Genomic DNA, 264,313 nt, shown 5'->3' with positions numbered 1-264,313 from the left:
CGATGGTACCGAAATGGTCGCTAGAGTGAGGCGTTCTGATCCTTGAAAAGGGCGTCCTCAGGGAAAGGAAAACAGCGCCGGTGGAGGGTTCAGATAACGGTGATGCAATGCGTGTGGAGGGAGGGGCTGCTGCCGTACGAGCAATGCGAGCCGCCTTGAGATGTGAAAGTACCAATGGGTGCAAAAAGGCTGCTCCTTGCGATGCCAAGTAAGCGGACCGAGTTGAGGAGAGTACTGTCCAAGGGGCTGGTGAAGTGGTGACGGGAGAGGCCGCAAAGTTCTACTAAAAATTTTGCAGCAGCTGACCAGAACGTCCATCTAGGTTTTAGCGTTCATATTCTTGGGGAAGTTAAAAGCAACCCCCTATTTTTTGTTTGTGTAAGTCTTCTCTCCTAAATCGCATAATCTCATTGTGCAACTTTTCTTCGTTCCTCTCTCGTGGCATGTTTTTATATGGATTACCTATCACTCTAACCATCACCTTTCGCGCAGCAAGATCAGCCTATAGGAAGGCCGGCCTCTCTAGTTTATTTTAAAAATTACCCTCTCTTCCTCCCCCTCTCTGTATTTCTAGTGTTGGTCATGTTTATCGCAAGCGTAAATGTTTGCTGTAAATCCCGCATTTCAAAATATTGGGTAGAAAGAAATGGCCGCTGTATGCGGGACTTAGGACCGGTGGTGCTACTAGTGGTGTGACTGCTACAGAGGACACAAGAATTCGCCTGCATTATTCCTTACAATGCGGCAGCAAGAATGTGTTCACCTTAAGTACTTTTTATTGATAAATAGTCACACACCAAAGTACCCACTTTTCAATAGTTTACCAACTTAGAGGACGCAGCACGTAGGATTGTATTTTTAGGGAACGTGCCATGCGTACACCCGCGATTAGAAGGTTAAAATAAAAAACGTTACATCTGTGATTTTCACACATTTAAAGAGTGCTGTATATTTTTAAACAAGTCACCAAGCTCTTTTTTCACTCTGACAAGTACGTCTGCTAGAAGGAGCAGAGGCATGCATGCATGCATGCATTAATAATTAATTAATAATTAATTAATTAATAGCATGGTCCCAGGCATTGCGTTAGTATGTGTTGGTATGTGTTGTACAGTGTAGGTATACAAGAGGAGGTTCCAAGGTTAGAAACCACCGGAAGGACCTCCTATGCTTCTACACCACAAATAAATTATCCATCTATTAGCATGTATTGGTCAAAATAATAAACATTAGTTGCAATACAGAAAGACAAGCCGAAAAATAGCACAGTGTATATGCAATATGACATAGGCTGTATATGCAATATGCAATATACGGCATCGGCCATTAGAGAACATACCATTCAAGACAAACAGAAAGTACAATACAGTTATTCCCAGTCCCTTCCAAAACGTTTTGATAAAATATAATTTTTACAAGTACACAACACACACACAAACAAGCACCCAGAAGTCATAAACAAAACCAAAACCAGTAATACTGTCGTAGTGAAATTTTTATTCATTTCTGTGCATGCGTAAGTACTTTTTGAAGCAGAACAGGTATTTAGAGTTTTTTTCAGGTCGACGCTAAAGTGTTCGGAAGCTTATTGCAGAAAATGCGTTAGTTTGTCTTCAATTATTTGTTCCATTGGTCGAACACTCGTCTTACTGGTATACGGACAAGTATAAATTTGAAATGTGCATTGTGGTTCTTCACACGTGGCCTTTCAGGCATACACTCTTTCATAGAGCTAAAGAGGCATTGTACTTTGGTAAGATATATTTCGCATATGCTTCTCGCGCTTCTTCCGACATGAACCTTTGACATGTCTTGATGTTAGGGCATTGTTATTTCTTTTTGTTGCATTTTGACGAAAAATGAGGGCAGGCCTTAGTTTCCTAGCTTGGCCGTCCGGCAAAACTTCGACTTTTTTTAAGTAAAAAAGGCAATATGGTAGGTTTCATTTGAAAATGTAGTCGAACGCTGAGAACGTTTTTCGTAATTGCGGAAACCAAAGTGCTTGGTAAAGACATTTAAAGCTGGGCTCCGCTAAACGCCTTAAAGACGGCACAACTTATTTGTTGGCAACTAGGTTTTTAGTTACAGGCGGTCGTTTCGGTTGTTGAAAATTTGTGGTGTCCACTGTTAGGTTAACAAATTGACTGGTAAACAATTTGCATAAAAGTGAGATTAGGCTGAACGGCGTGTAATGTGTGAGCCCTGCAACATCACAATTCTCGTGAATTACCATTAGGTTGACATGTCGGAGGCTAGGGGTACATTTACAATCTTGAGGCCTCCTAAGCACCATTCTTGCAGATTTCCTAATACAATATCTCCCGCAACCTTTCTTGGATCTGTAGCAGTCAGTTATCATCAAAGCCTTTCTTCCTTTCCATGAAGATGAGTGGTTGTAAAATTACATAATTTGGCAAAACAGAAGTACAAAGCATCCACCTTTTTGTTAATGTGCGGTAAAATGGCTCCAAGGTTGGCGCACCGTGTCGTGAGGCACAAGGAGCACAAAGGCGTCGTGCAATGAAACACCTCCTCCTGTTCGCGTAGTGACGTGTCATTGTTTCTATAAGAGCATTGAACAACGTGACAAGGGAAATATTTTGTAGAAATTTATTTCATTTAAAATTTCTATTCCAGTTGACTTTCTGTGACCGCCCACCAAGAACCGCAAAATATTCCTTAAGCGCATTAGTCTTAGAACAAGCCCGCTGAATTCCTAATTTGCATAGAAAAGAAAACGTCATACGCAGGATCCAGCTTTGCATTCCTGGAAAAAATACGAATGACTTTTTATGGAACTAAGGGAAGAGATATTGGACTAGGCATTGAGGTACACAAAATTTATATGCAAAATCAGAAAGGATTGGGCAATAAAATTTCTACGCAATATCTTTTTAATGTTATGACCAGCCGTGTTTCAGACGTAGTGACAATATATTTTATGGATAAATACAATATTTGGGCGTATAAACGGCAAACAAGTTACCGCTGTTACCACTAGTTTTAGTTTGTGAAGATATACAAACATTCCGTAAAACAAATTCCCGACTTCGATTTCAGGCCCAAAGTTTTTGCAATAAACATATGAGAAATTGTGACCCGGTTGTTTGTGCGCAGAACCATCGCCCTGCCTTCAGAAAACGCCAAGAAATAAGTTTCATTCCTTGAGGACAAATGCGAAAGCCTACATGAGGCGAAAGGGCCAGTTATATAGTGCGATGACGGCGGAGTATTTACTGGAGTAGAAAATAAATAAGTCAGCACAGGCAGGACCCAAATTTCATTTACCTCTGCCCTTCGTCATTATTTCGGTAAATGCGTCAGTTCATCGAGAGTTTCCAAAGGATGATCTTAAGAGGACGATTTTTTTTTCTTGAACACTAACTTCGGTATTAGATGTACTTGCCAAACGATGTAGAATAAGCGATTAGATCAACTTAATGCTGTCAATTACGCTTATTACTTTACATCACGTTGTGCCAGTACTCGGATCAATGTCAGTGAATTGAGCTGGATAATCGGCTATTGGAAGGGGCAGGAAAAAGACCCCGGATCAATTGCCCGAGGTCTTGTTAAATACCCGCTGCAAGCTGCACATCTATCGAGAAGGTTGGACATATAACGCGGTCAGTCTAGTTTGCTCGGAAGACTTCGAAACAGTATAGCCGCAGAGATGTTGTTGCCTAGTTGCTTCCACTATTCTTACTAAGGCACCAAATCGCAATAGGTCATCTGAAGGGAACAAATTTGAGATGCAGAGGACGCTACACCAAGAAAGTAGCCGCAGCGTTCCGCATCTGAAGCGCCCAAGAATGTAAGTTTTCCTGTTTATCATTGAGGTTGTGCGAACAATCACGGTGGGTATCAGTAGGTATATTCTATCAGCGCTCACATCACAAGCCGGTATCCTGCCTGTGCTCGCAATCCCGCTGGAGTACTTACTGCTATTTTGTTGTGAGCCCCACTATTCCAAAAAAGCAACATGTTTTCTGGACGCCTCTACATGCAACTGCACTCTAAATACGGCGCTTCAAATGGTTTATTAGCGACTCCCACTGAAGGTCGGTATCTTTTAGTAGGAAGGGTTCCAGCGCTTACTTAGCAACGGCTAGTGAATGCAGAATAATTGCTACCGTTTTAGTCTGAAAAAATGACCACGAATTGCTACTGTGGCGTTGCAAATTCTGAAGCGTGTTATTAAAAAGCTGCAAGCGCGTTTTTCAGACACCGCGCTCCAAATTACACCAAAAGGTTGTCATTATGAATGCACAAAGTCCGAAGGGTTGCCCTAAACGCTGGTCTTAAAAGTCGGACTATGCTCCCTGTTGCAATCGTGAGCACAGAAGAAGGACTCGAAATAAGAACTGCCGGAAAAATGAAGGCGTTCGACATTAAAACAACCAAGAATGGCTGGGGCGTACTGCAGTGAGGATACGCAGAAACACAGTTTAAAAACTCGGTGTAGTCGGGAAGCAGGGAAACCAAGGGTTAGAGATGATGTGTTGTTATAATTCGGGGGTAGCTAGGACAGGAAACCAAAAATAATTTGGAAAATATACGCCGTGGAGATAGTTATACCGCAATGACGTCATGTATGCTTTGTGACAACGTAACTATCTTAAGTCTATGTCCATCACACTGTCTGAGTTTCGGCCTTTGCACGCAAAGAAAATACCCTGTGAAATCGTTGGTCAATACTTCGCAAGCAATGTGCTTCAGTGCACTTTGATGGCGACAGTTCTGGCCATCGCACAAAGGAAACGAAAAATCCCCTAGTCTTAGTTGTGTACGGTTGACACACTCAACACCAATATTGCACCAGTGAGAGATATTCAGCCACCGGCTGCTTTGTTTTCACTGTTATAAACAAAAAGCGAGACATCACAAAAAAGGAAATTATCAGCACGTCATCAATACAGCAACGTGGAGTCAAACACTTGAACCTGAGCGTGTTGCGCAAGACGTGTCAGCCTGTATACAAGCAGTTTCGAAGCGTCAAACGCTCATTAACAATGACAACGACCAATGCTTTAAATGTGGTGATCAAAATTTTCAGAGGTCGACATTGTTCTTTTTGTGCTGAGCAACCATTTGTAGAGAAATATAAAAAATATCTACAGCTAGCAACATGCGCTTGACTTGGAGAAGGCGTAACGTCTTAGATAATTTTCAAAGCATTCGTCATTGGCTGCCAAAGTGAAAAGCAAGAAACTAAGTTTTTCTCAAACTAAAAAAACCCCATTATCTCAAAGGTTCATTATGACACCAAATAAAATTTAAATACAGTCAGTTTTTCTATGAAGTACAAAACAAACGTTGCTATGGCGATAAATTTCACATGTACGTATTAAGGGATAACGTAGCGAATTTGGTCATAATTTGTTAAGGGGGGGCGAGGGGGGCTATAAGGCGCTCTTACCTTCGATGAGTTTGAATCGTCGCACTTTGTTCCATCTGGGGCTGTTATCAACGAGGTTTCTGGATTTTTTCTTTTAGGATGACCTTTACGATAACAGCTAAGTTTGCATTCTTTCAGGTCTTTAGAATTCTGGAAGCCATTACACAATGGAGGATGCCATTTTAGCAAAGAAGAAAAAGCACTCCTCAATGACGACGATCTACAATGCGAAAAAAGGCATCGTAGACAAGAAACCACTTGGAGCAACAATTTTAACTTTGTCCCACAATACATATTTGAGATAGAAAGGCAGGATCGTTTACATAGGTTGCAAAGTGTAACAAAGAAACTCTTTTTGAAAATGTCAATGTTATGAAACCTGGAGGAGTGCCACGTGGGTACCGCCCCAACTCTAGGCATTGTGAACACAAAAACAAATCAATTTAATCTCGGTGGGAAGAAAATGACAGTAATGACAAACCAACCAGCAGGCGTAGGGTTTTTGCCACACCTGTAGCACGGCTGTGAAATGGTAGGTTATTTTTACGCACAGAAAGACCTAACCAATGCACGTGGATCACAGTGAAATATTTTGACCTGTTTTATTTTGGGGACAAGTAAAGTTGCTTTGGAGCAATTTTTTCAGCGAAGCTATTTTCCTCCAGCTCCCGCATGCCTCTGTATGCGTTCCCAGATCAAGGAGTTGGCATGCCGGGTGTCTTATGTTCTGATTGGGAAAAAAACGCCTTCTGACGAAGACAATATTATCAAAAATTCCCTGCAGAGCATGGCCCATACTTATTGTTTGATAAAAACTAGACTCAATGAATAATCAATATTGGCACTAAGACTACTCTGTCATTACGGCGAGTTTTATTTACTTGCAATAATCGGTTTACATTGAAGTTGTAAGCGTTACGGAATTCTCACATGCTGTAAAACAAGGCACTCTACGCGAGGATTATGGTTACGGAAAAAGGCTATAACATTTTGTTTTGTGAAAACAATCTTGCAATAAATTCTGTGAGAGTTAGCCGCTAAGACGACTCTATGATTATGGCGAATCTTCTTTACTTTTCATATTTATAGCAGCACTGACACGAAAATGTTATGTTACACTGTTATTGCTTTTATCGATGCTGAAGGGTATGGTGAACCTGAAACAGCCCTTCAAATACTTCAGCGCGCGATAGTTAACTACATTGAACGGCTTGTAAATCGTTTGTTTCAAATTCCCGCGCTTTCATCCCGAACGGCGCATATGACAAAATCCCGGCCTGACCTCACCGCTTTGTGCGGACGCCACCGGCGCCGGCTTGAGAGGGTGTTGCGCCCGCTCACCACTCGTGGGGCCGCGCGCGTGAAGTGACGTCACAATTTTTTGACGAGCGCTGTCGCGTCACTTCTTTTGGCTTCACGGGGTGATGTCACGCTGATGTCTATTTGCTGAGTGCCGCTCCGCGCGATGCTCCTTCGGCGCAATAAATGAGATCTAATTGGACTATGTTCTTCGCGTCGTAGGCCGCTCATATTTCAGCCAGGGTATTCTGTTGAGTTAATGAAGCGAACTGTGCAATAATATTAACGCCGAAAATTGGTGTCAGTGCTCCTTTGTGTAGGTTATAGTGAAGGTCCAAAAGTTGTGGAATTTCGTCTGTCTTGAGCACACGGGCTTCCGCAAGACTGAAATGGACAGTCCCATCTTTGTCTGAGACGATGAAGAAAGTGCTTCCAAGTTTTATTAATATACTGACATGGAAGTATGCTCAATAGCATATCACAAGCAAGCGTGCTTTGTTTCATGCCCTACTGAGGAGTGCGTGCCGGACAGTCGAGTTTTGTTTTACGCACGTGTTTGTCTTTGCTGTCAAACCACATTCATGTCATGGAATAGGGACGAATTTGCGAGCACAACAGCCTCATTGGAATTCTACGCGAATGAGTGAATTGGCTCCAAAATTTTTTCAAAGGCCTTAGGATTCCGTGCCACATGTTAAACTTAGAAAAAGGCTTTATGGTATGATATTATTGCAAATTTACTATGTAGTATGTAGACGTCTATGCCTATTTATGGGACACATCACACAGTACATGCGGAGGACTTCAAAAAAGTTTTTAATAGCTTATTTATTAGGCGCCTACATAACCAACGTCCGGAATATTAACAAAGACGCGTTTTGCTTCATTAATGCAGGTGCCACTCTATTTTTCAGTGAGTCAAACCAAGACGAGTCAATCTGTAACGCAGATTACACAATTGTAGGGCTTTCCCCGAAGAATAAAAATAAGAGTTATTCAATCGATTAGCTATACCGCTAACGATAGTGACACCGTAACAGCTTTTTAGACGATATGTGTATTGTTTGCCGACCGATAATAATGGATGCTGTTGTTGAGTACGTACGTTTGAAACTGGGCGCTAGTTCGGATCTTTCAGCTTCGGAGTCATATTCTTCGTACAAACATAAAATTACTCCTTTTAGGTCATCATTCGTGTCCGAGCTACAATACCACCACTTCGTGTGGGGCACAGCCACCCACACAGGTATTTGTAAACTTGATCTTGTCAGGAAAAAGGCCCCAAAGAGGTGTGCAAACGCCCATGGGACTACATAGGGGCGCGTACACCAAATTTGCGTTTGGGGGTGACCTTAAGCTTCACTTAGGTTTTGCTTATAACGGGAGCTGCGGTGAAGGACGCATGATGCGACGATGATGCGTTCCGGGTAGCGCTTTTTCGTCATCGTCATCTTGGCTGCAAGGTTTAACATCAGAAGTTCATAGTTCATTCAAATGCATTATGTCTTCGCGATCTTCCACCATTGGAGTTAACAATTAAGTGATAATATCCTACTTTACAACTTTTTCTTAGGGCAAATATCACCGAGGCATCTTTCTTTTACCATCTTAGGCTGGCATAATGTTACCCAGACGAAGTAAGGCACGACATTTGCATGCTTTTAAAATGTCTGTTACTATGTACCTAATTACCAACCCCAGCGCGTACACAAACTACGCATTGCAAATGTCACATATAGCCTTTCAAGTTTCCTCAGTTACATATCTATCTAAAACAACCTATATCTGGGAGCACTAACCAAAATAAAACCGATAATGGTAACATTATGGCCCGGCTATGCTAAAGCTCCTTTTTTTAGAATACAGCCCATTTTACAGTGCTATACGCTCACCTGCGCTAACTGACGAAGAGAGAAAACAGACGACATGACCAGTCTCCTCTGTCTTCATCTTTTTTGCGCAAGTTAACGTACAGCATGGAATACCAACTTGCCCAAACCTACACCCTACAGCAACGTTTTTTGAAGTGGCTTTGTGTTCGTTCTTGTTAGTAAGTTTTCTGCGAAACTGAAATGTTGTCACTTCAATGCTTTCTTCACAAATATATCAAGTTTATTTTGCGCTTTGTAGATATTGTACTGTGTATGTTGCACTGCTCTAGGTTCATTATTACGTTTTGTTTTTTAAGGTTCCAAAGAACCGCTAACGACTTAGTTCGTTTGTAAACAGTGAATTTGCTATTTTTTGTATTTTACGATGCACAGTTCAGAATTTGAAGAGCCCAAAAGAGACTTCATTTTGTAGTTTTTCCCTGGTGACATCTAATACTGTCTCAGCTAAAATATGGTCTTTATTGCCATTATATTTTCATTATTACTTTTTAAAGCGTGTTACAAAATAATACTTTTAGTAGTAGTTCACATTTACTATTGTCGTCACACTTTTGATACAGCACATCCCGCAAACGCACTATACTGGGTGACAACTTAAGAACGGCACCGGAAGTTGCCGCTGTGCCTTATCACCGTAGCCGGATGTTTCTCCGCGCGGCGCAAGTAGGGCGTTACTGGGAATATTTTGAACATGGCGTGAGCTGTTCCCGTGATTTTTTGGACTTAATGTGCTTATAAATGACTCCAGTGACGACAAAAAAACTGCGTGAGACAAGGCAGACGATATCACGCATTCATAGCAAACCCCTTTCAAAACGCGCGCGCACTGACGTCACGGGTCCGGCGCTTCGGCGGAGTGATACACTACATGAGGTGGTGCCGTTCTTAAGTTGTAACCGAGTATACCCATCCAAGTTGCCGAATCTTGCTGAGCTTCTAGTGCTACTTGTTATACATTGCTTTGTATATTGCGGCTGCGTACCCCAAGAATGCGTTTTATTGTTTCAATTAGCGCTTTGATTCCGTAGCTTACATTTTTTTGTAATAAAGGCGCAATAAAGTAAGCAGCTGAAACCAGCTTATCTTGATTTACCTTAGTGCAGAAGTCAGTTACGTTCAGAACGGTTACTTTAGGTGAGGAAATTGTGGTTCTCTGGTATGTATAAGTACTGAGCAAGATTCGGCAAGCTATTTTAACCGATTCCTGAAAGCAGCTGAAGTGATTAGTAACTGTGCATCCGTTTGTGTTAGCGAAGCATCCGTAAAATAATGTAGCCAATTTAAGGCATTAGAAATAGAATATAAGTGAATGCGCTTATCAGAATCAGACTAGAACATATTGTCATACAACGCAAGGCCATCAATTTAAACATGCATCGCTGCGTTATTAGTAAAGCGTTCCTCAGAAATGTAGTCTCGGGGTCTTGCGGTGTTAACGCATCTGGTAATACGAGGCAGGGTATACCTAGTAATGTGGCTCAACGTGGTGGGCTTAAAAAACCACGCATACTTTCTTTACTATCGTTTCACACTGTTTCATTCGTTTCAAGGCCATGTTGTTTACCTTCATTCAAATCTTGTAATCAACGACTTGAGGTTCTCTTTACCGAATCTGTCCATAACGTAGGTATTAAATTTACAGACAATATTTGCTCAACCATTTTACATAAGCTGTGCGCTAAAATACAGTGCAAATTTATCGACAGAAAAAGTAATAGCATGAAATCTAATTATTTTTAAAGACTTCAGATTTTTTACCTCCAATAGCCAAGCTTTGTCTCGCAATGCAAAAATCAAAGCAGTTGCAAAACGAAAAATAAAATGGTTGGAGGCACGAAAATATATGAGGTACTGAACTGTGGTTGAACGTACGTCTGCCATAGCCACCCCGTTACTAACGGGCTGATATAGAAGAGCATTAAACCAGAAAATCTGTCATACTTTAGGAGCAAAAAAATTTCTACTATTTTAGTTCTCAGAGCAAGGTGATTTGCATAATTTCCCTCGTCCGCGTTTACTAATGGGAAACTTTTGAGAACCCTTCGGTAAAAAAAATATGTTCGCTCGGTTATTAAAATGAGCAATTAGGCGTTAGTCAAAGTGCACGAAAAGTTGAAGGACCCCTTGGTATGTGTCCAGTGATACAATGTAAACTGTAACTTACCCTAATATATGTAACATTCGCATCAACCGGATAGTATGATCTACAGTATTTCTGTCCGTCAATAACATTTCCGGGCAATTTAATGCTTGGATCAGGAAATACAAGCGTGCGGATAGAGGAACTTTCTGTTAAACATTGTGCCTCAGCTCGCCTGAAACGAAAGTGTACAGAAAAAAATGTGCTTACAGGCATGAAAAAGCAGTTAGGCAACTCTGAAGACTTTTTATGAAAATATTTTTAGTGCTTATTTAGAATGTGCCACTAAAGGCGAGTAACAAAAGCACTAATTCAAAAATATGAAATGTCTCCAAGACATAATAACGATAAAGTACCTCGAAAATCAGGTAAAAATTTATCAATACTATGGAAATACAGCGGCAAAAAAATTACCGCATGCGCTGCTCTTTGTCATTTGGGTCCTTCAGCGCTGTTGTCGAGAAGGCAATTGCTCCAACTTCTCAAACTTTGAAATTAGCCCCAAGAAAAACAGACAAGCCTTTGCACCCTCCAGTGATATGATAAAACCATGCTTTAAGCGCTAGTTTTGGTAGAGGGCATAGATAGTACAAGAAAGGTACACATTAATGTATATATCAGCTCTTACTCCTTGGTCCTGTTTAAATGGCTCTTTTATCATCTACGTCGGTGAACAGTGACAAGAAAGTTGAGTCACGATTCCAGGTACGTCGGGTGGATGGGTGGCCATTGATGCATATGCAAGTGGCGAATTGATATCAATAGGCTGCGGTATATACTCCTGATCTCTGCTTCCCGTGAATTTTATGATGCAGCTAGGCTAGCGAGTTTCGATTTCATTCTGCATTCCGAGGAATGGGCATGTTGAAGAACGGCCACTCTGTCTTCATTTTGTTAAGGAACGAAGATCCTTAAGGACTCGGGCTGTCGGCGTCTCGTGACGCCTCTTGTAGTAAATACACTAAAAAACCAACCGGGACAGTCTCGTTGCGATACCTCGCGCTATAACGTTCTATTTTCACGGGCAAAAGCGCGTACTAAAAGAACACACCGGGACACTCGTTTTCCATCGCCTCGCGCCACGTCTTATCATACTTCTTAGCATGCTGCGGCGTGTGATAAGAAAACTTACGGCCAGTCTGTCTTTCATTTAATTACTTAGATCCGGTTGAACGCACGAGACGGCGCCACCATCTCAGTAAGCGCGCGATTGCTCCTTCCACAGGCGCTTCTCCCGCGCCCAATCAGCTCGAGTCATGTGGCAAGAGAAAGACTTACAATCTGTGAATACACTTATACGCTGCATGCTTCGCCCCTTCCTGGGTTTCACGTTAGTGGAGATGGCCTGTTTTTTATCAGATCGAAAGCCTTTGATGACTCATTCAATGCGAAAAGTCGCCGTAGTTCCCATCGCCGCCGACGCTAATTGTACCGAAATTGCCACCGCAGTGAAGAGAACATAGAAAAATAAAATCAAATTTGGAATTAGTGTGTGATTTGAACCCCAAGCGCCGGAGCCGCAACCACGTGCGCTAATCTGGCAACTAGCGCAATAAGAAAGAATTAGCCTGGTTCGTAACCAGTTAAAAGGGGTTACAAAAGTGGTTACAGTTAAAAAATTTGCATTTCATTAAAGCTCTCCCTCTGGAGAAGCTGCTCGTAAATTGCGTCTTGTCTGCCTGTCGAGTTATTTTCTGTCAAAAAGTGAAGAAATGAGAGTGAAGAGACGCAAACACTGTGGAGCAGTGGAGAATTCTGATGATTGCTGTCGTTCGCCTTCAAATCACTTAAGCAAATTCAAATAGCCGAGAAAGTTTTCTGCATTTAGGAAAAATAGATTTGTATCCATCGCTGGTAAAAAAGCAGTCATAAAAAGTACGTATTTTCAAAAACATTCTTCATGTAAATTACCGACGACTTCTACAATAACTGAGTTAACTTGCTTTACTTTGCATATATTGCATGCGGCATGAATAAAAATCATACCGCTTCCTCTATACTTACAGTATGTGAGAAGAAATAGCTTGACGGCTGCATTTTGAAAAGTTCTGTTTTGCACCAAAATAGGGGCTCATGATGTAACCATCTCTGGCTGGACAGTGTGCACTGGAGCCATGACCGTCGTGATCAGCCCCTAAACTAGAAAGTGAACCATTTTAGGGCAAATTTTATGGCAGTTATAAACGAATACTTGGCAATGGGCATTAGCTGTGCAAAAGAGATCAGCCTTGGAAAATAACATAATTTACATTATCTCAGGCATCCGCCTGTACTTTTAATATCGAATGCGACTGCTATCAATCTATATTTATTATAACAAAAATAAGTGCAAGTTTCTTCATTTTATAAACATTTTGAAACTTCATGTGAATCATATTTCGGCCTCCTGTCTTGAATAGCGGCAGAAATAAGGTTGCGATTTAGCGGTTTAGGGCGGTTATTTGGACTGGAAGAGTTCAGTGACAACAATTTGCCTACGTTGAGAATTTCTTAGCAAGCATGAAAGAACTGCTCATTGTTTGAAAAGATGTGGTTTTCAACGAACGAAGGGTACATACGTGTGTCCGATAATGTGAGCTGCGGTAGACACACCGGAAAACATTGGAGGCGTATCTTCTGAAGTTCCTACTTTGCGAGACTGGCAAACCTTGGCAACGTATGATGTACCTATAATAGAATGCAATATATACTCGTTACGTCGTCCATTCGCGCGGAAGAATGCGAGAATCGTGTCTCAGTAGTTTTGCTTCATCATACTTTTATTGTTTCATAGAGACCGCACTGCACTAAAATTCAAATCTGTCCCGATAGGAATGAAATCGCTGAGCTCAGGCATAGAATACAGAACTTGCAAAATAATTAGGTGAATAATGTACAATATGGTCAATAATTACCTATCCAATACTTGAATACTCATTTATTCATAAATCAATCATTTATTATAATTTATGCAACGCAACCAAGCAGTAAATGCTCCCGAACCACCTGACCATACTTTCTGTGACAGAAAAACAGATATGTGATTGAAGATACTAACCGTGAATTCTTTAGAATGCGTGGCCATCTCGGCCCTCTCCATCGTGAACATCACGCTCGGCATGATGAACACGCCTTGCTTTGGCCTCAGAAGACTTGCACGCGGAGTCTCTCCCAACTTATCGCACACTGGCAATCTTGCTTTGCGTTCTCCCTCAGTTTTGACTTTTGCGTTTGTGCGGCTTAGCAGCTGCGTTGGTTGCCTTTCGCTTCCTTGTGGTTGTCCAGCATGAGCCTTTCGTCGCAGCTATCATAATTTCTTTTTTGCCGGACTGAGAAAGCATCGTCATTTCTTTCCGCCTTCAAGGCAGCTCTACACCACGCGCTGTCTCCACTCTATATTTTCTTTGCGATTTCGCTTTCTACGCTACAGAATGACGCGGATTTATGTAAAAAAAAATTCTACCATGTCAATTTATTGCTCACGCACTACTTATCAGACTTATCCTTTCCTTCGTCATAACACTTTTAATTCGCACTTCCCGACCAAAACTAATTCCATAAACTTTGAGCCGTTGTTATCTGCAGAATTCACTTATATAGGCGGCATCACACTCTGCCTTTAGCGCCCCTATCATTATTATAGCGCATGCTACCATCATCCCCAACCACATTCCACTGTGATCATCATCAGTGGTGCTTTGCCCGGCGCAAGGCTAGGAGCGTGTGGTTTAGATAAAGCTCGACCTGGGGCGTTAGCATGTCGCCGACGCTAACAGATCCCACATGGCTAGCGCACCGGCATTAAAAGCAGGGAGTCACATCTAGAACGAGCCCACACCACTTTCCTGTACATTTATATTACAGAATTTTTTTATCCGGTTGCCTTATCAAGATTTATGTCTTTCCCAACCACGTGTCTTTTTATTGCTATCGATTCCGTTACTCGGGATGATCAGCTGCTGCCAGCCGTCCACAAGCTATGACTAACTGCCTCCTAATCGGAGAAATTACGTTAAGCACGCAACCTTTTCTTTAGTAGGAGGGGCTTCTTTTGTCTCCAAGTGCTACTCCATCATCATTATTTGTGCTCCTTTGAGCTGACGTAAGCTTAATTTCAAACTCATGCAGTAAGGAATACCCAACTTCTGGCCGAAAAAGTAGTACCAGAAGAACTGAATGATTCTATTGATTGTGTTCAGGCGCAGTGCTAATATATTGCCTCGTGAGGGTGCTTCCTAGATCCAGCCAGACATACTTATTACCACGTAATTTCTCTCTGGAGGTAGTATCAGGGCTGGCAACACCTCTAAGGTACTTATTTCGATATCGCTCTATTGAAGTGCTTCATTTCACGGGGTAAAAGACTGGGTTATTTTTAGGCTGTTTAACATTACTTTTGATTCTTTTATTTGTACCTTTGCTACAGCTGACCTGAGAGATTTTCTCGAAAGCATCAGTGCCAGGAGAGTTTTTCGCGCACTCATATTTCGCATCTCATACACACCGACCTCTCTTCTTTTTCACACACCCGGAATACAAGTAAAGGAGGGCATGGCTTGAAAAAGCTGAGGGTACGGGAGACTGACTCTAGAGACGCAGATACAATACATGACACCTAAATAAATCACTACACCAAGTGGTTCTTACCTAGAAAAGGGCATTATTGAATGTTTCAAACATAGGTTTTGGAAAAATGGAAGCTGCCAGAGCTACTTTTTTCAGGTTGTGTTTATCATTAATATAGAACATATCATTCCCTTACCTATCATGTAGGAGCTCTTGCCATGAGGAGTGACCCGAATCATGTCCCTACTGCAACAAATGGGAAACACGTTTTAGGAAAATAAAGTTGGGGTTGTTTTTTTCTGCCCCATAGATACTTTACAGACGAGTCGCTCAGTCACAGGAAAACCCAGTGCACGTGTTTGAAGCAAAAAAAAATCGTATTAGTGATGTCCATTCGTTCGGAATGTTCTTTGTTCAGAAGAAACTTGATGGCGCGCATAAAGGTAAAAAATAAATTATGTTTTTCACGTTAACTTTACATACACAAGTGTGTGTGTGGGGGGGGGGGGGGACACGCAAGGAAGCGCAGCGTACAAACATAGAGTTTTTTAGCAAGTATACTAGAGGAGAAACTGCACCTGGGAACCCATCTCGTCGTAGGGGATTATGGGGAGACCACCGCTTCTGGCTTGGGCTTGGCATGACAATTTCATTCTTAAGCGATTTTTGGGATTTGCTTTCTTCACTATGCATTAACACGTCTAGGAGCTACGAGGAAGCCGAAATGGACCCTGGTCTGAGGGAGGAGTGAGCCGTGGCAACTGCGTGATCAGTGAAAGAGCAGGCAGTACGTGATCGTACCTAACGTTGGTAATTTCGGAGTGAAGGAATGTATGACTAAGCGGCTAATATACCACCGCGATACTTGTAACTGACGAAAAAGAAAGAAACCAAACGTACTTAGACAAAGGCAAGATACGACAGATACCCCTAGAGAACATGTTGCTGGTTCCTGCTGGTTTATGGCCAAATTCCCAGCTGGGCGCTGCTGGTCCCAGTTGGGACCAGCCTGGGATCAGTTGGGACCAGTACGAGAGCCTGTATTCGTCTTGTCTTGTATTAGTACACGACTGTTTAATGCCACGTTTTCTTTTTTTCTCCAAGTATGAGCCAACTTGCTCAGCAACAAGTTTCGTTAAACTGTAGCTGACAGGTCGGTGTACCAGTTCACCACGAAGCCGACGAAGCACGCTCAAAAACATTTCCAAGCTCTTCAAACAACTTATTACTTGAAATAATATTAAAATTATTAAATTACAGTCCCTAATGAGTTTCCTTCAGAATATTACCGTTGTTGCTAACCACCGGTTTGGCCTACAGAATAGTAGGCAGAACGGTTCCGGCAAAAATACGTTCTACTTCCTTTTTCTTTGGCGTTAAAACCAGCCTGTTTTATTTTCTACTTATATAATAACACCCCGTTCTCAGTTCTTTTGTGCCACTGTGTTAGAATATACGCACATTAAAACGTTTCAATCCAAGCCAACTACAAAACTAAGACGACCATACGATATAATGGAGGCCTGTGACGACACAGACGGTCTTGATAAGAACCGCATAGACGCTAACGCCAAATTCCTCTCTAGTGTATATAGTAAGAAAGGCTATGGCGTACGAAGAGCGATACTGCGAACAGCGTCGGCAGTCCGACCATCGCCCCTGTGGCACCAACACTACGAATGATGAATCGCACGACGCCAAGCGCAAGAGTCACCGTTGGGTGGGCGGAGTTTAAGTAAACACTGTGATAAACCCAAGCCAAAATTGTGTCCATGTCATCACGGTTCGCCAAAAAGGGCGCATAAAGCGATAATTGCGTAACACAGTTAAAAAAACGCTGTAATATTCCAGCATGATAAAAAGATAACCAGCGAGGCCGCCGCTTTCTGCTTCGCTTGTCAACTTTCTCCGCAGTGTGTAAAGGTCGAATATCTTTATTCAGTGAGTTCACGGTGTCTTCTAGCGAAGTGGTAAATAAAAGGGGAATTTTTTTTGCCTGAACTGGTGCAAATTAGTGCAGTGTCGTGCAGAACAGTGCAGAGTGCTACTGAGGATATCAATTAGTAAAAAAAATGAACATGTGCAGCACTGCTTGCACCAGTGCAGCCAGTTCAGGTAAAAAAAATGCCCCTAAATACAACGGCACAGCCTGAACAAAAACAAAGGTCGCCATCCCGCCCAGCGAAAGTGGATGTCCAGCAAAGCTTTTGTAAACCTTTGGAAGTCATGATGGAGGAGAGTATTAAATGTTTCTCGCCGTCCCGGCGGGTTTGTCGGTTTCGCTCGGCCAGTGTCACTAGATAAGGGCGCGGAGTATTGAAACTTTTTTCTTCTATTGTTCCGTGCCGCCGATATGATTATTGGTCAGTTCGCATTACGTGACATTATTTTACAGTGCGACGGTTCATGGGCACCGCCATTTTGGTGTTTATAAGTTTTAGCCGCTCAAGTCTCGTGGGCTTAGCTTATCCTGCCTGTTCTGCGGCTGCGCGCGACTCACGTCTTTAAGAATGCAAATCAAAGACAACGCATGAAACAGCATTCCAGCAGCAGAAGAGGCTCGGCTTCTTTTGCGGCAAATGCTGGGTCTTGCCCAGCCTGATGCATGTGCTTGGCGTCTTGGGCAAGTGCTCCATTTAGTGAAACTAGACCTGCCTATAACCTTTAAAGATAATCTGGAAACATAATCTTTACCAGGAACACATGGTGGGGGAGGGGGAGCATTGTTCACAGCGCCTTATCATCCATATTGAGGTTGTGATGCTAGTTTTGTGGATTCTTTTATTGGGGCCTTGAGGACAAAATACAAATTTGTTTTGTTCGAAAGATTTCGTATTTTATAATGCTCCTAGCGCTTGTACGGCAGGAACTGATGCCGTATTCACTGAGCAATTATTCAATTTAGGTTAAAATTTTGATTCTCCCGCCAAATCGTGCGTTTTCGGGACGTCAGCAATGAAGTCATAAGCGCGCGTATAGAAACGAACTCGCACTGCGTGATTCGGCTGCAGAGCTGCTTGCCGTCAGTCTTCCCAGATGGCGCCACCATAATCATGCAGGCTGTTGTCTGCCGTTGCTTTGTTTTTTGACCGTATTTGCACCTGGCTTGTTTTTGTTGCTGAAGAAAGTAATCGTTTCGTGAAACATGGAATATCCTCGACAAACAGGGTCACGTAAGACAACGTCGCTTACGCCAATCGGCCAGTGCGTGTAAGACCACTGGAAAGGGGCGGACTGCTCTGCAGCTAAAACAAGCATTGTGTGCGCGGTACCAACAATAGTACGCTTCGGTGCTTCTATGTTTACGTGCGCTTTCGTAACTTCCACTGTTTATCCCCCCATTCTTACTGCGATAAAAAGAACGTGGCCTAAATTTAAGCGCAAATAGCTCGCTCGGCAAGCTTATAAGCTCTGCCTAATTTGCGTTTACTTTCGTCGGCCTCCGTCAATCACAGAGCTGGCTGGTATGACGTCATAGGTTCTGGTGCGGGAAATGGGCTAGTGGGTCGCACGGCCATTCCCCTTTATAATAATATAGCTTCTTTGAGCGAAGTGCGTGGTAAAAGTGGTGTCAGTACGATCCTAACAAGGCAATCTTTCGAATGAACCAAACTTGTGTTTTGTCTTTATGGACCCTTTAAACGATTTCTGAGCTCCATGCGGTATGCCTGATTAGCCTGGCGCGTTCACTCGGCGTCTTAGGAATTGGCACTTTGGCGTTTTTGCCCATGACGATGAAAGCGTTTGGGGTAGAGGCATACAGCTTTGCTGTAAAAACTGGCGAAGCTTGCACCAACTCGCCGAAGGCTTCAACTATAGCGAAGCTGCAGGATTTCTGGTGAAAGACATATCACAACACATTTGTACTAGTTTGGAATTTTTTACGTACACGTTCCGTCATCGCTATGCACTGTGCTAGTAGTCGTCATACTCATTCGCATCGATATCGTCGTGTTCCTCATGCGCGGTAGCGCTTGACGACACCTAGGGCACAGCAGCGGCGTACACGGGCACGACGCATGTACGGCGTTCCTGGAGTAGCGTTGGGGCAGGTTGGGGTTCCGTGGAGCAGGTGTCGTGCCAGCTGTGGCGTTGTCGGTTGCTAGGCAACGCCAGGCGCTCCTCAGGGTTTCGCCAGTTTTTTTTTTTTTTTTTGTGAAGCCACAGAGTCAGCGGGGACGCTTGGCGGTGTGCACGAAGCACGCACTCACGAGCGTTTGTCATTTTATTGGCATTTTTAACGCGTTACGCGCCACACAATACAGCCAGCTACAACAGCACTGCTGTTAAACCGAAGGCAGCAGTGGCCGACCATGCTGATCGCGATGTAACCAACTTGTATTTTGTCAGGGCGTTCGCAACCACTACATCGTGGTGTGTCACTTGATAAAATGGTGTTGCCGAAGGCAGCGGATCCCCCAACCAATCTACCAAATACATAGTTTGAAAATTATTGATTATTGGTGAGAATGCTGGTGCTTATGTGTGAAATGTTTTTCAGTAAAACTGCAATTATAAACGGAAGTAAAGTAAACGCGAAGAAGTGACGCCACCAATGAACTAAAAGCGTGCAGTTACGTTATGATACACGCCGCAGACTATCCTGGTGAGGTCATCACCGGTAACATATATGCGTGCCCTCAAGAAGCGGCGCACTCGAGGAATATTGGATTCTGCTTGGATAAACGATAGCTGAGCAACGAGAAGACTTTCAGGATATATTGGGCGTTGCAGCAGCACACCGAACTTCTACTTTATCAAATGTTACTTCGAAATTTGGTGGTGCACAAAAATTAACCAGACAAATGGTTGTATATATAGGTCGTCGCGTTTGGACATAAGCACAAATGCGCAAGGGCAATTTCCTACACCTGGCTTTGTCTAAAAACGGATACATTATGCTGGTATGATTTAGAACTTATTCAAATTCCTATATCGCTTCACTACATCCCTTGCGCAGCAGATTCTTATTTCGCATTTTAACGCATTTAACTTTTTGGGAAAGTGATAATAAGCCTCGCAACAAAAAGTTACAGCTCTATGGCATGCAACCTCAACGACATGGATTTTGCTATGTGATACCATGGGTTAAAACGCGCTGCCGGAGAGCCGTACAATCACGGGGTGTTCCAGCAATGTTTAATGAACTACAAGAGAACCTGTCTTTTTTCCCAGGTAAGCTGAGAGCAGCCACTTTCTTCTGACATTGGCTGAGCTGGAGTGCTCAGCCGTGTTTCATTTTGTTTCCATTTTCTTCTTTGATGTTGCTCCTCTACTTTGTGTTCGTGTTTGCCATAACTCTTCCTCCCGTGTTGTGATATGCATGGGCTCTAACGTTTTACGACTGTGCCTTATGTGCGAACACCGGTCGGGAAAACTATCAGTGGTGCAGGGCGCCGCCACTCAAGCCTACGCAGCATGGATGACTACGCAGGCTTTGCATTGCCCGCGCTTAGGTTTTACATGAGTCAATTTTTCTCATCCTGTTTCGAAGAAGCACTGAACCACTGTATCAGGAAAAGACGCCCTTAGAGTATGACTTTCTTATCGATTCTCTGCAGCATAGCCGAAATAATCTCCTGGTGATAAGCGAGCACCGTTTTTCTTCCCCTTATATACCGATCACACCAGAGTAATACCACAGCCTATCCTTTGAAGGGCTGCGTATAGTGAAGATAAGGCCCTTTCTGACAGTTCACAATGAAAACGCTCGGAAAAAAATGGTCATTTATCTCACTGTTTTGCATCCTACGCACGTGCGAGAAGAAAGCCGGATATATCACTTTCTGCAGTAGTTATCAACAGCGATTCCGAATCTTGAATTACAGACTTCATGCTAAGAAGAGTTCTAAATAACTAGAAGCTAACATAAAAATCTGGAAGATTAGTGCTATGCTTTCTTACCCCGTCAAGAGGTGTACGAAGTCTGCAGCTTTGGCGATGGGGTTTTCGCCGACGAAGTCTTTCAGGGAATGCAGAGTTGCAGATCCAAGGAGTTTATCATTCCAAACCTTGACGTACTGTTTTCTCTAGGACAGCATTCAAAGTTATACTGCATACGTTTGTGCATCGGTCAGTAAATAACGAACTTACGTTGACAGAAGCCTCGATTGACCTGATGCAGATGGAGATTTTGGGATTAAGCTGTTGCAAGCGAAGGCTTACCTGGAAATTCAATGAATAAAAATTAGATGCCATTGTTGCACTCGGATCTGCTGCTTTGGCATTGATATATGCAGATTTTCTTCTTTTTACCTGCGGGGCTCATGCAAAACATGAATAAATAAGTTTTTCTCCTGAAAACATCCGGAGGCAAAGTCGCTTATGTCACTTTCTTGCTTTGATTCAGAGTATCCATGCTCATTATCATGAAACCGTAGCTATCAGAGTTTCTAATGACTATAAATATGCAAATGGCTGCACAAAAAAAAAAACTAAGAGCTATCAACTTATTTAAGGAACCAGGAAGCACCTTCCACCATCCATGCTATAGACTCATGGAGCCCATCCATTTATCACGCCACAGTTGCAGTATTCTCACCGGGAGAATTTCGTTTAATGCGAGAAGTATTAAAGAAGCTGTTCCATACATATATTTAAACAGCGCTAAATAGGTACGATAGTCTTCCTTGTGCCGCGCCACCCAAAGGCGAAAATTTTGGTCAGTAATTGAAAGGAGAAAGGAAACAAGAGGAGGCTCAACACGACATTTATCCCGCACAAGGCCCTCACCCAAGCGAGCAAAACAGAGCAAATTAAACCACACAAACCAAGATATTAATAATGAACCACGTGAAAAACGAAATGGTTTCCTACTAAATTATATACGAAGTCCTACACTCAGTTGATAACCATGTATACCCAATGTAACCGACGTTGACGGGGACCAGTAGCAGCATGGCCATAAAGAGGTAATGCGACAGTTGAGGTCGCCGCTCTCTCTGATGTTGGCGCTTGGACTGGACGCTTGGGTGGCTAGTCTCTTGGCATCCCTAGACGACTGGAGCAACGCCTGGTCCAGGAGGCGCCGCGATTGTGCGGGCCGTCAAAGCGTGCGTCGAAGATCTGCTTTGGCTGCGCGAATGCACGCACTCGTCATAGTCGGGGCCGTCAAAGCGCACGTGGGTGGGGCGTCAGGGAGATGTACCACTTGTGCACGGGTACACTCCCGCGCAGGCTTGCGGAGCATTGTCGATGCCCTGCCCGCGCCCCGGGCTTGGTTTTCGTGAACCTTGCCGCCTCTTGCTGCTCTTTAAAGAATCTCTCCTCTATATACTTCCGGCGCTCTGGTTCATTGCCTGCATCATTTTTTTTTCGCCTATTGCGGCACTCCCTCATTGACCTTCTTCACTTGGCATCATTCGTCCGTTTCCTTTAACTGTAGCTCCTGATTATTTTGTGGGAATCGTTCACTTGTCTCTCTCATCAACACTGCGTTTAATTTTTTTCAGCTCCGTGTTCTTTTCACGGCGCCCTTCCCTTCGTGTGAGTTTCTCTCTTTCCCTCTCGTCTAAAAAGCTTATCCGTGACTTCGGACAGCCACTCAAATTAACCACATGTCGCTTGGCCACAATCAAGACAGGATGCAAGGAGCGAGCTCTTGCAATAATTGCCCATTTTCTCGTCTTGCTGGACGTTTGTAAGAACTTTGCTCAAATTTGTCGCAGTTACGTGAGATTGACACTATCCTCTCTTTTTGGACGACACATGGAAATTCATACTCTTTTAATGGGAAAATAACTGTCAATTGAGTTTAACAGCTTGCGTTGGCACCACCGTTAGAATCCCAGAACGACTTCCGGAGATCGCTAAGCGTTTAATAGCATGAGCTTCATTCGAAATAATGAACACAAGTACTGCACTCGACTGTGCCTGGTATTTTAAGAGTGACTTGCAAAGCGGAGACTGGCAGCGGTGGCTTGGTTGCAGTGTTCTGTGGCACATGCGGCAGGCGGCTCGCTGGCCTTGCGGAGCATTTCAACTCGCACAATTTTAAGTGCGAATGCACTTCTTAAGCGAGCCTGAATCGTCCGCCGCCGTCGTCCGCATAGCAACAGCTGCGGGTGCGCGCGCTCCTCGTCTTCCCTAGCAACGGGGGGAGATGGGCGCACGCTACTCTCCTCCTCCTCTCTCCGCTCAGTGACTGCGGGTGTTGGGCGCCTCCTCTTCACTTCGGGCGGGAGAGCTCTCGCTCGCGTAGCGGGCGCTCCGCATTCCGACGAGTGAGGGCGCTCGTGTAGCCCTCGCCGTAACGGCGGGCGCTACTCTCCTCCTCCTCTCTCCGCTCAGTGACTGCGGGTGTTGGGCGCCTCCTCTCCACTTCGGGCGGGAGAGCTCTCGCTCGCGTAGCGGGCACTCCGCATTCCGACGCGTGAGGGCGCTCGTGTAGCGGCCGCGTGGCGCGGGAGGGTATTAGTCGAGCGCGCGCCGGCGTCGCGAGCGGTCGCTGGTCCTGCATCTCGATAACGATGATGGCGGACCGGGCAACGGTACCAGCAATAACGAGTGAAATATCTTTCTTTGTAGTTGTGTGCGTGTGTGTAATCTCTCGACTACTCGTTAAGATCACGATATCCACCGTAATCGCGCAATCAACAACCGTGCATTCGCACTTACACACTCTCCCCCTCGGGGAAGTGCGAGGGGATTTTTTTCGCAGCACCAAACTGAAAAGATCCCCCAATGACGTTCAGTTGGGAATTATTGCTTTCGAATTCACAACTCAAAAGAAGTGCTTAGGTACTCTCGGATTTATATATTTAATGTTCCATCCTAATTTTGGGGTAAAAAAAATGGGCACCAACCTCCAGAGTGTTGAAACTCCGCGCCTGAACCGGAAATCAAAATGTAATAGTACCCATTTGCCGCAATGTATTTCTCAGAAGCCCGGGTGAACAGCCTCGGCGTGGCGTGCCTAGAGTCATCTGCTTTTTTCTTTTAGTCTGCTTTCTTTTAGTCTTTTTTCTTTTAGTCTTCTTTTCTCCTTGTGGCTGGCCGTTCTCGTCTTGCGATTTCTTGGCAGGACATCTACTTCTATCTAATTAGGGATACTTGTAAAAAGCGAATTCAGGTCTTGTTTTCCCTCCAAAAGAAAGTGTTAATTAGTATTTTTGCCCACATTTATCTTTTAACGATTAATTTTAGTCAATGAATGAGGTACCATTTTATGATCTGTATTGGCACGCAATATTAATATTAATTTATCAACTCAATCATGACTTTACCTTTTTTTCAATCAAGTACTTACTTTTTTGGGGTATAAGTACAACCTTCGTACCAGTGTAGTAGGGAGGTTGAGCTCCAGAACGAATATCACTGATCAAACAATTGGTAACACCTTAGTAGCCTTGTGTAACCTTTATCCTCGTTTAATCAGATGGGCTAAAAAGAATTCTTGGACCAATCCGTTCACGAAAGAAATGAAACTACTGCTCTCTTCGAACACAAACAACACTTCACTTTCCCACTTCTGTGCAAACAGCTATTATGGTATGCTTTGTATTTTCTTGGTTTCTGCCTTACCTCTAATTTTTTAATTAAATGACTGCGTAAGCTTACTTATGCGAAGTGTTCATTTAGCATCGCAGTTCAATATTTGTGTCTTGCATATTTTTATTTTTTGCGCCACTCATTTGTGGTCTCGTATGTGTGGTGTTTTTCTTTTCATTTTGTATTTTTTCTCAGCTATGCATATCATGGTAACTACAATGTATCACTAGACTTTATGTGCGTGTACTAAGTATCGTACATGTCTTGCATTATTTGTAGTCATGCACACATGCTGCCTGTTGTGTACAACCGGGGTGCTGGCCTCGTCAGGGGATAAACAAGTCCCCTCAGGCCGCATCTCGGGGTCTGTTTACGTCGCTGTACCTATGTTCAAAATAAACTATTTTCTGGCCAGCTTCCAGCTGAGGATAGTTGCGAATGGCGGGTGGTGGGAGGGTGGGGCAGATGGAGAGGACAATGTGTTAACCCAAATCTGTCCCCAACTACAGGAAGAGTCACTGAATATGGCTTATGTTTCATTTCTTTGCAAATGGTACTTACTGAGTGAAAGAAAATTGTAATGTAGCCTGTTCTTTCCGAATCACTCGAAAACATATTTGTGTAAACTTCATCGGTCATAACGTGTAACTCCAGAGTGTAATTTTGCTCCCCTGATCGTGCTTCTGAAATTTGTAGAAATTATTAATTCATAAAGAATTCCATAGAACAATGTTTTCTCCGTACTTACCTAAAAGATTTTCCTCTTGTTCTTGATAATTTTTGGGTTCTGAAAGGTGCTTTTATTACTCGACTAAAAAGAGAAAACTGTAACTAGTGTTCCCGCACTGAGAAATGGGAGGCACAGCCTTCCAGATTTTTAATAATATAGCGGGAGCGACGAGCGACTGGCATGTCAGCGCCTTATCACGGTGTTCAACAGCGAAATAGGCGAGAGTACGCGCACGCGCATAGGGCCATCTGCTGTATGAGTGTCGCCTGCTACGCTGTTTCCTTGAGAGTGGTACACTCTCTGCCACTGCATCTGAATGACTTTTTGCCCCCCGCTGCTTAGCTAACTTTGGCGATAGCGAAGCGGCCTTGCAAGATAATAAAAACAGGGAGTGTGTTGCCCTGAGAAAAACAGCGGAGCAGACAACGCTCCCACAGCAGGTAGTTCCGTGCGCGTGCGCGTACCCTCGCCTATTTTGCCGGTGAACACCCTGATAAGGCACTGACATGCCGATCGGTCGTCGCTCCTGATATATTATTAAAAGTTTGGGAGGCTGTACATCAGGTTAGCGTTGAATTTAGGACTAATTTATTATTGTTCATACTTTTGTGCAATGTTTCTGATTGCAAAATATGTTTCTATTTCTCGTTTATAGCTTTGTTTGATGTCTGGTACGGTGGGCATCATGCTGGATGACATCACCATTTTGTTTCATGGTTGTAGTACTGGTTACGTTTGTAGCACATGTCTAGCCTCAAGGCAACCTGTAATGCTGTTTATGGACAAGCCGACATCGCTTCGGATAGCTCCACTGTTACCTACTAAAAAAGTCCATTTATTGATGTGGTCACCACCGTGAAGGTATAATAATGCCAGTGACCACGGTATCCTTGGCACAAGAACGGCTACGCGGGCTGACGTTATGTGTACAGGAGGAATCTCTCTCGGATGCACAACTTCAGCAGCCAGTCTCTGCGGTATAGGCTCATCTTCGTTCATAAAATTTTACGTAGTTTACAATGTATTTTACCTTGTTTGGAAAACAGGTCGCAACTGCCTCTACTCGCCGTGATCTTGTAGAGCTTGTGTGAGATCACTCCAGTCAAATGTCTCTCCATAGGCTCGATAGGTACAATCCTATGAGTAGCATTTATGACCCCGTGCTGTAAATCGTTGATAAAGAAGCATTTAAAAATGCACACGTGTGTTCCTACGTATGATCAAGACAGTTCATGAAAGAGCTTTAAGTGCTCCATAAAATCTTACGATGCGATAACCACCGTCGTCAGCAGGCTCCACCAGAAGCGATGCACTATGTTCAGCGTTGAAATAAAGGTGCCGCTCGATGTGAACTCCATTCACCTTAAAAATAATGTAACCAGAATTTGTATCACAAACCAGAATTGTACTAATGAAAACGTGGAAAAATCTTACGTAGCTGTGAAAGATGCCTTTCTCGGTTACCCGCTGAATTGAAACGACGGGTGCAAGAATCGATCCTTTCTCCAAAGAAAGAGAGAAATTTTTGTGAATGAGAAGGGTTTTCGGCCCATTGCTGTCGCGAGCAATGACTACTTGAGGATGAACAGTGGTTCCTTCGTCCACGACGTTATCTGTTGTTGCGAAGCCTGTAAAGGCAGGGTACATTAGCTTACATCTCTGAATAGTTGCGTACACTGATATCTAAGCGATTACAAGTTTTCAATTTGCAAGGGTAAATTATTTACGCATTTATTGCGCAATTTTGACCCGACATATTTTGCCGTAGCTTTGACAGCGATGATTTTCTCCTTCCATTGAGAAAGATCTGCTGATTTCGCCACAAAAATCAACAAAAAAAGCACTCGCTGACCTGCTCAGCTGAAAACCGTGTTTTTTGCGTCATATCCCAACTGCTTAGAAATTAGGCTATCAGGTTGCGACACCCTGAAAAAATCTTCACACATCTGCTGCTAATTCAAAGCTGAGCAGGATTGCTATTAGACAACTGTGCTGGAAGAAATCATACATTATTAACGCAAACAAACTGAAATATGCGACATAAAATTGGCCTCTCAAGAAGTGTGTCATTATTGTCGGTAATGTGCCGGAACACGCACGGTATATTATAATGTTTTGGTTATGTATTATATAACTGATGTTTCGGAGCTCTAGGTGAGCTCCCAATTTCCAAATACTAGTACGCTGCAACCAACAGTTACCAGAGGTTGACGCTGCTTTCAAAGCTCCGTTTTATCACCATGGTAACGATTACTTCAGAACATTTCGTAAAGATAAAATTTGCTCTTTATCTGACGCATATTTTAACTGCAATGCTTCAGCATTTGCTTTCACACCAATCTCATGAGGTACTTTGTTTTTGCCGCTCTTTCCCCGTAGTCGGCCTTGCGCCATCATCATCATCACCCATGAGAGTAATATGTAGTGCTGCCGAATTCGTCAGAGAAAGATTCATGCGTTTCGGCGTTATAGATGCACACATCAAGACAAACTGCAGCAACGCAGGTAGCATGTGCAGGGAAAATGAGCAGTTTCCAGAAGGGTCAACTTGAAACATCTCCTTCCTTCTGTCATCATCATCATCATCACCAGCCTATCTAGGCCCACTGCAGGGCAAAGGCTCTCCCATTATTCTCCAATTGCCTCGGTCCTGCGCGAACTGTGACCAATTTATCCCCGCAAACTTCTTGATCTCATCTGCCCATTTATCTTTCTGCCGCCCCCTGCAACACTTGCCTCCTCTAGGGATCCACTCTGTTGCCCTTAATGACCAGCGGTTATCTTGCCTTCGCATTACATGCCCTGCCCACGCCCATTTCTTCTTCTTAATTTCTACTAATATGTCTTGAACACCAGTTTGCTCCCTGACCCACTCCGCTCTCTTCTTGTCCCTTAATGTTACACCTATCATTTTGCGCTCCATTGCCCGCTGAGTCGTCCTCAATTTAAGTTGAACCCTCTTAGTGAGCCTCCAAGTTTCTGCCCCGTAGGTGAGTACCGGTAAGATGCAGCTGTCATACACTTTCTTCTTCAGCGACAATGGTAGGCTGCTATTCATTATCTGAGAATGTCTTCCATATGCACCCCACCCCATTCTGATTCTTCTAATTATCTCTGCCTCCTGGTCTGGATCTGGGGTCACAACTTGGCCTAAGTAGATATATTCGCTTACCACTTCCACTGCCTCACCACCTATCTCAAACCGCTGTGCTGTCCCGAGGTTATTGATCATTACTTTAGTTTTCTGCATATTAATTTTCAGGCCCACGGTTCTACTCTGTTCGCCCAGTGCGGAAAGCAGGCTTTGCAATTCGTACCCCGAGTTACTTAGCAAGGCAACGTCATCAGCAAATGTGAGGTTACTGAGGTATTCTCCATTAACCCTTACTCCCACCTGTTCCCAATCCAACGTTCTGAATACTCCTTGTAAACATGCTGTGAATAGCATTGGAGAGATTGTGTCTCCTTGTCTGACACCCTTCCTTATAGGTATTTTACTGCTCTCCCTATGGAGGATGATGGTAGCTGTAGAACCATTGTAGATATCCTCTAGTATTCTTACATAATGCTCATCTACCCCCTGGTTCCGTAATGCCTGAATGACTGCTAGGGTGTCGACCGAATCAAATGCTTTCTCATAGTCTATGAAGGCTATATATAGGGGTTCAGTATACTCAGCGCACTTCTCTATCACCTGATTGATCGTGTGAATATGGTCCATTGTTGAATAACCTTTACGGAACCCTGCTTGTTCTTTAGGTTGACTGGAATCTAAGGTTGCAGAAATTCGGTTAGCGATTACCTTGGTAAATACCTTGTAGACGACTGACAGTAAGCTGATCGGCCTGTAATTTTTCAAGTCCTTCATGTCGCCTTTCTTATGGATTAGGGTAATGTTCGCGTTCTTCCGAGATTCCGGTACCATTGCGGTCATTAGGCATTGCGTATACAGGTTTGCCAGTTTTTCAAGGACAATTTCTCCGCCATCCTTCAAGAGGTCTGCTGTTATCTGATCCTCACCAGGTGCTTTGCCCCCTTTCATTTCTTTCAAAGCCTTCCTTACTTCTTCGGTCGTTACTGGTGGGATGTCTATCTCCTGTGAACTACTGTCTCGTTCGGCTTTATCCTGTATGTCCTGGCTACTGTACAGATCCCTATAGAACTCCTCGGCCACTGTGACTATTTTATCCCTATTTGTAATGACATTGCCTTGCTTATCCTTAAGTGCATACATCTGATTTTTCCCCACGCCAAGACGTCTCTTCACTGCTTTCAGGCTGCCTCCGTTCTTTACAGCGTATTCGATCCTCTCCATATAATACTTCCTTTTGTCAGATGTCTTGCGCTTATTGATTAACTTCGAGAGCTCGGCTAGTTCTATTCTCTCAGCTGCGGTAGAGATTCTCATGGTTTGCCGTTTCCTGATTAGATCTTTCGTCTGCTGTGAAAGTTTACCAGTATCCTCTCTAGCCATAGTGCCCCCGACTTCTACTGCACACTCCGTGATAACGCGTGTAAGGTTGTCGCTGGCTTCCTGTGTCGTAAGCTCGGCTTCCTCGTTAAGGGCGGAATATCGGTTCTGCAGCGCGATCCTGAATTCTTCTACTTTACGTCTTACTGTTAGCTCATTTATCGGCTTCTTTCGTACCAGCTTGTTGCGGTCCCTCCTCAAATCTAGCCTAATTCGAGATCTTACCATACGGTGGTCACTACACCTTACCCTTCCGAGCACTTCCACATCCTGCACGACGCCAGGGTTATCGCATAATATGAAGTCTATTTCATTTCTGTGCTCCCCATTCGGGCTCCTCCAGGTCCACTTCCGACTCTCCCGTTTACAGAAGAAGGTATTCATTATGCGTAGGTTATTCCGTTTTGCAAACTCAACTAGTAGGTCCCCCCTGCTATTTCTACAGCCCAGACCATAGTTCCCAACTGCCTTGTCTGCAGCCTGATTCTTGCCTACTTTAGCATTGAAGTCCCCCATAACTACGGTATACTGTGTTTTTACTTTAGCCATTGCCGATTCCACATCTTCATAGAAGCGTTCCACTACTTGGTCATCGTGGCTGGATGTAGGCGCGTAGCCCTGCACCACCTTGAGCTTGTACCTCTTATTTAGCCTAATTACAAGACCTGCTGCCCTTTCGTTAATGCTATAGTATTCGTCTATGTTGCCAGCTATGTTTTTATTGACTAGAAATCCCACTCCCAGTTCTCTTCTGTCCTCTAGACCACGGTAACATAGGACGTGCCCATTTTTCAGCACCGTAAAGGCTTCGCCTGCCCTCCTAACCTCGCTAAGCACTATTACATCCCATTTAATGCCCTCTAATTCCTCGAGCAACACCTCGAAACTTGCTTCGCTAGATAAGGTTCGCGCGTTAAACTTTGCCAGGTTCAGATTGCATTGGCGGCCTGTCCGGATCCAGGGATTCTTAGCACCCTCTGCTGCGTCACAGGTCTGACCGCCGCCGTGGTCAGTTGCTTCGCAGCCGCTGGGACTGAGGGCCGATGGTTAATTGGCGTATTCATGGGAGGTTGTGGCCATTACTACACCAGGGTGGCCAATCCTGCTCTGGTGAGGGAGTGCATTACCGGCAATGGTCGCCGGGGTCAGGCTGCACCCCACGCCCCTTGGTGCAATTCCTTCAATACGCGGATTTTTTTTGTTTTTTTTAATTAAAATCTGGTAGGAATTGTCCGGCACCGGGATTCGAGCCACGGTCCTTCTGCATGCGAGGCGGGTGTTCTACCTCTACGCCATCGTTGCATCGCCATCGCTTCCTTCTGTATGTGTAAACAAAAACATTTTGAGTAAAAAGTGATGCTTCATTTGCGAAAGTTTTTTACAGCTCCGATGTCAAGGATATCACATAAACATCACGAGGCCAACTAAGCCTAATCACTAATGTAATGAATGCCAAAGCATTAGCATGTAATTATCGAACTGTGTAATTTGTGCTTAGTGCCCTCGTTGTCCTCATCACGGTTTCCTGTTACATCTTTTTCTTCACTGCCTTACCTCAACTAAAAACCTTGTCTCATCCCCCTTGCAAGACTTTAAACTTTACATCCATGCTTAAAGTTGCAATGCCGAAACTCAGATGTTCACCACCTGCCAAGAAATGTCAAAAACCATAGTACGTGAACTTGCGGGTGGTGACCGACAAAGGGGGTGGCTCTGGGCCTGACATGAAGCCCAACTTGAGAATGGCACAAATCTGCTCTTGGGCTTCTCGCGCGCAATTTGTGTGGGCAGCGCCCGGGAACAACAAATTTGGTGGATGCCACATGATGGGGCTTCTCAAGTGCGCGAAAAAAGGATATTGTGTGTAAATGTTTTTTACTTCTCGATTGAACTCTGCTTGTATAATTAACATAATCAAATTACTCTTGTACGCCTTATGCACGGCTTTATCACACATATTAATGTGGTATGCTCCCAAGGCCTTTAAAGGATCCACCTTTCGACAGTCAGCGCCATGAAGCTGCCTTGGCATCTCTTTGCAAAGCTGTTATTGTCTTGCTTGTACGTGCAAATTCCGAAGATCTCGTTTAGCAGACCTTCATGCTGTCGCCGACGCGGGTTCAACTGCAGCGTATTTCCGGTAGGTGGGGGTTGCCACGACTGGTGCAGAAACAGGAGTTTTTAATAGCCTCACTTGGTAACCCTTTTGGAAAACTCGCCATAGAGGATCTTTAACTTCTATTTTATATCGATATAGATAGACTTTATGTGCATCATCCATGTGAATTACAACAATACAGTTTTTCTGCAATGTAGAGTGCATATTTGTGCGATGGTGCGCCCTTCAATCGTGTTCCGGTGTCTAAGCGACTTCCAAGCAGCATAGGGTACGTATTTGTATGCAGAAACGTTATCCTAGTTTTAACTTCAGGGCTTTATGTATGTGATAATATACTGATCTGATTGGTTTCTTTGTAGCTGCATAAGTACGTTTTGGAGGATCTGTAGCTACTGTTACGTGTGTAATGAACGACAGAGCGCAGACGGCGCCGACGCAGCGTTTTCTGTTGGCCACGCCAATCGTCCGGAGCTGGTGTGCGCCGTTCTGGCGTGTCTTCATCCTCCTCATCATCATCATAGAGATCACAAGCATGATCATCACCGTCTAAACCTCGAAGGAGACGACGAGGTGCCCCTTCGTGAGCTCGTGTTCTTGGTGTGACTGCTACACACAGAACCCAAATAAGTCGGAGTGGGAGTAAATGGCTTGTTGCAAAACTCAGTACCAATTCGGAGTTTTCAAAACTCCTTCCAATGGGAGTTTCGCCTTACACCCATTGTTTGCGTAGTTTTTTCAGTAGCATAAGGGAGTTTCATTTTACTGCCACTAGAATGGGAGTTTCCAGGGGTACCATTGGGGGTGTTGTTTCCTCTAACTGGGAGTTTTCAGGGGGCGCGTTGGGAGCAGTGTTGAGCTGCATTCGAGGTTTTCTTTTGTTTTTGTGCACTTGATATAAGCGCTGCAGAGGAATTTCTTGCTGTATTTTGGAGTTCCTAATGAGCGCACAGGCCGCATTTTCATTTTCGTTTAGGATTACGTAATTTCCAATCTTTTTCCGCTTCAAACGTTGAATTGCGAAACGGGAAAAGTTTGTTTTCTGCACAGTCAATTTATTGCATAAAAATTACATACATACGATATACGTGTGAACACGTTAATAAGACAATAAAAACAGTGAATCAACAAAACACCTACATCGAGAACACAAGGTATCTTGGTAAGAACTTAATCTACTACAACACTCCTCAACGAATAAAAATTAAGCCATTTGCAAACAATGAGGTCAGCATGCCGTCGGTGCGCTGTTTGCTTGCACCTCCCTCCCAAACGCTGACGTTGCCGCACCTCCTGGCACGTTCCCCAGGAAGCCACAGCAGCACATGCATTAGAGGGATAGCAAAACGCTTTAAATCTGCGGCAACAAATACAAAAGCATGAATGCATTAGAGGGATAGCAAAACGCTTTAAATCTGCGGCAGCAAATACAAAAGCATTTTTGCATCTGATCTGAAAAAAAAAGAAATGGCACTGTAAAGACGCTGAACTTGCCACTCTTGAGTCCAACTTTCCGTAATGTCTGAATGTTTATTTAAAACTACGCAAAATTGCATTTCCGTCCGAGTCACCTGCGCTCACTAGTTCGTCAAAATGAAGTGCTGTGCTGTTCGAAAGGGAGCGCGACCCTTGTGGCGACTAACTTCTCAAAATGCTTCCTCTCCCTCTTTTCTTTGCGTGTAGTGTTCTGGAAGCGAGCTTCAGGTTTAACCACCCGCACTGCCCCTCTCTCCCCTCACCCAGAGTTAAGGAAAAATTTCTGTCGGAGTGACGCCTGCCCTCTGAGCCCCCCCCCCCTTCAAAAAAATAAAAAAGCAGTCGTCCGTCGAATCTACAGAATGCTTCCTCGAATGGCGTTTTCTGGTTATAGTTACACGCGCCTAGCGTACGGAGAGCTCCCATGGGACCCCGACCTTCTCCCTTTCCAGTGAAAGCAATTAATCGCCGGCGGCACGCGGCAGTCACCCTCCTCGTAGCAGCCGCGGCTGGCACCACACGTACTTCTCAACAAAAGCGGCCGCCCTGCGACGTTTGACCGGCCAACTTCACCTTCGCCTGCCAGTAAGCCACAGACACAACCTAACAAAAACACCTAACAGCCGTTCAGAGTTTGGACAGTTTTCATTCTGCTCGAGAGTGTGAATGAGTGAGTTTTCTGCTCCAGACCCGCGCAAATACACATTGTTTTCACACCGTTCGGCCTCCCCAATGACGTTCCGGGCATGGCGCCGTCTTTCACGTACAACGCTCACCTCCAGTGGCGTAGAATCCCCCGTGCAGTGACGCGGGAAACACGCTGAGCACGCTGAGTTTATTTGACACTAGAAAGGGCACGAGTCTCCCAAAATGTTGGGTACAATAAAAAACGTGAAAATCTTACCTTCAACCACCTCGCAGATGCACAACCGCGTTGTTTTTAACGAGCCACTCTCAGCGATCACTGCATTTAGGTAGGCCTCGCGTCGGCTCACTGGCATATTTCGTCGGCTCGAAGGTCGATGACACGGAGACGACGTTGCAGTGTGTCGCACGTATGTGCAGGCTGGTTCAACAATGTTCGCAACGAGCTTTGATTGTCGGGAAGTACTTCACATCCATTCGTGCGGCCGCAAGTTCACATCGACAATAAATTTTCGGAGACGCTGGAGCTCACACGACACACGACACCAACTGGCAGCCATTTTGTAGGGAGGCGTAGAGGAGGAAGGGGTTAAGGAAGAGGAGAAGGAGATAACAGAGGCGTGGGAGTTTTTAATTCTCCCATTAGGACAAACGCAGTATTCACAGCTAGATACTGCGTTTTGTGAAGAGGTACAATCGTGGTAAATGCGCCTATTTACGACGGCTTGTGGCCCCCGGTGTAAACTGGCAGTTTTTCCACCATCATACTACCACACGTGGGAGCAGGCCGCCTCCCGTGAGGAGTTTATAAGACGTATTCCAGCCAAAAAACTCCCATTCAGGCTAACTTGTGTTTTGTGTGTACCAGGCATCAGGCACAAGTTTTCCGCAATACCCCCTTTTTTCCTCTGTCCTACTGGCCTTCATCAATTGCTGCGCCGTGACACTATAATTAGGTGGATGGTACACTGAATGCTCTGACACTCATTACAGCAATGTAAAGCTCACGTCTAGGCATAACAAGGACGACTGGGACAGCCTTCTGCTCATAGTTAGAGGGGGAACTAGAAAAGGCAGGAAGTGTAATGACGGCGACCATTATTACGAAGACACACGTGAATGCAGCTCTCCCCACGTCCAGCTTCTCACAGACTCCGTTGCCTCACTAGGTGGCGCAGCTGTCACGAGATCACCACGGTGCTGAGGCACGTCATAATCCGGCATATTTGTTCGAAAATCGTACAGTGCCCTCACATTCACTATATCATTAAGGTGCTTAGGGGTCACCGTAATTTTCAGTTTACTCGGCAGCAGTTCTCGTGTTAAGAGTACAAGTTTTACGATGAAAGGTACGAATGAAAACATTGTAACAGTTGTGGTCGATAAAAATTTGCAGTGCAAGGAATTTATGAAAAATAGCGGCTCAAATAAGCTAAAGGTGCTTACATTATGTTAAGAATCGGGCTCGCGCAATGTTTCAGAATCAGTTAAGATAATTAGGGGGTTCGAGAGTAAACAGAATTAGTAAAAACCCATGTGTGAAAATGCAAACAAGTTGTGGGCGGTTTGGATGCATCGAACGGGAGAATCCTGAAGACCGAACTTTTCGGGGGCACTGGGAAAAATGGCAGAGCGAAGAGAATCAACGTCGGGGTTCTTGTGTGAATGGAAAATGAGAGGCATTTCCACTTCAACTAACCCGCTTTCACGGCTTAAAACTCATGTGCGCATTGGGTGCATGTCCGAAGTTAAATGTCTGAAGTAAATAAACCCGTTTATTATTTTTTAAAGCTACAGCTTGTCATAGAAGACAGAAGATAATTTCGAATGCGGCATTCATGAAATATTCGCGACCTTTGGCCTTTGCTGCTGGGTTAAAAAGGTCTAAAATATGTCTGAGACCCATTATTTGCCTTGGAAAATACGATTTTTTCTCTCGTTTAAAAACAAAGACACACTTTTATTGTTTATAATTATGGGCAGCTTTCTATCAGGTCTCCAAGGAACATTGTCTGCGCATAAGATTATTGAATGCGTGTGAATTGGGAGTGTGTGTATTGCAAACTTTGAGAGCAAGTCTAAAGAAGCCCGCTCAGTGCCTACAGTGTTTCCGTCGCAGCGGTGCACACACCCAGGCACATGCATATTCACACAATGCCCACATTACGCAAGCCTTACACGCTCAGTGCACAATGTTCTGAAAAATTGTGAGCGTATATGGACCGGACGGGCGTCGTGTTCAATAAAGAAAAACTTCAAGAACTCTGCGTGCGGAAGATGCTGCTCTCGTGATCACGCTATTTCCCGTTGAAGTTGGTAGCACATCTGCTGCTCATGCTGCCCAGAAAATAACTCCCAAGTGGACTGCAAGCGGGCCGAGAAAGATATGGTAATGTGTCGTAAGCTCCAGGGTCCAGGGCGTCAATATGGCAAGAGATTTAATGCCCCGTGCTTTCCCGCAGTGCCTTCGCGTTTTGCCAGATAACTCGCAGAGAGCTCACGATCACAATCCACCTGTGGACCCTGGTACTCCTACATTGACGGGACCACGGGATGTCGTGATCCCATGCAATTGGAGAGTATAACTTCGGTGCGGTGATAAATGGAGAGCCTGAATGTTGGAACGGGTTGCTGAATAAACTTTAATTTGAAGACACTATAAAACACTGCATAAAAAGTGTGCTATTTGCATGAGATTCACCGCACTGCCGCTTTGTATGACGAAAGGCCGATATATTTACTACTAAGTTCAGTGGAGCGGAAAAGTATTTTTACATGCTCTGTCCGATTAACATAGCCTTACCGGGGCCGACGCCTGCAACTATTTGAGATGATTTTCACGCGCGGTGGCATCTTTAGTACGAAAGTTTCTGCATCTGTTCGGCCCGTCGGTCACACGCTTAGACATGCTCCGTTTCCCCGAAGCACCGTAGAGTGTTCAGAGTTGTTCACGTGGTTTTTTGTTGAGCAAATTTTGCTCTTGCCTCACAGTGTGATTAGTCTATACCCTGACGTACATTTCTTACACATTGTTCTTTCTCTTCAGGCCGGAGCGTTGTAGGTGCTCAATGAACATTTTCGAAACTCACGGACTACACTATTGCCCTCGTTGTCCTCATCAGTAAAAAGTAGCAGCTGTTATGTTGGCATACGTCAAGCTCGGCAGTAGTGGAGATTAAGATTTACCAGAAAGATAGATGAATAAAGCGACGCTTTCAAATTGTACGAAGCATTAAATATGTTCCTTTTATTGCTCCATTCCTAGTTACGAACGTTCTTGCAGAGGCCACCAATACAGAATAATGAATTATTTTTCTGCTCGACGACTGAAACAATTAGGACCAGGCGAGAGGAATAGTTCATACTGTCATTTCAAAAAGTTTTGCTCTTTCCTTTCGTGAGTAAAACGTACGTTCCGCTGCAGTCAATAATGGTAATAGAAACTTTCCCAAGTGTTGGACGGCTCTGGCTAGTGCGGGAAAAAATGGGATATTGTAGGCACCTGTAGGTTTCATATGAAAAAAACTGTTAAATCGTCGCGTTTTTCCCAAGTCGCTTTTTTATAGTAAGAGCTATTTGCGGTCATTACGCCAGAGCCGAAAACTGAGAACCAACGCTTTCTACGCTGAAAGAATTTTAAACACAAGTTTTTCGCCATGATTAAACTGTCTGTGTTTCCTCTCTGCCAAACGGTAGCTGAAACAAGACCAGGAACCGATGTCTGTGCCTTTCGTACGGGAAAGCATCGATGACTGGAGTGGCACAAATATGCCCCTCCCAATTATTCGTCCACTATAAGTAACAAATATAGAGAATTCTCTCGGGCTAATGGGCGAGTTAAAAGGCCAATGTAGTTGGAAAGAAATAACATTGTTTTTTCTATGGACAATTTTTCGCCAGGGAGACTTCCCCTGGGATGGCTCCGAGGCTATTCGTTGAAGCTGCCCTGTAAAACTTTTAAGGTTCTTTTTTCTGTCTTATTCGATGGCGAGCAGGACAAGACAGCATGTGAGCCGATAATCACCAGAACAACGTTGAAAAAAGCATATGCACAAGATACTATCATTTGTCCTTTCTCATCAAGGAGGTGTCAGATCAATGCCACGGTTGATTTACCGCCACTAATACATTATTTACGCTTTCGTCACCATTTTGAAAACTACAGAAGGTTGGTGCAGAAATGGCCAAAATATTTTGATGAGCCAGCAATCAGTCTTGCTGCAGTATGGTGAAATCTGCGCCACTACTTCGTGCTACATGATCAATAATATTTTTGCCGGAAGCATGTACAAAAATGTTAAGCCGCAATAATAGAAGGGTACTACACTTTTTGTAATTATGCGTAGCATTGTTTACCGAGTACACCTGCAGCCAGGAGAGTGTAACGCTGTGCATTTTTACAAAAATTCAAATTACGGGAAAGTTACGAATGTAATCGGTTGAATAACGTAAACGGAGAGAAGTGGTCGACCGAAATTTTGAAAAGCTAAAAAATAACAAAAATAAAGAAATACGCTAAATGTGAAAACGCAAAATGTACGGGCCCAGGCCTTATAATGGCCTGGGCCCGCATGACATTCCCACAATAATGTACATTTCGCAAAAGTTTCATCTGTAATCGTTATAATTGTGTGAATGGATAATTCTTCCAACGAAATCTTGAAAAACTAAAAAAATAGGAAAAATATAACATAATCACAGAAAATGGCGAACCGTGTAACGCCCTGCATTTCCACAAAAATGCAGATTTTGCGAAAGGTCTAAATGTAATCGTTAGAATAACGTGAATGGAGATAACTGGTCGAACAAAATTTTGAAAAAATAAAAAATAACAAAAATATAAAGAACATTACGGAAAATGGCAAAACGTATAACGCATGGCATTTCCACTATATTAAAGATTTCGCGAAAGGGCCACCTGAAATCGTTATATTAACGTAATTGGAGATAATTGGTCAGACAGGATTTATAAAAACCAAAAAATGTGGCTCAAAAAAAGCCCACTGAAGACAGGCAGCATAAGAATGCTATGAATTAGTAGATAATTTTGTGAATTTCTGCAGAATTTTATTTTGTGAACCGAGAATTTCAACGTAAGCTTAACTGGTTTAGGCAGAATTTCGATGAAGGTGCTACGGAAAACACAAGATTGAAAAAGAAACTCAATGCCATAACGACATAAAAAATTGTCGTAATCCCTCCCTCGTAGATCTCCGAAGCGTTTTTTGCGGGCCTTTGATGGCGCTACAGAATACACAAGATTGAAAGAAAAATCCAATGTCATAACGACATAAAAAAATGTCGTAATCCCTCACTCGTTGATCGCCGAAGCAATTTTTGAGCGCCTTTGGTATGACACAGCTGGTGACAGATAGCCTGGTTCTGGGGTGAACTCAGGGGTTCAGGTTCCTTCTAATCAGGCTTCTCCGTTTTAAAGTTTAGACGAGAAGTTCATTAAAAACTAGGAATGTTACTCACGCAAAGTTGTAGCGATGATAAGATAAACGCTGTGCTCCCCTCCTGCGATGAACATTTTAATGTAATGTAGGCGTAGCCAGCAGATAAAGGAAGCCGACTCTGCAGATTTGCTATGCCGAGCGTTTCGCGAACATTGCCCTCTCATCAAATAACTTGAGGTTTTTTGTTATGGGTTCAAAACATGGGATTCTTTTCCAGCCGTCGCACTGCAAAGACCAAATTGCTATAGTGCGCGGCTAACTGAACTCGAAAGCACGCAGTCAACTAAGGCGATCAAGAAAGTCGAAAAGATCCCCTCTTTCGTTTGATATTTGACTAGAATTCAGGCACGTGCTTTGAGTGACTACCTCCTTCATTTTATTCGCGAGGTTAGACGCTAAAGCCATTTGCCTTTGAGACATTAAGCCATATAAAAAAAGAAGGCTACAGTGGGTCAAAAATAAAGCTTTTTCAAGCGAAAGTGGGTTGTCAATGCAGCTTCCATTTCTTTAAAATACGCCTGAACATCAAAACAATATCTGAGTGTTTAGGATGTTAGATATCTATTCCTAACTAAGAAGCTAACCAAAGCACAGTAGAGAAATATTTTTAAACCTGGTTTGAAACCGTACTTTCACCAGACGGATATTGAAAAGAAGAGACAGCGACTGAAAAATTCCCCGCATTTCCCCGAGGGGAAGAATGTGAAAGTGCGAATGCACGAGTTGAATTTGCGCGGTTCGGTAATGTTCGCGAAAGAGAGATCACACACACACACAATTACAAAGAAAGAAAGATGCATTTATTCACAGACACCTATTTGTGTTGTCGTTGTACTTGATTGCTAGAGCGGATCTGAGCTTTGAAATTTCGTGTCAGTACTCCTTTAAGCGGGTGCATTAGCCCTTCTCACGCCCGCTTCCTGGCAAATCCCCCACGTGGGTATGTGCCATGTCAGCGGCCAGGCAGCGCGCGCCCATCTCCCCCCGTTGCCAAGAAAGACGAGGAGATTCCTGGCCAATCCCCCACGTGGGTATGCTATGCGGACATCGCCGGTGGACGCAGGTTCAGGGTCGCTTAAGAAGTGCATCCCACTTAAAAAGGAGTACAATTTACATTTATACATTGAGAGCAACGGTATCCGAAAATTGTACACCTACCGTAGAGCTTGAGGGCTTCGTATACCTTTAATAGAGAGCTCTGGCATAGAAAACCTTGCTTAGCCCCCTTGTAGAAGCGAAGACTCATAAAACGGGCTGGGGCCGGCCCCAGGCCTTATAATCAGTCCCTTGCAGCGCTCTCGTTACTACGGACGAGACGTAACTCAGGTGTGGGGAGAAATAAGCTTCAAAAAATACAATTCAACCGCTTTTTTCTACTTCTTGAGAATAGCCACAAGTCTTTCCAAAGAAGAAAGGCAGCACAAGAAGGTTCTATGTCGCCTCCTGCTGTTTTCACGATGTTCCCGTAAACAGCTGTAAGCAGTACCGTTCGCTGTCAATGCTTTCGCCTTTCGCATTGCGGAAAATGCTGTGTCATGGCTCATCGGTAGACGTTTGTTCGAACTTTGTTCGGAAGCTAAATCTTGACCATATACACTGTGTGGAAATTCGGCAAACGCATTCATTAAGCGGAACTCACCTTTGGCGATTAACTTCGTACCATTCGGTATTTCAAAGCACCAGTGACATTTCATTGATTGATAAACTCGCTCCTTAAAAGCTTTAGTTGTCTATGCGGCGGTGATTCCTGACAGCCGTCTTTGTTTTCGTCTCTTCTTTTAGCTAATAATCCCGCTTGTTTTTCGGTCATCCTTTTTTTCTTGCCAAAGACGGCCTTCATCTCAACTTCAACAAACGTAATTTAAAACTCTACCAAAGCTTCATCTCCCGCCACATTGTACAAAATGACGCCATTGAACCTCAACGGGACGAATCGTTTCTTTCACAAGTTGTTCTAAAACCTGTATGCAGCCTCCTAGTTTTCTTGAAATTAATCCGTGTTTTTCATCACAGTTCATGTTTTTTACTGGATCTACTTCCGCATAACAAGCATTTTTGTGCGCTCTCGAATCTCGCAAATTCTAAAAGACTACTATTACCGGCACCTTCCACCTTACACCACTTCGATGCTCCTACGCTTAGTTACGCACGCGCTAGCGATTGCGGCCATGACATCATACAGATTTTTAAATTTATCCAACGCAATGCACACCGAGCGCCCTGTGATCTTTTGTTCAAGCCGCCTATTAGCCACAGCAGAGGGCGAAAATTTCATACTGAATGATAGTGATGTGCTGTGGTATTGGCTGTGTCCATTTTTGCTGATGTATGCTTTCCGGCCATTCACCATGATGACAAATGTTCTTGTGGTTACCAGGCTCTGCTCCTCAAGGGGTTCAACAGAGGAGATATTAGGCAGCTACGGTAGCTGTCTCTAAAAGTATCACGATGCAGTTTGTACCTTTAAAAGTTGGCATTTCATATAGCAATGCAAATTACATTACCCCTTTTACCCCGATTGCTTCACATCATGCACGAGGAATTCCGCCATTCCTCCTGTCGGCGTATAATTTGCCGCCCTAGCTCTGCCCATCGGGGTGCCCGCTTCTACTCAAGAAAATTGCAAAGCCCCTTTGTTAAGGGAAAGACTGTAAAACGCGAATCTTTCTCCCTTGCAACTTGAGTCAAACTCCACATGCAAAATTCAAATTGCTTCGACTGTGTAGAAATGGCGAAATCAGATAGATGCCGATTTCATAACGCGAAGGACCCAGGTGCAATTACGATCACGGGAAGCGTTTTTTATTGAGGCACTTGCGGTGTCTTTGTGTAAACCTCTTGTATAAGTTGGCTTTTTTTGCAGTGAGGTCTGCGAGTAACGATTTGGATTTTGGACCTTGACTGTGGACTTTGAAGGCAATGGCTTTCTACCAGAGAAAGCTTCGCGTTTCAATCATCTTTCTCTTCACCCACAATAATTACCATCGTCAGAAAAAGTTGGCTTTCCTGCCGTGCATTATGGGAAAACATAGCCCTCAGTGACGCATGCAAAGCTTCGCTTTAAAAGTTTCTGTTCTAGAAATGATCCATGCGATGGCCCCTGGCTTCTGATTGTCGTTCTGATGCATTTCAACTGGACTATCCCCAGCCAATTTAATGGTGAAAAATATGCCAGTAATTTACGTATCGTACACACCTACGATGTAAACGTGCAGCTATCAGTAAAATGTACAGGCCACCTCTTACAGTCTTTGTTTACAACGAACTACTCTACCGTGACGCAAGCTGGTCTCAAAGGGCTCATCTACATCCTAACCAAGCTGATTTACGCCTTGACCGGGATTCTCTGGGATATTGCAGCCTTTCCGGTCTTGGCAAAAAGTGAGCAGCCATCCCCACTGATTACGCAACCGTCTATGCTACCAATCCAATCAAAGAACTAACCCATGACATGAAATAAAATTTTAATCTGGCGAAAGCCAACGATGGCATCCTGCGTTGATGCACTACTGAGTACAAGCTGAGAGAGAATCGCCACCGGCTGCAGAGAGAGAACGCCGACAAGTACGCCCTGGTGTAACGCATCGTCATCAACGGGACGTCCCACGAGGTGAGCGCTTACGAGTCGGCACCTCACGGTACGGTCAAGGGAGTTATACGGGGCGTTCCGCTGACGGACACCGTCCGAGAAATCCAAGAACTCGTGGTCCACGAGCACAACCCGTCGGCCCTCCAGGCGAGCCGGATAGGCAAGACCACGTCCGTCGTCATCGCCTTCGCGGGGCCCAAGGTCCCCAACTACATCCGGTATGGGAACCTCCTGGTCGAGTGCTCGCTGTACCGCAAGCAGATTGACATCTGTTACCAGTGCGGCCGCGTCAATCATCGGATGGATGTGTGCCCCAATCCCCAAAACAGAATCTGCCGGGGGTGTGGCGTCGCCAACCCCGACTCTAAGCATGCCTGTAACCCAAAGTGCGGTCTCTGCGGGGGCAACCACCTCACCGCAGATCGGGCCTGCAAAGCCCGTTTCAAGACACCCTACGTGGTGCGGCGCCGGCGCGGGGAACGCCGACGGGCCGAAGACGAAAAAAGTAAAGAACGCAGTGGTCCTACAGGGCGACCCCAACGCAGCAACAGCCCTCGCCGCCGATCGGCAACACCGGCCCGCAAGGGGGGCCACCAGAGCCGACGAGCTCCACATCCCGCGGCCTAAGGGGCGCGGGCCGGACTCCATCGGGCGGCCCCTCGGGTCGCCGCCGTGCACCGACGTCGTGCGGTACCAAGGGTGGCCGGAGCAGCAGCTGCAGACGCGGGTCCCGTTCGAGATCGAGGTCCAAGTCCCGGGCCGGGTCCCTTCGACGGAGGAACGTCGAGAAACAGGTGGGCTGGACTGACAGGTCTTCCGTCGCTCTCGCATGCAAGAAGGAGTTCCCTCCTCTCAGTCCCCCTTCCTCTCCTCCTCCTCCCTATAACCAAAGCGCTCCAACCGCTCAATGTAGCGAATGCGCGGATCTGAAAAAGCTAATCGAAAAGCAGAACGCTCAAATCCACCAACAGCACCTGCAGATCAGGGCGTTAATGGATAAAATGGATGCGCTAGCTAGGGGAAGGCTCGCTGGGGCAGTTATATCAAACGAAGCGTCCGGGGACGTCAACACGAAACGCAAGGTGCCACGGCGGGACCCCGCACCTCTACCCGATCGGGAGGCGGAACCGTCAACGTCGTCGTCGCCCCGTCACGAGAAAATGGACGCCGAGACCTAGAAGCCGGAGGGGGCGTCGCTATAGCCAAGTCAGATGCAACAGCTACAGGATGGCCTGGCGGCGGTCCTCGCGGCCGTTAACCAACTAACCCAACAGCAGAACGACATGCAAACAAAGCTGGAGCTCTTAGGGGCCAAAGTGGGAAGCCTCAAGCACGAAATGGTCGAGATTGAGAGCAGAATGGAGGGCTTATCCACCAAGCTGGACCAACAAGCCGCCAAGACCTCGCCCTTGGAAGCAAAAATGCGGTACACGGACCTCTCCGGAAAGAGAAGGGAGAGCGCGAGTACCAGTAAAATGAAGGGGGCGGTCGCAGGTAAGCGCGACCAGGTGACCTCGGACGACGATGAAGAGGAACAACAGTAATAGACGCAACCGTGGGGGGAGACCACGATCTTTCACCAATGGAACTGCAGGGGAATCAAGACCAAATCGGCAGAACTTCAATTACACATCGAGAGCCTCGACCAGAAGCCGGATGTGATCGCGCTCCAGGAGACCCGCGGCAGACCCAGAATCCCAGGATATGTGACTTACGCGGACCCGACGGAATAAGGGACGGTGGTGCTGGTACGCAGCAACGTGGCGGCCACCCAGCACCTCATGGCCCAGAAGGGCTGCGAACACACCCTGGTCGAGATACACACGAGAACCATAGGCAGCGGAGGGAACCTGTTCATGATGAGCGCCTACTGCAGGACGTCACGCAGGGACCTCGATTTCGACGAGACGGTCGGGCAGGCGAAGCAGCTCGCGGGGAACAGGCCACTCCTGGTCCTCGGAGACTTCAACGCCCCGCACACCACATGGGGTTACAAGTTTCAATCCAAGCGTGCCAAGGCCCTCGCGAAAACGATGGAAGACCTAGAACTGGCGCTCCTCAACGAGCCTGGGGTAGCGACCCGAAGGGGAACCGGCACGAACCGGAACACCGTCCCGGACATCTCAAGGCTCGCGGGGACTCTCGACGCGACCTGGCGCAACGAGGACGTCAGCCTGGGATCCGACCACGACATCCTGAGCGTGACGATCAGAGGACCCAAGTTCACAGCGGAAATCGGCACGGCGAGGATCACCGACCGGGACCGCATGCTCAAGTGTGGGGCAGAAGCGGCCGAATCTTCCGCCGAAGCCTTGGAGAGTAGTGGAAGACCGCACGCGGAATGGGCAAGAGAACAGAAGGCCGCGCTCGGCAAGTTCACGGAGACCGTCACCACGACAGCAAAGACACCGTTCGTCGACGCCAAGCTCGCGCACATGTGGGCGGCTCGACACTCGCTGACTCGGAGGTGGAAACGGCAGAGAAGGAACACAAAGCTGCCCAATCGCATAGCCTCGCTGAACAAGCAAATCTCCGAGTACGCCGCCAAGCTCTGCCGGGAGAACTGGATGAGAACGTGCGACGGCCTGCATTGCATGCTGTCTGCGCGCAAGACCTGGTGCCTCCTGCGTCACTTGGTCGACCCGCTAAATGGTAGGGCGGCCACGAACCGAAACCTCACCAAGGTCCTCAACGCCTACGGTGGGGACGGCAAGAGGCTCATCGAAGACCTGAAGGCGAAGTATCTTAAGACGGAGAGCGGGCAGTTCCCGCTGCCGGAGGAATACGAGGGACCGGAAAATCCGGAGCTGGACGAGCCCTTTACCACCACAGAACTACTGACGGCCATCGCCAAGAGTAACAAAAAGAGCGCACCCGGCATGGACGCCATTACTTACCGACTCCTGAACAACATGAGCGACGCGGCGACGGCCGTACTTCTGGACCACATCAACCTGGCTTGGGAACGCTCGGAACTACCCGCGGAATAGAAGGAAGCAGAAGTGAGATTCATTCTCATGCCGGGCAAACCACTGACAATCGAGAACATGCGCCCCATCTCGCTCACGTCTTGTGTGCGCAAGGTCATAGAACGCATGGTTCTTCGAAGACTCCAAGGGTCCCTGGACGAGACGAACCAGATGCCGGCTACTATGTACGGGTTCCGCCAGCACCTCTGCACCCAAGACGTCCTCCTCCAGGTAAACGAACTGGTGTTCAAGAAGGCCACGAGACACTCGCCCCGCGGGATACTTGCGTTGGACCTCAAGGGGGCCTTCGACAACGTGTCCCACGAAAGCGTGCTCGAGAACCTCCGCAAGACGGGCTGCGGCCGTAGAACGTACGGCTACGTCGAGAAGTTTCTGACCAAGCGTACGGTGACCATAAGGATAGGAGAGGACGGTCCGACCCGATCGAGCTCGGAGACAGGGGCACTCCGCAAGGGTTGGCATTGTCGCCGCTGCTCTTCAACCGGGCCCTCCTGCCCCTGCCTAGGTTACTCCAAGAGATCAAAGGCGTGGACCACGCGTTCTACGCCGATGACATTACGGTGTGGACGTCCCGAGCGGGTTCCGAAGCCTGGGTGGAAGAAACCTTGCACAGGGCGGCGACCACCGTCCATGAGTACGCCACGACGTGCGGGCTGAGCTGTGCCCCGCAGAAGTCGGAGCTGTTGATGGTGTAGCCCGGTAGACCCAACAAGGAACCGCCACCGAACGTGATCGTCACGATCGACGGCACGAAGATCGAGCCCACACAGCAGGTCCGCATCCTGGGCCGTTGCTGCGTGACGACGGCAAGGCCACCGCGGCAACACACAAGTTCAAGACCATTACCGAGCAGATCTCGAGCATGATCAGAAGAGTCACCAACAGGAACCGAGGAATCAAAGAAGACGACGCCCTGAAATTGGTGCAGGCGTTCATCGTGTCCCGCATCACTTACTCTACCCCGTACCTCCAGCTGACGAGGGCGGACCGTGAGGCCCTGGACACGGTGGTCAGAAAGGCGACCAAGCTCGCCCTGATGGTGCCCGTCCATTCGTCCACGCAGAAACTTCTGGGCATGGGTAGGCACAACCCGGTGGACGAAATGGTGGAGGCCCACCTCTCTAAACAAAGGATCAGACTAAGTCAGACCGAACACGGAAGGGCCGTCCTGCGCAAGGTGGGATGGAGCATCGAACCACAACCAGACACCGAGACATTACCTACCGAGTGGAGGGACGTCGTAAAGACCAAGCCCCTTCCCAGGAACATGCAGCCCGGGAAAAACGAAGGGAGGCGATCCGCAAGGGCCAGGGCGCTGTCCCGCCAGCTCCAAGAGTCCTCTACGTGGACGCGGCGCTTCCCAACTACGGAACCGAGGCTACGGCGGCGGTCACCACGATAGACACCCTGGTGACCTGCGCATCGGTCCGCACGACCCAATCGATCGAAGCAGAGGAAGTTGCCGTGGCCCTCGCGCTAACACATCCGACGGCCGGCACTATAGTAACGGACTCTAAGAAGGCGTACGGCAGCTTCCGAAAAGGGAGGGTGTCCCCCGTGGTACATGCGATATTGTCCAAGCGAAAGCCCCCTAGGCGAGCCTTAGAGCTCGTGTGGGTGCCGGCTCACTCGAAGGTGGAAGGAAACAAACTCGCCAACCACCACGCGCGAGAGTTATCCGTCCGGGCCGAGGACGAGCCGGAGCAGCTGCGCCCCGTCACGAGCTATAGATAAATTACTGAAATGTACAGAGAGCGTAGATGCAGATTTCCCAGGCCTCACCCGCAAAAATTGAGCCGAAAACAGCAGACCGTAATCCGAAGAATACAGGCGGGGTCGCTAGCGCATCCCACACTTCTATACAAGATGTACCCGAACAGGTACGAGAGTACTTGCCCGTTCTGCAAGGAGAGACAAGGCACTCTAGCACACGTCCTAGCCGAGTGCGAGTCTCTCGAGATCCGCCCGCCCCCCACCCCTATTCCCACACCCGATCCCCGAGAGCGATGGGAAACCTTGTTGTCTAGCCCCGACCTGACGATCCAGCTCGCGTTGGCAGCCAGGGGCCAGGAGCTGCTGCTGGACACATATGGGACCCGAGAAGAGGGTTCCACTCCATCTGGTGCCTGGGTGCACTAGCCAATACCTCATTGGGCTCAATAAAAGTTGATTCTCTCTCTCTCTCTGAGAGAGAATCAACAGTATGGCCTCCAATATGCAGGCCAAATGCATGCTTTCCCGTATCACTTCACCTGAAGCAAAGCCGTCCCGCACATGGGTTGCTGTGAGGGACTGCGGACCGGTGACGATGAAAGGGATGGTTATTCTTGGCTACATCCTTACGCAGGAGACACCAGGCCTTTTGTAGTCCAGACGAGCACTTCGTGTACAGCCGTTCTCTACTGCTGCCCAAAGACGACTTTCCCGTTTCTCTCTCCTCCGGAGGTCTAGAATCGCGCGCACCGCCATGGCCGCGCGGTTCAGAAAGGCCCGCCTTCTGTCTCCTCTGAAGCCGCGGCCTGCTGTCCCCCCGTTTCCGCCGGGGCGCAAACATGTTCCTATTTTACCGACCGGACACACAGCAGGCGGTCTAAATCACTTCTCTCTGTTCGGCCTTGGCTCTACTCCCAATGTTTTTCCGAAGCGACGGGGATACGCAGGCGCCCCACAGTTAATGGCCGCAGAGCTCGCCCAGAGCCTCACACGCAACAGGGTGTTGTGTGCTAAAGGGAAGCTCCTCACATGGCCGCTCTTTCTCTTATTTTCCTTTTTTGCAGACTGGAATGAACATTAGACTAGGTAACCTATTGACTTCTGGTACGAATATAACAGCATTTCGGGTGATACCACTGCCCCCGCTCACTAAGCACGACCGATCAGCACCCCCCCCGCCCCCCGGCTCGTCTACATCTCAACTTTACGAACGTGTCATGACCGCTGCAACTCGCACACTGTGATACAGGTTGCCAAGTCCTACTCAAGTCCACTAGCCTTCTCTCGGGCCTCTCAACGTAACTCCTCTGGCGTTATGGCCGGTTTTAAAACATGTTGTGGCCAGTGATGAACGGGAAGCATTACAGCGTTCCCTTCTATAATTTTTTTCCTGGCCATCACCCGCAAGGTCACACGGCTTGGTTAAAGCTGAAGCACATTACTGGTGAGCACAATATCCGTGCAAAACTATGGCAAATCAATTGTTTAATTTCGATATTTTTATGCAATCGAGAGAATACAAATTCTAATCACAGTAATATGATAGTTGCCTGACGCTGGCTATTGATGATGCTTGGAGTAACTTTGCAGGTAACACCCAGCGTCGCCATAAATATTGTCACGAGGAGACGAAGAAGGGCGCAGTAGGGTATGCGCCGCTGTGGGCCCGATGAAGAACGACGAAAAGCTGTGTGTGTGTGGGGCGTGCAGCCTGGGCGAACGCTCTGCAACAGCTGCCTTGTAAATAATGTAATAGGTCATCTCGTACTGTAAATAGATCGCGTCATCATCCTCCATGGTTCGCCTCATTCTTTCTGCCGTCACGTATCATTTTGGTGTAGGTGCTGGGTCTCGATCTCCATCGCGGTCTCAGCCTTGCCCGGTCTCATCTCCCGAAGCTATTGCTACAAGCCTCTTGGATCCCGTCTGCCCGCCCCAGCCCCGGTGAGCCATGGGCATGACCATCCCCAGCCCCGTTTCCCCAGTCAATGACCTTCCGACGTGACTAGCCGTGACTCAACGATACGACGACGCCCATCCCCTGCCCGGTTCTCCGGCGGAGCTCCAAGGGCTTTGGCCGCTGCTTCGCTCCATCGGCGGGAAACGCTGTTCAGGGGCCGCATCTCATCGAACCATCGTAATCCGTGGCGGTCAGAATATTTCCCCTCTCTTCTCCTCTCATTCGCATCCTCACCGCTTCAGAACACTTATTGTGATTTCGACCGGGACGGTCGCCTTCTACGCGGAGGCTTCGCCTTCGACGCGCGCAGCAACTGTGCGTTTTCGGGTGTTCGTGAGCTTTATTTAGAAGAAGCTAATAGAAGAAGCGGCGGAGAAGAACGCTTTTGACCGAGAAGCGCTCGAGCTGCCAGAGCAAGCCACTGATGATGGTGCGTTCCGGGTAGCACTCGTTCGTCGTCATCGTCGTCTTGGCTGCAATGTCCCAAATTTAAAGTTCATTCATAAGCATGCGCACACGTGACAAAATTTGCTCAGACGTGCTGTCACTAACACTGAGCTATCTAGTTCTGAACAGCTCCTTGAGGAATTCAATAAATATTTCGCCGTACGTGTCAAGGTCCTAAGCACGGTTATTATGATATCCCTACTCAAAACGCACCAGCGTTATGCCTCGCCAGCTGTGTTGCTTGTGGATTTTTTTTATCAAATCTCACTGTGCAAAGACTAACTCGATGCAGCAGAGACACACGTATCCGTAAAGGCTTACTGACATAACCGGGAAACAAACGTGTTACGCATACTGGGTCAGCCATGCATTCTGATGAAGAACCGTAAGTATTTCAACTTCCCTACCATCCCCCGTCTGTTGGTGCTTTCCGAGACTATCTGTCCAGAGGCTGAGAGCAAGCGTTCGGTTGGCACAAGCGTGGCTGAAAAGCAGGGATGCTTCCTAGACACATTGTACACCCCCCCCCCCAACACTGCTGTATAGGTTTATGCCATAGGGTTATTTTTGAGACTATCTGCCAAGCGGCTGAGTCCACGCTTTCGGCTGGTACGGACATTGCTGAAACGATGAAATGCTTCCTAGTCACCTTGTACCACCAAACCGCTCCGCAATATGAGGCCATGAGTTATTTGTAAGTCCCTCAACTATCACAAATATCGATAATGTTGCGAATCGTTTGGCATGCACATAGATCTGCCCTTAATACTCCTGGTGAATTAGTGTGGCCGGCGGCAGACAACGAACGGAAAGACAGAGCGACAAAAATATCCGCCTTCACCCGGCCACAAGAAGGGTACATTAGGTAAAAGCTTCATTCACGGCATGTGAAGCTTTTTCAGTAACTTTGCAGCTAAGACCCAGCGTTGCCATAAATATTGTCACGAGGAGACGAAGAAGGGCGCAGTAGGGACTAACGCACACAAGCGCGCCAGATGCAGGCAGAGTCGGCGGCTTTCTGGCACGAATGCATTTATCGATGTAAACTTGCTACTTTTGCGTGTCGGGTAAATGCTTTAAAGAAAACAACAGGGAAGCTTGGTCAACATAACCACTGCATTAGTCACGTTCCCTATCTGCACTTTTATGCGGCACTCATTTTTGTTTAGTATTTTCGAATTGAATCCCGGATACTTTCATGGCGTGTTAAGACATAACCGCATATCAGCGGCGCGCTAGCCGGCTTTCAAGACTGTGACGTTGTATCCAACTGAGTCTCCACTTTTCCAATGTGCTAGTAGGCGACAGTATGCCTGGGAGAACCGCTTAAGACGATTGGGCAAACGCAACACTAAAATGGCTACAAGAAGTTTAGTAGTTGTGCTGGTAACCATATCTATATTTGAGTCAGTTTCTTCTCAGGGATCCCACGCTCTAACTGCGCGCAACGAAAGACGCTTGCCTTTGTTGAAGTTTTGGAAAGAACATAACACCGCACATTTTGTTGTGCTTTACTGCAAACGTTCTTGGACCACCCAACACGCTGCTTGGATACGACAACTTCCGATGCCTGCAAGTACACTGTTCTTTGACAATCACTCCCAAAGAACGGTCTCCTCGAAAAATTATCTTTCGGAAACAGAAGCAGTGCTTATTCCTGCATCCGCAGCCACGAATTGGTCGGGATGCCTTAAGAAAACTGCAGAGGAATTTCTGGCCGCCTATCCACTGGTGTGGATTCTTTTCAGCGCCGACAGACGAGCTCATCAAATGAGGGCACATTTATTGCGAACACAAGATCCCTCGCTGTGGGAGTCAAGCTGTTACAAACGAACCCGCATGGATGCGCAGTCCGGACAGTTCGTCAGCTCTCTACGGGGAAAGAAGCTGGAGGTTGGTTGCTCATGGGCCGTGCAGGGAACAGTGGTATCATCCTGCGAAATTTTTGTCTTTAAGTTTCTGATTGAGATGCTGGTGAGAATGAATGTTTCCGTACATCTGAAATTCCTTGATCGCCGACATGACGTTTATCGGCAAGTAGACGTGTTCATGGCGCCGGTTTTGTTAGATGAGGGAGATTTTTCATCGTATTTCTTCCCAGGGATCGTTATATACAACTACATGACATTTTACTCACACGTCGGGGAGATAGAAAACTTGCCTGTATCTGCTCTGTTGACATCATCGTGGTTATGTTTAGTTGCCCTAGCCATCTCCTTATTGGCATCAGCAACTGTAATGGTCCTCGCCGACATTATTGAATTCAAGGCGAAGTTTGTGCATCGAAGCTGTGATGCGGTACTGTTTTTGACTGCATCATTCTTAGCCACTTCTGCCGATACACCAAGCAATAGACGCTTCGCGTGGACACGAAGGAAGGTGTATTGCTTCTGGCTATTGGGTTTGCTTCCTTTTTCTGTGTACGTGAGAAGTCATTTTGTTTCGCAATTGAGCTTCAAGAGGGCGGTGGACCCCCTAGACACATTGGAGAAACTTGACAATGCACTTGATGATTCCGTTGTTTTGCCCTGTGTAATTTCTGACACAAGAATGCACAAAATGCTGAGCGACGCCATTCATCCACACTCTTTACTGCGAAATCTTGCAGCTTCATTTAACAAGAATGCAGCGGCAAGCAGGCTGGTAGTTCCGACATTTTATGATTGCATGCAATGTGCTTCGAGGAAAGACAGGGTTTGTCTTGCCGGCCATCAACACCCGCTCCACGTTGAGCACATTAACCCTAAGCTAATTGAGTCTAAAGAGCCCCTGTTTTTTTATTACGGCACAACAGTTACGCGGAAATGTTTTGCTCTTAGGCAGCCATATCAAAATTTCCTGCAGAGATTACTGGAAAGAGGGTTTCTGTCCCTGTGGTCTAATAATGACCCAAAAATACGTCTCTCTACCCAAATGTCTGAAGGTACTGCTAGTGGGCAGCTTCAAGAATACAAAAACTTCCTTTATTTTTTCCTTCTGTGCTTGGGCTTCGCTACATGCGTATTTGGCGCAGAGGTCGCGTTTCGCGGCGTGGACCACATTTCCAAGTAGTCAACCAAGCGAAGAAAAATAATCTGGTCAAAAGATCCTCATCGGCACATAAAATTTCGGCAGCACACAAAAATGATTTTCTGTCAGGCCTTTCGGTATAAAATTTATTTATTTCGACAATTTACAGTACGGTCGCAATATGATAACCTGAGAGCTTTTGGAAGGGAGGAAGATGTGGCTGACGGGGAGAGATTAGGGACTGAAATATCGTCGATAGTTTTTGTCTATACAGCCACTTTTACGATTGAAGAGGAAACTCTGGGGGAAAAAGCCACACGGAGCAAGCGCGTACTTGCTAAGTGACCTGGTCTGATGGTAACAGTGTGCTGAGGGCGCAATAAGGCGTTATAAAAATTCCAGTAGGCAAGCTCTTCAACTTTGGAAAGCGGTTGTGGACGTATTTTATTGCGAACAAAGCGTGAACTCTGATTTCTCCACGACTGTGCATGGAGGCAAAATTATACTGAGTCGTACAATAGTTAATACATTGTGGCAGAGTGCACACAGCTGTGAAGAAGACGGCGCCGGATCACGCGGTTTTCCACCCTTCACAGACCATGTCAGCGGTTATGAAGTGCCAAGTGTAGGCGCGAACACATGCCTAGGAAAGTTGAACCACAGCGCAAACGACAAGACTCGGGACGATAGCAAAAGGACGCAGTCTTCATAGGTGTTTTCCTCGCCTAGAAAAGGCAAGGAAAACACCTAGGAGGACATTGCAGTGGAAAAGCGAAAGCGTGCCGACACTGTCGTGTTTCGACATTTGCAGCAAAGCAAACAGATACGCGGCCAATTTTTCCGCATCAATTTTGTTTTTAAGCATGTCGTCTAAACCTGGTAACCAAAAGTTTTAATATACCTTCCTTCCACAATAACACTGCAATTTCTTGTTCCCAATTTACAATCGTCTGTCGCATGCACACAGACAGTCACATGTAGCCTATAAGCCTGCTTAGGCATGAACGAAAACCTGCTCTGAAAAAGCGACGTATGGCTACCCTCTTAGGTTAATTCATGACCGGATGTCGGCTGCTGGGAGATGATGATGATGGTGATGATGATGATGATAATAATAACTTTATTTTGCCCAAAACTGGCTGAAAAGAGGAAGCGCAAGTGAAAGCCTTCCGGAATTCCTCCCCCTTGGATGGCGGCCTGCAGCCCTTGGGTGCGAGCGGCATCTTCGGCCAGTTGGACGACCTTGACCTGTATTTCGGGGTCGGAGCTGGGAGATCTTATTAGTAGATGAACTGCTATAAATATCTTCCCGTTGTGTCCAGAAACACCACCTATGCTACGAACGAAGGACGCACCTGCGACAAATAATTGCAATTTTTAATCTGATATCGTTGTAGGTGTGCACCAAGCTTGATTCAGTTATTTTCTAAGTGGGTCCAAATCAAGCTATCGTCTTCCCTTTTATGTATTATCAATCAAGAGCACCAACCCTGAGCTATGAAATCACTGTCCACAACCAGGGTGTCGAACCGGAACCGGAACCAAACCGAAAACCGGTACCGAACCCGAATTTTCGCCCGGAACCGGAACTGAACCGGAACCATATTTTTTCCGCCATTTTGGAACTGAACCCGAACCGGAACGAATCGAAGGAACCGTTCCGAACCGGTTCCCGGGCCTCAAAAATGCGATTTCTACTTTTCCATTTCGGTACCCTACCTTGCGTCTGAAGATATTTTGCCTCTCGCTAGACAGAACCATGAAATATTTTGCGTAGTCTGCAGTTCCCAAGGCCCATCATGTTCTCTTCTAATTACCGTAATTACCCGATTCTAACGCGCACTTTTTTTCCGGAAAAATAGGTCGAAAAATCGCATGCGCGTTAGAATCGGATACGAAACCGAAACTGCCAAAACAGCGGAAATTTTTTCCCACCCATCGCCATCGCCATATCAAGATGGCGCCAAAGCTACTTTTAGCAGCGATTTTCGGACGCAGGAAGCATAGGCGCCTAAGCTTTTCTATCGGCGTTCACACAAATCGTCAAATCGTTCTACTTGCGCGCTTGATAACAGCAATGGCAGAAGCGGCTCTCACGCGTTTAAAACGAGCGGTCGGCTGAAGCGTGCGCCTCTGGAGAAGCTCGCGGGATGGGCGTGCGAGGCGTGGGCCACGATCCCATCGACCATGGTTGAACGTTCGTTCAGAAGTCGCGAACGCGCTTGACGGCACCGAGGACAAGATGTTGTGGTCAGCGGAGAGCGGCGAGGAGTGAGATGAGTGAGATTACTTCGGAAAATAAATCGCCCGTTTCTCTCGCATTCGTTTTTCTTGCTCACAAAGTTCCGTGCTCATTACAATCGAAGGTGCAAGTTTTTTTTAGTTTTTGTTTTTTTTCCCAGGAAAATCGGGTGCGCGTTAGAATCGGGTAATTACGGTATTGCCCTCAATTTAATGTAAAGTTGTCCGTATATACAATCACTTTGCGTTAGGTACTGCCCATCTCTCCCAATTATCTTTTACATTTAGCATAACTTAAGTTAGAACGCACATTGCGAGGCAACATATCATGGAATATTCTTCATGGTTTCTATCTACATGGTGTTTAAAATCGTGTAAAGTTTTCAATGTGTTGTTAATTCGCAGGCATACCTGTCCGCTTGTGAAGGCCTTCAGGGACACCGTCAACAATAAATCCATATCTTCCACTTATTCTAGTTTGAATGGGCCGTTATATACAAACAGCACTGACACACCAACACTCGCAGCTCTCACAATTAACGTCACTTTTTCTTATACACAGAGCCGTTGTGTCCTTTGGTTACTGCTCTAAGAGAACATGAGATATAAAAAAATGGGGAATCCTAATTTCCACTTTTAAAGTATATTTGATAGCATTTTCATGTTATCTTGAATCTGCTCAACCTTAAACTTACGAGGCTGGTGGATTGAAGTCGATTAGTGTGGGTTAGCGGGTAGACTGGGGTGAATTAGGTGAGTGAATGAGCTAATGTGAATTAGTGGGACTAATGTGTTGAATTATTTGGAATAAATGAATTAGCGGGTCAGTTAAGGCGGATTCGACGGTCGGACCAAACATGATATCTTTGGGGTCCTTGGCATTTAGAAATTTTGCAGCGTTCTCCTTCTCGACAAATCAGAAAATTTTGTCACGCACAAAGTATCCGCAAAGTTATGTGACGACGCCTGAATGCTATAAAAGTCTTTCTTTATGCCCGTATTGCGCTATTAGGTTTTTGCTATATTAACATTGACATCTCGGACTAAAGTTACTAACTAATTGCTTAATGCATATTTTATATTCATTAAATGGTTTTCGAAACGTGTGTATATATGGGGGGAGACAGTTGGAAAGAAACTAAACTGCAAGAAAAAAAGGGAGGGACGATCTACTGGTTTGATGCAAAGACGCCCGATAGCATTCTTTAATACCTTCTCTTTGTGTAACCGTTCTGCAGCCTCCCACACGTGTAGCATCTCAACCCCCGAACACAGCCCCCTCTAAGCTGGGGAAGCGGCGATAGCACGTGCGCTTAGCCAAAGCGACGCCACAACTCTCATAACAGACTCTTAGCAGGCATGGCCCAACTTTGCCAACGGTCGATTGCATGTTACAACACTTCCGATGATAAATTAGAGACCACCAACGTGACCAGTCACGATTGTCTGAGCACCAGCTCATACTGGCATCCCCGGCAAACAAGATCACCAACCTCGTGAGTCGAGATTTGACTCGCTTAGCCAGCGCTGATGAAGCCCGGCCCGAGTGCATGCATCCTGCAGTCATAGACCAGAAAGTTACTCAGCACTATGGCCTCTTCCATAGAACGTATTCCTCCCAGCACAAATTGCTACCGATTAACCAGGAAAGATTACTCCGCACCCTGTGGGCATACACCTTCCCACACAACACCAGACTTCACCTCTTTGACGGGACACAACTCTCTCCATTTTGTTGCTTCTGTGGAGAGCCTGGGAACATCATACACATAGTAGGCGGCTGCGACAAGTGTGCCGTAGATCCATCCAACCTCCACGTTTTCATAGAGAATTGGGAGACAGCCATGGCCAGCTCCGGCCTGGAAGATCAGTTGCTCTTGATGGAAACGGCTGTCGATTCAGCCCCCTCGAATGAGGTCGCCTCTCTGAAACTTTGCCTCGATTGAATTAAACTTCACACTCTCTCTCTCTCTCTCTCTCTCTCTCTTCTGACTTCACTTGGCTATCATCTTTCCTAGAGCCCAATTGCTGTCACCAGTCGCTGAAGGGCCATTAGCAAGTTCCTATCTCCGGTGCTTCCCTATCCAATGCCGTCCTATACACGCCGTCCAATGAGTCTTTGTATCCATTATTTCTTTCTAACAGTTCTGTTAGCAGATAAAAGAGGAGCATAAGGAAATTTCTCTAAATGCCACCTCCCACGCTTGGCAGTCGGCGCCACATACTCGCCACACTACCATAGAAAACATTTTGCAGGTACAGTTAAAGGAGCTCTTCAACACTTTAGATAAACTCGCCGCGGTGGCTCAGTGGCTAAGGCGTTGCTGCTGAGCACACAGACGCGATTTAGATTCCCGGCCGCGGCGGCCACTTTTCTGATGGAAGCGAAAAGCGAAAACGTTCGTGTGTCCGAAATTTCGGCGCACGTAAAGATCCCCAGGTGGTCAAAATTATTCCGGAGCCCTTCACTATGGTGCGCCTCGCCGTCGGCGTTGCGTGGGCGCGTTTAACCCAACAACAAACAAACAAACAAACAAACAAACAAACAAACAAATAAATAAATAAATAAATAAATAAATAAATAAATAAATAAATAAATAAATAAATAAATAAATAAATAAATAGATAAATAAATAAATAAATAAATAAATAAAAACGCAGTAAATAAATAAACCAACACTTCCATAAAGGCTTTCACTCTTCGCATCTGGAAGCACTGCGAAAATTATAGCTATTGCCAGCACAGAGCAACAGTGCGTGATTTGCTCGTCGCTGCGGACACACCTTCCGTTTCTGCTTCGCTTTTGTGGCTTTTTTTTAAGTGGCTATCAAATGCGCTCTATTCTGCAACTTAAGGAAAGCCGGCAAACAGCCGCTACACCACTTTAATGACGTCATTCAGCGGTCGAAGAATGCGAAGACCGGGAAGGAGAGAAAAATACTTTGAGCAAGTTTCTAAGTTATCTGATGAGGAGGTAGCAGTAATTTTTGGCTTAGGCACATTGCGACCCCATAATCTAATGTGTTGGTTGGCTACATTCTGCAAGCACTCAAGATTTAGAAAAAGTTGAAAAAAGTGTTGCAGGGTCGCATTAGTTTGGCGAAGACAAAATATTTGGACAAAGAAACCTTCATTATGACTGTTTTTATGCCGACTTTATAAGGAAACGAAAAACGAGCAAAAAAATTAACAGAAAAATCACGCCTGCTTTTTTTCTTCGAACCTGTTTGAACCCGTTTGAACCGGTTCGAACCGGTTCGAACCGGAACGGAATGGTGCTCTGGAACTGAACCCGAACCGAACCCGAAAGGCTTGAACCCGAACCCGAAAGGCTTGAACCCGAACCCGAACGGAACCCGAAAAAATTCCGGTTCGACACCCTGTCCACAACACCTATGTAGCTATTTGATGTCCAGTGGGTATGACACCTGGGAGATTTCCTCAAGCGTACACACAGTTTTCTTGTAACCATTTCTGCTCATCGGTGCGGGCTAATTAAGATTGAATAAACATGCAGTGGCCGGTGGGACTTAGTCCATTATTCGTGTTAAAAATTGTATTCGGATGCAGCTCGACGTGTATGACCTACTCTATGGATGTGTATCACAGTTCCAGGCATCTCAATAAGTGCACTGCCTTGAGACTGCGTGCACTTCAGGTTTGATGAGCGTGGCAAGCCTACTGCTTTTGAACTGAACTAAACCTCACACGACGTCAAAGCACGTACTGAAGCCACACTATGGGCAGCAATATTTTCCAGTCGCTGGGACACCGAATTATGAGTGAAGAAACTGGCTGTAGGCTGCTGCGGTTTAGTCTCTGTGAGTGCTGTGTACCCGCACTTCGATGTTTTGTTAGTATTGTGAGCACTGCCACGTGTTATTTGTTAGAGGGTTGGTTGTAGCCGGAACTGGCCGTATCCCCTGTTAAACAATAGGTGTGCCTGGGACTACAAAACCACCGCTCTTGCTTTCTAATGCACAGGGCTGGTTAAAGCACAAACTGTCATCTTAATCTAATGGAGTTTATGCATGCCTTTGATATCATATCTTTGGGAATCTGTTACACACCCCTTGTACACCTTGTAGCCTACTTCAAGACGTGTGCCCTACTGTACGCTGCAATGTTTAAAGCCAAGTGTGCTGTAGTACATTGAACACGTGTGTTGTACAATAAACGGTCTGAACTAACTTTTTCTTGTCTTTTCCACATCCCTATAGCCATGGAGTGGGTGCGGTGACTTCACTTGCATACTTATTTCGAAAAAGAGGTCGGTGACGGGAAAAGGTTTTCAGATGTGTGAAAGGTCAGAAAGCTCAGAAGTCGTCCGGAATTGGTGAATCAAAATGATCAAGCCTTCTATTCACTAAAGCGTTATTGCAGCTTGTATACAATTCCACGCTCTCAGGTCCTACGCCCGGGCCCCTTACCGATGACACTACCATAGTTCAGGTCCATCTTCTCCTTTGTGGCAGTGATTGCTGCACAATTATATGCTTTGCAAAATGTTTGCACGGGTGATTACGTCGCAGATAACAGACACGAAAACGAATACAATCTCGATACTCATGTGAGGCAAAGATTTTTCCCGCATGCTGTTGACCTCACTGCAAGCTGTCATACGCCGACAGTAAAAAAGTTCTAGCCATGGCTCCTTTCTAAATGTGGTTTTCACTTTAGTCCTAGTGGCCTACTCCCAACGGAGAAGGGACATTCCATACCCAGATAGCTACAAGCACGGAATTTCCTGATCTCACCCACCATCATCTACAGGTTCTCCTGGAGCACTTTTATTCTTTTGGGCAACTCCTGAAACAGCGCCACTGTTCAGCCTCAACTACCCAAGAGTACAATCACTTGTAATGAAGCAACCGGCTGGCTTCAATTTCAAGCAAAAGGTAATTTTTTTTAATACTCGGGAATTTTTCTGATCCAAACTGTACTGTTAGCTCAATTTTACGCAATCTTCTTGTAACTAAGGCGAATTTGGTGTCTTTTACGCCAGTCAGAACGCGTTGCACAGCATACCAACACATTTATTTGATGCTCTGTATCTTCATAAGGAGTACCCGGTTTGTACCTATCTCGGAACGAAATATTGTAACAAAGACGGACGCAAGACAAAACAATGTGCTTCGCGTGTCTAGAGTGCCCACCGCTGATAAAAACATTCCTTAAGGTGGCTTACGTCCCGGGTGCCATGAAAACAAGTGTAACACTAAACACACGGATCTTGTTCCACTCATCCAATTACAGTACACTGGAGATAATTCAAAATCGAAAGGACACCAGGATGTTGTCTGAATTGTCCGAAGTTCGTACAAGTATGACTTGGGCCACATACCAGCTTGTGTTGTAATGAAACATTCACATGTATTTATTAATACAACATTAACACAGACTAGTGTAGTGCTCTTCACCCTTTGAAAAAAAACACAAAAAAAGGAGTCCTTTAGTTGTCTTTGAATGAGAGTTCAAAACAAAGGCCAGCCAGTTAATTGTGAGAGTTTTCTGCGAGAGTTTTCTGATATAATAATTCAAATGTGCAGCTATAATCTAAAATGAAAAAGATATTTTCGGTGAGTACAAGCAAAAAGTATGAATCAACCGAAGTTGCGCAACGGAGTTGATTATATTAAGGGGCATTTAAATTGTCAGATTCTTAGTCGAAGCGAGAGAAAAGCACCAGGGATAACTGCGTTTTTATACCGGTCAACCCACGACAGACACACGGAACAAGACACTTATAACCAAAAAGAGGACAGCTGAACAATGCGGCAAAGACCACAACAAAAGTTCATCTACTCGGAAGAGCACAGTGCACGGCTTACAGTTTCACGAGTCTGCAGTCCAGTCGCAGCTTCAGTCCGGTTAAGGCGTGCCGGCGTCGGTATGGGCCAGTCGCGGCATGGCTTCGTTGATGGGGGCCAGATCACGCATGGAGGTTTCCTGTAGTGAACCGTGTTCCGAGCTCTCGCGGTGGCAGCAACCGCGGCCCTCGTGGACGCACGGTCGACCGCTCCCGATGCTTGAGTGGCTCACGGCTGACGGTAGGTGCGGACGTCACCGTCGATGACTGCTGCTATGTGCTCGGGTTTGAAGGTCCAGAATCTATCACCGCAGCATCGCACACACGTTTTCTTCTTCTTCCCCGTCACCCATCCCTCTGTCGTTGCTGGCATGTTGTCGTTGTTGTTGTTGTTGTTGTTCCTTTCTGCTTTTGGCGCGTACCCACTTGGGGGATTGGCCAGGATCGGGTGATATATTGGGGCTAATGTGCCCAATTTAGGAGACTAAATTTTGGAGAAAAAGAAAAGAAAAAAAATAAATAAATAAAAAATTGTTGATCAGAATAATTGCACAACAAATATAGGAATTTGTAGAATGAAAGTGTGCACTATGCAGGAATTTGCAAGACAAGACTATGCGGGATTTTGCAATAGGCTCTTATTTCGTCTATGTACAAGAAGAGCGGCTAACAGGGTAAGCGCCTAGTCTCTGAGACGTAGGTGTGGACGGCCGTAACCAAATTCCTGTGGGGAGACCCAAGCGAAATGGCACCGAATGACAGTAAGACCGGCATTGAAAGGGTAAGTCCAAGGTGGTGAATTGGCTCCACCAGGTATTTTCTTCTCATTGAAGAGAAGCCGCGGCAATATAAGAAAAAATGCTCTAGGGTTTCGGGTTCATCACAAAGAGCACAATGACGAGAGGAGGTGAGCCCAGCGCGGTGCATGTAGAAGTTGAGCTGCGGAACTCTACAACGTAAGCTAGTTAAAGTAACCTCGCATTGGCGAGATTCGCAACATCGGGAGTCCCACGCATATGCCAAATGGGCGTAATCATCGAGGGAGGTGATGGCATCCTCCTGCCTCCTCGCCAGATGTTGATGCCGACGGATCCGTGCTCCGGCCAGTATGGAGGGAAATGGACAGATGTCGAACGGAGGGCCGTCTAGTGCTGACCTCGCTAAAGAGTCTGCTTCTTCATTCAGATATAAACCATTATGCCCAGGCACCCATATCAAGCGGATTTCTCTTAAGTGGGACGGAACTAAATAACCAAATGTGCGAAGAAGAGCAGAATTTTTAGGGGATATCAAAGAGGAGCAAACAGATAATGAATCAGACACAATTACGACATTTAATATCTGGGGAGGTAATTTTTTTAATGCTATGACTATTGCCATAAACTCAGCATAGAATATTGGGGTGAAGTCCGGTAGGCGAATCGAAAACGACCAGTTGAGTTGTGGACTGAAAATCCCCACACCCGCTCTCTCCTCAAGTTGAGACGCATCAGTCGCTACAACCACGTATGTATTCAAGCTAGACAGATAGTCGTTCAACAAACCGGTATCTGCATAACGGACGGAATGTTAATATTAAGAGGTGAAAGTAAAGTCTGGGCATACACACATTGAGGGCGGTATTGGTGGGGCCACCACGAGTTAAAAAATAAAGCCGGTCGAGCCACCATCAGCGACAAATCTCTGCTGAGGGGCGATTCGAAAATCCTAAGCATCGTCAGAGCAGTTAAAAGCTTAAACCGAGATTCTAGTGCAGGCAGCCGGGACTCTAAGTACAGGATGTTATTAGCAGTGTATTTCGGAAGGCCGAGACATAATCTCAGGGCACGTCGCTCTAGCAGTATAAGCGGATTGAGTTTGTACATTGGAGATCCTGAAAAGAGAGCACAGCCAAGTTCTAAAATAGGGCGCATGTACCCGCGGTAAATGAATATTAAAGTGTCTCTTCTCATCCCAAAATTCCGGTTGCTAATTCTTCGCAACAGGCCAAGTGCCCGTTCCCCCTTCGTCGAAATGTGCTTTATATGGTCCCGCCAATCAAGCTTACTCTCATAAATCTAACCCAAGTATTTTAGAGTTGTCACTTGCGGAATAAAATCCTCCCGGTATCTAAGGCAGAGGGTAACAGGCACTGATACGGGGAATACCAGGACCGCGCACTTGGTAACGTTCATTGACAAATTCAGATTAGACAGCCACCTTTCGAGAGAATCCAAATAATTTTGTGACGCCTGATAAAGCTCATGTATGTCCCGTGCTGCTGCGAAAAAGGCTATATCATCCGCATAAACGTAACTGCAGACTTCATTGCTGGTAGGAATGGATCTCATCAGTATATTAAACAAAACCGGAGAAAGCACTGACCCTTGTGGAACGCCCCTTGTCTGATGTAGTGTGGAAGTCCTAAAACCATTTTTCGAGCAAAAGAACTTGCGGCCAGATAGAAACTGCTGAATCCATGAAATAATGTAATTGGGTATCCCGCATTCTTTAAGTTTAGCTATAAGGACGCTGTATTCTACACTGTCGTATGCTTTCGCAATGTCCAGTGTGACAAGCGTGCAGATTAGTTTGTTTCTACGGGCAAACTGGATACGACTCTCCAGGTCCACATGGGCGGACCAAATGGAGCAGCCTGGACGGAAGCCAATTTGATGTGCACTCAATAAATTTTCCCTAGATAGGAATCGAAGTAAACGGCCGTATACAATTCTTTCGATCAATTTGACTAAGTTACTGGTCAAAGCAATTGGGCGAATGTTGTCCGGGAGAAGGCCAAGACTGGGATTTTTTAGTAGGGGTACAATTTTTGCAATTTTCCAATCTTCGGGCACCCATGCTTTCTCCAATGACGTGTTGATAATGTTTAATAGATCGTGAGGAGATTCCTCAAAGAGAAGCTTAATCGCTGTAGTCGAGATGCCATCGGGTCCCGGGGAAGCTGGCGGGAGGCGCATAACTATATCCGCCATTTCCTCCATCGTGACAGGGGTAAAGTCAAAAACTGGGGTATTTTCAAATATCATGGGTCGGAGAGTAGCCGTAAACCTTGTTTGCAAGGCCCGGGCGACTTTTTCGAGTGACTCTGAGCTTTCTTCCGGCGTTTCCACAATGGATACACCGTTGCTTCTGTCGTCAGTGCTCTTGCGGTTACGCAAAAAAGCAAAAAGAATACGCCGGTTTTTCGTTTTGGAAAGCGCGGAGAACCGTTGCGAATAATAGTCTTGCTTAGCCGTTGAGATGGTTCGGCGAAAGATTGCGGAATAATACTTGAAATTGGTCCAATTATTGGGGCTCTGATTATGGATAAATTTTTTCCACGCTGCTTTCCTGCGCCGATAATCTCTCGTGCAATCATTATTCAACCACGGGCTTATACCGTCTCTCTTGGTTGACGAAACCACAAACTCTGAATTTTTCAGTGTACTTTTCATTAATGCTGTGACGTTTAGGGCCCTAAGCTCCATAGAATCACTGGGCAGAGACGCAAGGGACGAACTCAACTTCTTTTTCATGAGTTCATAGTTAACCAAGGTCCGCACTGCACGGTTAGGTGTGCTTGGGGAGACCGCAATATCAAAAATTATCGGAACGTGGTCGCTACTTGTAGGACCATCTACTGTACACCAACTAGAAACCAACCCACCCTTTACGAATGTTAAGTCTAAAACTGAGCGCGTTTGATTCCGAAAAAAAGTCGCACTACCCGAGTTAAGACAGACTAAATTATTTTCCTCTGTCCAGTCTAATAAACGCCAACCAGAAGTGTCGGTCTTGAAGCCCCAGCTCACATGGTGTGAATTAAAATCTCCGGCAACTATGACGTTTTGATTACAGGAGGAAAGGGCGAGATCCAGCGGTTCTGTGGTGGACACTCCATTGGGGAAATAGGCATTCAGAACAGAGAAGGAAAAGCAACCTGGCAGACATATATCTACCACCATGAGTTCACTAACCGGTGACAAAGACTGGAAGGACAGCTTGGCTTTGTGGCACATCTTTGTAGCTATTAGAATAAGTAGACCCCCTCCTCGCGTGTCCCTATCTAAGCGAAACACGCGAAAATTTGGTAAAGTAAATGGTTTGCCTCTAGACAGCCAGGATTCTTGAAGGAGAATAATATCTGGGCAGTGATTATTTATAAGACATTTAAGATCTGTCAGTGCCGCAGCTATCGAACGGCAGTTCCACTGGAGTACTCGGATCGACATTATGGAGAGTTAATGGCAGCCATGGCTGCCTCCAAGATGCTTTCTTTCAGTTTAATGTTCCCTTGGACCTTTTTAGGTTTCTTGGATCGCGACTCTGGGAAAGAAGTTGGTTGTTGCGAGGTGGATGGAGTAGCTCGCTTAACGTCAGGACGCCTTGGCGACTCAGTGGAAATGTCAAGTTCCATTTCGGTCTCATTGAATGGGCAAAGATCTGAAGAGGAAGGCTGACCTTGGGAAGTCACAGAAATAGAAGGTGCAGAAACCTGGACAGTTGCCATCGGAGTAGAGTTTGGGCCTACTGTCTCCTTCGAAGTCACATTCTGGAGAGCGCTCGCTGAGGAAGGATTCCTTGCCAGATCGACAGCTCGCACCGATGAATCCTGGGGCTCTTGATCCCTGGGAGGCGAAGATGAGGATTGCAAGCAACCCTGCTGCCGGAAGGGAGCCACGGGCAGAGAGAGTGCCTGCGCAATTTGATGTGTTTGCGCTGCCAAAAGATTGGACACCTGCTCCGTTACAGACGCAACCATATTCCGTGAAACCTCCGGTAGCACTTCTTTGAGAGCAAGCGCTATCGCTTTTGCAAGGGAAGCCTCGTTGGATGGTGCCTGGCGGGCAGCAGCACCTGCATATCCATGCGTTCTCTCTTTAACTATCGCTACCGCCTCCTTGCGAGAGCAACGGCGCTTTTCAATAACCTCAAGGATACTGATTTCAGAAGAGCGGGCCGGGCAGTTGGAATAATCAGCGGTGTGAGACGCTCCACAAAGGCAACAGGAGAAGTCGTCTGCGGTACATTGGCTAGCCAAATGCTCGCCCCCGCAATTGCAGCAGCGCGATGCTGACTTGCATGAACCTGCGCTGTGTCCGAAGCGCCAGCAGTTCCGGCATTGACGAGGTCGGGGGGACAACGGTTCTACCCTGTAAATGAGAGGCCAGACTTTGATTTCCGATGGGCACGATGTACCCGCGAAGGTTGCGATCACCGATTCTGTTGGAATAGTGGTACTCTCCACTACACGGGAGCAACGGTACACCGAGATTACCCCGGCATCCCGAAACTGCTCAAGGAGCTCGCTGGGCGAAATCTCCGTGTCTACACCTCGGACTATTCCTTTTGTGCAGGCAAGGTGGGAGGGGACAAAAGGACTCACCGGGAACGATGCGAAGGTCGAGCACTTTAGAAGATCGATTAAGCAGGCCTTATCCGAAGATTTGCAGACGATTCCGCCCTTCCCGTATGGTCTCACCTCCTTCACGTTCATGAAGTGCTCACTCGCCCCTTGCAGGTCCCTCTGAATAGTTTTGAAATTTTTAAGCCGGATCGCTCCGCCATTCGTAGGGACCATAGCCACAGGAACGGCCGTCACACCATTCCTCAGGAAGGCGTCCAGGGGTAAGTCCTGCGCCGAGAGACTAGCCGACCAGGGAGAAGACCCCTGGCCGGGAGAAAAAATAGACATGGCAAAAGCCTATGCGTTCACCTAGATGAACGTAAACGTAAATCCAATAAATCAGACACCCGATACTTGGCCAAACCCAACTCCGATCAAGCAGCGACTGTAGCTGACGTGTAGCTCTGCCAGCGCAGAACTCTGTTGTCATTGGATGCTTGGAAAGACGACGATGATGATTTTCAGGGTGTTTGGAGCATATTTCGTAGAGCGCGTCTTCATTATCGTTTTAACTTCACCTCCTGACAACATACATTGAATACACAGCTGGCCAACCCCAATTTTGAAATTTGTTTGAATTAGTCGAAACTTTGAATTACCCGACTTTGAATTATCGCGACTGTGCAGTAACTAATGCTTTCTTACACTCCCCCTTTACCCCAAAGCGAACAGTATCTAGGTTGCGGAACGACACATTGCAAACGATACAGCGGTAACAATAACTTTTCTTTGTTCACTCGCCATTTCACCATATCACATTTCAAGGAGCTGTCGCTCCTGAAACGTTGCGCCTGTTCTACTGCTTCTTTTTCCGAATAGCTTGTAAACAACCGCAAAGACAAATCTCATTATCGTCACTATTAGGTCTACTCGAGTAGGAAATGCTCGCCGCTGAACTACCAACCCCTCCAATCCTGAGCTGTTGAAACCCTTACTTTTCCGCCGAATTCCCTTCTCTAATCTTATTCCCCATCGAGGCGTCTTTCTTGCCCTACTTGCCCCGCCTTTCGGTAGGACTTTTTTCCTGCTGGTTCACCACCGGTCAGTTCATCGCATTCAATGCCGGGCCTTGATGTTTACGACTATTTTCTCTTGGTTGAACTTCTCGCAGGTTCGCGAATATGCGGCGTGAGGAGAGGAATTGATTTGAAGGACAGTTATCACTGTGACGATCGTGTTGCGCGCACGTGGCGCAGGTTAGTTGGCCCCGACACGAGTTAGTACTATGCCCGAACCGCTGGCACTTGTAACAGCGCCGCGTATTCGGGATGTATACGTTCGGACGGAGCACCGGATGACTACTGCGTTGGTGTGATCTGGAAGAGTGGGCCGGTCAAATGTGATGATTATGTGCCTAGTGGGTATTTCCTTGCCATCTCGTCTGATAGAAATGCGCCGAACTGCCGTCACGCCTTGGTTTTGCGGGCCTTCAAGGAGATCGGCCTCTGTCTCGTTTGCCAGATCTGGCTCCGAGATCACGCCCTGCGAACTGTTGAGGCTACGGTGGGGCGTGACCTTGATGTCCAGATCGGCAGTTCGGTTTTGGCTCAGAAGTTTGATGGCCTGAAGCTCGGTGGGGACTTCCACAAGAACTTCGCCAGTTCGTTGTTTCTGAGTTTTGTATGACGGCCCGATTAGACTTTCCAGAAACTTCGAAATGAGGAACACGGACTGTGAGGTGTCAGGCTTCTCTTTTTCAAGGGACTCAATGACTATAAAACGCGAGTAGTTGTCAGGTTTAGGAACAGGGAAACCAGGACGACAAGGGAATGCTACTTCGGTGCGGCCCCTTTTCAGGGACCTATCACGTTTTGGGGGTGGGGGATTTAGAAAATACCATACGCTATAGAATAAAACAGGGGGCGGGGTACTTTCTTCGCTCGGGTTACCCTGATACCGAGAGAGGTTCCGGAGCTCCCTGCCTGGTAGGCAGACAAGGAGCCCATCCGCTGGACCTTGACCCCGACTCCGACGGCCACCGTTCGTGGTTTCTCACTCTCCACCTATAAACACATCGCCACGGCTGACTACAGCTTGTGTTTGGAGGCTCGGCGTCCGCGGTGTCGCCAATACCGTCCCCAAGATTACTCAAAGTGCCCCGTGCGGGGAGAATGCTGATCATCATCATCATCATTTATTTTTCTCCTAAGGGCCCCTTTCGAGGTATTACATAAGGGGGGGGGGCAAGTTCAACAAGGAAGTTCACAAAACATGGTTATAAAACACACATTATTGACACATAGAACCACAAAAGGCACATTTTTACATTTTAGGCGGTATTGACACATAAACATACAAAGGGCATAGTTCCACTTGTTAAGCGGTAATTGCTATACAAAGGTTTGAAAATAAGCATTGCAGTGAATTAGATAAATAGTGTTGGTTCTATAAGCGATTGCACAAAGAAGAAGGGAGAATAAGTCTGATTAAGTGCGGATAAAAATTAGTTAATTTCTGCCGGAATTTCTGTGAATCGCGCTCATTTACAATTGCATCAGGTAGGGCATTCCCAGCCTGAATTGCAGCTGGTAAGGAAGATTTGTTAAAGGAATTAGTGGTGCCATGTAAGCGGTGAAGGCTGTGGGAGTTGAAAAGGCGCCGCGACGAACGGGTTGGGGGATCAGGAGTGTGGTGTGGAGGTCTGGGGAATTAAAGAAAAGCGAATGGAAGAGACAAAGTCGAGCGATCTTGCGGCGGAGTATCAGTGCGGGAATTCAAAGGGATTCTTTGATGTTGCTGATGCTATGGTGAGGGCTATATTTGGAAGCGATAAAGCGAGCGGCGCGGTTCTGCACAATTTCAAGGGAGTTGATTAAGTACTCTTGGTGAGGGTCACAGATGGATGACGCATATTCTAGTTTGCTCCTGACGAACGTTTCGTAGGCGGGTTGCCTGGTAGATGAAGGACATGAAGCAAGAAATCTTCTGATGCCGAGGGATTGGGATGCTGATATCAGCAGCAACGTTTTCCATGTGTTTGGACCATGATAAGTTTTTTTTCTGATGAGAACTCCCAGATAAAGGTATGATTCTGTTGAAGAAAGGGTGAAAGAACTTAACGTATATGCATTGGTTATACTGGAACGTTTTCGTGTTATTTGCATGAGTTTGCACTTATCAATGTTTAGTTTCATTAAATTTTTTGAGCACCACCTTTCTATTTCATTACGGTCATGTTGAAGTAGTTGTGCATCGCTGTTGCATTCTATCCGACGGTACAAAACGCAGTCGTCCGCGAAGAGGCGAATGGACGATGAAGTTCTGTTAGGCAGGCCATTTATGAAACTTAAGAAGCGTAGGGGAGCTAGTACCGAGCCTTGAGGAACTCCGGAGATAACTTTGGTTAAGGCTGAGTGGTGGGATCTATTTACAGTGAAGTGGGAGCGGCTAGTAATAAAAGAGCGAATCCATGATAGTACTAAGCAGTCAATGTTAAGGCTAGAAAGTTTTTCTAGTAGGCGCTGATGGGGAACGCGATTGAAAGTTTTAGAAAAGTCCTGGTAAATGACGTCAGTTTGAACTGAAGAGTCAAGGTTGAGGTGAAGGTCAGTAGTGAACTCGAAAAGTTGGTTTCACATAAAAGCCCGGGCCGGAATCCGTGTTGTTTGGGAATGAAGAATTTGTTGCTGTCGCGGTGACGCGCAATTTGGGAATATATTGTGTGTTCTAGTAATTTACACGAGATGCATGTTAGCGAAAAAGAGCGTCAATTTCAAGGATCGGAATGGTTGCCTCATTTCTTATCCGGAAGGAACTATTCTGCTAAGTGTCGAGTCGTTCGGAAGTGCACCGGTAACTATCGATTGGGCAAAGATTATGTGCAAAATCTTGCTAGATGTCATTTTGGTGGCTTTGATTATCTTGCTAGTTAAGTTATCGCCTCCTGGAGCACTTGACACCTTTAAACTATCGGTTATCTTCATTATGCGTTCGGGAGTAACGGTGACGAGAGGCATTTGAGAAAAAATTATAGCTGCAAGGGACGGAGCTATCGAGGTCGTGTTCGCGGGTAAAAACGGAAGAAAAATACTGGATCATGACGTTGGCGCGCTGCGCAAGTAGAACATGCGATCCATCTGAATAGGAGAGGGAAATGTTATGGGTAGAGTTGCTTTTTGTTGTAGAATTTTCCAAAATTTTGGGGGGTTGGTTTCACGGCATTTTTTCACCACTTTCTATCTGACTCAAAAAAAATTCTTCACCTGTTTCTAGGACCTACCGCATTCCCCCCTTTGCTTTCCGAGGTTTTCTTGGCTGCCAAACCTTATTCTGTCTTTATATATATATATATATATATATATATATATATATATATATATATATATGTATATATATATATATATATATATATATATATATATATATATATATATATACATTGTTACGTGGCGCAGGGCATGAACGATGAGATGTGGTTGATGTATTTTACACTATTTACATGGCGGCTATCGCCGAGCTGGTGGAGTGTGCGGGTTTCGCCTCGTCTTGGCCCCAGCATCGCTACTTCTAGGCCCTGACGCAAACATCGAGGGTACGCGGGCCGTGTCGGGCAGCCCCAGCCCCACCGCGATCAGCACATGACGATGCCCCCGCCCCGTGGCCCCAGCCCATGAGAAACCGATCAAGAACCGAGACCTGACGAGACGTGACCAGCCAAAACGTGTCGCCTCGGCCGTGTCCCCAGCCTTTTCGTCCGGCACGGTTCCCAGCACCTTCATCGGTTCGTCGTGACTTTGTGGGCGTCGATGTTCGGGGACCAGTCGACATCGGAGATCTCCATTGTAATTCGCCGTGCACGAAAGGACTTCAGTGTTTATACGCATCGCATGTCATCCTTACCGCACCCATCCATTCACGGTGACCGAGCGCGACCGGGGCGGTCGTCTTTAGCCGGGGGGTGGTGTTACGAACAAGTGGACAATTCCCGATGTCCCAACATCGACGACGACGAGGGAGTGGCTAAGACGCAGCCGGTGCGAGCTCGGCGATAGCGGCCATGTAAATAGTGTAAAATACATCACCCACATCTCATCGTTTATGTCCTGCGCCACGTAACAATATATATATATATATATAGGGAACTTGTCACTCGGCTAAAAGCTCCTTAGTAAGTCTCCATTAGCACAGTTGAGATTATTCCAGCAAGCGATACCATACATCACCACACCGCAGATCTCCAAAGCATGTTTAGAGCACAGGATCTGTGTACCCTTCGAGTCTGTAACCAAACAGTTCAAAATCGTACATGTAAATCGCGTGCAGCCGGAGCATCTGCTGGCGTGACACCTCCGAGAAGTACTGAGGGATTTCTCGTGTTAGACTGCCATTCTTTTGGGCCTTCACGTTTCTCTTGGGAAGTGACCATCCTGAGAGGCCAATTCTTGGCAGAAAAGCTTCCAAGTCACGGTCGAGCGTCTCCACTCTTGCGATGACGTTGTACCTGTACAGGAACGGATAACAGAAAAATCAGGGAAGCTTGCCCTCGGGCGCAAGACTTGAATGGCGAAGCAGTTGTAGGTGATCCCTTACGGACACAAAGTTGGGTTTTAGTATCGTTGTGGTGTCGTGGTTGACGTCGACGGCATGCCATTTCAATGACCTTATGTTTTGAGCAAGGCCAGAGTGAGCTCGTCGTTTCGGTAGGTGTGTTCGTACGCCACTCTGCAAGCGTGAATTATCATCCCTAGCGGATGCTTTGTCCGCCGAGCCTCTCGAAGCACGGCCTCTTCCTCGGCCGGAGACCTATCCGCGGCTGAGCCATGTGGAGAGCATGATCACCTACAGAAGCTTCGACATTCAAGTCACTGCTCTTCTACGGTACAGAGCACATGCGCACGGCGACACGAGGACGAACGAATGATTGGCGTACGCTATGACGCGTCTTCCCCGTTCTGAGCAAGTTTTGCCACGATACGGCGGACGCTGGAGTGTTTTTGTGGCCAGTGTTGGCAAATGTTGGCAAAGTATACTTGGCTTGACAAACGTGCACCCGAGGCACGTGGCCAAGGATGGACTTTTCTTGGCCAATATTGGCCAAACACCCTAAGTTGGTACGCTTAGCCTGACGAACGCACCTCGAGGTACGCGTGCGCGAGCACTCGACCTTCTCTCGGGAAGTTTTCGGTTCGCACAAATCCCTAACTTACGGCTAGTAACAGCAGCTCCGCTGTTCAGGCACTGATGATTTATATTCGCGAGACATGTTTCTAGTTTTGACGAAAATCATTTTTGGCAAATAAAACAAAGGGAGATGAATATCACAGCTCTGTAGCTGCTGAGGATAAAGGCTTTCGTTTTATCGCAGCACTCGTACTTATTTGTGATGGCAGGAGTCCCACATTTCGCACCAATTTGTTGAAGTATGGAGTTTCTTAGTACTTTTCAAACACTAAAACATTCCCGAGAAAATTTATTACACTGCCACTACAGAACTTTGGCGAATATGCTTTAAATGCTCTTGAAAACTTCCTTGGCGCGTTTGAGTATGTCGTATTTTCAATAGAAGCATTTAAAATGTGCTGCTCAGAATTAGGCAATACTGTTTATACCTTAAGGTCAAAAATAGCTACCTTTATGATGTACAAAAAAAGGATATGTCGGGTACAAGTAATCCCACATGAGCAGCGTGCCTCAGAGACGCCACCTTCGCAGCCACAATAACGACGTGCTAAGGACATGAAGAACTTGGGCATCAAAAATCGAATAGTCATTACAGCCAGAAAAACGACTTTAACAATATTGTTCGTCGCTTGCGACATTAAACGCTGTAAACACACACAAAAATGTCAGTAAATTATTAGGATTTTTATAGATGCTGCACTCAAACTGAATTGACACGATTTCTGTACCTTTTCTCTAACTTTAAAGCAATCTTGTTCGGAAAAACCGGGGTAAGAGCAAAAATGACAAAAAAATAACCGAACTGACGCCATTTCAAAAATCGACAATAATATACGATAATCGAAATGCAGAAAACACGGACAGATGTTCACATCCAATGCAGTGGTTAACTACTCCTGTACAGCGCATTCTGCGCCTCATTTTCCTACGCTGTTCGCACTTCATCTTTAGCGGCGAACTTAAAATACACCACACGCATAAAGTAGAACATCGAAGCGACCCACGTAATGTAACGCTGAACAGCGTGGGTCTGATATGTATAAACTACCCATGAGCCATTGAATTACCCATCATTCATGCCACCCTTCTTTTGAAGGTAGTATGATACTTATTCATCGGGTTATCGTGAATTGCTTTCAATTGCAGATTTTTTTTTCTTTCACTTGCAGGTCGTGTCTATACGAGCACAGCTGAAATCCCCAAAATAATGCGCATATATTTTTTCTGTGCGCTGCTATTCTTATAATGTTCAACGTAGTGTTTCCAGAAAGGATGTGTTGACGGATGCAAGCGTACTTTGAAGGCTTCACATAAAGTTTCGACGGGTGCACAGCAGAACCCGAATGAACAAAAGGGAACAAAAAACAGGCCACAAAAATGGTTGCGCAAGTTTTTCTCAGCCAGTAAGGGATGTTTGTGGAAGATTTATTGTTTAAACGAAGGAATAGTTCCAGGACACAACACGCGCAGCCCATGGGCCACGATTTCTCTATAATTGTTTACGGCCACTGTGGAAGTCGCACTTCTGAAGCTTGACTGGGAGAGGTCAGGGTTGGGAGTAAGGAGTATTTAGGCCACTTGAAATTTGTCGAAAAAATTGTCCTATTTGTGAGTGCGCAATACTACACCTGGAAAAAATGCCTCAGGACCTGCACTAAGAAAGTAAAATAGTACTAGTAAAGATTCATATGAACAAATAGGAAGTATTTGTGAATGCACATCATCATCATCTTAGCACCCTTTCCAGTTTAGGCAGCGAAAAGCTTCGACAGGTAAATCAATACAACTACTGTTCAGTGCAGACCCAAACCGCATGAAAATATCTTTCGTGGATATTGCATGCACTGGGATGATTTCAGCCAGCATCCTAAAATAATGAACAGTAATGAACCCTGCCAAAAATAGAGTACAGTCAAACTGTACCACCAGTAATGACTTGAGGGGTGTACGCCCAATGTCTTAGCGAACACCTTGAAAGAAAACGACAACCTTGATTAGCACAACAAGCCATGACAGAAGCAAAGCTGGGACTAAGACTTAGGCATTAGAAACAAGCGCCTCGAATAAAGTAGCAAGCTCCTGGTGGAAAACATCGCACCTAAAACTCCGTCGAAAAGTAGACTGAGGCATAATGTACATAGATGTACATAATGTAATGTAGACTGGGTACATAATGCGAAGAATCTAATGTCTCTGGACACCCAACGAAAAAAATTAGCAGTGGCTTAGCTCGGCTATGCCAGGATATACGTAGCGTGAGCTAAGGTTTAGCTGGTTATTCTTAGGTTTCCTGGCTGTATAGGATTAGCTTATTATCAATCTTACTGCTGCTAAAACGATTTCCAATCCAACCCAATACAATCTAATCCAATCCAATCCCGTCCAATCCAAGACAATCCACTCGCGGCGGCGGCGGCGGCTCCGGCGCGCCAGCTGTGCGCCGTGAGACGTCAATGCTCCTCGCGCATGCGCAGTACGGCTCTCCAGGAGCCACGCGAAACTGCTCAACATCGGCCAGTATAGCTCACGCTACAAAATGGCTGCCCAGAGACGAGACTACCACCAGGGGAAAACTACTCAATCGATAGAGCAATGAGATAAGAAAAATATGGGGCAACGGTTCCGTCAGACATCAGGACACCCGATCTGGAGATGTGAAGGAGACGCATTCGTCCTGCAAAGAAAACCCAAGTGCACGTGACTGACGTATAAACCAAAGCGACCCGGAAAGCGTGATTTTAACAATAACTAAAAATTCTACTGCAGTGGCTTCATCTTAACACCGACGCCAAAAGTACCGGTCTCCAAAGCAGCAGACTAAAAACGTTTGCAATTAGGTTAACAGTTCCTGTTCTACATGTGGAGCAACTACCTGCGAAAGCAACTCCCAAAGGAGAAACAAATACAAATTTGTCCTGCATTTCGCGATGGTGTATACATAGACCAAGCAAGCGCCCATTGACCAGACCATATCAAGCACAATAGATGTTGCAAGTAGAAGGCGTGAACGCGAATGCAAATGCACTATTTCAATTATATAAAAATGAAATCCGTTCCACTCAACGTGAAAACTGTGGGGAGTGCAGAGCAGCGATTCGCCATAATGGGTTGTACCGCCGTTATCCGCTCACTGCTACCACCCAATGCATTTAAAATTTCCCGCCTTCGCAGTGCTCGCGCGCCCCCTGGCCGAAACTGCGCCAGCGTGAGTTCTGTTACTTTTGTGCTTGTTTTAATTTCGTATGCTGGAGCTGTTTTGTGTCAATTCAAACACGTAATTTTTTTTTCTTGCGGGGCTGGAGTCTTTCTGTGTCATTCAGAACGCGCCATTTTTTCTTGCGCGGCTGAAGCCTTTCTGCGGCATTCCGAACGCGCCATTTTCTTCTTGCGCGTTGAGCCTTTGTGCGTCATTTCGAATGCGCCATTGCCAATAAAAAAATCAATAAAAATATAAAAAGAACGCGCCATTGTTTTCTTGCGCTGCCGCTTTTTTCGCTCATTTTCGTAAAAACAAACCCAACGAGCGTTGCTAATTAAATGAACGTGGGTGCTGCAGGTTAATTACGTACATTTTGCCTCAAACGTACCTGTAGTTTTGTTTGCGCTAAACAACTGGGACCAGCGCCAGCGGTTCACGAGTTTCGAACGCTTATGACTATATAAACCGCTTGGCTTTCGAAGCCTCTGGGGTACGCCGCGAACGACAGCGTTACCACGGGACGCCCTGTTGCTCTACTTGGGTCCAGCGAGCGAGCGACAATGACAAGGCGAGCGCCTAAAGTGCGCTGCACTTACAAGAGACGTACCAATCCCCAGATATAAACTCGGGTGAGTTCTCCGCCAAGTGCCAGTGCGTTAAACTTGAGGTTCTAAAGTATGCGTCGGTTAACTGTCGGTGAGACGCACTAGCTGGTCAATTCATAGTATGTTCGGAAATCCTGCGGCTTACGCCTACTAGTGCTACTTCGTCATTACCTGCCGCGCATGTAAAAACACAGGCGCCAAGAACGCAACATAGCCATACCCCCATAGAATAATTGAGATCTACGAATAAACTCTTTTCTCCACATTTTCTGTCGGCTCTCTGCGTATATGCAGAAAACCTTAGTACTACACCAACAAAACCTACAATATTTTACCGTAGCCAAAGACTGCGCAGCTGTCTTGAAGGAAAAACAAGTTCATTGGAGCGAACTTGTGCTCCCCTAAAAACAATACACAGGCGTCGAAACAGCAGTCAACAAACTGACGTGCGCAGACTGGTGTCGGCGAATCGAATACCGCGGCGTCTGCTCTGCAGGTTTATTTATCTTTCGGCGCGAGCGGTTCTCGAACCGCTGGTTTACATCCAGAACATTGTAGATCAAAGAAGATTATTCTAGGCTAGTGACGTTAGGGCGAAACACTCTTTATCTAAATGAGATAACCTATGCGGCCTAAAAATAAAGAATGAAACATGCGCTTCGCTTGGGACACGGATAACAGAGCCGTGCACTGCCGAGCAGTAAAACCAAACCATAAATAAACAAAACCAATGCAGCGTTCGCGGCATTACCCCCCCCCCCCCTCTAAGAGTGCATCGACCCGATGCTAAAGTAAAATGACAGTCCGAACAAACAGCAACACGAAAACAAGAAAAATAAGTCCGTCATCTTGCGCAGTAAGGTTTGAGGCGCACCACATGGACGACTGCGGGTCGCGTGCGTCGTCGTGCTGTGCCGAAATCACCATCGGTGATCACTTCGTAGGTCAGTAGGCCAAGACGTGGTAGAATCTGGTAAGGTCCGAAATACCGTCGCAGAAGCTCCTGATTCCGCGTTGTCGAATGGGAGTCCAAACCCACACACGATCTCCTGGGTGGTACTCAGCGTCTCGGCGTTGGAGGTTGTAGCGGCCGGCATCCACCAACTTCTGGTGAATTTTACGAACTCGAGCGAGCTGGCGGGCCTCCTCCGTACGTTGAAGGTATTCTTGGACGTCCGCGCTGAGGTCGTCGTCTTCTACGTGTGGAAGCATGGCGTCAAGCATCGTGGTCGGCCGTCTTCCCTAGACAAGATCGAACGGTGTCATGTACATAGTTTTCTGGATCGCTGTGTTGTACGGAAACGTGACATACGGGAGGACCTCGTCCCAAGTTTTATGTTCAACGTCGACGTACATAGACAGCATATCCGCGATCGTTTTGTTCAGACGTTCCGTTCGTCGGTTCGTTTGGTGGTAGTACGCCGATGTTCTTCGGTGAACCGTGTTGCTGTAGCGTAAGATTCCTTGGATCAGCTCCGCAGTAAAAGCCGTTCCGCTGTCCGTGATTACGACTTCAGGGGCTCCCTGTCGCAGCAAAACTTGGTTCATGAAGAACTTCGCAACATCTTGCGCAGTCCTTCTCGGAAGGGCGGCGGTCTTCGCTGCGTAGAGCATTATGTAGTCTGTCGCTACGAAAATCCACTTGTTCTTGGCTCGTGACGTAGGGAACGGGCTTAGGAGATCCATTCCAATCTGTTGAAAGGGCCTCGATGGCACACTGATCGGCTGCATAAGTCCGGCGGGTCTCGTCGGGGGCGCTTTTCGTCGCTGGCAGTCACGGCAGCTGTGGACGTAGTGGGACACATCGGTTGTAAGGTGGGGCCAGTAGTACTTCGCCTTGATTTTCCCCATAGTTCATGCTGTGCCAAGATGTCCGGAATACGGGTCGTCGTGGCACGCTTCTAAAATTATTTAGTCACGGAGGTCTGCGGGGAAGACAAGAAGATAATGTGTTCTCGTTCCGGGGTTGATATTTTTCTTCACGAGGACGGAGTTTTTGAGGCTGAATGCAGGTAAGTTGCGTTCGAAGGCCTTTGGCACGCTGACGTTGCGTCCTTCGAGGTAGTCGATCATGACGCGTAACTTGGGGTCGGCACGCTTCTGGGTTGCTGGGTCGCTGTCCATCACGACTTCGAAGAACACGCTGTCTTCCTCGGAATGTTGTGGGGGTGGGTAAACGGGGGTGCGAGACAGGCGGTCGGCGTCGGAGCGTTTCCTGCCTGATTTATAGACGATTTTAACGTCAAATTCTTGCAGGCGCAGGCTCCACCTACCCAAACGACCAGAGGGGTCCTCCGAATTGGCGAGCCAACACAGCGCATGGTGGTCTGTCAGAACCTTGAACGGTCTTCCATACACGTATGGGCGAAATTTCGAAATGACACATATAATCCCGAGGCTTTCTTTCTCAGAGGCTGAGTAGTTTTTTCTTCCTTGGACAGACCACGGCTGGCATATGCGATTACGTTTTCGTAACTGCTTTGCTTTTGGACAAGAACGGCCCCCAAGCCTAATCACTGGCGCCCGAGTGCATTTCTGTTTCGGTGTTTTCGTCGAAATTAGCGAGCACAGACGGGCTTCGCAGGCGCTGTTGCAGCTCGAAGAATGCTTTCTCTTGGGCGCTTTCGCAGCTGCAAGGTGTGCTATCTTTCGTCAAGCGCGTGAGTGGCTCTGCAATCCGTGCGAAGTTTGCGACGAAGCGCCGGTAGTAGGCGCATAGTCCGAGAAATCTTCGCACGCCCTTCTTGCCTCTCGGCTTTGGGAATTTCGCTATGGCTGAAGTTTTCGCCGGGTCAGGCAAGACTCCCGCGGCGTTGACCACGTGGCCCAAAAACTTGAGTTCCTCATACGCGAAACGGCACTTTTCAGGCTTCAGCGTTAAACCCGATGTAGGAATGGCCTCGACTACAGACGCCAACCTTGCAAGGTGTTCGTCGAAAGTCCGGGCGACTACCACAACGTCGTCAAGGTATAGTAGGCAGGTGTGCCACTTCAGGCCAGCCGGCACAGTGTCCATGACTCTGAAACGTTGCTGGAGCCGTGCACAACTCAAACGGCATCACCTTGAACTCGTATCGGCCGTCCGAAGTTATGAATGCCGTCTTCTCTCTGTCTCTCTCGTCCACTTCAATTTTCCAGTAGCCGCTCTTCAGATCCATCGATGAGAAGTACTTCGCGTAGCAGAGGTGGTCGAGGGCGTCGTCGATTCGTGGCAGGGTGTACACGTCCTTTTTGGTGATTTTATTCAGTCTCCGGTAGTCAACGCAGAACCTTGAAGTGCCGTCTTTTTTCTTTCCGAGTACGACCGGCGCAACCCAGGAGCTTTTTGATGGCTGTATAATGTCGTCGCTGAGCATGTCGCCGACTTGTGCCCATATGGCTTCCCGCTCGTGTGAAGACACGCGGTACGGTGACTGTCGGGTAGGTCGGGCTCCATCTTCGGTTATTATCCGGTGCTTCGCTAGAGGTTTCTGGCTTAATTTTGAGTTCGATGAAAACCACTCGCTGTGTGACGCAGCAAAGCCAATAATTTCTTCCGTTTTTCTTGCGGTAGCTCCGGGTTCACGTCGAAGGGATGCGGAAGCTTGAAGGAATCTTCGGGTGCGCGTTCATAGTCGGCGACAGCGATCACGTCACTTGCTGCTTGTGTTTCTTCGAGGAACGCCATTGCAGCACCCTTGTTTAAATGCTGGACCTTCTCGGTGAAATTAGTGACTTAAACGTGCGATTGGCGTTGCCTAAAGCGCGCAATGCCTCTTGCGACAGAGACACCGAGGTCGAGAAGCAAACTTTGGTCACCCTTTACAATAGCTTCGACGTCAAGGACAGCATCTTTACAGTAAACGACAGTAAACGGTGATTATCAAGCTTGCGCGGAGTGGCAGAGTGACAAGATCATCGGCTATCCTTACAGCATCACGGTGTTCGGGGTTCTGTTCCGGCGTCATGGAGTGATCGGAAGGGGGGGGGGGATTATCGACTTGGTCAGCAGATAAATTATTGCACCGTTTGCCGTCAAGACGTCCATTCCAAAATTACGTCGCGGGCACTGTTAGTCAAAATAACAAACGCAGCAGAGTGCGAGGTGCCTGACGCGTGATGTGCACGTTCCACTTGACGTTACGAGGTGGCCTCCTGCTGTGCGTGTTCGGACCGTCCCACTTGGTCGTAACTTTCTTCACCTTAGACGCGAATGATCCGCTCATTTTTATTTATTTATTTATCATTTTTAATTATTTTTTTATTTTTTATTTTTTATTATACCCTCACGGTCATGGGCATTGAAGAGGACATTATGAGTAGTCTGCTCCCGTATCTATGAGGGCGACTACATCAAAGCCGTCGATGGACAATCGTCGATGGACAATTCGCACTTAAAAGTTCCCCATTGTCTGCGGTTGGGGCCCCGCTTCCAGAGTAGTTCGAGCCCGATTGCGCGCTCTTCCTAGTCGTCGACACTGGGCATCCTCGATTGATCAGTCCTGGACGGTCCGCGGGCAGTCCGAGGACTACTTTCGGAACGGAAGTCCCATAGGAATACACGGGAAAATCGAGCGCCGCATCGCATCTCGGGCAGTCAGCGGACGATCCGGGACTGATAATCGAGGAGGCCCACTAGCTTAGAGCGTTTGGCATTCCGTACTCTCTGCAGGGACGCAGCTCGCCGGGCAAACATGAGGGTGGTCAGAAGCCGCTTCCTGGCGACGGCTCAAAGTTTCAAGCCTCCGCGCAACGCTGAGAGAAGAGAAGACAGCCCCTCCTCGCTCCGACTCATGGCCAAGCCCGCATACACGCGGCGAGTCACGTGGTCAGGGCGCGCCCCCGCTGCGGAGAGCGCATGCGCCTGCCGGCATCCGAGCTGGCGCGACGGTGGCTAGCGACCACGGTTGTCGGCGGAGCTCGGCCTGTGAGTCACATGATGTGTTACCAAGGTTACGGTGCAGCAGCGGACAAATGAAGGTCGAATCCTCCGCGACGGCGAAACCACTCGACCAGATTAGTAAAGCATTGCTTTAAAGGTGACTGTGCTTACCTCATGCTACAAGGCCTGCAACGAGGCGTGAATGGAGCCCAGTGATTGTCCCACTTATCGGCAGGTAGCTCCAGAATATAGTTGACGAACTCGCCGAACGTAAATGTCCCGTTGGGTCCTTTGCCAACAAAGCCATTTTTGTACATCTGCTTCACACTGGGTAAAAATGGACGGGTTGTCCTGACTTTGTCCACGTATGCAGAGACAAGCCTCTCGAAGGGGTGCCGGACTACAAGAAGTTTAATGTATGCAGAACCTAACTTATTTTCCCAAACGGTGCTCGGAAGCACGGGCTTGAACCACTTCTGAAATTTAAAAAATATCTGGTCCGCGTCATCTCCCGGATCTTTGAAGTGCTCCGCTTTTAGAATGAGTGCTTTCAGACTAGAAGAGGCCGTTTTTGGAATGGAGCAAAATCCGAACCGGCGATTTCGGACGAGGTAGAACGAAGGCTGCCCTCTGCCGCAATGCAAATAGTCCCTCCTTGTATTCTGGCCAGTTGTGTCGTTGCATTGAAGTCCAGCGTACTTTTTGCACATCAAGTATACACGGGCCAGCCTGGCTGGTAGGTCGTCGACTTCGCCACTTTTAGTATTTTCACCTTCGCCCAACCGGTCGTCGTCGTCGCTGAGCAAGCTACAGGAACCCTGCGACACGAATCACAGAAGAAAATATTGCAACGTATCTCCGTGTCTTGCGTAGGTTTACTGTGGAGAAGGGCAACGTATTTAACGCCCAACGCACTCGCGAGAGTTGTCCCTATTTTAAAAAACTTCGATATTTTTATTTGGCGGCAGGACAAAGGTGAGATGAGCGATGCGATAGGCTGAAGCGATCTATTTACATTATGTACATAGCGACCATAACAGGGCTCATGCAAGGTGCGCGCCAGGCACCTCGTCATCGTCGTCATCGTTCTTGGGTCAAGGCGAGTCCCGTAACATCACCCCCCTGGTCGACGACGACCGTCCCGGTCGAGGCGGAGGTAACGGAGGCGGAGGCAACAATATGATTTGGGATCCCTCCATTAGATAGGTGTACCAGTGAGGAATATAACAGCGAAAAATTTATACAACCATAAGAACAAGCTTCAACAAACCTTAAAGCCACCCTTACCCGCTGGCACATGGTAAGAATTTTAAAAATGACGCAACGACAGGAGGCTGTACAACCCCCGTATAAAACTATTAAAGAATATTGCTCAACTTGATCTTCTCACAACGGTAAGTGCACATTAAAGAAATACGCCACCATTTCACGAGAACGAGCGTAAAAATGTTTGAACGAAAAAGATGTTTGCCCTTCCGTCGAGTCTTACTCCACGTTGTGGGTTTTCTTTGAACTGGTTGTTCAACGTGTTTGAAAACGTGCAGTACATTTGCAATGCCAAGAGCTCTGCCTGAACAAGTAGTGACGCAAACAAGAGCTACTAGGCTGAAAAGATATCTATTTACTTTGTCCTTTACCGGTGCGCACGTGCAATACTGATAGTCATAACGAAATATATTTAATAACCTAAACAGCGGGATCACTTACAATCACCTGAATGATTAATTACGGATTTGTTTTCCATGAGCATAACCCTTGCATTAGCAATTGATACCCGACCTCGATAACGCGAGGTAGTGTTAGGACGGAAAGAGCCTGAGAACTGGGCATAATCACAAAAACATGTTGCTTTGCATGCAATATAATTGTAGCAGATCGAAAAACAAACTGCGCGCAAATTAACGGAGACAAGAACACATAAAGACGGCACAAACGCGGGTGCCGTCTGCGCTTGTGCCGTCTTTATGCGTTCTTGTCCTCGTTAATTTGCGCGCAGTTTGTTTTTCGAGATGCATCATTACCAACTCGCCCAACTCTCAACCCTTTTAACTGTAGCAGAATATTAAGGGACAAAATGGCAGGCATATTCCAGTTGTAAGTCTTGACGTAACAAAGGTGTCTTATTAGAAACATATTTATAATTTACGTTGCAGCAGTAATGATGCGAAAGATAGCAAAAAAAAAGGTTTTTAAAAACAGCGTGGATGAGAACTATAGGACACCTTTGCAACGAACGTATTCAGGCCCAGCAGTCTGAACCAGCCTCCGTTTCCTCAAACATTACGCTCAAACAACATTGTACAGCCTTGAATTGTAAAGTGCTTAGTGCGCTATCTAAGGTTTCATTCGTAAAATTTAGTTTGAGTCGCAAATTTAGGTCTTCTACTGTGAGGACACAGCACATAAACGTTTATCAAGGCATCCACATCAATAGCGGAGCTGTCTTTCAACATACCTTTGTCCAGTTCCGAAGATAAACTTCAAGGGCGAGAAAGGTGACAACAGAAGGTATTGTGGCAACCAAAATTACCCAGCCCGCTCGCCTCGACTGCCAAACCATTTTAAAAAAACTTTTCTAGCGCTTCTATCGCACACACCACGCACGCATCTCAATGCAGTCTTGCCACTCGTATGCCCCGGTGGGTTCTTTTGCCTGCTTCAGTTCAGTTTACGCCAACGTGTTCAGGTGGTAATTTGGTCCTGCCAGTGTAGCGGTCTTAAAACCGAATTATGCTTGCCGTTTTCTGCTTTTCCCCAAAAAAGGATGACAAAACCTCCAGAAATATTCTAATATGCACTTGGCACGCAGGGCAAATAAAAACGCCGATTCGCGTGGCTCACATAAAATCTTCCCAGAAAACAACTGCAATTATAGAAACGCCGAGCTTGTTCGATGCGTCGTAAATAACGAATGTTTGTATGCGCTGACACACTTTGAAGGGAACAGTTCGTGACATGAGAAATGACGCTCTGCCAACGATACACCGGCAAAAAAAAAACCTCTCATTCGCTTAGAACATACACCGTGCACCTGTTTCGGCATAGCGTATTTGAAAGAGCGCTCGTTGCCGCAAGGTGCGGCGGGTGCTCAGTTTGTATACAACAGCTGGTTTCAAGAATATTTCGCAAGCACACAAAATCAAGCTGCGGTTACAGCCATCGTCATTACGCATCTTCTACGCCTAAAGAAGGAAGATTGTTTCTTCCGAGAACTTGAACCGCTCGTACTCGGCGCTGTCTCAATTTTCTACCAAATTCTTGATGCAATCCCGTCCTCCATTGAGTGGTTTTTCCTCTCCTTGCCGCATTTTCGGCCACCATTCTGTGCAGCTGTTGATCCACCGGCTGTCCGTTCTTGGCATTGCTTGAGAGGTTCACGTCTACTTGTTCAGCTTGTCTAACTTAAGTAATTTCAGCTAGAATGTCTTAGATCCGGGTGTTTTACTCCGTCGTTTATTTTTATTATTTTCGTGGCTAAAGACGCGACTTTCTGTGCTTTTCTCCAACGGCCATTTTGGTTTCGCCTAACGTTCTTCTGCTTTTCGCTTTTGAGATGTTTGGCCTTGTTATAAAATATTCACAAGCTCTGCAAGCCATAAGAGAAACACGGTAGAGAAGCGCTTTAACCAATCAGACTGCCGCATGTCTAAGGACGGTCTAACCCTTTCACTCACCGTGTCTCCATATAGAGACGCGACTTTCTTCGTCGTTTTCCTCGTGAAAACGAAAAGAGTTCATGCTGCAGAGCGGTGCGGCTGACGTTCGAAACCTACGGAAGTGAAAGGTAGCACCACGTGATGTGGAACGGCGAAACCGCACTCATAAACATCGTTTGAAAATGGACGCCACCAAGTTTTGTGGGAGCTCCGGTGTGTTGCCGTCCTAAGTTCTCTTTTACTGCGGCGTAAATCATTTATAAAGGCTAAAAACACCTCTTTCATGTGCAGAAATTATTACTTCACCTCCTTTTTTGTAAGCTGCCTCAGGATATTTATTATTTTTTATAGGGAAAAGCAGGTTTGAGTAATGGTGCCTCCGTATGAGGACGCGACGCCATTTGCGTAATCAGTATTCTAGAGAGACTGAACTTTTTCTTCTTACCTCTAGACACTCGACACTGCTAAACCTCTAAGTATGAAATTTTCCTGTAGTGAATATAATAATTTGTGGCTGAAAGGGCTAATAAACAGGCTACAAACCTTCATTAAAGATAACGACCATTTACGCACATCATCATAAGGTTAAAACTGGTTCATCAACCACAGATGCCTTCTTGATAATCAAAAAGGAGGTGCCCCGGTCGAAAAATACCACAGACTTTTCCGCCGCACAAAATTTATGTGGTACAACAGGAATATCTGTGGTAGAAAAGAGATATCTGTTGGTTCTACAGGGAAGTCTGTTGGTGACAGAAATCTCTGCAGTCGAAATACATAATGTATGTCCCAGGACAGGTATTTCTGTCGTGCAAACGGCAGAAGGTCCCATTTACTTACAGGATCATCCTTTCGTATTTTCTGTTGATTTGTCGACTGGGGCCCACTAACGCTTCCAAGAAAAGTGAACGCACAGTTACGGCCCAACGTAAAATGAGCTTTCATGGCACACTAGTATTCTAAAATAATTACAAACCCCTTGTTTGGCAAACATAACGTAATATTACCGTACGGTTTTTTTCCCATCACACGTAACCGGAAGAATATGGACAGAAGATGCCAAAACAAAGAAAGTTAAAACTCCAAACGACGACACACCAAATTTCCGCTACATTTAAACCGCGAACCTGCCTCTAACGGCATCATGTGTCTTGTACTGAATACCCGAGGGGGCGCCACACTGCAACGGCGGTCAATATCGCCAAAGTGAACCTCAGATTTCCACGGGTAAAAACTGTTTTTATTTGTTTTCAAAATAAGCAGGTATCTGAAATTTTTTTGTTGGTGTCAAATAAAGTAGGCCACAAAACCCGACCTTTGTGTAAAGTTTGATCGCCAAGCAGAAATTTTTTATAGACGCCCATTTATCAATGTAACACCCTTTACACTCGAGAAAGCCATACATCCAAACACCCCAGGGGTCATAAGGGCCACAAGAAACAAAACAACAATTACAGAAGAAGACTCTCCGTCTGCCTTAACTCTTTCCTTACGGCGCGGCGCCATAGGCCATCAGACACGGAGTTCCGATGAATTCAAACGTCCCGCGAAAGCTAAAAAAAGGCGCCGTGCCGACAACTAACGCTAAGTGGCGTGGGTATTGCCAACTCCTTTTTCGATTTTATTATGTTTTGTTGACATATTGCGTGTGGAGACGGCGCCGAGAGCGAAATCTGAGACCGCGATTGCGGCGAGTTGTGCCAAAATGGCGGCCGCTTCACGGCGAATCCGCAAATGCAGACAGCTGTGGCAGGGACTTCGGCAATCTATGCAATCCTGGCCCAGTCGCTAGTAAGGTCGCTGCGTCACTGGTTTGGCTGAAAGCGTCGCTTTACAAAATGGAAGGCTTCTCGTAGGAGGGAAGCCCTTCAAGTTCTGGGCTGTATTTCTAAAATATTTGAACGGATGCGCTGTAGTTGAACGTTCGCATTCACTCTATTTATGTTAGTAAATTCATTTCAGTTTTTGTTGAAAAGGAATCAGTCAACCCGGAATGCCTATTTCAGCCATTCGTATTGTTGGAATTCAGGTTTGTGGTTTAATGAGACAAATTAACTTGCGCAAACGTAAATTATGCCATTGTGGTAGAATGCAACTCACACCACGTGGCGTTCTTGCAGCCAAGAGGTAGTGGGCTTACCGCACTTGGCCAACTGACGCATTTTATGCTGCATCTGTGTGGGGGCGCAGCTAGTTCAGAGACACTAAAGGGTGGAAACAAGCTGGCCTGTATCCATAGATTATGCTGCCGAGAATCTAAATACACCATTCTCGCAACCAGGAGTTGTTTATTAACGCAGACAATCCCAGAAACATGAAAACAGCGCTGTCGACACCCCTTACACTTTTGGGTACTACGGTTTGTGATATCACAAAAGTTGTGAAAAATGAGAGCTCTTGGGAGCATCAGCTATAAATTTTTCCTGAAATAAACAATTCCTATAGAGTCTATTCACAAGCGGCTCAGCCGCGATGCCGCAAGGCCTTATGGGAAGGGCGATTTGGCGATCCGCCATAACTGTGGCGGTAGTGGCAGTTCGCTGCAGCGTTACCCGCACCGTGTGCGTAGCGGTTTAATCATGGTACACTGCGCTGTGTGCGGCTGCTACAACTCGTCAACGAATACTGCAGGCGGGTGTGAAAATGCTCAGAAGGTGCGCTTCTTTGCGGTGCCTACCGTGATCCGCTGGCAATGCAGCAAGACGCAAGAAATGTCAACAAAGCGTCGCGCCGAGTGGTTTCGCCGGATCAACCGTGGGGACATCAACAAAGAAGCCACGCATTACAAGGTGTGCAGCGCACATTTCGTTTCTGGTAAGCAAATTTCGAGCTTTACATAACTGTGCGCGGTTTTGTGGGCGTCGGATGCGCTGGTTGGCGTGTGAAGCGGGCTCACTTCGTCGAGCTTGCAATTTTCTGTCTAGGTCGGATTCTGGCGTGTCTAACAAAAAATGCACCTGAATGTGCGAACCTATGCGTATGTGCGCTTTTGTTTTTTCTTTGTGTGATCCGGCAGTGTTGTCCTTGGCCGTGATCTTTGCTTTATCAACCTCGCTTTTCGTAAGCAAAGTGCAAAGCTACGGCAGCATGCATGTTTTCGTAACAAGGTTTCACGAGCGAACGTTTTGGTGTTTTCGAATGAATTGTACGGCTCGGCGGTGAGAGAATGAAATGGCTCGGCGTCGTAGTTGCTTCTTCCTTCTACTATCGCCGTCAACTTTTCTTTGTTTATTTGAATTTTTCAGGGAAACCATGCTACCTCATGGACGACACAAACCCAGACTGGGCTCCAAGCCTTAACCTAGGCCACAACATAAAGGCTGCTTCGAATGAAAGGTGAGATGTTATCCATACTTTTTGGAGCGCAAGCCTTGACGCATAGTGTCGTTGTTTGCTTAATGGTTGTGAGATCAGTGCAGTAGATAAGGTACAGCGATAGTACATCTCGTAAATCTTCAAATTTTTGTTTTCATTGGCTGACATGCAAGAGCAGCCATGACTACAGAAAGTTGGTGTGTCTTAATTCAGTGGGGGCATTTTTCTGAATGCTGCCTTGGGAAAATGTCACCACCATTCCTGGTAATTGTCACCATGTTGAGGTCTTCCTTTTTTTTTGTTCCTTGTGCCAACGCAGGAAGTTGTTTTCGCACAGGTGCAATGCTGTTTTTCATTACATGGCCTTTTATTACAGGGGGCTTCGTCCGAGCTGCAACACCCCAACATGATGCCGAAGGTCAGGCTTCCGAGCCTTCAAGCATTGGAACAAACGCTGGTTTCACAAACAGCGATTCAGGTTAACATTGTTTTGTTTTCTACCTAAGAAACTCATAGTTGCACAAATTTTGAAATACATAGGTGCTACTGTTCATGTATTTTGCACTGGTGTTTGGATGCTTTTCCATGTAGTCGCAAAATAATGAATAGCTAATGCTCATGGAAGGCCCAGGTGCTCTCATGATTAGTAATGGTGCAACTGTTGACCCCAACACTTCTAGAAGTTCAAAATGCAACGGAGTCCACGGACCCTTTGGAGGTGCCTGTTCCCCACGTGGTGGATGCTGGTAACACAGAACCATGTAAGTGTAACACTGCACGTACATGTATATTAGATAGGTTGGGCAAATTCTTTATCCTGGAAAATTCAACATCCCAGGTTCCAGAAAAAGTGCTGCTGCTGATCAAGCTTCGGTTTGCCACATTGATGCTGCTGTCAACGCTGCCCCTTGTAAGTCTACCATTTTACACAAAATTTCATGCAGTGCGCTAAGTTTAAGTACAATGCAAAATATGAAGGTCTTAAAATTTGCTCCTTTACTTATGTTCATGTTCCAGCATTACAGGATAGCACTACCCAAACAGAGGAGAGTTCAAGCATTGTTGAGTGCCTGAAAAAAGACAACGCTGCCCTCAGAACACAGTTGCAGGAAGCAAAGGAGAAACTACAAAGGCTCGAGGTCACGCAAGCCATGTTTGAACAGGACCGCAATCGGGTGAAACTTTACACGGGGCTCCCAAGTTTTGCCATGTTACTCGCACTTTTCAACCTGCTTGAGAAAAGTATTCCATCCGGACCAAGGAATGTGCTCACACGGTTTCAAGAAAGGCTCCTGACGCTCATGAGGCTCCGGCTTGGTGTACCACTGCAAGACCTGGCTTATCGGTTCAATGTAAGTGGTGTACACGCATAGCAGGAATTTAAAAACAAAGCTTCGTTGGGTGCAGTTGTTACCTAAAGACAAGAAATGCGAATGTCATTATTCATACAGTTCTTTCTTTTTGCAGGTCAGCCAAGCAACAGCAACGAGGGTTGTGGAACGATGGCTCTCCGTAATGCACGTGCGCCTAAACAAACTTGTGAAGTGGCCGGAACGGGAACACCTGCAACGCACCATGCCGATGTGCTTCCGACAGGCATTCGGAACAAGGGTAGCAGTTATCATTGACTGCTTTGAAGTGTTCATCAATAGGCCATCCTCCACACTTCCAAGAGCACAGACATGGTCCCGTTACAAGAACCACAATACTGTGAAGTTTTTAATAGGTATAGCCCCCCAGGGAGTCATAACTTTCATCTCTGAAGGCTGGGGAGGCAGGACAAGTGACAGGATGGTGACAGAATCTTGCGGAATACTGGACAACCTGTTACCAGGGGGACAACCTGTTACCAACAAGCCTAGCTGACCGAGGCTTTACCATTGGCGATGCAGTAGGCTTGCATTGTGCAAAACTAGAAGTGCCAGCGTTCACCAGAGGTAAGCCTCAGCTATCTGCCTGGGAGGTAGAGAGGACGCGCAAGCTGGCGAATGTCCGCATTCATGTTGAGCGTGTGATTGGTGTGCTGCGCCAGAAGTACGCAATCCTTTCCAGCACCATTCCCACAGATATGCTTGTGGTGCGAAATGGGAACGAGATCCCGCAGCTGGACAAAACAGTGGCTGTGTGCTCTGCATTAACAAATTTGAGCAAGTCCGTTGTGCCCTTTGAATAATGGTGCCATTGAGGGCAGACTGTCCTAGAAATCGAGGGATGGATATCTAGTCTTTATTTATAGGGACTGTGCAATAAGACTGCAGCACTGACTTGTGGGTGCTTCTCAAACTACAGCGCAGGCAGCAAAGCAGACAATGCTGGTGTAGGTATGCTGCGACAATGACTTCGGGGTGTGTGCAAGAAGTGTTATGTTGTGAACTGTGCAAACACTTTAATTCTCCTTTAGAAAGAAAGTTATTGCAATTTTTACCATGTTTGTCCCTTCATAACCAGTGAACAAGACGGATATGCAGTGTGCAGCGCGCTAAAAAGTGCTTGTTTACATTTCGTCGTATGTCCGCGTACGGGAGACGGTTTTGTGTGTATGTTTTACTTTGTGCCTCTGGAATGGAGCGGTAGCTGGCAAAGGCTAAGAATATGCAGTGCTCTTTCTTTGGTGGCAAATCGTGTACAGATCCAAGATCTCAGTCATGCGTGCCTACCCGCCGCGGTGGCACAGTGGCTAAGGCGTTGAGCGCGAGGACGCGGGTTCGATTCCCAGCCACTGTTCAGATGGAGGCGAAAAGCAAAAAAGCTCGTGTACGAGGTTTCGGCGCACCTTAAAGATCCCCAAATGGTCAAAATTAATCCGGAGCCCTCCGCTACGGCGCACCTCATTGCCTGCGTTGCATCGGCGCTTTAAACCCTACAATCATACGTGCCTGCAGTTTTCCCCATGACCTGTCGGCAAACACCCAGGATAGCGGAAGACAAACTTTGGTTATGAGCTGCCAGTCTGTTTTTTGTAGTTGCTGGTATCATGTAATTCCTTTATGCCTTGGCATCATGTGAGCCATGCGAACAGGGTAAACGAGAGAGCATTTTGTTAATGACTACGAACATTGATGTCACCTTCTGTTTTCGTGCACTGAGGGGCACAGCAGCCTTTTTAGGTGTCACCATTCTCTAGGTGTCACATGCTTCCCTATTGAAACTTGTACATATGCTTTTGCTCTGTTGCTTTCTTGTGATTGAAATTTACTATTGTAATAAACATTTCCTCCTCTCACACCTTTTTGTGTAGCTTTAACTGAAGATACACTTTTTACGCATGCAATAGGACTGGCACTGAATAGGTTGCTTCAATATGTGCAAAACAAGAAATCTATAAATATTAGAAACAACCTGAACCCTGCTACACACATTTATGAAAACGAGTGCCAAGAGAAGGAACTAGAACACCTGACTGGTTCAGGGCACAGCGCTCAATACAAGACTTCCTTCCAGTGGCAACTCTGGTGTTGACAGTTGCTGCCTTTTATTTACTCAATGAGGGCAAATTCCTGCTTTAAATACAAAACTGCTCACAAAAGGGCAATTCACTTTACAAACAGCAAGTTCACACCATCCTCGTGCTAAAATGTCAACAAAGAATATGCATCAAAGTGCCCTTCCAAACGTTCAGCAGTACACCTGCACCTGTTACAGCACACCGTCTATAACAAGTATGTCCTCCTGAAGGAAAAAAAAAGCTTCAGTAAAATTATAACAATGAGCACCACAAAACTATTCCACAGTAGTTGCACAATTGTATACTGATAACGCTGCAATTCCTAAAAATATTAAACTAAGCGTAGTTACCTGTAGCAGCAGTTATTTTCTTTTCCGGGGCTTGCAGTCTCTGCAGTGCCACACCTAAGCTTTTGGTGCCCGTTTTAGTGTCACACATGAAAAATGGAACCATTTGCCTATGCAGTCTTTGCCACTGCACTCAACCATGTCTCCATATTCTTCACCGCCACAGTAGCAGTATTGCGCAACACCCCCATCACCCTCCTCCTCCTCATCTACATCACTGGCTGTTGATTGGACAGGAAGTGCAGTCCAATGTTTGAACATCAGCTCTGGGAGCAGAACTTTTTCAAAAAAGCTCTTGCATGTTTGCACTACCTCCATGCAATACGTATAGTCAAAAAGAATGCGCTCTACGTGCCAGTCTTGTGGGGTCCACACCATGAAATCGCAAAAGGTGCGTTGGCATGCCAGCATCTGCACTTGCACCTGGCAAAAGTAAGCATGTGACCTTTTCAGATTAACTGCACCACTGTTTGGGCATTCTAAACATCCATCTTTCTTGTTCAAAACATTCTGTACTGAGCCTGCTGAATAAGGGCACTTAATTTCAAGCAGCCCCTTACCACAACAATCACATGAAATGAGGCAATCAGGGCACGCCGCTATGTAAGGGTATTCTGTGGAAATGTGCACACCAGCAGCCTCACACTTAAAAGAACTGTGATGCTTTGAGATTTGAGCCACATATGCTTGTCTGGCGACATCCTCCTTGCGGCGTCCCCAGTCCGTGGAAGGAGAAAAAAAGCTGCTCTCCTCCGGGTAACAAATCCGCTTCACAATGGAGACGGATGGACGAGTCAAACTTGTCCGGCAGACAGCATGCACCATCGATGCAGTGATTCGCCCTGCTCTGAATCTGAACCACAATGCTGAGGCAGCCTGCTGCTTTGTCGCCTTCTCAACAGCAATGATTGCCTGCGTTGTAAAAAAGCAAATCAAGCATGGTCACAAAGCAGATAAGTTCACTCTGGGCGGCTGCACATCAACAGTGAAAAAGAAAATGATTTGGGAAAAAAAGACCACGGCGGCTGGCATAATTACACACAAATGTGCAAACAACAAGTGAGGTGGAAACACCCCCAAGACTCGGCACTTTAGGCTCCTTCAAATTGGAGCCTAAACACATGGTGCACCTGCAGACACTATTCATGTGTTTATTCAACCTTTGTGCACCCTTTGCGCATTACCTTCCAGAGGCACTACTAGGTGTAGGTTGAGCCTAATCTTTGCGTAATATACTCTGGCCATTAATGAGCTTGTAGAAGTTCAAAAGTACTAAAGCTCATCGCGATAACATTTTAGCAGGCACATTGATAAACAGCAATGTGGGCTAACATTGCCACTGACACAGTATGCACCTCACTACCCTGCAATGTTGCACACACGTGAAGATGGGAGATGTGCCTAGCTTCTGACTGAAATCCAAAAGGGATTCCCAACGATGCACTTTCCCGACATGTTTCAAAACCCCTCTATTCAAGCCATCCAACCTTCCGCGATAAGAAAGCTGGCTCTACTGCATACCTCTGTTTCCACCTTGAAAGCTTGTGCGAACATCCGACTCTCCTCCTGCACCTCATCCCACGTTGCAGGCTTATTCCTTGTGAGGTTTCCAAGGATGGCCGATGAGTATTTCACCGCAACAGGTATAAATTCATCACAGTAACCTTCTGTGACAGGAAGTATGGCAGGCTGTGTCCCGGAATCTTTGATTTCATCCAGGAATGCCTTCCACTCTTCGGCTGAGGGTTTATCAATCGGTGCTTTTGCCTTTTTTCTTGTTGTTTTGCTAGCTCCGTCAAGCCTTCGCTTCTTCATGGCTGCCGATGAAAAATCAATCTCTGAAAGCTTCGCAGGAGGCACATTACTTAAATATGGTGGAAGCCATCCGTTTTCCTTGTCAGTACATGCTTGGCCATCTCGATGCCTGACAGCTGCCTCCAAGTAGTACAGAACAGCACTGACATGAGAGCAGGCTTCCCCAAGTCCCGCTATGCAAGTGCAGTGGCCCACCTCTACTTTTCCATCTTTTTTCAGAAGCACCCATGGCACCAGTGGCTCCGTAGACAGGGCCTGGGAGTGATTCACCTGCGAATGTAGATGTCGTGAAAACAGTGATGGAATCACATGTTTAGCTCAGTGCAGACAAACCCATCAACACTAGTGGCAGTTGTATCAATAACAAAACTTGTGTGAAGGCTACTACAGTCACTCAGACTGATGTTGATGGCATTAAGTTTCTTGGAGCTAGTAGGGAAAGCCAATGTTGGAGAAAGATAACGTGTACATTGTGCTCCATGCAAATTTTCCACTTTTTCCACTACAAAACATTTCAGTTGTGGTGCTGTGTTAAGAGAGTTCCCGTTTAACTGCGGTGTCATACTCGATCGCGGAAAACGTAACACAGCTTCGTGGTGAAGTTCATTCGGGAATTTCGATGCTGTGGTTCGAGAACGCACGATTTTGAGCTTAAGGAGCATTTAACGTTTGAAAAAGCGCTGAAACGTGTCAAAGCAAACAAGTCTAAACCGGCGTCGCTCCTCGCCCGGTACGGGGCGAGGAGCAACGGCGCTCTAAACTTACGCATGTCTCACACGTTTTAGAATTACAGCATCTCTACTTTAGAGGACCGGTGTTTCTGTCGTACGAAATTACAAAGGTAGTCGCAGCGGTTAGTCCAAGGTGACATTGGCAAGGCCACTTTAAAACTTAACAAAAGTGCGTACCTTTCCGCGCACAATGACGCGGTCGCCAACTTGCTTCAACCACGGCTGCTGAACGAAGCCACTGGTCACATAATTGTGCGCCGCTAGCGACTTAGTGGCCTTAAATTGTTCGTGTGTCACGAAACTTGTCCCGTGAACGAGGTAGTCCTTTATGTCCGAGTCTTCCAATGTAGGCAGAAGCGTAGCGTCGGTACACACGTCGGAGTCTCCAAGCAGCAACGGATCCACGCCGCCGCACATCGCTACTTTTTCTTCGTAACGCTTTTTGGCGCCTGGCCCCAAATTCAAGGCATAAGCACTCAAGCTCAACGAAGGCCCATCATCCATGATCAGACAACCGTCAATGCCGCGCACGAAAACAACAATGCTCGCGCATTAACACCATTTACACTATTTGGCTGTGGCTCGGCCGGCCCGGCTGTGCGCCCCTGCGAGTGCCGCCAACGTTATGGCGTCGGCCGCCCGGGAGCGTCGAACCTGGGTTGCCAACATGCTTTTTGGCCTGCTGTGACGTCATGTGAATAGACTCTATATGTTTCAGTACGCAAAATAGATGTAAAGCAAGACTTTTCGTGAGGTCATCTAACTTAAAAACCCCATACTACATGCTTTAAATGGGCCATGCAGACAAAATATAATTTTGTTTTATTCTAAAGAATTTGTATTTTATAGTGCCCCCGGCGCTTTTTCGGCAGCAAGTGATGCTTTTTTCACTGAGAAATTAACCAGTTAAGTTAAAATTTTGATTCCCCGGCCAAATCATGTTTAGTGACGTCCGCCATGACGTCACATTGACGGGTCTTCAAGTGAACTCTAACTGCTCTGTTCACTGTACAGCAGACTGCGAAGCCTTGTTTACCGCCAATCCTCCTAGATGGCGCCACCATACTGGTCCACACCGCTATTCGTCTTTGTTTTGTTTTTGTTGGCCGTATTCGCATATGGCTTGTTTTTCGTGCAACATGGGTCATGTTTACGCCAATCGGCCAGTGTCGCCTGAGACAACCCCAAAGCGCCACACTGGTGTGTAGCTGTAACAACCATAGTGCACGCAGTGCAAACAGCAGGACGCACTCGTACTTCTATTTTTACGTGTACTTTCGTAACTTCCATTGTTTCACCCCACCATTTTAGTACTATAAAATGAATATGCATTACACTTCAGCGAAAATGGCTTATCCTGCAACATTTTAAAACCTACCTAACTTGTGTTTGCTCTTGCCGGCCTCAGCCAATCGCACGGCTGTGCATATGATGTAATCTGCTATAGTGTGGGAAACAAGCTTGTGGGTCACTCGGTCATTCCCTTTTTTCCTAATTATGTAGCTTATTTTCACAGTTTAGATTAAAAGTGGTGTCGGTATGATTCTAACGAGAATCTTTCGAATGAACCAAACTTGTGCTTTGTCTGCATGGTCCCTTTCATACATGACGAGACAGGCTGCTTAACTCGCGCTTCAGTCAGCCGTCATGCTTTCAGTTTCGTTTTGGAAAAGCATTGGTCCGCAATTAGCGAAATCAATAACTTAAGATGGTGAATCCCTGATGTTCTTCTTGAAATAACACTAGGAGGAGGCGGCAAAAGCACCAAGATTCACTACAGGTGGTTAATTAGGCAACCTGTGTTAGCTTCTAATCTGACGTCCTGAGTGTGCGGATGTTGCTATCCGTAATGCCTGCCCGTGCCCTGTTTTAACTTAGCGCCTGTGCAAAATACAATACTTACTGCAGGTGGTTAGGCAACCGATCCGACCTTGTCTTGTGCTGTTCACCGCGAAACGTTATAAACCATAAAGCATGCGTCGCTCAGCTCTAACCTTGCTATATTTGGGCCCGGGAGACCCCTGCTCGCGAGGTCATGGCCTCTGGCAGAATGGCCAAACGAATGCTCTGATTTTGGCACGAGGCAAGAATGTGCTTCCCAGCCAGGCTAGTGCAAAAAACAGAAACAGAAATTCACATCCCATGGTTCGTAGCTTACCCTATTTTAAGCGTCCTCCCTACCTGCCTACTCTGTGGAAAGAAGAACTGGGCTCAAGAGGGCTGACTTCTCGCATAGTGATCTGCCACAACAATGAGACACGCTCAGTAATGATTGCATAGAAAGCGCCTAAAAATTGCCTTTTGAAAAATAAATTGTCTATCTTCCCGTAACCTGCATGCTGAAGCTTCACTCGGCGAATATCCACGAAAGCCTAAAACCTAGAAAGTGGATTAGGTTGTGGAAACAAATTTTAGCCTGAATTTTAGATGCAAGAGTATAGTGAACTAGAATACTTGGATAGTGGAAAAAGCGGCGCCTTCTCCCCACAACACCCTTGAAGCCGACGTTGTTAACCACCGCGCGTGGCGCTGGTGTGCCCCGCCCGAGGTGACCCTGAGGCACCGCGCGTTGCCGCTATGCTGCTGTTGAGTTATTCACGCTGTGTTGATGTTTCTTAAGCCGCTGCACATGATAGTTTTGTGTGTGCAATTGCAAGAGCAACCGAGACAGCACTACGCTGATCGTTAAATGTTCCTGGTTATTTCTTTTGTTTGTAATTTGGAGAGGGCATACGCTTGCAGCGGTCTCTTATTTCCGAAGGGCCATGGCCCATGCAGTTTGAAAGGATAGACTGTACCACTTATAAATTTATGTGATTGCATTAAAGATTTTATATTTGCGATTTGTTTTAGCCGGCTTTTATTTGCTGAATTCCAAACTGTTTCATAATGTCTTACGTCCGCAAGACGAGGGCAGCACTTTTTATGAACTTGTGCATTTGTAACATGGTAATTGTGTTTGTTAATGGATAGCCAGCGTACCAATGAACTGTACAGTAAAATTTTAAAATGATCGCGCTTCATTATAAAATGTGCCGTATGGTGCTTCTCCTAGAATTACAGTTGCGAATGCTGATGCTTTTCATTCGAGTGAAGTTATTAAAAACATATCGTGTGTGTTGTATGGATTAGTGCACTGCAAGTGCCCGGGCTAGGTGGCACGCATTTTCTCAGGCCCGGGCAGGGCTCGGCCTTCAACAAATTTTTTTTCGGGTCATGCTGGCCCGGGCACATGCACGCGTGTTTGAAGTCCGGCAGTCGTGCGCGAAAATTCGTGATTGTTTATACCAACAAGTTTTCTCATTGAATGAGGTTACATAATAAAAATCGAAGTGCAAGTCACTGCACCTTCGATGAAAATATATTTCGCCGATATTCCCGAAATTCGTTTTCTGTGTCGGGATATATATTTAGCTCGGTCCAAGTTTTAAAAATTTTCAGCCCAATATACTCGCTCTATGTTACATTGGCAGGTTGAAAACAGCAAACGTTTTCGGACTCAAGTTTATAGTCTGTCAGAAGCTTCAAAACAGTCCAACGGTTTCAGGTTTATTTTATTACATTTCGGCGGTCAGGGGCGGGGCTCGGGCTTATATTTAAAAACTTTGTCGGGCTCGTGCCGGGCCTGGGAACTGCGGCCAGTGCAGTTCTCTAGCGTGCATCAAATATGAAAAAAATAGAGCGGAAAAAACACATCACGCTGTTTCCTTGGCTGACACAACACGACAGAAACGTTAGCAAACAAAGTAACCACACGCTAGCCTCCATCAATAAAGCATGACACACGCGGTCTGCTTGGTTGGCCAAATGGGTTAAAAAAATGAACAGTCCATGCGCACGACATACCTGTACTTTTCCCGTAAGAGCCTTGCTATGTTACTAATAGTATTCGCCAAGATATAGCAACACGCATTCGCCACACCAGCGATGAATTTACACTAAAATAGGACTGCTGCCCCTCGAATACAGTCTACAACGAACGCTGCGGGTTGCGTTATATTTTTGCTTTCGTTCTCTGTTGTTTTGTGTGCCTTGTGTTTTCTCCCACGCGCGACGTTTGCGCGCATTACCGGGACCCGTTCGGCGTTGCTTGCGCGCTCCGGCGAGTTGACGCTTTCGAGTGGTACTGAATATTTTTCTCCGTACCTGTTCTAGCTTCAAGCGCACCGAGCTTTTCTTTCGCACTTGCATTTCGACTCTCACGTGTGGTTTCAATTCTGCTTCTCCCATCGTGTTCTATAATCTATAGTTAAGCGCTCCGCACGTTTGGTGCATGTGTGGGTGAGCGCACACACACTGGTAATTATTTACAGTTCGGAAAGCGAACACCTACAACAAGAAGATGACACAATGACATTGTCTCCCCGCTGTTGAGTCGCTGCACATGATCCTTATAGGAAATCGAAACCAGCTAGCCACCGCACATTGGTTTTTGAAATTGTAACATGAGCCTAGCAGGAAGCACACTTTGTTAAATGTACTTGGTTCTTTGTTTTAATTGTTTGTAACGTGGATGAACTAATCAAATGTAAATAATGTGTAATTATTTTATGTTTATAAGTGTTGGGTGTGCAAAAACGTGTGCAGTTTTAAAATGGTCGCGCAGTAAAATGATGCCGTGTGGCTTGGTGCTTTTCTGAGAACTGCTGTCGCGAATCCTGTATTTGCACGCTTTTCATTGACTTGACTTAAGTTTTAAGACATCTGGTATGTGTTCTGCGTGGGTAAAATTTGGAAAAAGACAACGTAAACGTTTGCGTACGCCCGACGCTCTTTGCTCGGCACGCAAAACTTGATAGAAAAATCACCAAAATGAAGACAAAAGCAGAAACATCGACGTACGCTGGCCAGCCCAAAAGCACTCCGTTGATCCCTCAGTTGACACAACACGATAAAAAATCATCAAACAACGACGAAAACAGTACCCGTACGTTAGCCTCGATGGCTAAAGCACGGCGCGCGCGGCCAAATGTGATGAAAAATTTAGCAAACAGTAAATACACGACGTAGGTACCTTTCCCATAAAAACCTGGTACATTTATAGCATTCTCTACTATTTTTACACGAAAAAAGAACTGTCGCTCCTCGGAGACTGACCCGACTCACAACTGCCCGTCGCTTCCGTCGCTTCCCGTGGCGAAAAAGAGCTCGGGCGGCGCACGGGAGCGCCACCGCGTGTGGTTGGCACTAAGTGCCTCACTCGGAGGCGGCCGTTTTTTCCACTACCCAAGTATTCTAGTTCACTGTAGCAAGAGTGTTCAGTCAACAAGGACAAAGGGAGAAATGGACGACCCAGTGTTAACTTGCAGGTACAAGTTTAGTGTCATTTCATCCATTTCTTGCTTAATTCTGTCATTTGGGCTCTTTCTTCCCAAAGACGTAACCAAAGCAATTATTCAGATTGCCGGTTTTGCTTAAGCCTACTAGCGCTAATAAATGTGCTGATGGGGTTCTGTATAATGCGGGTTGAAATCGTCGACTTTCTGAAAAAATACAAGCTGAGAAGTGCCAAAAAACTTTCAAATGACGGCAAACAAACAAATCACCAACCTCCCGAGGAAAATACATGCTTAGACGTGCTGGCAAATTTTGGTATGATTGGTAATAAACCAATGACCATACATGCTAAAAAAATGTGGTCATATTCATTCGTCAACGATTGCGTGCAACTGACAGCTTTTGTTGTCTCATTGTGGAATAGATTTGGTTTACCTGCATTTGTTAGTAACTTAATTTGAAGATAAGTGTTTTTATTGGAAGGTTTCGCAAATATTTGGCTTTTGCTATTAAGCGTGCCTGATCCAACTCCTGATTTGAACAACCCAACAGCATTATTGAATTCCACGTCATTCCAAAGACCTGTCTGTGAGTGTGCAATATCAGGCCCAGTCCTAAATGTGCTTTTCTAATGCACTGGATCCCATCAACTCACACAGAATATCTGGAAGTCGAGAAACTGGCTGAATAGCTATGCATTTTAATGTCTTGACAAATTACCACTGCATAAAAATAAACTGAAGACAGTTTGGTAACGAACGGATGTGAGACATTTGGTACAAAATTCAAATACATTTAAGCTCAAATAAAACACAATCGCATGAGTCCCAGCAAACATTATAACATAACATAACGTCAGTTTGGGCAAATGAGAGTGATTCAAAAGAATTCGTATTAAGCACAGAAAGTGGCCGTGAGGTACACAAGTTTCTCGAAGGAAGCTTATGGGCAATTAGAGAATTCAATTGTACACGCAAATATTTGAAAAGTTAACCAAAGCATGAAGTTAGAGCGTAGAACATATATTGCATGTCATACAAAGTGGGAACAGGAAAAATGTTAAATAAAAGAGAAGCAATGTGAATATGCATATCTTTATAAGATTCAAATACAATGCATGCCAGTGACAATAAGCAAAGCTGTCTTGCAGCAGACACTCCGACATGGGCGTAAAAAAGCAAAAAAGTTTTCAACAAATACGGCAAACATGTACAAATATTACGCGCATGAAACAATACTGAGGAAGATATTCCTTCCCACTGCCGTAGTTTCGACTTCAATCATCGTTCTCCCTCGCGGCAGCCTTGATCTCACTGTGGCACCGTGTGCACAGGTGATATCTCAGGTTCTGCACACTTTACTGCTCTTCCCACAGTGCGGGCAGTGGTGCAGGTACTGCCTGTCATGCAGCACCATCCTGCGTGTTTTCATGATGGCAAGTCAAAGAAACGCACGCCCGCGCGTGGTGCAAGCATACGGCCTCTACCTCGTGTGGGTGCGTAGGTGCCTATTCAGATGGTTTTTGTGAGTGAATTCCTTCCCGCACTGCGAGCAAGCGAATGAGGCACCGTCTTGTGGGTGCATGCTTCTCCGGAGCTGGGCCAGGTTTGAGCCCAGGGTGAAGTTCTGCCCGCAGACCTCGGACTCGTGGGGCCTCTCCTTGTCGTGCACTGTCCGCTGGTGCCTCCGTAGCTTGCACTCCTCAGTGAAGCTCTTTCGGCACAGGTGGCAGATGAAGGGCCGCTCGCCGGTGTGCGTCCTCTCGTGCCTGGCGATGTTCGTCCTGGCAGGATGGAGGAAGCATGAATAAAATGAATGAAAACACTTCGGGATCAACTACTGCAAATACCTCATGTGCAAGAACATTAAAGCAGGTGCAAGGCTGAGACAGCTTAATCTGATTTGGGTGCAATTTTCGGAGCACCAGACTTTTGATTTTGGGGCAGGACCACTTTGATTTGGAGCAATTTATAACATTTATTGCAGCAACCAGGCCAGCTACAGGGTACGAATTCTGTTTCAGCGCACATTATGAAGGCTCAAATTCACAATTTTATTATAATTTTTATGTCTCGTGGGCTGTTTTATTTCTGTTAGTAGGGTGGTTTCCCAACACTTTAGCTTGGTAATGATGGTGCCCACCTATATACCATCATGCAACAACGAAAGCTCCGAAGTGTCCTAGTTGGCATTGGGAGTGAACGTGGGAGGCTCGGGGTACCCTCAAGCCGAGTGACGACCTACAGCATGCTGGTGGTGACGGTGACTGACCGCGAGCGGCTGTGCTCGGCTAGAGTGCACTAGAGTGTACTTCTAGTAACCTCTAGCTCGGCGGTGTTTATTCTCCAGATACACACAATGTTGCCCACCAAGCCTGGTGGGGCCCCTGAACGTATCGGCCAACGAAGGTTAGGGTCGGGGGGCGCCACACTTGTCACACCATCCTAGCGAACTCTCAATGCTACCAACCTGCGTTTTAGCAACCAAACGTGCTAAATGAAGCAGCCTTTTTTCTTTGTGTATTTGTTACCGCTGACCACAATGTTGCCAACAGTGGTGTTTTCATTTATGTTTTGCAGGACTGATTTGAATTAAAATAAATTCATGCAGTGCTCTGCGTAGCTGCCGTAGACGTTTGCGCCCTGGCCAGCCCCGCCATAAGCGTGTTTCGCGTCGTGCGTCCATGCAGACAAAACAGAAGTTTAGTTCAATCGAAAGATTGCATTCCTAGAATCATACTGACACCACTTTTAATATAAACATGGCTCAAATAAGCTATATAATTAGAAAAAAGGGATTGGTCATGCTAACTAGCTCATTTCCCGCACTAGAACATATATGACATCATATGCACAACCATGCGATTCGCTGAGGCCGGAAGAAGCTAACGCAAGTTAGGCAGTGCATATAAGCTTGCAGAATGAGCTATTTTCACTTAATTGTAATGCATCTTCAATTTATAGCGGGAAGAATTGTGTGGTAAACAACGGAAGTTACGAAAGTACATGTAAACATAGAAGTACCAGTGCGTACCGCTGTTGGTACTGCGCACGCTATGCTTGTTATAGCAACACGGGAATGCGGCACTTAGGGGTTGTCTCACACGACACTGGCCTATTGGCGTTTTTGGGCAACTGGCCAGCTGGTGTTTTTCGCCAATTGGCTAAGTGGCCAATCGGCGTTGACCCTATTTGTGGAACATACCCCATGTTTCATGAAACGGTATTAGTACCTACCGTAATGAAAACAAGCCAGGTGCAAATAGGGTCAAAAACAAAGCAACGGCGGTGCGGAGCAGAATGATGGCGCCATCTAGGCAAACACGGCTCCGCAGTCTTCTGCAGACTGAACGGCGCATTTGAAGTTCTTTTGAACACCCGTTCTTGTGACGTCATGGCAGACGTCACAAAACACGATTTGCCACGAGAATCAAAATTTAATCGCAAGGCGTGGGCTCGGTCCCCACTCTGGGCGCGTTTTTCTTTCTTTCTCACGTAGTTAATAAAAAAAAATGTAACATCACTAACGGTAAAAAATAGTCTAACCATTCCCCATGCCTTCTTTGGCGTTGTAGACTGCCGGCATTTCTTTGTATATATATATATATTGCTATGGAGAAGCAGGCTTAAATTCTGGTGTATTTGCGCAAAACTACAGAAGCCCAGAAGCTTGGCAGACCGAAGCTCACGATGTCGATCAGGCTGTTTCTCTTCTTCCTATTTTCCTTATAAGCGCCGTACACGATGCCCATTCTCTTCGTCTTGACACGTTGGTACATGCCCCAGCTACTTCAGCGCATAGCCTAGCTGTATATTCCCTGGCAACAATATGAAGTACAACCCCACTGCATTCAACAGTGTACATAGAGAACTTTGTTTAGTGATTTGTACAAATGCTTCTTGTTTAGTAGTTGATGCACTCATGATACACTCTCCTTGCATAAACGGGACCAATGTTCTATCAAATGCTTCGGCAGCTAAGTATTTTGCCCAAAGTCGAAATACTGGGAGGACGCTGTCATGCAAGGCCTGATAAATGGATGACCCGCTGAAACTGGAACAGCAAGCTAGCAGAAAGATAAGCACTCTTAGCAAACACTGGGCAAGTGGTCTCCTCTCTTGCCCATGGATGCTACTACCTTGTCCTGCAACCAAGCATGCCAAATAGCCTTGCCTTCTTTTCCTACATAAAAGCTTGCGGCATACACATTAAAACTTACCTAAAATCAGTCGAATAGGGGCAGTATAAGCACTGGAACTTTGCTGGTCGCTTCTCACTGTGGTCCTGCTGTCTGTGCTGGTCATTGTACTCTCGGGATAAGACCGGACCTTCTGTCTGGCACGGGACTGTCTCATCCCGTTCCCTTGGGTCTCCAGAATTTTCTGAAATTGTGAAAAATGGAAACCACTCATCAAAGTCCTCTTTTTGTAACAGGCATTCCAAACAACATCGTTGTTGTAATGGAAAGTGTATATTTGTAGACACTGCATAATGCACAGTGCCGTTTCTGGAATTGCCATCACAGCTGTAAGATGAGACACTTCCAGAGGAAAGTCTTATATGACACAATTATTTTTTCCAGAAGCGTTATCATCTCCAGCCATTTCGATTTTGCATATCTCACACTATTTTAATCTGATTTGATATCTTCTGTTTTCAACTTTCTATGCTTTTATACCCTCCACATTGCTCCATGTTTTTGCAATACCACTCATAATTTTAACCTTATAATTGCGGAATAGATAGCCCTAACCTGCAGGCGTGCAAGAACTGGAAGTGAGCAAATCGCTCCCAATTTATTCTTATTGGCTCATCGCAATATCATACAAGGAGGCAATATGATAATCTACACTTCATTTCCTTGACAACTGTGAGGACTGCCATGTGCAGCTAAGTACTACTCGTTTATCACTGCCCTCCTTATGCTTACTTTCCGAGTGGCTCGCAAAAGTTCCGACATATTAATAGATGCACACTTAATTCCTCCGAACTAAGAGCAAACTTTTAATGGCACTTTCATTGCACCCTCAACCATGTACACAGCGCCTATCACAAGCAAAGTTATCTCTTGGTCCAGTTTTAGGCTGGCCAGAGGTTATCCTTGCCAACACCAGTGAATGCAGTGAGTTGTGAGCCCACTAAAAAGCTACCAGCAAACTCAAAAAATTATCCAAAAACCTCATGAACCACTCACCAGTGATGACATGGCAAATATTTTAAGCAGTGCGTTTAATTGGGCCTTGACGACAAAATACCTCATTGTTTATTTGGAAACAAAGCTTCAATACCTCATTCAGCTCCATTCCAGCCACGGAAGACGTTTTCTGACTGGAAAAATCCTAGGATGTATTAAACCTTTTTAATTTTGAACCGCAGTGACGTGCTATGGTCCAGCATAAAAGCATTTTATCAGTGTGTTATATGAATGTTGGCATAACGTTATGTGAATAAAGGTAACTAGGGGCCCCACTGCGACTGCCAAGTCATTTGTCTTAGCCATGCTTTCGGTCAACGGCCGCCATTTGCACAAACATGTTTCTGTAAAGTCACAGAAGTTGCCAGAACATGGCTAGGGAGTCGCCACTGCTTGAGTTTTTTTATTAATTTTATTATTGGGTTGAAGTTTGCGATGGCATTATTATCATTGTTACCAAGGTAAAGCAGTGTTTTTAAAGAAACAAACTTGTATTTTAAGGGCAGTTTTACACACAAAACAGCTTCGCTGAAACCTGTATTCTACCATAAAAAATCCCTAGTTACCAACTGTGATTTTAGCTAACAAAATGCTTAACAAGGTGCCCGTGCAAAGCTTTCATGGTTAAGCAACTTGCACAAAAATACTTAAAGGAGTACTGACACGCAATTTTCGTGCGAAGTATTTTTTGCTGCTATGGGTGCCTACCAGTCCCCGAATCATAGAAATGCACATTAGACGGTCTATATCAGCGTAAATTATTATTTACAGCCTTGCCTATATGTGTCAGTTTCGGTTTCAACTAAATGAACACCGAGGCAGCGCCATGACAGGAGGACACGCGTGACGTCATCATTTCCGTCACACCACTGCCGGTGCGGACGTGCGCACGCTCGCTTGCGCGCCCAGACCACCCGGGGTCTCCACTATGTCCACACGCCGGGCAGCATGACGTTGATCCCAAAAGCATGGTGTGCATACATGGTGGAACAACACGCGCCAACCGCAGCATGTTGGGCACGTCACGGGAGCCCTCACGTCGGCAGATTGGGGCCGGGAGGAATAGATGGCGTCATGCTGATGCCGATTGCGAGAGCGCATCCATTCTGAGCTTTCCCGTGCGTGCAAAGATTAAAATGTATTTAAAATATGTTATACTGGGCGGTTACTCTTGAAACTTGCTGAGAGATATCTCCATATAAAAAGGAAATCTTTTACCGAGTTACGCAAGCTTTCAGATTTCGTGTCACTTCTGCTTGAAAATTTTGAAGCTCACTGCACAGGTACATTATAAATGCTAATATAATTAGGCACACAAAAAACACAAACACAGCAAAATGTAAAACACGCAGCCTTCCTGGTGAACAAAGTACAAGGGCTCAAACCAAAGGTCATCTTCATTGCTGAAGGTGTGTAAAGTGAAGGTTCTCTGAAAGACCCTCGCCACGTCTAATGAAGTTCGGTGGCTGATCGCCAGTGAGGAGCCAGGAGTGCATGCCATGTGTGTGAGCTATTCGAAGTCTACACCTCAGGACCCCAACGGCCCTAGTTTTCTCTGAAGTAGTTTGTCGGCCAATTCTTGGTTGTATCAGGTGGAGTTTGGTGTTCACTTCCCATGCCCACTTTTTCTACCAGAGCTGATAAAGAATCAGCTTTACTGTCGGTTTCATATCCAGGAAAGGTACTCGAGGAATGTCAATACTACTTCAATGAACTGCACTGGTAGCAGCCTGGTTGGCTTTATTTTTTTATTTATCATATACTGCGCACCATTTAAGGTCCAAGCAAGAAAGGTACAGCACGTTCAAAGGCAAAAACAAATGTACAACAACGTTACAACAAAATTATTACTGGGATACATCAAAGGTAAGAAAAACATGTCAATCACCATCAAATTTTGTGTTTTCACAGGGCAGAGTAAACACACTGCGATGCAACTCAAAATCAAAGCACCACACTCTTAGGCACACAACATGTTGCTCAATGAAAGAAGTATTGCTAAAGTCGGGAAGCAAGGCGCATTTTACGTTGAAATAGAAAGTGGAGTTGAATTTCGGGGCAATAAATTCCACTCAGTTATTGATTTCGGGAAAAAAGAGTGTTTGTAAATATTAGTTCTTGCAGAGATCGGCTTGTTGCTGCAGCTGTGTTTGTGACGGGAAGGCCTGGAAGAATCTATTACCATGTAATTATCGGGCTTTATTTCTAGCTTAGAAAAATATATTAGACGGAGTAAGTGAAGTTGAGAAGCTCGTCGTCTGTCCTCAAGAGGTTCAAGATTTGCCAACTGCAACATCATCGAGGGAGAATCGCGACGTCCATACCTACTGTCAGTAAAACGGACTGCCAGGCGCTGAATTTTTTCAATCTTTTGTATATTGCTCTTTGTGTGAGGGTCCCATACTATGGAGGCATACTCCAAGACGGTCTTACCATTGTTTTTTATGCTTTAAACTTTAAGGAACTGGGGGCATTAGCTAATCGATGCTTTAGAAACCCTAGTTTTTTACGTGCAGAAGAGCATGTGTTTACTATACGCCTCGAGCGCGGCCTGTAGGGGCGCCACTGAAATCCCCCTAGCGGCCCGTTTCGAAAGCAGGCGCGGGAGTCCCCGGCCCGCTCCCCCCTGTCGCCGTTGCTTTTGGGGCTCGTTCAAGACAGCGATTTACCGTTTGTCCGCGTTCGAAATACCGAATAACGTGGAGCAGGCACTCTGTTTGCAAGCGTGGTGTGTTCACGGGAGTATAAACGTTTATGAAGCGATCTTAGTGAGATGTATATGAGCGCCGGGCGTGTGTCACAGGCCGGCGTCCCGAAGCCAGCATTTGCATGCAGCTGATTGCAATTCCGCTGCCCTGAAATTTAGTGACTGTGTCTCCGTAAGCAGTGTTTCCTCCGATGGTCATGTTGCGGCCATACACACTATGATGTAAATCGACTTCGTACACTTACAAAATCTAGCGGAGCACTCATACCTGACAGCACGCAAGTTACGCCTGCCAATATCACATATCAGATATTGATCAGTACCATGAACAAGCCAATGCGGCATAAATTTCACAAACATTGTACCAAAGAAGTACGATGGATAATGCAAAATTGCACTCCGGAGTCAGCACACGACGACAAATTTAATGCTCGGTCGTCTTGTCCCGAGGTAAGCGCTCGCAAAGATTCATCTGTTACATTTATCCTCCACGAGAAGCGCGAAGATGGGCTTATACAGTAATCCGCGTCCGTGACCAAACTCTTCTTCGAAACACCGTCATATGAGTCATGACACAGGGAGACTGCAGAATCTAGCATAAACCGAAATCAGAGACCCTTATCAGATACGACACTCTTCCAACGAGCCCGTGTGTACGAGATTTCGGCGCGCGTTAAGGCTCTAGGTGGCCAAAATTAATCCGGAGCCCTCCACTACGGCGTGCCTCATAGTCTCCGTTGCGTCGGCGCGTTAAACCCTGAAATCAATCAATCAACTCTTCCAACGACACCTCGTATCGCTTGTGAACTGCCTACCCTGTATTCTTCAAAAAATGAGTCCGCCGAGTGATCAGCCGTTTTTCAAGGTGAAAAACAAACGAAAAGTGAACCCGCAGCTTGCGTGTGTGATTACTAAAACGTTCATTCGTTGATTTCGCTCCGCATTTGTAAACAACGATAGTTGAGCGTCCTCCTCCTAACCCCCCCCCCCCCCCCCGCATGCCTAGCGAAATATCAGTGCATTTCGCATCTAGTTGGTCTGGTGAATACTACCTTGCTCAAACAAACGTCTTTAGCATTTCAGAAGTTGCACTCGTTTTTTTTTTTTCATTCCCGTACGACTATTCTATTTATTCCTTACTTGCAGACCATTCATTTTCCCGTGGTTTCATTAACATATACCTTGGTTCTTACTATAAGGCATGAGTGGGCACATATCTGACTTAACATTTTCTTTTCTGTACTTAACATTTTCGCGTGGCTTATATTCCCATAAAAGGCACAAGTTTTTGTCAGCTATTGGGTTATCACGTCCCCGAAACATATTTTTCTACGACGTACATATTGGAAGCAAAGCCGCATTTGTTGTCTGCGCTGCAAAACGAACCAACCTCTTACAGTGCCAATATCATATGCCTGAACAAGGGGACAATAAATAGAATTCACTTGTGCTGACGTGTTCGAAGGTGACAGCGGTGATATGATGCTGCCATCGCAGACGCCCGCAAGAGCGGCCAAGAAGCGCGCAGAACCGCCTCCCCGGGTAGCTCTTGTTGGCGTTAGAGCGCTCTACCAAGACGCAGCTGTTTTTTTTTAAGTGCCCTAAACATGCAGTTAGCTTACAGACGTCACCATAACAAGTTGTTTAGAGCGCGGAAAGGCAAAGAGAAGCGAAAGAAAACCAAAACACTGCATGACCACCTATCAGCCACGCAGCGCTAATCCCGCAAACGCCGCGGAGAAGCGGCGGCAGGCGGCGCAGCGATCGCGAATCTCGAGGCGTATATGGATTGTCCTGTTGACGCTTGAGGTAATTGTTACACCCAAATATTTATATTCTTCTACTTGTCTAATCTGCGACTCTTCAACCATATTTGAAATGAAACTTGTTGATTTTGTTGATGACACACAAATGAGTAGTTTTTTTTACATTAATTACCATGTTCCACTCCGTACACCAAGTTTCCAAGTGACCGATGTTTTGTTTAAAACTTCTTGATCTGCCGTCGAGTTGATTGCTTTGAGAAAAAGTTTAACTGATAGACTGGGATCTTTGCTTCAACCAAATCATTAATATAAATTGCCATTAATAATTGCCAGCTATGCAACAATGGCCAGGAACCCAACGCGCTATAATTTCTAGATTTAGTTGGTGTGCTCCATACAAAGCTTTAAGGGGAGTAAATGTGGTGTTTCTGCTGACCTTTCCTGCTCACAGGGCCATGACAACACTGAATAAGTCTATGCATATCATATACTTGTGCTTTGCTTCGGATTATGTGGTCCACAGCCAGATATACTCCATGTGCTTCTGCTGTAAGTGTGGTAGCATTTCTTTGCATTGTCTTTGTTATTGAAAGATGCTGTGCAATAGATGCACAGACCACAGCTGATTTGGTTTTTCATACATCAGTGAAAAACTGAGCGGCTTTCACTTGCTTGAAGGTATAAGTGCTGTTTCACTGCCAATAGTGCCAAGACTGCCTTCCTGCTTGAATAAGGTGTCACATGATATAATGCTCATATCCCAGGGTGACACGCATTCATTTGGGGTCATGCTGCAAGTGTCAGTAAATGAGATGAATACTTTTGAAGCACTGGAGCTGATCATCAGGGAAAATGGCTGGGTGAAGGAAGGTCTACTTGAAACAGTATCGTTCTTGAGATGTCTCTTATTAAGAAACTGCACGGGTGTTCAGGCAGCGCGTTAACTTACAGGGCATAAATAGCAGCAAGGAAGCTACACTGTAGCAGCAAGGAAGCTACATTGGTGATCTAACGACTAGAAATTGGGTTCCACATGAAGGCTTACTACTGGACTAATAAGGAAAGCCTCAGTGGCCAATCTGATGCCTTGATTGTGAATAGGATTAAGCATCTTCAGTGCAGTGTTGGAGGCTGACCATGGATCTTTAGTTGATGCAATATTGGGCAAAGCTTCTGTATATATTAAAAAATAGCACAACCTCAAGTACAAAACTGGTTAAACTCTGAGTTACACAATGCAAATGAAGAAGTTTACAGGCAATATAAACATTTAGACAATTCAACCATTCTGGACTCATCTGAAATGTAACCGAGCAGAAATTTACAGCATGGAATGCTCACTGCACATCATACAAAAAAATATTCTAAAAATACGACAAATATGTACAAATATTACCTGGACGAAACAACTTTGATGAAAGCATTCTTTCCAACTGCTGTAGTTTCGACTTCACTTACTGCTCTCTCCAGCAGCACCCTCACTCTCACCCGGGTGTTGTGTACGCAGGTGATCTCTTAGGTTGCGCACACTTCCAAGCCCCTTCCCACAGTGCGGGCAGTGGTGCGGGTACTGCCTGTCATGCACCACCATCTTGTGCCTCTTCAGGGTGCTGAGCTGTGTGAACCCCAACCCGCACGTGTCACAAACGTATGGCTTCTCTCCCGTGTGAATCAGGAGGTGTCTGTTGAGGGCCTCTTTAAGAGGAAAGCTTTTCTTGCACTGCGGACACATGAACACAGGACCATCTCGCGTGTGCACGAGCCGCTTGTGCCGAGCCATCTTAAATGCCTCGCTGAAGCGTTGGCCACAGAGCTCGCACTCGTGGGGCTTCTCCTTGTCGTGCACCTCTCGGTGGTGTCTCCACAGGGTGCCTTCCCGTGAAAAGCTCTTATGGCACAGCAGACAGACAAAGGGCCTCTCGCCACTGTGCGTCTTCTCGTGCCTGGCAACACTAAACCTTGCCGGGTGTAGGTAATATGGAAAAAAAAAGATGAAAGCCGGTTAGAACCAACTTCTGCCAGCAATGCATATGCACGAATATCCAAGAAGACACCGTTACACACCAGTTAAAAGGACAATTTCTAAGAGTGAAGTCAAGGCTTCCCGGGGTCAAATGACATAGTAAAATGGAGGTTGTGTGACAATCATCTAACATCAGGTTGCCAGGGTCAACTGCTTTGTGGCTGCTTGATAAATGCAAGAGAGACAAGCCACTCTTCTAAGTCACTTCCTTGTACTGAGTACATTGTGCAATGTGTAACACTGAACGGTAACACTCGAGAGCAGATGAATTCAAGTGCCCCCAAAATAGTCCAATGTAAACAAATAACTTGAGAAATAAAACGTTGCTAACTATGAAAAAATAAAGGTGGATAATGACCTCTTTTAAGCCAAAGCATGCTAGCAAGATCATGCTGAAGATAAGCCTGACAATAAATAACATTGGGTAGATGCATTAGGGCCAAGCTTGCAATTTATGCAACAGTGCTTGAAGATACAGAAAAATGGCTAAAGAGTCGCGGGTTCAATTCCTGGCCGCGACAGCCACTTTTCTGATGGAGGCGAAAAGCAAAAACACCCGTGTGCACGAGATTTCGGCGCACGTTAAAGATTCCCAGGTGGTCAAAATTAATCCGGAGCCCTCCACTACGGCGCGCCTCATCGCCTGCGTTGCGTCGGCACGTTAAACCCCACAATCAATCAGAAATGGCTAAAGAAAATTGAAAAAATGGCCACCGTTACTTCTAAGAAATTTGAATTAAACAAATGAATGACAAGAGTTTGAAGACTGTGTTTATAAAGCAGAACTGGAAGCAGCTACAGACTAAAACTCTGCCATTTCATTAAAAAGTGAAATCTTCATATGCTGCACAATTTCAGGGTCCACCCGCCGCGGTGGCTCAGTGGCTAAGGCGTTGCGCTGCTGAGCACGAGGTCGCGGGTTCGATTCCCGGCCGCGGCGGCCGCTTTTCTGATGGAGGCGAAAAGCAAAAACGCCCGTGTGTACGAGATTTCGGCGCACGATAAAGATCCCCAGGTGGTCAAAATTAATCCGGAGCCCTCCACTACGGCGCGCCTCATCGCCTGCGTTGCGTCGGCGCGTTAAACCCCACATTCAATCATTTCAATCAATTTCAGGGTCCAAGTAGGCAGTGCCACTCATCGAACTAATTCTACACAACCATTTTGGTGCCTGTATTTACGGTTGTTATACGGTCAATTGAAGACTAAAAGCACTGAGCCCTGACCCACAAATGTTACTGCACCGTGATCACTATGGTGTGATTCACTACAGTGATTCACTACAATCCCTAATGCATTCAGCAACTGATGGTACAACCAACCAAGTCCTTCAGTGATATTCTGGTCACGAAACTTCATCACTCTACGAGAGCTCGAAACACTGCCAAGGGCTACTGTGCCTGCTGGCTGTCGTGAGGAGGCTGCCAGCATGACCGTTGCTACAGCAACAGAGTGGTTTCAAGGCTACGCAGTTGGAATTAAGTGCAAAAAAATTTGCACCGTCCTGTCGCACTTGATGTGTGTACTTGTGCACCGTGTGCAGTTGCCGGCATGCAACATTAGCTAAACAATGGCCCAATCGTTCAATGAGACAAGCAGGTACCACGGGGGCAGAAGGACAAGTGAAAAGGTGTCGCTCTTTTCACTTCTGACTGGCAGCGAGCATTGGGAAAAGTGGAAGAGGGGGCTGTATTACTGTTGGAAGCTTGCGGTTTTAACTTAGCTTTGACTGCAGGAGCGTGTAAGTTTGTGAAAAGCATCTGGATGCCATCCAGAATAAAAGAACTTATAACATTACCATAAAAAGACACCCATTGCAACGACACACAGCAGAGTACGGCAAATCTTACAAGTTTTCTACCTCCCGACCATTCACACACAACTGATATGAACGTTTCCCTGAAAGTTTGCACCTGCGCACCATAAGACAAGTCACTAGCCTGGAAAACTTCAGATTCACAGCACGTCCGAATGAAAATCTCCCTATCGCCCCCAACACAAACTATAAAAAAATGCTACCGTATTTACTTGCGTAATGAACCCCCACGCGTAACGAACCCTCCCCCCACTTTTCTTCTTGAGAATTCACTTTTTTGTCACATTGAATAAAAATGCAGCAGAAATATGTTTTACATCAGCATAGCTGCTGATGCCGTAGACGAACGCAGTAACTTGATGTCACCCTTCAGTACATGCGGAAATTCTAAAAACGTATTCCAACAAAAAGAAATTTCAACAGTAGCCGGATATGTGAGCGCGAATGCTGCGACTCACAAATTAAACATTGCGCACTTGCTGAGCGCCACCTGCTGAACGCAGAACAAAACTTGCACCATAGAAACGGTGCAGCGTGCGAACAAAAAAAAAGAACAATACGTATTCCACACTCTTTTCCTGCTGTTTGCTGTTCCGGCTGGTTTTGGTGGCATGCGAACAAAGCACTAAACGTACTCCGCACTCTTTCCCTGCTGTTTGCTCTTCCGGCTGGTTTTGGCTGTGGGCGAACAAAGCACTAAACGTACTACGCACTCCTCTGCTCTTGCTGTTCCGCGACGTCGCCATTACGCTCCGTGGTTTTGTTGTTCCGCTGTGTTGTACCTTTTTTTGTGCGCCTGGTGCGCGCCATACCATGGGCCAGTACATGAGCTACACAGCCGGTTTTAAACTGAAGGTAGTGGCGCATGTGTTGATGCAGATCGAAACTGTGCAGCTGGGCGGCACTTTAGTGTTGACCTAGTGCATGTATGCTAAAAGTGAAAATGAGAGGTTTTTGGCCGGTGAGCAGGGATTGCTGTGTGTTTCGTGGGCCCTAAGAGGGGAAGTGTCCCAATGTCTGGAAAGATATTTTGGAGTGCCTTAACGGCACGGAAGACAGTGCGCTCTGGGCCGACAACAAATGTGAAGCTGCAAGCGACTTCAGTGAGATCAGCTCGATATGACTAGCATGTCGGGAATAAAAAATAAATTTGATTACATAATTACCTATGTGCTTTTACGAAAATGGTTAGGCTCTAGTAGCGCTTGTCTTAGCAATTTTATTGTATGAAATTTCAACTTTTACAAATTTGGCAATTTTTCATGCATAATGAACAAACCTCCCACCAAATTCATGCCAAATTTTCTACAAAAAAGTGGGTTCATTACGTGAGTAGATACGGTATATCTGCGAAGACGCTCAATATGTGAAAACGATACGTAAGCTAGCCACAGGCACTTGATGAATGAGGCGTTCTTTCGCTAGCAGTCGCATCACAAGAGTGACTAGATAAAATGATGTAGTACTAATATGTAAGCATATCATTATCGATACTCAAACCGGAGGCGCGCTTGCAAACACAACGAATGCTCTTCGTTTATTGTGAAAAACGACGAGGTCGAGCAGGCTGCCACGAATGGGAAAGTCGTGATTGAGGAAATCCCTTAACCGAGGCACACAAAAGAAATCCATGTTTCCTTAAGGACTCACCTGTTAACATTCCTATGCGACTTACTTCATGAGCCACAGGCTTAAAAGCCATCACACTCCAGTACGAAAAGTTTTACAAATACTCAGAAATGTGCACAATGGCCTAGATTGCTTATTTTAGAACTTCTGCATTGAAATAAAAAATAAAACTCTCGCATGGTACACCGCTAGCTCCATCTTATGAAAACTAGATAAACTAAAATGCATTTCTTGAGTATTTTTATTTCCACCGAGTTGTACAACTCTTCGTATTAGTACATGATGCTTTTTCAGCCTTGTGGGTCATAAATTATCAAGTCCCATAGAAATGTAAATCAGGTGAGTTCCTCTCAAACTACACAGCTCGCACGTCAGAGAGACCCCAAGCCAAAGAAATGATGAGTGCACACAAGTTCACTTCAAAGGTTCGGAAAAAACTCAAGTCAACCGTATAATTGGCTAGGATACTTAGTAACAGAGATAGCTTGACATTGAGGAGCCGACTGCCCTTCTCCTCCCCATTTGTAATTAATCATGGTGATGTACCTCAATGAATTTAACATGTTGCTTATAAAAAAAATTAAGGGTACAGAGGGAATATCCCTAGAGAAGGCAAGTGTGGCAGAGGGCAGCAAAAAGTTAGATGGGCAGATGAGATCAAGAAGTTTGTGGGGATAAATTGGTCGCAGTTAGCACAGGAGTGGGATAATTGGAGATTAATAAGAGGTTTTTGCCCTGCAGTGGGCGTACATGGACTGGTGATGATATAAAAAAAACTCACTAACCCCACAAGGAGAGTTGTTCAAAATGGTACCACGGAAAAAAATATGGTAACTCACTTCGTATCACTGGAATAGGTGCACTGCGAGCACTGAAACTTGCCCGGTGGGTTCTCAAAGGACTGGTCATGGTCCTCTTGGGATAAGACAGCTACACCAAGCACATGGGACGGGAATGTTTCAGGCTGTTCACTGGGGTCTCCTGCATTTTCTGAAATTGTGAAAAATGCAAACCAGTGCCATGGCTGCACTGTAACGGACATTTGAAACAATCACTACAAACTGCATATCACTGAACTAGACTAGGCATAACATCCCAAAGATGAAAGATCGTGGTTTATACTTATACTCTCCTAACAACGATATTTGAACGCTTACTTTAGTGAAACCCCATAATATTAACACGTTTCAAAACGTCTCTTATTCATGCCATGTAGATGCAGACATAAAAAGAATACTCCAGATCGTTGAAGAAACAAGTAAGTTAGTCTGTTTTCACGTCGAATACAAGTAAATGTGGCACTGGCTACATCAAACATGAGGCCTCTGGATATGACAAATTTTATATTTGGGGGGTTTAACACACTGCACCTGGGCTGTGAAGCGTGCCACTATGGGGTACTTTGAATTATTTTACCCAACAAAGGGATTTTTAATGAGAGCTGAAATCTCAACACATGGGTGTTCTCATTTTTCGCCTCCATCAGAAAAACAGCCACAGTGGCCAGGATTGAACCAATGCCTCATTGCCAGCAGCCCACCTCAGCCACTGAGACACCCCTACAATATCACAGCATATCTCAGTGTCTCAACAATCATCATGTAGTGTCATATCCTTTTTTTAACGCAAGTATAAGCACGACAATTACAAAAAATTTACAGACGAATGACAAACATTAGGGCCTCACATCGAGAACGTGCTGCCAGATCATTATCTGCCTACAGTGCGTCAGGGTGCACCACTGTGAAAGTTTGAGGTCATAATCTTTGCCAGAGACACCCTTTATATGTTAGTCATGCACTCATGAATCAAGGTAGCGTTACCATGGCAACAATCCCAATAAGAAGACCCGAAAGGGCATTTCAAGGCAAGGATAAAATGGGTCACTATTTTTGCTGTTCTCGCTCATCCCTCCATATCACGTCATCACGGTGAGTAAAAAAAGAGCTGCAGAGCTTTTATTTTTGAGAATAGCAGCGATGCATTTGTTCGTAGTTTTAAATCAAAAACTTGAGTACCTTTTAAAATTTCTGCAACCAATCTTAATCATTCTTTTAGTGACTATCTCTGCATGGCGCCAAAACGAACTGAGGCCCTAAAAGTACCCCCCAAAAAAAAAAAAGTGTTGCGAGTCCCTTAATCACAGCCTTGACAGATACGACACAACACAGATCCTCGCTAATAATTGGTATGGCTTTAGTCAGGCTAAATTCGTCTTAAAACTGGTGAATGTAGAAGTTGGCTTGTTTCGAAAACTGAACTAAAACAAATAATTAACTTTGCCAAAAAAGAGGCATCATTGAGCTTAAAGTTTGTTATTTTCATGTCAGATTTAAGTAGCCTACAATCTATTCACTACCAGAAGGAAATATCCCAATTATGAAAAAATAAACACAAAGCCCAGATTATTTTACACTGACAAAAAAAAGATTGCACAGCCATTCTATAGAAAGCAAATGGAATTTGTCATCAAACAAAATCGATTAACAGATGCACATGCACTAAATAAGGAGGTTTAAAAAACAAGACATCTGCCTCCTATTTCACATACACAATTAAAAATTAATCAGTCCATACAATGCCCATATATAACTAGAAAACCATCCATGAATATGGAAAGAAAACTCTAACGTAGCAAAAGTGCCCTCCATTCGCAACGCATGACAAAAAAAAACAGACTTTTTTTCTACCATTACCAGGCATGAAAAAAACAACTCCAAAGCCGTTTGCGATTACAAAAAACACTTTTTACGGATTTCTTTGGCCCTGATAAGGAACCATTCTGTGACGCCGATTAGGCCAACGCTTTGAACAGTCCCTTTCGCATTGCTTTTACACACAAAGCGTCAGCTTAATTCAAAACACCATTCTACCATAGCAGGGCCATCATTAATGATTGTCATTTTGGCAAGAAGATTACCTAAAGTAACTGCTCCCCTGAAACTTTCAGGGGCCCATAAAATCCATAGACACACACCACAAAATATTGAATACAAAGCTCCAATCACCCCCCTGCTTAACTTATAAAGCAATATCGTTCAGCTATTATCAGCAATTCACAAAAAAAAATGGTTTAAAGAGACAGTTGTCAAACGTAGTTCTTCAGAGCCATCTCGAAAACAGGCGCGGAAAGACGTAGACTAAGAAGAGAAATACACAGGACGACGCGCTTTTTTTTAAAATGTATTTCTCTTCTTAGTCTACGACTTTCCGCGCCTGTTTTCAAGATGAATCAGCACCAACTTGCCCAACTTGCCATCCTGTTAAACGTAATTTCTTCAGAGCCCTTCAGAATAAAACGCCGCATCAGTCAGCTACAGTTTCCGGCATTAGGCACGCTTTTAAAACAGCACGTAAAATCGACAGGCTCGCGTCATGAACTTTACACCTGGGAGTAATGGAATCAACTCTGAAAAGATAAACGATGGCCGGAGAGGTGCACACCCCGCCAAGATGGGCTCGCACCAAACGTCGTGTTCAACAACGTTCTGTAAGCAACTCCGGCCTTGTAAACAAGCACGTTCAGCTATCACCAAGACACAAACAAAACAAAAACAAAACGAAATAAAAGACACAGTTGTCCAACTCAATGCAGAGTCTCTCAAAAAACCAGACTGCATCACTGCACAGGTATACCTTTCGGCGTAATTAGGCACCCTAAAAAAGTAACGTAAAAATGCACCAAAGACACGTAACAAGCACAGGGGCTCGCACTCAAGGCCGCCTTGACCATCAGAGGCTGTCAGCACAACTCGCCCTCACTGAGGTCAGTGTCACTAATACAAGCTTCAGGCTGTCAACATCACCACAAACGACCCAGTCCAGTTTCTCCGTCAAGTCTCCTTGGTACAGAATGGGATATAGATAGTTCATTCACTTCTCAGCACTTGCTACATCGTCTTTTAAATCGTTTTGCATGTCGACTGGTTTTTAAACCGTCTTGCATGTTGACTGGTTTTGGCCCAGGTCACAAAACGTTTGGAGTCGTGCCGTGTTGAATTCAGCAGCCAGGCATACGGCGGCAGTTTGGAATGAATTTGTGGCTGCACCCATGTACTTACAACGAGGTGGTGGCCTGCTGCAGTGGCGCAGTACACTCTGCCTGCACCCATGTTGGCACTTTCCACAAGCTTCGTAGCCTCCTCGCCACAACCAACAACGTCGCCTCGCGGAAACTGCATCTCCTTTTTGCTGCTGTTAATGCGCGGCGCCGCGTTCTGCTGCACGCGCGGCGATAAGGTGCACTGGCCATTAACTATGACACTTCCAGGTGGCAGAAGAGGTAGAGGTAACAATTTCCCACCGGATCGATTTTGCGCACTGCTCGTCATTCAACTCTTCGTGACGGACCTCTCTATCGGCAAACAGCTTTACTGCACCTTCAACAAATTTTCATTGGCACAGCGAGTCCAAACAACCTCGCTGTGTACGCCCCTGGGGTTTAGGGGCCCGCCGAGAGTCCGGACAGACGCTCCTGGAGCAGAAGAGCTACGCTCTCGTCAAGCTCTCGTCAAAGATACTCGCGCGGCTAGCGCGTGTTCACCTACGTTTCGTCAGTGTAAAAACATCTCCCTACCTCGGCGTACCAACTCAGCGATATGGCGCACCGTAGAGACTGCGCGATGAGCGTCGCTTCAACGAGCAGTGAATTCCGAGACCGCTTTTTGCATCGAAATCCCCGCTTCTTGAACATCCTCTGCATGGTTGCCGCGGATACGGATGACCCGTTCGCTGCCGCCTTCTGAGTGGCGCATTAGTTTGTCGATAGTGAGGATTTCGCTTCTCTGAACAAAGCTTTGCATGACACTCACAACACGCCGAGGTAGTAGTCGTCGAGCTCCTTTCTGCAGTGTCGACTTCTTCTGCCGGCATGCTTCGGCGTCAAGTCTCCGCCCGTCCCGTCTTTATCCGACGTTCACCGCGCTGACAGCGTCTCCTCGCAAATCTAGGGCGACTGCTGGCGTGGTCTTGACTGCGAAATCCACGCTTACCGAAGTGATCCTAGGACGTGTAGCGTTAACGTCTTCGCTTCTTTCGGGATGCATTGCAAATGGCGTGCGCCCGACAAGCGACGACGCGATCATGCTTGCGAATGACGGCTGCACTACTGAACGAGACCGGCGTTTCCATCCTACTTTCGTTTAACTGCGTGCGAAAAGCTACAAGCACTTTTTCAACAGTGAGCTCGAACTAGCGTTAAACCAGTGGGCTTATTACCAGCACATTTTCAACACTTCCAACCGTACGAAGCGCCGTTTCTCCGATGATCTTGGGGGGAAGGGAAAAAAAAGTAGCAGTTAGTGTGCCATTCGACGGCTCGCGGGGAGCGCCGTCCGACGGCGCTGCAAGCGTATGCGCTTACTTTTTCGGCCTCAGGTTTCGCCTCAAACAGGTTTGTCCCCCCACCCTCCTAAAAGTTTACCCCTAGACAGTACTGGGCAACTTATCTTTAAACGTTGGTACTGAGTTCTGACAGGATGCCAATGCAGCTGATAAACCTTCGTGAACCAAAAATCGCTTATAAGGGCACAAGATAAAATGATACAAAACCAAGCAAATACCGGAGGATTGGGTGAATTTAGTATAGAGTGAATTTAATATATTAACGCACAGAAAACAAAGCCAGTACCGTTTCATAGAGACGACTCACGGCCGTTGTATGGCACCACCATCGCTACAGCCAACAGCGCCGCCCGTGGCGAACCGCTCATCAGTGGAATGCCGGTGGTGGTCAGAACAGCGTAGTTTTGCATGGGTTTCTGTTGCTCTGCTGCTGTGCTGGCGCGTTTTCCAAAGTGTAGATAACCCCAACGACTTTTATCAGATCGGCAAATCCTGAAAGTAGGGGCAGCCTTTACGAGGCATGCCGTATGCGTGTGATTTAAGGCCATAATGAGTAATTACGAATAGCAGACTATGCTCAGTGCGCCAAGCTGGAAGTGGAAGTCCGTTCATTCGTGCAAATTTTTCATGCCTACATGCAGTTTGGCTTATTGAGGAATATATTGCTCCTACAAAGCCGGTATGCGCAGCCAATTCAGGATTTCGTCGGCGCTGGCCTTTGGCAGTTGATGATGAAACGGCATCGTGCACAAGCGAAAGACGAAGTTGGGGTTGTCCCTTCTAAGATTTACCCCAAAACAAAAATTACGATAGACGACGCTCCGTAAGTTCATTAACTGCGGTATAAACGTGTTTAATTTCACAAAAATACGTTTACTAAAGCCATCAGGTATCGTTTAGAGAATAAATACCACATGATAGTAGAAGATTACTGGTTGTTGTAAAAAAGCATTGCGTTAAAGACTTGCAATGGTTGTCAGCTGGTTGGTTAATGGTTTTTCAGAAAGCAATACCTGCATGGCTGAGGGAGAAAAGACAAGAGGTGCCAAAAACGCCCTCTGTTTCACAGATGAATGCTGCAGTCGAGTTTACAAGCTGCCACCTACACTTGAAAAATCATGCACTCCTCTGTCTAACGACAATGATGGTTTATCGCAAAGCTTTCTCGTGCGGGTTTTTTTCGTTGCCTTCTGGATTTAAACTTTGACTAGTTGAGCTTTGAATTTGGCCAGCACGCAGTTTGGTCTTTTGATCGTAGCATCTTTGACTTTGACCTTTTCCCATTCTATTTTGCACGAAGACTGCTTCGCATTCAACCATCGTCATCGTTAGACGGAAGGATGGATGATTTTGCTGTTTAATTTTGCACTTCCATGCACATCTCTCCAAATCATAACTGCTTCCAGCGTGTCGGAAATGCATCTGTGATGTAGGATTAGGGCTGATGCACCCCTATTTGAGGCAACTAGTCCCGAGTTTTCGGTTTCTTCACAAGGCATTACACGATTTTTTTAGGTACTCGGCCAAGAATACTTACGCAATAAAAAATACAGGCTGAAGTTAACATTGCCACATATTTGAACTATTGGTGCCAGTCTTTATTCCACGCAGGTGGTAAATTAGGAAGGGGAGGGGGGATGGTTTGTAGCCTGGGCTGTTGGATGGTTGAATGACTTTGCCTGTTGATGAAGTGACCACTGCAAAGGTGGGAGTTTCACTTCAGCTCTCAGGCTCTCACGCTGTCACTCAAGAACACTGGAGGCACAAAGCTCTCGGGTACGTGTAAACTACCATGACGTTTCCACGGCCACATGGTAATCGATCTCGTACATAATTGCCTTTCTCTCCAAAGCACACGTATGGAGATATCCCACCATTGAGGTTGGCGTGGAAACTGTAGTCATTGAAACCAATGAAGAAATGAACACTAATAATAATAGTTTTATTTCTATTCAGCACAGAGCCAGGCACAGAGCGCTGCAAAAAGTCCTAATGTCGATGAGGCCCATTCCCGACCTTAGAAGCATCCAATAAGTTTACATAGCCATTAGTGCATTTAAGAAGAAATGAATACTAATAATAGTAGTTTTATTTGTACTCAGATCAGGTGGGGCCAAGCATAGATCACTGCAAAAAGCGCTCATGTCATTGCAGCCCATACCCAACTTTAGAAGCGTCCGACAAGTTTACGTAGCTGTTACTGCATCCAAGAACCCTACACATCCGTCTAGACTTTATTTCATCGCACATATCCGCTCACCGCACCACCAAAACATTCAAAGCACCGAAGAAAACACGGCAAAAACAATGGGAGGCTGCGTAGTCCAACGCACCGGCTCATTCCACTGACAAGGGGAGCACCGCATGATGGCGCCACCTGTCCAGCTTCCCTGTCCCTATGGATTAGTATTGCAGGCAATAAAATCAGAAATTCAAGCGTGGATGGAAGGAAATGAAATCATTGGGGAACTGCAGAATGGATTTAAACAAGACTTCAGAATGTGCGGGAGTGTCTTAACCACCCAGCAGAATGTTGACTGCGAGTTCCACATCATGATACATGGGCGCCCACAACACGGTGGAGGAGCTCATCGAAGCCCACCTTTCGAGTCAGAGAATCCGGCTCAGTCACACGGAGCACGGACGAGCCGTCCTACGCAAGATAGGTTGGCAGATCGAGCCAGTACCCATCAAGGCAGCCCTTCCGGAAGACTGGAAGATGAGCATTCTGACCAAACCCCTTCCCCGGAACATGACGCCGGGCAAGGACGACGAGAGGCGCACCGCGCGGGCAAAAGCAATGGCCCGGAAGCTGCAAGAGAACCCCAGGGTCCTCTACGCGGACGCCTCGCTCCGAAAACACAGTGACCGTGCAGCGGTGGTAGTTACGTCCAGAGACCGGCTGATCGTCAGCGCGTCCCTGAAGACAACAGACCCCGCAGTTGCCGAGGAAGTGGCTGTGGCCCTGGCACTCGCACAGCCATGCGTGGACACCGTGGTCACCGACTCAATGACAGCGTACGGAAGCTTCCGCAGGGGGGTAATCTCTTCCGCGGCCCGAGCCATTCTATCCAAGTGCAAGCCACCGGGAAGAGCCATAGAGCTCGTGTGGGTCCCGGCTCACTCGCGGGTAGCAGGCAACACCATCGCCGACTACCATGCCCGAGAAATGTCAATCCGGGCCGAGAACGAGCCGGAAGAGCTACCGCACCCGGTTACCAGCTTTCGGGACATTACCCGGATGTACCGAGAGGAGAGGTGCAGACTGCCGGAACCGCACTCCAAACTGACTAGGCAGCAACAGACGATCCTGCGTCGAGCGCAGGCGGGATCGCTTGCGCATCCCGTACTGATGAACCGCATGTACCCTGCGGAACACGATACGCTCTGTCCGTTTTGCAAAAGAGAGAGGGGCACCCTGCCGCACATCTTGGCAGAGTGTACAGAACTCAAGACCCCCCCTCCTTCCCTTCCCCACAACACCCCCAATCCCCAACCCCTTGAGCGATGGGAGACCTTGTTGACCAGCCCCGCCCTGCCGACTCAGCTCGCACAGACAGACAGGGGCCAGGAGCTGCTGGGAACATATGGGTCCCGTAACTAGGGAACCACCCCGTCTGGTGCCAGCGCGCACCACCGATTTCTTGGGCTCAGTAAAAGTTGATTCCTCCTCCTCCATTATCTCAAAGGATGCAACGTCGACGTGCCGTAGGCCTTCCGACGAAACCTGCCACACTTAGCCTGAAAAACTTCGTTCTCCTAAAAAATTTTTGACCTCGAAATGAGAACAAACTATCTTCTCATCATTCCCATGAAGTAACGTAAAAAAATTTGGAAGCATGCCAGTACGACCAGCCTTCGAAGCATCTCGGCACAGCACGCAGACTTGAAAAAATCAAAGCGAAATGCTATTGGCCCCGCCTAACATCCGACATCAGTCACTACGTCCAGAGTTCCATGATTACCAGCAGCAAAAAGAACGTTAGGGCCAAGACCAGCCAGACTTCTTTGTCCCAACGCCACACCATCAAGGCTCTTCCAACAGAATGAAATGTACTGTCTAGGCCCATTTCCTACATCACGGGACAAGTACAGCGGAATTGTCGTGGCCAAAGTACATGAAAAGCTATGGAGGAGCCACCACTGTTCCCAAGAGAACTGCATAACTCAGAAATTTTTCATCTAAGCTGCGCTGCAACATGGAGCCCTTGAAGCCAAATCAGACTGCGGAATGGCCTTCGCTGTGAAGCTCATGCAAGGCGTCTTACGCTACACCAACGCAGATCACCAACTACAGCATACCACCCGAAGTGAACGGTATAACTGAATGCCTGAACAAAATGATATCCTGCCTTTGTACATCTATCTTTGGGTATGCTGTCTTTGTACATCGACGTTGAACATAAAACATTGGGCAAAGTCCTCCTTTGTCTTGTTTGGGTACAACAAAGCTATCCAGGAAACTATGCCGATAACACCGTTTGAACTTGTCTATGGGAGACAACCAACCACGATACTCGATGCCTTGCTGCTGCATATAGAAGATGACAACCTCAACGACGACGTTCAAGGGCACTTGCAACGTGCGAATGAAGCCCACCAGCTTGCTCGAATTTGTACAATGGACCAACAGCTCGTGTATGCTGGACGCTACAACCTTCAATGCCACGATGCCAGGTATAATCCAGGAAATCTTCTGTGGGTTAGGCCCAAATGTAACCAAGCAGCCTCAGCAAGAAGCGTCAATATTTAGAACCACACAGAGTTCAGCGACACGTTAGGAAACTTGTCTAAAAGGAGATGGTGCCTATGAGACATCAAGACGACACACGCTGTCCGACGTCGTCCACGTGGTTCGCCTGAAGCCTTACGAGGCCAAATGACAGACTTTCTGTTGTTTGAACATCCACTTTAGTTTAGCATCGCGTCAATGCATTCATAGAGGGTCGGTAATGCTACGAACTTATCTTAATTGTTTTGTTACTAGTGCTCCAATGCATCTGGCTCACGTATCCCTGTTGAGCGGAGCAGTTATTCTTTTTGTCTTGTGCCACACTGGGCAACCTTGTTTGATAGTGTTTCACTGTCGTCACTAGCCTAGACTGTCCTTCTGCTTTGATTGAAAGTGTCACCCATCTAATTCAATGGTTGGAAGATTTCTAGGAAAAATGCCCTACCAATAGATTCTCTGATGCTCGTTTGTGCATGTCACTTTGCCGACTGCTTATTTGACGTTTGTGTCTTCTTTAGGTTCACTGTAAAGTGCAAAGTCTCTCCAATAAACTTTATTCCTTCAGAAGCTTTGTGTAGTTTTCATGTATACGATAATATTTTGCACATACCTGGCTACTCAAGGCATCAAAACAATTCCAGAAGTTACTTCCAACTCGAATAACAATCCAAGCACTTCTTCAAAATTTAACTCTCTCCAAAACTGTCACCCAAAACAGGTGTCGGCACATATGAGGGCCAATTACCATTATGGCTCCTACCACTTCAAATCCCATAACTTATTTGGAATGTTTTGGAAGTTGAGAAACCCCAAGTACCATTGTCATGTAATGTCAAGAATCACCTGCCACATAAAAAACTTCACAGACAATATAGACCTTAATGGCTGTAAGTAAAAATTCTATACGAAATTAAAATAAATTTATTACTGGAAAACAAAAGACATTTTCATGAATTTTGGCAAATGTTAAAATATGTGTGACAATTTCCGCATGGGCAAGCAAGAGTGATAAAAAAATTCATAACAAAGGTATATGCACAAGTAAAACTGGCTATCGGTCATGGGTTACAGGATTTATTTGAAAGAAATTTAGACAAAAAACATTTACAAATTTCAAGCCAGTCAGGGACAATTCTAAAGTGAACCAAAAGATGAATTTCAATGCATGCATAAAAAGTGGGAAGGTGACAACAGATAAATGAGATTGGAATATACAATGCACTCTAACAGCAGTCTGCTGGGTTCCCTTATGGCACTGCAAATGCTCGGATGTGAGCACAAGCATAGACAAAGCAAAGCTTTTAACAAAGAACACAAGCCTGCGCTAACATAAACTGTGTTAAATGGTATTTTTAATCCCAGGCGAAAAAAACAATTAGAGGCCCAATTGGACCTCCAAATGGACCTCCAATTGGTCCTGTCGAAAACACAATTGGGCCAGATGGAACCATTTGCATTTTCAAATGGTTCCATTTGAACCATTTGTGTTTTCGGCAGGTCCAAATGGTCCTCCAACTGTTTTTTTCGCCTGGGATGCACACATCCCATTGCCACGATTACATGTAGCTCCCTCCCACAGCACTCTCACTTTCCTCCTGGTGCAGTCTGCGCATGTGCTCCCTCAGGTTGCGCATACTCTCAAGCCCCTTGCCACAGTGCGGGCAGTGATGTGGGTACTACCTGTCATGCACCACCATCTGATGCTTCTTCATGTTGCCAAGTCGCGCAAACCTCAACCCACAGGTGGTGCAGGTGTACGGCCTCTCCCCTGTGTGGGTGAGCATGTGTCTGGCGAGGTGTTCGTTGCGAGCGAAGCCCTTTCCACATTGCAGACATGTTAACGAGGCACCGCCTTGCGTGTGCTCGAGTCTCCGGTGGCTAGCCAGCTGCGAAGCCTCAACGAAGCGTTGGGCGCAGTCCTCACACTCGTGCGGCCTCTCTTCTGCGTGCACTGCCTGCTGGTGTCTCCGCAGGTTGCCTTCCACTGAGAAGCCCTTTTGGCAGACGTTGCAGACAAAAGGCCTTTCACCGGTATGTGTCCTCTCATGCCTGACAACATGATATCTTGCCAAGCGTAAGTTGAATGGAACAAAAGGAATGAAAGATTAGAACCAACTGCTCCCAGCACTGTGTCTGCACAGACATCAAAGCGGCCACAATCAGATGTCAAGAATGACGACTTCTGCTAATTGAGGTGTTAGAACATAAAACGGTCATATTGACTTGTTGACACTGTTGTCCTTTAACGGTTTACTAAGCCTCATTAAAGGAGCCATGAAGACAAAATACAAGTTGGGTTTATTAGAAAGACTGCTTAGTCCTGATAACAATGATACCAAGATCATCGCAATCTTCGAACAAATAACGGAGATATTGAAGAAAACGTGTGAAGCAGTTGCGACCCCCTAGCCAATTTCTCGCAACTTTTCAATGACGTCACGGAACCTTGTTTGTGCGATTGGCGGCTGCCTAAATGACCTGTCGCGACGACACATGACTGGACGCCTGTAATGGGGCCTTTAGTTCCATTTGACCGCATCACTTGAATGCTAGCGTGCAGTTAACGCACTGAAAATTTTGTTTTATTGTTGGCCCATATGACGTCATTCTTGCTCATAACACGTCACTGTGGCGCAAAATTTTAAAGTTTTTAAATACTTCTTGCTTTTTTTTGCGTTAAAAACCATCTTTTATACCTGTAATGGAGCTGAGTGAGATACTGAATCGTAGTTCTTTCACATTAAATGAAGCTGTATTTTCTCTTCATGGCTCCTTTAAGTTACTGCTACTGCAGCTTCTAGCTCAGTAACCCAGCCAGAAAATATTAATGAAATAAAATGAATAGAATGATGATATCAAACCGTAACACGGACGTTGTGCAGCAAAAATTTAGTGAAAGTTCCTCCATTCAACTGATTCGTAATCGCTTGAGAGAAAGGTGGCTAAACATTTTCTTTAACTAAGACAGAACAAGCTGTGAATAATTATGCTGAAAGGGAACAACGTCGAGAGCAGGAATCTAAAATAGCAGAGTAATATATAGGTATCTCCAGAAAGAAGAGTTCCTAACCACCTCTTGCAAGCTGAAACATGCTACACTGAAAGATAGCTTAAGGGGAGGCAAATTAGAGCAAACCTAAAACGAATGAGTGCGACATAAACAAAGGCCAATAAATTTAGGCAACATGAAAGTTCTGTTTCAAGAATTGTTATGCAGGCCTTACAGAATGAGGCAAACACATTTTTTTTTACCCGCGAGCCATAATGACAACATCCATACGATTGTGCATGATGGTATGATGGCTACTTATGAATAGTTTACAAATCATCCTTCTGTTATCATTTACTGAATGCACACTATCAACATAGGAATTAATAGTAAATAAACAAGAGAACAACAGGAGTCCCAGAAATAAGTATATACTGAAAAACTGGTAGCAGCTAGACACTAAAACTCGCCCATTTCAGAAACAGGAAAAATTGGCATTGACTGAAAAATGTGGTTCCTCAAAGTTCGCAGTTGCTAGTCAACTCCTGTTCATACAGAGTCTACGGAGACCGCAAAAAACTTTGAATCCACCAAACTTCCAATTAAACAGAAAGGTGGCGGAACTGTGCAAGATAACTTTAGGGTCCAGGGTGTGTTAGATATCGCAACATTTCAGAATATTAGAAGAGTGAACTTCTTGGCCACACAATGAAGAACATGAGCATGAAGATAAGTATCAGTTGCACCTACGGTTGCTTGTAGGGCATTCAGCCTTCCTCCAAACAATCTGCAAGTGGTCAAGTCGCTGGAGTAGTTGTGGATGCTTAACAAATGCTTTTTTTTTTTTTAACAAAACGACACATCCTCACCACACCCTTTCCATATCAATAGGACCAGCAGTTTCTTGATTATGCAATGAGTTTTCCTTCCAACCATATTTGAAAAGAACAGAAAAACTATTACAAAACTATGGCAATACTAAAAGGCTCTTACCAAGCAGCAGGACCTTTTATAACACCTTAAGGATGGCATTTTATCACCACCTACCATTCCAATATTCCTACTGTTTTTTCTCCGTAGAAGCTAACAGTGCACATTCATTGAAACTCACCTCACATCACTGGAATAGGTGCACTGTGAGCACTGGAACTTGCCCCGTGGCTTCTCACTCTGCAGGTCATCGTCTTCTTGGGATAAGAAGGGTAGGCCAAGTGCCTGGCCTGGTACTACCTCAGACTGTCCCCTAGAGTGCTCTGAATTCTCTGAAATTGTGAAAAACACACAACAGTGCCGAAACTTCGTTGTAAGACATTCCAAACATACTCGCTGCAATAGGCAGTGTACATTTCAGTAGCAACTGCGTAACACTCGCACACAGCTGCTACAATTGGGGTCACAGCAAAAACATGCACCAATTACAGAAGAAAGAGGGCAATACAAGTACCACTTCTGGAAGCATTCAAATATCCACAGATGTCTAATCTGCATCTGACATCACTGTGGTTCCTTTATGATTTGATATTCTTGTTATCGAATTTATGTAAAGTAAATCTTCATCCCCTCTGCTACGATCCCAGTTCACCCAAATCATATTTTCAACCTTATAGACCTGCAGGCATGCAGTTAGTGGTAACTGAGTCAATTGCATGAAATTTTTTATTATGTGCTCACTGCATTACAGCATAAACATGTGTAATGTGGTCATCTACAGTTGATTCATCTCACTGATAGATATAAGGCGTACGTGCACATACCAGTACCACTCATTCATCACTGCAGCTATGCGTAGGACGACTCCCAAAAATATGCAGAAGTGAATTTCCCCACCACTCGGACCATTTCAACATGAACACCAACCAACTCAACTAATTTCACATATTGCTGCAGACTTCTAAGTAAAAGGCCACAACCCATTCACAATGTCCACCTTAAGTCATCTAGAATCACCAAGCTGCTGTGGTCCAGGGTTCCTGCACTCGCCTCCCATTCCAAAAGGCTTTAGTTCAAATGCCACCCGGTAAAGCATTGTAAGTTTTCTCTTCAACCCAATTAGTCAACCTAATTAGTTCCGATATGGTGGTGGCTTCTGACCATGCACTGGCCTGATTTTAGCGCACAGCGCTTTGGTGCCTGATACACAGGTTTCGCAGCAACAAAGGCAGCGGCATCTGCGTAACCCAGCAAGCGAACGAGCCACTCCAGCAGAACGAAAACGGAGGAATGGCATCTGGCAAAAGTGTGAAGGTGAGGCCGGCACGCACTGCCAAGGCGTCATCTCCCAGATTGTCGCCACGTCTCGGTACGTCTCCCTGCCTCCCCCTCACAATTTGCCATGAGTAGCCGCCTCCTTGTCTTCGGCTAATCTGAACCACGTGACATTTTTCCGAAAGGTTCAAGCACGATTAGCAACAATATGATTGGCAGCAGCGAAGCACTGCGAGATATTGACAGAGTAGCGAGCGCCGCTGTGGGTTCTATGATCCTGTGACCACTTCCTGAGATGCAGTGAATTTGCGCTGTGACCGAGATGACTGCAGTTCGCGCTGCGCACATATTTCGCATTAGGGAGTATGATAATCGCCATGTAATTTTTTCATTCTTTGAACAGTAGGCCACATTGTATCACAGACGATGACTTTGTGACCAACATATTTAACTAATGCTTTTACAGTGACGACTTTTGAGGTCAGGCCTCGTATACAGAATACAAAGTTTTCCAAAAGTACAAGGGGTACCAATCTTAAATGTGTTTTTCTACCACTCAGAACCCTATCGACTTATCGTGAATGTTGTACAAGCTGAAACATTTGCAGTAACGTTGCGTGTCATTAACAATGCTGATCATTGCCACTGCATAAACATAAACTTCCAAGACAATAAAGAAAAATGGCTGCAAGTCAACATCCAGTTAAAATCAATTTAAAATAGGCACGAACAAATACAAATTCAATGATTATTCTTTTCAAGAACATTTGCAAATTCGAGAACATTTGAACATGCCAAACGAGAATGCCGAAAAAATTCGACTGCCTTCGTAGTTGAGATGCGAAGACTGAGGAAACAACAGATTGTTTTCACTGTTGTGAGGACCATCTGTTGGTCTTCAACAACAGGTGGTCTCCACTAGCTTTAACTTGGCTTTACTTAGGTCTGGCCCTTTCGTAAGAAAAAGATGATTAAAAAATCAGCTTTCTCTATGCAATCTGAGTTTAAAAAAAGACCACAATCTACCTTCCTCAAGTCCAAAAACCAAACTTCCAAAGTGCGAAGTCAAAGTCCACTTCAACTAAGCTAAAGTCCAAAGCCAATGCCCGCGCTATGAACCCAAACGAAATGCTAAGCGCCCCGAATGCGATGGTAGCGCAAATTGATAAATGCCGGTTGCATAACCCAAGGGACAAAGTTTGATTTTAACCACGGGAACCGTTTTTTTCTTTCCAATTCGCTGCACGTTATTCCTCCCTGCCGCTGTTCATCACCCAGCCTTTGGGGTGGCCCAGTGGTTGGGCAGCCCATTTCACGGTGCAAAGTGCTGGATTAGATTCCCAGGACCTCCCTAGCCACATACTTTTCTCGATGCACACACTCCCAACACCTTTTCGTGGGCTCTTTGCCTCTTCGCCACTTCCATTCACAGTTATTGGCCTAGCATTTTCCCCCCTCTAATTCGCCGATGATAATTTTCTGTTAATAATCCGCACGGCCAGAGGTCAAGCTTAAACTGCTCAACTGCTAAAATAAACTCAATGAACAAGTCAACAAAAATGGGCCACTGGCTGAATGTTACATGTGGTCTCCTCGATTCGGCTACACTTTCTGCACTAGTTCACAAAAGTGCCGTGCAAGTGCAGCGGCAGTTCTTTCGCACGCTACACCTTGCACGAGACGAGAACTTGCACAGGGGCTAGTGCAGAAGTGTAGAAGAACTGGTGCAGCACGGCGTCAAATCGAGGGCCGAAGTGCAGGTGGCGCAAGCTGCACTGGTAAATCGAGTGCGCGAGTGCTGCACCGCCTGAACTGGTGCAGAAAGTGTAGCCAAATCGAAGAGACCAATGAGCTGCTCGGCAGGAGTGTACATGTAACATGCACACTAAAGGAATGTTTTTAAAAATATTGTAACAGCACATCAAAGTGCAAATTTAGAGCACAAAACATACACTGCCTGGCATAAAATGTCTGGAAAAGTGCAAATGTTAATACAAAAACAGCAATGTGTAATACACACATTTGAACAAGACTGGAATATACAGCACACACTAACAGCAGTCTGGACGGCTTGTCGCCTTGTGTTTGGGCAGAGGCAAACATAAACAAACATACACAAAGCAAGTTGTTTAACAAACACAAACCTGTGCACACACTTCTTAAAGTTATATACTGTTGAGCATGATATTTCTCACTGCATGGCTCGCTGACTTTATTACACTCGTTGGTCTCCCCCCCAGCACTTTTTTTTTATACACAAGCATACACAATGGAAAGTATGCAACCAAGAACACTAACGCGTACAAACGCTACCTGTTTCAAGCCAAACTGTTGGACACAGTATTTCTCATTGCATGGCTCACTGACTTCCATTCACTCGCCATTCTCCCCCACAGCACCCTTGCTTTATGAAAAAACATACACAAGGGAAAATTTCTCACTCAGAACACAAGCCTGTACAACCATTCACTGCTTAAAGCCATGCATTCGTTATCACTGCAGGGTTTAAAGGGGCCCTGCAGATAAAACACAAGTTCAGTTCATTGAAAAGATTACCTCGTCAGAATCCCACCGACACCACTTTTAATTCACACTTCGCTCGAATAAGCTATATAACTAGCAGAAAAGGGAATGGCTATGCGACCCGCTAGCCAATTTCCTGCAACAGAACCTATGATGTCATATGCCCCGCCGTGCGATTGGCTGAAGCCAGCAAAAGCAAACGCAAATTAGGCAGGACTTATAAGCATGCCGAACGAGCTATCTGCACTTAAATGTAATGCGTAGTCATTTTACAGTAGTAAGAATGGTGGGCTAAACAATGAAAGTTACGAAAACAGACGTAAACATCGCAGTACCGATGCGCACTGCTGTTGATACTGGGCGCACTACGCTTGTTTTAGCTGCACAGCAGTCCGCCGCTTTGGAGTTGTCTTAGACGACACTGGCCGATTGGTGAAAGCAATGTTGTCCTACGTGACCCCGTTTGTCCAGCATACCCCTAGTTCCACGAAATGATTACTTTCTACAGTACCAAAGCCAAGCCAAGTTAAAGTACGGTCAAAAACAAGACAACGGCGGACAACAGTCCGTGGCTGAGTGCGGTATAGCACCATCTGGGAGGACTGATGGCCAGAAAGGCTGCAGAGCTGAATGACATAGCGGAAGTTTGTTTAAAATACCCCCCTTCTGACTTCATGGCAGACATGCCAAAAACGCACGATTTGGTGGGAGAGTCAAAATTTTAACCTAAATTGATTAATTTCTCAGTGAATACAGCATCACTTGCTGCCGGACAAGCGCTGAGAGCACTATAAAACACGAAATCTTTCGAATAAAACAAAGTTGTATTTTGTCTGCATGGTCCCTTTAACAACTTTAATTCAGTCATCGTTCTCCCGCACAGCACCCTTGCTCTCGTTTTGGTGCTGTGTGCGTAGGTGCTGCCGTAGATTACCCACACTCGACACGCCCTTCCCGCAGTGTGGGCAGTAGTGCGGGTACTGCCTGTCGTGCACAATACTGTGGTGCCTGTTCATGTCTCCAAGTCGCGCAAACCGCATGCCACACGTGTGACACGTGTGCCGCCTCTCCTGTGTGTGGGTCAGCAGGTGAGTCTCAAGGGCATCCTTGCGGGTGAAGCCCTTCTCGCACTGCGAGCACGTGAACCAGGGAATATCTGGCGCATGCACGAGTCTCCGGTGCCGCCTCAGGTTACCAGCCTTCGTGTACCGCTGCCCGCAGACCTCACATTTATAGGGCGCCTCTTCCAACAGGTCTGCCTTTGGGTTGCTTTCCGGAGTAAGGCCCTTCGGGTACAGCGGGCGGAGTGGGGATGCATTAATGGTGTGGGTCCTCTCATGCCGGGCGACATCAATGCTGGCCAGGTGAAGGTAGCAGGAAATAGAATGCAAAGAGTTAGCAACCATCATCAACATAGCTTATACACAGATAACAAAGCAGACACCATTGAATGCCATCAAGAATGACGTGTTTCATTTGACTGACTATAACATACCTGCCAGGTTCCCCCCGGGATGGCATTAGGGAGATCCGACCGGGGGTGGGGTGAGGGATCGAGAAATTAGTAGCAGCAGAGTGGAATAATTTAAATTCATTTTTAACTTACAACAGGCAGGAACTGAACTGCTCCGTTCAAACAACTACTAATGAAGTATACACAACTGCTCAGATGCTAAATCGCCGGTGGGGCTGACGTTGCCTTTTTTAGGAAGTCCCAGTAATACTGCCGAGCGTAACAATGTTCTCACCTGCGACACCTCGCCAAAAGGACGTGACTGAGGGTTGTGCCAGACGTAATGTGATGAAAATACGTTCATTGCACAGACAGGAAGGTCTTACGGACGCTCGCCGGTCGAATGGGTGCTCGGAACTGGGCGCAATTTTTCTTTACTATGCTTAACTGCCTCTCTCCTTTAGCCTTTTTGTGGTACTAAGCAGTTTAACTTCCACGCATGGCTGACTACGCTTTTTAACATCTTCACTGATAACAATGTTAATCGCTGTAGGATTGTATTAGACTGTCGGGTAGCTACAGCGCAGTGGGGCCAGACTGGGAGGAAGGTTTGGCCTGACACAGGTGTGTATTTCGGAGATTTTTGTTTCAGCCGTACAATCGTACAAAACCATCTAAATTCGGGAGTCCCCTGGACGATTCGGGAAACCTGGCAGGTGTTTTATAAGGTTGAACGCACCAACGCTACACACGCGATGAGACACACCATAGTGGAGGGCTCCGGATTAATTTTGACCACCTGAGGATCTTTAACATGCGCCGAAATCTCAAACACACAGGCATTTTGGCTTTTGGCCTCCATCTGAAAAGCTGCCGCCGCGGCCTGGAATCGAACCTGCGTCCTCATGCACACCAGCACAACGCCTTAGCCACTGCGGCAGGTGAATGACGTGTTTCAATGGCAAGGTCAGTACTTATTGTGGTAAAATGATACTGCAAAATGGAGCTCGGGCACCAATAACCCCACATCAGTTGCTCTGGTCAACTGCTAACCAACCTGGGAAAATAAGAAAGCAGATAAGCACTTTTTTTCTCAAAGTCAAAACAGACTATGCATAATTACAATTAGGCTTAACGGCAACAACCTCAAGGGCAGGCGAAATAAAGTGCACCTAAATGGCTGAGTAATAGAGTGAATACAGTTAAACCTCAATACTGTCACGGTACCAAAGAGGACGCAGGACGCTGACATCACGCAGCACACAGGCACCTTTTCGAGCGTGGACCACGCACGGCCGCCACGTACCAAATTTATTCCATACATAAGTCACACTGGTGGATAAGACGCACCTACGAAAATTTCAGAAAAAAGCCGCGACCTATACACCGGAAAACATAATAGTCGTCGTCCCTGTGCTCCTGCTTTCCCAAACATAACAAAAGCAAAGCGATGCACACTTTACAGATTACGCACAGCTGCTCGCGGTGAACAGAAGAGCACAAGGTAAGATCAGACAGCTAACCACCCGCCGTAAAACCTTTCACGGGTGATAAGGCTCGAAATGGGTGCAGGGAACGCTTTACCGATAGCAACAGCTGCACGCGGAGAACGGGAGATAGAAAGCTCAAATCGGTCACCTAAATACCTGCAGTGCACCTAATTCCTTTTGCTGCTTCCCACAGAGGATATTGCTCTCAAAAGCGCAGGCGTTTTACAGCCATAGGTTACTGCCTTCGCTAATTGCGTGCCAATGCTCTTCCAAAACAAAACTCAAAGCATGATGGCTGACTGAATAGTGAGGGAAGCATCCTGCTTCACAATGTGTACAACTTGTAGTCTGGGTTTTTTTCAACAAGATCAGATAACAGAAAGCTTTGATGTACATCTATTTCACGTGCTCAAGCACTCAGCAACTGGTGATTTTATAACTGTTTCACATTTAGAGATGCTTCTCCAATGAGCTCTCGCCGTTCGCAACTTTTGTGACATCACAAACCGTAGTACCTAAAAGCGTACGGGGCGTCGACACCTGTTTTCACATTTCTCGCATTTCGGCCTAGTTGTGAGAACGGTGTATTTAGATCACCAGCGCCGTAATCTACCAATACAGACCACGTTGTTTCCACCCTTTAGTGTCCCTTAAAGGACTCAAACAAAAGACCCTTTGATTTATCACGAACTTCTCTGTGGCTTTATTTTGCACCTGCTTTGCTGTCAGAGATGGCCTAACACTGCATTGATATGTCCACACGAATTGTACCACATCTTACGGCCCAGTCAATCTCATGTCGCAAGCATTTTGAGGCTTCTTGGAGCTTCGTCCTTGGTGGCATTGTCACTGCCAGGGTCCTCTTGCAAGCTTTCTAACACATCTTGCAAGATGGAGTCGCCCATCGCTTCCTCGATAGCAATGACACAAAATTCATCGTAAAGGACTCCTCCAAAGTGATGCCAACAAGAACCACTGCAGTTGCTTTTCAGGCACCTCCATGCATCTTCAAGACAGGCCTCATCACCTTTCTTGCCAAAACTGAAAGCACAGGCTGTGAACAAAGCCCCCTCGTTGTCCACTACCTACTACGTCCTTCAGGTGCGCAGCCACAAAATTCCCCAAACCTTCAGTTTCAAAGCATTCAAATGAGCAAAAAAATTTCATCTCTCTGGTGGCGTAACTACCATATTTTCGCACAACCCTCTCTCAGCCATCGGATCCACAAAGGTCAATGACGCAGGTGGACGCCAACTTCGGGGAGATCGGACCAGCGGTTCTATTTTTGTGGCTATCCTTCGACCCGGAGTGGCTGGGGACTCGCTAAGCCTGGCGAGAGCTCCGGCACTACACAGCCACCTCTGACGTGGTGACGGCCTCGGTACCCCGGCTGCGTATACTGCAACACCGGGGAAAAGTGCTGCCTCCGACCATCATATCGGCGACATGGAGGTCGAAGTCAATGGTCAGTCAATTTCACCAGAAGAATTCGAAAGCGACACAGGATGGCTGTCCAGCCACCACCAGCGCAACAGCCGAGCGATCAGCAAGCTATGCCTAACGGCAGAACAACAAGCTCGCGACGGCAGGAAGTCATCGACACCCGCCACGAAACTCTTCACGAAGCGCTCACGCAACTCGCAGCCGCCACGTGCTCCGCAGCTGCCGAAAGAAGATATTAAAATCATTCTGAGGCCACACGCGACGCTCAGATTAGAGATGCAGTTTTCGCCGCGGCAAGCGTTACGCGAGACGAAGCGGAAGAAGACATTCTCCGATCAAACCCTACGAAGAACATCGTTATAATAAGCATGCCGACCATGACAAATGCCGAGAAGTACAACAGCATCAGAAAACTGCGAGTAGGCGATGCCATCTACGAAACCGTCGCATACACAGTTCCACCAGAAGATACGGTCAAAGGGGTCATTCACCGCATCCCTTCATACAACACGGCGGAGGACATCACGCGAAGTTTGGTGTATAAGAAGAACCCTACGATATTACAAGCCAGAAGAATGGGCAACACCAACTCGGTCGTGATAATATTCGAAGGGAAACGGGTTCCCCACTTTGTCTACTACAGAGGAGCGGAGTACAGGTGTCTATTCCACAAGAAGAAACACGAAGTGTGCGACTAGTGCGGCAAACTCGGTCACCGATCCGATGTGTGTCCAGCGCCAGAAGACAAAATCTGCAAGGGATGTGGCGAGCGCAACCCCCGCAAGAACCATCCGTGCGACACGAAATGCGCCTTGTGTGGTAAAGACCGTGCAACCGGCGGCAAGACGTGCCGCCAGTGCTTCAGAATGCCTTTCCTTCTCAAGCAAAGGCAGTGGGAAAAGAAAAAAAGACAACAAGAGGAGCAAGAGCAACGATCTTCTAGTCTCCACCATGAAGACGACGGCAAAGTGAAAAGGTGCACGGGAATTCTCCGCACCATAGAAGATTACCGAGACCGACCTGAAAGTAGACAAGGGCACTTTAAGGACTCAGAGGAGGAAGGGAAGAAGAGTCGCTCCAGTTCCTTTCCTCGCCTGCCAAACAAGAGTGACGGACCGCATGCACCGGCAACAGGAGGCCGACATCGCTCCCGGTCCAAGTCTCGGCAGCAACCTGCAGGTGGCAGGGAAAGATGAGAGTCCGGCTCCAGAACTCGAAGCTCCCAAGCAAACGGAGACAATGCAGCCACGTCGCCCATGGCAGGATCTCGAGGCCAAGTCAACAACAACACGGTGAGCTGGGCAGGGACGGTCTCACGTTCGAAAGCTCCGTTAAATGTAAAAAATGATGGTCAGGGACCCACCAGAGGTCAAGACAAAAATGGCAGGCTAGAAAAAGAACTTACACGAATCTGACATATGTTGGAACAGGTTAGCGCGAAAATATAGCCTTGAAGGAGGAAATAGCCCGTATAAAGCATACCCACGCCGACAAAGCAGTTGAACAAAAACAGCCGGAACAGGCGTCCACTAGCGAGCTACAAAATCAGGTAGAAATGGATACGACCCCTGAACAAGAAAGAACAAATCCCCCGCCATTAAAGAAAAAAAGGAGCAGAACGAGAATCTTCGAGCTTCCCCAGTCAACACACCCCCATTAGAGAAATTAGAATGCAGAATGGAAAATAAAATAGACAGTACATTGGAGGCATTCGGCAAGAAATTCGAAAACATGCTGTCGACGTACGCGCAAGACATTAACAAAAAAATTGCTTAACAAAATTAACACATTAACAAAAAAAAAGAGACTCCCTTTCTAAATTTCAAAGCGGACGAGAAAATAAAATCAATTGCCTTATCAAAAAAGCGTTCAAACGAGCGATTGGCCTTCCATTCAGCACTGCAAATGATCGTTATGAAGCGTTGGGCCTTCACAACACGCTCGAGGAATTGGTCAGGCACAGAGAACGGCCCATTATGAACAACTATCCCAGAGCCCGACCGGAAGACATTCTTCGTTCGCTAGAAATAGCATTCGAAACACAGGCAGGCCCGAAAGAGGATATCCCCCTGAGTGGCGAGTGTACCTCTACGTTCCCCCACTCCCCAAAAACGTGAATCCTGTGCATAACGTCGAGCGCAGACAGGAACGAGCACGTGCGCTAGACAAACGATTTGAAAGATGAGAGGACGTGGTCTACGTCGACGCAGCCGAATATCATGCCCGCGACGCCATGACGGTAGCGATAGTCGATCATCAGGGACAGTTACTCACAGCCGCATCGCTCGCTACGGTGCGACCCATGGAGGGTGAGGAGGTGGCCATATCCAACACCAGCGCAAAAATAATTGTTAGCGATTCGAAATCGGCAGTTAGAAATTTTGCAAAAGGTAGGATATCGCCTCGAACCACGAGCATACTCACGAAAGCTAAAAATGTACGAAAAATTCAAATAACGTGGACACCAGCACACTCGGGTCTGACAGGAAATGAGAGAGCCCACGATGCGGCCCGAGGTTTAATCGACCAGGCAGACATCAATCCCCCCTCACCCCACCGCGTCAGTTCGGAAAGAGATCGCATGGTGTCCTACACAGAAATCATAGATCGTTACAGACTGGCAAGACGAAAGTATCCCACCGCGCACCACAGCCTCACTAAACAGGACTCGGTATGGTGGAGGCAGTTACAGATGAACACGTTTCGAAACCAGGCTGCGCTCAGTTGCTACTATCCCGGAATATACTCAGGAGACTGTAAGCTATGCACGGGTCGGCCGGACCTCTACCACATGTTATGGTCGTGCCCCACAAGAGAGAACCAAAATGGTGCAGCAAATGCTAGGTGCAACTCGTTTACCATAATGAACATGGAGCAAAATGGGAGACCGCTTTGCTCAGCCCCGACTCGGAAGTGCAGTTTCAGGTCCGGATGGCCGAGGCCGCCGCCGGAATCCAAGGACTTCTGGATGACGAATGAGGAAGAGGGGAGGAAGACGAGTAGAAGACACGGCCTCCTTCGTCCCTTTCCTTTTAGATGCGACTGCATCTCATTCACTTGCCTTGCCCCTCCATACGGCGTTGTTGTTGTCCGTCCACACCCCTCCCCCATTCTCCTTGCCGCGCGAACTGCGCTCTCCGCCGCTCACCCCCTCTCCTCTCCGATAGCGAACTCTCTCTCGCGAGGGGCATTGCATTGGATTCGATTGGCTTGGCTTGGCTTGGATTGCATTTGGATTGGAGTAAAGTGAATTGTTTTGGTTTGTGTTGCGTCATAGCCGCAACTGGGGGTTCACGGCACGTTTTACGCGATGGGAGAATCAACCTAACGGAAACAACAACGAAACCCCCTATGCGTCGCATCTACACAGGGGTTCCCGCGAGGGGAGGTGGGAGTAATTTTTTGACCCCATCACGGGCGCAATAAAAGTTTCTACTACTACTACTGTGGCTGGTTTGGTGACAGAACTCTAGTCTTGTTAAAGGGACACTGAAGTGATTTGTAAACTTTGCGGGATTACTCGCGCAAATTGTACTTCGGAGTCCGTAGGCATTGTTTAGACCACTCTGGCCGCGTTTACGCGAATTTATTTAGTAGAAAAATCAATTCGAAAATGCTGTCCTCCTCTCTTTACGCTCGCCCATTTTCTGTGGCGTTTTCGTGTGACGTCAGCAGGAGATGAGCTGGAAAATGGCTGCGCTACTGCACGGTTCGCCGACCAGCCGACCTACCGATCGAGTCAGTCGGCCCAGCGTTTCGTCCGCCGGCCGCCGACGGGTCGTCGCTATTCGCTCGCTCAATTGAAACTAAGCCACAACACCTTTGTGAATGAAAGAATGTGCCTTTCCTTACTTTGTTAGTTTGTACACTGTGTCAAACTCAGAGTCCGGGTCGCTCCACACAAGCGCTGCACAAGTGCACATGCGACGCTTCGCTGACTTTACGCTAGTAGGAAAATCTAAGGCCAATTGAAGGCGGGAGAAGAGTCAGCGAAGTCAATATAGGTACTAAGAAAATAAAATCACCTGAAACTTTTACCGTACAGCGCAAAACTAGGGAGCAGGAAGCACTTTTTTTGCGCTGGGTAAACAAGCACAGCGGTCAGCAGCACGACCGCACATCTGCGAACGCTTTTCCGTCAAAGAAATGCAATTGCTAGACGTGAGATATTGTGGAAGTTTGGGGGACACTTACTGCAGGAGTGATATACAACAAATAGTCACATAAAGTACTTAAAATGCTTAAAATAAATAAAAGTGTAAACTGGTCATACATTATAAACTTTATATATCCAAACCCACCAGCGCCGGCTCGTGGCCTAGCGGTCTGAGGCGCTGGAATTTGTTTTGAAAGTCGCAAGTTCGAATCCCCGAGGGTACATGTTTTTTTTTTTTTTTGTGAGTTGATTTTTTCGTATGCGGCCGATGTTTTCTGAACTGAGTTCACCATTTTTGGGCCGTAACGTTCACTGCTCCACGAGTGAGATCGCAGAACGCGCGCATACTGACAATGACGCGCTAGCGAGTTCTCGTTGGCGTGCTGTTGCCACAAGCACCGACTGCTTGCGGGCAGTGGGCCCAGGCCTGAATCAGCACACCCTTGGCCTGGTGCGAACTAGCTTTTTACGAACAGACATGAGTGAGGCAAGCTTCGAATATGCGGGAAAAGCGCATGGCATTTGAGAGTCTGCGGTGACGCGGAGGGCGTTCATCTACTGCGTAGGCCTCGTCTAGTGATTTCTACGATTCCAAGCCGCCCTGGGAGGTTTATCTTTGACATTTGACAGCCGACAACATGGCAGAAGCGCGGTACGGCGATAATTGAGAAATCGTGAATGCCCATCCAACAAGATGTCAAGCATGTTGTTTTACAGAACCGAAACCGAAACCGAAACTTTTGATTGCTAACCTTGGGCATCGTCCAATCACGGTGCCCCCCTCTCCTGACGTCACAGCCTTTAGTTGGTGCGGCCGCCGCAAACCGTGCATAGTAGTTTTTATTCTTTCGCGCTTTGTAAAATAATTACCGATTTGTCAAACGGATAAACGATGAATAGTGTGTTAATTTGAGCCAGTCTACACAGTGCAAGCAAAAACGGGAGCTTGACAAATTCACTTCAGTGTCCCTTTAAGAGAATCCTCATAGATAAGTTGGCCAACTTGTCTGCAAAGTTGTTCCCGATGGTGACTCCAGCATATCACGACGCATGCGGCCCGGAGTCACCCATGTGGTTCGCCTCAAGCCCTGCTATGCCAGATGATGGACTCTTTATTGTTTAGATGACTGTTTTATTTTAGCATTGGGTCGATGCACTCTTAAGTGGGGGTAATGCTACAAACCATGCCATCTGTTTTGTTTGCTCATGTGTTTTTAGATGTGACTGCATCTCATTCACTCGCCTTGTCCCTCCATACGGCGTTGTTGTTGTCCGTCCACACCCCTGCCCCATTCTCCTCGCCGTGCGAGCTGCACTCTCCGCCACTCACCCCCTCTCCTCTCCGATAGTGAACACTCTCTCGCGAGGGTCATTGGATTGGATTGGCTTGGATTAAAGTGGATTGCGTTGTGTCATAGCCGCGGCAGGGATTTCACGGCACGTTTCATGCGATGGGAGAATCAACCTAGCGGAAACAACAACGGAACCCCCTATGCATCGCATCTACACGGGTTCCCGCGAGGGGAGGTGGGAGAAATTTTTTGCTAGCATCTGGACGAGCCCATCTGTTTTATCCGTTGTTGAGGTGAAGGGTGCGTTTCCTTCCCTTACTTTCGTATGCTGTACAGGCAATCTTATTTGACGGGTGAGTGTTTCGTCCTGTCGTCACTAGACTAGAATGTTCTTTGATCGCCAGCTTTCTTAGCTCTTTCATTACCGCGGGAAATTGACCAATTTTGAGGGGTCTAACAAAACATTTTTTTCTGTGCCATACATATTAGTTAGGCACACACTGCAGTGACACAAAATGCAGATGATTCCACACGCTTTCAAACGACATCAGTTTTAATAATGTTTTTATAAATAATGATTGCGAAAAAAATTATCAAATTCGAAATTTTTGGCCAGGTGTCAGAGAAAATAAAAAATAGGAAGTTCTGTGTAATAAACCACCAGTAGTAGAAAAAATTTAGAATATACATTTTGTAGGTGAACATTTCAGAAAACCATCCTAGAAGAAAAGATTGAGTTGCGCGGTACCATTTGCCAGATATAAAAGAAAATGTTAGCACGCGTAATGCCCATGTCTTGCGGTGAAGCCCAACCTCTATTTCAAATTTTGCTATTTTGGATGGTTCTCTGGAAGAAATCTGGTGGTTTGACATCATTAAAGGCCAAAATTAGCCTCTACATGATATAAAAAAACCCGGTCAATGATTCTGACCCACACAATACTGAAGGCCAGCAAGAGATGCGAAACAATCCGCTTGGAGTCGAAAACCGAACTCTGTGGTGGATGTTTGTTGATGTTCTGATCATCACTTATCAGTCAGAACTTTAATGTGCGGTTTATTATCATGTTCTGACTTGTTATGGTAGCCCTGCTTGCAGGAATAAGGTACAATGCGCTAGAATCGTGCCCAGCAAGCTTTCACCAAGCCGCCGCCGTCGTGCTATAAAGTGATTTCAGCACTACGAGCCTACTACGCAGCACCACCTAACAATTTCAAAAAGAAACAATTACAAGGCTGTTGGAGAATTTGTCAGAATAGAAAGCTCTACTAAGAAGCGGCACTAAACTTCCGGAACTGCCCTTGGACAAAAACGAAACTGGCCGGTGAGCAGCTGGCGGTGTTCAAGGCCGATTGGAAGCGTTCTCCTCGTCTGAACTGATATACGCCGACTCGGTGTTATTTTTCGACTTTCAGCGGAAGCTGTTATCTTAGAAGTAAGGTTTGGGTAAAGTGGAAGCATGAGCGGCATGCTTGTTTCGAGGAACAGTAGCGGGCAACGGAGGCGCCATGGCAAATGAGCTTGTAGTTGGGTAACTGCATAGTAGCGCCAAATATGAATTTCGCAACGTAAAAACGAAACCGAAACTGCTGGAAACTGGTTGAAAATGCCAGGCACACTTGCTAGACATGCGGGGGACCATCAGAAATAAGCTTTGGCAGAATAGAGTGACCCTTTCTCCGAACCAAAGATCACTAGTGAATAGCTGGTGTTATTTTCAAGTAATTATCGCCTCTCAACGCTGTCGGATTACAAATCTGACAACATTATTTGGTACTTGACTTGCCAGGAGCCTTTGGATGAAAAAAAATTATAAGCTAATGCAGTCTAACCATGAGCGGCATGCTTTTTTGTCAAGTGCAGCAGCCACGCCCCCTTCCTCAAAAACACACGCCCCTCAGCTCGCAAAAAGAAAAACGCCATAAAAAATCTCAATGTCGCCGCAGAGGGAAAAATTTAAACTGATTCTAAAAGTGCAGTGCTTAGACTAACCACTGGCCGCATTAGGTGTACGAGAAACAACTACAACATGTGAAAATAGGCACTATAAATCATCAATCACCGGTGATCGATTTGGATAGGCGTGGTAACGAAAGAGTTAATCTAGTTAGACGCTAACAAAGAATTATTCAGAAAGATAAATGCTTACAGGGCAAATGCTATGACAGTTGATTCGCCGACGTTTGTGTGTGCCCATCACTTTGTTGACTGCTTGTAATTTCATTGAGTTTTTAGGGGAGCACAAGTTTGCTCCAATAAATTTTCTCCCTTGAAGAGGCCCGCATCGTCTTTGGCTAGGTGAAAGTATTAAACAAATGACATGCAAATTCATACAGATGGTTTTACACTGTGGAACTGGAGGCGCCTAGAAAATAAAGCTTGCATGTTTCATAAAAAAACTAACTTTGTACGCGCTCCTCAAAGAGTTGCGGCTTCAAGGTTCACAGTCAGACATATTCACGTTACCACTCACATTGCCCATTTGGGACCCAAGTGTGTCATTCAAGTTCAACCATCAATGCATAGAGTGACGGATGTTTAACGAAAATTTTTTAGTCACTGATTGATTGATTATGAGGTTTAACACACCCACGCTACACATGATGAGGCGTGCCATAGTGGAGGGCTCCGGATTAATTTTGACCACCGGGGGATCTTTAACGTGCGCCGGAACCTCGAACACCTGGGCATTTTCGCTCTTCTCTTCCATGAGAAAAGCGGCCGCCACGGCTGGGAATCTAACCCGCGTCCTTGAGCTCAACAGCACAACACGTTAGCCCCTGAGCCACCGTGGTGGGTAATATATATTTTTTAGCTATGAGTGTACCACAATTTCTTTGTATAGGCAGCACCAGCATCCCATCAATACGTGCTTAGGTTTGCATCCTATGGTCTAAACAAAATGCAAAAATGCCATAGCATAGGTCGTGCAAAGCTTTATCTGTGGATGATCAAGTGGTATGGGACACCATGTAACGATCAAGTAATATCTCTTAGCTAACAGTGGGACTTACATCTCCCTTATCGATACCGTTGTGTTTAGAAAAGTCCCGGTGCTTCTTCTCTGTGAAGGCGTAGGGTACGCATGCAATAGCTCACCTCAGATCACTGGAGTAAGTGCAATGGGAGCACTGGAACTTGCCCGGTGGCTCCTCCCTGTGCTCGTGGGATAAGAAGGCTAGGCCAAGTGCCTGGCTTGGGAACGTCTCGGGCTGTTCCCTCAGGTCGTCTGCACTCTCTGAAATTGTGAAAAATGCAAACCAGTGCTGAAGCTGTATTCTAATAGACGTTCCAAACAAAATTTTTGCTATACTGTGCAGTGAATTTTGTAAGAAATTGCTTGGTTCATGAAAGCATTGCTAAGATTGGCATAACCATTGACAGATTAGTTAAATGTTAGCTAACATCCTCCTAGCAACAAAGTTATAATGTTCATTTTAAAGGACCACTCAAATGCTTTTCTTTAAGTACATTCCAAAAATATGTCAGTTTTTGGCCGTGCAGGCTCACATGCAATAAGAGTGATCAAGATCATGGCCAAAATGAGAAATTTAATCAAATTTGAAATTTAAAAAACAAGCAAATGTGGCACTAGGTACATACCAACTAAGGCCTATGGATAGGGCAAAAATGTTTCAAATTTTGAATGTTTAACATGCTGAATCTACCCCTAGGCGGTGAGGCACACCACAGTGGAGGGCACCAAAATAATTAGGCCACCAGGACATCTTTCGCGTGCGCCGAAATCTCGACACAATGGCGTTTTCCTTTATCACCTCCACCAAAAAAGCGCTACCGCAGCTGGGATGTAATTGGCATATTCGTACTCAGCACCACACCTTGGCCCCTGTGGCGAGTGTTTCAGGCCACAACACAACAAGGTGTCTTAAATAATAAGCGTTAATACAAGTTTTTTTTCTTATTTTTCTTGGAGGCAACTACACGACTTATAGAAATTAAAAAAAAAATGAATGGAAATAAACGGCAGACACATCAACTCCACTTTACCCAAGTGTTACCCAGTGTTACCCTTAGTGTTACCCAATTCTTTCAGCATAAGTTCGGTCGGTCCTTGAAACACGATAGTGCACCGAAAAGTGTCAAAAGGCAAAAGTGATACTTAAGTTACGTTTCTGGGTACGGGGGTAAGTGGCCTTGGTTATTTGGAGGGGCGTGCGATAACGAAGCTCATGTGAAGGCAGCAGGCGGAAATTACACTGTTTTTCACTGAAATAAATTGTTAAGGGTGAGTTCACCGTCACTGATGTCTAGCATTTTTGTTTCGTTTCTGCTTCATTCACACAAGCCTTAGCTCGAAGCCTGCACGTAACAAAAGAATGGAAATTTTTGTCAACTTCGTTATATCCAGGTTTAGCTGATTACTTTGAAGAAAGCAAAATAAAACAATTAACAGATATCCAGTATGTACGTGCACAAATTTAAAAAGAAATACACTTGAATCATGAATAAATGAGCACAAAAAAAATTCACAAAGCTAAAGAAATGTGTATGTATTAGCAAAATTTAAAAACTAATCAACTGCGAACGTATACTGACACATTAAAGCATATTTACAATTAACACGCCGAAGTACATTTCCTTCAATTATTACCAGGCATACTGATGAACAGCACTAAGACGTTCTGGGGAACAAGCAACAGAAGAAAAAAACTCACTGGCAGCCTTGGTTGGCCCTAATAATGAACTACTTTTCAACAAAGAATCTCCAAATGCTTTAAACAGTGCCTTTTGTGCTGTTTTCGCAAACAAATGGTAACTTCACTCGGAAGTTAAGTTCTTCCATAGGGAAGGCATTGTTAACGATTGTCATCTGAGCAAACAGAACAGCTAACATAACTGCCGCCACAAAACTTCCTGGACACGTAAAATTCATAATCTAAAGAACAGAATATTAAAAAATAGAAAGCTCCTGTCATTTCCACTGCTTTACCAAGCCAGCTTGTTCAGCAATCATCACCAAGACACACAGAAAAAAGGTTCAGATAGACAATTGTACAACAAATTGCAGAGCCCTTCATAAAGCAGAACATCCATCAAACAGGTAAACTTTTGAGCAAAAGGCACTTTGAAACGAAACAAGAAAAATGCAAATGCTTTCGTGATGAAATTTATATTAGCATCATTAAAACAACTGTGAAAAGACATGGGTAGCTGGAGAAGATGGGCTCAAATGAAATGTCTCGTTGACGTTGCTTGCGTTAACTTGTTCAGTATTATCACCAAGCCATTGCAAAAAAATGGAAAATAAATACGGACACAGTTGTCCAAACCACTGCACAGCACTTGAGAACTGTTTAACCACACAGATAAACTTTCGAGCATTAAGCAGAACAAACAAAAAGAAACACGTAAAATGCACCAAGAACACGTCGTAAGCACAGCCTCTCCCGATGATGACCCACACTCGCACCAAGGGCAGCGTGCCTTCAGCATCAGGCTTTCTCTCACCACTACTCGTGTGTCCTCTCCAAGGTTCACTGCCAACACCCCCCCGATGACACGGTCCAGTTTCTCCATCGAGTCTCTTTGATCCAGAATGTACAGTACACAGTAGTTCCGCTCTTCAGCACTCAGCGCATCCCCTTGCGACGTTTTCCAACCTGAATGCCTCGTTTTCCCTCGCCACAAAGCCTTTCGTGTCACCCCTTTACGAACTCTACCGTATTCGGTTGCCAGTGACAGGGCGGCAAGCAAACAATCTGCTTTTTGGAGCTCACTCATGCGTGGCACCATACTGCTACGTGGTTGCAGGTCAAAGGATGTGAACCATGAGATGGGCGAACTATGTATTTTTAGTATTTACGTGATGTCGGCCTGCCCAGCTTCTTGATGATGATGATGATGACGTCCTCAAAGATTTTGGCACGTACCCACAAGGGGCGATTGGCCAGGGCTAAATCGGTTGTTGAAATATGTGGGGATCTCAAAATACTAAATTATTTCCGGAAAGAGGCCGTCAAAGAAAACTTAGTTGTGAATAAAACCCGAATTACCTATTAATTAGCACCCTTCAGCAATTCAAACGACCTGAAGCAGAAAGAAAATTTTGAATGCAATTATATATATATCTCTCTTCTTCGTAAATTGGACCACAGCATCACGTTTCGTTGTTCTCCTCCTCCTCGTCTTCTTGTAACACAGCCCCGCCGTCGAGGGAGACCATCCTGGTCGAGGCCTTCGTAGGTGAGCAAGTGTAGCGAGCACGAACAATGAAATGATAATACACAGTGAACACGTCGTTGCCACCACAGATGAGGATGACGAGCTTGGTGAGCACTGTCCCCGGAACAGCCATGCCCGCCGACGTCACGAAGCAACGTCCAAAGCCCTTGAGAAGATGCGCCGGCGAACGGGGGAGGGGGACGGCATCCTCGTCTTGTCTGGTCGCGGCTTCTCACGTCTCGGCTGATTTCGGCTCGTCATAGGCTGGGGGCGCGAGCTGGGGAACAGATGCCCTGATGGCTCACCGGGGCTGGGGCATGACGATGCCGTCCAAGAGCATGGAGAAGATCGCTTCAGCAGCCAAGACGGCGCGATGATGGGGGGCTAGGATGAAGATTGTCCCGCACACTCCACCAAATGTTACGTGGTGGCAGGCCAAAGGACGTGAACCATGAGATGGGCGAACGATGTATTTTTCAGTATTTACATGATGTTGGCCATGAGACAGAACTGGCGCTGGCTGCGTGCCTGCCCAGCTGCTTCTTCTTCGTACGTCGGACCACAGCACCACGTTTCGTTGTTCGCATCCTCCTCGTTTCCTTGTAAAAATATCCTGCTTCACGGAGCGTTGTTCATAAATGTAATGCTTTCAAGTAGAAGGAGAGACAGCAATTTCTCAGCAAACAAATTTTCGTAGTGCTCTACGTTCATATCTTCGTGACGGTCGCCCGAACGTTTCATTCCGCCAAAACACTTTCCCTGTACATTCAAGAAGTTTTCACATTACCTCTAGGCCACTGGGGCATAGGTTTAGCAGGCCAGTCCGGACAGGTGCTTCTTGTTCAGGGTATCTACGGTCTCGTGAACCCGCAACCTGAACTACTCCCACGGCTGGCGTTTGACACACGCTTCGTTGGAGTTAAAAATCTGCCTACCTTGGCGCCTGCACTACGCAACCCGGCGCGGCGGCGAGACTGCGCAACGTGCGTAGCTTTTGGATGAACAGTGCGTACGAAGACCGCTTTTTGTACCGGAATCTACGCATCCTAAACGGTGGCGTTTAACAACCTGGGCATAGTTGCCGTGACGCCGTTCGCTGTCCCCATCGAAGAGACAAATATTGTTCACTCAAAAACTGTGTGCACGACCATTCAAAATACGACCACAGGTCGGAGTCGTCCAGCTTCTTTTTGCGCTCACGACCCGTCATGCCAGCACGTTTCTTCAGCGTCAACATTCTTCCCGTCTGCTCCTTCTCCGACGTTCACCGGTACAGCGTTCGCACATTGACGCTGGCGAAATTTCTTGTCCTTTTCACTTTCACTGGAAAAACCTTACCCACACTCACTGCGAAGCGATTCGAATACGTATAACGTTAAAGTCTTCGTCCCTTCCGCGAAACATTTCCCCTTGCAAAAACTTCGGCATAGAGCTTTCTGTTCGTCTAGGACAGCGGCCAGATGACGCGGATGGAGACGCCATGCTTGCGATGTCGCACTACCAGCACTACCGCACGACTTCGCACGATGCCTCCGCTTCAACGTGTCTGCGTTACTACCGACATTCGTTCAAACAGCACACAAAAAACTTCAAGTACTTTTACAAGAATCGGTCGAATTATTGATGAAGCACCGAAACTATTTCTGGTGTACCCGGTACAGAATGCTTGCATGAGCGGAGAACTACGTTTTCAACTAAAATAAAAACAACAGTAGTAACCAAAACAAATCTTTTTTATTTCTTAAGAAAGAAATCATCAGTCAAAAATAACTTTCATTTCAATTTTTATTACTAACGTAAATACTGACTCCAAATGCCAATCCTAATGTGTGATACTGAAAAGTCTTGAAAACTAAAGATTATTTATGTCGCTGCAAAAGAAAGTAATTTTAAAGCTGGGCTGATTGAAATCAAGTCAACATCGCATCCAATCCGAGCTGTGTGGCACGAGTTGGCGTGGTTGCAGCAGTTGCAGTGCTTATGGGGCTGTTCTGTGGTTATCATGTATGTTTACTGCGATATTTCGTGAATAACCCGGCTTTAGCACTGCTACTTTCAATCGGTAGAGTTGCTCTTGAAGGCTCATCGCTTTTTAACCTCCCTTCCCGGCCTGAAACGGAGTGAGTGTTCGTTGGTGAGTACACAAAGAGAAAGCTTATTCTCCAAGCGTAGAGTTGCTTTGTGCCGGCCTCTTAGGTGAGCGCTGGTGTGATTCGTAGCGGCTTTCTCAGATACGACGACTTAACGGTCGTGCACTTCATACTGCGGTTTCGCGCCTCAAATCCGGTTCTTCGATTGGGCGCATTCAAATGCGCGGCATACAAACCGCGCGATTTTCCCATTTCCGAGACACATTGTCTGGACGCATTCCTTCGCGCCGTACGAGTGGTGGTGTCGGAGCTCGCGAGATTAGTGCGAATCCTCCGATTGATCCTTTCTGAGTCTGCCACAATTGCGTTGAGACTGACCAGCTGAGAAAATTGACGTGCTAGGCAAATTGGCATGGAATGCAATCCTAGCTCAGTCGCTCGTGAATTTGCCACGTCTCAGGTTTGACGACAAGCTTTGCCTAAGAAATGGGAGCCTTTGAAGGGCGGTGCTGGTAATTGCGGACTGTTTCAGTCCGCATTCACTGTCCTTCTATTGTACTGTTCCTATTTCATTTTTGTAATCAACCAACCCAACTGGAATCCTCGTCGTTGCTGTTATTATTATTCAGATTTGTTTGTTTTTTCCGACAGCATCGCCTGCCTATGAAGTGTGCCATTGCACTAAGCTGCGAGATGTCTTCCAGGCGCGGTAATGCAAGAAGAGATGCGACCGTGTACTAGGACTTTCACATACCCAGGTCTGCAGAGGTCAAGCGGTAGAAAAGAACAGGCATCAGAGCTAGAATATATCACAAACAGTGAATGTGTGAGCGAGAGGTTTTTATTTTTGCTTTGGAGGGGCGATTTTGAAACAAGTGCTGTATAGTGGACCTACCCATATTTCGAGATCTATGTGGTGCACCTGCTATTGTTTGTGGCCTCAGCAGGAGAGGGTTGGAAACAGGCGCAAATTTTTAATTCCAATTTTGAAAGTCCAAGCTTCACGTGTAGTTGTGCAGCAGGGGGTTGTGAGGGCACGGAAGGTACCTAAAGACAGAAACCTCTGCACCACGGTTACGTTTGGCTGGCTCGTCCCACCAGGCTTTGTGCATTCGTGCTAGGTAAAATTGCATCTTTTTTTTATTATTAAGCTGAAATCCTTAAGTGCCTCAATCTGCAAAAAACACCATTGTGGTAGTTGTCTGTGAAGAAAATGGTCACCACAGTAAAGCGTAAACAAGACCCCAGTCACACGGCACTTTCCATCCGGATTGAGGCAAAGCGCGATTGACTTTTTGAGTGTGCTCGACTCGCTGCCACTGCTACATAGCACGTTTCAATCTCGATTGAGAAGTTGCACTGGTTGCACTCACGTAAGCCACACGGCGCCAAAAATGTACTTCGCGGCCGGCGTCTGGTAACTTTGCACGGTCGTAGGTATACGTAACGTTATATATAGGTTATATACCTACGTAGGTATATAAATGTTACCGCATGCTTATTTGGGTCAAGTTATTTCATACAATTTTTAGGGTTAGTTGAAGTTGTCAACTTCTGTGCCATTAGTCAGTGTGGACGAGAGTATCACCACTTTCGTCCGATTGCGCTTGGAAAGCTCGATCGCGCTTCAGAAACCAGGATTGAGCTGGAGCGGGATCGGGCTCGAGTGTGATTGAAATTGCCATGTAGCAGCGCCCGATCCGGATTGAGTCAACCGCGATTGAAAGTGCCCATGTGACAGGGGTATTGATAAAAAATGTGTGTGATCCAATTTATACCATGTCTGCACTGTAGCAGCCCTGCGCTCTTCCAACTGTGTTATCTCCTAATGTTGCAAGTGCAGAACCATAGTTTCCTTCTTGTGGCACATACAGGCTTAGGGTATCGGCTACGAATCAGGAGCTTTGAGGATCAATGTGCCCGCTTCACAAAATTTACAAAACCATGAATTTGAAACTTAAAAGTTGTAATAATGCGTGCCGTGTGACACGTCAATGTGCGGGCACGTGAGTAGAACAGCTGCTCACCAGCTGTGCAACACCATAATCCAGGGGAGGTGTGGTGTCTTCTTGCTGGCGAAATTTGTATGGCATAAAAGAAGCCAGTTTCAAGTATTTCGTGCCAAAAAACAAAGCGATGTGAACGTGATGTTGCAGCGAAAAAAGTTGGGAATAAATATTGCCACGCTTTTGCATTCGAAGCACGTGAGGCAACTTAAAGGTGTTGTGCCACCAAATTTTAACTCTGTAAAAAGCCTGCTGTAGGCTTCCTCTGCATCCAACGACCCTCAACACGAAGTGCTTGGTACAGCAAGCGCTTAATATATATTTTAATTCGCTTCTAAAAATTGCCTAAATGCTCTTCTGGAAATCGGGACCCATCGCTAGCGCCACTAACCATGACGTCAGGGAATTGCCAGCGTAACAAAGTTTGTGACGTCATACAACGTTAGCGACTCGAGCGACGTCAACGTGAACTCCAGTTACCACAGCTTGTTTGGTCGCTTGGTCGTATCAGACACACTATGCCGACACGACGGCGACGACGACGCGACGCCGACGAGTCGCCAAACCATCGGCCAACTGCCGAATATCCAGACCGCGTTGTCACACTACGCCGACGGCGACAGATACACGTCGGCCGAAGGAAAGTCGCCGTAGTGTGACTGACTCGCCGACCGAAGACGCCAACAAAACCGGTCGCCTGACTGGTCGCCCGACGCGTCGTCGGGAATCGACCGAGAGAAACTGCGCCCCGACAACATTCGTGCCGCAATGAACGCGGCTTTATTTTGTTAGTTTCTGGAGTGTAATAAACTCAGTAAGTTCAATGAAGCCCATACAACTCAACACTAGCGCTAATGCGATCCGTATTTTGGCGTTCGACGCTTCGGCCGTGCTCTTCGGCGACGCCGCTACCCCTGGCTACCCCGGAATGCGTGTGCGATCTGCTCGCCTGTAGAAAATAGTTTCGTGCAGAAGAAGAGTTACGTAGGGTAATTTGGGTAATAAGAGATCAGTATCGGAAAAGGTTTTTAACGTAAAACCAAAGTACGGCAAGCACTATCCCAAAATCGCAGTCGCAGCCGGGCACACTTATTTTTGCGAGCGCTTCGCAAAATAGCAGAGTTGAGGGCGATAAGCTGTTGCGGGGGCATCGCAAAACCTTGCTGCGCAAGCGCTATTTAAGAAATTTGAGTTTACAAGTCAGGAATTCTGTAAACTAGCTAGTAAACACCGACGTGCGACTCCAAGGATGGGCCTCCATCTAGTACACCTGCTATATCGCATTGGCAAATCGGTTGTTCGGTGGTTCAGTGGTTTCGCGCGTCGCGCCCGCCCGGGCAACGTTGAGAGTTCGATTCGCGGGGAGGATAACTTTTTTTTTTTTTTAGCGTTTTGTTTTTTGCATTTTTATGGTTTGCATATCCATGGTTTTCATTTGTCTGCATCCGAAAATGCAGACAAAGAATCTGTGTCGGAGCTGTCGCGGCTTGACGTGACGAGTCGGCGTGTTTACTTCCGTGGTGAAGCACGTATGTGGGGGAGCAGACGCCGCAGTAAAGTCGCAACGTACCGCAGCGCCGCATGGTAGACACGCGTGGCAGAGCGTCCGCGCAACCATAGCCTCCTATATAACCTACTAAAGGAGGCTATGGCGCAACGCTGTGACGTCACTGCTTGAATCGGCGCCCAGAAACCGAAACCGAATCCTGTTCACATGAATCGTGCGATAATAAATTTTTTACTCAGAATATGTGCATGTGAGAGGATGTATCATGCTTTCTAATGAAATATGAAACGTTTGCAACAAAGAATGCACAAGCAACAAATTTGGTGGCACAACACCTTTAAAGGCCAACTGCGCTCAAATTTCACCTTGACGAAATTTATTTTTAGTGTGAAGTAAGTACCCCCAAATTAACTGGGACACGAGTTGTAGCCCTGTGAAACACCTCATTAATCAGTGCAAAGCATTTAAAAAAGCTCCACCGCAGACCTCGCTGCACCTGCCAGCGGATTGTGTAAACAACCAGGACGCACTGCTGACACTCTGGCCGTCTGGGGCTGCTTCTTCCGGCCAGCCACGCAGCTGGAGAACCGCTCGAGCTCTGCTGCAAACGCTCCACCCATCTGCTTCCCTGTACATGTACAGAGCTTGCGTGCAGGCTTGCTGGACGGCTGCAACGTCATTTTAATGGCCGCGTTCTCCTCGATTTCAGTTTCAAAATCACCGATTCTTGCTGACCACTTGCGGCGTCTGTGCATGCTGGTGTATTTGGCATGTTGCTTTTTTTTTTTTTTCAGCAGACTATACAGAAATAGTGTTTTCAAAAGGTCGGAATTTTTAGTGCAGTTGGCCTTTAAGTGTCCCGATGAATTTTTAGGTGCAGAGTACCTTAGGACCGCACAATGTCCATCCGCGCCCGTGCGCGTAGCATTTACAATCGCAAAAAATCACACAGGCACTGGCAGCATTCTAGCCTGTGTCTGGTAGGTCAGGCAGAGTTAGTGTCAGTAATCTTACCCTTTTGGCTACGACCGTGAGTTAGTACCCGGGAGTCAGCCGGCTTACTCCCTCGCCTGTAATGGTGCGGAGTACCTTAGCACCTCCCAATGTCCGTCCGCGTCCATCCGTGCGCACACCGCCATCGAGCAAAAATCAAGTGAAATTCGATTTGAGCCGTGAGTTGGTGTTTCATTTAGGGAATAATCACGGTGCAACAACTCACGGCTCAAATCGAATGACGGGCGGGGCGCAAATCGGAATGTCACTCTGGGCGCAGCTTGGATATCATTTCGAGTCCCCGTACTCCACACCCTCGCCATCATTCACGGAGTGGAGATGCTGCCATTTTTTTTAAACTCTTCCTTTGTTCACCAAGGTCGGCCGTCCTGTCTCCTCCACACGGCTCTCCAACCGGTGACGCATCATGAGCTGTGCGGAAGCGGTGGCCGAAGCCCTGAGTGAGTTTGGGGATGCTGACGAACTCGCCAGTGCCGTCAGCCTCGTCGTGCTCAAGTTGGAGAAGCCCCTGCGGACAAAGCAGCCGCTTCCCCGGCAACTGTCGCTCGACTCCGATGGCTGGAGGCTGACGACAGACCACGAGGGATTTGCGGCCTGCCGCGGCTTCCTCACCAGGCACGCCTTCCCTGCAGTGCTGTTTGCGGGCTGCCCAGAGCTCGCATCGACCAAGTCGTTCCTCATCGCTGCGCGAGACGTCCTCTGCGGTGGCACGCACACACTCATCATCGTCCACAACAGGCGAGCTGCTGCTTCGGCCTTGAAGGGGCCACGCTGACAAAACAAGTTCGGTTCATTCGAAAGATTGCCTCGTTAGAATCACAGTGACACCACTGTTAACGCAAACCTTGCTCAAATAAGCCATATAATTAGGAAAAAAGGGAATGGCCAAGCGACCCACTAGCTCGTTTCCCACAACAGAACCTATGATATTGTCACGAAGCCAAAAAAAAGCAGTTGTCTGGAAGGAAAATACGGTTATTGGAGCGAACTTGTGCTCCCCCAACAACTCAACGAATACACAGGCGGCGAAGCAGCAGCCAGCAAAGTGACGTGTGCGGGTGAGCGCCGGCGAGTCGAATGCCGTGGCGTCTGCTCTGCAGTCTTTTATCTTCCGGCGCGAGTGTTTTTCGAACCGTTGATTTACGTCCAGAACATTGTAGATCAACGAAGATTATTCCAGGCCAGTGACAATAGGGCGAAATGCTCTCCTTATCCGAAGGAGATAACCCGTGCGGCCCAAAAATAAAGATTGAAACATGCGCTTCGCTTGGGACACAGATAACACAGCCGGGCGCAGCCTGGCAGCAAAAGCAAACCATAAATAAACAAACCCAATGCATGGTTCGCAGCAATGTCACACGTGCCGGCTCTGCGACTGGCTGAGGCCAACAAAAGGAAATGCAGATTAGGCAGACCTTATAAGCTTGTCGAATGAGCTATGTGCGCCTAAATGTAATGCATATTCATTCTACAGCAGTAAGAATGGTGCGGTAAACAATGGAAGGCGCGAAAATATAAGCTTGAAGTAGCAATGCGCACTGCTGTTGGTACTGGGCGCACTATGCTTGTTTTAGCTGCACAGAAGTCCTCCGCTTTGGTGTTGTCTTACACGACACTGCCCGATTGGTGTAAGCGGCGTTGTCTTACGTAACCCTGTTTGTGCAGCATACCCCATGTTTCACGACGCAATTACTTTGTACAATAACAAAAACAAGCCAGGTGCAAATGCCGTAAAAAACAAAGCAGTGGCGGACCGGTCCATAGATGAGTATGGTAGGGCTTCTGGGAGGACGGACGGCAAGCAAGGCTGCAGAGCCCAATGACACAGTGTAAGTTCATTTGAATACGCGCGCTTATGACTTCATTGCTGACGTCCCGAAAACACACGATTCGGCAGAGGAATCAAAATTTTAACCTAAATAGATCAATTTCTCAGTCTATGCGGCATCATGTACTGCCGGGCAAGTGCTAGGGGCACTATAAAACACGAAATCTTTCGAATAAAACAAACTTGTATCCATTCGCATGGCCCTTTTAAACATTGCCTTGGGTGTTAGTGCTTTATGATAGCTAATAATCTATTGGAAGTTTGAGTTCTAGTGGTTTTGCTGTGTTGCAAGTTTGTAATGCAGCTGCCTGGAATATAAAACCAGTATTTTGGTGGCAGCATTGCAGAACAACAAAGTGCAATGAGAGCATAACTGCTTTAGTGCACTGTATCGGTTCAAACTTTTTAGGACACTTTCTTGTACCTGGTTGGAAGTTGGAGTGATGGTGTATTTAACTATTTTTTACTTTTGATGCCTAGGTTCTTGCTTACAGTAGTTATATTTGCAGCTGAGTTGCCCGCAAGCAAATGTGATAACCTCAAATTCAACAGTGCATGTGTGGCTGAGGATGTTTTAAGGGGACCCTGCAGCACTTACCATCAACTACCCGGTATGTACCCTAAAATACCGATCAAGCGCCCCCACCCGTGCAAGCGCCCCCCTCTCATTACCTGAGTATTTTTAGTTTTCACGCATTACCGAACCCTACGCCAACCACCGTTGATGGCCCAAACCAATGAAACTGAAACCGTCCGGGAACACTTTTGACTGCGCTCTTGGCTAAACCAGAATCCAATCTAATAACTCAGGGTAGCCGTTAATTCCGCACACGCTCGCAATTTTGTTATTGTCATCTGACATAGCCGAATGTGCTTGTGACTTTGTGACAGCATTGGTTCATGAAATGCATTCGTAACGAAAGCTAGAAGACACTCGAAGATTCTAGAGATGTACCTAGGCCTTTTTGTTCCGCCGTGAACGAACTCCGAACACATCATGAGTACACCTTTTTCAACATCTCAAACATGGACAGATCATGGCAAGAGGCAAGAATGGATTCTCTGGCTAAAAGGACCAACAATGCGGTTGACGGGAACACCATATGAATTGCTAACACTGGTTGTGCCAAGAGGGGCTCCATGGACTGCATCTTTACTAAAAATGTTTCTCCTGAATGAACTGCATAACTGCATTATTTTTTTTTATTTTTCAAGGGGGTGGGGAGAAGTAAGGTTGGTGAACATTTACACACCGCCATTTTAAGTTATGGGGCAGTTCCTAACAAGGCCTCCCCCCCCCCCCCCCAAAAAAAATTCCCTGAACTATCTGCACTTTGAGGCGGGCTTGCTTGGTATTTTACGGTATTTTGGGGTAAGGTCTATTGCCCCAGCAACCTCCTTCCGCAAGAATTATGAAAATCTGTTTACTATCACCGAAACTATGCGCGATGAGAAATTGCGTAAAATTGTTTCCTTTCAACTCAAGCACGGAAAACACGACGAAAGCTAAGTGCTCTCTGTCGGAGAGTGGGGCAGCTCGCAACGTTCGCAACGTTCTCGCAGCTCGCAACGTTCTCTTCGGTGGCCTTCGATATATCACTGGCCAGGGAGTTTTATCCTTTTCTCCGCAACGTGGAGGGGTCTATTTCCGGTCTGGTGCCACAAAAAAAGCAGGCATGGCTGCCTGCTCACAAGCAAGCGCTCATGCTGATAGGGCGTTTTTGAAGCAATAAACGTTTGTTGTCGAAGGGTCTCGTTGAAAGGGAAGTATTGAGCTTGTCACTCAAACTCCGCGCGCACTCAAGGCGCAAAAGAAATGCCAGAACTGTGCGTACAGGTTCAGACATAGAAGAGGTTGGCACACAGCGCCGACGACGGCGGATTGTCACAGGAAATGCGATTTACTAGCAACAGCCAATAGGACAGCCATGGCTGCAATGACGTCGTTTAGGCCATGCCAGGGGTGCATAGTGAGGAAAATTGAAGAGAGCGCAGTTGGCTTTTTTGCGTCTTTCACGGCAATTTGCATGCTCACTGCTTCACGTGCACGTGTAATATTTGGCTCGGGTATTCCTGGCAGTGTAATCTAAACGTCGCGCGGGTTTACTTGCACTGCTCAAAAAGTGTCGCAGGGTCCATTTAAGTGAGCTGGAAAGGGAACGGGAGAGTTCTGGTATCAGTGCATATTGTACAACTAATGAAATGTCATTGCTTTTGTGAGGAGACACAAAAGGGCTGCTGTTTTTGTGGCACTGTTCTTGCCTCTTCCTGTGCTGCTCTTTTCTCCAGTACATTTGTTTTGTGTGAGTATAGTTTCTGTGGGTGAGGGGGGGGCAGGGGGTGGCAAACATGCTGCAAGAAAGACAGCATGCAGAAATTGGCTGTCCACAGAAGCCGAGAGTATGTTCGTTTCGGTAGCAGAGGCAAGCTTTTAAAGCGAAGCGTTGTACGTCTCAAGGATGGCGTTCAATTTCGCGTCAAAACACACTGTGGGAAAGCCAACTTTACACGGTTTCACGAACTGATGATGATAAGCCAAGGCACACCAAGCGGCTAAAAAACATGCTGCTGTTGCCGGAATCGAACCCAGGTTCCTCACTTATGGAGCCAACATTTGTCCAAGTGCACCATTCTGACGCAATCGAAGCAGCTTCGTGTTTTCTTTTCTTTTTATTTTTTTTTTTTTGTCACAAAGAAGTCTTCATTTTCACAAAGAAAGACTAAGGGTACGGAGGCGAAAGGTACACATAAGCACCTGACTGGGTCCTGACTGTTGTGGTTTAACATCTTTCTCTTAAAGGAGTACTGACACCAAATTCAGAGGCTTGAAAAACGATATAATTGGCTTCAGTGGTTTTTACGGATGCCTCACAGATATTTTGGCAGCGATCCGTGGCTGGAATTAAATAAAAAAACGATTTTAATTGTCCCGGCCACGAGCTACCACAAATCGGCAGCACTAGTGAAATAGCTATCGGTGTGCCAAAACGTCTTCAGGCGTCTCTGGCCGGTTCAGTGTGGCGTCGGTTCAGGGCGGTATAGTTGTTTTCTGACCCGGTAATGATAGCCTGCGCTGCTGTTGTCGATGGTCTTGTTTCGGCAGGAGGCGTGGGTTAGATGACCATGATACCTCGGTGAACAAGGCTTGTAAAGGCTTTGAGTTTTCGACGTCTTTGCTCTTCAGTTCATGGCAGGCGCATGGTGTTCCGCTGCACTGGTGCCAAAAACTGTTTGGTGTCTTGGCTGAGCGGCCTGTGCACGTCGCCGAGCTCGCCAAACTTCGCGTGTGGCAAGCTCACGGAATGCAAAGTACTGCTCAGTGGAAGCCTGTCCGAGCAAATTGGCGGACGGCACCAAGATGCATTATTTTTTCCGCATGGCGGCGCATAGCGCTAAACGTGGGCTGAGTTCATTGCGGCGGCCGCCGCAAAAATCGTTCGCCGAATCCGGCGAGCAGAGGTTGCTCGCTTCACCTCTAGGATGACTGCTACCTGCAGAGCCTGAAGTTGACGGAGGAGCTGCAGTACAAGCGGAGTGGAAACGATTGGTCAGTTTTAGAACAGGGGAACCTGGCATTGGGGGCCCCCAAGAAGTTAGGGAAACCCAATGCAACGCGCTCACGCGCGCCGAGTTTTAGAAGAGGGGCGTCCCCAACAGCCCACAACTGTCTTGCGTTGCTCGGGTTGGCTCAGGGAATGGGAACTTTAGGCTTAGTGTCGTGGCGGATATTTGATCGCCGCAATCTGTGCAACTGCAAATGACAATCCCGAACACAACTTTTCACCACACTATTATCCCCTTTCTGGCACGTGGAACTTTATTTTCGCTATGATTACCATTTGAGCGATCATAGTCCAAGACATCTGTTGTGGCCTGTTTTGCTTCTTCTGTGCAGGTAGTGCCGTTGTTTGGCCGCTTGCCGCAGTGTCCGGTCGGGCTGTCGAACCTCTGCAGCCGGTCAGCGTAGGCTTTCCATTGCGGTAGATATGTGATCGCCGCTTTTAAAATCGGCGCTGATAACAATCCTGAGCACAGTTTTTTTCACCACACTAACGTCTACTTTCTCACATTTGGAACTTCTTTTCAGCAATCAATTGAGTTGGAGGAGCAGCAACAAGCTGTTGCTACCGTAGTCTTCACCGGTTCGAGCTGTAGCGATTAAAAAAAACTCAGGTGGCAACGATTCATCCAAGTGACGATTCAGACAACATTTCGACTGCGCGAGCGAGTGTGGACCATGTGCAATCATAGCAGACGATGTGGCAAACGTCCCTGATGTCAAGGGTTTTTGGTTGACGTTCGCACCAGCAGTTTTTGCGACCACAAAACCGTGACGTAACACTGTCCGGCCTGCATTTGAATGGCCATTTGGCACACGGCGACCGAATTTGCAACTGATTAGAATAAATGCGCTATAATTCTATGCTGGTGGCTGACCGCTTTTGGTTCGATTTTCATAGTTACTGGGGCAATACGAATTCTTTACAGCGTAAACACTGAAAGCGAGAAATTTAGTGTCGGTACTCTTTTAGGAAAGGGGCTCTGATTTGCTCCTGTTTGGCAGGGAATGTTTCCATGCTTAGTGTAGTAAGGTAAGAAGAAACTCTGTTGGGTTGTTCTGGCAGCCCTATGCTGTTTCGTATATGATACAGAAGTAAAAGCACCTAGCACCATCTACTGGTTCGCTTTCAATGCTAGCAATACTCTTGACCAACTACTAAAGAAGGTCTGCTGTTCAATTTTTGTGGCTTTTGCATAGAGCCTTTGGGTTATATTTGAACGGCCCGAATTTGAGCCCCCAAATCCTGTGTGATTTTTTTTTCTTTTTCAAGTCATGAAATTTGTGTGTAAAAAGGTTTAAATCAATACCTGTATGCGTTTTTTCATCCAAAACAGGGATTTGGTATGTTTTAAATTGCGTTGGGCAGTGTGAAGCCTGTCGTTGTGGCTAATTTGTGTTCTGTAGCGATTGCTTCTGTACAGTAGAGGAAACGGAAAGTCACGTTCTTGCGACCGGTGCCCCCCCCCATTGTTCAGGGACCGGCTGTTGGACCTGGTCACGTGGTTCCCCTCGGTCTCGGTGCTGGTCCTTTACCACGACTTGAAGCTGCAGATTGAAAAGAAGGAGCTGGTCGAGGAGCTCAAACACTCGTCCCGTCTCGAGCGGCTTTACGGCACCACTCCAGCTCTCGGAGCAGACAAGCTCTTCCTCTGCGCACTCACTCTCACCGTGCTCATGGCCAACTGTCCACTGGTGAGAGTTGGTACCGCCTTGAGCGGTATGATGTGGAACATCCGATGGATGGCTGAAAAAAATTAAAGCCGTTCCACTCAACGTGTGAAAGCTGTCAGAAGTGCAGAGCAGCGATTTGCCATAATGGGCTGTAGCGCCGTTATCCGCTCGCTGCTACCACCCAATGTAATTCAAATTTCCCGCCTCCGCAGTGCTCGCGCGCCCCCTGCCTGAAACTGTGCCAGCGGCAGTTCTGTTCTTTTTGTGCTTGCTTTTCCTCCCGCACGTGCCGGCGTTGCACTGCCTCTGTTTTTCGCTTTCTATTGTAAAAACCAACCCAACGAGCGTTCCTAACTATATGAACGCAGTTGCTGCCGGTTAATTACGTGCATTTTGCCTCAGATGTATCTACAGTTTCCTTTGCACTAAACAACAGGGAGATGTATGACAAGCGCCAGCGGTTCACAAGTTTCAAACGCTTATGACTATATAAACCGCTTGGTTTTCGAAGCCTTTGGGTTACACTGCGATGGCAGAACATCGTGTGGCTCTACTTCGGTCCAGCGAGCGAGCTACGACGACAAGGGGAGCCCCTAAAGTGCGCTGCATAATGATGCATAACCTGCTTGTGTAGCTTAGTGGCTGTGGCATTGTGCTGCTTGAGCCCAAGGTCGAGGGTTTGATTCCGATCTGCAGGGACTGCTTTTCTGGTAAAGTCGAAAACCGAGAATGCCTGTTTGTCGACATTTCGGCGCTCGTTAAAGATCCCCTGGGGGTCAATATGAATCTGGAGCACCCCAATACGGTAGCCCAGGAGGGGCTTCAACATGCTCAACCCCACAGTCAATCAGTAATTAGTGCACAACCATTTGGCAAGCCACGTGATGTAGAGAACAACATTTGCTGTGTAGTTTGCCCATTTTACTTTGTTAGGGGTGAATCCCTTCGGGACTGGGGCTGTTGGTGTCTCCGGTGGTTGTCGTAATCGTCGTCTCATGTAGTCACAGTACTAAAACACTGGGAAAGTCTTTTTAAGTGCAGAGCACTTTAGGCGCTCGCCTTGTTGTCCTAGCTTGCTCGCTCGACCCAAGTATATAGAGCACCAAGGCGGCGTCCCGGGGTAACGGTGTTTTTCGCGGCGTACCCCAGAGGCTTCGAAAGCCAAGCGGTTTATAAAGTCATAAGCGTTCGGAACTCGTGAAACGCTGGCGCTTGTCATGCATCTTCTCGTTGTTTAGCGCAAAGAAAATTGTAGTGACTCTTGAGGAAAAATATACGTAAATAACTGGCAGCGCCCGCGTTCCTTTAGTTAAGAACGACCGTTGGTTTGGTTTTTACGATAGTAAACGCAAAATGTGGCAGTGCAACGCCGGAATGTGCGGGGAGAAAAAGCACAAAGAGAACAGAACTCCCGCTGGCGCAGTTTCAGCCAGGAGGCGCGCGAGCACCGCGAAGGCGAGAAATTTGAATTGCATGGGGTGGTAGTCGTAAGCAGATAACGGCGGTACAGCCCATTATGGCGAATCACTGCTCTGCACTTCCGACAGCTTTCACATTGAGTGGAACAGCTTCAATTTTTTTATCTGTACCACTGCTGCAGTTGGGTAATATGACCAATGTCTTCATGGCGTCTGCCGGGCATTCCAGTTCACATTGTTTGAAGCTGTGCATGACACATCTGCAGGGCACATCAACCTTGCCTGCCCTTTGCAATTGGCACTTGTGTATACTGCTTAGGACATTCTTTTTAAAGGGACCTCTCGGACATAAATTTTATGTTTCATAGTGCCCTGAGCATTTTTCTGGCAGCAAGCAATGATTTATTCACTGAGAAAAATCACTATTGAAGCCAAAACTTTAGAGTGAAGGTAGGGGTGGAAAAGTGAAAAGTGACTGCTAATAAAATGACTGCTAATAAACTTTTATAGTGAAATTTTTAAGTACTGTGGAACCCAGTTATGCGACAATCTTGTTAAGCCATGGCCCTTGAAAACTCTCTATAAAAACAGTGCTTTAATGCCTCAATTGTAGTTGTGTGGGAATATTCAAAGCTTTTAAATATCAAGGCGAATAAGGTAATACTCAGTTCAGCTTTAAAGGGGCACTGACACAAAAATTTAGAATCTTGTTTTTTTCGTTGCGATAAGTAGCTAGTGACCTACTTATAACCGGTAGAAACCTCATTTGCTTCAGCGTGTGACGGTTGTTTAATTAGAGGGATTTTAAATGCGGCCAGTCGCAGTTTCGGTTTCAGCGAGTGCCGCGAAACGATGGATTTTGTGGATTTTGTGTGAACAAAGCTGACCACGTGACCGTCGGAGGGATATCACAGAGCAGAGCCGCCGTAGCACTGTCGAATCCGCATCGACGGCAGTTTCTGCGAATGTCCCCACGTACTGATCTCGTGAGGCGCTTAATTAAAAAGCGACCGTGGATGTGACGCAGGCGCTGCGAGTGCAAATGCTACCGCGGCTAAAGAACGACGCGCGACGCTCGAGGCGGTGGGTGGCAAAACGCGCGCTGGGAGCAGCCGGCCGGTCTGCCTACAGGTCCGCCTACAGATGTGTTCGGCTCAGCACTGCGGCGGATATTCGAGTGCCGCTCTCGTAAGCGGTGCAGATGACAATTTTTAATGCAACCCGCCATCGCATCATTAACTCCTTTCTCATTTAAGCCACTATGGTCGGGACTTGGGGACAATTTCGTGCAGCGGTAACAAGCTATCACTCGAGCTACCTGCGCCGGCCTGGGCCACTTCGCGGCCGTGGTCGCCGCCTGCACAGCGACCGTGCGGCTAGCTCAGTGGGCTTTTCGTGCCTCCGGCGCGTTTTCGCATCCAATGGTAATAAACAGCAATAGAAACAGAGTGCCTGGAATCGCTGTAGAACTTTGGTCGCGGCCAGCTGCCCGATTAGCTGACGAAATCACGGCGCCTCCGCCGCCAACGATCGGGTCGTTCGTTCTCGAGAGCAGAAGCTCCGCCCTCCGGCCCTCCGATTGGAGCGGCGAGCCGGGCGAGCCCGCGTAAAACGCCGGTAGTGCGGAAGCGGCAAACACAAACTCGTGACGTGTTTGGATGTTGTTTATTTACAATTGCGCGTGGTCCTCTGCTGGCTGCTCGGTTGCGTTTCGCACACTTAAAAATTGATTTTAAATATGTTCTAGGCTGTATTCGCCGCTGATATTTTGCAGATGATGTATATGTGTTCCCACCAATCTATCCCCGACGTTATCTCGCCTTCAAAATTTTGTGTCAGTGCCCCTTTAAGTTGAACACCAGTATGTGAAAACTATGGAAAATTTTCAGAGCACCTTGTAGTTGGTAATGCAAAGAAAAAGTTCTTTCAATGAATTCAGATACGTCGAGTTGTGCCTTGTTGAAAATGCAAAATGCCCTCCGAGAAACGCACAAAAGAACACTCTTTACAACAAGCTTGAACTAGTTAGGAATCGGTGCATTGCATTTCTGAGTGCCAGAGATCGACCACCACCTCTCGCCATCAAAGTAGCAACACGCTTTCCCGCAATGCACCGGTGACGTGCGGGTAAACCTTTCAGGGCACAAAATCGTCTTTTTAAAGACGATTTCTTGGGTTACTTAAACGCACAAATTGTGCTCTGTCTGTCTGCCTGTCTGTCTGTGACTCAATTCAGCCACCCCGCCAAAGTGAAACGGAAACCCTGCAATAGTCCTATATACCCATGGCCAAATCTAAATGTCTAAGTCCGGTGTTAATGTTCATACTTCTCAACAATGGTGAACAAGAACAAGACATTACAATAATATAAGGCAGAAAATTAATTCCTAAGTAATATTTGCAGTGTTCCTTTATTTAAAAAATCATAGGTGCTTGTTTCCTGCAACATCAAATGAAATACTACATCAACTGCAAAAAATCATCGCCTGCTGTTGCCCGTGCTACTATAGCTCCTGGCAGAAATTTAATTAAGAAATGAAACGGCAACAGTTACGAAAGGTTTTACTAGATAGGTTCCACGTTCCGCTCAGAATGCACGTGGAATAGGGGAATGTGGTTCTATAAACATTGCAGTAGGGTGCCTCGAATCACGCGTGACTCCGTCGTACGGCAGCGCTGGCATCGAGGCGCGCGGCCTGGAGCTGTAGAACGCGGGAAATTTCAGTTGACTTGAGCAAACCTCTAGCGTGTTATCTTGGGAAGAACGAGAGGGGAGAAGAACAACGTGAGAGGTGAGCAGGAAAGTGAAGGGGGGAGGCATTTACTTGCCAGGGGCGCCAGTCGACTGTCGACTTTTGTCGGCATTTGCAACGATAGGAACAGATACGTGGCCATTTTTTTCTTCTGTATTAATATCCTAATAACGTGTTCACCCTTGAACGGCCCCAGCCTTCACTCTGTGGGTTAAGAAAGCCTTGCCGGGTACTGACATGGTCCCTCAAGTCCTTGGTTCTCCTATCGAGTGATTGCAAAGTTGATCTGTTTTTAAAGGAGCCATGAAGAGAAAACACAAGTTTGGTTCATTCGAAAGATTGCCTCGTTAGAACCATAACGACACCACTTATAACGCAAACTTCGCTCAAATAAGCTACATAATTAGGAAAAACGGGAATGGTCATGCGACCCACCAGCTCATTTCCCGCAACAGAACCTATGCCGTCACATGGGCTAAGCTCTGCGATTGGCGGAGGCCGGCAAAAGCAAACGCATGTTAGGCAGGGCTTACAGCTTGCATAGCGAGCTAAATGCCCGTGAAACATACTGCACATTCTTTTTATGACAAAGAACGGTGGAGTAAACGGTTGAAGGTCCGAACGAACTCGCAAACGTGTGCGCCAATGCGTACGAAACTAGCGCGCCGGCCGAGCTCGACATCTCGCCGTCGCGCAGACGAATTTTCGGGTTCGAGGCTCTTCGGGGCCAACGAACCGTTCCAGCACGCACAGCCGCGACCTTGCTTCATATCGTAATCCCTTCACAGGAGGTTGGCCGTCATATCGCCAACCAGCAAAGGTAAAAATAGAAACGAGGGGAGTAAGGAACAGCAAGAAGCGACGAGATAGTGCCAGTCGTCGCGTAAGTTTCGAATGGTGTTGGTTTGCTGCTGTCGTTACGAGCTCGTTTCCAGTTTACAACCACTGAAAACTTCAGTTTGTTCAGTTACGGCAGGGACCCTTACGTTAGCTCACTCCTGGAACATGCTGGCGCTCGTTGCCGACTTCGTCAAATCGCTCTGACCTTGGGGAAAAAAATGCCGTAAACACCGCGCATTGACGCTCGTATCTTTCTGGTCGAAGCAGAGAGCTCGCGCGAACGGCTTTCCATACACGACACCGGCCAACTGGCATAAGTGATACTGCTACTGAAATTGAACTATTATTAACCGTAATCAAAATACGGCACATACGTACCAGTCTATATTCGTCCGTCGCGACGGGGCTGACGAGGCCGCGGTGCCGACGGCTGGGCGTTCGTCTGTTGTGGCTATCGCGGAATGGTCGCTTTCCCGTCCACCGCGTATCCCACAACTCTTGCCGCTCGTGCACTTAGAAGCATTGAGCGTTTTTGTGGTGTGAGGTTGTTAAATGCAAGCCCGAGCTCCTCGGCGAGAGTTTTGTTCTCCGGATCAGGCGATTCCATGACTAGGGCTGCGGGTGCACTAGGTTTTACTAGTATTTTTAAAATGGCCGCCGTCTCGATCGACTCCCGCGTGTGGGTGCTATATGGAGTCGACATACTAAGTATCTGTTTCATGGACCGGCTCTATGACGCCATTGTACACGTCACGGAATGTTCAATTTTAGCGGGAGATTTAAAATTTTGGCTTAAATTGCCTTATTTATCAGTGAATAAAGCATCATTTGCTTCCGGGAAAGCGCTTGGGGTACTATGAAACACCTAATCTTTCGAATAAAACAAACTTTTGTTTTCTCTTCATGGCTCCTTTAAGCCTTCAGTGTTTCTTTCCTTTCTGTATGGGACAGAAAAACAATAAACGTGTCTAGTTTTGCACTCGTGGACACCGAGATAAAGCTTTGTTGTCAAGAAGACATTTTTAACCGGAAAATCACTAAGCTATACAGCCAAACCCGGCTATAATGAACCCGGATAGAGCGAATTAAGCTATATATCGAACAAAAATAATTCAGTTACGGAAATACATGGGAAACATATTCCTTATAACGAAGTTCACATCCGATATATCGAACTCTGCGCGCCTAGAATGGCCGATGAAATGCATGGTCTCGGAGCTGTGATTGAGATGTGGATTGGCCGTGACCACGGAGCAAGAGTTGCGACTTAGACATTGCGCCTCGCACGGGGCAACATGACGCCCGACACTTTCCGTAACTGTTTCCGGCGCGCGGGACTCTCGACGGAACCCGCGCAGTCAGCGAGTCCAGACCAAGACAGCAACATCGGTGAACTGTGGGAAGAGCTCCCCCACATTCCCGATGATGTCGCCAGTGAAAGCTGTCCGACGCTTGTATTGAAGCACTTTCGGCAGTCAATGTCACTGTGCTCCGCCAATGCTTCTTAGATTTTGGAGGACGTGGACTCGAACTGGTGCAAATAATGTTTCGTGTAGAGAATGCTATGCTAGTTGAAGCCGCCAAAACGAAAGTGAAAACAAAAATCACCGCTTCTTTTTTTGCAAAGTAGGCAGTTAAGGAGGAAAGTAGCTTTATTACTTGCAATAAACGGATTTTTTTGGGTATGGTAACGGCTACTTAACTGTGTTCGTGTCTGCATGCGGGGATGGTGGAGTTCGGGAGGGGGAGGAGGGTTTCTGCGGATTGCGAACTAGTAACGATAAGTTCGTTATAGGCGGGTTCGGCTATATCGAACTAATCGCGGTGCATATTGCAATTCGCTATAAACGGGTTTGACTGTACACAGTTGTTATCCCGCATTGGCACCAATGTAGGTCTCAAGTATTTTTGTGTGTGTGTAGCGTTACACGTGAAATCCTATTCGCAGAACCCATATTTGCAATTCTTGCGTGTGCATGCGGGAACGTGCGCAGTGCAAGTGTTTGTTAACAACAAAATTCATGCTACGTTAGTACAGGGATAGGTAACCATGAGCATTTGCAAAGTGGGTATGATGCCACCACTGACGAGGGCGATAAAAAACGGATAATTTCTATTGCCTGGCATTGTTCTCTACACCGAGTTTCCTTCCTAAAACTGGCATGAACATTCGAAAAACTGCTGTTTACATTTTTTTTTTAGTGACTTGTAATCACAGTTTGGACGTCTACCTTAATAACTACACTGGTTGAGTTCACTACATTGGAGGAAAGATATCCTCCATAGAAAATGCAGTACCACGGCAAAAGGAGCGGGAGTGCTTTTGTTAGTCGTGGTGAAAGAAGGGCGCACAGAGTTGTTCTTTTATGCAGGTCACGGCAGATCAAACACGAGTGCAGCTTGCATGCGGTGATCAGTTTAGAGTACTCAGAGGCAGATAAGAAGATGTGGAGGTACAAAATCTAGCATCCTTTATCTACCAATCAATCTGATTTTCGCTAATGATGTTTGCTGCTTCTTTTGAGTGCTCCCTGTCCTGCGCCAAATGCGCCAATTTGTACAAATGGGGGTATCCTGTGCCATCCTGATTAAAAAAAAAAACACGATTTCACAAGCAAGTGCACCAGAAGTGCATTAAAATTTGTGTAGCGCAAATTGCATGCGGCCTGTTACAAGTATACTACTTCGCAGTGGTCTCTAGACATGTACAGCTACCGTATAAACAGGAATATAGGTCGAGTTTTTTTCCAAAAAAATCCGCACAAAAGTCACCCCTCGTCTTATATAGCGGTCATTGGCAGAATGTAAATCGTTGTCTGGACACAATGTGCAAGCGTAGTCCGTCGCCATCGCCATTTGTGTTGGACTGCTCTCTCGCAATATCAGGCCTTTATTTGCTTTCGCTTTTCTCTAGTTTTTCGTCTTTTACTCGTCTCTATTGTACGTGCGTACGTACAGTCTTTGTCAAAATTTTGTGGGCCACGGCGACCGTGGCCGGAGCAGGCGCGCGACCGAGCAGGGGCGCTGCGCTTGCCGCTGTCGGCTGGTTGCGCGGCTAAAGAGAGCCAGGGGAACTTTTGCTCTTGCTTTTGTAGTGCGTCCGGCGGGATAAGTGCTGCGCAAAGTGCCTGCGCTGAAGCGGAGTGCGCCTACTCTGAGAAACCGGCCCCGATGCACTTATCGCGCCAGCGATAGTAGGAAAGGAAGCGCTTAAGTTCCCCTCACTCTCTTTAGCCGCGCAACCAGCCGACAGCAGCAAGCGCAGCGCCCCTGCTTGGTCGCGCGCTTGCTCCGGCCACGGTCGCCGTGGCCCACAAAATTTTGACAAAGACTGTACATTTCTGTACATGTCTGTTCTGAGATGAGTGGCGGCAGTCGACGCCAGTTCACCGCGGCGTTTAAGCTGGCGGCGATTGAGTCGCCGAGCAGAATGGGAATATGGCGGCGCAACGCCAGTTAGGCGTTTCGGAGAAAAGTCTGCGGTACTGGCGGAGCCAGAAACCTCAGCTGTGCGCGTGCAACCCCCGAAACCGATCGTTCCGTGGACGTCAAGCGGTGCACCCCGAGTTGGAGAACAAAGTGGCGGACTTCGTCCGGGAACTTCGCTCACGATCGCTCCGGAGGCCATCCGCGGACTGGCTCCGCGAACTGTACAGTGAGTGGATAGCCGGCGACAACAAAAAGACCCTTACGGGCCGGCTGCGACCGTGTCAAGCTGGTTGTCCTTCTCTGGGCAGTCGCTGCCCGACGACATGGTTAAACGAGCGTTCAGGAAGTGCTCCATCAGCAACGCGCCTGACGGCAGGGAAGATGACAGTGCGAAGCAGTCATCCTCGGACGACTCTGAGAGCTTGGACGAGTGACTTCGGCAGGCATAGTGAGTGGCAGTGACGGACGGGCGGCGAAAATAAATATAGACATTGTGTGTGCGCTTCTGTGCCGAATTATTTTTTTGTCAACTTTTCCTACCTCAATGTAGGGGGTCGACCTATATACCAGGTCGACCTATAATTCGGTTTATACGGTAATTTGGCTTGGTAACTCGGCACTCCCTAGCACCCGTCATCACATTTGCCACGGCCTACTGGCGCAGTTTGTGTGCCAGAGAAGCAAGTTTGGTTGGCGCCGTCGCTGTACCACCGACACAGTGTTTTCGTCTACGAGTCATTGCAGCGCTAGCGCACCATGGTTAAAAACTTTCGTGCTCGCTCTAGTTTCCAGTGGTTCCTGCTATAAACAATAGGTAGCTTTGGGTGGCGTTTATTGCTGGCTCTCTCCGCTCCGAGAGCCAGCGGGAGTGCTGTTTCGTGGCATGCATGATGTGCTCGGCTGCAAGCTGCCGCTTCGCTTGTTGGGCTCACTGAGTGGACCGTCGCAAGTGGAGCGGGCCATGAAAAATGGCCAGCCTCTCTAATAAAAAATCTAGTGTGAAAATGCACGCGATGACTGATAGCAAGTGCTTGCATCTAATAAAATGAAAGAACAAAATACCTCAACCATTCACAAACTGGAAAAGAGGCATTTCTGCTACGCAGGTTTGTCAAACCCTTGCACTAATCATTACCGTGGCATGTTGCCTTTTATCCGCACCGGAAAGGAACTGAATACCTTGCAAATTAGGTGTTGCTGCAATTTTGCTATTGGGTGGAGTATACTCAAGGGATTTATGTGCATCAAGATTGTGGCGACATCTAGCGGCTGTTTCGAAATACGGGGAAAAAAAAAATCCCATTGCTTGATTCCAGGGATGCCAGGTTGGGCTATAAATAGCCAAATTGGGCTTCTTTCTCTTGTGGTTGGCGGAGGAGGAGTTTTTGATTGGCTATTCGGCTATTTTTCGTCTGTTGGGAGAGCCGATTGTGAAAGCTATTTTTAATGCATGTACGAGCCTGCCAACTGGGAAGCGTTTTCAGTGGAAAAGTCTTCCCTTAGCAAGGACTTTTACATTGCACAGGAGGTCCCCTTACAGTCTTTGACTATGGGACCTCCTTCTGTATATTTTGCCCGTGTTATGTATTTTTTATAATAATAAGCTGACTGATTGATTGATTGATTGATTGAAGAAGACCAATATTCCTGAGTAGTGCCATTCATTTGTGATCGCATGTGTGGAAAGCAACTTGAAGCGCCTTCCACCCGATCTGATACTGTTAGGGGAGCTCCGCGTAAATTACTGGATGATACTGGCCAATTTTTAGTCTTGAGAGATTCAGATTCAGTTTATTTCATGTACAAGTGCATCAGGGGGTTGGAGAAAAGCTGCAGTACTGCAGCTTGACAAAGCTCCAACCCCCTGGACTTGGACAACAGTGTGTACAACGCAAATACAGCAGCAAATATTTTCATGTTCATCATTTGATTGCAACTTGTGTAAGTAGTATATTCTGGATATAGAAAACGTAATATTGCAGTGGAATACACAAAGAAACAATCGCAATAGAAAGAGGAAATGGCACGACGGTATGCATATATAACAAGAGAAAAAACAGTACTCTATAAAATACAGTGCAGGGGCAATGCAAGTAACAGAAATGCAGTAAGGTGAACATCACTAAAGAAACACTGCTAACAAGTTCTTTGGGGATACATTTGCTATGTCGACGCCATTTTTATATAGAGTGTTGAGTAATCTCGGTGTTATGGAGCTGAGCATATTATTCCCATAGTTAGTCCGGCTGGTAGGTACAAACCAGCGTTCAAGGTTTCTCACGCTGTACACAGAATTATTTCGAGTCAAGTTGGCCAAGTTAAGCAATGTATTTGTGTTATGGATTCGCTCATTTATTAATGATTTACAGAGGCGATAGGCGAACAGTTTTTGTACCTCAATTATTTCGAATGTTCGAGCCTGCCAACTGGGAAGCGTTTTCAGTGGCTCCTTGGAAAAGTCTTCCCTTAGCAAGGACAAGAAGACCATTATTAGATGCTTTGGACACATCTAGTGGTTGATGCTTAGTTGCTCCAAGGTGCTCCAAATTGAGCCAAAATTAATAATTTGCTGATACAGAAATCGCTCCAAATCGCCGTTCATCAGTGGCAGCACTGCTTTTGCAGTTGCATCCTTCTTGCATCATCAGCTTGGCTGGTTGGGCAGATTTTACCGAGCTCACCTCGCCTGCACGGGGCACACAGCCAGGTAGGGGGGCACAAAATCCGCAAGTAATTTTTTTCCCTGAAAATTTAATCTGGGGTTTGCAAATGACACACTCTTCAGTCTGGAGGCCCTTCTGTGCTGTGCAGAGCACCCTGGCTCGCTGGTACGCTCAAGAGTGCGAAACTGTGGCTAAGGCACACTGCACGCTTTTTTTGGTGTGTGTGTGTCTTTCAGTTCTGAGCCATGCGCTATGAAACATGTCACAGCCCGTGGGAATTGATTGGGTGCATTTTTCAAACGGTTCCTTTTTTCACTCAGGAGCCACCTAACGTATCGCTCTGTAGTTTAAATTATGTTCTAGGGCGCACCTGTCGCGTGAGAGCATGCGCTGAAAAGGCACTTTTCCCTGTCCCAATCGTGCCACATCACAATCACACACAACCCGCATGCAGCCCTGAAAAAATTCCAATCAAAGTTTCCGTGCAATAAACGTTATAAAGCAATTCCCAGTCATTCTGCAACAAAGGACATCTTATCACTGAGGTGTTCGTTTACAGTAAAAACTTCACTGCAGCGAAGTTGCAGGGGAAGTCGTAACTGCTTCATTATAGCCATTTTTTTGTTATAGGCGTTGTCTGTTTCCACTACTAATTGAGGGGTCAAGACAGGATGTACTCACCGCCGAATCTGCCCGTAGACCTCTGTGCGGAAACAAGGACTGCGGTTTAGAGAAAGACAAACGGAATAGAAAAACGGGGAAAGAATCATAGCTTTCATCCGGACTAAATGCATCCAATAGAGGGTGTTCATTGAAAAGTTTAGCTGATGCGCCGCTGACATGACCTGGCTTGGGCCACTGCGCCCGCATGCTGAAGAAAAAAACACCACCGGGGTGCGTTTTCTGCTCCGTTTCAACCCGATTCTCAGCGGTGGTGTCAACAGAGATGTTATTAACCGCGCTCACATCGGAGTCGAGGCACTACTTTGCGTTCGGTGGGGTAGAGTTTGGAACGTCCAACGCACATCATGTGCTTAGCACGGGCAAGTACCGCCATCCCGCAGAGCCCGACGTAACCAGCAACGGCGCATCCAGATGTTTGCCTGCATGTGTGCCTCGCCAGTGAATACCGTATTTTCGCGCCTATAGCCTGCCCCTGCATATTATCCGCAACCCCACTTTCAGCCCGCCGGCAAAGAAAAAAAAATATCCTCGCGTATTGCCTGCACATTTGATACAGGAAGGGCTGCACCAATGCTACTGCTCAAATAACATACTATGTAGACAGAAAAAGCGTAAATTTGTTGCGCTGCTGAGCACGAGGTCGCGGGTTCGATTCCCAGCCGCGGCGGCCGCTTTTCTGATGGAGGCGAAAAGCGAACACGCCAGTGTGTACGATATTTCGGCGCACGTTAAAGATCCCCAGGTGGTCAAAATTAATCCGGAGCCCTCCACTACGGCGCGCCTCATCGCCTGCGTTGCGTCGGCGCGTTAAACCCTACAAACAACAACAACAAAAGCGTATATTTAGCAAGTAGAATACACTGACTGCTAGGCGAAAGTCACAATTCACTTTCAAATTTAGTTGTTAGAGTGCGCTGGTTCTTGTTTTTATCTTTCTTGTCTTTGTACATGTTGCACAATCACTGCCATGGAAGGCTTAGTCAGTGTTACTGCGTAGGAGCTTCACTGCACAATGTGCATTGCCGTGAAGCTGCACTGAAGAAAAAAACCCTGCGCATTATCCGCATCCCTACTTTGCCACTGAAATTTTCGCATTTTTGGTGTGCGGGTTATATGCGCGAAAATTTGGTACAACCTATACTCTCTCCTTCCCATGCCTGCGTACAGCTGTCGCAGGTGCAGGCCCCGCTGCACGAGATTGTCCAGTTCGAGCCGGTCTTCCCCCGGCTGACGCCGCCCTCCCTGCTGGACAGCTGCCGAGAGCTGACGCTGGGCTGCAATGTGCGCCGGCCCGACGGGGAGTCCATCATGCTGGGCGACGCCGCACCCGTCCTGATCGACCGAGTGCGCAAGTACTGCCCCGCGGTGGAGCAGCTGCACGTGGGTACCTGTCGTCATCATCATCCGAACATTTACGTGCCCAGCACGTGGCATTCCTAGCCCGAGTTTTGCGTTAGCAGGCGAGGAGAAATATACAAGACAAAGAGGAAGACGTGTATTAAACGCGTATTTCGCAAGCATCGCAAAAGTTGATTGATTGATTGATTGTGGGGTTTAACGCGCCAATGCAACGCAGGCGATGAGGTGCGCCGTAGTGGAGGGCTCGGGATTAATTTTGGCCACTTGGGGATCTTTGACGTGCGCCGAAATCTCGTACACACGGGCGTTTTTGCTTTTCTCCTCCATCAGAAAAGTGGCCCCCGCGGCTGGGAATTGAACTTGCGACCTTGTGCTCAGCAGTGCAACGCCTTAGCCACTGAGCCACTGCGGCGGGTGCAAGGAAAGGAAATACAGTCTACGCCCCTTACAACACACCCTCTTAATCTGGGAAAAAAATGCCCGCTGTAGCCAAAGTATGCAGTATCTGACCAGGTGGGGGGGTGTATTTCCAAATGCTTCGCTGCACAGACCACGCACGTGACATGTCTGTGTGCGCGATGCAGAACGGTAATTAAATGTTGTCATTGGCTGTGCCCCAACCTAAAGCGACCTAAAACATGCCAAATCGCCATTGTCAACAAAAACAACACGTAGATTTGTGTTTAGAAAAAAGAGAATTATATTTGGAAAAAAAGGTAAGCAATGAAAAAATAGAGAGAGAGTCCTGCTGGGGTTCGAACCGAAGCCATATTCTACATGGAGGCCACAGAGCCGGAACGTTGGGCTCCTTTTAGCAGGCGCTCAAAAGAATAACACATGCAGTGACATCACACATGTCACGTGGGTGCTCTGTGCAGCGAAGCGTTTGGAAACGCGTGCGGGGGGGGGGGGGAGTATATGAGCACACAAGTGGGTACCTTGACCGGTATTGCATATGCATACTATAGACATTTTGTTCTTTCTGCACGCCTGCAGCACCTCTGCACAGTGTTCCAGTGTTCGCACGCGGGCAGAGAATCGCTTAAACACCGTGTCCAAAGCATAGCACCAGCACCTGGAAGAGGCCTAGCGCATGTGGTAAAGTGTGTAAAGACATGTGATGAGCTGAGCTAATATAGCAAGAACATAACTAAGAGCAATTATTAACTAGCTATGAAAAAATCAGTTGGGGCCATCAGAATTAGCTAGGTTCTTTTAAACCCCTTCGTGACGAGGCAGAATTTCTCGAAACCATTCGTCAGACAACTCGGATCGCTGCCTGGCATTCTGCCAAGGCAGCTGCTACATTTTTTATGATTTCGGTCTGGTCATTGAAACAGCTGATACGAAACAATCTGAGGGAAAGCTGTGAAATCGAAAGTTAGACCAGTTGGACTGTGCACAGGCACCGGCCGATTGCACACAATGAATGGGAACCCATACTTGAGGCATTTGTTACGTTTTTCACCGAATGAAACGAGAACAATGCATGCATGGGAATAATAAAGACCGAACTTCAATGAACCTGAGTTCTTTATTACATAAAAAAAAAACGCTGTGACGAGGGCACACTCAACTCCGAGTGGACCACTTTGCGTATTCAATAGCGCTGTTGTTCAATCTCACCAAAATCGCATTTATCGGCAGCAGCATTGTTCTTCACGGTTGAGTGGACCGTGAAGAACAGGCGATGTCGGTCTGTCTTTTCTGTCAGACGGGCGATGTCGGTCATGTCTGTCAACAGTGAAATGTGAAATCAGCTACCCTGCCGCTCATGCCACGGGTCACACACACACACGCATGCACGCACACACACACACACACACATGCACGCAGACACACACACAAAAGCCACTGGCTTGGCTTGGCTTCGCCAATGGCCTGGCTGACAAAATGTTGCGAGACGTAACAGTTTTCTTGCCAAAATAAACAAAGAAAAAGCATATCGGGTGCCGGCCCTGCAGAAGTCCGCTATAAACATTCTGTCAAGACAATTTTCGCCTAAAATTTAGTCTGTTGTAGCCGATAGTGTGCTCTAGCCAGGTCTGTTATGAGTGGACTCCATTTAAAATTCATGGGGACCAAACAAACCAACAGACATGGTCTGTTGTAACCGGAAGTCTGCTGTTTCCGGATCCATTGTAAAGAGGTAGACTTCAGACAGTCTCACGTGACAGGTGGGCTAAGAACTTAGTTAAACTAATATATTTAGCGTATTCTCGTGTGATTTGCGAACTTTTGGCTGAAATTTCATGTTCAAAAAAAAAAAAAAAGAAAAAGAAAAAACGCCTATATTGTGCCCCCCTCTCCTCCACAGCGTCCGAGCTAGACCGTGAGCCAAGCGCTGCGTGCTACGCTACGCCTGTGCCATCCGGGGCTATTTATAGCCCACCAGCCCCGTGCCTTGCGTGAGTTAGATAAGGCCTACGTGTTTGATCAAACTATTGAGAGGAGAGAAAGCGAGTGTGAAACTGCCAAGGCTAAGCGAATGATAGTACAAGGCGGAGATGGGAAAAAATTCACGCATGTCCACGAAGTGAATCGTGACGAGTGGGCGAAGCACTGGGGATCGTTCTTACCGTAAATCAGCCGTGGCCTTTGCCCACTCGCGCATGTGAATGAGTGACAACGCATGTGTACAGTATATACAATTCCAATGCAATCCAATCCGATGCAGTTCAATTTAATCCAATCCAATCCATTTCAATTCAATCCAATCCAATGCTCCTAGCGCATGCGCAACACTGTGTACATGGACGCCAAGCCCCGGACAGAGCGAGGTCCTAAGGAGCTTCGCCCCTAAAAAGAATGTTCCCGTACAGGGTGGAGACACCTTTTGAAGAGTCCCATGGCGTCGCTATGGGGTCAAAGTGCTCAACACGTAGCTGTTTTCGTTTCCCACAAGACCCAGCAATGCGAAATAGATCAGATGATTCAAACTTCGCGAGTAAACCGCGTTGCGACGAAAATTGTAGCGCGGTCTGGCTACAGTTACCTGCTGCGGCTGTGAGCGAGTGACCCAAAATGGCGGTGCCAACTTATACATGTCTCCAACCTTGCGGCGGACGCGCGTGGATTGAGGCACCCTAGCAAGGAAAGGAGCGTAGTGACAACACCAGCTCTGAAAGACACTGATAAGCAGAGAGCAGAGATATAGGGAGCTGGAGCGTCACGAAAGGAAGAAACGTGGATCGAGCGGGCGGGGAAGGCAGGTGGTCGGTCATCACCGTTGGGTTGCGTCGTATGTGTTTTCGCATTCATCGGCGGCTCGATGGGAGTTTCAAATTCACGATCCACCCGTCACCTGAACTTTGACTTCTCGCGGTTGGTGCGTTGGCGTACCGCTGCTGTATGGGGCCGTCGCAGGTTAACTCCCGCTCGCAAGTACCCGCCTGCTCGCTCGCGTCTGTTCAGCAAGTGGTCCGGCCTGCATGCGGACCTTTGCACATCAAGCAGCGTGAAATGGGCGCTCAGAATTAAGAAAGGTTGGGGCGAGGCGGCGAAGCGGTGTAAAATATGGGAAAAACGCCGGTTTATCCGCGCCAGGCCCTGTCGTATGAAGCGGACCGTATGCACACGAGTGTCGAATCGGGGTTTTTAATGCATTGTTTCTGTAGGGAGCTTGCCGGGACCGCAGTGACCCATCATAAGAAGTGGGTCGTCGTAAGTCCAGGGGGACGTACAGCGGGGTATCACTGTAACAGGCACCACGGCACACATTGCAAAGATTCCGGTTGCTACCATAACCTCCGAAAATGCCTTATAATTCACAAAAGTAAAAAAACGACACAGGAGCTCTTTGAAGCCTACAAAAGTGATTCCAACAAAGATGTGTTTAAGCTATTCTTCTGTGCGGGTAACTGACTAAGAATTTGCCTATTAATCTGGTTGCCACCTGTGGCATATCAATTGATTGATTGATTGATTGATTGATTGTAGGGTTTAACGCGCCGACGCAACGCAGGCGATGAGGCGTGCCGTAGTGGAGGGCTCCGGGTTAATTTTGACCACCTGGGGATCTTTAACGTGCGCCAAAATCTCGTACACACGGGCGTTTTTGCTTTTCGCCTCCATCAGAAAAGCGGCCGCCACGGCCAGGAATCGAACCTGCGTCCTCATGCTCAGCAGCACAACGCCATAGCCACTGAGCCACCGCGGCGGGTCTGTGGCATATCAAAATGTGTGTAGTCGAGCCCCTCAACAACGAAACCGCCCAAAAATACCAAAAATTCGTTTTTTTTTTTTTTTTTTTTTTCAAGAATTGTATTGCCGTAAAGAGGAAACAAACAAGAAGATCACCCACAAACCAAATTTATATTACTTTTCAAGTAATACTTTGCAGCAGCTCGGATCTCGCACTACAAGAAGTGGTTCATTGCTAGTCGTTTTTCGCGCTTAAGAATGACCGACGCAATCGAACACATCCAAAACATTCTGGACGTTTTCTCTGCACGTTTTCCTTCTCGGTCCTCGAGACTGAGCATGCAAGCGAAGTCCAGCTTCTTCTGTTGACAAACTTCGCCACACAGCAACACCTTGTTGTTCCAATGCTGTTTACAAAAACAAGTCAGCCCCCCTTTGTCGACATCCAGAAAAACCGCAGGTCTTACTGTTTTGTTTTGCATGCGTGCGCCGATATTGAGGTGTGGCCTTGCTTTTCAAAATAATAGAGAACAACCTGCACGTGGTTCCGGACTTGCCACGCTACGCTCCCTTCCTCCACTTGCGCCACTGACTTGTGCAGTGATGGCTGCCCCATCTTGTTGCTACAAAAACTTACTTCCACTTTTGGGCTGGTGGAGGAATCCTACTGAGAGCAAACAGACCGATCGCCACCCAAACAATAAATGCACGCGTGCTGTTCAGCAGTAGCCAGCTCAAGTAGCCAAAGCCGTGCCATGAGTCACCACCCTGACCAAAATTGTGTTGCCCTCTGGTGGTGCCACTGCAGGGCTGCCTGCACGGCCACCCGCTGCATGGTGTTCTTGTAAACAAACACAGTCAAACCTCGATGTGACAAAGTTGGTGAAATTCATAATTTACTTCGTTACGCTGAAATTTCTCTGCAGTGAAATTCGCGGTTAAGGGGGGACGCAGCCTTTGAAAACCGAAAAATCGCGAAATAAGTGATTTCTGGAAAACCCTGTATTTGGGTCGCATATGTCATAAACTAGCTTCTCTGAAATTATCAGCTCCTTGATCATCGTAAAAATGTCAAAAAACGAATATACAGTTAAACCTCGATGTAACGAACTTCAATGTAACGAAAACCTCGATGTAACGAACCACGGAATTTTTCGTAACTTCAAGTGTATGCACACCATGTATTTTCACCCTCTGTGTAACGAAGTCCCGTTTGCGGGAATTTCAATGTAACGAAGTTTCATGGAGAGCTAGGCACGAAATTTAAGTTGTAGAGGTATATTTTGGGAGACGCAAGCGCCGAAATGGGTCTCAATAAAACGCGAACGGCAACACGGGCCGGCCAATGCCGCGGATGCAGCGAGCCCCTTGCCTACAAACTGCGTGGCGTGCATACACGCCTGGCGCACTGTTTCTCTTTCTGTCGGAACTTAATCGTCTACGCGGGCCTACGCGGACATCAGCGTGAACCGCACGAAGCGTTTTCTCCCCGCAAAAACTCAAAACGCGTCCCGCAAGCCACAGGCGCGCTGACGCAGCCGCGGAGACAACCCGCGCGATGCGAGTAGCTACAGCGACCGCTTCCAACCGCTCGCTGAAACGCAACTCGAGGGGCAAATGAGAGGGGCACACGAGAAAAAAAAAAAAAAAAAAGCGGATAACGTTGGCGAAATTTTCACAGTAAAACTGGTAAAACGTCATGCGCGCCGCTTACGAAAGCGCCCATCAAACATCCTCCGCGGTGGTAAGCCTAATCGCCTCTTGCGGGGCCGCCGCCGCCGCATGCCGCCGTTTTGCCCTTCGTTCGCTCAGGCTTGTTGGGTTTCATCGCTGCAGCAAGCATTTGTGCGCGCGTTTTTTTCGGACCCGCGTCCGCGATTTTGCGCCGGCGGCGGCTTCTGCGCCAGGAAGTGACTCGCGCTGCACGCGGCAGTGGGAGGAGCCTGACCAGTTTCGCCAATGGGGAGGCGCGCACCCTATGGCGGGAGCTTCGAAGTGCTCGGGCATGCCGAAGATATTTGATGGGCGCTTTCGTAAGCGGCGCGTATGACGCTTTACAAAGTGAGAATTTCGCCCACGTTATCCGCTTTTATTCTTGCATGCCCCTCTCGTTTGCCACTCGAGTTGCGTTTCAGCAAGCGGAAGCGGTCGCTGGAGCTACTCACATCACGCGGGTTGTCTCCGCGGCTGCGTCAGCGCGCCTGTGGCTTGCGGGGCGTGCTTTTGCGGGGAGAAAACGCTCCATGCGGTTCACTCTGATGCCCGCATAGACGATTAAGCTTCGATAGAAACAGAAAGAGTGCGCCAGCCGTGTATGCACGCTACGTTTTCTTTTGCAGGAAATGCTTCACGGGATGAACACTTCATTAAAACCGCGAATTTCAATGTAGCGAAATTTCAATGTAACGAAGTAAATTACGGATTTTACCAACTTCGTTACATCGAGGTTTAACTGTATAACCAGCCGCGGCATCTCCCGAGGCACGAGCAAACGCGAAACGGACCCAAATTTTGCGCGAACGCAGCCGCCATGCTGCTTTTTGTAGAGCCGCCATTTTTATCTTGTTTTGTTTGTGGATTCTTGCGCTTTTTTTTTCCCCACCATTACTGCTGGCGGCCGAGGCGTGATACGCTTGTGATTGGGGGACTTGCAGCGCTTTCGAGTTTCCCGCGTCCCGTGTGTGAAGCTACAAATTGGACCGTGCGCCCGCTGCCTGGGCAAGCGAGCTGACGCGCAAATGCTATTGGCTGCTGCGCGTGATGACGCGTGCCTCTCCCCGGCCGGCGGCCTGCGCCGCTCGCATCTACCAGATACCCTGCACCATCATCTGCTTTTCGCTGCTCCTTTGTTGTTCTGCCTCACTGATTACCACCTTTTCGTTCGCTTTTCCGCTCATTCTACTTAGTTTTTTGCCGTGCTTACAATCGATGATGTACTTCAATAGTTCGGAGTAGCCTGCCAGATCGTGTACGTGATCGGACACGATGCGCGGAGTGAAGTTCAGGATGCTACACGCGTTCGGTGCGCAGAAGCACTCCATGAAGCTCGTTTGCATGGCCAAAAAGAAGGTGGCACAGAACATCATTAACGATAGTGTCCACTCTTCCAATAACGATCTCCTGCCCTGTCTGTGCAAGACTTCGATGCTGCGAGTGTGTCCGGCGTCTCAAGCGCATCGACCTCTGCGACCGCGGCCTCCGTCTCCGGTCTCACATCAACCTCGACAAGCGGGAACGTGTCGCGCACAGTTCACTTGGAGACACATTTCCTGCCACGCGAGGAGGTCGAGGCAGCGAACAGACAACATGCTGCTGTTCAAAACGAACTTCGTGCTATGCCGGCGACCCAAAGGAAGTTCCAAGCCACGGAGCCCTACCCTGTGCCTGCCATCATTACAGGTGAAGGTGGGAACTTTCGCTTAGCGCAAATGCAAATAGTCCTGTGGTCCGTGATGCCCATGGAGCAGCATGTTTCATTGATTGCTGTTGAGACAGCACTGCATGAAGCTATGCTGAGGTACATGTGGGCTTCTACAGGGCTGCTTGAGAAATATCCGCGTCTGTGGGGCTCGTCACACCAGGCCATCTAGCCCTCCAGCGAGCTGCTGAAAAAGGCGCCCTGCGCATGAACAAGGCCAGCAAACGAAAGCAGGAGAAGATGGAAAAGCAACAGAGGAGGAAGACAGTGTGCCAAGACCCCTCTAGCTATGCTGCGGGGTCCTTTTAGAAGTGAAAATGAGTACACAAACTTTGAAGGCCGTTTTCTCAAAATGAACTTTTTCCCTTTTGTGACTGCTTATCCCAGTGATATCTCAAGAAGTGCTTGTCAGATTTGCATCCGGTTTTTTTTTATTCTGTTCCTTAGTAAATTTTCGAGGGCAAGACAAGCCCGTTTTCTGAAAATTTTTGTCTCTTGATTTTGTAAAAAATCAAAACGAAATCATGTTTGCATGTTTGATCAGCAACACTAATTTTAGTGCTGTGCTAAAATTTTTCCGGTGAAAAATTTAGAAAAAGGGCTGTCTTGCCCTGAGGCACATATTCAGGAATAACCATGATGAGTTTCATAGTCGCAGCACGCTTGGCTAATTCATTTCAGGACTGGGATAAGAAGCCCATACAAACCACCGTGGTATTCCCTCATAACTTGAGAACTAACCTCCGTAGCTCGATGAAACTTTTCACTTTTTCTAATGTTGGGGCTATAACAATACCCTGAAAATTTCATTCAGATATCTCAAGAAACAAAAAACTTAGCCTTCAAGGGTAGCCTCCCCCCTTAAAATGAAGTGAACCGCATGAAGAGGTTGCTGCCAGCACGGCTGGCGCACTGTTTCTGTTTCTGTCGGAGCTTAATCGTCTACGTGGGGTGTTTTCTGCGCGCAAAAACGTGCCTTGTGAGGCACAGGCCCGTTGACACAGGCACGGAGGGGATGACCCGTGCGATGCGGGTAGCTCCAGCGACCGCTTCTAACCTATCGCTGCAATGCTACGCGTGCGGCAAACAAAGTTGCTCTTGCAGGCAAGAAGCTGATAATGCGGGCGAAATTTTACACTGTAAAACGGCATCCGCGCCGATTAGGAAAGCACTAATCAAATACTGCATATACTTGTGTAAGGGCTGCACTTTGTTTCCTAAAATATTGCCTGGGTGCCGGCCTTGCACAAATTAGGCTGACGGCGGCCCACTGCCGCGTTTTACTGTTCCTTTGACTGTAGCAGAGTGTAAGGGAGACTCAAATGACACGACAGAGGCGTTTTATTCTCCCTCCACTTCGCTTTCTTCGTTCGTGGAAGAGCTCGCCTCGTTAACGTCCTCCCAGAGACGATCGCCTTCAATACCGTCCACTGAGTTTGAAATACCCTTCACTTTGAGGCTTTTCACAACAGTGTCAGAGGACACCACACATCACGCACTGAAAATCCACTCGCAGACTTGTTGCAGCGATGCCCCCTTCAGTCTCCCCGACGGGGTCTTCTTACGATCGCCTGCGGCCATGCATTCCAAGTAGCAGTGGCGGAATTCTGTCTTGGAATCGCCGGTTAACGCTGAAGCCTAGCAGCTGCAGCATGTTTGTCATTCCACCAGAAATCATGGCTACGTTCGTTAGGGTGGCTGCGACCCGCCGCGGTGGCTCAGTGGCTAAGGCGTTGCGCTGCTGAGCACGAGGTCGCAGGTTCGATTCCCAGCCGCGGCGGCCGCTTTTCTGATGGAGGCGAAAAGCGAAAACGCCCGTGTGTACGAGATTTCGGCGCACGTTAAAGATCCCCAGGTGTTCAAAATTAATTCGGAGCCCTCCACTACGGCGCGCCTCATCGCCTACGTTGCGTCGGCACGTTAAACCATACAATCAATCAATTAGGGTGGCTGCGAGCCCGTCTTTGATGCGGTCCGTCAAGTGACCTCGGAAGCTGTCGAGCACTAGGAGGGCTTTGCGCTGTAGCAGGCCTCCCGGCCTGCCTGCCTGCCTGCTGGCCCAGACAGTCTTACGCAGTCTACAAGTTCGTCGGACATCATTTATCCTTTCTCCTGCTCCCGCACAATAATTCCCTGGAGGAACTTCTCCTTCGGGAACGTCTTCCTCATGAACGCAACGCGTGGCGGCAGCTTCCTGCCATCCGCCGTCATGCACCGCATCACGGCGCATCTCTGCCGCCCTGCACCGGTCGTGCGCACGGATGCACTTCTCGCACCTCGAAAGTCAATCGTGGTGTTTTCTGGTGCATCGAACTACACGGGGTTTTGATCCACATTCCCAATTTGGGACAAATCGAAGTTGTGCTTGCGCCTGAGAGTGCTCACGAAGCAGTGAAACTTCAGGAGCTGGCTCTCGTACTCCTTCGGAAGCCTTTCATCGTTCGGCATTCGTTCGTTCAACCGCGGTTCATATCATCGTTCGTATCGTCGTTCGACCACGGATGCACAGCCCGTTGCGCTTCATGAACCGTGTAGCCCACCCCCGACTTGCTTTAAATTCCGCCAGTGGAATTTCCATGTGGCGGACATTAGCGAGCATTTGTATGCGCATCATCTGAAATGACCCAAAATGACGATATGACGAAATGGCAAAATGACGCGCCAGCCACATAAGAAACTAGTTCTTCCAGTTTTTGGGAGCTTGCACTTCTTTCCACGGAACGTCTTTCGGTTTCTGTTGGTTGCAGCGAGGTCTTCCTTTTTGCAGTATCCAGTACCGCATACACTTTTCGTCCAACTTTCGTCACGCCGCCCGCTTGCCGTGCTCCTCGGCGCAGTCATCCACTTGCAGCTTGAACGCTGCAGTGAAGGACCTCAGCTGTCGTCCCATCGTTACTGGTCTATGCTGGTCCAAACAGGGCTTTCTTCTGGAGAGGCAAAATGCCACTGAATCTTACTGAGAGTGGGTGCCGCGTGCAGAGCAAAGATGACGCGAGAAACAAAGATGGCACCGGCCTAAACAACGTCTGCGGTGGAAAAACAGCCAGCGCCATTTAACTGCTACAGCCGAACCCCGCTACAACGAACTCCGCTTCAACGAAATATTTCAAATTCCCCGTTAGCTAGCCATAGAAGTCAATGCAACAAAGTCCTCCCCACAACAAACCATTTGTGAGGCTTGCTTTCGCTTCAACGAAATTTTCGATGATTTGGGCTGGGTTTGAACAATTATTTTACAATAAAATAAGCATAGCGCCAGCTATCTGTCTCTTTAATCTTTCAGGGCGCTTCGTTTTACCGAAAACATGCGCGGTGCGCCCACACCGCCACCCATGGAGGAAAGCCACTACCCAAAACAAAAAAAAAGTCTTAGGCAGACGCCATTGCTTGATGGTGATAATGATGTGGCTGGCCATCTTTACATGAGCCGCAGGCCCGGTTCGCCAAGTCGGAGCTACAGCCAATCCTTATCCAGTTGAAATCGCACGAATGTGCTCCGCTGCTCGCGTGGCACGGCCATGTATGCGTTCTGAGCAGCTGTCCTTGCCATTTTCCTTCTACCATTCTTCATAGCCTACAGCAAAAATCATGTTTGCATATTTGGTCTTTGTAGTGTTCTTGCTTCTTATTAAAAACACTTATAGACTGATACTGGGTTTATTGAAAAGCAAGACATAAACGTACAACCTTGCGCGAGTGCGCTGCTCTTTCTTCCGCCACTTGACCGTGTGTTCCGCGTCGTCACTCTGTCCGCTTGTGTTTACCTTTGGGTTTCGGTTCACAAAGCGCGCATTTGGGGACGGTGACGCCGTCTGGTTTCTACTCTAAACACCACATTTCCTGTTGCACTTTTGGAAATGTTCGCTTAGCGTGTCTCCACGACGTAGTCCGTGAACCGGCTCGGCATTTTATTTCTTGTTGAACGCCGTGGCTGCGGCGCCGCTGTGGCTTGGGGTGGTTGAAGTGGAGGCTGTGATGAACCCTCAGCTCCCTCGGCATTTTCTGGCTCCTCAGTTTCGGCGGGAAGTCTTGCGGTGTCTTCGTTTGAAACAGGCGTATTGTCGGCCCCAGGGCTCGTGCTCAAGTCGTTTGTAGTTGTAGTCCTGAAACCTGTTATTGCGTCCTCTTCGTCAGATGTGTGTTTGGAGGACCCTTCAATTCTTTTGAAAAACGTTGAGTTTCTGATCGTTTTTTTTTTCCCTGCTCTTTTTGCTGTGATCGCAGTCCCTTGTACGCGGGTTACTACGTATGGGTCTGGGTCGTAGTGCGACTCGTGGGCCAATCTCATTGGGCGCTTTAACAGCACTCGATCTCCTACCTGAAGAGAGTGTGGAGCTGCATGATGTCTCTTGTCCGCGTATGTTTTCATTCTTGTTTTCTTGAGCGTGTCCCTCTCTCAGAGTTGTTTGTCTTCGTCTTCGGTTGCTGCCCCTGGGAGTTTTGTCTTGATTTTTCTCCCGAAGAGAAGCTCCGCTGGAGAGAGACCTGTTGTTCCTTGAGGGGTCGCCTTGTAGTTGAGCAGGTATTCTTGCAGCTCTGTTTCCCAATTTCTTCCTTCTATTGCTGCTGCTTTCAGTCTTCTTTATGTTTTTGATGAATCTCTCAGCCTCTCCGTTGGCTTGCGGCCACAAAGGTGTCACTCTGTGATGCTTTATTCCGTTGGCTCCCATGCAGCTCGCAAAGTCAGTGCTGAAAAATGGGGGTCCATTGTCCGTTTTGACTTTCAGTGGCATTGCATGAATGGCAAACATTTCCAGCATTTTCGCTGTCACTGTGGGCATGTTCAGCGAAGGCAAGGTTGCGACCATGGGAAATCTTGAGTACTCGTCCACTACAACCAAGAGGTTTTTTCCACCAGGAAGAGGACCTGCAAAGTCTGCTGCCAGAGTGTGCGATGGCCTTGGAGGTAGTTCTGTCATCTGAAGAGGTGGTGGTTTGTCTCTTGGAACAGTGCTCTGGCAAGCACAGCAGTTCTTGATCAAGTCTTCCACCTTTTTGTCCAGAACGGGAAACCAGTTTTTCTCCCTTATCAGCTGTTTTGTCTTTACGACACCCTGATGTCCTCTGTGCGCAATTTCTATCGCCCTCCTCTGAAGCTTATCTGGAAGCACAAGCCTTGTGCCTCGAAGAATGACGTTGTTGTCGGTCACTGTGAGCTCGTGACGAATGTGAACGCAAGCTTTCAAGGCAGTTTCTTCCCACATTTTGTCAGATGCCTTCAGATGCCTTCGTAGTAAGCCAGGATGCTGGTTTCCTCTTTTCCTCCTTCTCCTGGTTTTTCTTGTGCAAGCACTGCACTGATTCCAACGGGACCTGTGTCTGTAATGAGGGTAAGTCTCCTTACAGTCATCATAGTAGTCCAGTGAGTGATTGGCTGTCAGCTCTTCCTTGACCTTGTCTAGGGCGTCTTGTTGCTTGCTGCTCCACTCAAAGACACTCCTGGCATGTGTGAGCTCACGTAGCGGTTCTACAGTATGCGCCAGGTGAGGGATAAACCTGCTACGGTGGTTGATCATTCCAAGGAGTCTTCTGACTTCACTTGGATTCTTTGGGGGCGTTATCTTTCTCACCGCCTCTACTTTCGCGGGGTCTGCTGTGTTGGCTTCTGCTGAGAACACGTGTCTGAACGACCTAGTAAACAGGCTCACGCGAAAGGTGGGCTAAGAACTTATTTAAACTACCGTCTTTAGAGCGTTCTTTCGTGATTTGCAAACCTACCATCTTTAGCGCGCTCTTGCATGGTTTGCGACCCTTTAGCCAAAATCCCAGATTTAAAACAAAACAAGGGCGACCTCTGTAAGCTCTCTATATACTCTGAACAAACAAGCGGCCAAAGCACATGGAAAAAGGGTGCGTAGGTGGTTAGGGAACGGCGACATTGCCACTTGCTGCTTTTACCATGCACATAACTGGGCTGCCGCATTAGATACACGTTACATGCCCAATTTGGGGCTACACTCAAATAATTCTTGATTAATGCTTTAGAAATCACTGTGCTACTGCATGGTTACACTGGAGTTTGGTTGCTGGTGTGCTTAAATCTCGACTGCCTGAACCAGAATAAACGCTGGGGTTGGTTTCCAACGCCTGCTTGGAGTGTCTGCTGTGATCTTTCAAACTTCACAAGCAAGTGAGGAGACTCGTAGGCAGTGATTAGATAGCGTTGTGGAAATAGCGTGCAAGTGGAAGTTTTTCTGCAGGACTGCCGAGACTCCATTTGCATGATCAAATTATTTTTTTCGAATCCAGTGCTGGCACTCCAGTCTTACACTGTGCCGGTACCTTTCCTTAAAGGTGTTGTGCCACCAAATTTGTTGCTTGTGAATTGTTTGTTGCAAACGTTTTATTTTTCGTTGGAAAGCATGATACATGCTCTCACATGCACATATTCTGAGTAAAAAAATTATTATCGCACGATTCATGTGAACAGAATTCGGTTTTGGTTTCTGGGCACCGATTCAAGCAGTGACGTCACAGTGTTGCGAGGACGCTCTGCCACGTGTGTCTACCATGCAGTGTTGCGGAATGAGCGTCCCCATTCCATTCCAATTCCATTCCGGGGAATTACAAGTTGCCTAAATTCCATTCCTTTCAATTCCTCGGAATGCCAGAACATCGCCATTCCCACTCCGGGAATTGCCGGGCAGTTCAATTCCATTCCTCTAATTCCTCAATGTTTTAACGGGTGATTATCAAGTTACCAATGAACCCACCATTAAGCTGATGTTGTTACACGCGTTAAGAACTGCTAAAACACGCAAAACACGTAACCAAGGTCGAGGGATAGTGGCTTTGTGGCATATCTCGTTCAGTGCAATCACCCTACTAATTCCCACAGGGGCAGTTCTCCAGGTAGTTATTATAGTATTTGCATGGTCAGCACGTCTTTACGAGTTGTGATGCTTTAATATTGTTTAAGTGTGAATGTGTTAATGCTAACGTGATGACATGTTCTATTTTTGTGCTGACAAAAGTATGGTTGAAGAAGACATTATATTCCTTAAGCGGTTAACACGCATATGGAGCGGTCGTGAGCATGGTTAGAACTATAATTTTGTTAACGAGGAACAGAACCTCCGGATCTGGTGGTATCAGTTGGAAGAATTACCGCTTGAGCACCTTGTCCTGCCTTTGCACCAAATACGGATCACGGGCCGCACAGGTCGTCAGCACTCACGCATGTCAAGCGCGCCTTGAAAGCATGGATAGGTTCAGAACTTCCTGTGTTTGCGTGTGCGCAGGTATGCAATGTCGCCCTTGCCGAAAAGCTTAGTTACGTGCGTCAGGTATCGTCCACTGCGCACGAGCGAAAGTTCAGGCTGTGCTTAGAGTATGCGCGACCTTTGTATGGGTGTCTCGATGAGAACTAATGCGCAGGGAGAATTCTTTTTTTTTTTCTCGTTGGTGTATACTGGGATAGTGCATTGGTTCGTATACTAATCTGCATCTTGTTTTTTTTTTGTTTTGTTTTTGTTTTAGAAATTGGGAGATTGTTCACACTTTTGCATCACGCACCTAACTGAAGAAGGACTTAGAGAATGCGTTGCGGCCTTGGACTCAGCAAAAAGAGTCCAAGGCCTGCATAACTAATTGTATAACTGAGGCCTGTATAACGAATTTGAGGAGTTGCATGCAGTGGAGTAGCAATGAAGGTTCCCCCAAGTGTCCTCTGGTCTGGGCGATAAACTGAAAGAAAAGATGTAAAGAAAAATGATAACGATAATAATAGAAGGACATGTTTGGCAGCCGGTCAGTCTAGTGTTGTGGAAATCCCTACGCCAGAAAAAAGTGCGTAGGTGTCCTCGTTGATATATTGTAGGGTTTAACGCGCCAACGCAACGCAGGCAATGAGGCGCACCGTAGTGGAGGGCTCCGGATTAATTTTGACCACCTTAGGCCGAAATCTCGTACACACGGGCGTTTTTGCTGTTCGCCTCCATCAGGAAAGGGGCCGCCACGGCCAGGAATCGAACCGCGACCTCGTGCTCAGCAGCGCAATTAGGTCTACTCGTGAATTTTATATGCTGCAATAAAGGTCTCAAGCTGCCGTGAAAGGTAGAAAAAAAGTTTATTTTGGTTTCATTCCTCAAAATCACGTAACAAGGTGGTGTGAGCCAAATGGGCGCTTCGCCGTTCAGTTCTGAAAACACGAAGTGTAAATGACGGCTGCTTCAACGATCAGTTCTAAAAACAAAAAAAAAAAAGTAAACTAATACAGTTGACTTCTGCCTGTGTGTTGCGCTTGACAAACGAGCCGCTTAAAAGAGGTGTTTGAGAGCCGGTTTCGCTTTGCTGTCTGTCATTAAAGGAGATGCCGTGGAAAACACGCGTTCCACGTCAGCTGACGTCACATTTACAACGGAAACTGCCCTTGCGAGTCGGGAAAGCAAGGGAAAGTGGCTAGCGTTCGCATTCCGTTAGGTCGGAACCGTTTAGGAACAAAGCTTGCAGCGTGCAGCTTGCAGGCACAGGCGCGACCGCAGTTCCTATCACATGGGCTCTCCTGTTTCGGGTGGATTCTCGAACCAATATTTTAGGCCTTCGTAGACGCTGCTTCGGGCAAAGGCGTCCGAGTGTCTAGACAGGAGGGCCAGTATTGCGAAACGTCCTGCGGGAGGAGGGGGGAGCGCGGAGGGAGATGGGGTGTAAGCTGAAATGCGGAATTTCGCAGTGAACACTAACACCGCGCCAGCGTCGCGATGACGGCGAGGTGGGATGCGATCACCGACAGTTCCGGACGCAAAAAACTATATTGAAGCGTGGGGAGACAGCTCGCAGCCAGGGCGAAGGCGCCGCCAAGGTAAAAAATCACAAGGTGAAGTTGGTGGAAGAGATAGGGGGGAATGCCACCGCGGTAGTTCCCCACCACGGATACCAACGGCTTAGAGCCACGATTATTAGGTGGAGAATCACGACGAACTTCGTAGCAGCGCTGTATTTAAGGACATAATTGTAGTAGAATTACTGCTTAAAATATACTGTGCTTGTAATCAGCCAATGGATTTTAACAGTACTGAGTTATTGTTAAATTCAAGGCTCCGGCTTACTAATGTTTGAACTTGGGCTGGTGAGATCTTTTGCATATTTTTGCATATTTTGACAAAAAACAGCGCGCAGAAGGAAAAGTGCGCTTTATTTTGGGAAAAATACATGTAATTTCATTCCCATTCCATTCCGGGGAAAAGGCGCTTAATTCCATTCCCATTCCATTCCTTCCAGTATTGTCGCCATTCCATTCCGGGGTCGCGAAAATGTGGAATGATTCCGGATTCATTCCAATTCCGAACTGGTAACTCCGCAACACTACACCATACGGCGCTGCGACTTTACTCCGGCATCTGCTCCCGCACACACATGCTTCACCACGGAAGTAAACACGCCGACTCGTCTTGTCAAGCCGCGACAGCTCCGACACGGACTCTCTGTCTGCATCCTCGGATGCAGACAAATGAAAACCATGGATATGCAAACCATAAAAATGCTTAAAAAAAACGCTAAAAAAAAAAAGAAAAAAAGAAAGAAAAGAAAAGCTGCCCCTGCCGCGAGTTGAACCCGCACAGTTGACCGAGCGGGCGCGACGCGCGAGACCACTGCGCCACCGGACAAATGGTTTCACACTGCGAAATAGCGGGTTAGGTGAAGGCCCATCCTTGGAGTCGTACGTCGGTGTTTACTAGCTAGTTTACAGAATTCCGGGCTTGTAAACTCAAATTCTTGAAATAGCGCTTGCGCAGCAAGATTCCGCGAAGCCCCCGCAACAGCTTATCGCCATCAACTCTGCTCCTTCGCGAAAGCGCTCGCAAAAATAAGTGTGCCCGGCTGCGACTACGATTTTGCACTGTAGGAATAGTGCTTGGCGTACTTTGGTTTTACGTTTTACGTTAAAAACCTTTGCCGATACTGATCTCTTATTACTCAAATTACCCTACGTAACTCTTCTTCTGCACGAAACTGACCTTATATTTTCTACAGGTGAGCCGATCACACACGCATGCTGGGGTAGTGGCGTCGCCGAAGAGCACGGCCGAAGCGTCGAACGCCAAAATACGGATCGCATTAGCGCTAGATTTGAGTTGTATGGGCTTCATGGACCTTACTGAGTTTATTACACTCCAGAAACTAACAAAATAGAGCCGCGTTCATTGCGGAACGAATGTTGTCGAGGCGCAGTTTTCGCTTCTCGGTCAATTCCCGACGACGCGTCGGGCGACCAGTCAGGCGACCGGTTTTGTTGTCGCCTTCGGTCGGCGAGTCAGTCACACTACGGCGACTTTCCATCGGCCGACGTGTTTGTGTCGCCGTCGGCGTAGTGTGGCAACGCGGTCTGGCAATTCGGCAGTTGGCCGATATTTTGGCGACTCGTCGTCGTCGCCATCGTGTCGGCCTAGTGTGTCTGATACGACCAAGCGACCAAACATACTGTTTGACTTGAGTGGTTCGGTTTGAAGAGGAAAAGAAATGGACTGGGGATAATTTTGAGCCCATCTGGGGGCTCACCGGCATACAACCCAGTCCAGGGGTAGGGAATATAGAAGGGGGTGAATAGGATAGGATAGAGAAAAGGAGATAGGTAAAGATAGAAAAAGTTAAGGTGCCGCGAAGAAAAGAAGCGTTGCCACAGTCACTGGGGGCCACCGAGCACAGAACACATCACAAACACAGATCCTGGCGTCATGCTGCGTCCGGGAGAAGTTCTCGACAGGAGCGGTGAAGCGTAGAGGTGAGGGCTGTGCTGCGATGAGTCGTGCATGGCGGTCCGAAGTGAGGGGAGCCTGCTGGGTGAAGATCCAGGCAGACGAGCGGTTACTGGCGAGCGGGAGCAGGCGCTCGACGACCCCACTCAGCAGAGCGCGCGCCGCCCAGAAAAATCACCCATGGCTCGCGACGCGTGGCTGGCATAATCGTGATACCGCCCCGGCCGCGCAGGAGCGAACGAAAAACACGTCCTCACACCACGACGACTGAGGCCAAACTCCACCAAACAAACTGTGGTAACTGGAGTTCACGTTGACGTCGTTCGAGTCGCTAACGTGGTATGACGTCACAAACTTTGTTATGCTGGCAATTCACTGACGTCATGGTTAGTGGCACTAGCGATGGGTCCCGATCTCCAGAAGAGCTTTTAGGTACTTTTTAGAAGCGAATTAAAATATATATTAAGCGCTTGCTGTAACCAGCACTTTCTGTTGATGGTCCTTGCATACAGAGAAAGCCTACAGCAGGCTTTTTACAGACTTAAAATTTGGTGGCACAACACCTTTAACCTTCTGAGGTGACCGCAATATGCTCCTCCAAGCTTTTGTGGTGAAGAGATGTAGTGGCATAAATTAAAAACAGTTTCTCATTTGTGATGATGCAGGGATGCAGCAAACTGCTGGCCAGAAGTTGGAAAGCTTTAAAAGAACCGTGCAGACAAGTTTGTTTTTTTTCGAAAGATTTCGTGTTTTATAGTGCCCCCAACACTTGTCCGCCAGCAAATGATGCCGTATTTGCTGAGAAATTATTCAATTTAGGTTAGAGTTTTGATTCTCCCACCAAATTGTGTGTTTTTCCGACTTCTGCCATGAAGTCAAAGTGCGCGTATTCAAGCGAAGTTCCACTGCGTCATTCGGTTCTGCAGCCTTGCTTGTCATCAGTCCTCCCAGGTGGCGCTACCACACTCAGCCACGGACCATTGTTTGACGTTGCCTTGTTTCTGACCATGTTTGCACCCGGCTTGCTTTTGCTACTGCAGAAAGTAATAGTTTCGTGAAACACGGGGTATGCTCGACGAACAGGGTCATGTAAGACAATGTCACTTACGCCAGTTGGCCAGTCTGAAACAAGCACAGTACACCCATTACCCAACAGCAGTGCGCATCGGTACTTCTATGTTTACGTGTATTTTCGTAACTTTCATTGTTTGCCACACCATTCTTACTGCTGTAAAATGAATGTGCATTACATTTAGGCGTTCATAGCTCATTTGGCAAGCTTTTATAAGCTGTGCATATTTGCGTTGGCTTTTGCCGGTTTCAGCCAATCGCACAGCTGGGCACAAACGACATCATAGGTTCTGTTGCGGGAAATGAGCTGGTGAGTCACATGGCCATTCCCTTTTTTCCTAATTATGTAGCTTATTTGAGCGAAGTGTGCGTTAAAAGTGGTGTCAGTAAGATCCAAACGAGGCAATCTTGAGAATGAACCAAACTTGGGTTTTGTCTGCATGGCCCCATTAAAGCCCAGCTTTGCAGTGTGTGCAGGTTTGCATGGCATTTCACGATGCACTCCCGGTAGATTGGGAAAACCTTTACCCCTTTCCTTTTTTTGTGCAGGTGACTGCGACGGCCGCCGCAAATGCCCTGACCCGACTGAAAAAGTTCACCCGTCTACGACGCCTCTCCCTCATGCACGCCGGCGACACACGGTGCCCCTTCAACGACAACGTCAAGGGCGTCCTCCAGACCCTCTCCCTGACACATCTGGCTCTCGAGTATATCCACGAAGTCAGCGTTTCAACCATCGCCGAGACGTGCACGAACCTCCAAAGCCTCTCCCTCTCAAACTGTCAGCTTCTCGACGAGGCAGTAGCCGACGACGCGTTTCCGAAACTGAAGCATCTGTGCCTCTGCGAACAAGTCTCAGTGAAAGTGTTCCGTACAATCTTTCATGCCGCTCGCGGGCTGACTGATCTGCGTCTGGACGGGGCGAACGTCGTTGCGCCTTTTGTGACCTGGCCGTTTAGAGCGGTGCGAGAACCGTACAAATTCCTCCAACGTCTCACGCTCGGAACGGACAAGTCGTTGGAAGAGATGTCGGGGGATCCCGTTGTGCTGCGGGCGACGTTCCGGCTGATGCCGGCACTGCAGTGGCTTTGCACGGACTGTTACGACATACGGATCTTTGCGCAGTGCTACCATCCGTCGTTGGCGCTGGCGTGGACGCGCTGCACGACGTGCATGGCGGAGTTTCCGAAAGTGGACGCGTCGCAGGAGGAGATTTGGCGCAAGGTTTTGGGTGATGAGAAGTGAAGTGTCGGTGCTGGAGGAGCGTTGATTAAGGTCACTTGACTCTAGGGGGTGTGCAGGTGGTCAAAACTGAAATGTCCAAGTGAGTAACTTGACATTCCATGCTGTGTTGAATTGGAACAGCATTACAGTGGAACCCTGGTTATATGCCCCCAGGTTTTATGTCAGACTGGTCGAGCCCAGGCAAAGTTCATTTAGAAACGATTCATTAAGGCAGGGTTTCTCAAAAGTGGGTTCCGCGGAACCTACGGGTTCCGCAGGCCCCTCCTCAGGGTTCCGCGAGCCACCGATAAATTTTCCCTTCCGCACTCACCGAGTAACTTAGATGGCGAACCCTAGGTGCGATCGATCTAAGGAACCTCCATTACTCATGCCCGAGTGTCAGTAAGCATATCTCAGTGCATAAGAAAAAGGCGCGAGCCGCACAGTAAATCCCGCCAGCAGCTTGTAGCCAGCCATACTCTGAAAACGGTCCGCGTGGTTAAACTATTGCACTTGAATCTTGGCCTTATATAACCCCCATGCGCATTTCTCCTGTTAGGTGCTGCTAGCGTAAGTGCTCGCGTAAGATAGGTGCCGCTAGCGTATGCGCTCGCGTAAAGTCGACATTCCCGTGCAATAAATTCAAAAGCAACCAAGCTTGCTTCCTTTTGAATTTGTTGCACGTGAATGTAGCGTGAACGGAATGAAAAATGGCAAAGGGGGATGGGGGGGGGGTTCCTTGGCACTTAATGGAGCTTGGCTGGGTTTCCTGGGACCAACATGCTTGAGAACCCCTGTGTAAGGGGGAACACTGGTCTTAAACGAAAAAAGTTTATTTTTACAGGTGTGATGATGAAAATTGGGGGGCGTGTGTAATTTTCCATTCTGACTGCAGATATAAAATTTTTTTCTGTGTAAAACATTTTTATTGAAATTTATCTGGATTTCTATATTCGATTTTTCCGACAGCCTTTGTAAAAAAAACTGCTCTAGGGATGCAGCTGAACAATGTACCAGTGAACTATGCACAAATCAAGGAGTGCAGTAAGACCAACATTACCATTCTATCTGGTCTGTTGCAGAAGTTGCGACCGTTTGTTTGGGCCTTGAAGGCAAAACCGGTTTTTCTGGTTTCTCCCCTTTCAAGCCCAAACTTCAAACGTCGCAACTTCTGCTGCAGACCAGATAGAATGGTAATGTTGGTCTTACTGCACTCCTTGATTTGTGCACAGTTCACTGGTACATTGTTCAGCTGCATCCCTAGAGCAGTTTTTTTACAAAGGATGTCAAAAAAATCGAATATAGAAATCCAGATAAATTTTTAAAATAAAGACGTTTTACACAGAAACAGATTTTATATCTGCAGTCAGAATGGAAATTTACATATGCCCCCCCCAATTTTCAACATCACAACTGTAAAAATTAAGTTTTTGATCAAAGACCCCTCTGCCCCATAAACCCCAAAAATGGAATCCCACTAAAACACAGTTGGTCAACTGCTTCAATATACAGTGGAACCCCGGTTATATGTCCCTTGGTTGGTTTTACAACAACTGGCTTCTTATGACAGATCACTGCGGACCTGGCAAACAATGCATTAAAAATCTAAACAATGCGTTAAAAATCGCAATTATGCAATGCTCCTGTACACGTGGTCTGCTTCTTATGACAGACGCTGGTGGGGATAAACCAGCATTTTTCCCACCTTTTGCGCCGCTTCTCCACCTCGTTTCGACCTTCATTTTCTAACTTCCGTTTGACAATGCTTGAAGTGCAAAAGTAAACAGTCCGCCTTGGGCCTAACGACTTGTCGAATAAGCTTAAGCAAGCAACCGGGTGTTGGCGGGCGGGAGCTTAAACTTCAACAGCCTCACGCGGCAGCAGAGCGCCAACGCGCCAATCGCGAGAAGTCAATATCTAGATGTCTTTTAGGCCGCCAATTTGCAGGTTCCATTGAGCTGACAAACGTGACAACACGTGCAATACTTGGTGGTGATGACCAAACTCCTGCTTTCGCCCGCTCGATCCAAGTTTCTTCTTGTAACGACACGCTCTCGCCCCCTTGTTCGTTGTTTCAAACCCTGCATCGCCCCGCCATTGTTTCTTTTGGGCCTTTACCACTCCTACCGCTCGATCTCTGCTTATCACCGTCCTTGAAAGCTGCGTTGTCACTTCGTTTCTTTTTTTTTTCCCACCTTTTCTTCCATTGCCGCCTCGGGTTCGCAAATTACACGAGAACGCGCTTAGTAATTTAAGTGTCATGTGTCACGTGAGACTGCCCACTAGGTCGGCATTTATCTGTACTGTGATCACACCTCACTTGGTTATACGACGCTTTCATTTGGTACCCTGAAAGTCATATTATCAGGGTTCCACTGTACATGGATCTTTAACTTCAGCCTTCTTGAAAAAACGCCTCACTAAAACACATACAAAAGATATTTGCAACGAGCCAGTTGGGTATCATGTATCGCACTTAAGGTGCTTCAGATTGACAGCTGCTAGCACTCACTGACTTCCCGCGAGCGACGGTGGGCTTTCCCTCAACACCCCGGTGACGTATAGCTTCCGTAAAATATGCTGCTGGGTTAGTTGCAGCATATTGCTTCGAGACAAAGAGCTCTACAAACCACGATGGAAAGAAGGAAGAATGACGAAACAGATGTGCTCGTCTTCTCGTCGGTTATCTCGTCACGAGAAGTCGTTCTTCCTTTTTTTCTGCGTGGCTTGTAGCACTCTTTTACTTAACGTATAGCTAAATGCCAGGAGGAAGTTGCCTTTGGGGCACACCTCTTAACGCTAGGATTGCACTGCCTCCATCCACCCTTATGCTTCCGTTTTTGCATTCTGATAATCTGTGTTATCAAGACGAAGGCAGCTCTCAAGCTGACTTGGTCAACACTTTAGATAAAGCACAGTTGTGTACTGACATTGCTCCCAGTTTTCTAATAAAATGACGTGCAACCTAATCTTGTTTTTTACCGGTGATGTTCCTGAGTTTTTCTTATACAGGGCATTGGCATGTATGTCGTCTTATTTACCTTCATTCTCCCGGTAACCACGGTAAGGCTTTTTTAACGTAAGCATATTGTCAGTGCACGATGGGGAAGCTAGTTTGATGACCGTGTACTTTATTATCACACTCTTGCGTGAACTACTTTTATTATCACACCCTTGCGTGAACTTTGCTGTGAACTTTTTGTATACACGTATATTATTCTTATACGTTTTTTATGCCCTTCACATAACCTATATTTAAGATTGTGCGTGCGGCATGCATGTTTCTGAAGTAAAATTCATGTCAGAGAAGTGACAACTGGGCTAGTTGGTATTGCATTTGGACCATCTTGATAATAGCGCACTTACACACGGACCCCAAGAAAAGAGACGACAACCCACAGCGCTGACTCACAACTGATTTTTTATTAGAACAGGCACACATTTAAATTGTACAACCCAAACCAATGCAACCACACATCATGCGTACGTCACAATCCATCATGTTATTTCCAAAACGTGATGGGCACGAACCAACTGTGCGGATGATGGCGCGTGTTTTATATTTGCACTAGGGAGCGATTTAAAAATTCAAACTCACTTTCATTTAAGGGGTTGTGGGGCTTTAGTGTGCCTTCGATTCATTTACATGAAAGTGAGTTTGAATTTTTAAATCGCTCCCTAGTGCAAATATAAAACACGCGCCATCATCCGCACAGTTGGTTCGTGCCTGCCACGTTTTGGAAATAATACGATGGATTGTGACGTACGCATGATGTGTGGTCGCATTGGTTTGGGTTGTAGTATCTAAATGTGTGTCTGTTCTAATAAAAAATTAGTTGTGAGTCAGCGCTGTGGTTTGTCGTCTCTTTTTCTTAGTGTCCGTGTGTAATTGCGCTGCCATCAACATGTTCCAAATTCATGTCAGTGTTGATATCAGACCAGAAGATTTATAAATTTGGTAATTTTTCGGGCTTGGCATTAAACCATACGCTGAGTTTCTTTTCCTAAAGCTAACAAGAAGAGTCATGAAACTGCCACTTACATTTTTATAATTTATGAAGACATTTGGTTAATTGCACGAGCGCTGGGGATCAGATGTGTTCTGGGTTCAACACCGTCTCGCTGGCCTTCCAAACAGTCAAGCGACGCAGTCAGCAATGTCGACGTGATTCCCACGTGCTGTTTGTTTCGTTCAGTCATCATCAGCAGCGGCAGTGCGGTGAACGCAGCAATGCCCTCAGATTCAGCTGATTATGCGTCGATGTCAAGCGATGTCAACAAGTCGTGCTGCAACGAGAAAGCTGGGTTATGCAGACTTTATCTCTTAAGGGGGGACGTGGCTCTTGAAACAACTTCTTCGAATTGTTCAGTAATCTTTGTGAGACTTGTCAGTCTTGATGCTTTCTTTTTGCCAAGTATTTTTAAATATTTCACCATTTTTTGAGTCAGTCAATTAGTTCCCGAGATAATTACAGATATTTAGTCAATTTTGGAGGAACAATAGACAAAGCATTGTTGGTCATAAAGCTAATCTTTACATTTTTTGATACTACGAACCACGGGGAATGCAATAAGAGAATCGGTTTTTTGATGCACCTCTTGGAACTCATTTTACAGCGCTGCTCATTAAACTGCGGTGTTTGAAATGAGCATTCGAAATAGTTCCTTGCGACTGGGGCTACAATAGTTTACTCATTACTCATTCTGAACTTCTCCAAATCGAGTTTTGTGCACCGATGAAACTTTTATGCATCGTGCTCTGTGCGAGGACAATGAAGATTTTTGATACACATGACTGGTGTTCAGGTGAATAATTTGATGACAAACGTCATTGTCTCTTGGTGAAAAAGAAGCAAAATAAAGTTCGTCACGTTATATTATCGCTGCCTGGCAACAAAATCAGCACTGCTTTCACCCTGAACATGACCTTTAGTTACCGTGCATTGGCGTGTTTCTTTTTCTTTCATTCCAGCTTGTCAGCGACACTTGTACTCCTACACAACTACAGTTTTTCCAAAATAAATGTAGGTATACATTTCCTGGTACCATATAATAGGCTGCAATTAGAGTGGAAAATTTGTTTTCTGATTACTTGTACATATTGTCATTGCCCAAAACTAGGAAGGTAAGAGAAGAGGCGCATATGGGTGAGATAGGCACTAAACACCGTCCTATTTTACAAAAGAAAAACGTAAATTTGCTGCTACCAAGTAACACTTCGCACATCAGATTTTTGTGGAAAATTCTTTGCACTGCAGGAAATCTGGCGTGTGCAGGATTACTTGAGAACACTCCGGAAACAGTTTTCAGCTTTAACACCTGCAGCCGCACAGAGCAGGGATGATAAGTAAGGGCTTTTTCCAAGAGCACAAGTGAATATTTAAAAGGCCAGTTTTTTGGACAATATTTTAATGCCGCGGCGAAACCTAGGCCGTGGGCACACACCCTGCTCCTAGCCAGAGTTGCTACATTGAGGATTGAGATATGCGGCTTCAAATCTGCGAGATCGAGGTATCCATACAACAGCTGATGCAAAGCGCGACCAGGCCGAAAACGAAACTGACGGGCACACTTCCACCAGCTAAAAACTGCTCTGGACAGGCAAATAAGAGGTCTCTTCGATTTGGCCTGCACTTTAGCCAGTTCAGCGCAGACGCCGCCACTGCGGAACCGGTCCTGCACTTTTGTCGTCTGCTTCTGCACCTCCTCCTGGGAGGTGCAGGGAAAGCCGTGAACTCATCCTGCACTCTCTGCACCGCCGGACTCGGCAAATCGTCCAAGGTAAATCGAAGAGAAAAGTGCAGGCGCCGTGCGCTGCATGCGAAAATCGAAGAGGCGAGTGCTCCACTACCTGAATGAGTGCAGCGAGTGCAGCCACATCGAAGACCTTCCTCGGGTGAGAAGGCGGATGTGATGTCACGTTTGCTCCCAGCGTTCCCGCGCGGTATGTTTACATTTTTCCGAGTGCTGCCTACACGGCGAGCTTCGCCGTACCGTTTCAAGTCGTCGCGTTCGACTTTTGCGGTCGACGCGAGAAATCGCAAACTGGCGATGGCTGTCGCCCTGTCACTCGTCGTTCAACAGCTCCAGCGTCTTCTGCCACTACGGCGAAATCCTCCCTGTTCTGTGCTACGGCTTTGCAGTCAGCTGTGGGCGTCGAACCGTTCACCGTCGGCCGACTCGGGTGAGCGCTCCTCTTTGGCGGGTTTGCAATCTGCTCGCATACGTTGCTTTCCGCTGGCGACAGTTATAATAGTGACGTTTAGGAAATTTTTAACGCCACGTTCTCATCGCTTTGCAGTATTGTCGCTGTTTACGCTGTTCTGCTCGCGTCTGTCGGCGATCGCGAGCTGTTGACGGTTTCTTGCACGGCTCAGAAAAACATCCTGATACATTTCTTTCGTTTGCATGCAAACCTATCTCGCCCATTGCGTTTCTTTGTCTGTTTGTCAATGTGGCGGTAATAACACCACATATGGCATCCTGTACGATTTTTGAAGGCCACGTGCGGTAATAACACCACATGGCATCCTGTACGATTTTTGAAGGCCACGTGCTTCTTGCTAACCAATGTTAATCTTGTGACGAAAATGAACTTAATCTTGTGACGAACTTAATCGTGATGAACTTAAATGAACTTAATCTTGTGACGAACTTAAATGAACTTAATCTTGTGACGAAAAGTACGATCTATGCGTGAAGTTTAGAGCGCGAAAGAGCGGTTTTGGCAAGGTTTTCGTGTGTGCGTGTGGTTCGCGAGGGCGTTGCAACATGTTGTTTCAGTCTGTTGCACTCCCTTAGGGCACCCAGTAATTTTGCTTGCCAGGTGTGCCTGCCAAGGGGTGCTTACTTCGTTATGTAGTTTCTTACTTAATAGTGAAGCCACTCGGCGTTCAATAGCTGATGGAAATGCAGCGGAAACGACCCCGATGACAATGCAGGTCAGGAGCATTGCTTGTGTGGTCTTCTCTGTCGTTTGCCCTTCTTTTCAGTAATCGTAGATTATTGATTTAAAAACTGCTGCGTGGACGTTGTTTTGTTCTTCTTGTTCCACATTCCTTGTAGCATCTCCTGACTGCAGTCACAGTGCCCCCCCCCCCCCCCAGCCTGCCTGCAGCACTCATCCGGGCACTCTAGTGGGAGATGATGTGTGCAGGCCACTTGTCATAACCTAACGGGTTTCCACCCATGCCTGCACTTTGTAATCGATGGCATACTTTAGATCCACCGCTGCATTCTCACTGTATGTACATTTAATGCGGTGGTTCACAGTAACGCAGTCATTGATAGCCATGACGACAGCAGCGTGTGTGGTGAAAATCAAACTCAATTATTTAGGGTTTTGTCAAAACAAAACCGACCTTATCTACAGATACATTCCAGCCTAACACTTTCAAGTACAAGTCCTTCAGCAAGTAGCAAAACAGGGAAGAGGTAGGCATGTTTCATGCACTATTTATTTACTTCCTTCGGGTTTACTATCAAAAATTTAGTAAAGGGTGCATCAATTTTTTTCGCACTTAAAGGTTTTGATCATGATGTACCAACTACTTGAACTCACACATTGAAAAGTGGGAACATTTTTTTAACACGAGAGTGTTTTGTTCCGGGATTCACGAAGATTTCGTTTACGTCATATCAGTCACGGAAGTGACGCCAATACAACGGAGCAAGCAGCCTATAAAGGGCGCACCCCTGCACACTTGAGCTTCTTGTGGGGAAGCAACCTTTAGTACTAAAAAGTACGTTATACTTTGGGCTATTCATTTTCGGGTTTTATATTTTAACAAGAAAGTGTTTTGTGCCATGATACACCAAGATTTCACTGACGTCATAACCGTCACGGAAATGATGCCTGTACAACTTTGCCGAAGCTACCTGCCAGCTAGACGTCGCTCGCCAAGCACACCCACAAGACAGCCACCGTCCCGCAAATCATGATCAGTGGCAGATTTCGCTGCACATTTCACTTTCGTGTTTTACCGATTCCTACAACAGGAATTAACCAGTTTTTCTAATTGACATTCAGTGCGGGTGAGGTAGACAAAACAAAAGGACCATGCTGCACTTCAAACTAATTAACAGAGAATCAAGCTTCTTCCCACTACCGCGATGCCTGTAGAGTTGAGCAGGTTCATGCGGTGATGCCTTGTCTTAGGTGTGACAACAGCCACTGGCAGCACAGAAATCACGGTGGCCCTGCTCTTTAGTTCAGGGCTGGTCTTTCTATGCTGACGTCAACATTCCAGTGTTGGTTGGTCCATGGGGGGCCTTGGTCAGTGTTTCCACTTTAGCCTGCTCCATACAGCAGCCCAAACACATTTACCCACTGCGGTGGCTCAGTGGCTAAGGCGTTGCGCTGCTGAGCACGGGGTCGCGGGTTCGATTCCCGGCCGCGGCGGTCGCTTTTCTGATGGAGGCGAAAAGCAAAAATGCCCGTGTGTACGAGATTTCAGCGCACGTTAAAGATACTCAGATGGTCAAAATTAATCCGGAGCCCTCCACTACGGCGCGCCTCATCGCCTGCGTTGCGTCGGCGCGTTAAACCCTACAATCAATCAATCAAGCCCAAAGACATTTCCGGCGTTAACTGCACAATGGCAATATTTTGTTTTAACTTCTTGGGGCTCTTACATGGGAATGATGATGAGCCTAGAATTATGCTTGAACCAGCAACGAACGTAGCTGTGATGGTCTCCTTTGCATGTTTGAAAGAAGCTGACGGATGCTTTTCATTTTTGTACAACTACCACACCTGTTGTGTCACCGCTGTTCTTTCGAGAACACTCCACAGACTGTGGTTTAAAAAACACTACTTCTAAGCTAAGACTAATTTTGAAGCAAGCAGCACTACTTTTGAATTGGAAAGTGAGCTAGTCTAACCTTGCTGGTGAAGTAAAATATGTTAGAATGGTTTCTGATCTCTTGATTGATTGATTGTAGGGTTTAACGCGCCGACGCAACGCAGACGATGAGGTGCTCCGGAGTGGCGGACTCCGGATTAATTTTGACCACCTGGGGATCTTTAACGTGCGCCAAAATCTCCTACACAAGGGCATTTTTGCTTTTCGCCTCCATCAAAAAAGCGGCCGCTGCGGCCAGGAATCGAACCCACGATCTCGTGCTCAGCAGCGCAACGCCTTAGCCACTGAGCCACCGCGGCGGGTTGTTTCTGATCTCTTAATTGAAATGCTGCGGAGGACCTGTCACTCTTTTTTAATAACACAGTTGCGTTTTCACACATATCTCTGCTTCATTTTCCAGTCAGGATGCTCTCTCCAAAAAACATTTCCAAAACGCTTGCAAATGCTCGAAATCCCAGTTGGCAAGCCCACAAATGAAGTTCTCACCTGGGAGCTTAGATAAGCATCAAACCTACTGAATCTGTTTGCTTTGATAACCGTTACAGCTTACTGTGTATTTGTGTGAATTTTGTATAAATTTAATCATCAGAAACGGTATTAAGTGGTAAAAGTGCTGCACCAGTTGCATCAAGGCAGACTGTAGATACGGTGCCAAAGGGCCATTCGGGGGTATATTTTCGGAACGACTGCACTTTTGCAAAAAATGTACCTTTGGAGGCTCGTGTGTCTGAAAAGCCAAAAAAAAAACAACAACAGAAAGGAGCTGTCATATATAAAAATTGTGAAGCTAAAAAAGTTGCTATAATAATTCGAAATGCATTGGGTTGTTTGAAGTGCATAGCTGCAGGCTAAAGTGATTGTCATTTGATGACATGCTTCTTTACTGCTCTTTATTTCTGAAATATCCATCTATGTGATGGGAAGTAGTAGCTTTAATGTTAGGTGCAATTTTCTTGCATTTCATGAATGCAAACTATGGTGTCTGAAATGTCAGTAACATAAATCCAGTTTACTCCAAAATTAGTGTTAGAATTAAAAATACTTCACACTTTAGGGCTTGATGGAGGGTGTTTCTGTGAGGTTGTAATTGATGCATGTTAGAGTACAAATTGGTTTATACAATTGCTGCAACAGTATATCAAAAATCTATCGTACACTGACAACTTCACTATAAAGTTGTTTTGATGGGATGACAGTGTTCTGAAAAAATGCACTTTCGGTGGGAAAGCAGTAACCAGATGTGATGACAATACGGCGCAGGGGATAAAGGTGAACGTGAAGGATTGTTGAGCGGCAGAGGCTGTACCAGTTGGAGCTTGGAGGTGTTCCACACTGGCCAGGTGAACCAGCGAGAACACCCGTCCATGGATTGATGTCCGTGCTGTTCCACTGGAATGCCTGCAGCACCTGTCGGCTCACCGATAGCCTCGATGGCCGCTTGTTCTTGCATCCGTGGTGTTTGCTGAGCTTCCTGTTCCACTAGCCCACTCATCGAGGTGCCGCATCGTCAGGTGGACCGCCATGTCCATGCCCCAGTGCCAAAGTCGCAGTGGACCACTGGCTACAAAGTGCTCTGCTGAAATGTGAGGCTATTCCGTTGTTGACCTCATATATTTCTCATCTTCAAAAACATTTTGGAACTTGGACACGAGCCATTAGATTTTATCTTATATATATATATATATATATATATATATATATATATATATATATATATATATATATATATATATATATATATATATATATATATATATATATATATATAGAGTAAAAAGGGGCGCAATAAAAACGTAACTTTACATCGACGTTTCGAACGGGGACCGTCCTTTATCAAAAGTAATATCTTACAGAATGGAAGTGGTTCCCTTGAGGTTCCCGGGGGCGCTGACATACGTTTAAGACGGAAAGCGATGAGGAAGAGGGAAAAGGGCATTGAAATATGAGAGAGAAAGCCAGCAATAAGGAAGGACAAACTAGAAAAGCATAAATAAGTGAGAGAGGGTGATGGAAAGAGGCGATTAAGGGAGAACTAAAGTGAGAGAGAAAGGCAAACTAAAAAGGTATAAAGGACTGAGAGGATACGACAGACAGAAGCTGAGGAGCGAAAGGGGACACATAATTGCGTGGTCGACAGGAGTGGCGAGTTGTAAACGCCCGCGGTCAGCGCCGGCGAACAATATGCAAGGGGGGGGGTCATACGTGTGCTCGCTTTGAAGGCTCCGCATGTTGGGGTCCCGTGTTTTTGTCGGTCCTCTGAGATGTTTCCCCATCCACCTCCCCCCGCCTTTAATCTTTAGCTCGCGCCGGCGCCAAAGCCGTAATGCGTCTGCCTGTCCGAGAAACCTGAGAAGAAACAGGCCGCCCCCAGTCGCGCCGGCGACTAGAGGGCTAAGCTGTTGGAAAGTCGAAGTGAGAGTGATGATGTCTCGCCTTGGCAGCGACAAGTCTTGCCGTGGCGACAAGAAGGCTAAGCTGTCGGAAAGACGAAGTGAGAGTGATGACTCGCCTCTTTCCATCACCCTCTCTCACTTGTTTATGCTTTTCTAGTTTGTACTTCCTTATTGCTGGCTTTCTCTCTTACGTTTCAAGGCCCTTTTCTCTCTTCCTCATCGCTTTCCATCTTAAATGTATGTTTCCGCCCCCAGAACCTCCTGTGCTTGAACTGTATATAGACCACTTCTATTCTGTAAGATGAAGCTCTTGGTACAGGACGGTCCCCATCCGAAACGTCGATGTAAAGTTGTTTTCGAAGTAAAGTTATGTTTTTATTGCGCCTCTTTTTACTATTTAACCTTCACTAGCCTAAGCGTTTATTTTATATCTTCAACTATGGCTTTTGAAGCTCCTGCACTAAAAAATGTAACCAGGTACCCCAAATACGTGACAACCGCTATGGTTGTCGGCAACTCTCAGTGCAAGCACCTCTTCAATCATTTTGACCCCGGACGCAAGGGAGCGCTGGCGTTTCTCTCTAAGTCAGGCACCACCATCGAAGATTTGTCCGAGCTGCTGGAGTTCGTGCTGCAGATGGTGACCACCCTGATCCTGCACGTTGAAACGAACGACATCGCCAAGGGCCCGGCCAACGCTGCATTTGAAAGGTACTAGAAATTGTTGGTGGTCATTCGACATCTGCTGCCAAATGTGAGAGGCATCTACGTGACGCTCGTGCTCCCACGGAGCCAAAATTGGCGGCGATGTAACCTGAACCAGCGATTCGTCACCTGCTGCAACTGGGAGGCTGGCAAGTTTAATAACCTCTAGTGGAAGCACTGCCGGCACGTGAAGGGCGTCTTCTACCTCGACCACGAACTGCAATGGATTTCACCAGTGCATGCGTTGGCGGCCGATGGTCTGCACCCTAGTTTCGAAGGTGTAGTCATAATGGGAAGCTACCTGCAATGGGAACACAGGAGGGCACCACCTACTTGGCTGAACGAACCAGTGACCTCGCCAACAGAACAACTGCAGCCGGCAGCACAGCGACCACCGACACCCCCGCCTTCGGCGAACATCGGAACCACCCAGACTGTCGTCGGAGCATGCGAACGGCAGCAGGGCAAGCCCCGCACCAACCCCGCCTCCACAACTGTACCCGCACCAGAGCAGTTTCCACCACTACCACCCCTACCTCCGATCGTCGGTGCTATGCAGACTGGCGCGATGCCGCGCTACAACCTCTGAAGGGCATACAAGGACGTCATCCAGGCCAAGCAGTCCAACTGACTATCTATCACCCCAGGTGAACCATCTGTTAACACAGTTCCTAAGAACTTTTTGAGAATAAGGAAGGTTGTTGAAAAAAGAGTTAGGTTTGAGTGTCATGCTAACACTTTAATCATCTATGAAAAATCTGATGTTCCAAAGGGTCTCCGGCTTCATTTAGAGCCGGCTACATCCGACTTTTCACCTGAACTTAAACAAAAATGGAAAGATACCCTGCACGAGGCGTCTAAAAAGCTACTGCACCATGTGATTCAGCATAACCGGTCCTACTTACTGTCGCTCTGAAATGAGGAAAACAAGCTCACCAGAGACAATCCCCTAACAGAAAATGAACTCCGCCTCTTGGAACACTTTATGCAAAACAAAGAGCGTGAGCTTCAGAAAACAAAGCGTAAAAAGCTCTGTCGTGACGGCGTAGACTCCACTGCTGACAGCCGATCAGAAGCAGCCTCGACATCTTCGTGCGCTGGCCATTCTATCATACCCCAAACTATTGACAAGAGTGAAGACCCTATTGTTAACCTTTCAGATGTAGAACTATTGGAAGAACATAGAGTTCTTTCCAAATGCCTTAACTTTTGCCCTGCTACAGGCTCCGTCAATGGATTTCAGCTCTACAGAGACATAGAAAACTTTGCTAGATCCTTAAGACTCAGTGAATATTTCCTGGACAAGCCGCGAAACACGGATGGCGAAGAAAAACTCCCATCTAGTCGTCAATGGACGCCTCCGGCGCAAAGAGACAAATGCCTGGATATCTATATTAGGGCAGTTCGTGATGTTTTGTCATCATATAAGAATCAGGCCCCCTACCACAAAAACTTTTCCCGTGGGGAAGAAAAGGCACTGGAGGCTTTGAGCACCCCTACCGAAATAATAAAGCCAGCAGTCAAGGGAGGAGCGATAGTGGTTATGAACCAATCAAGCCGAAGCCCAAAGGCAACTCGATAACGCTTCTTTTTACAAACTATTGCTGAACGACCCAACTCCTCACTTTAAAGATAAGATAAAGGAAAATCTGGACCACCTTGTGAAAGAACAAAAAAAAAACTGAAACGGTGGCGCAGTCTCTCTTACCACTAAGTCCAGTACCTGGGAGGTTCTATACTCTGCCTAAAATGCACAAAGAGAACAATCCAGGATGACCGATCGTGGCTGGCATAGGCACAGTATCCGAACACATATCCAGTTTTGTCGATGGCTTGATACGGGACATACCGTGCGCTCTCCCCTCCTACATTAAAGACACCACTCATTTCCTTGCCCAAACAATTAACCTCAGTATACCTGAAAACACCCTTTTAGTGACCCTGGATGTAGCCTCGCTATACACAAACGTCCCTCATGAAGATGGCATAAATGCAGTAATACTTGTTTATGAGGAAATGGAGCCGCTTAACAGATCAATTGATATTCGGACGCTTGGAGAACTCTTGCAAATAATTCTAGTAACAAATAACTTTGAGTTCAATGAAAACCAATATGTGCAAATCAATGGCACCTCTTTGGGCACAAAGATTGGTCCCAATTATGCCAACATCTTCATGGGAAATTGGGAAAACAAATTCCTGGGAGACTACCCGTTAAAACCGGTCTTCTATAAGAGATTCATTGACGACATATTTCTGATCTGGCCTCATGAAGAGGAAGCTCTCCTTAACGTTTATCGGAGCGTTCAACAATGTCCACAGAGACATCAGGTTCTCTCACTCGTACTCAGCCTGTAGCATAAACTTTTTGGACGTCACGGTACAAATATCTGGCTGTGGACTCACAACATCACTTTTGAGAAAACCCACTGACCGACACCAGTACCTAAACTTTCACAGCAGCCGTGGTTGCCATTGCAAAACCGGAATTCCTTACAGCCAGTCCATCCGATTCAAAAGAATGTTCCAACCCTCAGGACTTTGCCACCAACTGTGACCAACTACGTAAAGATTTAACCCGCCAACAATATCCTCTTCCCGTGATAAACGATGCCATTGAAAAATCAAAAAAACACTGGACAGACGTGAATTAATAAGCAGCAGCAGCAAGGTTCGAACTGGTAAATCTCGAACCAACTTGATTCTAACATACTCGCCCTCCGGCCCTAACGTAAGAACAATCTTGTGAAAACATTAAAACATCCTTCTGGAAAGTGATCGAATGCGACGTGTCCTCCCTGAACTGCCCCACGTTGTATTCAGACCTGAAAAACATCAGAACTTCAAAAACTGAAACTTCCCAATTTCTAGGCTTTGAACTATGCAACAAATCGCGCTGTAAGCTTTGCCCCATGATGCAAAAAACGCTTCTTGCTTAAAGCACTGCCACTAGCTTCTCCTTTCAAATATGCGGAACCTTCGATTGTGACAGTGCTAATGTGTACTTTCTTCAGTGCACTGTATGCAGCGCACAGTACATAGGTCAGACGGAAACACCACTGCGAGTTCGAATTAATAACCACAGATCCCACACCAAAATGCCGCCTCATCTCCCTGTCTCAAAACACGTCATCTGCCTGGGTCACTCCTTTGACAAATTCATGATGACCGTGCTAAAATCGAAGTTTAGAACACACCACGAAAGATAGATGTTTGAATCATTTGTAATCTACAAATTCAACACAGTTGCAGGTGGAATAAATGAACAAGAGGGAATTTTTTCATTTTTGTCTTCGTGATGCACACATCTGCTGCCTTTTTTACTGACACACACAACATAAGAGTTGGTAGGTGATGGTGATGGCAAAAATCTGCTCATTGTAATTATGTATAGACATTGTGTTCTTTAGGAGTTGTTCGTGTACACATGTGTATGTATAAGCACGTAATTGTTTCTATACGTTATTCTTCTTGAGACCATTGATAATGTTTTGTTTCGCCCCGTGTACCCGCGCATCAAAAAAATTTTTGTCAATGTTTAGTTTGTTTTATCAGCCACTCATTGATTTCGTTGTTTGGGTTAATCGGCCGAGTCATTAGTCATTTTACTTCTTTCCATGGCCACTTGGCATTTGTGCGTGTTGGCTTTGCCCTTCTCCCTGTTTCCTTTTTTCTTTGTTGTACCTGCAGTCCTGTTTTTCCCCTCCCTGTTGACATACTATTTTCGCTGCCTCTGCATACAAGGCGATTCATGTCTCCCTACTCAGACATCATCACTCTCACTTCGACTTTCTGACGCCTTTCCCAGGTTTCTCGGACACGTAGACGCATTATGGGTTTGGCGCTGGCGCGAGCTAAAGGGGAAAGGTGGGGGGGAGGTGGATGGGGGAACGTCTTTGAGGGCCGACTTCAAAGCGAGAACACGTATGACCCCCCTTGCATATTGTTCGCCGGCGCTGACCGCGGGCGTTTACAACTTGCCATCCCTGTCAACCACACAATTCCGTGTCCCCTTTTGTTTCTCAGCTTCTGTCTGTCGTATCCTCTCAGTCCTTTATAACTTTTCGGTTTGCCTTTCCTCACCACTGCCTCTCTCTCTTTCTTTAGTTCTCCCTTACTCGCCTCTTTCAATCACCCTCTCTCACTTATTTATGCGTTTCTAGTTTGTTCTTCCTTAATGCTGGATTTCTCTCTCACGCTTCAATGCCTTTTTCTCTCTTCCTTATCGCCTTCTGTCTTAAACGTATGTCACTGCCCCCGGAACCTCAATTGCTTGAACTGTATATAAACCACTTCCATTCTGTAAGATATTACTCTTGATAAAAGATGGTCCCCGTCCGAAACGACGATGTAAAGTTATGTTTTCGAAGTAAAGTTGTTATGTTTTTTATTGTGCCCCTTTTTGCTATTTATTGCAGGCTTGTCCGAATATACGGGGGCTTCGAAAATATCACAGTATTCGAATTTGCTTCGACCCGAATTTAAAATTTCCGATATTTCGAAGTATTCAGGGTGAACGAATATCGAAACAACGTTCAAGTTTCGGTTTTGATAGGCAAGCCGCAGTGCCATTTACATCAGGCCTACATCTCCACTCATGGAGGAAAGAAAAGGTTAGGAGAGGCCCTGACGTCACATTTGTGAAGCCGAGTGCCGCCATGACTTGAGCCCACGGAGCCCAGCACTCTATCCCATCATCCTTTGGTGTCTCCGGTTTGATTTGACTAACATGGCGTCGCCCTGCCCTCCCGCTTCGAAGTGAAAACAGCTTCGTCGCTGATTCCTCGGTGCGATATCATGTTCTAAGCTGTTGATTTCGCCTTCAATTTGCCCATTCTAACCCTCACCCAAAGTTTCAATCGAAAAACGGCCTTCGTTTTTGAGATAGAAGGACGATTTTTCAGCTCTTAAGCCTGGCAAAGTAGCGTTTGTCGTCGTCATAGCAACAGGCTGGCGGGATGGTGAACGTAGACGCCTCCGACGGCAGAGTTTTCAAACTGGCCTAATCTGAAAACGTTTGTCGTAGCGACTGCGCTGGTTTGCAAGCGCAGCGAGGCAGCCACGTACCAAGCGCCTTAAAAATTTGTCCGTTCTATTTGCCCACATTTGGCCGCCGCAGTTGTAAACAAGTAAGCAACATTGTCCATGGGCTCAAGAAAAATGACGTAACTTCCTCCACACTTTTCGCAATGCATTGAGATGCTAGGGGCCTCTCCTGAGTATTCTTTCCTCCATGTCTCCACTACATGTGGAGCCAAGACAAGCTAAGCCACATTCAGAATGTTGTCGTAGCCTTTTTAAGCATTAACCGCATGGAGCGTTTTCTGCTCGCGAAAACGCGCTGCACACGCCACAGGCGCGCTAATGCTGCTGCGGAGCCACCCGCACACTGCGGGCAGTGCGGCAGGTGGCGGCAACATGGCGGCGGCTACGGCCGCGAAGTTGTGTCGGGAGCTCGAGCGACCGCTTCTGAGCGCTCTCTAAAATGCCGCTCAAGACACACACGAAGTTGCTTGAGCGGTAAAGGACCTTATAATGCGGCCGAAAACGGTACTATAAAAGATCATCTGCGCCGCTATCGAAAGCACCCATGCAATATCTGCCAGGGTGGTAAGCCTAAACATCTCTGGCCGAGCCAGCTAGCTGTGTCGAACGCTTCGAAACTGCTGCCATGAGGCGCGCACGTCCCCATTGGCGAAAGTCACCAGGCTCCTTCCACTGCTGCGCGGAACGCACGTTATTTTCTGAGCGAGGAAGAAGGTGGCGCGTTTTTGCATGTGATTCGTGCGCGTCGGTGTTGCGCCTGCGATTTTTTGACGCCCGCGTCAACGATTACGCGCTAGCGCAACCTTCTTCCTCGCTCAGAAAATGACACGCGTCGCACGCGGCAGTGGGAGGAGCTTGAAGACTTGCGCCAATGGGGACGCGCGTGACTCATCGTGGCAGTTTCGAAGCGCTCGAGACAGCCGGCTGGCTCAGCAAGAGATGTTTAGGCTTACCACCCCGGTAGATATTGCATGGGTGCTTTTACTAGCGGCACAGATGAAGTGTTGTACTACCTTTTTCGCCCACATTATAAGCTCCTTTACCGCAAAAGCAACATTGTGCGTGCCTAGAGAGGCATTTTAGAGAGCGCTTAGAAGCTGTCGCTCGAGCTGCCGACACCACTTCGCGGCCGCCGCCGCTGGCCACGCACAGCGTGTGGGTGGTTCTGCAGCAGCGTCAGTGCACCTGTGACGTGCGTGGCGCGTTTTGACGAGCAGAAAAGAACAGTCCGGCCGTTCCTGGAGAAAGGGGAACAAAGAGGGAAGAGAGAGCCCGTACGTCGCCGTCGCTCGCTCGGCGGTCGGGCGCTTCGCCGGCTCGGTCGTATCACCTGCCGGGCCACGCTGGTCCATTGATAAGAGCCGAAATTTTTCCCATTGCAAACAATCCTATTTCGCGGGGACTTATCAGAAATTTGCATTATTCTGAGATTCGTATCACCCAGAAACATATCATCAAGATTGCACTGTATAGAACTTTTTTAAGAAGGTCCCGCCAGTCCTGGAAGCTCAGTGTCTTAGTAAGAGGAAGCTCAGTGACACCTGACAGCTATTCGAATTCGCTTCGAAAGTATTCAACCCTAAGGACTATTCACTTCGAACTCAAATATTACTATTTGCTCAAGCCTACTAGTATTTAACCTTCACTAGCCTAACTGTTTATTTTATATAATGTGCAGCAGTGGCATAGAGGTAGAGCATCCGCCTCACATGCAGAGGGACCGTGCTTCGAATCCCGGTGCCGGAAGACAATTTCCACCGGATTTTTAAAAAAATCCGCGTTTTGATTTAATTGCAAAATTAGGCTTGGGGTCCGGCCTGACCCCGGCGACCATTGCTGGTAAAGCACTCCCTCACCAGAGCAGGATGGGCCCCCTGGTGTAGTAATGGCCACAACCTCCCGTGAATATGCCAATTAATCCACGGCCCTCAGTCTCCAGTGGCTGCAAAGCAACTGACCAAGGCGGCGGTCAGACCTGTGATGCAGCAGAGGGTGCTAAGAATCCCTGGAGCCGGACTGGCTGCCATCGGAATCTGACACTGGCAACGTTTACACGAAAACTTTAGTGAAGCAAGTCTAAAGGTGTTTGAGGAATTAGAGGGCATTAAATGGGACATCATAGGGCTTAGTAAGGCTAGGAGGACAGGTGACGCCTTTACGGTGCTGAAAAATGGCCACGTCCTGTGTTACCGTGGTCTAGTGAACTGAAGAGAACTGGGAGTGGGATTTCTAGTCATATGCATAGCTGGCAACATGACGAATACTGTAGCATTAACGAAAGGGTAGCCAGTCTTGTAATTAAGCTTAATAAGGGGTACAAACTCAAGGTGGTACAGGGCTGTGCGCTTACATCCAGCCAGGACGACCACCTAGTTGAACGCTTCTATGAAGATATATAAAAACTGAAGTAAAAACACAGTATACCGTAGTTATGGGAGCTTTCAATGGTAAAGTAGGCAAGAATCAGGCTGGAGATAAGGCGATCGGGAACTATGGTCTGGGCTGTAAAATAGCAGGGGGGACCTACTAGTCGAGTTCGCAGAACGGCATAATCTAAGCATCATGAATATATTCTGCCAACGGGAGAGCTGGAAGTGGACGTGGAGGAGCTTGATGGGGCGCATAAAAATGAAATAGACTTCATATTATGCGATAACCCTGGCATCGTGCAGGATGTGGAAATGCTCAGAAGGGTAAGGCATAGTGACCACCGTATGGTAAGATCTCGAATTAGGCTAGATTTGAGGAGGAACCACAACAAGCTAGTACGAAAAAAGATGACTAATGAGCTAACAGTAAGACGTAAAGTTGAAGAATTCAGGATCACGCTGCAGAACCGATATCCAGCTGTTACCGAGGAAGCAGAGCTTACGACACGGGAAGCCAGCTACAATCTTACACGCATTATCACGGAGTGTGCAGTGGAAGTCGGGGGCACGATGGCTAGACAGTGTGCTGGTGAACTTTCCCAGGAGGTGAAAGATGTAATTAGGAGATGGCAAACCATGACAACCTCCACTCCGGCTGACACAATAGAACTAGCGGAGCTTTCAATTCAATTCAATTTCTTTATTTTCCCAGAGGTTCCTGAGAAGCTTCCTGGGCTAAAAGCTGTTTTACACAGCTTGACGGAGCCCAGGAAGCCTTTACAAGACAGCAACGGTGGAGCAGTACGTACAGAAAAAAAATAAAAAAGTACAAACGATACCAGAATGAAGAACAGAGAGAAATACAGGGTATACAACTTCATAACAAACAGAATTAACTTCGATGCAGGATTAAATACACACCTATTGTACGAGAAACACAGTTAACCACATAGTTAATTAAATAAACACTCGTCAAACTGCTACTAAGAAATCTAAATGACACACGAAATATATCATAACATTAAACATATCAAACAAGCTATACACGCGAGCAGAGCAACATCAATTTACATGCTTACAAAACATTCGAAGTTAATCAATGAGCGTAAGACAGCTGACATATGGAAGTATAATAAGCACGGGATTGAATGTGCTGTAAAGAATGGAGGCAGCCTCAAAACACTGAAGAAACGTGTAGGCATGGGGAAATATCAGATGTATGCACTTAAAGACAAGCAAGGCAATGTCATCACACAGTAGCTGAGGAGTTCTATAAAGATCTGTACAGTAGCCGGGCCATCCAGGCTAATGTCTAAGAATAAAGTACTTCAGAGGCGATAGACATCCCACGAGTAACGACAGAAGAAGTCAAAAAGGCTTTGAAAGAAATGAAAGGTGCCAAAGCACCTGGTGAACATCAGATAACAGCAGACCCCTTGAAGGATGGCGGAGAAATTGTACTTGAAAAAGTGGCAAACCTGTACACGCAATGAATAATGACCGCAAGTTTACTGGAATCTCGGAAGAACGCGAACTTTATCCTTATCGATAAGAAAGGTGACATGGACTTGAAAAATTACAGGCCGATCAGCTTACTGTCAGTCGTCTACAAGGTACTTGCCAAGGTAATCGCTAACCGAATTTCTGCATCCCTACATTTCAGTCAACGTAAAGTACAAGGAGGGTTCCGTAAAGGTTATTCAACAATGGACCATATTAACTACCCCCAGCCGCTCCGACCTTCTCCAACGAAGAGGAACGCCTATGGCGACTCACCCAGACATACGTACTCCCCTTCCGATATCGACTTCACCTAATCTACCCTTCTTTGTACCCCACCCCTTTGTGCCCCGACTGCGGGTCCCTCGATACCCAAGACCACTGCATGTGGCAGTGCCCCCAAAACCCATTCCCCCCTTTCACAGACGGAGAGCACTGGGCGAAGGCGTTGTGCAGCTCGGACCGTGAGGTCCAGGCTAAGGTCATCCAGCGAGCTGCAATGGTCACCGGCCGGTTACCACCGCCGGTCACCCGCCACCCAGACTAGCCAAATGGGGCTCAAATAAAGTTTTTCTCTCTCTCTCTCTACACGATCAGTCAGGTGATAGAAAAGTGCGCGGAGTATACTGAACCCCTATATATAGCCTTCATAGACAATGAGAAAGCATTTGACTCGGTCGAGACCTCAGCAGTCATTCAGGCCTTACGGAACTAGAGTGTAGACGAGCATTATGTAAGAATACTAGAGGATATTTACATTGGGTCCACAGCTACCATCATCCTCCATAAGGAGAGCAGTAAAGTACCTATATGGAAGGGAATCAGTCAAAGGGACACAATTCTCCAATGTTATTCACAGCATGTTTACAAGAAGTATTCAGAACATTGAATTGGGAACCGGTAGGAGTAAGGGCTAATGGAGAATACCTCAGTAACCTCAGATTTGCTGATGACGTTGCCTTGCTAAGTAACTCGGGGGACAACTCGGCGAGCAGTGCAACGGAAGATGATAGGTGTAACATTAAGGGACAAGAAAAGAGCGGAGTGGGTCAGGGAACAAATGCATGTTAAGGACATATTAGTAGAAATTAAGAAGAAATGCATGTTGGCGGGGCATGTAATGTGAAAGCAAGATAACCGTTTGTCATTAAGGGTAACAGAGTGGATCCCTAGAGAAGGCAAGCGTAGCAGGGGGCGGCATAAAGTTAGATGCGCAGATGAGATCAAGAAGTTTGCAGAGATATTGGTCGCAGTTAGCACAGTACTGGAGTAATTGGAGGTTAATGGGAGAGGCCTTTGCCCTGCCGTGGGCGTAGATAGGCTGGTGGTGTTGATGATGATGATCATCTGTTAGGTCTGTCATTTTCCCACCACCCCATTAACGTGTTATACGACTTTTGATCAGTTATACAACTGCTGTGTCAAGGCCCGTGAAGCCCTCTGTGTCTGCACAGTTCATAAGTGAGGGTCACGTTTACCAACCTGCTCAGTTATATCATTACAGTTTAGTATGTTGAAATACACTGCTTTTATAGCTTTTCAGCATTCTGTTTCCGGCTGAAAATGCCCCTTCTGACTAGGACATAGTTTAGCGAGTTTTCACAGGTTAGATATTCCAATAAACAGTTGTGGTTTGCCCTTATGGCCCCTTTAACCACCTCTGACAGCAGCTGGGACGGGAAAAGCTCACGAACTGGCACTGTTTCTGCAAGGACCCCACCTCTCTTGACCTAGCCAATGCAGAACTCGACAAATTGACATCAGAACTGAATGCGTTATACTGAAACTGTACCAATATCCTACCTCTTACATCAACCACGCTGGGGGTCGACTCACACTTGAAGCACTTGCTGGGAGCATGATGCAGCCTAGTGAAGAGATGGAAAACCGGCAAACACAACCACTTCCTCAAATGCACAATAACTGTCATCATGCAGCAGGCTGGCAATACGCACTGACTAACTTTTTTGTTATGGCAGAGAAAGAAACGGCCGATTTTCAGAGCTTCCACAAAACTATTTTTCCTCTTGAGCTAGAGGACACTTATAGCCTTGCTATGCATGAAATCGTAGCTTATAGATGCTCTTCCAAACACCTAACAGCAGTTTTGTAAAAGGTACAATTATGTACAGTTTATTGGTCAAATAATCAGAAAAAAAATGCAGAGAAAATGTATCAAAAAATGTATATATAGGCGATTGCAAATATTTTAGAAATTTTAAGATATACAAGCTGTTGCTACGTTCCTTGACTATGATTCAATATATAAATCAACGCTGTACATCAAGTTTTGAATCTTTCCGAGCCCGTCAACCTAGCGGAACTGATGGCTGTGCCACTCCTCGAAGCCACTTTAGGGTAAATTGGTGTCTAAAATTTTTATCAAAGCATACTTTTTGTATTCTTTCACAAAATCCTTATCACCTCAGTGGATAAAGACAAGAAAAAAATTCAGCGCTCTTGAGAAGCTTCGCGCATCAGTGTAGCGCTAATCTGACAGGAGCGCTAGGCTATCTTGGAGGTGATAATGCAGCACGGCCCGCTAAATTCGGCAAAATATCCCCGCTATACATTGTTCAGACCCTACACATCAAAGTAAAATCGCAGTCGTCAGATAGAAAGTACGTTTTGTTTATAAATACAGCGCAAAGTAAAAAACGAACCTACCTGGCTACACTTGTTGAAGTGAGGCATTTGAATGGGAGCGTCTTCATCAGAACTAAAATCTAACGAATCCACATCGTTGGTGGAGTCATCACTGCCGCGGGGGTAACAAAAAGCAGCAGCTGCCGAAGTCCCGGCCACAGCTATACTTTTTTTGGAGCAGGCCATGAAGCGGATGCCATTTTTACAGAACTCACTGCTATCGCGGGTTCAAACTTCACTCTAGGCGCGGGCTCCACACGTGAAATGTCAACAAAACATAATAAAATCGAAAAAGGAGTTGTCAATAATTACGCCAGATGGCAATACTTGCCCGCAAAGTGCCGTTTTTAGCTTTCGCAGGACGTTTAAAATAACCAGAGCTCCGTGTCCGATGGATTTTGGCGCCTTAATGAAAGAGTCAACCAGTGCTCCTTCTGCGATCAACTATATAGGAGCCACAATGAGCACTAAGCGCTTATGACACGTACTCCCCCATTTGCTGGTCTTCAAACCTTCAAATATGACCATACACCAGCAAATACAGTGGCAAATGCACAACCACACGCGACTCCTGACCCATCTCCTCATCACAACCGGAGGAAACGAGACCTGTTCAGACAAACTCTGCATACAGTGCCCACACGTTCTTGATATTGTTATGTGGCGGCAGTGCAAATGAAGCGGGGTTGATAGTGAAGCATCCTATTTACATGATGTTGACCATTCCCATGACAGTACTGATGCCAGCTATGTGTAATGCACTGCTACTGCTTTTTCTGGGATCTCATCTGGCACTACGTGCTGCTGTCAACTTTTCTTTCTTGTAGCACAGCCCCCACGCTGAAGACAACCACTCCAGTTAGGCTCTGATGTATTGGACGGATATGGGGAAGATGAAATGAGCTACTCAACGGGGAAGTCTTTGCCATCATTGCTTTGTTTATTTCAGCTGTAAAACTCCGCCTGAAAGGGGCACGCTGACATTATTCTTCTTTGTTTCCACCCGCATCGTGGTGCTTTTGCCACGTTGGCTTGAACGGGCTGTTTGCTGGACGCTTCGTTAGGCAGCACTCTGCAGTAAACGAAATGCAAAGGGTTTGTTTTTAAGTCGTTTGTGTGAGAATTTTGTGTTTTAAGCTGGTGGGGCAGGTTCGGAACATATTTATTTACGTTCTTGACGTACGAAAATTTCTCCGCTGATGCTGTAGTCTAGGTACACAGTGCAATGCCACTGATTTGAGGCAGACGCTGAGAATTACTAGAGAACAAGGTCCATTTAACCGTTGAATGGCTGAGCCTCTTCGCCCTGCATTCTTTGTGTATCATGGATGATTTTACCTTGTGTTGAATCTTCCACTTGGGTATGCTCCATCATTATCACCATGGTGTTTATGATCCTGTTATTAAAGCTTATAACCCTGTTCCAGTCAGCTATGGCACCGAACCCTGCGGCCTGTTTTCTCTTGCCTTAACATTTATTGCTGGCCTACCCGGAGCCACCTGGAAAAATGGCTGATAGTGACCGCATACCCTTCATTGACTCCTTTGAAGGCACCAACACTGCCGCTCCTACGCTGGCCTCGAGGGAAAAGTGACTAACAAGACTTGACTGACACCGGGCGTGGCCATCCCCGGTGCACCGACGAAAACCGACCACAACTCTCCCACCTACACAGACACGCCACAGGCTGTCCGGTCCACCATGCTTGGCACAGACTGTACTGCTATCGAAGAGCAAGCTGGTGAGCTGAATGCTCTGCTTGCGTTGTGGAACCATTTTCGTAGACTTTGAAGAGGCCATGCAGACAAAATACAAGTTTGTTGTATTGGAAAGATTTCGGGTTTTATAGTTCCCTCAGCACTTGTCCGGCTGCAAATGATGCAAAGGCTGCACATGCGCTAAAGTGGTTCCCCGACTTTCATTTAAACTTTCATCTCAATAAATTTGGAAATGAAAAGCCTGACGTGTATTTCTGATTGTCCCCCTTTTATAGGAAGAATATGGCCGATAAGAGAGCTGGCAAAGATTATTGTAACAAGACAATGTAGTTCGCATGAATCTTTCTCTCCTGTACTTGGCGTTCCAGGTATTCGCTTCGATTCGAAAATATTCGCTTCACTTTCAAATTATGCGAATGAAGTAACTGTTTCATTTGTATTCGCTTCGGAGTTAGGGGTTAGGCATTGCGCTTCGCTTCGTATTCGCTTCGAGGGGTTAGGCATTGCGCAAAGCTTTATAACGAAGAGTATCTAGACACTTTGGTCTTTGCCGTCACTCATGACAATGATGGGCTGGTTGAATCCTGGCCAGAACAGCGATGCTGTTGACACCATGAAGGAATGTCGGAAGCCACTGGATACTCACGACGAATCTGGGCAGGGAAACCGCCTCGTCTGGTCATGCCGGCCGGTGTCGGCGGATCATTGGCTGGAAACATAACTGGGGATGTGCCCGTTCATGGTCCACCTGAACTGGGGTGGGCGATGCTATCCAGGAGCCTTGGAGTGATGTTCAGGACGGCAGAATGCTGAGGGACCAAGATGGGGATGAAAACTGCAACCTTCACCAAAACGTTACATGGTGGCAGGACAAATGGTGGTTCATAGTGAAGCGTTTTATTTACATGATGTTGGCCATGGCACCTCCTACGCCAGCTACGTATGACACTGCTTCTTTCTTGGGGACGACACCTAGCGCTATGCACCACTGTGAACTTTTTTCCTTGTTGTAACATTGTCATAGCAAGGCAAATCCATGGCTAGACACTCCGTTCATAATGCGAGAGCTTGAACAAGCCTTCACCCATAACACTATGCTGGGCAAAGACAGAATCACTAGGATTCTCCGCAACCTGAACAAAGAAACTCGCGTCTCCATCCTCACAGTTTTTGACAAACGTGGGGAAACTTGCATTTTACCCCTTTAGTGGCATCACTATGATATGATGCTCATACCGAAACCACACAAACCAGTGAACATAGACAATCGCCATCCCATCGCACTCACATCGTGTCTGGGCAAACTCTTACAACACGTTGCACTACCGCCTCACGGAATACTTGGAAGACGATGACATGTACCCTGACACCATGTTCAGTTTCGGGACCACCTGTCTGTCCACAAAAGTCGTGCTGGTACAATTGAAAGAGCAAGTAATTGACCATTTAAGCAAAACGCACTCCAGTGCACTCTTGGGCTTGACTCGACGTTCTGGGTGCCTTCAAGACATCATCCACTAAGTCATGCTCTAGGGCTTGCAAAAGTTGTTCGTGGCAAGGCCACGTACAACTTCGCACTTTCCTTTTGGGTATCACAGAAACCATTCGCCTGGGATAGATGCAATCAAGCCTGTTTTTACATTTGCCAGAGGTGCTCCCCTAGGATCAGTCATTTCTCCCCTACTTTTTAATGTTGCCCATTCGGAACTTCCCGCCAAGCTTTACTGCATCCCTGACCTCCCTCATGTGTTACACTGATGGCCTAATGATCGGTACGAATACTGGACCAGCTGGACACTACTACTACTACTAAGTGATTCGGGTGAAAAGGAAAGGAAGTGCACTAGGGATATTGAGCCCGGGGGGGTCTCACCAGCATACAACCCAGTGCGGGGGGAGGGGGGCTGAAAGATTAGAGAGGAGAGAAGGGGTGATGAAAGAGATAGGTAACCTAGGAAAAGAAAAGCGTGGAGCCTCTATATAGAGCTAAGCGAAGAAGCAGCAATGGTGCGGACAGCGTCTACAGGCGCTTGTTGTGACCGGCGGCCTCCAGGTTGACGATCAGGTGGCGGAAGACGTCACGGCAGGTGCCGTCGGGGTCTGTTGGGAACAGCAGGTTCTCAAGGCGCTGGTAGGGCAGCCCAAGACGGTGGAGCGAAGTCTGCAGCACTCCTCGGTGTGCTGCAAACTCTGGGCAGGAGTATAGCAGGTGCTCCAGCGTCTCGGGCTCGGGACAGTGGGCACAGGTGGGGGAGGCGCAGCGGCCTTGGCGGTGCAGTCAGGCTGCCACGTCACAGCAGTTGAGCCGGAGCCAGAGCATCAGGCTGCGAGCGTCCCTGCTCAGATGCCCCGGGAGGACCCGAGGGGCCTGGCCACTCACCACTCGGTGGTCTGGGTGCATGGTGAGGGCCACTCGGGTGAGCTGCTGGCGTGCGGCGTCGTACGCTGCGACGTCCCGGGAGATGGGAGTGTCCTGCTGGTGGACACCATTGGCCTGCTTCCAGCTAACAATCGATCATTCGGCGGAGTACCTAGAACAACAAGGCGTCACATGCTCTCTGAACAGATCAGCATTACTCGTCCTCCGTGGACGCACCTGTGGTCCACATTCTTAACCTACATACGACCCATCCATCATTGTCGCCTCAGTTCCCATTCCGCGAATGACCACCCTCTGAATCTTTGGCAACCTCTTTCACGCTGACAACCCGGGTGCCGCGCTCCTACCACAACTGCACTTCATTGTCATGCAGCTTGCACACATTACTATCTGCCACATATGTATGTACCTAACGCAGCAGTCTAAGAGACAACAATACGTGCCATATCGTCCAAGCACTGCTGACCAGCCACATACCTAACGGCACCCAATTCATTCAGCTGAAGCGACAAGAACAAAAGGTAGACACCCTCAAATGGAAAGCGTACGATGTACTCTCGGACAATCCACATTCTCCGCAGACTGCCTGCGACAGCTCGGTCTTCACAACACACTCTAAGGGCTTTTAGAGGCACAGAGAGCCCATGAGAGGGTCCCTCGGCCCCAGAGGACACATGGTCATAACCAAACTGCGCTGCACTGTTGTGACAGCACTCGATCCCCTTCAGGGATCCCTCCTGGCATTTTGGCTCACATTACCATAGCACCCATCGCACAGCACATGCACCCGATCTACAATTCCAACCAGTGACGGGACAGAGTGAGTAATATTGAAACAACACATAGGCAATCCAGGCACACAGTACATTGATGCCGCGACGTATCAGCACCAACAAGCGCATGTGTTGATCGCCGTAGTGTTTACTGGAACAACCGTGGTGTCCTCATCTACCACAGGCACCGATACCACAGTGACCTGAGCGACAGCCATCACTCTAGCGGCTACGACAAGCTCGAAACATGCAGTCACCATTCTTACTGACTTTCAGCAGGCCTGCCGTAACTATCAGTCAACAGAGTCTTGTCGTTCACTTTCACTAAAACTGCCTCCACGCGATAACGACTCCTTTCTATCCGCGTAGTTCAGACCCCCAGGTCATGCCTTTCTCCCAAGGAATGAAGTGGTACACCCTGCAGCGATACTGTACTCTAGGTGTTCTGGAACCAGTGAAGCAACTCGAATCTTTCTTTCCCTTAAACTTCCAGTACCCAGCATATACACTAACATACTCTGCCATTACTTCCGCTCGCCTTGTCTCCGTGCCTCCACAGCCATCAAGCAACACTATACTCGGTTACAACTTAAGAACGGCACCGAAGTTGCCGCTGTGCCTCATCACCACAGCCGGATGTCACTCCGCGCAGCACAAGTAGCGCGTTACTGGGAATATTTTGAACATGGCACGAGCCGTTTTTGTATCTTTTTGGACCTAATATGCTTATAAACTACTGCAGCGATGGCAAACAAACTACGTGAGAAAAGGCAGACGATATCACGCATTCGTGGCAGTCTCCTTTCAAAACGCGCGCGCCCGTTGACATCCGGGTCCGTCGCTTAGGCGGAGTGATACTGTACATGAGCTGGTGCCGTTCTTAACTTGTTCCCGAGTATAGCAACACCTGCCTATGGCACTTGCTTCAAACACAGACCTACTTCAACTCGACTGTCCTGCACCACATGTTCCCCATGGCATACCCATATGAGTTTCCAAAATGCCACACGCCCACTACACCTTACACTTTGTGTGGGAATGCCCCGACCACCCTGACCTTTCTTTTCCCCCTCCCTAGAGTAGTGGGATTGTGGGCTGACCAGTGCCCGGCTTGATGATCAGGTTAATACCCCTGTCACACGGCAGATCTAATGACATTTAGAGCAAATGTCATTCGCTCTAAATGTCATTAATTCGGCGCTACGCGAGAATACCGAATGACATTTGAGGCGAATGGCATTTAGCAGCTAACTGAGGTCCCGGACCTCGGTTAGTGGCCAAATGAGTAGCCTCGACAGCAATGGTGCATCACTAGGCCCAAAAATTCAGTAATAAACCAAAGAATACTGTTTCTAAAAACTGTCAGTAAACTTATATTTTCTTCTTTGTGTTGTTGTTCAAACAAAGAAAGACAAGCAAGTACTAACAAAAAAAAACTCGTCCCCAGTGCGCGCGCTACCCTGATACGGATTTTCTTTTACGGACTTGTCTCGGCTTGGGATGTCAACTGATGTCACCTAAGCCGGTGGTTTTCTTATTTTTATTATAAAAATGTTCCTTTGTTACGTTTTTTATGAAATATGCGTGAAAACATTCTAGATGTGCTTGAAATATAATTTTGAGGTTTCGCGAGCCCGCTAATTGTCACCGCTATCACAATCAAATGACATTTGTTTCGCCGTGTAGACCCACGCGGCCGGACCGAATGTCATTAACAGCTAATGTCATTCAGTTTGAATGACATTAGATTTGCCATGTGACAGGGGTATAAATTGATCTCCCGGGCTAGGGCAGCCTGCCACTTCGTGCGGCTTGTTGTTCTAGGAAGATTCCACCCACCTTTCTTGTTATTTTGTTTTTTCGGGTCCAATAAATGTTACTCAATGGCAACACTGCACATCTTTCCATGAATTGAAACGTGTCGGGACAGGTCAGGAACCACTTGTAAACTGTTGGTGGGGATTCCCTGGTGTAATGATGCACACCTGAGGGCAGTATTACTGCTTAAGTGGTGTTATGCATTTTCTCCATTCAGCATTCACTGGCAGCATTGTTTAGGGTACTAAATAATTGGCGACATAGCTGCTCGTTTCGCTTTTAACGTATTAGGGAGACAGTAGTCTTCTACCACCCCTGCAATAAAACTACTTTATATTTGAATATAAGGTGAGGTTTTTGTCCAAAGTCTGTAGTATCAAAGTCATACCCCGCCTTATATTCGAAGCTGAGTATATATAAATGGCGATTTTTTTGACTGTCCCTCACCTTATCATTATGACCGCCTTATAATCATATAAATACGGTACCTCTCCTTTGTACCCCAGCCTCTTATCACACTCTTCCCCTCATGGTGTCGGTTCTCGTGTGATAAACAAAGGAATAGTTTGCTGAATTCAATACAATTTTGCAGCCTTTGTACTGCTGGGAAGCCATCTGTTTGGGCCTTTTGGTACTGTTTCGCTTGGCGTTTGAGCAACGACTACCTGGCTTCACCGCAAGCACTTCGTGGGCTTTTCGGTCTAAGCATTTGTTTTTAACCTGTATTTTTTAAGTTGTTATCGCAAAAATGAATGACCACGAGTTTTTCATTAAAGGAACACACCACATACCACTTAAGTATTGATGTTTTGCCTGAAATATGCCTAATGCTTTGCTTCGGCTTAACAGTGTTGACATATATGGAGTGTTTCACAATTTTTTTTCTATATAAAATTCCCATTCAAGTGTTCATTTTAACTTCTGACATGTGGCTAAATCGAGGGACAGATATATACACAGGCAGGCAGACATGCAGACAGACCAAAATATTCAGGTTTAAGTAGCCAAAGAAACACTATCGTCTTAAAAACTACTTATAGACCATGTCCCTTGCACAAAAAAGAAATTTGCATGCTTTGCTGCAAAAACATTTGTAGCCTGTAAGAAGGAAAAAATATACTAAGTAGGGTGTCTCAGCTTAACCATAAAGGCTTTCTAGGCCCGTGAAACCCTCTTATAGACGTATTGACAGCAATTGTCAAAACCCCACTTTTTGAAAGCTGTTAGGCATGTTTATTTCCAAGTCATGCTGGAGAAAGATACTCGCACAGTATGAATAGTTTTTACAGCAAGCAATATGTTAATTCACGTTTGTTTTACTCACTCATTTTAGGCGCAAGCCATGGTGGAGACAACACAAGTTTGAGAGGCCCCGGATTGCACGGCGCATACCAACCAATGCTGCTTGACCCTATTCTGTGCTCATATAACCTTTGTGTTCACACCACATTTTAGTTCGAGGGTGTACCATGTTTGTTGATTAGGCTTTGAACACACTTCTATACTCCTCGTTATTTGCCTTTGGAATGTCATTTAAAATACCTCCGTGCCTTTCTGTGATAATTGGTCAGAATTTTTTCCTTAAAAAAGCAGTTTAGGCATCAGGACTGATTGATTGATTGTGGGGTTTAATGCGCCGACGCAACGCAGGCGATGAGGCGCGCCGTAGTGGAGGGCTCCGGATTAATTTTGACCACCTGGGGATCTTTAACGTGCGCCGAAATCTCGTACACACGGGCGTTTTTGCGTTTCGCCTCCATCAGAAAAGCGGCTGCCGCGGCCGGGAATCGAACCCGCGACCTCGTGCTCAGCAGCGCAACGCCTTAGCCACTGAGCCACCGCGGCGGGTAGGCATCAGGACTGAAATATTATGTATTATTATTGGCATTATTCTGCAATTCTCTTTGTATTTTTATAATAGTAAGGCTAATGTACATATATTGCATTCAATTGTGAAATAGTTCTTTTCTTTGGTAGTCATTGTTTCATTAGTGAACTTTTATACGTGCATAAAGTTCCTTATTATGCACACTTCGGAACGTTTCAATTATTTCTGTAATACTTATTTACCACAATCTTTGTAAACAGTGTCGCGTGTTCTGTTCTGTCATGCAAGTCGGAATAAGCACTACAACAAATTATAAAGTATCTACCCTTTTGGTTGTACTTTTTCATGTCACAATGAACTGCTTTACTTGAACTCTCTGTGGGTTACACAGTGTTTGAAAGATTTTATTCCCTCTAGTAATAAGAAGCATCATTTTAATGGTTCTGTGTTTTTTTTTATTCTTTGATCCTATATCTGGTTGCTGATTTGAAAAGAGTGTACTCTGTTGCATGCACCAATTTCTGAAGTCATCAGTGGTGGGGCTGCTATTGTGCCAAGGGGATTTGTGCCTGCCCGGTTTTATAGTATTTGTTAGCACCCATTTCTGTCGCTGCAAATGTCATTTGGTAATGTGCTTTGTGTACGTGTACGACCATATGATCAGCTTGGCCTTGCCCATGTAGATTAGCACAGCATCAGAGCACTTTTGAAACTGAAACTGTTAGTCTTATTTGCACCTGGCGTTTAGAGCTAATGCGGCTTGTGAACCAGTGAGGCACGTACTATTTCAAATACAAGCACCCATGAAAGAGTGGCAGACTTCCCGAGGTTCCTGACCGAGCATTTAAACAACGGGTAAAGAACGTAGATTCAATGCATGCATCTATTCGGCAACAGTGAGACAGCATAGGCTAGATGTGTTTTTTATTGTTTTACATTTTTTGCACACACACTGCTGCGAAATCCATTGGATGTGCCAATTATTACACACCGAAAACATCTTATATGAGCATATTGGACCATCTATTAGATGCGACTGCATCTCATTCACTCGCCTTGTCCCTCCATACGGCGTTGTTGTTGTCCGTCCACACCCCTCCCCCATTCTCATCGCCGCGCGAGCTGCGCTCTCCGCCGCTCACCCCCTCTCCTCTCCGATAGGGAACACTCTCTCGCGAGGGGCATCGGATTGGATTCGATTGGCTTGGATTGGATTAAAGTGGATTGTGTTGCATCATAGTCAGGCCACGTTGCGTCATAGCCGTGGCAGGGGGTTCACGGCACGTTTCACGCGATAGCAGAATCAACCTAACGGAAACAACAACGGAACCCCCTATGCGTCGCATCTACACAGGGGTTCCCGCGAGGGGAGGTGGGAGAAATTTTTTATGTACCTTATGTGTTTGGATAAAAGTGTTTTAATTGAACTGAAACTTTGAACAAAATAAATTTTATCAACAAAGGACATCAACAGGTCATCTCAAAATGCTAGTGCTCACATTTCGTAGGTGTCTGATACATAGTGTGGTTTGCTAGCTGATTGCACATTGCAGGAGGATGAGTCCACTATTAGTTGGCACATTGCACTGATTTAACCAGTTTGGAGCTGAGAAAGGAACATGACTTTGCTAGCTTGTTTCCCTCTGGCCCTGTGATAGCAGACTGTGGGCTATTGGCTCTGCATTCGTCGGATTGAAACTATGAGTGGCGATGCATGAACAGGGGTTGTGGTGTAAGGAATAAAAGGGGGCATTCAACAAGTGGGAAAACAGAAATTTAATTAGATGTAACTTGGAAAGAAGCATGGGGAAAACTTAGATAACTCGGTGTAACTTGGAAAAGCACTAGAAGTGAAGCGGTGCGCTTCACTTGTGTGTGTAAATCCTTGTCCTTGTCCCGCCTAGTGCCAGCAATGTTCTGAGTAAAAAACCAACTAGCCCCATTTCAAGCTCTGGTTAGAAGCGTGTACTTGAAACCTGTGCCGGCTCCGCATAAATAGATGTGGCAGCATGTTGTAGCAGTGTTCCTCTGCCCTTTGTATACTGGAGCTGTGATATCTACTCTGGATCAGTGCTATGCAGTGGGAAATTTTTGCCAGAGTGGCTTATAATGTGAAGGTGTCTCCTTTCTTATAGCTGTATTCCATCACTGGTTTCTCAGTTGCAGTGAGTGCAGGAGACCCAAGGCAACAGCTTCAGACGTTCCCGTGCCGGACTTGTGGCTTAGTCTTCTTATCCCAGGAGTGGCATGACCGACACAGGAGATACAAGCACGCTGAGAGGCCAGTGGGCAAGTACCAGTGCTCGCATTGCACCTACTCTAGCCACAGCAGGTGGGTTATGATTTAATGTATATCCAAAGTTTCCAAGGGCAAAAACCACTGATCTCCACTTAGTTGCTGGATGGCGCTTCGCGGCCGGGCGCGCGCACGGCCACCTGAAGTTCAACGGCTCGTCCGGAAGTGGGGCGTCTGCTACGCTTCTCAACCGCTGATAAGCGTCCGCATTGGCGCATTTTGGCATTTTGTTCTCGCTTTATTGCCTTTTGGCTATAGAGATAACGTTCAGATCGCAAACTATGCTATACCGAGATATGCGACGTTAATATGAAGCAGAATTTAATTGCGAAGGAGAACAAAAATGTCACTTAAGTCTTGGTTTGAGAGGAGACGACGCAGCTCGAACGGGATTTATGCTAGAAATTTATGCTAAGGATTTGTGCTAGAAAGAAAACAACGTGGGCGCGGCGTCAGGCTGTAGCCGAGTTCGTGCGCCCGTTCTGTTAAAACAGTTGTCAGTAAAGTGGTCACTGCAGAGCCTGCTGCCTGGAGATGGAGCCCATTTGCCCCTTCTTAATACCGTAGTTACGCGGACACAGTTAACCACGGTTAAACGAACCGCTGTTAGGCAAGACCGCAGTTTTCTGCGTTACACGACAGACGAAACTGCGGTTACGTCGCTAACCATGGTTAACGCAAACTGAGCTTGGCCACCTCAGTTCGGTCACGCTACCGCAGTTTCCGCAGCCGCAGTGCTCAAAATCGCACTAGTCTCGGACGCAAGTGGCGGCGCATCAGCGGAGGAAAAAAAAATCAGCTGGCGTTCGGAACAGACGAAGGTTCTGAAATAGCGGGTGCCCCAAAGCTGTCCCCAAGACGCGCTTGCGTTCTTCGCATCGCTTTCGCAATCAGCGCGACTGCCCGTCAGCAGCGGCTCGTTTCCCGATCCGCCCGATCAACTACGACAAAAGCCGTGCTAAATTTGTAATTTCCGCGCGTAGTCCGCCAAAAATGGATATAGTAGGCAATCCTGAAGCGTATTCAGCACTCGGAAACGATCGGCGCGCGCGTCGGCCGTGCCTGCAAACACGCCGGCGCGCCTTCCCGCATGGCACTGCTAGCAGCCCGAACCGGCCCAGACCACGGCAGCAACAGCTTATCGCCGCTCTTCGAAATCAATCTGATCGCGGAAGAGAACTTCCACTTGCGAGAAAATCGATGTTAATGCGGTGAAAAATTGTGCTATGGATTGCAATTCGCAGTTGTACAAATAGCGGCGGTCAAATATCTACCGCGATGCTAAGCCGAAAGCTCCCAACACCGAACAGACCTAAGCAAACCAAGCCGGTTGCGAGCTTTTGGGAAAGCCCCTCGCCGCGCGTGAATGCGTTGCGTTTGGGTCAGAAGCGACTGCTTTACGATATTTTTTTTGTCTACACTGCTTCTCTTTTGTTTTTTATCGTGAAGTTAAAAGTGTGGTAATTTATTTTTGTTACGCTCACAATCAAGTGACAGCGGTCACCAAACTTGCAATTTCGCGTGTAACAGCCAAAACCGCAGTTTGCGATATCCGCGATTAAAGTTTAGTAACCATGGTTAAACTTAACTGCGGTTACTTTCGCTGTGTAAATAGGGTATAAGTTTGCCACCCAACGCCGGTATAAATTTGGCTTAGAGCGAGGGAATCTGCGTAACAAGAGCCGCAGCTTAAAAACGACACTGATATGACATTTGCGTTTCGCTGCGTATCACGGACGTCGTAGAGAATATTGTAATACCTCCAAGTGGAACGTCTTCCTAGACGACTTTCCTGGTCTGCTTGAGCAGTTAACGGCGTAACAAGCAGGCATTGGCGGAATGCGCGCGAAACCAGCCCATACGTAGCATGCGCTATGCTGGAACGGCGGCCATTTGCCCGACTTCCGGGACGAGCGCTCGAACTTCCGGCGGCCGCGCGCCGGAGAGCTCGAAGCGCCATCCAGCAACTCTAGTGGAGATCAGTGGGAAAAACTGGTACTCTGGCATGTCAAGTGACAATGAAATGTGGAAGGACCCATAGGGGAAATATGAGGCTGTCGGGAGCACTGTTCACTGGAAGAATTTTAGTTTCTACAATGATGTTGTTCAAGTAGTAATTAATTTTCTCCAAATATGGCCTCACATGGCTGGGAAGCATTGTGGCAGATTTGTATTGATGATTTGTATTGATTTGTGGCAGATCTTATTAATCGCACTCACATTGAACTCGACGGAATACTGTGCGTTCGGTGAGGTAGAGTTTGTAAGGTGAAACAGTCACGTGTTTCACAGTCGTGCTTAGCATGGACAGGTACCGTTATCCCGCGGAGCCCGACGTAACGAATGACGGCGCACCACGGCCGGGCTAGAGCGGTGGCGCGCGCGGTGTTGATACGGCCTTCACAGCGGCGGCGGCGAGAACAATGCAGCCCCGTCTCGACGTAAAGTTCCGCCACCAACGCGCGCACGCCGCTGCTCTAGCCCGGCCGTGGGCGCACTCACACGGTTGCATGGAGGCATAGAGTTTCTTACTCACGCAGTTGTATGGAGGCATAGAGTTTCTTACAATATACTTACTGAGAAACTGTATGCATGGAGCAGAAGAGGGGTGCCTGATTTGCGGGCCGTGCGCAGAACATCGCCTAGCAACAGACGCTTGGCCACAGATATGGTGGCGCACACTTGGTTGCCTGCATGCATTCCGCGCCATCGAATAACGGCTATAGACATTGCAATCACATGCTCGTCTTTTCAAGAGTAGCCATGCAAACAGGGTTAAAAGGATGCACAATTTCTTAAAATTATGCCAGTCATCAAGGATCACATAAAAAATGGTATTTGTATTGGCTCGTAAAATCTATTGTAAGTGTAGCACAAATTGCATGTCTATTCTCCTATTAGGCTGGGCAGTAGTAAAAGTGGACTGCAAATATATCCCAGTAAACTTTTGAGATGAACATTTCTCACTGCATGTGGAGTTGAGAGTTTCTACGAAAGGGCAAGCTTTAGTTTTCTGGTGCCTCTAATTGTGCTGGGCAAACCGGTGTGTTAAAACGAAGTTATCATTCATTTAATTCATGTAGGCTGTTGCAGTGTACACATAATTTTAGGGGGTGCTTTGCATTCAGAATAATGCACCTAAACTATGCTGGTAACAATAGTGACTGTGAATTTGACCCAATTATTCATGTCAGAGCAGAGTGTAATGTTCTACCGAAGGAGCACCTCGTGAATTACCATGCAGAAAAAAGCTGAGTCATACTGTTCTACAAGTAGTTTTAAGTCGAGGCTAATAATTTTAGAAGCAAAATTAACATGCCGCACAAGTTTAACAACTTTTATGCATACATTCCCCGTATATTTTAGCGATGCCTAAGTTCCCCTGCCCTCGAGCTTTCAGGGTTCTCTCGGCATGTGTTGACATAAGTAATAGAAAGGAACCATTACTCTTGGTTTCAGCTGGAAACTACAAACATGTGCACAAGAACTAATATAAGGTCATTGTCATACAATGACAATTTAACTTTGTAAGACATCTCTTCATTTGTCACTGCAGTCATCACTGCAGAAAGTACTTTTTTTAACCTGAATGTGACATGTCATGACTGCTGCGACATCCATCCAGATGCAATGTCATCAGTGAGCTCTAACAGGCTTTTCTTCTCATGCAACCAATGCCTGGCCAGAGCCAACGTCACGATGCACGAGAGGACGCACACCAGCAAGAGGCCCCTTGTCAGCCAGCTGGGCCAGGATGGCAGCGCAATAGAAAGTGGCCTTCAGACACAGCCGCAGGCAGTTCACCACCAAGAGAGGGCCTATGAGTGTGAGCTCTGTGGCGAGTGCTTCACTGGGGCCTTCATCCTGGCTCAGCACCAGAAGGATGTGCACGCACCTGAGAGTCCCTCGCTCACCTGTCTGCAATGCGGGAGGGGTTTCGTTCGCAAAGACAACTTCGACAGACACCTTAGCACCCATGTGGGGGAGAGGCCGCATGCCTGTGTCAAGTGCGGGACGCAGTTTGCACGACTCGATGACATGAAGAAACACAAGCTCGTGGTGCACGAGAGGCATTACTTAGTTCACTGCCCACAATGTGGGAAGGGGCTTGGGAACAGGCGAAACCTGAGGAAACATTTCCGTGCACAGCACCAGGGGGAAGGTGAAGAGGCTGGGGTGCAAAATGATGAGGGAACAGACGCCGGGACACAATGGCAGAAGTAAAGCATTCAATATTAGAGTTATGACCTGTATTTTTCATGCAGGCTTGCTTTTTTGGGTAAAAACTTCGCATTTGTGTTATGTAATTAACATATTCGCTGTCTAGGGACAGCAGAGCAGACTGACGATAATGTGCTTTTAAATTTTATTTAAGGTCTTTAGATTTCACATTGCTGTTGTAATGTTGTAAACATTTTTACAGTGCTCCTTAACTTCTGGATGAGGCCAAATTGAGGAACCTTGTCAGCCTGCCTCTGGAGTTTACTGGGGTTTTTCACTGGACGAGGGTGAAGCATAGAAAATTCTTGTTACTCCTGAAATTTGTCACCAAAAGAATACCTGGAATTTTACTGTAGTCGGCTCAACCATCAAGTGGCTGGGACTGTTTTCAAATGGCATGAGTTATACTCTGCAAACAACAACAAGCATCATCATCTGTGACATTTGTAAGGTGCCTGAAGGTGTGGTGCGTGTTCTTGCAGTTCCAAGGATTTGTTCGTGATCAGTTTCGGCTTTTCCTTGTGTCAACCACGACCTGCTCTAAGAGGCCCTGCTCCAGTGCTATACTTTCATATTCCGTCTTCTACTACTCAAGTCTTCGGCTTCTCACATGGTAGAATAATAAACTACTTTGTACTTTGGTGGCATGCTCCAATGTGTGGTGCATTTCTCCGTGCACGTGGAAGTTGATGTGACCCTTGGTGCCTCCTGTGCAGTGTGACAAAATGGTGTGCTTCCCGCTAAGATACTTTATTCTTTCTGTTTCACAGTTCTCCTATTTACTACTCTGTACAGATAAATACACATTGGGGGTGTTGGTGGAGGTTGGCTGGATGGGAAATATAAAGAGACTTGTGACCTGTTCACCAGAGTAGTAGGTGCATGGATGTAAATGACCACATGGATCTGTGAAGTGTGCGTTCCTGTAAAAATGTTCTCATAAAGTGTGTACGAAGCGTATTTATTTGAAGCTGTCCAGGAAGCCTCACCATATGATTTAGTATTTTAATGGGACATTGCATTATTGCTTGACTCTGCCTCTATAAAATGCAGCAATTGAATGCTGAAACAAAAAAAAATAGCAGTGGCTTAGCTCGGGTATGCCAGGATATACGTAGTGTGAGCTAAGGTTCAGCTGGTTATTCAAAGTTTCCTGGTTGTCTAGCGTTAGCTGATTACCATGCTTACTGCTGATAAAACGATTTGCAATCCAGTCCAGTCCAGTCACTGCTCCTCGCGCATGCGCAGCACGGCTCTCCAGGAGCCACGCGAAACGGCTATCAAGCGGCTCCGGTGCAGCTTCAGACTTGGCTACTGTACAACGGAGGTGCACAGCTGGGCACGCGCCGGCGCCAGTGCATCTGCCACGGCTATGACGTCACTCCTTTGCAATCCGCAGACCGGCGAATTTGCAGACCCAATTCTCTACACACCCGTACTTCATTTAGATTGGCTTTCCAATCCAATTTAATCCAATCCAATTCAGTGCTCCTCGCGCTTGTGCAGGGCGGCCCTTCAAGGTCCAAGCGACACTGCTCAACCTCAGCCAGTGTAGCTTACGCTACAAAAATATGAGCCGGAAGCATGGTGAACTTGCTACCTCTGCTTGCCACAAACACCCTGGTTGTTTTTCACGTAGTTCCCAGACTACGTCATGGTCTTGTTGATATGTTTTTATAGATTCACAAGAGAGGGTTAAAACAAGTAATGCTACATAACTGAAGCTCTATCCAGGTGAGGGACAATATAACAAAGGACACGGTGTGACTGAATGAGTCCTGCCACGATGACAGTTTCAAACATGCTTATACGTTTAACCTTATGTTCGCTAAGATGACCGAACACAGTTATCTGGGGTATTTCTTCAAAAAACAGTTGATATTTTAATTTGCATTCATCTTGTTTCCTATCTGCTCACCAAGCTCCACAGTCGTTCTTTAGTTGTCAAGATTGCTGTTCATGAAAATTGTGTAATTTAAGGGAAAAAGAAATGTCCTGCATCACTTCCTGACTGAGACATTGCTTGGGCCACACAATTTCTTGGAGTTCAAACATGGGCATGTCCACCCAAAACTGTTGAAGGTTTTCTCTCTGCCAGTGCTTGCTGTTGCCTACTGCCCACATTTGGCACTGGCGTTTACTCAACAAGAGATGGAGTGAAACGCATGTTGGCATTTCAATCTCTTTTGATACTCTTTACACATAACTCACTAGTAAAAGCATGTCCATGATAGAAGCAGTTCGTGTACCAAATTTCACTCGAGTCTCTACAAACTGATAAAAGAGATTTTTGCATGCATAAGCCAGAAATATGGCACAGTATCCACTGTCACTCTTCTCGGCCTAATAGTGCACAACCATCTCAAAAACATGTATGTGGCTACTGAGCTTGTGGTGCACATCATGTTTCAGTTGATTCTCTTCAAAATGGAACAAACCCGGACGTTTGCTTAATTTGGCCAGAAGAAATGAATTTGTTGAGGCCTTCACTGTAGCGGTGCAATATTTTTTTACTACGGTTTGTTTTCTTTACTTTAGAGTCATTGGCTTTTTTATACGAAATAGTTATTAGTGAGTGTGGTAAAGGTTGATGAACACTTAGTGTGATGTCTACAAGGCAGTCTGTGCATCTCAGCACTACGACAGTACTTTTCTCTCTAGCATAGGGTCTGGTGCTCTGTGTGCATATGTTGTGCAGCCAAAGTTGCATTGTGTGGGAAACTGAAATGGAGAAAGAGGGCATAGCCTCATTAGGAGCAACCGGGGGGTCTACATCTAAAATTTACACTACAGCGTTGGGGAAAATTAAGTAGCAGGCTCGAAGGTTCCGCAAGTAGGGAACACAAGCTGCTTTTAGTGTGAAGCCACGTTGTGTGTGGGCAACTGTCCAGAAGGTGGGCAGGCCATACAGCTAAGTAAAAAAGGTACGAACATGTTTCATCAGAGAAAGCAGGGACGCCATTTGGCGCTAAGGCATGTCCAGTAATCCTGTTTAGCACATAATAGAACAGAAGATCAAGGATGACGCTGTTTGGGTGCTGCTCCTACACCCCACCTATAAGTGATGACACGTGGAAGAAGAGGTGCTGAGTAGTTGCACAAGTAAGAAATGGGGTAAGGAGGTTATGCTCTGTCTCTTCCCTAGCAAAAATTACCAATAGACAAAACCAATAGCTATTGGTGTGTCAGTGTATAGGTGTATTGGTACCTATTGGTGTATTGGTCTAGTCCTATAGGTGTATTGGTACCTATTGGTGTATTGGTCTAGTCCTATAGGTGTATTGGTACCTATAGGTGTATTGGTATCATGGGCCCACTGGAGCACTAATTGAAATATGGCCAAATGCATGCCAAGGCCTTTAGTTCACTGCATTCATTTGCCCATGCTACACTTGCTTCAGCAAGTTTCTAAACACAACGTGGTCCCACTACCCTTCAAATACCACAAAGCCGTAAGTGCTGGTTGACTGCAGCTTTATTGCCCGACAGGCTGTCGAATTTCCGGTGCATATATTCCTCGAGTCCGAGTCAGAGCTGCAAGACCTGCAAAAACAGATGGCAATAATTAGAAACTTCCGCAATAACTGCACATTTTTATAAGTGTGTGTACCATTTCGTCCAGGCGAAACATATACCACTCTACGGCAGCACGCCGCTTGACCCCAACGAACTACGGTGCGTCAGTACGCCGATGTGGTCGGAACGCTTCTAAAGCTAGACATTCCGTTTCGATTCCATCTGGATGAAACACTACCCGCGGCACTTCGTTTCATCTGTACAAAACGCTATATGCACAGTCGTTAATCGGAACACAAAGTCCTACATGCATTTGTACTCAATTCACACGTGGTTGCATCGATAGTGGCTTTTCCAAAAATAAAAGCACCGCTTGTTGACCTGCTTTGCTATTTTTAATAAAACATTTTATAGAGAGAAAAAGCTTCTACAGCTTCACGGTGAAAAGAAATGTATACATACCTTCAAATGCCCAAATTGAGCTGCGTAATGCGTGCATGTTCGTCACCTCGCCGTGCGTGAAGACAAGAATCCTTGAGTACGAGCGACGTCGAAGGTGTCTTTACGTTCTAGTGCTCCACAGATGATGTCCTCGTAACATTAAAACTAACAAATAAAATGTGAGGCACTAAAATTCACACACACGGTGGCTGGCCGCTGAGATGAACGCCCGTGCAGGGGATCGTGCCGAAGCTACCGAAGCGCCGGACATGGAAGAAGCCATTTTGCTTTTTCTTGCATACGAAACCTCCGCCAGGTTCATATTGTCAGAGGAGCATTGTTTAGCAGTTTTTAATTAATGTGTTTCACCTTAAAATTATTCTGCAATTTTATAATGTGGGGTTAACTATTTTAGTGTTAATTTTGTTTTGTAGGCTTTACTTTCGGCAAACATATATGAAGTACGACACTTATCATCAGAATCGGCCGTTGAATCGGCACCCAAAACAAATATGGCCGCTCCGCGGCACAGCTACAGCGAGATTGGAAAAATTTTAGGCGATGGTTATGAAGGCGAGCGCTGACGCTCGCGAAAAAATCTATAACTACTGTAGGCACAGAATCACACGCGCGGTGTTTTTTTGCTTGTCGAAATTAAGCATTGCGGGCACACACATGCGCCGGCGGCTGCAACTCGTTGCTACTAGGAAATTTTTAAGCGCTACAGGGCCATTATTTTTGAGGCGTGCTAAATGCAAAATGCTTGCAGCTAACGTGAATCGAATGTCTTCGGGCAGAAACATTGCTTGCAGTGCTGCAGATTAATTTTGACTACCGGTGGTGTGTACCGAGCGCCGCAGCGCGAGATCGACACACGGGCCGTTTTACCTTTCTCCCCGATCTGGAAAACAACCGCTGCGGCCGGGATCGCACCCCCGTTTTTGGGCTTAGCAGCACACCGCCTAAAAAAAACTAACAGCTCTACTTTTTATTAGTGCCTGTAAATCAATAGCACCGAACAATGCATTTGACCAGTAGATATCCCCTATTGGTCTATTAGGCTGATACAACCAATAGCTATTGGTCCCACTATCCCAATAGCTTTTAGTCCCAATAGCTATTGGTCCCATTGGGACCAATAGAACCAATACGAATTGGTCTATTGGACCAATACATGTCACTCTATCGGACCAATAGATTTTGTATTGGTCCTATAGATACTCAAATAGAACCAATAGCCTGACCTATAGGACCAATACATTATTTCTATTGGACCAATACAAATTTCTATTGGAATTTTTGCTAGGGTTACCACCTTGCCGTGATTAAAATTGACGTTTACTACAGGCGTGTGGCATAGACTGTTGCTGCCTTAAAGAGAATTACACTTTACTTCCATAACATGCCAAATACTGCTCAAGCTTGCCTCATATGTATTCAAAAGGAACAATACAGCTGCACCAAGAAGTGGTGGACACCACCTTCGTCTGATTTACAAGCAATAGGGCAGGAACTCCTCGTTTCCAGCTTTTAAATAGACGAGCAGCAACACGCCACATTGAAAAAAAGCTAGCTGAGCACACTGCTAGTCACATGTACACACAGGCGTGACAAGCAGCACACAAAATACCGCGGCATGATTTGTCGCTGTGAATGTCAGTACGAACTACTTGAGATAGGTTTACAGGGCTATAAGGATAAGATGAACACAAGTGACATAGCAAGCACGCTTTTACGGCAGTGCCAGAAAACTCAGAAGCCCGCTAATAGGGCCAATGCATCTGCTATGTGGGGGGGGGGGGGTAAAAATGCTTCTAAATGCGTATTTAAAAAAGAAAACCACACGATGAAGTCGCCTGCCAAAGAATGTAGCCCAGGTGGCCAAGGCTTCTGTAATGAAATTGAGAACAGAATTTTACGGCTGGAGACATCGCCAATATGTCAATCTGCTAGCACGATGTGACGCGTTCGCCGTAGATGTTTTTTGCCTGTAGCCGCATGACACGAAAGCATGTCCACTTATCTATTTACTCTGCATATATCCAGTGCACTCACTGCTTCATGCGTCCTCAAGATGGCACTAGCCAAAGGTTATGAGAACCAGCATATCGCCTGCGTTATGTTGGCGACCAATGAACCCACGTCTAACCTGGCGATCTTGCTAACTGAACAGTAATTTTTCCCTTTTGATGCATTCCAAATTTTGAGCACATTACAGGATATTGATACCATGAGGCTCCCCTTCTAACGGAAAATACTAGGCTGATAAAAAAGACAGTAATTTGAAGTTGCTTACTTGAAGTTTTCGATAAATTGGAAGTGATATTCTAGTTTTAGCAATGTTACATCCAAGTCAAAGGAAGGAATTGCTCGATAATTTTGAAGCTTTGGGTGCGGGTCCCTGAGGCAGACCCCCACCAAGCCAACAAAATGTTGCCCGACTGCCTGATGATCCGGCACTCGAGCATCATGAATCAGGGGCCATGGAGCCCCCTTACTGCTAATCTCTGCTATGGTCCATACAAGGACGTCCGTATAGTCTCATTGGACAAAGGCAACGATTACACCTGGCAGGTGATCGACAGGTCGTGTTTGGATAATATGTATAGAACTGCACAGAGCTGCGATCTGTTCAGAGGCAGGTTTGGGTATTGTATATACTGTGTTGCAAAGATATACTGTATTCTAAAGACATTTTAATTAAATGGTGCTGTAATTATGTGTAAACAAGTTTAAAATGTCGGGTCACAGGGAAATATTGTTAGACTGTTGCTTACCTAAGTGCGATTGGCTACCAAAGAGTTAGCTGCTTGTAGCGGGGCTCAGAAATGACAGGAGGGGTGCATTAAATAAGGGCGTGTGGTGGCAGGGGTGCAAAAAACAAGTAGGGAAGGCGTGAATTGCCGTGTTTGTGGAGGTTCACAATAAATCGAGCTCTGCATATTGTCGCAGTCAAAGAGACTGTTTGCATTGCACACAAATGCCAATTCTTTAACTTGACGTTTTTTTAGAGGAAATGTTATTTTTGTTTCCCCTGAGGCTGCATCGCAACTTATGCCTCATTTTGATATTAAATGGGTGCCCCTTGGTTTTTCTCCAGATTTTGACTTTAATTGTGAATGATTCGATTCATGCTGGCGTCTTTCTCAATATCGTTCTAGGTTGTAGTGGGCTTCATATGCGCTTCAGCACCTGTGGTTTCTTTGCGGGAGCACAACATCTTCCTGAAAACTTAATTTGGCGTTTGCTTTTATCAGACCAAAGAGCCACTACAGTACCATGTAGAACAGCTGAGCAGCTTGGCTTTTAACCACCATGATGGGTGTCTGAAAGTTTACACGTGATGTCCAGAATAAGGATCTAGTCACAATACTATATTATGACTATCATTTGCTATGATACTTTAAAAAATCTGCAGGTTGTAGCTATTCCTCCAATGAGGGAAACGACTACTCGAGCAACATCACTTAGTGACGTGAAAACAAAGGTTTAATTTTCCTAATAACATTCTTGGCCTAAAGGAAACATTGAGAGCTCTCTAGTATTGTGCGGTTATTGTTAACTAAAACACGCACAAAGCTGTCGTTTTATGTTTACAAGGGTTTCAGCTTGTCTTTAAAGCATTAATTTTGTATCACGTAATGGTGCATGGTAGTTTTCTGTAGACAAAAAACTGCTTTTTTATTTAAACCCAGTACACTGCAGTTTCCACGGCAGTGTAATATTGCGTGAATATCACACTTTTCCTGTTAATAAACGCTTTAAACGAAGAGTGTCGTCTTTTTGTTACTCAGTAGCCAGTATGCTCAACCAGCTTGGGTGTCAGATGCGAGAGTACACTCTATAGTGATAGTAGAGTAGTCTAGTATCGCTGCAGGAGAAAGTGAATTTTCTGAAAAACTGGCTTTTCCAAGACAAAACTCCATGTACATTTAATAACATTTCATAATCACACTAAACATACAGAAGCATGTTACATAATAATACTTGGGAGAACCAGAAACAAAGATGCAGATAAACCACAAAAAATAAAGAAAACGGTGCTACTAAAAGTAAGAAGCATGCACATCCAGAGTGGCCTTGGAATACTAATGACAGTAAAAAGAAGCATAAACATGCCTAAGAAACTTGTTGTACCACATTCGAAAGATTAACAAACACCAGTAAATGTAGTGCATTACACGAGCTTTTGAAAGGACATTTCAGTCGAGTGACCTTCGAAATTTCAAATGCCATTCGAACTGGAAGGAGTTTCGCCAGTTTCGCCGATCTACACGGCGATTGTTAAAGGCAGTTGAAAGTTTACGCATTCGCCCGCCATGTTTTGGTGTCGCCACGGCTGCCCTTTTTCGGTATAGACAAAAATTTAATTTTAGAGTTAAATGAGCAAGAAAAGTTATTAGAGATCAAATTGATAACAATCTACAAGCGCGAACAAAACATGCGCTGATCGCCAGTCTTTTTTTTTTCTTTCTTTCGCAGCGCCGGTGTTGAGAGTACCAAGTTACCTTCTGATCGTAGCACGAGTGATAGAAAACAAGAACAAGTGGGAAGTTATGAAGATAGCGCACTTTAACCCCCAATTTTCACGCGTAAATAATTGTTTTTGTAATTATAGCATGCAGAAACTGCTCCCGAGAGTACGACAGTTCGCGTTTCAAAGGCCTTTGAGAACCTCAAAGGTGGTTGGTGGTGCTCCATCCTTTGACTCGAATGGCATTTCAACTAAAGGCCTTTGAAAACCGCCGTGTAGCAGCTCAAACACGTCGATTTGAGTCAAATGACAATCGACTCAAAGGCCTTCGAAACGCTTGTGTAGCAACTGTGGTCTACAGGACCATTGTAAAGGAACAGCAAAAGGAAAGTTAAAGTGGACAGGAAAATTTTCTTGAGTGTTAAGTCCACTAACGTGTTTTCAAGGCAAGAGCATTATGGCTTCCCTCAGCGGTACTGATCAGACATTTTTACTGCTGCACCGTGTTTGTCTCTTTTTTCCGTTTTCTTTTTGTGATGCTTTTCGCCTGGGCTCCTGCCTTTCGGCTTGTTTTTGGCTGACAAACAGCTGTTTCAGCTCAGAAACAACTGTTTCGTACTTTTAACGTCACCCTCGACGTATCGTCACGTTTCAGGACGACCCCAAGAACACCTGGCCATAATCGTCTCTTCAAGACCCGACTGTCAGATGGCCATAGCTAGGCCTAACACCGCCTAGCATGGCCACCATTGCTGCACCGTTACAGCCGGCTTGTACTGACTCTCCGCTCATATCCTTTCAAGCACATCAAATGCATGCTCCGAGCATCGCGGTGGAAGAAACAATGGACTTCGAGTCACTCAGCGGCCGAGCAATCCCTCGCAACGATCCATGGCAGCAGATACTCCGATAATGGCACTACTTCAAGCAACGAGCAATGATACGTACCGGTCCACCCCGTAAAAGCAAGTAAGCAACCAACTACCGTTCGCACTTCGCCCGCTCCGCGACTCCCCGATAACGACTACAAAATTATATTCCGACCGCGTTCGGGTCTGCGTGTTGCAGCCTGGCAGGATCGCCAGATTATGCAAAGCATACTACAAGCTAGCCGAATCCCCGAACACATTTTTCACGCCCGAGTTACAACGCAACCGCAAGCGCAGCAGAACCTCATCGTAGTCAGCACGGCTGACGAAGTTTGCGTTGAAGCACTGCGACAAATCAACACTCTACAGCTTGGCACTGCAACCTATGAAGTAATGGCATACCTAAAACCACCACCGGGCACTGTTCGAGGAGTTATCCATGGCATAGACCAAGGCACCACGCAAGAACAGCTGAACAACATCATAGCCACAACAGAACCGAGAATCATCGACGCTCGTATGCTGGGAGCTTCTACTTCTGCAGTGATCACCTTCGAAGGCTCGCACGTGCCGTTTTACATCAAAGCTTACGGCCTCCTTACGCGCGCTGAAGACCATACCGACCGACAGTCCAGTGTTGCTCACTGTGTGGTGAACTGGGCCACCGGCGAGACGTGTGTCCAAACCCGGACACATCTACCTGTGCTAAGTGCCGCACCGGATCACGACTGCACACCAGTGTGCCAACTTTGCGGACTTAATCACCTTACAGCTAGCAGGGAGTGCCGAAAGAAATTGCACCCACCCTCTTCACCTCTTTGAGTGCGGGAGTGGGCCCTCACCGAGCAAGCGCATCGATATTCCTGATGCCATCAGCAACGGTCACCGCTTCCGCAAGCACCACGGTAGCGCCCTGCCCAAGCCCAATGAGCTGGTCAGCTGTAGCCGCTACACCACCCACTGCTCTAGAACAGTTCCCTCCTCTACCCACTCACGCTGAATACCCCCACACCGATAAATGACCCCCGATACACCGCGCTTGAACAATAAAACGCGCAATTGTGCGCTCAACTCGCTGACAATACAAAGCACCTCGCCACCCTCGAACAAGAATTGGAACAACTTTGCACCCAAATACAACGGCAATCAGCTGTTCGGAAAGCACAGCCTCATCTACGTCGTACACCACACCCTCTGCTAACAACTCCACCCCTTCAGCTGAAATGCAACAACATTACTGTTCACTCTCTGAAACAGCCTCCTCCGCACCATCTACCTCACTTCGCGCTGGCGGCTCCCCCACTTCAACAGACGACCTCAAGCGGTTAAGATTTGACATGGTCTCGCAACTCCCATCCGAAATCCAGGCTCTCGACAAACGTCTCTGCAATTGAAGCAACCAAAAAGAAGAAGGACAAGAAACCCAAACACCGCTTATTACCTTCCAGCTCGACGGTAAAGCTCACCCCCTTCTAAATGATGGCGACTCCCACTTCCCCTTCCCCTCCACCTAATGCCCCACAACATTCCCACACTCCATAATGCTTTGGCAATGGAATTGTCGATCTTTCTGTACCAAAACGTCATCACTTCCCCTCACCCAGCAACATTTTCGTGATGTCATCGCCTTACAAGAAACCGACACAAAGTAACTCTCTGAGATTATGCAACATACGCCACGAACTCCACAGCACGAACAGCCGTCCTCGTACGAACCAACCAAACAGCACAGCTCCATTCCCTCCCTACAACCATTGACTACACCTTTGTCGAAATACTCCCTCGGAAAAAGACTCTACCTAGTCTCTGTATCCTCAAAATATGCAGCCCTCCCACCGCCTCACTCGCTTAAATTAACCGATTATTCATGCAAGCAAGACAGCGCACCAGAGGATGCAAGTTAGTAATCTTAGGTGACCTTAACGCGCAGCATACTGCATGGGGATATTCTCGCAGCAACCGCAAAGGCAGAAAATTATACGAAGCCATCCAACAAAATCATTTCCATCTCTGCAACGCTCCACACACCCCGACCCGCATCGGAAAGCGTATCCCGTGATACCTCGCCCGACCTAACACTGACCTACAACATCAAGAACGCCATTTGGACGTGCCTGGAAGAAATGCTGGGGAGAGATCACTACATAATAGAGCTACAAATTCCTGACAATAAAAATACTCATCAACGCATTGGAACTGCCCACCTCACCGATTGAAAGCAATTTAGAGAACACTCCCCCACTGATCCAATCCACAATCTGGAAGACTGGACCGCCACACTACTTACAGAAATGGGCAAGCACACCAAGGAATTCCCACTCACACAGGAAAACCCTGTCGTAGACAACCACCTTCGCCACCTGTGAGATGCCTGTAGGGGACTGCTAAAACGCTGGAAAAAACGGAAAACGAATCGAAAACTCCGAATCCTCATAGCCCAGATCACGCTAGATGCGGAAGCATACGCTCACCAACTAAGCCGGCAAAACTGGACGCAGTTTTGCGACAGACTTCAAGGAACTCGGAACCCGCCGCACCTGGAATTTACTTCGGTCTCTTATGGGTACGAAAGAATCGAAAGCGTGTACAGCACACCGACTACGATGGCTCATCCACAACCACCCAGGGACTGAACAAGACCTGCTAAGAGAACTAAAACGGCGCCTTGAAGTGCCACCGTCACAGCCTCCCATGATACTTCCACCATATACCGGCCACTCCAATGCGAAACTCGATGCACCCTTCACCATAACTGAAATGGAAGCTGCAGTGCACGACCTCACCAGGAACACTACCCCAGGCAAGGTCAAAATTTCCAATAAACTCCTCCGCGATCTGGACTCCGTAACCCTCGACGATCTACTAAACTACATCAACGAACACTGGATCGCAGGCACCTTGCCTTCACAATGGAAGCAGGCAGACATAACACTGATCCCCTAACCCGGAAAGCCACTTAACCGCAAGAACCTCCGACCTATTTCCCTCACAGCTTGCGTAGGAAAACTTCGAGCATATGGCCCACAATCGCCTCTCGCCCCATATCGAAGACAACAATTACTTTCCGCACACAATGTTCGGTTTTCGGCCGCACCTCTCCGCTCAGGATATTTTACTCCAGCTGAAAGAAGATATACTGAGCAAATTGTCAAATCAGCACAAATATTCCATTCTTGCATTAGACATCAAAGGTGCTTGTGACAACGTAACACATCAGGCCATCCTGCGAGGACAGCTCAATCAATTGTGGACAACGTTTTTACATCTATGTCACCGCATTCGTCACTGACCGTACCGCCACAATGGGCATTGGGCACCTCCACTTGGACACCTTCACAACCATACCGCAGGGGACCCCGCAAGGCTTGGTTATTTCGCTACTACTCAATATCGCGATGAAGGACCTCCCACTACTTTTGGAAACGATCCCCAACCTCCGACATGGAATGTATGCAGATGATTTCACACTATGGACCCCTACAGGATCCATCGGTGGCCAAGAAGAGGCCCTCCAAACTGCAATACATGTGACACAACAATACCTCCAAGCCCGCGGTCTTGAATGTTCTCCAGAAAAATCGGCCCTTTTAACACTCAGCAAAAGAACAAGAAAAAACGCGCAAGATATACCCGACCCGGAACTCAAGATCAACAACCAGCCAGTCCCCAACGTCCCTTACCTCCGTATATTGGGACTAACCATTCCAAAGGATGGCTCTGGTTCCCAAACGATCCGCCCCCTACAGCGGACCCTCGCACAGCTCATGCACCTCGTACATCGCGTCTCCCATCGTCGCTTCGGCCTCAAAGAAACCGACACGCTTCGCCTCATACAAGCCATCCTCATCAGCCGGATAGCATATGGTGCTCCATACCTAACCCTCAAACCAGCCGAGATCCTTTAACTTAACTCAGCGATACGCCAAGCATACAAGACAGCCCTGGGTCTCCCTCCCAAGACAGCAACTACGAAACTCCTGCAGCTTGGCGTCCACAACACATTGGAAGAAATTAAAGAGGCACACCGCACCTCTCAAATACAACGGCTTAAACTAACTCGAACGGGTAGGGCAACGCTCTTGAAACTTCAATACTCTATACCACCCAATCACGACCAGAAAATTCGCATCCCCCTGGCTATGCGACAAAACATTCGTGTTGATCCCATCCCACGAAATATGCACCCCACCTACAACAAAGCACGCCGAGCAGCAAGATCCCGCAGTATTCATAACCAATACCACCACCTCCCATGCACCCTATATACGGATGCATCGCCATACCCCCACAAATCTGCACAAGCCGCCAGCGTGGTCAATGCCAGAGGAACTGAGCTCACTGCAGTGACTGTTTTCACCAACTCCACCGAAACAGCTGAAGAGGTTGCCATTGCCCTTTCCGCCACAACAGGCCAAGACTTTTTAACCATTCTTACTGACTGCCAAGCCGCTTGCACGAACTACCTAAAAGGACGCATATCACAACCCGCCTTAAAAATTCTACAAGCGAAACCACTTCCAGAACTGCAAATAATTTAGACTCCAGGTCACGAATCCCTCGGGGGTAACGAAGCGGCACACGCCGCTGCCTGCGCTTATTCACACCGGGCCGTTTCCCACGAGGGCCACGAACCCCCATCGGAAGCAACCGTTAAGCCCACCCCGCTGCCGAAATACTCGCCAACTACAGGAACGAGTGTCGCAAATACCCATTCCCCCACCCGAACCTCTCTCGTGATGAAGCTACTACCTTCCGGCGACTACAGACTAACTCCTACCCACATAACACCCTGCTACGTATCCAACCCTATACCCTGCCAAATGCAAATCCTGCCCCCAACCAGGCACCCTGTACCACATTGTATGGGAGTGCCAGCAATCCCCTTCCCTCACCCCTAACCCCAACCCTACCTATGAGCAGTGGGTGGAGCTGCTGACCAGCTCCGACCTTCCACACCAGCGGCGGTTGGTGGAGAGGGCACGGATGGCCAGCATAGCCCAAGGCATCCCGGACTAAGAAAGCCTCCCACCGGGCGGGTGCCTAACATCACCACCTGGTCTCCAATAAAGTTTATTCATCATCATTCATCATTGTTTTTGTAGTGAAAGCTACACTATGCTACATCGGGTGCTCTTCGCGGGGTGACCAGTTTTGACCTTTAGAGCTGGAGGTCAAACCACACAACCTTCCGCAAGCGCCCGGCACGGAGCAGCGGCCCGATGGCGGTTAGAGATAGGCGGCAGGGGAGTGATAGGCTTGACCCTGACTGATGGGTAGGAAGGGCAGTTGGGTGTAGGGCAAGTGGGACGCGAGCAGATGCCATGTATGGTGTGGATACGGGATGGAGTGATAAGAGAGGAGGTTTGAGCTTTCTGGACCACAGATGCAGCTTCACGGGAGAGGGTGAGGTGGGGGACAGGGAAGCACTGCCGGCTTGCGCGTAGCTCACACAGATGCTGTCGGCGTGCCTGATGTTGTGAAATCTTTTGAGTGCCAGGGTGGTACACATTTGGCCACAGCCTGAACGGACCCGGGGAAAGTACTCGGGTAAACGCGTGTGCACGAGAATTGCCGTCCAAGTTGGCGTGGCCGGGGACCCATACCAGCGTTACTTGTGGGGAAGATGGGCGCGAAGGGCGCAGTTGATGTTAGAGGTATGAGGGTGTGTGGTGTACCGAGAAATATTTTGTAGCGCCTCCTGCGAGTCACTAAACACGAAAATTGGGTTGGCAGGGGGTTATACTTTGACAGCGTATTCGACGGTGGCGGCTATGGAGAATCCTGAGCAAAACAAGTTTATAAAAGCCACGGTGATAAGGCAACTAGATAGACATCGGCTACAGTCAAGGCCCACGCAGATATGCAATCTCTTTGGGATGAAGACACGCGCGCTTGGCTTACACACTTGTCTACTCTTTCTGCTATGTGGAACGCTTCCATAATTTTGCGGGGCGTTTAGTTCACGGCTCAAAAGAAATGTCAGTGGCAGGAAAATTAGGTTTGCATCCGCGGCACTTAGTACAATATGAAGAAAGACGGGATGATGGTGCCCTTTAATGAAAATTCATGCTATATATATATATATCTCCACTAGCCCAGCTTGGTGTCTAGGCCCACTCGTCACATTGCGAAATTGCTCTTGTAGAGGGCCATTTTCGAAACAAGTGCGGCCGGGGCGCGCTGCTTCTCGCAGTCCTTCGCCTCCCTCCCCGCCCTCTGAACAGTGCTTCAGCTGCGTTTAAAGGGTTCAAACATATGTGCAGGTCACACCATGACATGGTGACACAGACCTCTCTACCAGCCTGCCCATCTACACCTGTAACTTAAAGTACCATTGCCCATACTGGCTAAGTACCCAGCCTCAACGCCCCTGTACGATCAGCCCTTCAAAGCAGCCCAAATTACGCCGACTTCTCCAAACCCACCCCCTTCCTCTCCAAAATGCATAGCTTCAGGTTATTATACAGGCATGCAGGTGGCACAGACCTCTCTAAGGCCTATTAAACAGCTGTAACGAGTTTAACATTGTTGAAGCCAGCCTCGGTACCGCTTTCAACGCCAATTTCCGGTCAGCGCTTCGAGGCTTCTGTTCACACGGTCGTGGTGCGATAAAATTCGTGCGATGGAAAGGCACCTTGGCCGACAGTTCCCATCTCGAGATGGCATTGTATGAAAAGACCAGCGTGACGGGATGGCGTACGACGAGTTCTCCGGTGACGAGCGGGCTTGGGACGAGTGGGTTCGTTCCCCCCAGCTTGCAACCCTTCTGGCGAGAGATAGGCGATGAGGGAACGAATACGTTCGCGGAACCCGTGTCGCCACCTGGCGGAGGAAGGCGAGGAGGACGCCGCCGCAGCGATAACGGCGCGCCACAAAGGAAGGTCAGGGGGCCACGTGCGGCGCAGAGCCTTGAGTGATAGAGGAAGACGAACATCGAGCTGTGGTCGCTCGTTCAGCGGCGAGGCTTAAAACACGCTGTGAGGCGAGAAAAGATGATGAATACGCAATGTATTCATTGCAAACATGTCTGTGTATCATTGCAAAACCACGCCTCGACAATTGGCCCAGGCCATGCAGTGAAGCTATCACTGTTAACTAGGATTAACCAAAGCTAAACCACATGAATTTTCTCATCTTGTCACACAAGCTACTTGGACAAGCAAACTGTCAACACCACGTGCCAAACCTTCCCCAGAATCGCAGTTCTTTGTGGCTGGAGTACACCTTTTCTCACCATATTCTACCAAATTCAACTGTAGTGTATAAAGCGGCAGTGCCGCACACGTACTACGCCACCTCTTGTTTTGCCGCTGGGATCAGGCTGTTGCAGTGTGGAAATAATTCGCTCCGCTTTTACTTTGGAGACCCAGGTATAATTACCATACAACCTGAAATACGATTTCCATTTAAATTTCGTGGCGGTGATTAATTTTCTGCTATAGACAACAGTGCCAGTTTTGGCTCGATGGGACACCTAAGGCGTTCGCCTTCAAACAGAGGAGTCAAGCACATATATGTCTAGTAACAACTGATTTAGATTTCTTTGGGCATGCTCAGATAGGAGTTAGTATGGGGGGCAGTGGGACAGTCACTCTTCTCTTATGTGCAGTAGGACATTACCAAAACAAGTACATGCACAATAAAACTGGCACAAAAGGCCTGAAATTCACGGTGAAAAACAGCGCAAGAAACACAGGGACAAAAAAATCGCGCCATATCCACGGAATGAATGATGATAAGTGGGGCGAAGCTCGAGAGGGGGAGATCATCGGTAACCGTAACTCTCCCGTGAAAGTTCGCCCATTACATCATTAAGAAAGACGTAAGACTGTGTGAGTACATTGTACAAATCAACTTTTATTTTCGGAGTCAATGCTCCCAGGCCCAGACCTGGTGAAAGACCCCGCGCCATCGAGGACTACCCCGCACCTCCACCACAATTTGTCACGTAGGATGGGACACAACGGTAAAGAAAGAACTTTTATTTAGGGCGAACTTGTGCCCGAACAAGACGAGAGGAAACGAGCAAAGGTCCTTGCGTCTCGTTCGATCTCCGAGAACGACTGCGTGCGTTCGTGGCGTGATCTCTTGAGTGATCTCCCCCTCGCAGTGCACGTGCGCTCGCGCCTCCGTTAGCGAACACAGACAAGCTCGCCCTCCCGGTGCCGAGTTTGCGCTTCCGGTTGCAGCCGGTTCTTGCGCGTGAACGGGGCCCACTTTGCGACATCTCCGAAAGCATGCGGCGGTCACGTACCACGACACACAAGGGATGGACAGACCCATGGCTTTAGGAGCTTCGCCCCTAAAAGAAGATGGGACGACGCACAGCGCTGAACTCACAACTGAACTCGCTGAACTCACAAATCCCTCCGGCGGAGACAGAAGAGAAGACCCCCAGCGCACGTGAATGCGAGCCTTGCGAGTGTATTCAATTCTTTTCTCTACAGCGGTCTTGCGCGCGCTCGTGCTGTTCGTGGAAGATGTTGACAGGATCGCTTTCGCGTAATTCGCGTCGCTTGTCGATGACAAACTGAAATGCCCAGAAAAAGATGTGGTGCAACAATGGGCTGCGTACCGTTCAAAACTGATACTACCAAATATATATATATAGGTAAGCGCATATTCGTATTGATTTGCTCAAATCTATAAGCTTGTAGATTTCTTCATTGTGGAAAGCGGAATCGAAATGCGTGCACGCTTGTAGCCCTAACGCAGTCTTGATCATTGCAGCTACTCAGCACCGTGCACGTGTGGCGCTCTCGTAAAAACAGTGCATTGGGCCTCGCTAAAGATCGCCAGGGTTATTGATTATTATATTCCGGTGGCCTGTGCAGAGTTACAGAGTAGCTGTCGAAGGACGTCTATTTTCATAAACACTGCGTAATTAATGCATGAGCCGTGTGGCGCCGTCAACAATGAAGTGCAGCAGACAGTCACATTTGATATTATGTTACAAGGTGAACCAATCTATAATAAATTGCTTTTCCTTCTGTTTTTTCTAGTATCTGTGAGGCAACGTCTACGTGGCAGAATGTGGTACACGAGGCTTGCAACCCAGAAGACTGCCGGTTAAAAGACCAAAAAGTGCCATCGAAACTCTGGTAAGCACATAAAAAGATGAAAATGGTTTGATTGGCAGTATTGCAAAGCTCGCAAAATCACTTGAAATCGCGGGTTCTCATGATGCCTTCTTTTTCATAGGCTACCTGAATCACTGGGAGGACCATTTACCCAAAGAAGGAGGAGATTCCGGCCTGCGGATGTTGTGGGCACACAAGTGGCAAGGCTGAAAATGTGTAATATATTGCACGACAATAAAGTTTTAAAATTTATTCCGGCCTCTCTGTTACTTCTTCGGGGCATAAAAGCCCACATAGAAGATTTCTTTTATTCAGAAGTGGTGATAGTGTTTTGGTGTCTGCTACAAACGACTTCAGGTCAGAATGGTGTTCATAAAAATTAAATTTGGTATTTGTGCTACTGTAAAACTTGGCAAAAGAAGTGATTTCTGGCTTGGAATGGAAAATAATCCAGCATGAAAAGTGATTTCTCGCTGGAAAGTGGTGTACAACCCAGCAAGAAAACAACCAATTTCCAGCCAGAAAGTGTTGTAGAACCAGCAAGGATAAAGCAATTTCCAGCTGGTAAGCTACACCATACCGTTCTGGCTGGAAATAATAGAATTTCCAGAAAGAAAAAGGGGATTTCCAGTTAGAATTCAGCATTTTGCCAACTGGGAATGGTACGATTTCCAACCAGTAGACATGACATTTCTGGCTGGAGAAAAGCCTGGAAATTTCGATTTCCAGCCGGTGGTTCCGGCTGACACCTCACTGCAGTCAAGGCTGGAAACGATTGCAGGCTGGAAGACTGTTTCATAACACAGCCGGGACTGGAAATCATTTCCATCTGATATATATCATCCCAGGTTATTTTTAGTTTAAGTGTGGTAAACTGCTAAGAGTAAAACTGCTATTGTGATTACTGTTCCCCCCGGTACACCCATGCGCTTCTAGGAAATCTCGCAGCTCTGCACCGAATTTTTCTTTGATTTTCTCACCGTTCTCGAAAGAAGCAAGAAACTTAAACGCAGAGATAATTCAGTGTCGGAGTTATAATGAAGAAGACGTCCTCCAATATTGGTCGGTGTGGCAGCAGCTGTAGGGCCGCGCGGGGGTGCGAAAAAATACCAGCAGTGGAATTAGCTCGGCTATGCCAGGATATACGTAGCGTGCGCTAAGGTTTCTTAGCTTTCCTGGTTGTCTATATTATCTTGATTATCATGCTTACTGCTGCTTCAATGACACACACACACGCTATGCGCATTGACATGTGTATGAAGCGGCTCCGGCGCAGCGTCACCAACCTCCCCAGAGCTAAGCTGGTTTTACAGGCGCGCGCCGGTGTTGCTGCCACGCACGAACCATCGGTTTTACAACCGGCCACCCCTCGCATGATCAAGTGGACCGGGCCGCCACGTGCGGAACTGAGGTCGGCGAAGACGCCGGGCGCGTGGGGTGTGTGAGAGACGCCGGGCAGCGAGCAACGTTCTGTGCGCCGTGTGACGTCACTGCTCCTCGCGCATGCGTAGCACGGCTCTCCAGGAGCCACGCGAAACTGCTCAACCTCGGCCAGTGTAGCTCACGCGAACAATAATTGCAAAAGGAAGCGTCTGTGCCAGACGTTTCTTGTGTTGTCTGCTGCTAGACGCCGGCAATCAGCTTATAACCGGGAATTCCCAAGGACGCGACGCGCGAGACCCCAACAAGCCTGTTCGCTTCAACAACAAATTGCCTAAATGTAGAATTTCTCCTGTTAGCCGCATGCTTGAAGGCCAACTGCACTCAAATATTTCTTTGTCCAAATTTGATCCAAATAAGCAGTCTATGCTCGTAAAATCACCTAGGAAAAATCCTCAGCTTCGTTAGCACAGTGGTACCGTCGTTCAAAATAGCTCCGTGCAGACGACGTTTGCACCTGGCGGAGAGTCACCGAAACAAGTTCCGAGTGGCCTGTGACGCAGTTTGGGGAACCTGTTCGGTGGAGATCGCGCTTTTCCGGCTGTTTGCACGGTGATACGCCGGGCGCAGGGACGCCTTCGCCAGCGATTTTTTAGCCACTCTACCGCGCTGTACCGCCGTCGCCATCACATGTTTAAAACTAACCGCATAGGTAGCAATATCCGCTTTTTTTCTCAAAGCGATAAGAAGCCTACAAACTATATGCGCGCTTGCGAACGTTCTTGAGCTATACTGGGGTACAACTTAAGAACGGCAACGATGATTGCTATTGGTTTCAATGGTTTCCCCTTTTTAGCGGGGTGATGACATGTCATCTTAAAAAAAAGGACTAATATACCCATTTTTTACATTCTTGGTTTAATACTAGCGCTTATAGCACAAAAAGCTTATTACTACTACTAGCACAAAAAGCTTATTAGGCACAAAATACTTTTTTTTCCTGTTACAGGTGGTAACTGTCTCAGGCAATAATCCCCTCTCTGCTTTTCGTCCACCAGCATTCTAATCTTCCTTTCATCCACTCGACAGCTTTGAAGTTAACTTCCTCTGTGATACCCTTAAATCCTAGGTCTTCTGGAAGCCGAATATTCCCTTCATGTAGATATGGATGGATATCCTCACAATCTAACGTTATGTGCCGCATAGTTTCTGTTTCTTTTCCGCAGACCACGCATACACCATCATTTTGTGAATACTTCCCCACAAAAGTCTTAGTTCGCAGGCAACATGCTGTAGCCTCAAAAAGCAAACCACTGCCCTGGGAATTATCGTAAAAATTTTCCTTTCTGATGTTCAATTTCTCAGCCCTGCACATCTCTAACGACGTTTTAGCTTCCACTTATTGCCTCCATTTATTCGTTTCAATCTGCCTTGCCTCTTTTTTGGTTACCTTGGCTGTTTTGGATTGTCCACTGTTCTTTCCGTATTTCATCGTTAGCGTTCTACTCTTTCTTAACCACTGCGTATCCACGCTTTTCAAGTATAGGTACCTCAAAACCTTAGCTGCCCAACTTCGTTGATCCATTGCTCTCAACCTCATCTCAAAGCATATTTTACTCTGTGCTTCTTTAACTTAAAACGACGCACAGCTCATTTCTCCCTGAACTGCTTCGTTATTTTTTTTCCATGCGCGCCTAAGGCCAAACGTCCTACCGTTCTCTGCCCAGGCAGCACGACCATGTGCGGCCAATCTTTGCCCAAAGAACATTGGCCAACCCTTGCCCTCTCGGCCAATCTACGGCCAAAGTGTTTAGTCCTTAGTCCAAAATGGCCCTTGGTTGGGTAAGGCTTGTCTGGGTGGTTGTCTGGTTGGGTGGAGCTTGTCTGTCATTCATTGGCCAATCTGCTATGGCCGCTAATACCATTGGCTGACCGACCATTGGCCTAATACGCATGGCCTACAATTGGCCAAAGAAGTATGGCCTACTATTGGCCAAGCATATATGGCCTACCATTGGCCGAGCATGTACGGCCTACCATTGGCTGATTATGTATGGCCTACCATTGGCCTGATTCAGATTATTTTATGCAGGCCAGAGGAAGCCCTCCCAAGGCTGCTGCCATGCATGCCCTACAGCAGGTCGTTAACCATGGCTTAACATTAAAAGTATGTATTAATTGCTTTTTAAATGCATTAAAAATGCTCAGAAAATTTATATTTAAATACGTGCAAAATGCATTACTAGTGCGTTTTAAATGCACAGAAAATACTGCTTAAAATATACTCAAAATGTGTTACTAGTGTATACTAAATAAAACTTTACATATATTGCGAGATGCCTTGCAATGTGTCTCAGGGGGAATTGTTAACATTCAACTAGAAAATTTCATCTTGTGGTTTTGAAAAGCTTAATAGGCTCTAGCCTAAAGATATGCTCCATTGTGAAGATGTAAACCGGCCATGCTCTGATTGCGGGCCAGCAAATGACTGAAAAGAACAGCATGTATGCGCACAGATTGGCAGTTTGAAAGTTGTTTATTGTACACCTCAGCAAAGTGGCCAATTTCGCCATTACTAAGCAGCAGAAATGAAATGCCTTTCAGCCACCTCTGCAGCCAGCGCAGATGCAGCGCTGTGCATCAGAATCCTCGTACTTCGGATTCTCCACGCGGGAAATTTCACCAGCACCTGCAATTAAAAGAAAAGAAATCAGGAGAAAATATTAGGGAAACACTTCTTTTTTAGAGGCAAATGTCAAATCAATCAGGCCTTTTCTCTTTCCTCGTGAGCAAGGATTTTTTAGTTTCCTCTTCAAAGCAAAAAAAAAAAACGTCATGAAAACAATGCCCCTTTGAAGGACGTAAGACAATGTATGCAATGTTAAGCATAGTTTATATCGTCATGCGGCAGCGACATTGGATCTTCAATACCATTATAAAGAAAGGATGGTGGTTGGGGGGGAGGCTTCTGTTAGGGATAAAAATTAGCGAAAATTAGGCGAAAAAAGACACAGCTAAGATAACAACGTTACCAAACATGCAACAGAGTTTTTAGCGTTACGCTACCTCTCTTTCTTGGACGCTTCAGTTAACTTGAAATGGTGAAAATTCTAGTTTTTTACTAACTTGGACAAAGCTGGTCTGTGACCTCGCAGGATGCTAATAAAATAAGTAGTAATCTTATTAACTATAATTACTGTTATGTGTTCCGTATTTCGGCATCAACTTCTTCGGTCATTACGTGCTAAAAGAATAGTGCGCAGCGAAACAGCTTAAGAATGCATGGGCAGAGTTGTAGTAGAAAACTTACATAAAGGTCATTATATTGGCGTAAGCACTCAACAATGCCTTCAAAGGAACGGCAACGTAAGTTTATTTCGAAAAAAAAGAAAACTTTCAAGCCGTCCTTAAAATTACAAGCTCTGATATGGTAGGCACCTAACCGAAGCGATTAACACAAGCAAAGCAAGAAAAAGTGTATTTTTGCTTACACACATATGTAATTTTCTTGCTTTCTGCCGCACATCAACGGTAATTTTATACTTTTTTGCTGTACACAGACAACGTAATCATTTAATTAGGGAGCAACGCGGAAAATAATTGTAAATGCTCGCGTCATTAACATAGAAAAAACAGATAAACACCTGCTAGCGTCAGGGACCATCAAGTAAAAAGAAGTGGCTTCATAAATACTCGAGACACCTAAAACAAACTCATTTAAGTACACCCTAGACGCAAATGAGCAATTGCGGCTGCTCAACACACACAACCGCCAAGCAGCCCACGCGCACCCGCTCTAGACTTGCTGTTTTGCGGGGCCTTTGGCACATTATAGAAATTCTCGCTTGACCACGAGCGGCCTAAGGGCCCCTCGGAACGCGCACACGTGTTCGTGAATGCGCTACAAAATTAATACAGCAAGGAGGGGAAAAGTTGCTAGGAAACACAAAAGAGGAAGGGTCCAACGTCCTGAAGTTTCACGAAGTTTTGGGGTAGCGATCCAAGGAACACAAAGAGATGAACCCGGCCGGGGGACCCGTTCTGGGAACCGAGGGGTCTCGTGCGGGGAACTGGTTGCCCCCCTCGCATCCCCCCTTCCTTCTCCGTCCTTCCTTGGCTGGTTCTTGGTTCTGGGAACGGAAACTGATTGTAACTTAGCGGCGACTCTCATACAGTTTGTCTTAGATGGACAAATCATTTGAAGTCCCTAGGCATGAATCACTTAATGTCGCTACATACAGCCACTTACACCGAAGATTACGTGGGTGGCTTTTAACACTTTTGGTCACTTCCAAACAGACGGCATAAACTCTTTCGTGGCTTTAGTTGACAGAATGGCGACATGCGACAGACAAAAATCGCGAAGGCTACTCGGCTTCTCGTCGTATAGCCCGGGCATGCGCATTAGTCGGATGCATGTATGCCACAAACTGGGTTCCTTCCACGTACGGTGGCTGCTGTGAACATGCGCAGCTGTGAGCGGCTGCTGCGAACAGAATAAAATAAATAAAGCTGCGTACCTGAATACACTGATTTTATTATTTGTAGGGTGTGATACTTTGTAGGGTGTGATACTAGTGCACGCGGGGAACCTCTTTCTCTCTCACACTCTGCTTGTAGGGTTTAACGCGCCAACGCTACACAGGTGATGAGGCGCGGCGTAGTGGAAGGCTCCGGATTAATTTCGATTACCTAGGAGTCTTTAACGTGCGTCGAAATCTCTTACAAACGGGCGTTTTTGCTTTTCGCCTCCATCAGAAAAGCGGCCGCCGCGGCCGGCAATCGAACCTGCGACCTCGTGCTCAGCATGAATACACTTCGCAAATTTCTCAAGCGCGAAAACATGGACGGCGGACTTTCTGTGAACAGGCTGTACTAAAAAAAAATTCCCCGCATTTCCCCGAGGGGAAGAATGTGAAAGTGCGAATGCACGAGTTGAATTTGCGCGGTTCGGTAATGTTCGCGAAAGAGAGATCACACACACACACACACACACACACACACACACACACACACACACATTTACAAAGAAAGAAAGATGCATTTATTCACAGACACCTATTTGTGTTCTCGTTGTACTTGTTGCTAGAGCGGATCTCAGCTTTGAAATTTCGTGTCAGTACTCCTTTAAGCGGGTGCATTAGCCCTTCTCACGCCCGATTCCTGGCCAATCCCCCACGTGGGTATGTGCCATGTCAGCGGCCAGGCAGCGCGCGCCCATCTCCCCCCGTTGCTAGGGAAGACGAGGAAGACGAGGAGCGCGCGCACCCGCAGCTGTTGCTATGCGGACGGCGGCGGACTATTCAGGCTCGCTTAAGAAGTGCATTCGCACTTAAAACGTTCCTGGCTGTTATGTGTTAACTCCAAGTGTTAGTCCTTCATAAGCTCAGAATGGAATAACTCGATCTACAAGGAAACTCGTAGCAACAGTCCCCCGGCCACTCCGCAGGACCCGAGCTAAAAATTAGGCGCAAAAAAAAGCACTAAAATCCGTTTTTGTACGTCTTCTTGTTGTCGTTGATTTGTGAGTACATTCCCTTGCACGGAGTAGTTACGGTAGGAAATCTTGCTCGCAGGTGGACGTAAGCTTAACAACCACGTGCGGATTTCATAAATAGCGTTAACACTGTTTGGTTGCAAGGCAAACATACATCGATTAATTGTTGTGCGACGCCGTACGCGCAAATACCCGGTAAATCTGGCTTACCTTGGCTAGACGGCAGTCCTGATAAAAACGGCGCTGCAACGCGCCGTCCAAGCAGAGACTCCGCCAGCACGACGACCGGGCATTGAGGACTCCGGAAACTTGTAACACCACAAGACAGGCAAAAGAAACGCAGCGAGAGCAGACAAAACGTGAAGGAGGGGTGCGCCGCTTACCGAAGGTACCGGGCACACAGGAGAAGGTAGTGAGCGGTAGTGAGAGGCGCCGAGCTGCTCGCCCTCGCAAGCATAGGCAGCGTTGTCCATCTAAGGCCAATATTTTTCAGAAAAAAAAATTTTTCAAGGCCTCCACAGCGATACCGTCGTAACAACGCTGCCAAAGTGCAGGTGTTTTCATACATACACATACTCGTTGAATTAGATGTTTTTGCTTTGCCGTTTGCGTTGGAACACCGCCGCTTACATATTTGTACGCCGATTTTCTCTCTAATACGGAGAGCTCATATGGATGCCTGCCTTAGACAGCGCAGTAAATGAAAGTATCTCCCTCAGTTTCTTTTATTATAAGTAGACATCGAAGAGAAATTCTCAGTACGTTTATTCATTTTAGATGTATTTTATCCGGCACTTAAGATATGCTTTACGTGAATATTACGATTCATCAACTGAACCAGCGCTTGTAGTGTACTGGAAATGTATTTCGGCAAAGCTTTTTTAATACATTTAAAATATATTTTCAATAAATATTCTTCCTGCACTGAGAGTGTATCTCTACCATGTTCGTTCCACAAACGTAAATCGCATTTGAAATAGCTTTCGAATATATTCGGAGTATATTTCTATGCTTCAGCACACTTTTAAAGTATACTCAGAGTGCTGCTCTAAATGTAGTTAGGTAAGTGTATATTCCTCCTCTCCCGCATCACGCTACCCTCCTCGCTCTCAACAACAGGTCCGCACCCCTCCCCCTACACTATATATATAAAAAAAAATATTAGTTATCGGCGCCTGGTTTCGATCCCACGACCCTGTGGGCGGAACGCGAGGTACATGATGCTCTTCCCACTGCGCCACAAAAGCGACACAGAATCAAAGGGTACGAACGCGCCTTATATCCTTGACTCATTCAAACTACGTCAAGAAGCTGTTGATACACGGCAGCAGTTGCATCGATCTCGTCTTCACCAGTTGCTGCAACGCACGACCACTGCTTAAATACCCCTTAACAGTACACTTTAGCGACCACGAAGCCGTCGTTCTCAGCGTCCAGTACAACGACAACAGCAACAAATAAATAAATAACGACTTACAACAACCTACTCCTTCCCTTCACTTCTTGCGTCACAAAAAAAAATTGGGCCCATTTCTCCACGAGGGGGGACTCGAGTCGCAAAATCACGAAAGTAATAATTAATATATGAAAGAAATAATAATAATTAATAGTAATAAGCAATATTAGTTAACACATTCACTACCACCCCACCACCGCCCCCCAAACACTAACGTTAACGCAATACATCCACCCCCTACGCGACGCATTTACTCGAGTCCCCCCTCGTAGGGAGATGGGCCCAATTTTTTTGCACATTTGTTCTTCGTAGCCCCACACCAAGAAATGTCTTTGTTGGGCTTCACACTCTGACGATTGCAACACTGGAGGCTGTTCTTTAATTGAATGATGAGCGTGCGCCAGCATTTTCAAATCATTCTGATCTAACCGTGGACGGAACACCACCATCAAGGGCTTGAAAGGGGTTGACCACAAGCGGAGATACTTTGCGAACAGAGCTCCGCGACCGTTCCCAAAATAGGCAAGGCAGGACATACGACCGGCTGGAAAACAAAAAATGATTTCGACGGTGATTACAAAGTTGGCGCTTACTAAATAAATGACTTCAGTGCAGGAATAAACATCCTTATAATGGAGTTCGCCTTGTGGAAGAGTTGTTATTCCAGGGCGCATTGAGACCGTTCGGCTTCTTGAGCCCGCTTCACCAGCCACAGCTGGTCGTCAGGATCCGAGCTGGAGGGTGCTCTCTCCCAGTGCTCAGGGGAGGGGAGGGGCAGGGTGGGTAGACTGGAGTTCTTATCTCAGCCCCACGCAACATGGTAAAGCGTGCCCGAAATCTCACAGAAGCGGAATTCCGAGGAGTAGAGGGTGGGGCCCAGAATGTGGGCTCTGGTTGAGTGGGGAAAGGTGTTGGTTTGGATGCCTCGAAGGTGGCGTTTTTGTTCTTCTGTGAGGTTTTTGTGTGGAGGAGGGTATGTTGTTCGCTGCAGGCGGTAGTGATGCGTGATTTCTGTGTAGGACAAAATGGGACAGACACGCCACTGCTCCCCGAACTCCTGACTAGCCCGGTGTGTCAAATCTCGAGCATGCTGGTGGGCAGCTTCGTTGCCGGGCACGTCGGCATGGGTGGGAGCCCAAATAATCCTTACACGGTGTTGTGGAGGATGCAGTAGAATTTGTGTGGCGCAGGGTGAGACGAAGCCGCTAGAGAATGTTCTGCATGCATGTTGGCAGTCCGTAATAAGGATGAGTGCAGGGGTTTGAGCAATTGCTAGGGCTATGGCCACTTCTTCTGCCTGTAGTGCATGGGTGGTAGGAATTAATGCACTTGTGAGGAGGGCTTGAGCTGTAGTCACAACAGCGGTCATAGCTCTCCTCCCGGTATAGGAAGCTGCGTCCGTGTATACTGTGGTGCAGTTTTGGCCACAAAAAATATTGTTTTCACCTCTTTTCTTCAATCTTTTTTAAATTTCCTCAATTATCTCAAAACGTTGTTTTTATTACATAGGTACCATTATTTCGTACCTCTTCCAGGATAACCACCTGATTTTTTACTGTCTTCTACATAAGTTATACCATCTAGTGTGCCAGAAATAAAATATACACGCAGTTATTTTTTTTGTTACACAATTTTCAATATGCAAATAAAGCTAAAATTTAGGTACTGAAACAAATTCATGAAAATTTTAAATTTAGTCTGATTCCTATATTTCTGGTACAGTTGAAAGAGCCTAATCTTTGAAAGAAAACGATTTATACATTTTGTAGGTACCTGTATTAGATGCCGAGAAAAAGGTACCTCAAAATGGCCAAAAATGCATAGGAAATATAGGGCCTACTGTGTGCCCTTAATGGAAGGGGAAGCAGTGCTAGACGCGGCATTCTTTTATTGAAACGTCCAGGGACGTTGCTTTAGTGGAGTACTTATAGCACCCTAAACATAACCTTATTAATTGTATTCAATGAAAATTTGACTGTCTATTTCTTCGCTTCGCAATAGTGAAAATGGCCCCGGACAAGGCCGAAGCGTCATCGGCGTCATTGACTTGGCGCGGCTTGTGCCACCGCGTCTGCACTCCGCAGAAAAGAAAACACAGGCTTGCGTCGTCAGCTTCGTTTCTACCCAATTTTCACTGGTGCATTTAACAGATAGGCTATTAATCGCACTCACATTGGAGTCGAGGCAGTACTTTGCGTTCGGTGGGGTAGAGTGTGCAATGTGAAACACACATCATGTGCAAGCACGGACAAGTGCCGCCATCTCACGGAGCCCGACATAACCAGTGACTGCGCAGTGACATGGTTGCCTGCATGCGTGCCTTGCCAGGCAATACAATCCATAGGCATGCACAGCTGGATGTTCAATCTATGTTTGGTTGCAGAACTCAAACTTTAAAAACCGCAAAATTGTGAACATTTTTAACGTACAACGGGTGCGATGTTGCTTTGCAAGTTGTCAGGATCAATGTTAAGGCCACCCAAATGTAAGGCTGTTACATATGCCTAAGCTAGAGACTAAAGTTTAGCCAGTGACTATAACAGCACC

General features: G+C 46.7%; 7 protein-coding genes and 1 long non-coding RNA gene across 11 annotated transcripts; 4 read left to right on the top strand and 4 right to left on the bottom strand.

Moving 5' to 3' along the window:
• Positions 1-71,656: 71,656 nt before the first annotated feature.
• LOC144142248 (carbohydrate sulfotransferase 10-like) lies at positions 71,657-82,382 on the bottom strand. The gene is made up of 2 exons (XM_077673611.1): positions 81,762-82,382; positions 71,657-72,245 (listed from the first exon to the last, which is right to left on the bottom strand). The coding sequence occupies exons 1-2, from the start codon at positions 82,298-82,300 to the stop codon at positions 71,993-71,995; spliced, it is 792 nt and encodes a 263-aa protein (XP_077529737.1). The 5' UTR covers positions 82,301-82,382; the 3' UTR covers positions 71,657-71,992.
• A 3,234-nt stretch (positions 82,383-85,616) lies between these two features.
• On the top strand, positions 85,617-92,142 carry LOC144142247 (uncharacterized). Of its 2 annotated transcripts, XM_077673609.1 has the most exons (7): positions 85,618-88,060; positions 88,492-88,582; positions 88,938-89,039; positions 89,242-89,322; positions 89,400-89,471; positions 89,579-89,913; positions 90,029-92,142. In XM_077673609.1, the coding sequence occupies exons 2-7, from the start codon at positions 88,576-88,578 to the stop codon at positions 90,425-90,427; spliced, it is 996 nt and encodes a 331-aa protein (XP_077529735.1). In that variant the 5' UTR covers positions 85,618-88,060; positions 88,492-88,575; the 3' UTR covers positions 90,428-92,142. The 2 variants fall into 2 exon arrangements, with proteins under 2 accessions (XP_077529736.1, XP_077529735.1); XM_077673610.1 differs by having other exon boundaries at positions 85,617-88,582.
• Positions 92,143-101,188: 9,046 nt separating this feature from the next.
• Positions 101,189-106,659, bottom strand: LOC144141845 (zinc finger protein 142-like). Its single transcript, XM_077673332.1, has 3 exons — positions 106,647-106,659; positions 104,396-104,558; positions 101,189-101,959 (listed from the first exon to the last, which is right to left on the bottom strand). Exons 1-3 carry the CDS (start codon positions 106,657-106,659, stop codon positions 101,659-101,661), a joined length of 477 nt encoding a protein of 158 aa, XP_077529458.1. The 3' UTR covers positions 101,189-101,658.
• Positions 106,660-107,085: 426 nt separating this feature from the next.
• On the bottom strand, positions 107,086-129,722 carry LOC144141843 (zinc finger Y-chromosomal protein-like; the record flags this gene model as incomplete). The annotated part of the gene is made up of 4 exons (XM_077673330.1): positions 107,086-111,801; positions 116,151-116,360; positions 127,067-127,450; positions 129,487-129,722. Coding segments are annotated over 4 exons (1,338 nt in total), but the record flags the coding sequence as incomplete, so codon positions are not given.
• On the top strand, positions 127,280-197,466 carry LOC144142243 (uncharacterized). 2 transcript variants are annotated; one of them, XM_077673606.1, is made up of 5 exons: positions 127,280-127,417; positions 156,097-156,476; positions 162,604-162,820; positions 175,754-175,966; positions 195,821-197,466. In XM_077673606.1, the coding sequence occupies exons 2-5, from the start codon at positions 156,145-156,147 to the stop codon at positions 196,514-196,516; spliced, it is 1,458 nt and encodes a 485-aa protein (XP_077529732.1). In that variant the 5' UTR covers positions 127,280-127,417; positions 156,097-156,144; the 3' UTR covers positions 196,517-197,466. The 2 variants fall into 2 exon arrangements, with proteins under 2 accessions (XP_077529732.1, XP_077529731.1); XM_077673605.1 differs by lacking the exon at positions 127,280-127,417 and adding an exon at positions 151,083-151,255.
• On the bottom strand, positions 130,014-150,882 carry LOC144142244 (zinc finger Y-chromosomal protein 1-like). 2 transcript variants are annotated; one of them, XR_013316926.1, is made up of 3 exons: positions 148,319-150,882; positions 146,038-146,176; positions 130,014-134,459 (listed from the first exon to the last, which is right to left on the bottom strand). XR_013316926.1 is itself a non-coding variant. In XM_077673607.1 (3 exons), exons 1-3 carry the CDS (start codon positions 149,925-149,927, stop codon positions 133,964-133,966), a joined length of 654 nt encoding a protein of 217 aa, XP_077529733.1. In that variant the 5' UTR covers positions 149,928-150,882; the 3' UTR covers positions 130,014-133,963. The 2 variants fall into 2 exon arrangements, 1 of the variants encoding a protein (XP_077529733.1); XM_077673607.1 differs by having other exon boundaries at positions 149,909-150,882.
• Positions 197,467-202,402: 4,936 nt separating the features above from the next.
• On the top strand, positions 202,403-228,026 carry LOC144142246 (uncharacterized). Its single transcript, XR_013316928.1, has 3 exons — positions 202,403-202,679; positions 206,620-206,942; positions 221,570-228,026. It is a non-coding gene; the product is annotated as an uncharacterized LOC144142246 (long non-coding RNA).
• A 2,671-nt stretch (positions 228,027-230,697) lies between these two features.
• On the top strand, positions 230,698-238,189 carry LOC144142245 (zinc finger X-chromosomal protein-like). The gene is made up of 2 exons (XM_077673608.1): positions 230,698-230,868; positions 234,519-238,189. Exon 2 carries the CDS (start codon positions 234,532-234,534, stop codon positions 235,054-235,056), a length of 525 nt encoding a protein of 174 aa, XP_077529734.1. The 5' UTR covers positions 230,698-230,868; positions 234,519-234,531; the 3' UTR covers positions 235,057-238,189.
• Positions 238,190-264,313: the final 26,124 nt, after the last annotated feature.

This window comes from Haemaphysalis longicornis, unplaced genomic scaffold, assembly GCF_048455015.1.
Source record: "Haemaphysalis longicornis isolate Haplotype H1 unplaced genomic scaffold, Haemaphysalis longicornis Haplotype H1 scaffold_6, whole genome shotgun sequence".
In the NCBI taxonomy this organism is placed as follows: domain Eukaryota; kingdom Metazoa; phylum Arthropoda; class Arachnida; order Ixodida; family Ixodidae; genus Haemaphysalis; species Haemaphysalis longicornis.
This window is presented reverse-complemented; position numbering and strand designations above follow the sequence as displayed.

What these genes read in the sequence shown, in the direction of transcription:
- LOC144142248 (XM_077673611.1), bottom strand. Translation starts at nt 82,300, where the DNA reads ATGTGCAAAAAGTACGCTGGACTTCAATGCAACGACACAACTGGCCAG. An exon ending in TGCAGGCCTTGTAGCATGAG is followed by an intron (nt 72,246 to 81,761) that starts GTAAGCACAGTC and finishes GTTCCTGTACAG; the next exon opens with GTACAACGTCATCGCAAGAG.
- LOC144142247 (XM_077673610.1), top strand. An exon ending in TTTCACAAACAGCGATTCAG is followed by an intron (nt 89,040 to 89,241) that starts GTTAACATTGTT and finishes CAACACTTCTAG; the next exon opens with AAGTTCAAAATGCAACGGAG. An exon ending in TGCTGGTAACACAGAACCAT is followed by an intron (nt 89,323 to 89,399) that starts GTAAGTGTAACA and finishes TCAACATCCCAG; the next exon opens with GTTCCAGAAAAAGTGCTGCT.
- LOC144141845 (XM_077673332.1), bottom strand. An exon ending in CCCTATTCGACTGATTTTAG is followed by an intron (nt 101,960 to 104,395) that starts GTAAGTTTTAAT and finishes CCATCCTGCCAG; the next exon opens with GACGAACATCGCCAGGCACG.
- LOC144142244 (XM_077673607.1), bottom strand. An exon ending in ACTTACTCCAGTGATCTGAG is followed by an intron (nt 134,460 to 146,037) that starts GTGAGCTATTGC and finishes TCACCTGGCCAG; the next exon opens with CATTGATGTCGCCCGGCATG.
- LOC144142243 (XM_077673606.1), top strand. Translation starts at nt 156,145, where the DNA reads ATGAGCTGTGCGGAAGCGGTGGCCGAAGCCCTGAGTGAGTTTGGGGAT. An exon ending in CTCATCATCGTCCACAACAG is followed by an intron (nt 156,477 to 162,603) that starts GCGAGCTGCTGC and finishes CCCATTGTTCAG; the next exon opens with GGACCGGCTGTTGGACCTGG. An exon ending in TCATGGCCAACTGTCCACTG is followed by an intron (nt 162,821 to 175,753) that starts GTGAGAGTTGGT and finishes GCCTGCGTACAG; the next exon opens with CTGTCGCAGGTGCAGGCCCC.
- LOC144142245 (XM_077673608.1), top strand. Translation starts at nt 234,532, where the DNA reads ATGCACGAGAGGACGCACACCAGCAAGAGGCCCCTTGTCAGCCAGCTG.